General features: G+C 43.4%; 6 protein-coding genes across 34 annotated transcripts in view; 4 read left to right on the top strand and 2 right to left on the bottom strand.

Moving 5' to 3' along the window:
- The window catches only part of PATJ (PATJ crumbs cell polarity complex component), a 145,984-nt gene extending 14,872 nt beyond the window's left edge, over window positions 1-131,112 (top strand). For 4 of the 9 annotated variants that reach the window (XM_068690720.1, XM_068690719.1, XM_068690722.1 and 1 more), the window contains exons 10-46: window positions 2,426-2,528; window positions 4,322-4,410; window positions 5,494-5,626; window positions 5,941-6,075; window positions 11,932-12,008; window positions 14,790-14,846; window positions 16,271-16,405; window positions 18,888-19,052; window positions 20,756-20,884; window positions 34,844-35,053; window positions 35,924-36,037; window positions 38,341-38,712; window positions 39,854-39,974; window positions 41,633-41,789; window positions 42,861-42,932; window positions 43,802-43,979; window positions 44,876-44,986; window positions 46,077-46,154; window positions 49,128-49,242; window positions 72,386-72,582; window positions 80,047-80,138; window positions 88,811-88,883; window positions 92,061-92,153; window positions 96,509-96,580; window positions 97,043-97,160; window positions 97,741-97,874; window positions 110,454-110,537; window positions 112,527-112,720; window positions 114,499-114,646; window positions 115,817-115,903; window positions 118,614-118,731; window positions 120,163-120,203; window positions 120,487-120,609; window positions 121,693-121,797; window positions 124,932-125,035; window positions 126,681-126,804; window positions 128,511-131,112. In XM_068690720.1, coding sequence (XP_068546821.1) covers window positions 2,426-2,528; window positions 4,322-4,410; window positions 5,494-5,626; window positions 5,941-6,075; window positions 11,932-12,008; window positions 14,790-14,846; window positions 16,271-16,405; window positions 18,888-19,052; window positions 20,756-20,884; window positions 34,844-35,053; window positions 35,924-36,037; window positions 38,341-38,712; window positions 39,854-39,974; window positions 41,633-41,789; window positions 42,861-42,932; window positions 43,802-43,979; window positions 44,876-44,986; window positions 46,077-46,154; window positions 49,128-49,242; window positions 72,386-72,582; window positions 80,047-80,138; window positions 88,811-88,883; window positions 92,061-92,153; window positions 96,509-96,580; window positions 97,043-97,160; window positions 97,741-97,874; window positions 110,454-110,537; window positions 112,527-112,720; window positions 114,499-114,646; window positions 115,817-115,903; window positions 118,614-118,731; window positions 120,163-120,203; window positions 120,487-120,609; window positions 121,693-121,797; window positions 124,932-125,035; window positions 126,681-126,804; window positions 128,511-128,657 — 4,605 coding nt within the window. In that variant the 3' untranslated portion in view covers window positions 128,658-131,112. Of the gene's footprint in view, window positions 1-2,425; window positions 2,529-4,321; window positions 4,411-5,493; window positions 5,633-5,940; window positions 6,076-11,931; window positions 12,009-14,789; window positions 14,847-16,270; window positions 16,406-18,887; window positions 19,053-20,755; window positions 20,885-34,843; window positions 35,054-35,923; window positions 36,038-38,340; window positions 38,713-39,853; window positions 39,975-41,632; window positions 41,790-42,860; window positions 42,933-43,801; window positions 43,980-44,875; window positions 44,987-46,076; window positions 46,155-49,127; window positions 49,243-72,385; window positions 72,583-80,046; window positions 80,139-88,810; window positions 88,884-92,060; window positions 92,154-96,508; window positions 96,581-97,042; window positions 97,161-97,740; window positions 97,875-110,453; window positions 110,538-112,526; window positions 112,721-114,498; window positions 114,647-115,816; window positions 115,904-118,613; window positions 118,732-120,162; window positions 120,204-120,486; window positions 120,610-121,692; window positions 121,798-124,931; window positions 125,036-126,680; window positions 126,805-128,510 lie in introns of all 9 variants that reach the window. The other 5 variants (XM_068690723.1, XM_068690726.1, XM_068690728.1 and 2 more) reach the window with 5 other exon arrangements.
- A 4,392-nt stretch (window positions 131,113-135,504) lies between these two features.
- KANK4 (KN motif and ankyrin repeat domains 4) lies at window positions 135,505-154,247 on the bottom strand. Of its 4 annotated transcripts, none has more exons than XM_068690731.1 (11): window positions 154,153-154,246; window positions 149,358-149,523; window positions 146,702-146,784; window positions 144,519-146,417; window positions 143,467-143,578; window positions 141,888-142,118; window positions 141,210-141,297; window positions 140,063-140,282; window positions 138,208-138,350; window positions 136,879-137,079; window positions 135,505-136,707 (listed from the first exon to the last, which is right to left on the bottom strand). In XM_068690731.1, the coding sequence occupies exons 3-11, from the start codon at window positions 146,715-146,717 to the stop codon at window positions 136,609-136,611; spliced, it is 3,009 nt and encodes a 1,002-aa protein (XP_068546832.1). In that variant the 5' UTR covers window positions 146,718-146,784; window positions 149,358-149,523; window positions 154,153-154,246; the 3' UTR covers window positions 135,505-136,608. The 4 variants fall into 4 exon arrangements, with proteins under 4 accessions (XP_068546832.1, XP_068546831.1, XP_068546830.1 ...); XM_068690730.1 differs by having other exon boundaries at window positions 149,407-149,523; XM_068690729.1 differs by lacking the exon at window positions 149,358-149,523.
- Window positions 154,248-162,797: 8,550 nt separating this feature from the next.
- Window positions 162,798-175,095, top strand: USP1 (ubiquitin specific peptidase 1). 2 transcript variants are annotated; one of them, XM_068690292.1, is made up of 9 exons: window positions 162,798-162,967; window positions 163,154-163,345; window positions 164,135-164,258; window positions 164,624-164,731; window positions 165,089-165,249; window positions 165,772-166,490; window positions 167,572-167,742; window positions 168,648-168,849; window positions 173,492-175,095. In XM_068690292.1, exons 2-9 carry the CDS (start codon window positions 163,176-163,178, stop codon window positions 174,222-174,224), a joined length of 2,388 nt encoding a protein of 795 aa, XP_068546393.1. In that variant the 5' UTR covers window positions 162,798-162,967; window positions 163,154-163,175; the 3' UTR covers window positions 174,225-175,095. The 2 variants fall into 2 exon arrangements, with proteins under 2 accessions (XP_068546393.1, XP_068546394.1); XM_068690293.1 differs by lacking the exon at window positions 163,154-163,345 and having other exon boundaries at window positions 162,935-162,967.
- A 3,183-nt stretch (window positions 175,096-178,278) lies between these two features.
- DOCK7 (dedicator of cytokinesis 7) lies at window positions 178,279-275,490 on the bottom strand. 14 transcript variants are annotated; one of them, XM_068689801.1, is made up of 51 exons: window positions 275,329-275,490; window positions 268,069-268,174; window positions 254,085-254,260; window positions 253,822-253,890; window positions 251,029-251,158; window positions 250,697-250,909; window positions 250,185-250,270; window positions 247,813-247,879; window positions 246,429-246,578; window positions 244,431-244,511; window positions 242,697-242,862; window positions 241,891-242,033; window positions 239,545-239,638; window positions 237,774-237,936; window positions 222,496-222,613; window positions 221,562-221,632; window positions 220,592-220,730; window positions 220,306-220,407; window positions 219,954-220,040; window positions 218,941-219,172; window positions 217,479-217,643; window positions 215,930-216,099; window positions 212,121-212,213; window positions 210,817-210,906; window positions 209,714-209,809; window positions 209,449-209,589; window positions 209,162-209,275; window positions 208,485-208,655; window positions 207,296-207,435; window positions 203,638-203,807; window positions 202,683-202,837; window positions 201,598-201,780; window positions 200,990-201,125; window positions 199,752-199,848; window positions 199,289-199,306; window positions 197,224-197,320; window positions 196,598-196,732; window positions 195,704-195,856; window positions 194,792-194,950; window positions 194,425-194,525; window positions 193,230-193,422; window positions 192,525-192,668; window positions 191,429-191,560; window positions 190,357-190,371; window positions 185,438-185,572; window positions 184,373-184,462; window positions 183,437-183,673; window positions 182,524-182,667; window positions 181,528-181,634; window positions 180,294-180,461; window positions 178,279-178,791 (listed from the first exon to the last, which is right to left on the bottom strand). In XM_068689801.1, the coding sequence occupies exons 1-51, from the start codon at window positions 275,364-275,366 to the stop codon at window positions 178,749-178,751; spliced, it is 6,423 nt and encodes a 2,140-aa protein (XP_068545902.1). In that variant the 5' UTR covers window positions 275,367-275,490; the 3' UTR covers window positions 178,279-178,748. The 14 variants fall into 14 exon arrangements, with proteins under 14 accessions (XP_068545902.1, XP_068545903.1, XP_068545904.1 ...); XM_068689802.1 differs by having other exon boundaries at window positions 185,438-185,563; XM_068689803.1 differs by lacking the exon at window positions 190,357-190,371.
- On the top strand, window positions 227,452-237,043 carry ANGPTL3 (angiopoietin like 3). Its single transcript, XM_068689815.1, has 7 exons — window positions 227,452-228,031; window positions 229,026-229,136; window positions 229,997-230,114; window positions 230,803-230,916; window positions 232,004-232,099; window positions 233,866-234,138; window positions 235,443-237,043. Exons 1-7 carry the CDS (start codon window positions 227,534-227,536, stop codon window positions 235,622-235,624), a joined length of 1,392 nt encoding a protein of 463 aa, XP_068545916.1. The 5' UTR covers window positions 227,452-227,533; the 3' UTR covers window positions 235,625-237,043.
- Window positions 275,491-282,528: 7,038 nt separating the features above from the next.
- Window positions 282,529-286,066, top strand: part of ATG4C (autophagy related 4C cysteine peptidase) — a 27,385-nt gene continuing 23,847 nt past the window's right edge. The window contains exons 1-4 of one of the 4 annotated variants that reach the window (XM_068690057.1): window positions 282,529-282,683; window positions 283,045-283,123; window positions 285,002-285,137; window positions 285,760-285,887. In XM_068690057.1, coding sequence (XP_068546158.1) covers window positions 285,812-285,887 — 76 coding nt within the window. In that variant the 5' untranslated portion in view covers window positions 282,529-282,683; window positions 283,045-283,123; window positions 285,002-285,137; window positions 285,760-285,811. Of the gene's footprint in view, window positions 282,684-283,044; window positions 283,124-285,001; window positions 285,138-285,756; window positions 285,888-286,066 lie in introns of all 4 variants that reach the window. The other 3 variants (XM_068690056.1, XM_068690058.1, XM_068690054.1) reach the window with 3 other exon arrangements.

Below are 286,066 nucleotides of genomic sequence, written 5' to 3'. Positions count from 1 at the left end.
GAAGCAGAGCACGTCTGGCATCTCTCTGATATGCTATTGTGGCTGAAGCTGTCGTGAAAGTATTTGGGTCCTTCTCAAACTCTTCTCAGAAGTGTAGTAGGAAACTTGAGTGGCAGAGAAATGAAAGAGGGGTAATCTACATACTTTAAGGTCAGAGTCTTAAAAGTGGGCTTGTTTAATAATCTGAACATATTTATTAATTTACTGACGATTTTCTCGGTCTACCTTTCAGTTTCTGTTAATTCACAATAGAACTTCCTCCTATAATCTAATTTCTCTCGTTTCTGAGTACTTTCACTAGCCGTGAGCTTTGAAATAGAAAAGATTTTCCATTTCTGTTTTACAAACCAGCAGAAAGGCTTTTTTAATATGTGTTATCTTGTGCTTTTTTTTTCCCTAGCCCTGTATTAAAATTTGATTTCCTTTGAGTCTCCTGCAGGAGAGAGTAACTGAAACTACTAATGTCTGTGCATGGGTAGGAGAAAACTGTTATTATCTATGTTCTCAAAGATACTGAAGGCAATATTAGCAGCCTACCGGAGCTGATTGTGTTTACAACTCTGCACTTTGATTTTCCAGATTACACTTCGATGTTTTGCATTCTGCCAGTAACATGAGTTAGGGGAAATTTCTGTAGCACCAGAGCAATGACCATGAAGGACTTGTGATTGCCAAAACAGCAGGACTCTCAAGACCGTAGTTCCATTTCAGATGTTGCTATAGGCTTGTTTGCTGATTTGATTCCCTCTCCTAAAGATAAGGGACAGAGCACCAAAATTTATCTTCATCCCCATCAGTGTCTTATGGAGCAAGAGAGTTGGAAAGCAGTTAATAAGTTGGCTAGTGAAGGTGGGTGTGATAAGAAAGGAGATAGCAGTTTATTAACTTCAGTGAAAGGTGAAATAGGTACAACTGTAACTTTGGCTTACTTCTTAACATAGGTCCTTCCAGAGCTGACATCTGGCAAGTATTTGATTAAGTTTATTTTGTTCATTCTCTTAAATGGACCTGGAAACCAGAAACTGTTTCTTTTCCCTGTTAGCATTGATACTGTCCCTATTGACTTCATCACTTTAACAGACCTCACTGTGATCACCTCCTTATTTTTGGTCCCATTGGGCTATACCTAGTCCTTGAAAACAAACAGTTTTATGTATTTTAATTTGTCACTTGCAGTCCCAGATCTATGCACTTGATTATTTTTCTCTTTGGTATCACCAGTGTCTTTGGGGTGGCCTGTTTGAATGCTGTCCTGCAGTTTTGATTTTTCACTTGTCAATGAAGGGTAGGACTTAAGCCAGCTCTGGAGGGGGCTTTCTCCATACCCTTCTCTACTGTAAGACTGAATCACATTTTAATCATAGGTAGTGCCTCCTAGGGTATTTTGGTAGCTGCAGTAAGCAGAGTGTTCAGAGAACGGATCATGTTATGTGCTTCTCTCTTTAAGTATTGTTTGTTATAAGAAGTCTTCTCATCAGTTCAACAACAAAGCATTTACAAATTAATGTTCTCCTCAGTTAGGTCTTAAAACTAATTTTCAGTGAATGCAAATGAATAATTTGCTTTTCATTTCCTTCAGGTAGTTGGAGGCTTCTAGTGCTCTTTGCAGTTTGGTGGTGTTCAAATTGGAGTAAGATCAAATCAAACTTGTTAAACTGATGTGTGCAAGATTGACTTCTGGTATGGTTTTGTGGTTTAGGAAGTAGCATAAAAACCACGAATAAGCTCAGGCACCTACATGGTCTCACTTATTTGCACTTTAGGCAACTGCTGCTGCAGTAGAGCTGTGACTGCTGCGTATACTCGTGAGTTCCTTCGTGTCAGGGCATCAAACCTGTCTGCTTTGAGATTCCTTTCCTGCTGCCCCTCGCTTCCTCAGTAGGCAACGACAAGGAGAGATGAGCAGCACTTTTTCTGGCAGGAACATGTGATGTGATAAGGCTGTGGATTTATACCCGTTTTCTTAACTGATCAGCAGGAGCTGCTTGAGCAAGTGGCTTCATGACACTGTTTATCTGGACTAACACGTGAAAGGGAGAGGTGAAATTCAGAGGGCACTCAGGTTCTGTTGTCTTTTGGGATTGGCTGGGAAGCGTGTTGTTACCAAGTGGCAGTGGAATCCAAGGGGAAATGGCCCCTGAGCAGTCTAATAAAAACTCTTGTTTTCAACGAAATGTGAATATGATACCTCTGACAGTTAACGTGGAGAAAAGAGTAGCCAAGAATTTTGAAAGCAGTTGATGACTTTGGATGACACCATGTTTTCATAAAATCTCAGATGCATCTCCTTTGCAAATGTGATCCTTTCTGAAAGGGGAAAATTGAAATCCCTGCTTACTTACAAAGATCTGAACCTGCAGTATTGTAGTGGTACCAAGAAATGATGAGAGATGTATATTTTAATTGTCTTGTGTTTTATTTATAGGATAATGCCAACCTTTTTGAGACCTATGATGTTGAACTTATAAAAAAGAATGGGCAAAGCCTGGGAATAACAATTGTTGGATATGCTGGCACATGTGATTTAGGTGAGTTCTGAGGGATTTAGTCAAGTCTGGGACAGAGGCTTTTCAAATACTCTTCCTTCACCACAGGGGAAATGGAGAGCACTTCTTTGAAACAGTATAACCTACAAACTGAAGATTTTTGAAGGACTTAGTGCAAAGTGAAATTGACCCACAAAATGTTTTTAAAGAGTTGCAATTACATTATAAAATGAGTCTCACTTGATGACTGGACTGTGAATTTTACATACTTGTGCTGTTACTGTGCAAGACATTAAACTGTACCAGGTTGCTCTTGCACATACAGACACTAACATAGGCAGGTTCCTGCCTACACTGTTCCTTTTTTTGCCCTGTGGTACATAACATAATTTGGGTGCAACATTTTAAGAAGAATATCAAAACCACTGTATCACGTGTCCCTGGTTTGCATCCAGTTTCATATGGCATCGTTACAAAATAGCTCAATGTGCATTTTCATTTATTTAATGAATTGTAGGTGCTAGAATGGAAATGATCAATCAGATTAAATAGTCCATCCCTCTGCCAGGCAGATGCAGAGAACCTCAGATGTATGTGATGTGTATGCCGCCTTCACAAGGTGATTTACCTCTCTGGTGGATGACTGCTGCGGTCTCTAAACCTAGGGAACAGATGAAAATACCTGTGCTAGGATATAGGAACATGGAATTATTTTTCTTTTTTTGTAACTCCACTTTAAATTAGAGCTGTTTGCTCATCTTTCACTTACTGGTTCCACAAATGATAGTACCTTCAGAAATGACTCACTGAATATCTGGTTTAACATGAAGGGGTGTTGCTTTTTCTTCCTTCCCCTTCCTCATGGGACTCAAGAAAGTATCCTGGGAATGCGACACAGCTGGGGTTGCATTGCTGCCCTCGTAATTCCCAGGAGATCCTGTTGGCTTGCCACTCAGGAATCTCGGTGTGGTGACCACTGGGAAGTGGGTCAGGGAGGTGCACGTGTGAGGCAAAGAGAAAAGGTGGCCTTGAAGCACCAGCAGAGGAGCTTCCTGAGCATGGACAAACCATGCTGGGCAGGTGTCTGCATGTTTAGTGTTCCCAAAAGGATGGATGAAGTGTCAAGGTTCATTAGGATTAAAGATCACTGTTATTTGTTTGCGGGTAGGGAGGGGAGTGGTGGTGCTGGTGGTGGAGGGGAAGGGTTACTGTTTCAACTGATGATTGTTTTAACTGGTTGTTGTTGTTGTTTTTTAATTTCCTACTTAGAATTAATAATCAAACTTCAAACATGACAAAGGACAGCTTTTCTGATTGCCATGTTTCTCTCTCTCTCTTTTTTTTTTTTTAATCCCTTTTCATTAAGATTTAAAGGACTAAATTCTTTAGCTAGATGAGGATGCTTGAAGTCTTGATCAAAGTACTTAAGCACATACTTTTAGCTTAGGTAGTCCTGTTGAAGTCAAATGCAGCATGGAATTCAGGTGATTGTGGCTTAAAGCCTTGTAGGCACAAGGGTGAATCCATGGAGGAGGTGGCCTTTTGTGAGCCCCTTTAAAGAAAAATTACTGAGGTCAGTGTATTATAGGTGCTAGTACCAGTGCTGTTTTTTTGTTTGTTTGTTTGTTTGTTTTTCCATCAGAGATCCTCAGTTATTCTGTGTCAAGCTGTTTAAAGTAGTAATGTGCAAATGTCAGTCTTTGCAGGATCATAACTATGGATGAAAGCGTGTGAAAAATGCTGGAAGTAAAAATAATAATAATAATAATAATAATTAGAAAAGAAACAGGTTAGCTTAGTGACTTGTTTCTCTTCTTCATTTCCACCCCCAACAGAACCTTCAGGGATTTTTGTGAAAAATATAATTCCTGGTAGTGCTGCTGACCACAACGGCCAAATTCACGTTCATGACAAAATTGTTGCGGTAAGTAATTGGTGCTGTAAAAGTTCTACTTATGTGTTGTGGAACTGATAGTTCAGTACATGTCTCAGTAGAAGAAAAACAACTTAGTAAAGACTCTCTAATACTAATTAAACTTTCTCTGCTTTGTGGAGGACAGAATTTGGTAATTCATATTTGTTTAGGTAGAACAGATGAAAGATCTTGAAGAGTTCTATTTTGAATTATTACAGAAATGAGTCGCTTTTTTCGGTTGTGGTTAAAATACTGTTTTTTCTGTTCAACAAAGTATTAAATAGTAGTTAACTATGAAAGAGGCAAGCATTTGGATTAAAATGTTTGAGTGGAGAATCTTGGCTTTTGGCCTAAAGTAAAGAAGAGAAGCATTAGCTTCTATTGAATTCAGTGGGACTTGAGGGTGGTTAAGATTTTGCAAGATGTGGCAGACTGTTTAGGGTCCTTAATTAGAGTGTAGCATAGTGTGGATACAATCAAAATATTAATAGTCACAATTTAGGTTTCAAAACCCAAGCTTTATATGTAGAAAAATTAAAAACCTTTGAATAGGAATGAATTGAATAATGGCCAATTTTGCATTCACAGTACAAACAGGAATGAACTGCACCATCTTTTTGTTTTAAGAAATAATATAGAGAGATAAATTACAAAGTAATTTAAAATCATGTGTGCTGGGCTGGACCTCCCAAAGTCAGCTTTTCCTTTATGACAGCAAAATTTGATAAACCTTCTGCTTTTATCTGCAGTTTTTCAGGAGAAACCCCTATTGATGTATGATCTAATGGAGTGGGTAAACAGAGTGTTTTGGGTGTAAATTAAAAGATCTGAATTAAAGAATTAGCCTATTCACTTTTTTACTTTTCTAATGATGGCCTACGAACACAGAAGAAATTACTGTTGTTATCTTTTAAAATGTATTTTGAAAAAATTATCTGATTATTGAAATGTAACTGATTTTAATAAGATTGTTTTGCAAGTACTAACGTCTTGGGTGTGAATAGCCTTATAACTCCTGCACAAAATGTGGACGTTACTTATGGTGTATGGGACAGCATAGGAATGTAACCTGGTTACCGTTATATGATTTAGGTTGATGGAGTTAATATACAGAATTATACCAACCAAGAAGTGGTGGAGGCATTGCGTAACACAGGACAGGTCGTACGCCTTACCTTACTTAGAAGGAAACCTTCTTCTACCATTTCTTCAGAAAGATGTTCAGGTAAAGGTAATTCTAATTTTTTTTCCCCGCCCCTTCCATTTTTCAGTAATAAATTTTATTTTCTGCTCCATTGACAATGACCTGATTTAATAATTAGGGCTAGATCTCACGTGATCCTAGATTTCATAAGGGCACTCTGTAGAAGATGACACTTCAGGAAGAATGAGAGAGAAACGAGGGCTTCTGGAAAACTGTGTGCCAAACTCCTGCGTAGCCAAAACAAACAAACAAAAAAGCAGTTAATGAGGTGGTGTTACTACTTCCTACATTTTGCAGCATCTGTCTGATTTATTTTTTCCCATCTATTTTCGCAGTGCAGCCAACTGTTCCAGCCTTAGTATCCCCTGGAGCTGTAGGGACTGAAACTAGTGTGGACAGTAAGAATGAGGAAATCCAAAAACAGAAGGATAATTTTCAGACTGAAAAGAAGCAGAGCCTGCATACATCAGGTGGATAGAATATCTTGCAGCATCTCTTCTGATTCTTTGGAATTGCCTTTAATCCAGTGTGTATTTCTATACACGTACAAGATTACATGCGGTGGCATTGCAGCCCTTTCAATACTCTGGAATGAATCTCATCAGCTCTGCAGAGCTGACTTCCTCCAGTTCACCAATTCTTTCTATCCCTCGTCCCTCTCTGCTGACGTGAGGTGTTCTGCCTGCAATTTTCTGTCATCCTCCTCTGCTGTCAGGCCCCTGAACCAAACTGCAAAGTGAACAGCATGGCGATGAAGCATTTCTCCTTCTGCCACAAGTCAGAGTCAGCTTCTACCCTCTTGGGAATTCACATTTGCTTTGTGATTCAGTGTTGCCTCAGTCGTATCTTCCTTCCAGCCCTCGCAGGTCTTAGGCTGTCACCTCTGCAGTCTTTTCAAAATAGTTTCCTGTACATCATCCCTGATGCTTACTTGCTCCTTGTTCTGGCACTGCTGCAACTTGATCGGAACCCACCTCCTGAGCTCCTTGACCTGGCCTCTTGCTGGCTGCAGCTCAGGTCACAGGATCTTCTCTCAGAAGATTTGACTGAGTAGGGTTTGCTGAAGAACTGCAGCAGCAGGGACAGGGAATCACATCTTGTGACATCTCTGTTTTTAAGTCATTTTCCACACGGAGCATCCGTCTCAACCATGTACCAAGTGCCATATAACTGCCTTGCTCCTTTTTGCTTATCCTGCTTGTAGTGCTGCTGGTCGCTGATATTTCCTGGAGTGCTGGAGAAGCAGAAAGCATAGCACAACTTCTGTCCGTCTCCTGTGAGATTTCCCACTTGGCAGTGAGCCTCTCCTTGCTGTCTGCTCCTTCTGAGACCCAACTGATTTATCTGGTAGTACCGATACTGCTGAGTACTGCCTCCTCCTGTCCTACTGTTGGAAACTAGAGTTCAGACTCTAGATGTGCAATTTCTGGCTTGCTTGTCCTGAGCTTTCTAGCTGAACTGGGAAGTTTTTGACTACGTACCTATGTAGGAGGACGAGAATCTCTGGTCTGGCAAAGGCACAATAAAACCTGATGGCTGGAGTTGGAGGCCGGATGGGTGTTGAAATTAGGCGTGCGTTTTTAGCAGTAAAAGGCAGTTGGGCATAGCGACAGATCACAAAGGCATGGCTTGCTTTGGTTTTTAGCTGACTTGGGAATCAAGGCTGGAGGTCTTTCCAGAAGGCATGCTTCAAATCCTCTACAGATTTCTGGCCTCATCTACAGGAACTTCTGGGTGAATTTCTACAGCTTGTGTTGAAGTCAGCATAAATTATCCTTATGCCTTGTTTCTTAGATATGTAGATGCAATAGAGGAGTCTAAATTATGGCTGTCAATGAATAACAATTTTGCTATGACTGTGTAAGATCTGTCAGTATTAAAGACAACCTGGAAATGAGAGAAATGTTAGCAGTTCCTATGCTCCATTCTGTTTTACTTTTCTGTCCAAGCCTTATAACCAGACATCCTTTGTTGTGACTTCTGCATGTTCCCAGAAATGGGAAGCCAAAACAGAGGTGACTGAGTAGCTAAGATTTAAGGTTATCAAAGCATTGTTTTAGCAGTTGGAGTGGAAAAGCATATATTGATTTGTATTTACACTGGAGGAAAAAGTTAAGGACTTAGAAGTAGGATGTATTTAGGGGCAGAAGAGCCAGGAGGACTTGGGCTCGCTATGCCAGAGACTAGAAGAGGAACACACACTGTCCTGTGTCATTAACCCAGTCCTTTTTTTTCTCCAAATACAGTGGAATTTTCTGTGCATAAAGTCTTTTCTTTTTCTACTGGAGTGAGCGGTATCTCTGCACTCAGTTCCTGATGGCTTGTGGTTGGGTTATCTTGTGTCACAGGCAGCAGATGTCTGCCCTGATGCAAAGAGAACTTTTGGAGGAATTTGTTACCTAATACCTCACTCTGTGCAAATACAGTCTATCAGTGCCAGGATCAGTTTATGTGGGGAACTGAAATTGCTTTTACCTGGCTTAGAGCTAACAAACTCTCTTAGTCTCAAGGTACGTTATCTAGATATGCCTTAGTGGTCTCTGTGCTCCAAACAGTCAGCTTGGATCTAACTGAATTTTTGAGCCATTTCCACAATCTACCCAGACTTTTTTTGATACAGATCCATTGCCTCTCCATAAATTCTCCAAACCCCATAATTTCTAAAGGAATTTGTAACCAAGTTATATGTGTATGCGTGGCGCCCCCTCATTTCTCACCTTGTGCCAACCTCATAATCCCTTTTCTTGGAGCACTCTGGAGTATGGTGCAGATGCACCCGGCTCGGGCAAATACTTTGCTGCCTGGAATTCCTAGCTCCTGGCTGGGCCTGTGCTGATTGCTTGCAGAGGCAGCGTGGTGTATGTGCACTGCATTACCCAGTGCATCACGTAGCAAGGATACTACAGATTTCTCTGTTCTCCTGTGTGTCCGAGCTCCCCTTACCCTGGGTAATACAGCTTAAGGTGTTCATACGTGGAGTGTGTTTTGGGACACCAACATTTAAATGCTGCAGATATTGTTTGTTTGCAGCTGGATATTGCCCTTGATACCATCTGGTAGTGCTGGTCCTCCTTGGACCTACAGGATATGAAATGGGCATGGTTTTCAAACCGAGTAAGGAATCAGTGGCCTTCAATGAAACAATAAGCAAGTATCATTGTTTGATTAAACTGATTTTTCATAGGGGAAAAAGCCCTTAAAGTTACAAAGCACTGCAAAAGCTTTTTGCAGCTATAAAATAGGTGTGTGTATATATCTTTGTTAAAAGGTTGAAATACTTAGTTGCAAATTTTATTCATACTGAAATACGATGTATAAGATTTCACCTCCGAGTAGAATTTAGTGGCCAAGTTTAAATTCCAAAGATAGGTGCTTATTTTGGACATGGTGATGGACACTTCATTATAATGGTGCTAAAGTAAATACTGCTAATTTAAGGCTCTGACTAAACTCTGGAAATGCTTTTAAAAAGTTTAATGCAAAAGGTATGTTTTATAAAAATATGTATTACTTCCTTTTAAGCCCAGTTGTGTGAAATTCTTATTAAATTGTGTTTCCTGGAGAGGTATTAAATACTAATTCTGGCCAGGCAAACCCATGATTAAACAGTGCTGTTACAAAGGCAACATGGTTTAGGATGCAATGTGCATGAGGCCTGAAACTTTCTGCTAGCAGACTACAGGCAATTAACTTAACAGCTGCATCTGCAAGACTGCAGACTGGGCAGAACTGCTTCCCTTTGCCTTGCAGCAGTACTCAAAAACCCGAAGATATGATGATGCTAGCCAGGAGCTTAAAGACGTCTGGAGAAAAACATCCAGCAGCAGGGAAGATAAAGGTGATGCATTACTGAAGGGTGGTAGAGCACAGGACGCACCCTTGTGAGTTCGTGAAATCTGGAAGAGATTGTAAGAAGAAAATACTCCAGTTTTGAAGATGCCAGCAATTTTGACCAGGAAAGATGATTTTTACAATACGCTTACGTTTTATTCTTGACACTATCTAACAAGAAGGGAAAAACTGTATGGAAGTGCAGGCAGAGGGAGAGGACTGTAGTTATATGTTGAAGTTGTTGCAAATGAAAGCTGTCTCTGGGAAGCGTTTTAATTTCTGAAGCCTTATACATTCCAGAAGAGGTACATATCTCAGGTCATGAGAAATCCAGCTGGATGAGAGACTAAAAAAGCAACTTCCTACGAACTGCCATGTGGAAAAAGCTGTTTGGGGGGAAAAAGGAGCATTTGAAGTGACTTGGGTGATACCATTGAAATTAAATATATCTAATCCAAGGCCCTTCATCCAACCTTCCACGGTTCTGAGGAAGTTACAAGCAAAGACTTCAGAGAGTGTTAGAAAGGAAGAAAGGGGGCAACTTCAAATGGGGACGTGCATCAACAGCTGCTCTGAACAACCCGTGGATTCTGGTATCATGTTCAAGAAGTGACAGAGAAATTTGTATTCAGCCAATTGAGCACAGCTTTCAGTTGTTGAACTGAACTGTGAGCCTGACCCTAAGGTTCATTACTCCTGGTGAACTTGAAAATCCACATCTGACTACACAGGGGACTGCAGGTGCTTAGGTGCTGTGTGTCCATGTGATAGCTTTGCAAGAGCAGCAAAAGAAATCAATGAATTTTTGTCCCTATGCATTTTTGCAAATAGAAGGAGTAGAAAGATGTGCTGGTGCTGGTGCTCTGTCTTTGCTACAGTTAGGAAGTGAAGATAGTGATCAGCCTGTGCTTGATAACAACTCACAAAGATGACTTCCCTTTAGAAACTTCAATTAAATTCAAATGGAGGAAAAAGCCTCAAGTCACAGCCCAGAATTTCAGGACAGCTTGGCTTTTCCTTTTTAAAGAAGATAATTTTTTTTCAAAGAGAACTGTGGTCTGTATTTAAAAGCCCAAGTTTTTATAATTGGTGGGGTTTGGTTTTGATGACAGCAAATAGTTATTTGAATTGCTGGAGAAACCTTGGATATCTGAATCTCCTTGAGCCTTATGTTTAAAGGTGCCCTGGATATTTCCAAGAGAAATCTGACTTGTTGGGCTCTTTGCAAAGTAGTTTCTCGGTGCAGATCAGACAGAATTTGCCTATCTGGCATGACAGAAAGTGATGGAAGAGATATAATTATGTTGTATAAGTTAACTTAAATCCTTATTTTTAATGAGTGGAAAACTTCAAAGTTATAAAATGATGTAATGAGGATCCTATTGCAAAGCTCACGTGTTTTATCTTTGCAATCTGTGAAGGTGTTGAAAGCAACGGCAGTTAGGCATGCCGTTTGTCTTGGCTTTTCCTCGTAGGTAGGCTCTGAGCTTCTTGATGTCTTCAAAATCCCCCCCGAGGTATTTTGCTTGCTAGTTTGTGCGCAAAATGTGAGGTGGTGATTCACATCCGAAATTTCGGAGTGACACCGGCAGTACGAAGTGGTCTGTGCCTCGTCTAGACATCTGACAAACTATTGCAGCCATTCGGGGGGGAAGGAAAAAAAAAAGTCAGTTTTCAGTAATTCAGACCCCAGTTGCTGCTGCTGTGGCTGCTAGATGGAATTTGTTTTAAAGTTTGATTCTTACCAGTTAAACATTGCTTCAGCGTGGAACTTTATATGTGTGCTGAGCTTCTGGCTGAGGTCAAACGCAGGGCAGCCAGTCATTTTCTGCTGTCTAGCTCTGTCAAATTGTCTTACATGAATGCAATACTGCCTTGGTTGCATAAGTAAGAAAGCTGAAAAGATATAAATGTCAAGATAGCCAAGTTCCCACGGAAGACTGGTTTGGAACTGGAGCTTATATTAAAGCTCATGTTACTTACTGGCCTAATTAAACTAGACATACCTGCCAAATGCAGAAATAAAGTGTACGACTGCATTGTGCTTACGCAGCTCCTTGATACCAGCAATATCTTGTCAGGTGTTTCGCTTCTTAAGGGGCTTCGTTTTGGTGGGAGATAATGCTCCCTTGGAGTGGCAAGCGGTTTTATAGCAACAAATTATGCAGTTGTGTGAAATTTATTTTGCAGCCTGAAAGAATGATTTATTTACAGTACTATATGGTACAGAACTCACATCTCATCAACGCAAGCATCACCTCTTCTGCCACTCAGTTGAATAAATCACACTTTAGCACTAGCTGACATTTTGCATTGTTTTCCTAAGAGCGTCGTTTTTGATTTGCACTGATAGACTCAGCTTAATGCAATTTCCTTTTTGTGATTATTCCCTGTAATCTTTTATTTACACTGAATTTTTATTGAAGTATTTAGAAGCAAATGTACTTCTGAATGTAAAATGTGCTTGTAAATTTAATACTTGCTTTCATATTTAGGAAGAGTCCCATTTCCTCCAGCATATGAGCTGAAATCCAAGTGGGAAAACCTGCTGGGACCTGAATATGAAGTTATGGTATGTTATCTTTCAATGAACTACACTCATGTATGTGTTGTTTTTTGTGTTTTTTCTTTTTTATTTTTTTTTAATTACACATCTGTGAGCTTATCATTACAGGCTGTTTATAGAACAGCTCAGTGTTTGGAACAGATCAGTAACATCAAATTTTGCTTCCATTAACATCAAGGCTGAAATACAGAAATTGTATAATTAATATATTTTAAAAATCTGCTTATATGGATACTATTGTTATACAGAAACTAGACAGAAACAGGGGTATAAAAAAATCAGCTGTCCTTCTAAATCTACGTCACAGCAGCCACTTAAATCACAAAAATAACACATCTTTTCATTTATGATCTGTTTGTTTTATTGTGCACTGGGAAAAAACGGCTCAGAGTAGAGCTCCCATGTTTCATGAAGAATCTTACAATTTTATTAGAAGAATGAAAGAATGATTTTCAAACATACTGGGAAAATAGCAAGTAATTCAAGGTAGTGTAACTTTATGATGCCAGTGCCTATTAGATATTTCTTCACCTCGTATTAAATGATTGCTAAGCAAAAGATTATTTTGATGAACTGTCATGAGGAGTTGACTGAAATTGTAATTCAGTACTGCTTTTCAGGGCTGCATTAGCCAGGGAATGCAGATAAAAGTCTCCAGCCAATGCTCTTTCTGAAGCCTTAAGGAATTCTCAATGCCACCACCAAAATGCCCTGTTTGTCTTTGCATTGCTTGTCCAATTGATTTAGGGACACTTATATTTACTACTTGGAGTAGCCATCATTCCAATTGCTTGCTGGAAGATTTAAAGTAGCTTTAAGAATTGTCTTGAGAAACTTGCTTCTCTTCTTTCCATTAGCGCTCCTTTAAGATCTGAGGTTCGTATAAGATTATGTACATGATGTAATAAATCTGTTTGGCTGCCCACTTCAGTTGCTTGATATTCCCATCCTTGCATTTCAGGAGTCTGATATTTCTTCCCTTAGCACTATCGCGCTTCCCGCAGAGGACGAAAACCTGCTTAGTGTGTGAAACTGCCTGATCCTAATTCTTCTTGAGCTGCTGCCAGTGGGATGGCAGGAGTGAGAATCATAGCATCGTTTCTGTTGGAAAAGACCCTGTAGCTCAAGTCCAGCTATCACCCAAACACCGCCAAGTCCGTGGTGACACCGTGGCCCTGAGGGCCACCTCCATGCCCCTCTTAAATCCCTCCAGGGTCTGTGGCTCTACCGCTTCCCTGGGCAGCCAGTTCCAGCCCCTAAACCACCCTGTCTGTGAAGAAATGCTTGCTAATATCCACTCTGGACCTCCCCTGGCACGAATTGAGGCCGCTTAGTGTTAATAGTTGTTAAAATGTTAATAGTTGGGCCTGTTAAATAATAGAAGGAAACTGTTATGGCAGCCTGGTTGGAAAGTCGGTTTTGGGTTCTTCCGGGTTTTGTTATCTGAGCCTCCCTCAGGTCGTGCTTGGCTGTGTTTGTAGCAGCGTTTAGCTTGAGTTCAGCCTGCTCAGCCCCTGTTCACACTGCTTCGCCCCTACACTCAGCTCCCTGAACCTCCCCTGAAGGTGACCGCAAGTTGGAGTCCTTCCCCCCACTATTCCCGAGCTGTTTGACGAGAGGATTTAGTGTCACTCGCGGCCTCTGTGTTTCCGATCCTCTGTGGCACCAACTCAGGGAACGAAACTGAGATCCTGCTGAAGTGGAAGGAGACCCTAGGAGCCCGTGGGGGGATTTATGGCCGTGTGGTATCTGTTGCCAAGTACCTAACCATGAAGAGCCAAGCAGAGGAGTTATCAGCCATAGATTCATTTAGTTACAACTGAACAGACACCAAATGGATTCTGTCTTTTGGGAAAAACACCCTCGGTACTGGAAAACAGGATGCTGGGAGACTTATATTAAGTTAAGCTGAAAGAAAAAGCAGAGATGTAACATTGCTTTGTAGATACTTTGTTAAACTAGAAACTTCAAAAGGAGCCTGAAGGAAAACAGTTACCTGATTTTTGCAAGGCTATTTATGTTTCCAGTTCTAACAACTGTAGCAATCCTTCCAGACATGCTCAATTTCAGTATCCCCAGCTCCAACCTTGGGCCATGGATCACTATAGATTTCATCTCACTACAATTAACATTTGAATAAATAACCCTCTAAGGTTACAGATAAATTCTGTTAAGGAAGAACATTGCAAGAAAATTGGTGGTAAACGTTATGGTTATTTTATTCAAATAAATAAAGTAAAGGTATGCTGAAGGGATTTCTTGTCCGAGTTCTAAATGATCCATTTTCCATTCAAATTTGGTAATTAAAATAATGTATTTCAAGCCATGTTAGAAACATGCTGCAAGAGATTGTGGTTTAGTCTAGATGGTAGATGGCTGTTCTGTAGCCTGAAGTAATAACAATTTAAGCTATCGTACTTTTCAAATTCTGATTGGCGAGTTGCTGTGCGTATCTGAGTCAAACATAATGGCATTTTGTGCTTATACAGGATTACTGGACTTGACTAAAATCATCGTTCAGACTTCAAGAATAGGATAATGTTAGGGTCTGCTAATAGTGCATAATCACGACATTCCTAAATGTAAATGTTGTGCATCTAAAACACTTTTCTGACACTCGTTTGAAATTATTTTGCATCAATATGACTTTGTTTAAATATAGCTTTTTTTTTTTTTTTTTTTTTTTTTTTTTTTTTTGTGGTTGTTGTTTTTTGGTCCAGAATTGACAATTCTGGTAATGTCCTTATTGTCCTGCTGTTGAAAAATGTTATGCTGTACAATTTTTAGGTTGTGAATGTGGATATGCCCATTACAGATGACTCAGAGCTCCAGAAGTACTCAAAGGTATGACTTGCATGATTTGCTTCATGGCAGAATAATTCCAGGAGGGCATGATTCAAAATTCAAGATTTGTGTACTTCAGAAATTTTGAGAGGTTCCAGCTTTCTGTCAGTCTTGCTTTTCCAAAAGAGGCTGTCCACGTCCTGCTTATTTTCTGGACTGGTCCAAAACTTTTTCGTAGTATGGGCAAATGCACCTTAAAAAAAGAAAAATGCACCTTAAAACAAACAAACAAACAAAAACAAGAAAAGAAAAAAAAAGAAAAAAAAAGATGAAGCTTAAGGAAAGGCATAAAAAGGATGTACACATGTAAGACTCAAATTGTCAGGTACTTAATTGTATTAAAATTCAGTTCTGGAATAATTGTTGAAAGTCACTACAGGATGGAGCAGAGGTTGAAACTCTGCTAACAGTGTTGTGGTCCTGCTGAGGGATTTGCCATAATGATCCTGTCTTGTGGTGGGGCATCCTTTAGTTGGAATGGTCAGAGCTGAAATTAATTTCTGTCTCCTGAAACTTTTGATAAATGTTCCTGATACGTATGTTAATGTTGTGCAAAACAAATTTTTGTAAGTGATCCATTTGTATGCTCGTGGGGATGTCTTAGTGAGGAAAGGCCACAAGCACATAATCAAGCAATGGCTGTGAGGAAATGCTAAGGATCAATGGCTTACTCCTTTGACTTGAATATTCAAAATAAACTGGGGAAACCAAAGGAGAGTGAGTGTTTCAACTTCGGTAATAAAAAGTCAGAAAATTGCCAACCTGGAGAATCAGAAACTGCTGATTATCTTTACCTCCTCTCCCCAGATTGCCATGATTCCTGCTGTCTTTTCTGGATAAGATATCACTTTTATGCTAGTCTTCCTAATACAAAGACACTCATGATTGGAAGCTTCCTCGAGGGGGGGAAACAACTTGAGAAAAGGCTAACACAAAGTGATTGATTTTTACATAACAGAAATAAGGATGCCAGTACTGTTAGATGTTTGCAGGGGGCTCTTCATGGATACTTTTTCTACCTCCAAAGTAGTGTAGATCCTCAAGGAACAAGACAGCTGGTCCTGTTGTTATTGACCTAGTATAAAGTGGTGATGATGGAATTTCTGTCAGCTTTGTTGAAACTCACCTTTTGGGTAGGATAGACTTTAGGTGGTACTCGTCTTCCCTACATTTTTTTCAGTATGCTAACATTATTTAAGAGTACAGTGCAAATTGCCTTTTCCCCCAAAGGACTGACAGGTTGTTTTGACTTGTGCAAATGGTTTACAAAGAGAAATGATAGACCCTTGTGCTATAACACAGATGAGGTCAATTGAAGATTTAATCATCCCACTGGGTGTTTTGTTTCATTTGGCGAGCTGTTGAATCTCAAATGTGTTTACATTATGGTAGATACAGATGCATATTGCCTCATTTTTTGACAGCTATTACCCATCCACACTTTGAGATTAGGAGTTGAGCTTGACACGTTTGATGGGCATCATTACATCTCATCAATTGCTTCAGATGGCCCTGCTGCAACACTTGGTCTTCTGCAACTGGAGGATGAACTTCTAGAGGTAAAAACAAAACAAAAAAAAGCACTAATATATTCTTTAATCCTTCTTTAAAAGACTCGTATTAATTTTCAGTTTGTCTGCAGCATGTGCAGTAATTAAATTAAAGAGCTGATTGTGGAAGCAGCTAGAGCAGTGCTTTGGAAGTCTGACAGTTGTTTTCTTCAGTATTTCATTCCTCCTTTATGGACAGAACGGTGGCTTCCTGTGACCTCTTAGTGACTTCATGCTTTTTTCTGAAGTGTTTAATATGATTATCAGGAATCATAAGGGTAGAGAGAATGTATTGAATGTACTTGTATCTGTGATCCTTCAGCCTTTTGAGCAATTTAGCATTAGCTTTTGCACTCTGCATGGTGGGTAATCTTTCTTAATATTTGTCACTTCTAAAAAATTTACAGCAGTCTCAGAAAGAATGATTCCTGTTAAGCATTATAACTTAGTGGTTGAGTGTTGAAAGACAGTCGTGTTCGAGGTAGTATATCGGTTTGTTTAAATATGTATAAAGAGGTATTGGGACACCTTTGAAGTTACCAGAATCAGGCTGGACCCATCAGCTCAGGAAAAATAGGCAATTAATAGTATTAAAAATATGTTATCTGTTTTGTGTGTATATGTATAGCTGTCAACATCTCAGCCTGCAGATAGTAATTAACATTTCCTGTTGAACACTGTCTCTTAGTGGAATGTTTTGAATTTGAGTTTTTTTAGTGGATGCAAAGAACATTTAATTGACATCAGTGGGAACAGAATTAGGCCTTCTGAAAGATTAATTTGGTAGCTGCACCGCTCTATTGCCTTTACTTGTTGTTCACCATTTAACATCAAAAATTTATACTGATATAAGACCTAAAACATTTTTTTCAGTTATCACTTAATGGAGGAAATCTTGATTCCTGAAGGAAGGGATTAATGGAATGCTGAAAGTGTTGTTTAAATTTCTTGGCCACTAAACAAAAAATTGTATACTAAAAGCAATATGCTAAAGAGTGCTATAGAGTAATTTAGGGAACATTAATTGTATATATTTTAAACAATTCTACTTATTACTGTGTGTTTACAATTAAGTTCACAGATACGTTCAGACCTAGTGAGCATACTTTTTTTTTTCTACTCTGTAGCTGGAAAAAAAATAACCAACAAAATAAAAATGTGCTCCAGGGCTAAAGCTATGTATGCCAGGTTTAGCCCAGAGTGTGTTTTTGCAGCCAAGTTATAAATCCCTTTAAGTACGGGTTTGCAATGGAAAAAGTGACAGCCACATTCCCCAAACAAGCAGCTCTACCTGGGCCTGATACAGTTGGGATTAAAATGTGATCAGTACAGGAATTTTCTTTAATATGCAGAGGGTTGAATGCTGATTATTTTTAATGATGTGTTTGAATTATGATAGAAAGCACGGTATTTTCTTTTTTTTTTCTCTAGTTTAAGCTAATTTCATTGTGTTCTTTTTTAGGAGTAAATTGCTTCCTTGTGTCCTAGTTTTGTTAGTTGAAATTTCACTGACTCCTATTTGATAGTGCAAGTAACTACAGGGCTGTGGTAACTGAATGGGGTATTTGGCACCTTGTGTGTTTAGAGGCTTATTTCTGGCAGCTTGAAAAGGAGAAATGGGAGTCCCCAAGTCTGCTTGGGAGTGCACAGTAGCTCTTCTCCATCAATCACAATATGCTGAGAAATGCTGGTAACTTTCCACCACACTGCCACTCTCAATGCATTAAAAAATCCTTACGCGTAGATACTTCTGTTTAAATAATTAACTAATGGATTAGCCTGATAGCTCAGCAGTTGCTGCAATTCTTACAGGAAAAAAATGTGGCAGTTCATCTTACCATGTTGGAGACGAGCTACACCACTTTGAATTTTCTCCGTAGCTGGCTTTTAGGAGGAGAGAAACTCCACGTTTCTCAGCAGTATAAGCTACGTTTACACTGTAAAAAGTAGGAAGAAAAGATGGGGAAAAAAAAGAAAATGATATCTAAAGTGAGATTGCAGTGTGGTCTTGCACAAAACTGAGCCCATCTAAAGCATAGGGAGCTCTGTGGTTTATTGGAAATTTGAAAAATAGTATTTTTCTTTTTAAAGTCCAACAAATGAGCCTAATGCTAAAAAGACACAAAAAAAAAAAAAAAAAAAAAAACGAAAAAAAAAAACGTCATAGAAGCAGGTGAATATGAAATAACAACGCCAGGAAAGCTTTGGAGTAGAAAAAATGGTGAGCAGAAGAGTTGTAGGGAGCTGAAGAGAGCAGAGACGTGGTGTAGCAGAAGTCACAAGATCTTGCAGATGAAGTTCAACATTTATAATAATGCATGTGTACTTAAGAAGCATGTGTTAATAAAACTATGCAAGCTTTGCTGAAATCCCTTGGTAAAAGTAGATTTTCATATGCAGTTGGGAAAGACAAATAGACAAAAATAATAAAAGAATCTGGTTGACATCCTTTTAAATAACTTAGTGTGGATGTGTTTTGCCTCCTGTGCAGGTAAATGGAGTTCAGCTGTATGGAAAGTCACGCCGTGAGGCAATCACTTTTCTGAAAGAAGTGCCACCTCCTTTTACGATGGTTTGCTGTCGGCGGCTTTTTGATGATGGCAGTGAGTCTCTTTTGGATGAACCCATTGTGGAAGTTTCACCTCCAGAACAAAAGGTAGACTTCTCACGTCATTCAGTTAGGTATAAGGACAACAACTTTTGCCTTGGGAAAGTGCATGTTTCTGAGAGACAGAGTTTTCTTTTGTTGTTTGATCCAGACTTTTCAGCAGTCTTAACATTTCTTAAAATATATCTGTAGTTATACAAGTCATTTTTGTATTCAGTTGTCATGTACAGCTTCCTTTGGGCTTCTAAGTGACTTTGGGCTTGTAAGTGGCTGCTGGTGTATCGTTGAAAGATGGTTCATGTTTGCAGCAGTGTTACTTTTACTGCAGTTTATACAGGTTGGTCATGAGAAACTTCGTTGTACTATAAATACAAGGTAGGTAAATCACCAAGCTAGCATGCTGACTGTGTACATCCCATTCATCATTCTTACACCTAATAGGTGAGTGGGAGCTTTGAATTATACTAAATCACATCCTTGCTGCCATTAGCTGATTACTTCCATGTTCTGAGTAGTTTTTTTTATAGAACTGGAAAAATATTAAGTTTAATGTTTCTTTCCATTGCAGAAGCTTTAAAGTCTCAAACTAGAGCTTGATGCTTGTAACGGTTGTTCCTATTTATAAAATGTATTTACACCTTGATTTCTCATCTTCTCTGATGTAATCTCCTGTAAGCTAGGATTTCTGGGAGGAGAGTTAAACATGAAATATGGACATCTCATGGAAGAGTAGGGTGCACAGTACCTTGTTGTAAAAGGCCCTTTGTGTTGCAGATACAACTTGATCCAGTGTGGGTTTTTGATCCTGCATTTTAGAGAACATTTTCTACATGCAGACTGTCAGTTGCATATCTTTGCCATAAATCAATACAGGATGAACAGAGGTCACGTTTTCCATAGAGTAGTTTCACAATATTTCTGCTTTCTTTTGACAAAATAACAAGATGGAGCATGTGTGTGAGGGGAAAATCCTTCCTTTTGCATCATAGTAGTGCTCTGTGTGCTAGACATATCTGTCCAAAGAAATGAAATTAAATGTGTAAAGTTATAGTTGTAACATTTTTTCTTGTGACATCATACATTGATAGTTTGTAAAGATTGTATTGGTAAACTATCATGTAGGTTAGAACATGCATTTTAAGTTAGACAAAAAAAGATGCCTTTTTGGAAGATGTGTTTATGAAGCTGTTCTGAACAGTTAAATTGCGTAACTATACCTCTTTCACAATTTTTTGATGAGGTGTAAAAGAAATAAACTGTTTTGTTTGGGGGGGGGGAAGATAGCGCGTACAGTTACAATTTTAGAGATTGTTGTCTACATATTTAATGCCACAAGTGTCTGAACATCTCTCTAATATCTGGTCTTTCCATAAGCTGACTGTGACTGGTTAAGTCTTTTATGCTAAGACATTTATTTTTCCTTTATGCATCTAATGGGACAGCTGAGGTTCATCAACATGTAACAGGTTAGTAATGTTGCTACGACTAATTTGTCTAATACGTGGGTATTTATATGCCAGGTTGGGCTGCAGTGCTCAGAACACATAGGCATAGGAGCAAGGGAGTATACAAGGCAGCAAGTTGGAGAAGGTACCGCTATCTAAAACTGGATTTGGTGTTCAAAGAAGTTGTTATTCAGTAAAAGGTCATATTTTAGGGCATATATTCCCCATTAATAATAACCAAACTTTTAATAGTGCTTGTAAAGAACTCCAAAGCATAGTATTTGAACTAGAGTTTTTATTTTTCAGGTGAAACCTGAGGAAGACATTAATCCTGAAGAAGAAGAAGGGGAATTAGCATTATGGTCTCCTGATGTGAAGGTTATTGAACTAGAGAAAGACAAAAATGGCTTAGGATTCAGCATTTTAGACTATCAGGTATACTTTTTGTATCACTAAATATTAAAAATTCCTTTGATCCTTTGTTTTATATGGTGCCTTAAAGTGTTTTGTGATGTTGATTATTGGGTCAAGTCATCACCTTGGAGCTTTGGCCTCAAAACTCCGTAGGGAAAAGTAATTTATTTCTAGGCCAACTCTATAAAGAATAGTGTGCAGCTTATTCAAAACTAGTCTGATTATTGACTGCGATAAAGTGCAAAATTTCTAATCAAATTCTGCCTCATAACTCTGAGTTTAATGGCTAAATGTTGGGGGAGTTGATTTTCCTTGTTTGTTTTATTTTGTTTTAACTTAGAATGACTTCTCGGGTATGAGAGTGCAAGAAAACTTTCTTAGGTATTGCAATATCACTTTTTATGTACCATATTTAATTATTTTTTTTTCTTTCTGCCCTCGCTGCCCCAGATCACTTTTATTTATAAATGCAATGCTAGTCTGCATTCTATGGTCCCGCTCAAGTCGTGGAAAGATTCACCATTTCAGGCATTGAATCAAGCCATAAAAGCAAAGCTATCTGATTTCAAAGGAGAGTTTATGAAGTTAAAGTTTTACCATGACTGCCCTTCACAGTCAAAAGGGAATGTCAGGGCTCACAGGTGAATTTGTGTCACAAACTTTGTCACAAACTTAAGTTTCTGTAAAATATAAATTTGCTTTAATAAATTGCTTTAATGTATTAGTATAATAGTGATCGAAGAACCTAATTAACAAAATTTTCAGTTATGCCTCCCTGCTTAAACTATTAAACTAGCATGCTGGAGATGAAGGTAGAATTTTCAGTATTAAAAAAAAAAAAAAAAAAAAAAAAAAAAAAAAACACCTTTCTGTAGCCATTTATAGCTTAAAAGTGATTTGTCCAAGAAGAAACACTTTTGTGCAGTTTATATGCTTAATTGTTAAATTCTTTAGAAATCAACGGAAAAGTGTTTAATTGGAGGAAAATTCTTCCATAGTTAATCCTTCTTTCCAAAATATTGGCTTCAATTGAATGTATAGAAACTCAAAATCTGAAATCAGAATGAAATGTTAATTTTTGTAGTCAACAGGGTATATTTTTTAACGTCTAACCATCATACTTGTAAGGAAATAAAACAGTTGGATCACTCTTCATAATAATATACACATCACATCTGAGTGCTGCCTTAACATTGTAGTTCAATAAAATGTATTCAACTGTTCTGCATAAATGTCAAGTGATATAAAATTCAATCATACTTTTGATACAATAGGACATGAATTGGGGGTGAATTAAAGTAAAAAATATCTGAAGTATTATGCAAAACCATTAATTCTATATTTTACCAGTGTGATTTAAGATTACTGAAAATAGATCCTGTTAGTCATTTTCACTGACACATGTTGTGTTACAGTGCCAGCTTTACTGCAGAGTTGCTAGGAGTCTTTACAGAGCAGTAATACACAGATTTGCTTTTAAGTTCTCATATAATCAGAATTAATGAAGGCTTTAATAACAGGCTTTTTATTTACTTATTCACAGATGCAAATACATGAGCAATGTTGTGATACTTTCTGCTAAATTTAAATATATTCTAATCAATTCTAAATGAGTGGTAAACCACTTAATCTCAGATCTTTATAATTTCAAGACAAGATATTTGTGCATAAAGTATGCTCTTTTGTTTGGGATTTGCCTCTTAGATCTTCTACACTTTTTATCATCTGCAGATTAATTTTTATATAGATATCTGTGGTTGTGTGTGCATTCATGTAAATATATCCATCATATTCTTGAGTGCAGTGCAAAGAAAACAAGTAATTGTCGGTGCTAGATTAGAGGGGAGGAAAAATTTGTGTGGTTACTGGGAGACTGTTCAGAATTGCTAAAGCAAGTTTGCTGAAAAGCACAAAATTACAGTGAAGTTTATAATTGTGGTTTAAAGGATCTGGATATCCAACTCTGGTTTTGACTCTTTTTTTTAATTACCCTTTTAAAAAATAATGAAAGCTTTGAGCCACGTACTCTTTGTTTTGTGAAAAGAGATTCAAGGCTTCTAGTGGCAAGTACACTGTTTGCACTTATATCCACTGTTCATCTAAAAAAAAAATCATAGGATTACTCGATGAGCAAATCCGAGATGAATATGCACATGGCTTAGCTTCATGCATCTTAAAGAGGTGCATCAGTGACAAACCAACCCTTCTAGACTCCCATTAGTGTTGGTGGAGGCAGGGTTGGGAGGGAATGACTTTTTGAGAGGTGAGTCTGAGAAGGGCTGTTCTTGGTGCTGAGGTTTACACTCAAAGTGATTCCCTCTGTTTGTTATAGAAGCTTAAGGAAACTTTGGTATTAGGTACCCAGCTCGGAGGGGATGTGAATATTCTGGATTTTAAGATCAAAGTATTTCTGTAGCTGCTGGTTGAAATGGAACTTCAGAAATAGCAGGACTTCAGAAAGATAGGTAGGAATGTTTAACGTAGCATTAGAGGAGAAAAACTGTGGTGCACTATTATTCTAATCTTACTTCTCATCCTCATCAAGATGTGATGATGCCATCTCTGGAATGCTGTTGCACTACTGGTGTATACCAGCCCATTTCAGTCGCTGCTTGTGGGGGACTGGTGACTGTTATCTGCAGTATTTAAGAACCCCTGAAGCCTGCTGCTCCTCCAGACATGCTTGTGCTGGGGTCTGCTCTGCCAATGAGCAAAGCCAGATGTGCTGCAGAAGTGGAAGAATGCTAATTAGACACTGGGCTGCTCAGGGTGCCCTGCAAGTATTTTACTACTGCGTTCTCCGAAGCATTTTGAAGCACACGGCTTTTCACCTTTCCATCTTAATTTTGATTATAGGACACGGCGTGGCGCTGAATGTTCTCCTAGTATATCATTAATGCCTTTTGTCATCTGTTTTCTCAAAACGGACAGCATGCTTGGGGTAAGGGATATCGTGCTTCAGTTGTCTGAAACACTGCAGTCCCCGTGTCATGCTCTGAACAAACAGTATTAATGAAAACTCTTAGCGGGGTAGAAGAGGCATCGGAGTACTTAGAAAACTGAGTGCTGAGATCGAGAAATTATTACTCTGGTATATGAATTTTTAATGGGCTGTCTTTCTAATAATGTTTCATCTATCAAACAAATGATAAGCATATCCCAAGTGGCTTACAGGATATTCCCAGAAATGCACAAGCATAATTCCAATGCCTATATATTTTAATGAACTAATTACAAATTAATTATACCAATTATGCTAAATCAATGGTATTGCTGCTTTGTCCTGTGTTTTCTTTTGTCCGTGTTGAGGGATTTAGGCGCTCAAAACAGAGCCTTCTCTGTTATTTATTTATTAATTAAGGCTGTCTTCGGAGGGCTGTTCAGGTGTTCCTAAAACTTTGGGATGCCATTAGAGACCTAGAGTAGACATAGCCTTTTTGTCATGACAGGGCTGTATTTGTGGTGTTCAGCTTCACAGGATCACTGTGTATAAAAAGATCTCTCTACCTTTTTGCTGAATGTCTGAATTTCTAAATACTTAGCAGGAAATGTTAAAATCTTTGAAACTGGCTCCTTGCTAGCGAGGCTAATACTTGCTGAGGGGGGAGGTAGATGGGAAGGGCTGATCTCAGGCTGTGTTTCTTGAAATGATTGCTTTCAATGGATTTTTTTTTTTCCCTTCCCACCGTGATGGCTTATTTAAATAACGAGAGTCGAAGAGGCATTAGAAAGAAACCTTCTGTGTATTTTCCCATTGTCACCGCTGTGTTGGGATCTTGTCAAAGCTCTCAGGCAAGGCAGTGCTTTGCCTTGATAAAGCCTGGCTGCCGGGCCCGCTGAGGGAGGCTCGGCCTGCAGCCCGCTTTCGGTGGCGATAAGGCCTCGCATCGTGCCACCAGGGACCGAGCAGCAGCCTCCTGGTACGGCTCCACCTCGAGCAGTGACCTTCCCCCCCCCCGGCCATTAAAAAGGTGTGCTGCTCGGTCCTCGGGCCAACTTCTCTCTGAAGCAATATACTCTACCTCCCGTAATTTCCTTGTAATTTCACTTGGAGGAGTTGCTCTCTTTTTCACCTCTTAACTAACTTTTATGTGGTGTTGCTGGCACAGTTAGCGGCAAGCGGGTTTTGATGGTGAGTGAGGGACCCGGCGCGCAGCTTGGAGAGCGTTTTGGGATCATCTGTGATGCAAAGAGCTACGCCAGCGGGTTTGAAAGCTTCCAGCTTGTTGGTAACTTTGTCTAGCCTGGAGCTAAACCTCCGAGCCTGCAAGTCAGGAGCTGAGCTGTTGTTATTGAGACCGGCCCCTTTTCGTAGAAAGAAATGAAGATGGAAGAGGGCACGGTGCGTCAGCAGGTTAAATGCAGGAGAAATGCCGAATAAAAACGGCTGCGGTCCCAGGGGGGGAGAGGGAGAGGGAAGGAAAATCACACAAGATGAAGACTTTAAGAGAGAAAAGCGATCCCATTAGTGTAAAGGGTACTTTGTGTAGCCCTGAAACAGTGTTTAGCAAAGAACTGGTGCACGCAGGCAAACAAATTCTGTCAGTGCTGTTTTACAGAAATATCGGAAAAACCACAGGTAGCTGAGTCGCAGATTTCTTGAGGCAGTATTGACCAGAAGGCAACTTGAAGGGCCTGATGAGCTTTTATCAAATTAAACAAAAAGCTGAATGGACTTTATTTGGAGCTTAATTTACTGTGCTTTGAAGTCGGAGTATTTTAAAGCAGCTGTTTTAAGTGTGTGAAACGAGAGAGGACGAGGCTTGGAGTGGAGGGGGCTGACATTTGACGTGGTTTGTAGGATCGCCTGGGAGATGCTGTGCTTGGAGGGCAAGTCCCCGAGCACCCGGCTGCCCCAGAGACCTGGGGGTCAGGAGCTCACGGGGCCAAGGTGGGTGTAAATACCTGCACATCCCTGCAGGTGGTACCAGGCACGTCCACACCAGCACATCGTGCTACCCAGACCCGAGGCAGCATGAAGCGTGCCTGCCTTCACCTCCCGGGTCAGTGCTTAGCGGGTTTTTCCTGTGATCTGGCTACAGGGACTCCACAGCTGCCTTATTCCTGGGGTTGTCTTCATTATCGTTATTTCTTTTTCTCGCTGTCGAGCTGAAGTCTTTCTCGCTGCACATTCAGCAGGTTCTGTTCTGCCCTTTTCCCAGGGAGCATGGGAAACGAGCGCTTTCTTTTTTACAACAAAATCGCTGCGCGGTCATTCACAACAGGAAGTGAAGCAATTTAAGTGTCTCCAAATATCTTTTTTTTTTTGCTTCTTATACCCCAAACAAACAGACTCCAGATGTAGAGTTACAGCAAAGCAAACTGTCTTATTTGTGGAAGGTGGTATCCGGCTAGATTTTTTTTCCTATTTTGGGCTGTCCAACAGCGAGATGCGGGCTGGAATGTTTGGACAAGTCGCTGCCTAAACATTTGCCCTCTTGTGATAATTTGAGCTTTGTCTGTCTTGCGATAAGTTTGTCACGAACAAAGCAGCATATTCATGTCCTTGTTAAGCACATTTTCACCTGATCATGTGATGGAAACCTGTGGCTCACTTGCAAAAGCGGCACAGCTGTATTAAAAAGCAGTTTTACAATGGCTATCAGCTTGGTACTGGGGAAACTGATAAAGGCAGCTTTTCTCCCATCTCTACAACCCATCCACATTCATTAACATCAAAGTTCTGTAAGCCTCAGTACCAACTGTGTTGGTACTCATCTCACGGAGGATTTGCTTCTCTCCCCCTATGGGAAAGTTCTGCATCCTTTAAATCATATTAAGCTGCTTCATTTGTAAAATGATTCTTAATAGTGTGCCATGTATTGAATTCAATGTAGCTTTTTGAAAAATTCTCTTGGAGTTCGGCTTAAATACTACTTTTCAGGACTGAAGAGCTGGTGAATGCAGCCGAGCACATTCCTGGTGAAGTTTCTAGGATGTTCATGATTAGTGGTTTCCAAACCTCAGGACAGCAGCACTAAAGGCGTTGGGAGAGCAGAAACCACGTTAATAAGAAATCAAAGAGCCTGTGTATCTCAGCATGAGGTACAGACATGCACAGGAATACAGTGCTTAGGTAGAGAAGCCGAGGAACTGGGATGCAGGAAGGCACTTTAGGGCTTGGGCATGCCCTGAAGTTGGGCTGGAGGGAATCATCAGTCCGATTTGGGGCGAGAAGGTAGGAAGGGATCTCGTGCACGGAGTGGCGTGGTGTGTCCTGGGGATGATGCTCCTGCACACAGAGCCTGTCTGTTGTGAGCTGCAACAGCCACTGCTGGGAACAATACCTGCGTGTGCAGAGAAAGCAGAGTGTTGCTTAGAACATCTGGTTTTCTTTGGTTTGTCACATATCCTTGAAGTAAATACTGAGCAGTATTATTATTAACCTTTAGAAATGTTTTCCCTGTTCCCCCGAATTCTACCAATCTGGTTGTTCTTTTTCATTTCCTGCTAGAAAGAATAGCGTTTAATAAAAACAAAAAACCCCAAACCAAAGAAATTCATTGTTATTCCACAGATGTCTTCTGCCTGCAAGAGAAGCAGAGTATTTAAAGGGCCAAAACTGTAGTTAGGGTTTCTATTAAACACTTAGGAAATCTCACCAAGGGTAAGATAATGTAGATGAGACTAGAGGAAATTATGTGATGGAGGGCTGCTTAACTAAAAGCTGTGCTAGCCTTTCGGTGAGCACGTGGAGATGGTGGAGCAGCGGGCACATAAAAGCTCAACCCAGCCAGCCCCGAGTCTTGCTGTGAGCTGATGAGATCGAGGCGTGTGTTGGTGCTGCTGGATAAGTGTGAAGAACTCTGAACGCTCCTGGAAGCTGTGAGGCATTCAGTTTTCCTAATGCCTCACCCTTCTAGGAGGTGCTGTTCCCCAAATCCAAATAGTACGGTTGCACTTGGAGTTTTTGTCTCCATTCTCCCTTGGTTTTCTCAGTAGCCTCAAAATTCCCTGCAGCCTTTTTCTCACCCGTCTGTCTTCTCCACCATCCGTGCTGTTGCCAAGTCACTATTTGCAACCACTTGTTGGAGGAAAAAATCAAACAAACAAAAGACTGAAAACAAAACCTACCACCACCAGCCAGTCCTGTCTCCCTACTTGTCTTTTGAAGCTCTTCCTTTAGCAATTTTTCCATAATTCATGTTTTTTGCTCTCTAGGATGCAAGGTCTCCATATGGAGAACTCTACTGGGTTTGACAACGCATGCTGCGCTACCACGGGCTGTTAACAGGGCTGAGGTCAGGGTGCCTACCTGTGGAACTGCCTGCTTGGCTATCCAGGTGGATTTTTGGACTATCCGGGCGGATTTTTAGTTCAGGGACTGTTTGAATCCAAAAGCTGGTCAAGCTCAGAGTGTGCATTAAGCCCGTTGGCTGCAGGTTATGCAGGTTATGACTCTTTCCCTTGGCACGGTGGTATTTTTCTCTATTCCCACACATCTCTCTCCCTTTTATCTCATCACACAGTGGCTTTCTTCCATTTCCTTATGAGTTCAGGTTTTTTTTTCCCCTTATCTCAATGGCTTTTCCCTGTAGTCAGCATTCAGTGTGTTGTTTTTTTTCTGGAGATGGAAGTCTGAAAGTCTGAGGTATTAGGAGACTAATGAATGTAATCCCTGTGACTTTAGCTGTGTTGAGAGCAAATATGAAAGGTGGATGAAACCTCGGGTTGATTGAAAAGTTTGATAAATTAAAAGATAGCGACGGGCACGTGAGCCCACCGCACAGTGCCGCTTTCAAAACTGCCGTAGTCGGTGCCTATCTTTCATCTTTTTTATTTGAGAAGAACAGCAGTGAGCAAGCTCTCATTCTTCTGGCCATTCCCTGGGGACACTCGTCCTGGCTGCCTGCAGCACAGCCTGGGTGCGCCGCCGAGGAGCTCCGGCTGTGCCGTGCCCGCTGGCCCCAATGGATGGATGGACAGATGGATGGACAGAGCGGTCACTGGCCACAGGGTTTGTTCTTGCTGCAGGGCACCTGGATGACTTCAGGTCACTGGTGGTGAAAGCTCACTGTGAGAAACCCCTGAAGCCACCTCCTCCTATTTTCCCGTTCTCTCTTCTCCTTTGGGTGTGGCTCTGATTCGCTTTTTGTTTTTTCCCCGTCTGTGGATTCCTGCTTCTTTGCTGACACTTCCCACAACGGAGGTTTTGATTAATGCTGGCTGTCCCCTAGAGCTTCTGCAATGCTTTGCCTTATTCCCTCTCTGCAGATCGATAAACACTTACGTTTTATTTCCAGTGCTTTGCCTTACAACACAACAAAGTTCAGCCTTCTGCAGTCCTGCTCGCTTCAGTCTCATGTGAGTGGAAGCAGGAGAAACAAGTCTTAAACACTTGGTGTTTCAGCGTGCTTGCCCATGGTATCTTGAATTCCCTGGTGGTTGGCTGCGGTGTGAAGCACGGTGGGTGTAACAAAAACTCGCTGGGCACTTACTCAGGGATGGTTTGGGGTTTTTTAGGCTTTGAGTACCTTTGGCAGTTCTGAAGACCAACTCCTGTAAATCTGCAGAAGTGAATGAGCAGAAGGTTTGAACTGTGGGTCTCAAGCCTAAATTGAGGCCATGTTAAGGAGGGGATTGGGGCTCACTCAGACCTGGTTCCACCTCTTCTCTGTTCCAGTATGGAAGTATTTAAGGGCTTGGAGAAAGGTGCAGGTTGGTTCTGGACTCCTGCACCCAGCTGGCTGCCGGTACGTTTGTGGAGGGGGTCCTGCAGTGCAGCGAGTGGCACTTGGCAAAATGAGGGCCGGGATGACTACTGGGAATAGTTCCATTACCCTGAGCGTACAGGTAAATGGTTTCATGCACTTCCTTCTACCTGACAGTAAGATGAACATCGCAGGCGCTCGTCTGGCCCTCGTAGCTGTTGCTGTCTGTGCACTCCTCGCGCAGCTTGCTGCAGTGCTGTGCGCGGAGTCTTCCAGTCTGCTCTCGTACTCGAGTGCAGACTGGAGAGTTTTAAATATGTATATGTATGTTAGACCTGGAAGTGGTCCCATGCAAAATGTAATGAAGCTGGGTTGCTCTGACCTCTGAGCTCTAACATGTGTTTGTTTTGGCTCTCTCGCCGAAACCTGCAGTATACAAATTGGCACTTGTAAAATTGTTCAGATAAATCAAAATTGGTACAGGGAAAAAAAGTTTCAAACTGTTTCTTTTGGGATTCTTTGCCATGCTATTTTTGATGTGTGTTTTCAGAGGAGTGTTTGTGTGGCAGCAGGCAGTTTGTTGCTTGAAGAAAGCTAAAATATTCTAGGAAGTCAGGCGAGCTGAATTTAGATCTTGCACGGTGCCAAAACTAATATAGCCTGCGAGTGAGTGAGAGTGACTTTGTGCAGTAAATGTCAGTCACCCGCGGCTTTGTCTTACATTTTCATATGAGCCTTTAAAGAAGAAAAACACAAACAAAACCCCAGAAAATGTGGTAGCTGCTTACATCCAGCCGAGTCGCGGCACCGCCAGCCCCCGGCGCCCTGCTCCTGGCTGGGTGCTCGGGGTGGGCGCCCTCGGCCTGCAGTGCCCTCTGGGGGCTGCTGCAGAAACCTCTGCTGTCAGAGATTGAAATCATCTTAATTTTCCGATGTGACAGAGGTAATCCATGCTGGTTGTATTTCCAGACTTGTGTCCTACGGACAGCTCACGGAGCATGGATGCTGGGTGCTGGCGGCGAGCGTCACCGGTGGGACCCGGACTTGGAGCCGCAGCGGGGTTACGCACCAGCAGCAGTGCACGTAGGACTCTGTTAACTCCGTGCCCCTGGGACTCCTAACGTTTTAGCACATCTCAGGTTTTTAAGAGACTTCGTACTGCTCCAAACACGGGGATCCCAGAGGCAGCAACTGCAGTGGCCCCTGCCTGACTCTTTGCGCTGCTAAATGAAGCCAGAACAAATGAGGCTCTGAAAAGGAGGAGAAAAATTTGACACCTGGCCTCCAGGAAACATTGGTGGATTTTGATGAGGAGCGGTAGGGGGGAAGGGAAAAAAACTCTGGTTGAGTGCAGTTAAATATACGGTGTGCTAAGTGTGAATAAATTGTGACTATTTCGAACAAGTTCATATACTCCGTGGCTGGCTCGAGCACAAAGGGAAAGACAACAGCCACAACGTGCTGCCTTCTCCAAGGGTAACCTGGAGGCCGGCATCCCGGGCTGCTGCTGCTGCACAGCAGTGGTCAGCTTTCATTATTCATACAAGTCGCAGGTTTTTTTATGTGTAATCCTTTTTTTTTTTTTTTTTCTTTTGAATTTGTATCAGTGCCTTGTGAGTGAGGAGTTTTTCGGACAGCCTTACTTTCCAGTGCGATTCCTTCTCCTTGTTGTTCACGGAGGGTTCCTTTGTGCAGTACGCTGAGGTTACAAGTTCTTTGATAAAGGTACCAGCCCCATTTCAGGCCGATTTTAAGAGGACACACTTAACACTCCCTCCTTGCTGTAACACAGGCTTTTGTGGGAAGATAACAACTGCTTCAGCTATCCACCTGGAGTCCCCGCTGTATCCCAGCAGAGTGCCCTTACTGCAACATCTCGGCGCTGGGCTTGGGGACGGGGTTTCTTCCCAGCCTGGAAACTGCATCCAAGTAAATGGACTCTTTGCTGTAAAGCAGACTGAAACGCAGACCTCAACTGCTAGTGACTAAAAATCACGATTATCTGGCTTAACAGAAGGCAAGTGAAATGAATTAGGAGCCTCAGGGTAGGCGCGTGCAGTCCCAGTCAGCATCATTCAGTGACCTCGAATGGCTCTGGCGGGTCTCTTACTGTGGAGGTGGCCCCAAAGCCCGTCAGGGCACTCCGGGGGGAAGTTGTCTCTTGCACTTTGTACAGAAAGCGAGAATCTGGTTTTCAGCTGGCTGCTAGCACTGCTTGTCCAGTTGTACTCACTGTTTACAAGATGTGAATGCGAATTTAACGGCTGCTGTCTTGTTTTAGCAGGTGGTGTTCCTTAGGGTGCGTTCGAGTTTGAACTGTAAGGCAAGGTTCCCAAAAACCATTGCTGCTTTTGTTTTGGTAAGAAAAGCACGGTGCGACCCACAGTGGCAGTCACCCTCTCGTTAAGTTACAGAGATACGTGTCGGTGATTACACCTTGAAATTCGGTAGGTCTCTGTCTTCACATGGGGCTTTTGTTGCATCCCTCCCGGCGGTCACGTTTTGATTCATGGAGCTGGTAACGAACATGTGGGGCTGTTCCAGCACTGCCCGCATTACAGGCTTAACCCCGTCACCGTGCAGCCTGTATTGCTCTTCTCTTCCTGTACAATAGCTCCCTCTGCTTGAAACCAGCAGTGAAATTATAACCTTTGTTTTGTATTTGCCTGATCAATGGGTTTTGATACAGTTCCCTTTCTTGAGCAGATTTCTTTTGCTGCTTTTTTTTTGAAGCAGTTCTGACACCTGACTTAGGCTCTGCATGAGATGTTGCACGGTGGTGCTGCTCACCCTGCTGCTCTCAGCCCTTTACTGTGCAGCTGCGTGTGCTTGCAGGAACTCTTACTTCTCCTTGTTAGCATCAGGACTACAGCTGGTTACTTTTACAGCTAGACTAAATCTTACCAACACAAGCTGATTTATTGATGCCAAAATATTTTGATTTCGGTGAAAACTTGCATTGAAACAGGACTGTTTGTCATCAGAAAAGGGGTGGCTCACCCCTTAGGAGAAGCTAATGGTGGGATTCCCGTGTCCTACTTCAGCGGTTCTATCTGGAACCAAAAGGAGAGAAGCTTTGGATCAGGTAGAGCAGGGATTTGAGCCTGGTTCTCTACGTTCTCAGCCAGTGCCATAATTACCGGGCCAGCCATTCGCTTGCAAACCTTTGTCAGCTTATCTGCATCAGTAAGGATGAGTGCTGGTTTTGTTTTGTTCAGGTTTTTTTAATCAATATAGCCAAGGCAGCGAAAGTCATAGGAGGAAAGCTGTTGTGTCAGCAAAGGTGCAGCTTTGCTGAGAGAGCGTTCACCCATTTAGGGAGCCAGCATAAACCTTGCTTGCCATGGCAAGATGAGCCAATGATAAGGAAACTTGCTGGTTTGGCTCTATCAGCAAAGCCTTCCTAGTGCAAGCGGTGCCCTCCTCGCTTCAAAACGGCTGTCCTAACGTGATCCTGGTTTTGCAAAGAAGTCCAAAAGGTTATTTACGCATTGGAGCAAAAACAAAAATGGAAAACCTCTCAAGAGTCTGTGTCAAATGGAGCATTTCTTCTGTGCTCAGCCGTCTTCAGAGTGGTTGGGCACATGGGTTTCTTGGTAAGGCCAGGCAAAGCTGCCTCTGGACACAAAGGGCAGCAGTAACTTTACATTTTCAAAATTCAGATCTTTTAAAGCAAACTTTCGTATTGTTTTTACTTCTTGGAATCCTTTTGTACATTTCCGGACTTTGTGCATTTGTTGGGGTTTACTTTTTGCCTTCTGGTAATTCCTGAAGTGTACACAATGTGAATAGCTTGGCGTTTGAAACACATGAAATCCTTTCCACCCTGCGTTGTACAGGGTACAACCTGTGGGACAGCCGAGCAAACTGGCACTTGTTCAGCGGGCAGAACAGCAGAGGGAAGTTCCTAGGCTTGGTTTGCGGGGTATGATGCTGGTAAGGAAGCCTCTTCCCTACGATGCTGACACCCAGTGTTTGTGAAGTTTATAAAATGATGGGGTTAAGCAGTAGAACAGCAGAGAAGTATTACTAGCACGTATTACTTGAATTCAGCCTCAGCGTGGCTCTTCCTGCTGAACTCTAACTTCATTCCTCTGATTTCAGCCACTTTGCAGATATTATGTTCATTGCCTCATATGTTTGTACATACCTTAAAAAAAAAAAGTTCTCTTGGAAAGCGGTGTATGGTTGTATAAAAATAAGGAGTGAAAAAAAGCATTCCTGTTTTCAAATTAACACTGAGGTGTGAATTCATGGTGGTCTTTCTGATTGGGATTCTGCAGTGTTTGGTCCCTCCCATGCCCTGAATACTATGCAGGTCCTGAGGGAATAATAGTACGTGGTTATATTTTTGAAGACACAGTGCGTACAAGGAACGTTTCTGAACTTTGTGAGCACTCAGGGGGAGGAGAAAGAGGATTTCTAATCTTAAAAAAAAAAAAAAAAAAAAAAAAGACTTCTGAGTGTCTTTCTGCCATATTGTAATAATTTTTGATTGTTTCATTGGATGGAGGATGAATTTTTAAACAGCTGGATGTGTGATAGAAATGACATAATTATGATAGAATTAACAATGCAAAGGTGAATACTGGAAAAAAAAATGTGATGAAGTGACTATCTTTTCAACAGTTTGGTCTCTCCAATGTATATGATGTTGTCTACTTCATATTTCTCTGTCTTCATCACTGCAGTGCTTTGTGTCCTCAGTAATGAGCTTAGTTGCTTTTCTGGTGCTGATCCTCTCCTCTTTCTTAAGGAAGCTTCATGAGTGGAGAAAATTTCTGTAAATTGTCCTGCAGATTTCACAAAGCACCAGTACTGCAGTAGTTCAGTGAATGTATAGTGCTGATTCGTGTATGTTGTGGTTTTAATTCTTAAATTTAATAAATTAATATTTTAAATAAAGTTTCTAATCTTGTAGTGATTTTTAAAACCATTTTTGCTGCTATGAAGCTGTCGAATAGCAAGCAGAATGGTTATTTTATGTAACGCTAGCGCATAGCAGGCTGGATGGAGGGCTGTGGAAGAGTGCCAGTGTTGTTTTTCTATTTGCAGGTTGGCCTGGCTGTTTCGCCGTATGTTAGAAGAGGGCAGGCAGGGCATCAGTCAGCTTTAGAATTAAAAATTTCTTAATGGATTAGGCAAGTGACAGAATATCTCCCTACTGCAAACCTTTCTTTTTGCAATCTGCAAGCCATGACTATTAGTGGACAATCCTTTTTAATGTCTTAGCAAATTTCTGTTGAGTAGAATAAGATGAGGAACGTGCTTAACTGCTCTTTATCTATTCAGAATAACCATTGCCTTTCTGGGGATTTTTTTTTTTCAGGATCCCTTAGATCCAACAAGAACAGCCATTGTGATCAGCTCTTTGGTGGCAGGTGGAGTAGCTGAACGTGCTGGTGAGCTTTTACCAGGGGACCGTTTGGTCTTTGTCAATGAGAAATATTTGGACAGCGCAACTTTGGCAGAGGCAGTGGAAGTATTGAAATCTGTACCCCCAGGAAGAGTTTCTCTTGGAATCTGCAAACCTTTGGTGGTAAGGACTGCATTTTTTTTCTGTCTCATTCTGTGACATGTAGATCAGGTTGCTGTATTTTGGGGGAGAAATCCATATGCATGTGGAAAGCTGCTAATTTGCCGTGTGTGCACCTCGGATATGTGTTGAGTAGCTGGCAAATGGGCAGCTCTAAGGCTTAAAGGCCTGATGAGAAAACTGGTATTCTCAAACTCTGATTGAAAGACCATCCAAATGGAATCAGAAGGGCAAACTTGGGTGTGAACTGGCCTTATGTGTAGGTGTAATGTGGTTCAAGCAATTTGACAAATTAATTAAATATGTGCTGAAGTCCATTTCACTCTGAGACACTGCTAAGTCCTTGCTTGAGCTCCAGTCGCATCAAAGAAATTTAATCTGTTTGAAGTCCAGACTGTAAATTCAAGTAGAATTTCCTTTTTTCTGGAATCAGGGCTTTGGAATAGGCAGTAGTTTACTTGTGAACACTGCAGTGTTGTTGATCAAGGGCAAGCAGGTAAAATTAATTAAAGTAAAGCACAATCCAATAGAAAGCGCTTGCAGCTCAAACTGATAGCAGAGGGGGGGAAAATAAGAATGTAGGATGGCTATTAAATAAATTCTTTCCTTTTATTAAAAAAAAAAAAAGTGCTATGTCATTGTTTTTGTCTGTCTTTCCTCTGCATTTTTTTAACAGTACATACACTAATATCTTGAAAAGAACAGCTTTTATTCTGTCTTCTCCAGTGGTGACTTTCCTTTTTATCATTCTGTAACTTTTTTTCACCCTCTTTCCTAATAGCTGTTTTTCCTTCTTCCCTTTTGTTTGAAAAATGTGAGCTTTTAGTTCTTTGTTTCATTTTTCTGACATACTGTTTTGATCACCTTTCTTAGGGAGAAAACAAAGAGGAACAGAACATGCATGATGTCGATACCAGAAGCGTTAAACCCAGCCTTGGATCTCCAGAGCCAACAGATAATTTCTCAATAATACTTGAAGCACCACAGGTATCTGGTTATTCTTTTGGTTCAGCTGAAGTTTATAGGACAGGAAATAATGTTTTAAAGTCAGAAGACAGCGTGCCCTTCAGATAAGATCATAGATTTCAGTATTGGATATGCTTTGGGTTAGTATCCCTATAGATTCTAAGAGCTAACTGTATCCTAACTGTACTGCGAACACCAGGCATATGCATTGTACTTACCAGTGCAGTTCCTGGACTGCCCTATCAAATTTACTCTCTGATTAAAATACCTTGGGATACCTTGGATATGAAAGAGGAATGGTATATTACTGGTAGTCATAAGTAGTTGGTTCCGCTTTGTTGGGAACGTAAGGTACGGGATGGAACATTTTGTATGATTATGAAGCAAAACAAAGAATTAGTCTGCTGTACAAGGCAAGCTGGAAATCTCTCCTTCATAGACTTCCTGTGTGGTCTTGAGTAATTTCTTTAGTCTCTTTTTCAGATTTAATTCTTTTTCTGAGAAATAACTTGATTGCAGGAGGATGAAGCACTAAATACAGCAAGAGAAACTCAGATCCCACAGTCATAGGCAATTGTATTGCAGTACTGACTTGTAGAGAGTGAGAGAGATTTTGTTGTTTGTTTTCAAATGCTCCACAAACGTGAATTAATTTACAATGTTAAATGCATTCTTTCTATGCATTCTTTTTAGACTTCTAGAAATTCTAGGTTTTCATACTGTTAAACCTGTCTACCTCTCTGTGAACACAAACCTATCTTTAATGCTGAAATTATGTATTAGGACCATCAAAAGGAGCACTATTATGGGGTAGGTGTAGATGTACTGTGTAGAAATTATCTTGGACATGTTACTGATATTCATGAGGCAAAATGGCATTTATTGTTTACGAGGTGCATAGGAAGGGTTCCTGGCACAGCAATGAGTCCTGGGCCAGCTCAGATTGTTTCCCTACTTCCCAAATCAAGCTAACGTTATTAAGCATCCTTACATAGAGTATTGCATCTCAGTCCTGTTGATTATAGGCACTGTAATAATCAACTTGTACAAAATACAAACAGGGGTATTTGCTAGTGTTTGGTTTTACTTTATGTATGACAGAATCAGTGGTAGCATGGAGATGTCATCCATTTATCTTGGCCAACCCAACAATGCCATCCATTTATTATCTTATCTGCTCGTGTGAGAGTCAAGAGTGGTGTGCCATGATGTCTTGTGCTCTGACGTTCTAGCATAGTGCCAACGAAGCTGACTCAAAACAAAAATCTTAAACATTTTACACACTCCAACAGTAGACTTTACAATTATGCTAGCAAGATTCCCTGTTCGGTTGGTGGAGCCTGGTACTGCAGTGCAGCAGTGTGTGTGCTGTATCAGGAGATGGCAATACAAATTGCTGTCTCATTTCTGAGCAAAGTCAACTTTTATATTATGTTGGAAGTTGGTGCCTCTTGCAAGACCACAGCGTTCGGAGAACGATGCTGTGGAAGTAAAAGAAAAAGAAGTAATGTTGAAGAGAATCAGAATCTCTTCAGATCGGGTATTTAGTGAGATCAAGGTACACAGGGCAAAAAGGAACACTTAATGCCTATGAATACGGAGTAATTTTTAGACTACTATTGTGTTGCAATTGTGCCAGCTAGCATTACTGTGTTGGTTCCTTTCGCTCTTGTCTGTTTCTTCCTTCCTTTCCTGACTCTCACTTGAATTATGAGCACTTTCTGGCAGTGTCTGAGGCTTTGGTTTTGGTTTTGGTTTTGTTGCACCTTGCTCTATGGTTTGAACTCAGAAAACAGTTCTCTACTGTTTTAAACAGCAAATTACTTATTAGAGTGTCTTTTTTTTTTTCTTCGAGTATATGGTCATCTGTCCTCATCAGCTAACTATCAGGCTCTTCTTGTATTTAACTGCTGCGGTGGTTTTGTAAGAAATATGTGTGCATCCACAGAGCGATGACAATAATTCGAGCCACAAAGACACTTTAGCTGGATTTGTGTGCTTTTTCCTGGAGTTTTTAGTAAAATTTAATAATCCTCATTCCCTAACTTGAGTCTAGATTGGTTGGCTGATTGATATTGCTGCAGCAATATCTGAGCTGTCCAACTTACATTTCGTTATATTTAAAGGAAATTGCAATGCCTACTTTTGCTATTAAAATCATAAGTCAGAGAGTGCATTTTCTTTGAGAAAAAATGCATAAGGTGGAAGATTTTCACTTTAAAAATCAGGATGTAATTTTCATATGGTTCTAACATAAAACAGCTTTAAAAGAGTTAGCAAGAAACGTAATGTAAAAATCTATATTCCTGTAATGTTTTATGCAGGGCTTCAGAGATGAAACACCTTTTAAAGAAGAAGCTGTTGATGAACCGATTTTGGACTTGGGAAGGTCATTCCAGCTTTCTAAAAATGACAATGAGTACGAGAAGGAGTCCTGGGAGATGCGTGAATTTTGGAAACCCAGAACAGAGGACGTGGATGAGGAACGGGAGATGTTGGTGGACGATGTGTATGAAGATCATTTAGACTTCCTAAAATACAATGCATCGCATCAGCAGGAAGCAGGCTCAGGGAAGAACCTCAGTACAGAACAATGGGCTGAGAAACTTGAGACAGCTAAACCACAAGACTTCAGATCTAGTGTTAACTTAAGTCCAGAGCAGTCCCTGGAATACCCATTCAGTAAGGAGCAAATGGTGAGTAGTGCTGTGCGGGGCTCGGTGCTGTGCCCTGACTGCGAGGCCTGTACACCTCAAGGAAAATTCCAGATCTGAACTCTGCAAGGAGCCTGTCTTGTGTTCTAATTACTAGATGAGATCTGGGTACCTCTAGTAGACGCCATCTATCATTTTGTGTACCGTGGAAGCTTCTGTTGTGTTCCTCAGTGTCTGTACATTGTGTCTGTACATGACTGCTTGAATGAGGCACACGCTCTGGTTAGCCTATTTGCAGGCATCCTATTTGGGTCTTCTTTCCCATCTCTGACACCTGGGCTCACTTCTTTTCTGTAAGCTCTGCTAATTTGATGCATTTCAGTAACAGCTGGAGTCAGGTTATGGTTTTAGTAGGCCAGGCTCTTCAGCAGCGATGTCAGTGAAAGGAACTCCATCTTTTCCTCATTAGTTGTAGACCCAATCAGTTCTTTGAGCTAGATAGTAATGGAGTTGAGTGAAAAATGATATGGCAGAAGCAATGGTAAAAAGATACCTTTTATATCTACTTCTGGTAGATAAAGGAGTAGAAGGAGTCAAAGTTTTGGATAAATTGCAAAACTCATAAGACTACTTCAAGTATTCTTGAGGATATCTTTTCCGAGTTGTCGTTCATTCACTCGCTAATGAAAAAAGTGATAACCTCAGTCTTCCGTGCGCCAGCTTCTAAGCTCTATGCTGTTATAGGAAAAAAACTAAAGTGGAAAAGGATTTAATATCACAGCAACAGAGCACTTCTGACTGTCTTCTTATGTGCTATGTACATAAACAGGCTAACTTTGTAGCTTCTACTGGCAGTTTTATACCACAGTGCACAATGTTCGGTCTATACATTTGTCACTAAAAACAACAAACAAACAAGAAGTAAACAACTTCCAGCCTGGATTGCAGGCAGGTAGAAAGAAGCAATTGCTTATATTACAATAGCGTAACATGTTTTTCCTACCTTTCCTTAATATAGTGCCTAGATGAATGGTAGTATTTCGTAGATATCTGAATAAGGAAATATGAATGTAGTTGAGGAAATGTGAACGTTTGCTGTAAAATCAATGCTCACGTTAAATATCTCCATATAAGTTGCTGCTATTGCTTTCTAACTTTAATTACTTTTTTCTCCTCTGTGAAGTACGAAGAAAATGCTAGCGTAAGTTCGCTGTCTTCTGGAACTACAGCACACAGCAGCTATCAAAAAGGCAGATTGGATACTGAAGCTACCCAGTCAGGAACAGAAAAACAGATGGATTTAGGTTCGTAAAAAGTTTTTTTATTTGTTGTAATTTTGTGTTTAGAAATTTAACTTTTATACCAAAGCACAAACTTGTTTTTAGTCTTTCAAATGATAAAATATTCAAATGAAGAGCTCTGCAGGCTCAAGGCAGTCTGGCTTTTAATAGGCTGCAGCTTCGTTTTCTTGCTGCTTCTTCAAATGTTTACCTACAGTTGTCACAAGTAATATTGAAAGTGGCTGCAGCTTTGTCCTGTCTGCAAAGAATCACTTTCCTCTGTCTAGCTACATCCCCAGGAGGACTCCAAGCTTGAGCTATTTTGTTTACGCATGTAATTTCTGTCAGGAATTTGTCTCAGTTACTGTTGACTGCTGATTCTATGGATCTTCACACCTAACAATAATAATAATGATAGATGTGGCAGGCTTCAGAGGTAACTTTGCCACAACCAGCACATGCAAATGAACTCTATGGTACATGATTGCATCTTGGTTTTGTAATCTGTACTCAGGAGCAAAGTTTCCCCTTGTCAGATGGCTGGAGACCTTGTACTCAGCAACAGCTCTGAATATAGTTTGTAGTTCAATGGAGCCTGCTCTTTGGGGGAGATTTTTCTGGAGCAGCTCGTGGGCCTGTTTGCAGTATGAGAAGCTGTAGCAACCTTTTTAGTTTCCCAACAGCCCAACAAACTGTGAGTCTGGTCTATTTTTTTCTGATGGCTTCATGTGCGTTGGAATGGACATGAAAATATGCCTTTCCAGTCTCCATACTGCGTCTCAAATGAGTGAGGTGGACAACCCTACATGTGAGGATTTTCCCCTATCGGGTTTACGTGTGTTCTCCAGACTCTTGCTGGCCAAACTGTTACCTTCTCCAGGCTGCCGCAGAGCAGCAGTGAGGAACTCAGGAAATCTGAGTGGTAATGGATGCACTGAAATGAATTAAGTGATTTTTTGGGGTGAAAATTTCAGCAAGCATTTTCTTCAGATTTATTCTGGATTGCTCCTGTTTCATTACATCATTATGTATGATTTGAGGTACCTCTTCAAGGCCAAATTAATTTTCTTTTCTCCCTCACCCCCCCCAATCAGTGGTTAGGATTTGGTGTGTCAACAGCAAACTAATTTATCAGCCTGCCTGAGAAAGCACTCACTGGGTGAAAGGAGGTACTTTCCTTCCTTTGTCACCTGCATCATATACAGCAGGAGCTGTGTTAACCACAATGGCAGACTAATGACTCTGGCAAGGAGCTCTGGTGGTTTAATTAATGTTGATATTTATGGCACCAAATTGACATCAGTCATCCGTGCTGGAGCAGGGCTTTGCAGTGCTCTCCCTGCATGAAGGATGGGTTCACTATTCCTAATCGTGTTTTTGTAAGAAACATCTGTCACATAAGTTGTACCTAAGCATGTCTCAGTTCCACAAAGATCTGGCATTTCCTGTTATTGCCTTACAGAAGGCACATCAGAAGCCAGCTGCTATAAAAAAGAGTTTAGTGTGGTTAAAACTTCCTTCAAAATAAATGTTCTGTGTTGTGTCCTGTATCACTGAGTCTCGATCATCACGGACCATCCACATTTGGAACATGGTGAGCTAAGGAGTTTATTTCTGAAGGTGACAAGAAGATGTAGAGACAGAGGAAGCAAAAGTTTACATCTACACCTTTACTTCTTCAGGTACGACGCTTTGGGTCGACTCTAAAGTAACTGAGCTTGCCGTTGACCTAGAAGATATTGAAAAGGAAGAACTAAAAGGGGAGGATTTCGTTTTTTCCAGCAACCAGCAATCTGGGAGAGTTACCACAGTAGCTCAGCCTAGAAGAGCATCATACAGGTATGGAGAAACACTTCTGTTTTCAGATGATTTTCACTTAATACTCATAACTTTTTTCCTTCTTTGCTTAATTGACCAATTGTTGAAATCTTTGTGCTGCTATGACATGTACTTTGGTAGGGGCCAGTTCTGTGACTTACAACCTTGCTGAATTCTTACTTCCCGTGTTTCTTCCTGAGTACTGGGCCACCTAACCCACAGAAAGGAGAAGCCAGAACAGATGTGACTTGGAGGAGAGGGATGTAGCTTGCACTAGCAGCATTGGTCTTTACTTCTTAAAGAGTTTCCCTTTAGTTCCTTGCCATATCTCCATCCTCTTGCTTTTTCTTTTCCTCTCTTCTTTAGGGAAGAGCAGTTCAGCTATGACCATCAGGCCTGTGCTGGAAAGGTTTAATCTTGCCAGTGCTGCTGGGAAGCCTTGAGCTGGCACTGGTCACAGACAGTTGCCACACCTTTAAATTGTCCCCTGCTTCCCCCACTAGTTTTGGGTGAGTGGGTCTACAGGACAACACTCAGGTCTACCAAAAATAAGTGCAAGCATGGATTGTTTCAACCTTTCTGCGAGGACATGCAATTTGATACTCCCATTCCTCTGCCATGAAGAGATGAGTCATATGTAGTATAAAAGTTTAATTATACCCTGTTCTGGGGTGCTTAATGGAACGCCCAGGATCTGTTCTCTCAGTTGCATCACACTAAGATTTCTGGTAAGCTAGACTGGCTTTATCATGTTTATATCCTTCTGTAAGTATCACAGCATATTAATCAGAAAGTAAATGTTAACTGCCTAAATAGCCATTCAGAATAAGGTACAGCAGTGGAAATGTGTATATCACAGAACAGCTAATAAATTTGGCCTGCCCATCATGTTTATTTCTGGTGCATTCCTGAAGTACATTTAAACCTAAATACAAAAATTCCTGTCTAGTCTGTTGACTGTGCACATTTGATTTAAACTGGACACTCTGAAAAGGCGTTGCTGTCACACTGCCAGATACAAAATATGCAAGGAATTGTGACCTGGCATAGTTGATACTTTTTTTTTTTTTTATTCCCTCTTCCCCCAATTAGTGAACTGCCTGAGAGAGAAGAAGGAGAAGGAGAAGAAACTCCAAACTTCAGCCACTGGGGACCACCACGGACGTATGTTGATATGTTTACATTATTTTTCCCCATTTACCTTATGTCTTTATTTCTGAGCCTGATTATTTCTCATGTTTTTTTTCTTTCTCTTCCCTCTTCTCTCAGTAACTCAGGGTACTTGTGTACCTTGGGCTTTCATAGATAACAGTGGATTTTTAACAGATGTTCAACAGAATTATACCTTCTATTTATAGAGCTGACTTGGGAAATCTTGGTGGGTTTATATTGTGGATGTTCTGCAAATTCATGTTCATTCAGTACCTACTAGGTGTGAACATGTGCATAATGCTGCTGTTTCCTTTTCCATGGGTTCTCTGCTAAACTTTGAGGCATAATCTGAATTGTCATCCAGCTCTTACCACGTTCTCATTGTATTGTTAACATTTTTAGGTAAATTGACTTTATGGTCCTAAGTACAGTATTAAACAAATTCTGCTTTAGCTGATGAATATGCAAATAATAGAAGCCAGTGTTCAGAAAGTTGCATGAAACTTTGTTTGTTTATTTTATCATTTGTTTAGCATATCACTTGCAGTTTTTGCCATTTCCAGTCAATTTCCTTAAACTGAAGGAGGCTGAGTTTGTTCATTTGAAGACCTGACTGTTTTACCCTGACTTTCTTTAAACTGAAAGCCTATTGGAAGCACAGTGGGCATGGACTGGCAACAGTTTTTTTTCTTTTTGTGGGGTGAAGACTACTTGAGGGTAAAAAGCCACCTCTGCTGAGAGCATTCTTAGGCTTCTGGCTTCATCCCTTTGCTCTATTAAACAGAATTGAAAGACCAAAAGCTTACATTTATTTAACGCTTTGCATTTAGTAGCTTAAGAAACTGTTTCAAGCTGTTAGACTTCTGTGCATATTTTTTCAGTGTTGAGATCTTCAGAGACCCACACGTGTCTCTTGGAATCAGTATTGTTGGTGGACAAACCGTCATAAAGCGCCTGAAGAATGGAGAGGAACTTAAAGGGATCTTTATCAAACAAGTTTTGGAAGACAGCCCAGCAGGAAGAACGAGGGCTTTAAAAACTGGAGATAAAATACTTGAGGTAAATGCAGATAGACCTACCTTTTCAATTTAAGAAATAAAGTTTGTCTCGGCTTTGGGAGAATGGAGGGAAGAACAAAATACTGCCACCATTTATGTGAAGTATTGATGACAATGCATTTTGAAAACCAGAAAAAATCTATATCCCTAGTGTCATCTTTTCTTTTTAAAACATCAAGCTGTGGAGATCTTTTAACATTCTTCTGTATATTTAAGAAAAGATAGCTATCTGATAGGGAAATGAGAAGGGGGAAAAAACCTTCTTATATAAATGAATAATAAGTAATAATTTATGCCCTGACTTGTTGGCCTAAATTACAAATATAGAAGTGCATAATGAAATTTGGGCTGTTATTTTGTCTGATAATTTGGGGTAGTTAACAGTCTGGTTAACCACAGTTTATGGGAAAATCCTGAGTATGGGAAGTGACTTAGGTGTGAATGGCATTATTGCCTTGGGGAGCCCAGATTCAGACGTATTCATCTGGAGAAAAATAAGTGAAAATCAACACAGGCAGAGATGACAGTCGAGAATGCCATTTTTTGTATGTGCTTCAGGGTTGTATGTGATGTTTTGAAAAATTGTTTCAAAACGGATTTAGTTCACAAACAAGTAGAATCTGAAAGAGCTGTACTATACCCAGCATTCTGCGAGAGTCTTACTCATTATGTTTTTGTCTAGAATTACTTTGTGAAACATATGGCCATCTTTATTATGAATAAATTCTAAGCAGTATGCTTTTCCTTGAAGTATCATGGAAAAAACTTTCAAAAATAATTTCTGTTGACTGATTTTGGTACCTTCCTCATATACACTAACCTGTGAATGTTTGTGGTCCCTTGTAAAGGCCCAGTGCAAAAGACAAGCTACCTAATGAAAATAAACAATATTTTTAGGTTTCTGGGATAGACCTACAGAATGCCACACACGAGGAAGCAGTAGAAGCTATCAAGAATGCGGGAAATCCTGTTGTGTTCGTAGTTCAGAGTTTGTCTAACTTACCAAAAGTGAGTTTATTCCTATTTTTTATTCCAAAAATTAATAAATGTGTATTATGCATCTTCTTTCAAACTTGGATAAATTTCTTTTTGCAAGATCTGTCAATTTTTATGTCTATCCCTTCTGTCAGAGTTTCTGCTTATAGACCATATGATTACTTATCTGGCCCGATTCAAAACCATGTTCTTCTGATGTAAGTTGGGTAGAGATAAATTTGTTGACTAGGTGTTAATTCGGTTCTCCCATCTGTGCAATTGATTCTGGCCGTGTGCTTTCATTTGTTTGTATTTCATCATCTAAAAATATAGTCTGTTATCCAAATGAACAAAAGCGTGATGAAAAGTAGCCAGATTCCCTCTAGCAGCTCCATGTAAAATGTATCATCAGAGAAACCTCAAGCAGTTCTTTCAGAGCAAGTTAAATTTCAAGAGATGTCGGTGTCTCCTCATCTTCAAGGCTAAGGCAAGAAACCTCTTAAAGCCTGTCTAAGAAAAGGCACACAATTCTATATGCCTTGAAGTATATACAAAAAAAATAAATACAAGACTTCTATATACTTTTGATATCATATGAGCTATTACTTGGGTATTTTGGTGGAACTTAAACTATGTGCCTGCCACCAGCTGTAATCAAACTACCCTAAATGTTTCCCCTTGTAAGAATAAAGAACAGCAGGGAGGAATATTATGGAGTGGCTAAATGTTTTCTTTTATAATGTGTCTATGTGCATGGACACTGGTCTCTATTTTCTAACTTCCTGGGCAAGCATATTAATCAGCTTTGAATAATTAACGACTGATATTTTAAGAACTGACTCCAAACTGAGGTTTATATCAAGTGTGTGCATTCATATTATTGACTTCAGGGTAATGCTTAATTGAATAGAGAGATGGGGCTAGGTATCAAACAGTGAGCACTAAAAAACCAGAGCATCTTTATAACTTCAGTAAAAGCATGTAACTCAAAACTGCACTGCAATGTACTTCTACCTGGGACAAAATGAAGTGCACTGGATAGAGCTTTATTGGTGTCATTACCTTAGATGTTTGTTTTGCAACTGTAATGCTAATTGTATATAATACATGCATTGTTTTTCAGGTGGTTTCTGCTGTACAGCCCAAGGGAATCAAAGTCAGCAAAGATCAGGATGCAAACAAAGAAAACAAGAGTGAAAAGGTATTTATTTCATTTAATGCTACACCCAAATTTTACGAAATAACAAGCATTGTAACTGTATGATGAGCCCCAGTGAAGACTGAAGTGAAATTTGAAGTGCTTTGTTGAAATATCTTTGATTCAAGTACCGTTTGCCAAATTTCTGCCAAATGCAAGGCAGGTTTCTGATTAATGTTCTGTGGTCTCCCCTGGTGCTGAAACCCTGCACTTATTACAGCTCTTCGTTGGCATTTTTCTGGAAGTACCTGTCTTGCTCCATAGGGAGGCAAATTGATTCTCCTTGTGCAGTGGAAATAGAGAAATAATAACATGTAACAAATAATATCCTTAATGTGAGGCTGCCTGAAATTCAGTAAAATCATGTTATAGGATAATTAAATCAGCTAGGTCTCTTATGTTTCCTATTGCTGTGTAAAACAAGGAAATGACCAAGTGATCTGTAGCTGGCCTGCTAATTCTGAAGCAATTACTGTGCAGGAACTTTTGAAAAACCTCACAGCAAATTTTTTAAAAAGGAAAAAAATATGTTTAATATAAACCACAGTTTTAGTCACTAGAAAAAGGGGAAAGAATATCCAGCCAGGTTGCTCTAGTGGCCTAAGTATTTTCCTCGATGCCTTGTTCCTGGGAACTCTGCTTACGAGTGTAGGTCAGGTACAACTTTGAGGGTATCTGACTGGAGGAGCAGAGACACAGTTAGTGTGGATGATAACTTATGCTTGGTGTGGTTTAAATGTCAGCTATGAATATGGTGAAGTTTTGGTTTGATCCAACTCTGTGTAGTGTTCGCTGTACAACCGAGAAGGCCCTTGGTCTCTGAAAGCATTTTTAGGACTTGATTCAGATCCTGTCAGATATGGATGCTGTGAGGCTCAGTTATTCCAAAAAATCAAGAAAGGTGTTGAAGTTGTGCTTTCACGCTAGTGAATAACGCTTATAATGAAGCAGTTACGGTCCCTTTTTCGTGGTTTTATTGTTTGTATTTCTAATCTGAGAAATGCTCATGCACTTGCCATGCGTTGCCTTTAATCTGTAGGACTCCAGCGTGTCGCTTTCTGCAGCGTTTGGAGGTTAAAGAGGGAACCTAATCTTTTTCAGACCTTTTTCGTCTACTGGTCCTGTAAACTGGTGGGTGGAATATAGAAGACTTTCATTGCCTACATACATAGCTCCTTTTTAGCTTTGAACATTAATTCACAAAGCAGCCACACTGTGCTGCAGTAAGGGCATCTCTGAGTTGGAAAGATTTGCTATTAGCGGATTACTAGTCTGCTTCCCTATGGGAAATCACTGATATTTCCAGTCCTGTCTTCAAAGTGGCACAAAAGAATTGGGTTTGAAAGCGACCATATCGAGCTGAAAAAACTGCCTGTTCCTGTGTGATGAATTATCTTTTCAATACTGAAGGTTTTTCTACTTAAACACTTAAAACAATTGAGCTTCTTATCGACAGATACTGAAGTTATTTTGCTGTTTGGCTGTTTTAAGCTGTGCTTTTGCCTTTGTGCTGGAAGGAGCTGTGCTAATTCAAAATCATGGTGTAACAGGGTGCTCCAGCACAATTTATACACCTGGGTTTTCAGTGGGCAAGACAAGCTTGACTTTCTGAGCCATAGCAAGCTAATGGATAAGCTTGGGTATCTCGTGTAATTTCACACGGATTTTCTACCAAACGTTTAAGGTCTTACAAAGACAAAGGGTCAAATTTTAGACTCTGTGTTGTTACTAAATTGCAGCGATACTGGTTTATCATAGGCAGCTGGAAGCAGGGCTGCAGGTTTTCCATCTTTACCTGCTGGTAACACAGAACAGGAGTCCTCGGAGATTTCTTGGGCCTTCTGGATTTCGTACAGTTCTGCCTCTACTGGGATCAAACAAAAAGCAGGCAGCTTGTTTGGTGTATTGTGTACTTAGGGGAAACAGCTGTCATGTCTCCAAGTGCTCTTACTATACACTTTAACTACCATTGGCTAGAAATCATTTCATTTATTAATGTTATGCTGCCTTCAGTGCAGCATTTTTCTGTAATGCTTTTTTTAAACCAATGGGACGATGCCAGTCTTAGGATCTCAAAAAATGCGCTATGTAGCCGGTATTGCAGCTGGCTACTTACACTATTCTGTGCAAGTTTAGGCTCGGGAGTTTAGAAATCTATATGCAGGTTTAGCTTTCGTCGTACACAATGGAAAATTTGATTGTAGGTTTGGTGTTTGGGTGCTGAGATGTAATTCCTGGCTATAGCAGAAATTCATCACAGCGTTCTGGCTGCCCTAATGGCGTAACGTACTCGGTGTTCCCTTTCTAAAGTGCATCCTGCTATTAGTAGTGGGGTTGCATGGGATACACTTGAATGTAATTTAGTGAAACCGTATAGCAAACTAAGGCACTCTCCTGTTACCCTCAGCTATAAAAACACTTGTTCAGGCGAACAAGCGGCTGTTTTCATTAGATTCTGAGCCTATTCCTTACGCCTGTTATGCGCCGCTATATGCATCATTATCGGAGCTGCCTGTATTTATGTGAGGTAATAGAATTTTATTGTAAGTTATAATTCAAATTATGTTTTAAATTTTAGCCAAAATGGAGGTGAAATATGTCTGAATAGTCTTATAGCTGCATTGAGTTCTTGCTTTGCATTTAAAAGTTTGTTGACTGCAAACGGTACGGGGATATTTTGTTGTCAAGCATCTCTAATGAAAAATGGTATAATTTAATGTTTATTTTTAACCGTTGATTAATGCTCATACTTTCATGTTTATGGTACACAAGTGTTTTGCCAGCAACTGTGCATGCATGGCATTTTCTTTCTTTGGGTTCAGTGTCTCTTCTTGTTCTGATTTCTTGCACAGAAAGGATATCCTGCAGATTTTAGCTTTGTAATTAAGTGCTGTGTATGTACACATGTAGCTAGGGCTTTTTTTCTTGTGCACGGAGGATGCAAAGCATGTAATTATTTTATTTTGAATCCATTAGAGAAAGTATGGGGCTCCACCTCCGATGAAATTGCCGCCTCCTTATAGAGCACGTGAAAGATTGCCCTCAGAAGAAGCTAACGTGGATGAAGAGGAGGAAGAGCCTTCTGCAGAGAGTGAGTAGTGCTGCCATCGTCACGTCAGGTTATGTTTGTGGGACACAGTTGGATTATGTGATAAAAGTATCTGCCATTTTCTGCTTGTGTTATGGAAGTGGTGCTGTATGGCAATAAGCTCTAATCCTCAAACCCGTTCTTACCAAGGGCTACTGATTGTAACTTAGGTGGTCTTCTCTTACCAGCCAGGCTCCTATAGCTCCCTTCTGTAACGAGATGTAATCTGTTTTGTCTCAAAATTTCTAGGTGAGGTCTAGAGGGCTTGCTTTGGCAGTGCTGTCAGCAGTGGAAGTCAAAAATTATGCTTTACCATTGGAATTGGGGTGGCAGTTGAGCAGGCCTAGGTTGAGAACCACAGGTGCATAGCCCTCACCCTAAAAAGTTGCAGTTGATTTCTGGCATTGCTGTTCATATTAAATATTTGCCTTTAAAAAGAAAATTTTGCTGATTTGTTGATTCAGTGCTGTTCAGAGAGAAACTCCAATTTTTGTAGTGTCTTTTATGGGAAAGGTTCTGCAGCTCTTCAGCCTATTTTGTTTATGAAGGGAATTGCAATGATTATCGCTCTGCAATCATTTAGGGACCTAAAAAGTAGGATGTAGTGCAATTTGAGAGCTTCCCACAGCATGACTGAGATTCCAGGATACTGCTTTGTTAATTCCAACGCTGGATAAATGGGATATTATTATCCATAGCTTGTCTTCCAATAAAATATTTAGGGATATTAAAGTTGCAGTTAGGAATCCTAAATTAGTATTTAATGAGTCACTTTGATTTTTTTATTATTTTTTTTTTACACACTATTGTACCAAAACAGCATACATGCTTGCTCTTTTTGTTTGTTTGTCTGTTTTTTCACCTCATCTTGTGCCTTGGAGTGTTATTTCCCCCAGTATGGGCAGGACAAAGCAGAGGGATGCTGTGGTCGCTTTTGACCTTGAAGCAACTGTGGCTCCCATTCAGAGTGGGATTTCTTCTTCCTTGCTGGCAGTGGTGTGCCATTGAAGCAGAGGTGATTAATGAGACTGGTTAGTTTGTCACTCTTAAGGTCTTATTGGTGGGGATGAAAAAGATTTTGAAATGTATTTCTCACGGAAACTGTGATGAGGGCACAGAAGCAGGGTTTTCATCTCAGCGTCCCTTAATTTAAGGGAAAGTTGGTAGTTCTTGAACCAACTGAGGTTTTTCCAGAATGTTTTTACTGAGTTTGCCATCTTATCTGTTTGCTGTATATAAGTTAGTTACCTCAAGAAGGTATTTTTGTATTTTGGGGGGTGATAGTCACAAGGAGCATTTCTCTACAAACTCAGTGAATGTCAGATTGAATGTATCCCGTACTTCTAAACCAACTCTGCTTCTAAAACACCAATTGTAGCAAACTGATTTCAGCTTGTTATTAATTATTTATAATTCCCAGTTAAGGATTAGATTTGATAACTAGCCTCATACCCAGTTATGTAATTAGGATCTTCCTCTGTCAGTGTGCCTGATAGACCTAAGTTAATACTTTGCACAGAAGTAATTTCTTATTAATGGGCTTGATCATTTTTAGCTGTTCTGCAGTTCCTAATGATCTTGCCAGCTGAGACCAACAGCTGAAAAGGTAAAGCTACTGATACTAAATTCATCAATCTTAGCAGATTTGGCAGCAGCAAGCAGATCTGTTCAGATGACTCTCTTTCTCTCTACCTTTTTTACTCACTGAAGTTGAATGTTTTGCTGTAACTGTCTTTGCCACGAATCCTGGAAAACCAAGATATGCATTTACCACTTTATTCTTCCCCATCTAATTCTATTTTTTGAAAATAAAAATCAGACTATGGAGTCTTAAACTGAATTTGTACCTCAACCTTTGAAGCATGTTAGAAACAGCCTAACTGTGCTTAACAATGGTATTAAGCATCTTGGCAGCTGTGGAATGAGTTTTACAGAGTCTGTTTTCTGTGATCACTTGAAGAAGTCCTCTCTCTAAGTTCCAGTACAGTGGTATTTATGTGATTGACTTAATGTTGTTGAATTTTATCTGGATTTTTGAGCACCATTCCCAGAAATCTCAGTCCAGGCCTGTACCTGCCCTTTTAACAATGTCTATTTGTTATTTAACATTTTCATATTGGTCCATTCCTTACCCATTTAATCTACTAGCTCTACTGTTTTTGTACATTTAACTAATTATTTACTGAGCTTCACTGAACAATAGTTGAATTACATTTCTTGTTTTCCGTATTTAGAAGATTCAGGTATCTTAAAAGGCATAAATGTTGTCTCAGGTAAATTCACATCATAGTCCCTCCTTCCTTCATCTACTTTCCGTGGTTCTCAGTCTGTGCCAATAGTGTAGAAGGTTTTAGGAGGCATTTTGAGGTGGGACAGCTGTTAAAGCTATGCACTCTGGTTGTTCTCCTCGTGGATATTTTATTTTTAGCATTCTTATTAATGTAACTTCAGTGTTGTGAACTTACTCATCAATTTCCTTCATACTCTGGAAGTAGTTCACTTGGTATAATTGATGTTTTTTTTCCTTGCTTGTCATTTGTTCCATCCCATCCTCCTATCTTTTGCCTCATGGTCTTCATCATTCCCCATATTGAAAATGAAAACAAATCACTGTGAGTCTTCCTACCATAACAGAGAAAATTTTTTTCCTTTCTGTCCTGTCCATATGGCATCGCAGTCTCCGTGTTTTGTCTGTTTTCTCTTTAAGGTGTCTGAATAACCTTTTGGTATTGATTTAATTTCCCCTGTGGGATCTAAATCCACTTGCCTTTTGGCAGTGCTCCCTTTTACCTCTGCTTTTCCAGCACTGCAACTGTAGCATTCATTGCTGACTTGTAGCCGTTATTTCTTGTAAATGTTCTGCCTTTTCATTTCAGAGGAGGTTTTTGGTCCAAATAGGGTGAATCCTTGCTGGATATAGAACTTCTGCATAGTTCTTGGTTTAGAGAAACCCCATACATCCTCCATGTTTCTGTGATTTAATTGCTGAACCCTGTTAACTTTGCAAAGGAGGTCCAGCATTTTATTTATTTATTTTCAAACGTCTTCTTGTATCCAAGGCCCTTAGCTTCAGACCTGCTTCTCCTTACATTTCAGGTTAATTTGAGCCACCACTACCTCCAAGATCATTACAAGTTCCCAAATAGTGTTTTGCCAGATTTTGAGGGCAAGTTGAAAATGTTATTTCCTCTTGTTCTGTTATTTTTCTTTCTAGTGATGCTGTTGAATCTTTGTCAGCATTCAGCTCCAACTGTGTAGTGTGCTTCTTGTTTACTTTTTCCTTTGACTGTGCTGTATTGAAGTGTTAACTGGAAGCCTTAAGATAGTTTTGTAAAACTTGAAGCACGTCAGCAGGAATGGTAGTTACATTGGTAATAGCTGGAGAAGGAAGACCAAACTTACGGGACTTGTAGAAGAATTTGTGTCATTGCTTTCTTATTTAACTCTTGGTCAGATCAGCTTATTAATTCTTAATTCTGCTGCAAAAAAAGAGCCTTCAAAATGCTTCATCCTATAGACCCAGAAATATTACAATGTAAGTTCAGAGTTTTTTCCTCCCCATATTAGAAAGTCCATAAGGAAGAGTTAATAACTGTTAATAAGAGTTAATAACAGAGGTTATTTTGGAGGACATCACGTTCCAATAAGATTTTTTTAAGGTTTCCGAAAGCTTAAAAACATCACGTTTTGAATAGGATTAAAAAAAAATGAAAACAAGTAAAAGGAGGGAAGAGCACACAAAGAAGCTATTTGTACTGGCAAGCAGCTGTGCTCCAGGCTGTGTCAATAGGCAGGGGTGTGTTTTCCTTCGGTGGCGGATGGCTGGAGGTGTGCGCTAAGGCTCTGCTAATAGACTAATGTGCACCCTGGTGTGGCTTATTGCAGTAATGAGGGGTTAGTTGTAAAAAGAAGTGGAGGAAATGGATGGGCAGAGGAGTTGGTAATGGAATGTTTTGTAAGCTTTTCTTTGGGGCATTCCTAACTGTACAATTTAGATATTTTTTTGTGATAGAGTTGAAGCAATTATAGGTAAAGACCTTAAAAATATATAGGAAACTAAAGACACATCTGCTGAAAGAACTTGGCCCCCTTAATTTCCAGAGATATTTTATTTTTTTGGTAAAACTCCTTGTCTAGTTAAGAGACTGAGATTGATCTGGTTGGTTTCAAATAAGTTTAAAATAATAAAAATAGATAAAAATTTGTGAAAGGTGACTTGGATAATGGACTAGATGCTTCTATGCTCAGACTTCCTGTCTGCAGGGATATTTAACTGTATCTAATAAGGGGGTAATAATGCCCCCCTCCTTCTATTTTGTCTGTAGATAATGCAAAAATCAATGAAGCTGTAAGAAAGCATAATGATTAATCTTCTTAAAACGCTTTTGAGGAATGGTGGCTTCTCTACCAAAAGAAGAGATTTGAAAACTTCTCTAGTGTTTTGACCCTGCATTTCCCATCGTGATAAATCTGTGGCTGCTTAGGGTGGAACGGGTGAGTGCGTGTGGGGGTTGGTTCACACAAACCCACTCTGCCCATTGCCCGCTTGGGGTTGGGTTGGCGTTAGAGAGCACATGGGTATGGCAGCAGAGCACCCTCACCATTCAGACCCAAGGCTTTTAGCAGCTTCCATACGGTCACAGATGTCCATACTCCAGCGTGAGGATGAGGGCTTTCATTAAAAACAACAGGTAAAGTGCAATAGAGCTCAGCTGAGATGTGACAGAGGGTATGGTCAAGTATGTGGGGTGTGAAAATAGGACCTCAGGAAGTCTTTGTGTCCTGTTGGGGGTGAAGATGACAAAGCTATCACTGTCACTTCAGAAAAACACCAGAGTTATTAACAGTAACTAAATAAAAACAAACGTTCATAAATCAATTTAAGTCTTGAGAATCTGACATTATGTAAAGCAGTGCTACAACAGAGGAGAAGCAGTTTTGAATTTCATTTTAATTTTGGGGGGAGGGTGAAGAAAACAACCCCAAACCTGGGATCTTCAGGTGAGGCAGCTTGTGTAGCCAAACACTGCCTCTCCAATAGATGTCACTGCAATCAACAGCAAATAGAGATGATGTTCAAAGAGCAAGATGTAGCCTGGAAAAATGCTTCAAGCATTAAGAAAATAAAATACTGAAAACATGATAATTCAAATTTTTAATTTTCTGAAATCTAGAAACAAAGATATTTAGCACAGTGCATTTCCAAAGATCATGCAAGAGCCAGGATTTGACAAATAGAGCGGTGACATTTTTTTTGCTTCGTGTTAATCTCTGTTTAATATGACTCTGTACTGCTAATCTTCTTTCCCCATACTTATTCTGACCCATAATTAGATAAAATATTGAAGTTTTGTTACCAGCCCTAATGTAGCATCCAGAAAGGTTTTGCATTCCAGGCAGACTTGCAAGCCGTTGTGCCACATGAGGATAGATCACAGCGTTGGTGTCACTGTAGTTAGAGGTTGGGGGTTAGTTTGGGCTTTTGTTATTTGGCTCTTTCTATTTTTTTTTTTAACTCTGTTTGTGAATCACATACACAGTTTTCAGCATCTGATGAAGTATTGCAAAAGGAAATTACATTTTTGATGAATTAATAGTAAAATTGCAGCTGGGACTTCTTGTATTTTTTTATTTTTTTTTACTGTGTGCTTGTACATAATGCACTGAACAGATGGCTTTGTGTGTGCTGTGATACATATTCTAAAGAAAGGACAATGAACTTTAAAAATGAACAAATTAACGGTATTAACAAAATAACTATTAGAGTATTTTGAGTTGTTTAAATGTACCATTTGGCACAGAGAATTAGTAAGGATTTCCCCAAATGAATAAGTATGTTTATAAATTGAGAGAGATTTTTATCTTTTTGTAATTACTAAATGAGGGATTTTGCTTCTCTTCAATATTTTGGTTCAACAGACTCATTGTTGTAAAACTGATACTGCTTATTCAGAGTTGCAGCAAAATGCAAGTTATGATGAAGTTTGAATTTTTCTTGTGCTTCTAATAACAGATTGGTTTTGTTTTCTGACACGTTAAACAACAACAACAACAACAAAAATTCATGAATGCATATCAGTGTTGGGAAACTGCAAGATTTGCAGCGTTGGAAAACAACACATTTAGTGAAGCCATTTGACTGAGAAATTCATTTTTTTTTAACCCCTGTATTTGCATGAAAAGGATGCCTGGATAAATAATGTTCATTAACTGTTACTTTGCCGTGCGGTGGGTCATTAAGCATGATAGTACCTGCAGCGAGCAGTGACATAAACAAACGTTTGAGGTGACTCGTGTTTGGGGACAGAGATGTAATTCGAATGCTAGCAGAGCAAGGCAGTGCACAAACAGCAGCCGTAGAGCATCAGTGGGTCAGATGTGGGAAACCAGGGAGCTGCTTCTCCCTGCATACTTTCATAGGCAGCTTTCATCTGCTGGCAGATGTAACTGTTAGCTTGTGGGTAGCTTGAAATTAATATAATTGATGGCATCTCATAATAGAAACAGACAGACGGTTTGCCCTTAAGGAGAGAAAAATCTCAGAAAAATAGGCCCAAGGTCGTCAGAAGAAAGACAAGCACTGAGTCTGTGTATGATGAGGATTTGAGCTGCTTACAGCATTGAATGTTTGTCAGGAATGCAGATATCTTGAAGTACATGCTGGTACAGCAATGGTACAAGGGGGTTTCCCAGGTAAGGATTCGGATCTATCTCTATATTGTATTTGTTTCCAGCAAGTCATTTTAAGCATTTTTAGTGATATTTTAGAACTAGTGAAGTGCTGGAGATTAGAAAATAATAGCACAGATCTTATTATTTTTTTTTCCTCAGTTTAAAGCATGGACATTTAGCATGATTAGAATACTGAATGCATTTAATGTCTTTAAAATATTTTGTCTTGTGTTTCCTTATAAATCACTGTTTCATTGTAGGTGGGTGTTCAACATTGTTATATACAAAACTGATGCAAGCACGCCAGTGCTTAAAGTATAAGAATTCCTAGCATTAAATTTCTTGCTATATAGAATAATCTACTCTTCCATAACTGTTATTGTAATGTAGAGACAGATGGCTGAATTTTCTTCACTTTGCTTGTTAAGAATGTGTTAGGTAAATGTTTTTAGACTAAAATAAAAAGCTGCTGGGGAATCTAAACTGAATATTCAGCATTTTCTTGGTATAAGGAGGCAAAACAAGAATAAAGCAATGTGATAGTAAACAAATGAGCTATTTGCAATGAAGGATAATCTAATCTTTAAATATTGCCTTAGATTGCATTTGTTCTTAGGTATGATCTTTTCTACCAACACAAGCCAGGTATCCAGAGAATAGCATTAAAATGCTAGGCATGAAATATACTGATTTGATGTTTTAAGGTTATTAAATTGTTTCAGGCTTGGTGCAGGTAGCTTATGTTTTTGGGGGTCTTTGATCTTATGCAGGTGTTACAGATAAGCAATTTCATATAACTCCCATCATAGATGGAAGATGATGTCTGTGGTATAAATCTGCATACACAAGTATCACTGTACAAACTTGCTAAGAGAGGATAATAATACAGGTAGATGTTTATATTACTCTCATTGAAGAACAGTATCACTGCAATGACTTGCAACTAAAGATATATAAACAAGCATGCAAATATTTAAAGAAATAAATGAAAGACAAATACTAGCCCATAAAAGGTGGTTATGTGTTTATCTTCTTGAACGTCTGGTTTTGAGATAGGAAGATATCTTTCATCATTACCATCATAAATTATGTTGCTCCACTGCACACAAAAAAAAAAAACAAAACCTTCTGCTTATGCATCATGTCTTGTCCAGACTAGCAAAGAATGGCTTTTAGTTGGAATACAGAATAGATTATTTGCATAATAGCTCTGCTCCAAAATGGTCTGTTTGGTTTAAACAGTAACTCCTCCAAATATGTAGTGGAAGCAAGCCTCTAACAGAAGGGGAAGTAAAAATGTGAAATGACAATAATTTTATTCTTTACAGATGTTACTTAATTTTCTGCAATATTATACTAATTGAGACAGCTGTCCAGAATAACTTCTTTAACTGTTTGAGAAAGTTGAAGTTTTTTTCCTCCTCAGTCTTAAGTCTTGATTCTCTCTTATTCGACACAGTGGCTTAGGGGCTAGTCATCAATTTACCTTCTGCTTTGTACAGATATATAATTGCTCTTTATCAGACTAGCTGGCATTTAAAGAGCGATCCAGAATATTTATCTGTAGGTATGCTAGCTATAGTACACCACAAGACTACCAAACTGCTTCATGGCATGTTGTGGCTACATGCATGTTGAAAACCACTTGCAAGCTAGTGATGTGAGGAAGGATACACACACATGTATGCACATGTGCACGAAAGCCTTTGATATCTGCATCAGATGAACATCTCTATTTTATTAGCAAATTCGAAATACTTCTGCTCTATTAAAATTAGGAGGGATATGATGATGGGCTAGAGGGCAGGTAGTTCTTCCTGCTATCCTAGAAGTAATAACGAGCCTTTTATTACTAGTATATTTACAGGCATGTCTGTTTGCCTTGTCAGTGTTTAGAGATCGCAGCTTGAGCTTTTCAGTCTCTGTCTCATAACAAAAAGTTATTAGGGGCAATGTTAAAGCATCGATCTTTTGGGAATCATCAAGGAAGCAACAGCTTTCTGTTGCTGTGAATGTAAAAAGTGCATGTCTGCTGAGCGGAGGTAGAGAGGAGGTCTGAGGAGCAAAGCCCTCCGAAGCTGAGGACCCAGGGCTGTGCTGGCATCCCTCTGCAGAGAGCTGTGTGCGTGGGCAGCATCTGTGGCTGCTGGCTCCTGTTCTGCATGGGCCTGCTGGTGCTTGTTGGCAGTGAGGGGTGAGTGCCTCCATCGAGACACCCGTCGATCCCATTGTGCACTGATAGGTGCCTGCACACGAGGAGCCTGATCTGCCTATGTGCAGTTTACCTTTGGAAAGTATTTCCAATGGGCAGGTGGCACATCAGTCTCTGACCAGTGGCTTCTTGGTGCTGTGTGCTCCCTGCTCTCCCACTGCCCTGGATCCGTAACCAGCCAGTGCCAGGATCCACAGCTGTAATTCAAGATCCAGGAGCAGAGTCAGCCTTGGCATCATATGCCGGGGTCGTTTTGAAGAAGGTAAGGGAGAAGGGGGAGCATGGTGGAGGAATGGGATTTGTTGGGTAGAGCATGCAACAGGAGAATAGGGCAGGTAAGGGGACTGTTTGGGTCTTCATTTGGGGGAAGGACGAGTCTCAAGTGTGGAGGAGGACCCCAGTCTTCTGCATGTCTTTGTGTGCACATAGTCCAGCACAGAGCCAGCAGCTGCTGCTATTCCTAAGAGCAGTGCCTGAGCAAACTGAATTTGGGAATTGTTGTTCAGGTAATGAGAGTAGTACTGCCAGGTGACAGAGCTACGGTGGATTACGTATGTGGCAAACCTTGACTTCCTCATACCATTTTGTGGTTGTTCTGTAGATACCAGATGCTTTCAACTTTTTTTTTTGTTTAATGCCTTAGGTATTTTCAGAGTTTTTTTATCACTTACCTGAAAACCAAGTGCATTAGCTATCACATATATATAAATATTCTGTCTTTTATCTGAAAATTCAGAACCATAAGCTTAAGCTGTGTTATTTGACCTGTCAGTGTTAAACTTATGTATTATACTGAACCAGGTGCTCTGTAAAGTGGGGTGGGAAGTTGCCATTTCCATGGCATTATGATCCTGGGAATATTGTGAGATATTGAACATAAGTCTCGTATCTGTAACACTTGGTTGCTTAGGGTGGAACCACATACTGGAATTAGGAGTAATTTGGAGGGAAATGCCATGTAGTGTTTAGGCACAAGGCATTCGTTTGTGTGTGCACGTGGCATTCAGTTGTGCCTATTTACAATATGCTTGTGAGAACAGAGTGTTTTTACTCCATCCAACAATTCCTCAAGATATTATACTGTATTTTTTATCCCTCACAGTGTCTTGGCAGTAAACAGCAAGCAGTAGCACTTGCTGTACCTTAAAACAACATTTGAGTGTATGTCTCATAGCGCTGCGGCCTGCAGCTGGCCTGGCAGGGCCCTGAGGGCCTGACCTGTGGGGCCGCGCAGCCGCAGCCATTGTTGGGAAGGAGCAGGGAGGAGATCCTGAGGAGATCCCTCAGCCCCTGCCACTTGGCCCTTCAGACCTGTGTGTCTGCTCTGTGCTGGATTGTAAACCTTACTGCATACTGTGTTCTGAACCAACAAGTATGTTTCTTTCAGGTGTTCGGCAATAAACTCAATTCGAAACCACGCAGAAGTCTGCCTGTGATTTCCTCCATTTTGTAACCTGTTATCCTCTCAGGGATACGACAGGTTATTTGGGGATTATCACAGTATCATTTTGTTGTGTATCGTTAATGTATTTGAATAGGCAATGCAGCAATTTTACCGCGAGACCTCATTTCGGGATTGAGTTGTTAGGTGCGGAAGATGTGATTTTTGAAACACTGCTTTTCAAGGGAAGAAATCCATTAAGTGAACAGCCTGACAGAGTGGCGAGCAGTCAGCGAGGTGTCATTGAAGGGGCGAGAGAAGAGTAGGAGGGAAAGAAATGAGATGAGACCAGGACTTGATGGACGAGGGAGTAAGTAGAGCTGTATGCAAGGATGAGCACGGGCAGCTTATGAGCTTGGGCCAAGAATGCCATTGAAAGGGATTTTATGAGGAATGGGGAGCGCAGCAAGGCCTGTCGGCCACGGAATGATGCAGTCATGCTTTTGTGCATGCAGGAGGCACGTTGTGGCGTTGTAAATGGGACGGACTCGCACAGTGACACACGGCGGGGAGACAGCCTCCTCCAAGGGCTGAGCCAGCGGCAGCTGCCGGCAGCGCGGGTGGATGGCTCTTGGCGTCGGAGCAAACCGAAGGGCTAACCCTTTTGGCACCCCTTGCTGGGTTGTTACAGCAGCCAGTCGGTACATCTGCTCTGGCCCTTCCTCCCCATCCCTGGAGAGCTGTGTCGGCAGATCCCTCCTTTTCCAGCTCAGCTGCTGCCTGCCCCCTGCACGGAGGGGTTGAGGACAGGGGTACCCGTTGGGTTCTCTCCGTGCTGCCTGCAGCAAGGAGTTGAGTGTGGAGTTGTGAAGAGTTTAACGAGTACTTCTGTGAGTACTGAAGCTAATGAAGTTGGATTCCTACGGATTTGTGTCTCCTGCTCGACTGACTTGGGTGTCAAGGAAGGTGTGAGCTCTGATTTAAGCTTTTCCTGCAACTGGAGCATTTTTAAGGGCTTTCTCTCATGTGAATTCTTTGGTGCTTTATTAAAGTGTGATCTCACACTGAAGCCTTTCCCTCAGTCAGGGAATTTATCAGCATTCTCTCCTCTGCACAGCTGCCTATTTTCATGAACCTTTTATAGTACCTTTGAGACCTCTAGTCCACCGTCAGACTTGCATCAAATTGGCCTGCAGGTCAAAAGTTTTGGGGCAGGAGCTTGGATGCACAAGGTGTGATTGCAGAAGTTTCCTTTCTAGAGGAAAGCAGAATAAAATGATTTACCATCTTAGAATTTAACTTAATGTAAATTAAGGGATTAAAATATAAGGAATAAACACTGGAGCGTAACCCCTGGACCGCAGTTGGGTAGACCTTGTGTCTGTTCTAGCTTGGTTAGTCTGTTGGATGCCTTGGTTGGCCATGTGTGGTAAGATACATAAAGCATCTTGACCCATCTGGAGCATCATGCCACAGGCTCTGGAGGTTAGATGGCCATTTAAATTTTAAAAATAAATAAAAGGCGGGATCCATGGAATTCCAGCTTACCTGAAAGACACTGTTTATTCATGAGGACCAAGATTTGGAAGCCTCTGGATCATCCCTTTTAAAGGCTAAATTCATGCAAATGAAAAAATCAGTTGAATATAAGCTAATAAAAATAAAAAATACAGTAAAAACTACCATACCCCAGTCTTATTTTTCCCTTGTTTTTTAACTCTCTCTCTGAGTTGATTTCCTCCTCCAGTCAGAGTGGAAAAAGTAAGTCTATTTAATATGGTCAAGTTTATCCGTTTAGCTCTTCTCCTTTGGATAAATCCTTGGAGGTGGATTTCTTTTTTCTTTTTCTAGAAGGAAAAAAATGTGCTTGACATATTGACATATTGCATGCATTTTTAAAATACATCATCAGTTTTCTGATTATAATTACTCTTTTCTAAAAATGCCTAAGACTTAATGCATTAATATCTTTATTTCATTAAATACATTAAAGTGAAGCTATTTTTTACCTAATGGCATATTTTGATACTGAAAAAAAATGACTGTTAAAATACTCTGTTCACTTGTTTGCAATTTTATTTTTATTCTGCAGAGAAGTGAATGCCGTGCTCAAAATTGCTTATGTGAAATGTGGTATAAGCAGAGATGTCTGCTAATCCTTCACTTCGTTTTACTCTTTGAGAAACAGAAAATAGGTCTGTCACACTCTGTCCTTTGGAGAGATTAAAAAAGTCAGAATAGAATTTCCAATACAAAATATTCTCTTATTTAATCAAGTTATTAAGTTGTATGATGTCATAAGTGTAGCTTAAACCTGATTAACTGCTTGGATAGACTCTCAAGACAGCTGATTAACTAAGATGTATGGTTTGTTTGGGGAGAGCATACAACTTTTAGGATTTCACAGTGATTTTAAATAGTGGTTTTTGTGTGGTGAGGAATTGTTTATCTATTCATCTGCCCAGGTCCCCTCACCTTTACCTTGTCACCCTCCTTTCATGTTTTGGTATTTCTCAGGCTGAAGCTCCACCATGTGAGGTGATATGACTGCAGACAAAAAGGAGGATCGCTGTGTGCATGTCCCCACTCCAGTTGTTTAAGGTGTTGGGGTGATTGTTACCCTTCCCTTCCTCAGCCTGTTCAGCCAACTCATCCAGCAGAAACCTGTGCCACCATTAAGCAGGACTGGTTTTCTGGTGGGTTAGTGACCTGCACTCTCTCAGCCCTCCTGAAACAGGAGAGGAGAGAGGGGCTGTGTTCAAGGTGGGAGCGCAGCCAGGCGCCAACGCTTGCTTTTGGCCAAGCCTTGTAGCTCTGTGGCTGGCTTGGGAACAGGATCCTGTGGAGTAAGATCACTCACCCCAGGAGAGATGAGTTGGGTATTAAAAATTTCGTTTAGAAATGTGGAAACAGGTAAGTTGGTCCCTGTCTTTGCGTGCCTCTCCTGGACTTGAAGCTTTATGTAAGGAGCCAGTAGTTGCTGGCTGCTGGTTATGCCATCAGCTCATGTCTCTGTTTCACCTGGAGTGCTGTGATGAATGCAGTAGGCATCACGAGCAGGATATATGCATCGTAGCTGAAGACAGGAAAGATATAGTAGAATAATTATTAGTGGGTATTTTTGCTTACAGAAAAGGTTTTAGAGTGAAGTTATGGCTGTGCAGTTGTTTTGTTCTAAGGTACATAAATCAGAAGTCTCCAGCACGGTCAGGTGTTGCAGTCATTTTCCTTCTTTATTCTTCATTTTACCTTGGCAATCAAAGGCAAGCCGCGACATTGGGGAACTCTGCATTATACTTAAAAGACAAACAAAAACTCTGGGCATTCCTTGGTGTTGCAAAAAGGTAGAAAATGTGACTCAAGTGCAGTTTGATAGCTCAAAGACCCAGGACCTAGAACCGACCCGGGTTTACTCTTCTGAAATGTTTGGGCTCTGTGGGGGCACTGCATGACGTGGGGAGGTGTGGAGTGGGCTGTGCCTCTACTGCTTCTCGAACACGTTGCTTCCTGGCTGCATACCCAGAAGTGTGCAATCATGGGACGGACACGTAGCACATCAAAATGCAGTGCAGGGCTGGCTTTAAGTAGCTGAGACCTCTCAGAAAGAAAGGGAAATGGGAAACCATAGTTTCAGTGTCCTTTGCAAAACCAGGGGACCCTAAAAGTCATCTGATAGCTTGGGAGTGTTTGAGCATCTGTAATCAGTTTGGTGACAGTGTGTGAGCCTAGCAAAATGCTGTTTCTTAATAGCTCCCTGAATCATACAAATGGAGGAGACAAATAATACTAAGCAGTGTTGTGGGGACGGTCGGATCTGCTTGTCTGCTCTGTCTGCAAGTACTCCCTATCCCATTAAGTCCTCTCAAAGCTGGATATGCATCTTATTAATATTAAGCTGCTTTTTATTTAAATTGTATTTGAACTAGTTCTCTGCTTTCAAACATACATTGTAAGTCTTCAATGGCAACTTCCATAAGGATCCGAGCATACTCTAATCAATTAACATAACCTAAATGACAAAAGTGCATATTTGGGAAATGTATGCATTCACCCAGAGAATTAGGAGAAATCTGGACCCGGAGTTGCCTGTAAGAAGCCAGCTCTTAACTTTTTCTTCATTTGCCTGAAACAAAGACCTATTCTCTCCACAGCTTATTCAGCTAATTCAGTGGGAATAAAAATAGCTTATCGAACTCGAACAAATTGTTAGAAGCTGGAAAAGGATATTTTTCTTTTCAAGTCCGTGAATAAAAACCGAGGGTGTGAAGTTGAGAGTTGTCAGTTTGGAAATTATGGAAGTGTTTGTGGCCGCGGCGTGATGGCAGAACCTCCTCTGAGGTCCCTGCGCGGCGCTTTTCGTTAACTAGGTGTCGGTGAAGGCCCAAAGACAGACAGAAGGAAATCTTTGACAAAGTGGGAATTGGACCATTTAAAAATGTTTTTTATCACCGTGGAACCTTTGGTGCAATTCGGTCTCTGCTGTGGGCAACAATACATTTGTTTAACGCTCCAATTTTAAATGACTATTTATTTTATTAAAAAAAAAAATCTTATTAGTCAAAGTTGGCATCTTTGAATGTAATATTTTTATTACAAAGCTGTTTCTTGTGTTTTAATTGCATTCTAATTCCTGTCCAAATACAAATGGTGTATATCACTAGGAAATGTATATACTGTAAAAGAAATGTTGTTCAAAATATCTGACGTAGGTGATAAATATTGAGCATCAACAGATGTATATTAAGTTGTGTTTCCTTAAGTGCTCGTGTAGTATTTTATCCCCATAGTTGGCATACAGAAGGCACAGACTATGTAAATACCATCTTTTGTCACAGATAAATGTATTTTTAGTGGTAAATAACCACTAGGAATCATTATTTAGCAGAAGAACTGAAAACTTTAAAAAGAAAACAAAATACTAAACAGGCTTAAAACTTACTGTTAAGATCCCTGCATTAAATCACATCTCAAATAGCTGATTTTATCTGTCTTCCCTGGGCCTTCTCCCTGTTCAGGCTCTATTTTCTATCATGTGGCCGTGTGGGTATTTTCCATGGCTTTACCCTGCTGGATGACTCATCCGACTTTAATCTTTTCTAATCATTGTCACAGCATATTTTAAAAATTGTTATACAAACAGATTTAGACTACTGTGGTGTGGTTTTTTTATCTATATAAATTTAATTTAGCCTGTGTCAAGTCTGTTACCTAGCATTGCTGCCTTGCCAGGCCGTGCTTCCCCAGCAGAGCAAGCGATCGTGCCAGGGTCATCCCTCTCCAGCCTGCTCTTTTCCCAGCCAGGTCTTTCTTTATTTTTTTTCTCCCTCTGTCCATGTCCTAGGATCAGTTTTCAGCCAGTTCAGTGAGTGGGTGGTATTGTGGCTTGTTATTGCAACAGCTTTTACAGAAGCTTTATGTTTTTTGGTCTATATTCACCAATAGTGTCAATTCCTCTGAAGGAAGCTCTTCCTTTAGATCTGCGGGCTCATCAGTACAGGTTATGTATTCTGGTCAAAGAGTCTTTATTTTATGTCCAAAAGTTTCATTTTTTATTTTTATTTTTTATCCTGTCCACCTTTAGATGGAGGAGGTTCAGGATCCCATTGCAGGTTCACAGATTCAGAGTGAATCACTGTGCAAGAGATGTCTCATCATCTTCTGAGAGGTGTTCCCTGTGCTCCCTTTCCAGTTACTTACAGCTGGGAAAGTAGGGGCTCGGCCCATGGGAGCCTTCGTTAGGTAACAAACTTCCAGGTTTTGACCACAGTCAGATGCCGTTCGCTTTAATGAGACTTGGTGCAGAAAGATTCCGAGATAATGACTGTACTGGTCTTTTTGTGGGAACATCATTATTTAAAGATGAAACACTGTCAGGTCGAGTTACTCTGTTGCTGTCAGGGGAGGAAGAATTTAAATTTCACAATATTAATTTGTTAATGTGGAGACCAAGCAGAAAAGCAGCGGATTAGAGCTCTCCCAGTATTCCTTGTTCAGACTCACACACACTTGATCTTCCTTCTAACGAGCAAGCAGCTTTCAGATGCAGGTGTAGAGGAGAACGGACCGCGCAACGTGAGCAGCAGCAAAATGGGAGCCGAGCAAGATGAGCAGGAGCCAAACAGAAAGCCTGCTCCTACTAAAAAGTTGCTTAGAAAAGAGATCTTTATCCAAGTTGTGAGTATTTTTCCAAAACTCCATTGTAAAATGGGTCATTGAAACATCCTCTGTCACAGCCTCTGTGTATCTCATTGTCTGAGCACGTCGTGCACCCTTCCAGGTCACCCTGACAATCGGGTGCAACAGCCACAGCGCAGAGGCCAGAAGAATTTCAAATTTCCTTGAGACTGAGCAGATGGGAATCGGAATTTGAGTCTTCTGACACTGCTAACACGTGCTGGCTTCCCAGAGAGCTGTGTTAGGTCAGCCTCAGCTCTCCTCTCGGGAGATGCAGCGTGCGAGACCACCGGCTCCAACAACCGAGCCTTATTTCCAGGGTGCTCTGTGCCATCACCACTGGCTCAGCTGGCAGCTCTGCTATTTTGGTCTTAGATGACTGATGGCACAACATAATGCAGTGTGATATTACACAGAAGAGTATTTTTCTGTGGGATTTCTTCAGCTACCTCCTCAACAGCCGAGAAATGGGGTCTACGTCGGCTGTCTTTTGAGGCTGTACCGTGGTTTAAGGCTGTAATGAGATGAAAATGTCTACACCTTTTGTTGGCCCAAGCATCAGCTGTGATGTGATGTATTTCTATGCATAACTATTTGCATGCTCAAAGAGGGTTTTATCAAAGGGAAAATGTCTTTGTTGCTGGTTGACTGCATGTAATCAACCGGTGGCAGTAGGAAGCTCAAGCAGCTACTCGTTCTGCGCATCTCCTAGCCAGATAAAACGTTTCTCAGACACGAGGAGTAGGCAAGAAACACGTGGGCAGCTTTTGCCAGGCTTTTCCAGCACAGTCTGTGAGGTGGTGGCGTCGTCAGCTGGAGCTCAGCAGTCAGCGCTCCGCAGGAGTGACTGATTGCTGGATCACAGCACCCAGAGGAGGTCACTTCTGAGTAAACCCGAGCGCTTTGATGAGGGTTAATGCATAATTTGAAAGGCAAATGAGTGGAAGTATTGTGTGCAGGGGAGAGGAGATTCCCTTATAATCAGCAGTTATTAGCATCAGGATGTTGTGTTCAGCATGCTTTCGCTAAATCTTCTTTTAAGTGTTGAGGATCTCACATCAGTCTGAATAGACTCGTCACGTCCTTCTCATCTAATTAAAACCGCCGAGAAAGATGCAGCATCCCTTCCTCCCTGCTCAGAGAACTTAAATACTGTGTAAAGAAAATATGGCTTCTAGAAGGAAGCTTTGGGCCTGAAACGGGGGAAAAGTAGCTGGCAGAAGCCTGTCTGTTCAAAATAAGGTGGTGATGCAGGTCCGTGGTGTTACGGGCTGCAGCTGGCCTGTTTTTTCAGGCAGGGCTAAATGCCTCTTTAGATATCCTGTTCTCTAGGGTGTGATGGTTCCTTGGTTGTAGGAGGAAAGAAATAATGACTAGATAACTGTTTCTAAATGCCACCTGCTCCTGGGAACAAAACAAAATGGTATTTGAAGTGGATTACGGAGATTCTCATTACACCCTTGTTCCTGGATTAGTCAGAGATTACTAGGAGAAACTTTTACCTTCTTGTGTAGGAAGGGTGATGTGAGGGACAAGCAGGATTTAAGGAAAGCATTGGAGGAGACAGGAACTTTTGGTGAGCTGCAAAGCAGTGCAAGCATTTGCGTGGCACGAGAGGAGCAAACCCAGATGGGAACCTGAGCTGATGGCAGCGACCAGAGGTACCAAATAACTGCCTGAATCCCTTCACACACAAATGGAAAGAGGCAGCCTTCAAGCAAGGGTAAGGATACAGGTTTGGGAGAGTACAACTTGTTTTTTGCTTGTGCTTGGGTGAGTTGCATTTGTGAGGGTATTAGAGCCCATGCCAGCTGCTCATTTAGAGAAGATTTAGCCTGCGGGGCACCTGGTGCACGCTCCCTCCCCTGTATGTTTAAGCTGCTGAGCTTTGGGATACAAAGGGAACCCCAGAGCTGCCCCATCCCACCCCCAGGTGCTCCCTGCCCGCCTGGCTGCAGGTGAGATCACCTCCAAAGGTGTACAAGCTCCAGAAGTCGCCATCCTCTCCTCTCACCCCCCCAGGGAGGGGGACAGGGCATAGCAAGAGTCTGGCTCTTCTATTTAGGGTTGCCAGTGTTGAATATAACTGCCCTATTTTTCTCTTGTGTGCTGGTCACTGGGAGAAGAATGCAAATTAAGTTACGGAATTTAAGAAAGCATTGCAGAAATCATCTTCCCTCTATCGGTTTAAAGCTTATGAAAACAGACAGGTGCATCACTTCTGAGATAAGGTTTGGAGAACTGCTTGCCTCCTCGGAGCTGAATAGAGAGCTAGCGGGAAGATTAAAACAATCAGCTTATTATATTATTAGTAGTGGGAGAATTCGAAACCCCACTTGTTCAATTACGGTCCCTTAAATATGCTTATTTGGGTTCTTGTAAATTGTAATCAGTAAATTAGACACGCTGCCCTCGCAGCTCCAGGGTTAGCTTTCAAGGGACTTCCCACTTTAAAAAAATAAAAAATAAAAAATGTTTAGAGTGAAATCAAGAAGGGAATTAGTTGTTTGATATGCAAGGATGGCTCCGCGTGGGGGATGCCGGCTGCATCCTGATAGCTATCTGCTGAAGGCAAAGCCTCGCTGCTGGTGCTGCAGCGCTGCTGGCCCAGCAGAGGAGTCTTGGAAATGCGCAGGCTGTGCCCGTGCCCTGTGCCACGCCATGGGAAGGGGAGCTAACACCGTGGCAGTGAACACGGGCTGATAAATGGGGCCGTCGTCGAGTCTCCAGAGGCCAGCCTACGTTGCTAATAGTTGTCTGAGGCGGCGCAAGAGGAATGGGAAATCCTCGCTGTCACCTCCTATACGCAAACGTGGGCTGTCCTTAATTTCTGTAGTGGTTTGCCTCTCCCCCCTCTCTTTTTGTTTTGTGTCAACAGTTTTAATATCGGGCATTCGATCCCAACACCGGTCAGATGGCCGAGTCCAGGGCTTGTTCAGCCCTCTTCTTACTTTCCTGGGCGGGCTGATTGCATCGTGCGGAGGCAGCCTTCAAAGAGAAATCCCTCTTCCCTTTCAGCTCCTTGAACTGGAGGTTTCAGCAGGTGTGGGAAGCGGGCTCCTCAGCCTTTTGCAAGTGTTTTGTGTGGCTTTGCAATGCAAAGAGCCTCTGGCCTTCCTGGCAAGTGGCCTGTTTCTTCAGTGCAGATAAATTGTGTGTTTGTAGCAATGCTACATCGTGCAAGCTCAATGTCCTGACCATATCTTCCCCATTTATTTCCCTTATCTCTCTTTAATATAATAGGGCTAGCGGCTGAGGCAGGGAAACATATGCAGCAGCATAACAGCACGTTGTCTGAGAGCAGTTGTCTTCCATTTCCAGGGTTTCTCTTCTGAAATGCAATTGTCTGCTAATGTCACCGGGAAACGCGACTGCAGGAGCAATGGCTGGAGTGCGTGCCTCTGCTTTTGGCTCACGCTGCACCCGTACAGTATTTTTAAAAGCAACTGGCTACAACCTTGGCTAATTAAATGCTGCTGACGAGCTGTGTTTGCAGAAGTTGTGGTAGGCACGTTGTCACCGAGCGGGGAAACTGCTCCGCAGCGCCAGCACAAAACGCGCCGCGTCCCACGGGCACGGCAGTAACAACCGAATTACAATTGCCTTGTGTAAAGGATCTGGTAATGAAGGCAGATAATGGAATTCTTCGCCAAAGCAGATGCTAACTGGCTCCCCGATGCTAGGCAGGGAACTGGAAAGTGAGACCAGCTGGGGGCAGAGGGAACAGCTGAAAAAGGCATTAAAAAGGAGACGCCTTGGATCCGCGTTTGTTTAAGCAGTAAATACTTGTTTAAAAGAACCTTATGAGATTCTTATTAAGAGGCAAACTGAGAATAGGATTACACCGTTACAGGAAGGCAGCGGGATGCCCGGAGGAAAGCCGTGTGCGGATCGGAGGAGGGAGGCACCGGCAGCAGTGGGAACAGCGCCTTGCCTTGCCGCTCGCACCGCCAGGCGGGCGGCCGAGGACAGCCCTGGGAAGCGTGTGATTGTGGGAGGTGGTGCTTGTGCCAGCCACAACCTTCTGCTGCTCCAGGAGGAGACGGCATGCCGCCTAGGGGAGCCCTGGTTTTAAGGGTAGGGCGTAGGGCGGGCTCCTCTCATCCCTCGGTGCGTGAACGTGCACATGGCTGCGGCTGCACGTGCTGGCGGTGCCCTCCCACCCCGCTGGAAGGGGTTTGCTTGCAGCATCGCCTTGGCTGCTCACATAATTGCTTCATAAATGAATGTGATGATTCAATGAAAGGCTCATACAGGCAGAGGTTTCCCTCTTAGTATGGATTTTCCAAACAAAAGCACATGGCGGGGCAACCCTTTAAAAAAAAAAAAAATGAGGCTGTGTTGCACCCTAGCAATGGCCCCACCTGCTGATTTTTGGAGGGCTAAAACTTCCTCTTCGTTTCAGCCCAAGCTGGAACAGGAACGCATGTGTACTGCTGAACAGCAGGCGCTTTTCCCACCTGAGAAGAGCAGCAGGAGGAAGCCCTGCAGAGCTCACAGACTTCCAGGTGCCGAGGTCCCTGTCTGCAGGTTGGGGCTGGAGCGAGGGGTCCGTGCACGGTGCCACCGCCCTGCTCCTGGCCTCAGGCTCTTGTGGGGCAATTTCAGGGAGTTTCTCACAAACAAGAAGCATCTTTAGGAGCTGTCCCTCAAGATGTGCTGCTCCATCTGCACGGCGTTGAAGCGTGCGTCTTCTCCTTTTCTCATCTTTTCCGATGCGCTGTAACAGGTTCGGTTTGCTGTCAGCTTGTGCTAGGCAGAAAATGGTGGTCTTCAAGCCTGGACTTCATTTAATGGGGAAAAAAGAACATTAAACCCTGGTGCTGTATGAAACGTGCACAGCTGCGGTGCTGCTGGCGCCTGCCCTACCTCCAGGAGCAGCACTTTCAGGACCTTCCCCGCTTGCTGCTTTTTGGCAGGAGGCGTCCCGCATACCAAGCAGAAAAATCACACTTCCCAAATTCAAGTAGCAAATCACACCGCTAATTACTTTTTGACCCCATTAGTTAGGAAATATATTACAGGGCTGCGCAGCTACACGGGTTGCCATTTAATGCAGTTCTGTGAACTTTTGGCATGTAATTGATAGTAACGAGCAAGGTTTCTAATTTGTCATGATATCCTGAGTTTGTGCAGACCTCTGCAGGGCTTTACAAGCTCAGCTCTCTGGGGAAAGCGTCTAACCCTTAATATAACCCTCCCAAGCTTTTAGGCTCAGGCTCCAGGCCACCAGGGGTTTGGGACAGGGCAGGGAAACACCAGCCTGGAAATACAGCAAGGGGGAGAGCTGGTTGCTGCCCTGACTGTGGGTTTTACCCTTGGGTGCCTCTGGGGCTGGAGATAAAGGCTGTTTGGGTGTCCCTGCCAAATCATGAGGGGCTGCTGAGGCTGGGGAAGGACCTTGGAGAAGGGCCAGGGCTGGCACTGTCACCCTGGCAGCCTGCATCTGCTTCGTCCAGTCCTTCCAGCCCTCTTTATTCACTTTTTGGTGCTTCCCTCTCACCTTCCCCAGCTCCTTTCCCCTCTTCTTTGTTGTCATGGAAACACACTACGGTGGTTGAAATCGTGCTATCGAAACACACTTCCCGTGGTGGAATGGTAATAGCTAATATTGATCTAGCTGCTGCTGACTCAGGGCTATGGCTGAGCATGTAATATCTCCTCTCGCTCTTCTTAATGCATAATGCAGCAGTTTCCTTCACCTTGGGCTCTGCACTGAAGGTGATACCCAGGCACACCAAAGCCCCACAATCTGCTGTTTTAAGATGTGGCCCAGCTGTGCTGCTGGGTGCAGCTGGCATTACAGAGCTGGCTGCAAAAACCACAGAGGACAAACAGAGAACAAAAAATACCCTTGCTGCATTTGACCCTTGTAAGCCAGAGTTACGGATGTCCATATGCCAGCAGTGAAAAGGCAGTCAGATTAAACTGTCAGCGTGCTCTGTTCCACTGATGTGCAGTGTGCTCCAAATAACTTTGTGAGTATATTGCATTCTGTCACAGAAATGCTTGAAATGCAGACGAAAGACAAATAACAGCCTTAATATCAAGCGAAGCTGCCTTTAAAGCCATAATCATTCACCTGCATTGTCACTGACATCTGCACAGCAGCACGTAAGGCTAAGTGGAGCATCATAACTGTATTCCTGAAGCACCAGAAAGAAGCAAAATAAAAGATTTTATCTCGAGATGTGGATTTGCAGTATGTTTGTAATGTAAGCTTTTCCATTTCCTACAACGGGTGGTTAACCAGCTCCAACTTTATGAGGGTTTTTGTAAGGTGAGATTGGGGTACCTCTAGAATTCCCTTGTTTACCCTCTTTTCAAAATATTTCTGTTTTAGAAACAGTCTATTTTGTACATAATTAAAATAATGCAGTTCTCATGTGGACACAATTTGCAGCTGATACTGCATTTTGATCCTTTAGTGCTACAGGGACAACTGGATGGCTTCAGGGATGCCCAGGGTAAAGGTGCATCACTGAGAGCAGTGTCCTGTCTCTCTTCGTGGCCTTAACTGTTTGGAAAGCGAGTGGAGGGAATGCAGGGGTTAGGTACAACACGTCGTCTTGGAATCTCTGCTGGAAAGACCTCTGTTAATAAAGTCTAGATTCTGTGAATTCATCTATCTCTAGCATCTTTGTGTGTCTGTGAGCATCTGCACGTAGATTATCTTGTATTACAACTCATGTTATGTTTCTTTATAGAAAAAATCAGGCAAAGATATGCAGATCTACCGGGAGAGTTGCACATTATTGAGCTTGAGAAAGACAAAAATGGGCTTGGACTGAGCCTTGCTGGCAACAAGGACCGATCTCGTATGAGCATCTTTGTGGTTGGGATCAATCCAGACGGACCTGCGGGACGAGATGGGAGGATGCATATTGGCGATGAGCTTCTAGAGGTAAGTGCCTTCCCTAACTACTAAATAAGGATCATATGGAGAGAGGGAGAGGCATATGTGAGGCTATCAACTGAACCTTAAATAAAGCCTTCAAGTGGAATTGGGTGACTGAGGCAAGGAACTGCACTGATTTATGCCAACTGAGAACTTGCCCTTTGGCAGGTAAATGTGTTTTCAGTGAAACAAAAATCATCGGCCTGTGAAAACTAATGTCTTGTCAGTGAGGTCTGTGCTCTCAGCATGTTCACAAGCTATGCTCAGGGAGGGACTGTTGAAAGGCAGGAAGGGAATAGTAAATCTGTCCTTGTAGCCTGTATGTGGTTTTGCAGGGAAATTCACACCTTACATTAAGAAAGGAAAAAAAGCTAAACCCCCTCAAAGTTACCATATGTGTTTTTACAGATGACAGGGATATCCCCCATCCTGAAAATAAAAGCTCGTGCTGTAATCTGTTTTGATTTGTTGTAACTTAAAATACTTATTTTCTTTAGTCGTGTCTGGCACAAATTCACCGACAAGGGAAAAGAGCTCATCAGCAAGCAGAGTATTTTGTCTTCTCTTTTTCTGCTTTCTCCTTGCTTTACCTTCGGATAGCAAACACACATTTCCTGCACTTCATCTGATTTTTGGCTGCTGCCAAATGCCACTTTTCTGCAGTACCTGCAGCGGTTCCCCATGTCATGATTGCTTCGGCAGTTTAAAAAATCAGCCATCCCTGGGGATCTTTTCCTTTAGAAAGAAGCTTTCACAGAGGAGCAGGTATACAGCGACCTACCGCTCTCCATGGGTGGTGATTTTTGATCTTTCAGCAACTCGCTGTGGCATCAGAGAACCAACTATTTTCTCATGTTTCTTGACTTGAGAAAAAGCAATTTGACTGCCTGGGGATACCTTGGGAGTACTCAGAATTTTCTAAGCATTTGTCATTGTCTAACAGTTCTATAATTACAGGTTTTCAATGCACGTGGTACAAGAAAGGTTTGTTTTGCTAGAATAACAGCACCATCTGAAGCTTATTATTTTCTTCTTAAGTGTGATAAATGGTATGAAGGTCTATACCTTGCTGAAGTCGTGTAGGTAAATGACTTTTTCCTTCAAATTTGTTTCCTTTCCCTGGCACCAGATTCTAATGGTAGAAAAAATAAATTGTTGAGTATTGGCATATACCAGTTGAAAGGATCTGTGGGACTGTTTTTCTGTATGTCATAGGCCAGGTAGTTAAAAAGAAACTTGAAAGAACCTTTTGTATTGGTACGCTTGCCTACAAAGAGGGATTCACAGAGGTTTTCTTGTATCTCATGAGTAATTCCTTGTGGTGATTGTTTGATCTAACGCTAAACGTTGCTGTACATGAAGCATCTGTGATTAATCACAGGTATCTCAAGGCTTGGGGTTTACATGCATGCCCTGTGTTATGAGCAGCAGTTTCAAAAATATTGCGTTGCCCTAATTCCTCTCCCTGTCAAGTCGGAGATAAAGTGGTTTTTCCTTCAGTGGAAGAGAAGTGATGTTTGTTATCTCAAAAACGCAATATTTCAAATAAACTGCAGTTCAAAGGGCCTTCAGTAACTACCTCTCCTGTTTACCTTTGCAGTCAAATTAAAGGTGTGTCACCAGCGGGCAGAGGTGTGAGCGCTTCTGAAAGGATGTGGTGATCTCATGCTGGTCCCCAGTGAGCTTGTATCCCGTGTCAAAACATCCTGCATTACAAAGGAGCGGGCTGTGTATTAGTCATGTACAGATGTCTTATGTTCACACCAGCGGTCAATTATTCAGAGCTCCGTTTTTTGCCTTTTGAAAGCATTTCAGTGTTGTATGTGAGCAGCACTGAGATGGAACTAATGGGCATGTACACTGGCAGGTTTGTTCAGTAAGCAGGAGGTTCAGTATCCATTTCAGTAACCATCAGGAATCCCCATATCTGAGAAATATGCAGGTCACGGAGGTAGGAATATGACTTCGTGTTTCTTCCCTGCCAGTCGTGCAGGGGTCGGGGCAGTCGGCTGCCTTCACTTCCAGAGGCAGTTAGAGCATCAAAGGCTGCTGGAGGAGCACTAACAGCAAACTTAAAGCGTTCAGGAAGTGATGGGGTCCAGATTGTTTGTTTTTTGTTTTTCTGCTTAAAGACTTAAAATTGGACCGTTAGTACAAAAGCACTTGTCTTCCATGGGACCCTCACCTCATTCATGGCCCTGGACAGTCTGGTACTGAGGAAGGAGCCTCTGGTCCTTTGGGTGGTGCTGCCCTGCAGGTAAGGTTTCCATCACTCTGCCTGCAGGCTGAGCTGCTGCTCATTGCCCACTAATAAAAAAAACTTGAAGCCATTATCCTCGGTGTTCTCATCAGTTTGTCAGCAGATAGACCACCCTCAATTCTCTTCTCACTGGATGTTTTAAATGCGTTTGCATCTGCAACTTTGTTTGCTCATCAGTTTTGAATATGTGAACATATCAGCAAGGGAAGGATCCACATCTTAAAAAAGCATCTAGAGTGACTCCTGTTGGCCAGTGTTGCTCCATGAAAGCAGCAGACGCTGTTGCAGCACGTGCAGGTTATTCCTCTTAGCTGCTGGGGGAAGGTTAACAGGTACCTGTGTATGGATCTTATCTGTTTTTTTTCTTTGAACTGGAGTTTGACTGAACTTAGCTGAAGGTTATGGGACGCTGCCAAACCGCCTCTGCTCCTTATTCACAAAATCCTCTGTCACTGAACTAAAGAAATATTATCTCACTTTTAGCTTCTGCAAACAAGCCTAGTCTTTTAGGGGCATGATCCTGACTCATTTTCAAAGTCAGTCCGGCCTATATGTTGGGTGAAATGCAGGTCAAAATAATAATAATTAAAAAAAAAGGTACATGATCTCCCTTTTTTATTTTTTAATAAGTCTTCTGTGATGTATTTTGGATGGGTGAGTGGCTGGAGAGAGCAGCCATTGGAAGGAGAAGGTCCTTTCATCCTGCTCTCATACCCTTCATGGAGGAAAAGTATTTGGGGCAGAATTTGGTCCCTGCACAGAAGGATGTATTTTTACCATGGCACAAGCTCTGCTTTTCTGTTCTATTTCCAAGTAAAGAAGCCATCTGTGGTGTTCCTGCCTGGCAGTCATGCTGTTCTAGTGCAGGTGTCTGCACTGCTTCGTGTCTTATTACTACGGGCTCCGTCCTGCCGCTGACAGTGCCCAGCATGGCCCGGGGCACGGCCCCATGGTGCTGGACCCGTGCTGCTCCTGAGCACTGCATGGCTCTGTCCTTCTGGTACGTTTTGTGCACACTGACTAATCCCCCTATTATTATAATTATTGTTTTTGCTCCGTAAGGGAGCCGACTGGTCTATTAACGGAGCGAGCTGTTCAGAGCCCTGCTGGGCTGAGTTCCCCACGCTGGGATCTTCTGCCGGCTGTCCCTGCTTACCTCGCTGGAAGATAGAAAGGAGCTGCTCTTCTGTTTTGTACATCATTTCTGGAAGGACCAAGAGAGCCTTCAGAGTCCAGCAGCAGCGTGCAAGTTACCCGATGTCCCTCCCGGGCAGCGAGAGGCAGTTCGTGCTCCTGCCGTTTGTCGTACCCCAGTGCTGGGGCCCTTTGTGCTAAACGTGGCTTTATTGGGATTTTGTTTGAGACTCTTAGGGAAATAGAAGTGAAGCTATAATAACATACCAGATAAGTCAGTATTCTGCCCAAGTAAATGAACGGCTCAGCCAAAATCACGTCACGTCTGTCTTAAAATTGGGGGAATTAGTGCTTTGCTCTCGGTTCTTGTTGGGGCATTATTGTTTTTGTCCTCTTCCAAGATTATGACTCTGGATTAGGCAAGTAGCATTATCCCTCCAGCACAACAATGACTAGAAAGAAGGGTTTCCACATGAAAAAAAATCATCTTAAATGATTAATCCCAGTAGTGATAATTGTTTTTTAATTCCTACTTTCAGCATAATGCTCATTTTTCATGTACTTAGTATACAGCTTAGCAATTAAGGTTAGACAGCAGGAGGCTGTCCTTACGCCATCGTTCTGTCCATCCAGATGAGGCAATGTTTGAGCCTGGGCTGGGTGAGAAATCTGGGCAGGAAAGAAGAATTTGCATTCAAATTAATTATTTTATTTTTCTCGCGTTTTCCTACGTCTTATTACTTTGGGTTTTGGTGCTTTTTGTGGGTTTTCAGTTTATGCAATTTGATCAAAAACTTCTGGAAACATTTCCTGTTGTTTCAGAGAATCTGATTAAATCTCAAAATGTTACAGTTCCTGTGATTAGAAGACAACTGATGCGTTGTTACAAAAAATAGTTGTAGGAAGCTGTGTCACTCCTTTGAGTTATCATCTGACTTAATTTTCATAAAAATCAGATGATGCTAATTTTATGGATTTCCATTATTGCCCCATTGTTTAAAAAATAAAAAGTTTATTTTGGAAATTATCCAAATTTAACATTTTTCTTCTGCAAATTAAAGTTTGAGAAACAAACAATCCTTTTTAATGTTTTTCTCTTAATGAAATCTCAATTCCTAAATTGAGTTTGTACTTTCAGGTGTTTTAGTGTGTGTGAAACAAAACTTTTGTATGTGAAGGCAACAATAAGTTTGGCATCATGTGATAAAATTTGCAATAAGGCCGTGTTGAGTTGTATCAAGGATCCAACTTAAGTATGCTGACCTGGCCTCACACCTCACTTTCATCTTTCTCTTTGCTCTCTTGTCTTTCTGAGATGTTTTACAAAGAGGCACTCAAAGAAGAGTTGAGGCTGGCATAGGTCCTTTTGTTTCTTTTGTTTGGTCAAAGCTTTGTTTTGCTTTTCTAATCTTGAACGAGAGAAGTAAAGTCCAGATTTATAGGTTTTGACTCCTGGAGTACTATGGGCTTAATGTGACATATTCCTTTATTTAATCTGAAAGATTTCGAATGGCATTGCTTACGAAATCCTAAATGTTCTTTGTTGGTTTATATAAGTAGGCTTTCGTGCTTTGCTCATCACTGTGGTATCTGAAGCCAAAGTAACATTAATTTACTTTGCAAAAGAAAGTAACCTTTTTTTTAAAAAAAAAAATAATAATACTGGCTGTAATAACTATGTGGGACAGTCCAAAATTGTGGAGATATATTACTTTGATTACCCATTCATTTTGGTATAATTAAATAATTATAACTTACAGACCTAGCTCAGAGTTAATTAAATTTTGGACTATTTGATACATCTACTGAAGAGGATTAATTTAGCCAGAGCAAAGACTATAAATTTTCATCTAAGTCTGCTGTTTAGAAAAATTGATGGTAATTTAACTAAATCCAAACAATTTGTAAGGCATCCACTACTCCCAGTGAACAAGTTATTTTTGAACCTAGTGGAATTAAGTCAACAAACATACTGAAAGTTGTAAGTCCGGCCTGAAGCAGAATGCGAGCAGGTATTCAGTTTTGGCACCAGATGGTAAAGTTGCCCTTGATCAGAGAATCACAGAATCATTAAGGTTGGAAGAGACCTCCAAGGTCATCTGCTCCAACACCCCCCTACCACCGATGTCACCACCAAACCCTGTCCCCAAGCACCACGTCCAGCCTTTCCTTGAACACCCCCAGGGAAGGTGACACCACACCTCCCTGGGCAACCCGTCCCAATGCCTGGCTGCTCTTTTTGAGGAGAAATGTCTCTTCATTTCCAACCCGAACCTCTCCTGACACAACTTGAGGCCATTCCCTCTAGTCCTATCACTGGTTATCTGCGAGAAGAAGCCGACCCCCAGCTCCCCACACCTTCCTTTCAGGCAGTTGTAGAGAGCGTTAAGCTCTCCCCTGAGCCTCCTCTTTTCCAGACTGAACAACCCCAGCTTTTCTCTTGTACTCATGTTGCCTATTCAACTGATGACCATGCCAGTTGGTTTTGACCCACTGAGAACCAGAAGGGAGCATCAGCAACCTGCCACTGCGGCCAACCTGTGTGTGTGACACCAGGCTGTAAGGCTTGGGCCAGTTACTTCTTCAGGTGAAAAAAATCTTCTCTGAACACAAACCCTAAATCCAATACAAACATTTTCAGCAAGGCGAAGTCCAGGAATCACTGGTAGGTTGTTCCTGGGCTCCATTATCTGTATTGGTTTAAACAGAGCTGTTGTACCAACTGTGAGTGCACATATTCTGCTGTAAAGGATGAGTGGGGAAAAAACTTGAAGGGTCTAAATGAAGCTGGCTGCTCACTTTGGAAGGTCGTGTGAGCAGTCCTGTCCCAGAGAGCTGCATTAGTAGAACCAAGATGCTCTGAGGGAGGGTTTTGACACGTTAAACGGCAGGCTGTTGTGCAGCCTGGGGGCATCTGATGCTCGCTTAGATGCCGGGATGCTGCACGAGGTGAACTGTGAACCTGAACTAACATCTCAGCTCCATTCCTTTTGGTTTCTTTTTATTCAAAGTTTGATTTTGCCTTGGGTTTGGTAGCAAACACCAGAGCAAGCAGAGGTGTTCATGGGTGCAGGTAAATAATTGCTCTTCCACAGATTGTTTTCTTGATGTTTATTCCAGTGGGAATAGTCAATGCTGAAGACAAACCTCATAGTCCTGCTCCCTGCTGTCACGGGAGGATGCTTTCCTTCACCACCTTTCTGGGTGTCTGGTTCAGAGTTTTAAACTCTTCAAGTCTAAGAGTTTTAAACCTAAAAATCATCAGGGTATGGCTAATAGACTGCTCAAGGGTTTTGTCAGTCTCCCTGACATAATCTTATTTTTTCCATGGTACTCAGCACAGCTTTCCCTTTGTTTAAATTGTTGTGGTATGCCTGGCTACCTTACGTACTGCGTGTAATCGTTGTGGTTGTAGCTTGTGCAAGCCTGAGCTGAAAAGTGAGCATCCTCTTGGGGTACCTCTGAGGCAGGGGCAGTAAAAGGGGTGCTGAAGCCCAGAATATTGCAGCCACTGAGGTGCAGCAGGGTGTTAAACACCAGGCCTGCCTGTGAAATGCTTTCTATTTTACCCTGCGGGTTATTTTTGTGATAGGTTACTGAGTGTGCTTTAGGTTGGCTTAAGAGTAGGTACTCTATTGATCTCAGAGGTCCTGTTGTGCTTGTTAAGGTCCCACTCACTGAGCGTGCACTGGGAGGCATCAGGCATCGTATTTTCCTTTAACTGAGAAAGGACTTCTGGTACCTACAGACAGAAAATTCCTGGAGCACATACTGCATTAAAGCCGTGCTGTTTCCCTCTGAAAACTACGGGATTGTCTTGTACTCAGAAAACACGTCCAAAGTAGTACCTGGTGTTTCTTGCTGTGATTAATTAAGTGTTTGATGCTTCACAGGCAAAGTAACGTGGTATGTCCTGACATTGCCTTCTCTGTCTCATCTCCTTTGCCGTTGGTTTTATTTCCTTCAGAGGAATGGAGGAGTCAGCACAATATGGAATTCTTGGTGGTGTGAATTAGAACAAAGCATACATAGTTTTGAACTTCATTTGCATGAAAATCTCTTTTTTGTTTTAACAGATAAACAATCAGATATTGTATGGAAGAAGTCATCAGAATGCTTCTGCAATAATTAAGACTGCCCCTTCAAAGGTCAAGTTAGTTTTCATACGGTAAGAACATCAAAACATTTGTTCATAATTTTGCCTATTCTGTTACATATTTACATCTGTAATTTACACATTTAGCCTCTTCTGAAAATGATGGGCTTACTCAGTTCTTTGTGGAGTGATATAATCCTTTTCCTTGACTGTTCATCTCAGGACTGCTCAAGAGTTCTTCTTAATGTTTACACACACACACACACACACACACATATATATATATAAATTCATTTGCTTATTTTGGAGTACCTGCTGAAGGCATTGAGATGACCCTGACTGATAAGGCCTTTCCCTTTCCAGCTTATTACATGTGGGCATCTTTTCTTTTACTCCACGTATGAAAATTTTTAATGATACCTCAATTCATTCACTGTAGTTCAGGAGACGTTACTGTTATGACCCTTGACACGGCATTGGGAAGAAGCTGCCACTTCCCAGAATTTGTATATCCACTAATAAGTTGGAACTTCATAGGTGCCACTGTTCCTGCTGTGACTTCTGTTGCCACTTACAACCATGCCAATTTATTAATGTGGTCTTCTGACCAGCATATACATCATGCTTGATATTGTTTTTTATTCTTTGCTCATACTCAGCTTACCCGTGAACAATCTAATAATCTGTGGGTGAATGCATATAAATGTGTACATTTACTCGCATGGCTCTGTCTGGTACAGCACACACAGAAATGATGGAAGAGCAGCATTAGCTCCGTGAAGAATGAGTTGCTATACTTGGCAGCACATAGGATCTGGGGGAGATTAATGGTCTTGCCTGCAGCTCCCGTGTTACTTTTCCCAGCTATTGAAAATTAAATGTCATGTACGACAACTCACTCACCATTACTTAATTGCATGTGGAAAATGTGCCTGGTATGGAGGCTCTGGAGGCAGAAGCAGAATGTATGAAACCAAAACCCAGGGCTCAATTTAGTGCTGCCAGGCAGCACTGAGAGCACGGGCTTCTGGTGATCCTGCCCTGCTGCCCCGAGCACCACAGCTGGCTGCTGAGAACCAGACTCCACGGGGCTATAACAGTGTGTGCTTGTTAGCTCGAGTCTCCATGGGTATGGAAAAGAATAAAAGCTGTGTGAGTTCTTACCTGTATTTCCCATTTTTCAGGTTATTTGTGTAGCAGTGGATTTCAAGGCAAAAAGTTGTCATGATGATCATAATGAGTAGATACTGAAAATACTGTTGGATGATTCTCGGCGCTCCCTTTAGGGCTTAAAATCAAAAAGTCTGCTTTATATGCTGATCTTGAGGTTATGAGCTTGTCTTTGCACTTCCAAAGAGAACACATCTCACCCCTGTGCTCTCTGCCGTGCATTGGAGTGCGCTGACAACTGACGTGTCTGTTCACTTGATCCAAGCAGCCGTTCAAACCGCAAAGAAAACAAATTCTCCCACCGAGAGAATGTTATCAGCAGCTAGGCCACTGTCTGTAGTGCTGGGAAAAAACAAGTGTTGCTTTCTTTCCTTTTTTTTATTTTTGAGATCAGCTGCTTTTAGTAAGAGGGGTGTTTCAAAGTGTTACCAAAGCCAGATTAGGATGTCTCTTAAAGGAGAAATTAGAGTAATTTTCCCATGCAAAATATATTCCATGAGCCCATTCTTCCCGTTCCTACACTTTTAGACTTCAAAATCAGTGGATGTGATTGAATGCATGAACCAAAAGGCTGTGCCATGCCCAGAAGTCTTGTCCACAACGCAGTTTAGAAGGAGAAGTTTTTGCTCGCTTTATCAGTTATTTTAAAACCATAATATAAGATGGAGGTACTGAAATGCCACTGCTTCATGTACCGTGGTGCCAGCTCTACTAAATATGAAGAGTTATGGGCATCATGAATCTCCATCCATCTCTTGTGCAATAGCTTTTCCAGCCAAGAACAGAGTGTAGCAGGCTGAGAGCTCTCCTGGTAGGTTTGCTGCTTGCCTGGTCTCACACAGTGCCTCTCGGCTCTCCGATGTGGAAGGAGCAGGGTGCTGTTAATCTCTGCTATGCCCTGAAGAAGCAGAGGAGCCAGTCACAACAGAAATACCTCCCTCCTCCTGAGCACCGTTGCTGATGCAACCTCCTTGTGCAGGCAGAAGGCCGAGAGCATGTCCTAGAGCACGTGGGAAGGAGAGGACACAACTCCCCCGAGCAAAATAAGGGACACTGCAGAGGTAATAGGGAATTGGTCTTCAGAAGGATGTTCATGTTCTGATTTCAACAGCAAAAGGCCTGAGTAGGTTATGGTTTTCCAGAAACTCATTATTTTACAGCCTAAAAAGTTCCTTTGTGCTTGACTGAGTTGATCTAGGACATAAAAGCAAAACTGGTGGGACTCTTAGACACTATTAAGTGTCCTCTTTGATATCCTGGGGCCTTGTTTTCTCAAATGAAGGATGCTCGGTGATAAGCATGCTGCTGCTTTGCTTTGAAGCAGGAAACTACATCAAGGTTTTCCTCTTCCTGGTGTTTTGGTTCACGTGCAGGGCAGGGGGATGTTTCCATAAAGTCTTTAATCAGTTACAAAAGAAGCCCAGGAATTCCTGGCCACAAGAAAGAGTTTCTGTGAGATGTGTAATATGGGTCATTAAGTAACTTGGTGTTTTGTGAATTTATTTTGGGGGGTGGAACAGAAAATCTCAGTCTGTTTTACTTTTTAGTAAAACCCTAACTGATGATTTGCACTATAAATATCTGCTCTTTTTTAATACCCTGGTAGTGTTACAATTTCATTCCCACACTTTCCTGAAATTTTTGCTGATGCGACAGTGCAATATACGCCGTGAGAATCACAGTCCCCTTGTATCTGAAGGTTTCTTGCTCTGCTTCGTGAGCATCTTTTCCTCGACTAAATTGACAATGATTATTTAAAAGAGTTGATCTTGGCTGGTTTCCAAAATATAGGTCTTAACACAGCACCATTTCCCAGTGCTCTCATTAATCACATAAGCTTGTAATAGCATCTAAAAGATTTGCAGTTGTAATGTCACTTTTTTTTTTTTTTTTTTTTGGTGCATCTTGTGCTTTGTGGCTTTCTACAGGAACAAATTTGAAACGTTTAACCTGCTTACATGGCTAAGCAGACAAACCAATCACCCAAGCACAGCATGGTCTCCATGAGACAAAATGGCTCAGTCCACGTGCTTCCTCTGACCAGTGCCCAGCATCATTTTACCTGACCTCCTAGGCTTACAGATGCAACTTCCAAGCTACTATGGCTAATATGGGCTGCCATAATCTGACGAAGAGCTTTGTTTCTTGTAGGAATCTCTATGCCCTAGTTCCCAAAATAGAATGGATTTCGTCCATTGTATTTTTGGTTCATGCATTAAATGTTCATTCTTTTAAGATGCAAAGTAAGACACTTGGGTTTTACATTCGTAGGAGGAAATCCAGTTTATATCAGAATGCTCTTATACAGGGAGAATTGTATGATTCAGCACATTCAATGTTTTGTCCACGCTCAATTAACTGCCTTTAATCTGTTTTGGTGCTCCACTGTTGGTATAATAAGCAGATCAAACATAGTTTGAAGGCTTGAATCCAAGTGAATGCTGCTGATTTCAAACCCTCGTCCTATTGTGCTTAGTTCTTTGATTCATTTGGTATACCTTTTTTTCCTTAAAATAAAGTTGTTTTATGCTGCAGTAAAACATGAAAAACACTGTAAGAATGCAGTACTGCAGGGTTTTGCCTGTTTAAGTAGCATCTGTTGATGGTCCAGAGCCGTTTTCCCACACTGCAGGCATTTGTTCCGTGACCCTCGCTTTCTGATGATGGGATTGCAGCTTCTCAGGGAAGCCCACAAATCTATCAGCTTACCACTCCTTCCCTTTCTAGGGGTAATTGTGAAGACGAATCTCTTGCTATTTACAGAATCTCCTGTTATTTATGATAACATGCAAGGGAGAGAGATCCCCACTCGGTCTGAGGATTGGCAACGCGAGGGCAGTGACTGGGTTGGCCCATTCTCGGTGCTGTTTGACGCTCGCCTTCGCTGCACCTTTGGCACCAAATCTTTGCTCTTTTTTCAGAGCTCTGTAGGTACCATTGTGTACTGCACACCAGTCAGCCTGGGCATTTTCATGCTTTAGAAATAATTTTTTTTTTTTTTTTTTTTTTCTAGATAACATATTTGCTCGTATTTTAGTAATATAATTTTTTTTTCAGTTGCTTTAATTGTTTAGGTTCCTCTGTTTGGGAAAACTCAGATAACCTGTGGGATGTCATGTGTGCAAGTTGGAACTTCCCTGTGGTTTTTCATAGCTTTTTACTCCTTCTTGTTGTACGCAGATGTGAACAAGTGCACAGTTGAGGAAGTTAAGTAGTTCGGTCTCCTTCAAACCTTTCATCCCCTAACCTGCCATTAAAATGAGGAGTTATTCATTTCAAATAGCAGTGTGCATTTGGATCTCACCTAGCTACGAGTGAATGGAGAGGAAATGGAGAATAAGAGTGCTCTTCTTTCTAGTGGGAGAGATCTTTTCAAGGCAATGCACAATAGAAAGGTCTTGCCTTGACCTATCTGAAGGAAACACTCAGTGTGGCTTTTCAGCATTCAACTCGCCCGCAGCTCATCTTCTCCAAAGGATGAAAACAAAGATGAGAAAATATGAGATCCTGGACTGATATCATTTTTCTTGGAACAAGTCGGATGTGCACAATCCAGGTTTCCAATAACCTGCAGGAGTTCGTGCAGCCAGTGGGAGGCCTGAGGTTACAGGGCAAACAGCATTCACTCGCTTGCTCTCCAGATTTCTTCCAACTAAGGTGTCATGCAACTGCGTACAAGTTACTGATTTTTGCCCTGATCCTTGGAATTCTTTGTGCTCCTGAAGAGCATCCCCAACCCCCTACAGAGCTTTTTTTGAAGTTTTAGTGCTGACAAACCCTGTAGTTGCCGGTGATTTGGTAAGAGGTTCATCTCCATTCGTTGAGATATCTAAAAGTCACCTGGACCTCTGTGAGCAGTTGTCAGGAGCCTCCAAGAGAGGAACTGAGTTCTTCCCAGCCTAAATGAGGTCATTCAGTGCTTGGATGAATTGCACTTCTCAGTGGGTCTGGGTTTGGAATAGTCCTGTTTTGTCACTGACTATGGAGGAGGTTTGGAGGTGAGATGCTCAGCTTTAGACAGGTGATGAATGTCATTCAGCATGCTCACCAAGTATTTCCTTAGCATTACATGGCAGAGAGCTGTACTATCACAAATCCAGGAGATGTATGAGTAGTCACAACTGAAAAGAGTAAACGTCCTCGAATGAAGGCAGGGAACCTGAATACAAAAATTGCAGACATGAGACATGGCTGAGCAAATAACGAAACCTGAGTTTCAGCCTGTAGCTTCTGGTTGTCATCTTTAGAAAGATAACTGTCTGAAACGCTTCACAGACTGCTCCATCCATGTGTGACATTCCTCCGAAGTGCCAGAGACAGCTTCTGATAAGGGCAGCACAGCGCCAGCTTCCCTTCAGCTGTGTGGAATGAATCATCCCTTTAGGTTTATATTTGCATGTTGATCTCTTTAGGTTTTTTATGTGCCACGTGTTTATGGTAGTTAACCATTAGTCAATAATAACATCGTTTGTCTTCGTTTAAACCCCAACATCTCCCCCTTCACCGGAGGTGCAGATGTTGGAGCAAAACTCCCCAAGTTCTGCTCGTCAGCCGGTGAGGAAGGACGGGGAGTGTCCAGGGGTCTATTTAGACTAGCAAGAAAGAAAAATGTAGTGAAATATGGCGATTTAATCAAATAAATCTGAAAGCGTATAAGCTTTGCTAAACTTTAAAGGGTCTTTGCCACTTATACACTGCTTTGATCTTGCTTCCCGTGACCTCTTGCAATGAGGACAACTTGTTTTGTCGGCGCTGAGCGACGCTGGTGCAAGCAGTCAGCACTTAACCTCCAACCAGATCCAATTCTGGTTTTCACTCAAACTCATCCGTAGAGGTTAGAAGCAATAAAAGTTCTTGCAGGAGGAGTGAGGAACTCCTTTCCCGTTCAGTTTCTTTGTAGCTGATGAGATGCAAACAGCTCCCTGGTACGCAGGCTCGGCAAGGAGGTGCCTTCCATAAACCCGGGTGATGCTGGAGCAAGAGCAGTGGCTTTTTATCCTTCCTGCAGATAACTGAGGGAAGTGATGGAGCCTCCCCGCCCTATGGATTGTGTCATACATGTCTTTGACCCTGCGAGTACCAAGCTGTGTCTAGACTCTGAAGGGCTCAGCCATGTTAACCTCGAGCGCTGGTAACTGAGAGCAGCTTTCTCGGAGGTGGTTCTGTAGCAGCTATTGGCAAATAAATTGGATGTTCATTTGCAGTTACTGTAATTTGAATATGATGTTCAGGCTTCTAAGCTGTCTGCTCCAGCATCAAAAGAAAATGATTGCTCCTTTTAGTTGTAAATAAATTCATGTTTTAGTTGAGGACACTCATGGAAGTGGAGAGCAGAAAGAGCAATTTATTATTAGATCTGACACTTTAAAATATGTTCCCTCTTTGATTCTGCTTTGAAGCATTCTCTTTTGAAGCAGCATTAAAGTATTCAAATATGTACGAGCCCTAGCAGGGGGAGATTACAAGTTGAGACATTTCTTAACCTTGTTTTTATTATTATTATTATTGCTCTTTTTTCAAGAGAATAAGTGTAAGGCGTTTTGTTACTCCTTGGAATAAAATTGCCCATCCATTTAAAAATGCATAAAAATGTTATCCCAGTGATGGGAGGAAAAAAAAATCTTTTTGTGCTAAATAGAAACTGATTTGTATAATTAATTACCTCCTCCCCCTTGTAATGTAGTTCATGAAGCTTATGTCTAGCACTTTGGAAGGGTATTTCTTACAAAGGTTTGTACACACCTTATTATTTCCAAGTTTACTCCTAGTTGCAAGGTATGCAGCCTGCATTGGAAGCTACACAAGGGTTGTTTTTCAGCCTGTTTGTGCTTCGTATAAAACACTGTCAGAAAAATTTCTATGGTCAAGCCAAAATTGCTAAGCTTCAGAGACACCTTAAGTTTGCTGATTTGTTCTTATAGGTTAGACCAGCAATGTAATTAAATTGGTATCTCATGAGGATAAGAGGAGAAAAAACAGCCTTGCCTAATGTGCTTTATGGGGCAAAGCAAACTTGAAAATTGTGAAATGATTATAAAATTCATGGTCTTGGTTCGGTGCATTCCTCGGATTTCTTTCTGTCTCGGCCCTCTGTGCATGTTTCTGTGTAACAGGGCACTCTGGTTCTGCTCGTAGCCGGGCTTCTTGCTCTTGCGAAGCTTCGAGGCCAGGCTGGGAGCAAGCACAAAAATGAGTGGCATAGAACCAATTCCTTGGGATTGTATGGCTGTTTGGTTGAAGATAAGTAAATGAATTCACCAACATTTGCCTGTTGGATTTGTCACGTCAAATGCCTGTGATTGAATTTCCCACACGCTGCTCAGCTGAGAGCTGTTGATTTATGGTGTTGTCTTTCCGCAATCAGAATGTACTGGCTTCAGGTATTTAACTCTTAAGAGATAAAATGAGACTTTTTAAAAATAAATTTCTATAAAGTGCTTTTAAGCATGTACTGGTCGAATATTTTATTCTAGAGGTTAGAGGGAAAAGTTGTGCTTGTGTTACAGTAACCTGGAAGGTAGGACCAGAAATCAAACCCTGGAGATGCGCTGCCTGGAAAGTCAGAACTCGAGATGAAAGGCATTGTATTAGCAGAGAGGCAGGATTACTGATTCCTCCTCTGTCCTGTTTTGGCAAGCAGCCTGTGTTCCTGAATCTTTGGCAAAATAGGGTTTGCATCATGCTCCTGACTTCTGTGTTCAGTGAGAGGCGTTCAACCCAAAGATAAAAAGGCATGCTAGAAAAGCTTCTGAAGCAAATTTTGGAGTCTTTTTTTTATATGCCTCATACTAGCCTTTAAAAATATATATCACTGAAGTCATATTTTACTTGATTCAATTTTACAGACGCCAAAAAAATGCAGAGCTAATTTCAAGAGCCAAATAATTTAAAAGGCATTTGAGGAAAAACATCAGCAAGACAGAATGCTCTGTAATAAGAAAGGCTTTTGGAAGTTAGAGTAATCAAATGTGGACTTAAGAATGAGTTTTAAAGAGGACAGAATAAAAGATGCCATACGTGATAAGCAACTTTGGAAAAATAATGCACTTGTGCATAGAAGGAATCAGTGTTCATCTTTTTTTTTTTCTCTCCTACTTTTTCTAAAAATTCATTCAAGTTTTTACATTGAATTTTTTACAAAAGACCACTGCAAATATGGACAAAAAAAAGAAAAAGCAATCTATTTCGTCAAAAGCAGGTTTCATAGTTCAGCAATGTGAATGTTAGACAAGTCTAAATAAGCAGTTAACAAGTATTGACATTATTAGAAGAAGCTAACAAAGTATTAACACATCTGTTGATGTGTAGGGGCCATAAACTCCAACTGCAACCTCTGATAATCCACATTAAATTAGATTTCCAAAGGAGGTAATGTCAAGATCTCCCAGATGAAACTACCGCGGTCCCAGGAAGGGATGTAATCTGCTAGCAGAAAACACGAGCGAAGATGAAGTGCTTTCCTGAGCTCTGACTCCTGATAAGAAGCAATTCTTTTGCCAGTAATAATGTTTTCCTAACGGACAGAAGTTTGGTCATTGTGGTTAACTGTAATACATCATTTGTTTGTTTTGCAGAAATGAAGATGCCGTCAATCAGATGGCTGTTACTCCTTTCCCATTGCCTTCCAGCTCCCACTCTTCTATTGAGGTAAGGCTTGTGGGTTGTTGTTCCTTTGGTTTTGCTTTTAATTTGGGGTTGCTAAATTAGGCTGATCGTCATTAGCAGTTCATTATAAATTCAAGCATCTTCTGTAATTAAACCCTGAATCAGGAAGTGCATTGGGTAGGAGTTTGACCTAATAGTTGTCACTTTCACTGTCACTTTTCTTTGTTCTCATCATCACTGGAAGGGCTGGCATGGCACTGATGACAGAAATTAAACAGGTTATTGCTGTACAGGAGGAGAAACAGTTTCTGCATGCAAACTTTGCTGTCTCCTATCCTGCTCCTTTTCCTTCAGGTTAGAGTAGCCATGGTCTTTTGCCTGGAATGTGGATTCCTCCTAGCGAAAATAACATTTTTCAGAGAAAAGCTCACACCCTCTAAAGTTCACTTCCCCCAGAATATTGTTTGCATGTCTAAAAATGGAGTAGGGGTGCCAGCAAGTAGCAGTGGTAAGGAGGTCTCTGTATACGTGGCTTCATGACAGCAGCATCTTGGGGCAATCCCAACTTCACTGAGAGCCTTGGCCACAATCTGTCCTGTGCCCCAGCAGTGGTATTGTATGTTCCTGCTCATTTTTTCCTGTAGGAGCAGATGTGAGCTGGTTGGGCAGGGAGCACTCGTATACGGTGTTGTAGCATGCAATCTAATGCAAAACCTTCCTCAGTCCAGTAACGTTACCAATCTTCTTCTTTACTCTGCTTGCTGCCTCAGCCCCAGTGTAGGCTGATTGCTCTCCTGTGCACCACGAATCCCTGCAGTGTCACCACGCTGGTAGCATTTTGACGTCTCAATACAGCATAACTACATTTTCTAGATAAAGCACATGGTTAGCCTTGCTGTTGCTTTTTAATTCTGTTTCTATTTGAGCTAGTAAAGCAAAAGACATTTTATAATTCAGTGGGGGTTTGGTCTTGCCTTGAACTGATGAATTCAGGTGCATTAAACTCGTGATACTTCAGTAGGCATCACTGTGATCCTGCAGCACTGGGCCACTCTGGGTAGTGCTGGATGCAGCTCATGGATTGCAAATTACTCTACATATATTTGTGTCTTTGGGTCGTACTAAGCTTTGTTTAGTCACATTTTGGTCTGGGGTCAAGTGACCGTAACTAGACTCCACCAGCATGTGGAAACCAAAAAGCTCGGTCTCAAGTGCGATGATCGCCTTTCAAGATAGATGCTCATGGGTTGAGTTTGGTGTTTTATTGGCAAGCCCTTCTTATTTACATTGTGTCTGGTTTTAGAAGTAAATGCTGGGTTTCACTTCTAGTCTAGCACCTTTTTATTCCGTAACATAACTGTAACCAAAAGATGTTGTATAGAACTTGACGTTGCCTTCCTTTGTCATCTATTTGTATGCTTAAAAAAAGGACTGTGCTTTATATTTTGAAATACCAAATAAATATTTAACATTGTAGTGTTTATACTGAACATGAATCTTGTCAGATCGTATTAAATAGCCTAGCTAAAGTAACAGAATATCAGGGAGCCATAGTTACCGTATGCTATTGTGTTAATCTTCATTTTATCTTTCTCTCTTCATCAAGGCATTTTAATTTTAATACAGAACATGATAAGCAGCAAATATGCCTTAAAACAAGGTCTTGCTTCATTGCATGGAGTTGCAAGACAGGATAAGGCTATGCTGGGGTGTAATGGTGCGGGCATACCACCAAAAGCAAAATAATGATTTATTGTGCTGAAAGATTGGTTTGCAAAATGTTTCATTGATCAGAAAGCCACCCCACCATCATCTGTTTAGTTGGGGGAGCGACATGTTCTGCTGCAGTCCTGAACAGAGTAAGCCTTGTAAGGACGGAGGGTGGTTTACTCCTTGTGCAGTGGTCGAGACATTTGCATGATTATAATTGTGCACTGTGAAGTAAAATGTCTCATGACAATTCAGAAATAATTTTTCTTCTGAAGATCTTAAAAATGGGTTTGTTGTATATAATTTATCTTGCACTGGAAGAGAGAGCAGCTCCAAAGTTGGATTAAAGGCTCAAATGTACTGAAACTACTTGAAGTAAATCAGAACGAATGGATCAAAAATATCAGATTCAGGATATTTTTAAAATATCCGGTCAGTTTTAAAAAGGGAAGGAAAATCACCACCTTACATTTTGCATGTAGCCAAATTAGTGAGAATTTAGACTTTAAATTCTCTCTCAACCTTTTCATGAAGATGCCATTTCCTCTCTATCTAAGCTTTATCATTGGTATGGGGAAGATATTTTTTCTTGCCAATACATGCTTCTTAAATACATGCTTCTTATTATATAGAGAAAATAGCAGGAAGTCCTGATCAGAAAAGCTTTTCTACCTAGTATGGTGCTATTTTATGTTCTAAAGGCCCTTTTTGTTTGGAACTCTCTTCAGAAAGGGAGAAACTTGTTATACCTTGGGTGCAGCACAGATGTGCGGCACAGGTTCAAAACCAGAGCTCATGTAGGAGGTGGTTCTGGAGCACATCTTGGTGAAAATACTGATGTCATCTGGCCCACTAACATCATTAATTTGTCCTCCAGTAGTTGTACTTGAATGTTATTTGCAGCGTTGTCGAGTAACGCGCAGACATAATTGAGTCCTGAGGTCCCATTTGCAGTTGAGGTTGGAGGCAGTGCTCCAGGGCTGGCTTCAGCCTGCGGAGCTTGGTGGCCACACGCTCTGTCCAGAGGAGCTTTGGCTTGGTGATTCCTCCAGGGCTGATCCATCAGTCCCTCTGCTACCAACCCTCTTGGACTGCACGAAGGAAAACTTGGATTCCTTCTTAATGCATTGAGCATGCGTGAAACTCATCCCCTCTGCGGAAGTCTGGTGGGGGTGGGGTCCCTTAATCCAAGCTCAATAGTTTGCACACTCGATGTGGTTTGGTCTGGCTTTGAAAATTGACCCAGATCTGCTCCAAAGTGCTAGCTCATGGTATTGGACCACCTCCTGGTACTTGGGGCTGGCTGGAGACTGAGGTCTGTCTTTCAAAACTTGTATCGCTTATTTGTCTCCTGACAGTAGGATGCTTTAATTGTGGATCTTTTTACTTTTTCATGCTGCTACTTGTTTAGAAAAACAAAAGAAAAGGTAAAACTGTCTATTTTTTTTCTTTAGCTGTTATGGGGGATCATAGCTCTGTTTAAAAACTGTTATCAATCCTTTCTACCAGGATCATGGTGGCACCGAAACTGCAAGCAGTGAAGAAGACCCAAGCTTGGATGTCGTCATGAAAAGCCTGACTGATGAGGAATCCAATAAAACTGTAAGTGACTTACAGCAACACTTAGTAACAATCACAGCTTAGAAAATGCCAGCTCATTGGCTTGGTTTGCATTTTAGCTGTGCTTGGGTTATTACGGCATACTTTTGTTGAATAATATCCAGAACATGCAAGAGCAGAATCCAACTTCTTGCTTTACATCTGTTTGTTCTCTTCACATGTTTTCATGAATTAAGACCTCAGTATAATTAGTAAAAATACTGAGGTTAAGTGTTTTTATGTACCATTTTGTCTTTCTCTTGATTGCTTTCTCAGTTAGAGGATTCAGTTTCTACTCTTGCTATCCATGTGTGACAAACTTCAGAAAAAAAGCATGGTCTGTAAATCATTTTCTTCTTTATATTCATAGCTTCATAAATTCTAAGGCCAAAATGACTATTATCATAATCTAGTCTTGCCTCCTGTATAACATAGCTATAGAGTTACTTTCAGTAATTTCTACATCAAGCCCATAACTTCTGATTTAATGTGTTACTGTCAGTATGCACTGTAATAAATACTGAACTTCTCGTTGATACAAATAGGGTTTTTTGTTTTTTAGTATGTCAGGATCGTGCGTTATCAGAAATCAAAGTCCTTCGGGGTTCAGCTTTAATCTCTTTTTTTGGATTCAGTATTAAAAGTTTGAAATGGAAAACTACTAAACATGCCGGAGAGTGACTAACCTAGAGGTACATAAAATTTGCTGAGGCAATCTTTTTGCCCAACAGTCCACTCTTTTTTCAAGGAGTGCGTTCACTGAGATTTGCTGTGTGCGCAGTTTGTGTGCAGGCCTCCACGAGGGAAATCTGATACTTGTTTTCCTAATTTTTTTCTCCCTGCTCCATCATGTTTTTTTGCAAATATAAGTTGAATATATATAATGTCCTGTAACTAGTAAATATTTAATTAACGAGTCCATGAACTCTAAGTGTTAGGAAGTAGTACGTGGTATTCAAGCATCAGAATTAACCAAGAATGTAAAATGGGTTTGTGTTCCTAATGGGTTACTAAGAAGTTTTAATTATTTGTGTTCATATTTGTTTGCCTTGTTCAGAGTTCTCCCTTGACGGGCTAGAACATAAAAGAATCAAGGGTTTTCTTGTATTCATTTATGGGTATAATTCACCTTTTCTTGTTGCTGGTCTTGCTCAACGTGGAAAAAAAAAAAAACAACAATGGGTTACAAAGTCATGTGAAAAACTTCACAAAAGTGGATAAAAAGATACAAAATATGTTGTAAAGAATGAACTTGATATAGGATATGTGCTGTGCTGCTTTTTGGAAGCTAATAGAGGGAGCATGAATTTAATGCAAAAAATAAAAACAGGAAAAAGAAATGCAGCAATCCAAGATAGGCACGGAGGGAAGACACCAATGGGACAACAGAGGACAGAATATATTGTCAGCATCTTTTCAAATGTGGTGAATCAAGAAAGAAGTGAACTGTTGAGCCAAAGGGTAGCAATTTCAGTATTTTTGACTGAAAGATAAAAATAAAATGAAAAGATAAAGCGTTGGTGGTAAGAGTGGTTCTATAGAAGACAGCAGAAAAGTAAGAGAAGACAAAGGGATACGTTTGCTGAGAGCATCAGCATAGTACTTTATTTAGTTTTTTGTTTTGACTGTCTGTACCAGCTTATCTTTCCACATAAATTTTTCACGTAACAGCAACCAGCTGCTGCAATTTGCCATTTATCTTTGGAATTCAAGCCATGGTGTCCAGCAGGCCCATAGCATTATCCCTGCTGAGGTATAGAGGGGAGGCAACCTGTCCCAGCTCAGTAGTGATACCAGGATATTACTCAGTGGCTATTTGCATACAGGGAACTTCCTGATTTTTTCCCATCAGATAAATGGCTGCTGAGAAGTTTACTAGGAGGTGGAGTTAGAAAAGTATTTGAATGCCTCCAGATCCAACTACTTAGTTCCTTGTGGCTTCAGTTGGGCCAGCCCGCAAAACGGACGCACAAATAAATGAAAAATGCTAGAGGCTAGCTTCAGAACCTCAGAAATTGCTTTCGATCAAGATTTTAAAGTTTCATGGCAAGTATTTCTAAGGAGTGTATCTTATTTTTGTAAATGCTGATGGAATTTGGTTGTAATCAGTCCCTTCAGTGGATATGGGTCATAGTGGCACTAAGGCTTCAACCCTGCAGTGCAAGATACGACAGCTCATTATTTTTAGGAAAAAAGATTTCTGTCTAAAGATTTTTCAATCTTTTAGTGACCGAGGCAAAAGAAAATAATGCCTCATTTTCCACAGTGTGTTGCTACCAGAGCCTAACACTTACTTCACCATTGTTACTGAATTTCTCAGGCATATGTCAGGAGAAATCAGGAATGTAAAAGTCAACGTGTAAGATCAAGTTCACTGAGTAAATAAAAAGTATGTGCTTATCAGCAGATCTTCTGCAAGTGCGTACAGCTCAAAGCACAGACAGGACGGCTCACCAAATGACAGCAGGAATAAAAAAAAATGAAGTCATTCTGTGTTGCTGATAAATTTGTCAGTCTCTCCCAAGATACTTTTTATTGTCACTTCATCACTTTAAAAAGTAGAAAGTTGTATAATGGGCATCATTGTAGAGTCGGATGATAAGAGGGGGAAAGAAAACAACTTTATTTTTGGACTGGAGCCAACGGAAGTGTTAGGCAAAGTCTTGCTCGCTCGTTAGCTGCCATGTCGAGAGGTCCTGGTGGCAGGTTGTGGTTTTCTGAGGGTGGTGTCCTGGCCTCTACAAGGTGTTGTTGGAAAAGAATTGATAGATGAGGGCTTTGGGAGAGACTCAGAACTTTTAACTTTACAGAGGTGAAAATGGCTTGAAGAGTCGTTGGATGTGCTCTGAAACACCTCACGTCATTAATGTCCCAGCAGTTTGCTGTCCTGGAGGTGGATACTTAATATTATTATTATTATTGTTAATAATAATAAATGCTTAAACTGATGTTAGGTGAGAACAGACTCACTTGAATTATTGACAAAGAGGAGGAGCTTCACAAAAATGCTTCTGGATGTACTTGGGGGAGTTGAATTAAATCAGGCTGTTGGTTTGCAGGCATATGACAAATGCTGAGTGCACAATTCAGTGTTTGAACGCCTGCAAATCTTCTCATTTTATCCAGACACCTCCATCATAGAGAAGACTAAAGGGCTTTAAAGGTGATGTACAATGCTTATGTGATGTGTAGGTTGAAGTTTTAGGCACATATCAGAATGAAAAAGGGAAGTAAGGGATTTTTTATTGTTCATCAAAACATTCTCTCTAAGGTGACAAAGCAATCTTCCCACTTCTCCCCAGACACTTCTGATAATACAATGAGATCACTTTATCTTATTTTCTTGTTATCCATTTGGATAATAGTTACAGTTGTATGCTTAGTGCAAGAAAAAAATGCAGAAAAAAAAAGCCTGGGGGGCTTGGCATGTTTTAATGTAATAAAACTTAGGGAAACGAGGCCAGTATTTTCAAGCTTGGTTACCTAAAATTTGATTTATGTTTTCTTTTGTATGAATTGTCATCTTAATTAGAAATTCTTCTGAGGTGCAGAATATCTCCGTCTTTTGAAGTTGGTGCTCAGCTTTTCTGAAAATTAGGCTGTGATCAAAGTGACCTAAGTTTGGTGTAGAGGTTTAAAAAAAAGGGGGGGGGGGGGAAGGCACTAACTATCTGGAGGCAGTTCTAGGACAAAAATATTCTTTAGTGTATTGCAAAGGTATAGAAAGAAATTAGGATACAAGTGAAGGTCGTGATTGAAGTGCCATTGTTTGAGATGCTTATAATGAGGCTGGGTGATGCATTTTAAGCAGTTAGTTGAAGTGCAGGCAGCGTGCTCAGTGCTGCTGAGGACTACCACAAAAAGAAGGAAGGAGATGAGAGTAGATGACTTTGAACTTCTTCCAGCTGTAGGCACTGTATGGTCTATACCCGTGTGCCAGAAAGTAGACACATGAGTACCTGTCCATTTCAACATAGCACGGGAATTGCTGTCCTGGCCACCCTGGAGAGTGGCCTTCCATCTTCTTTATCACTTCATATTTTTAGGAACTATATAAACAATATGTGATACTCTTCTCCCAGAAAATCCCTTCCTTAAATTGTACGCATTCAGTAATTCCTGATAATTTCTGTATTCATACTATTTTTTAGTAATTCTAAGTTCTGTTCTAAGTAACTCTAAGTTTTTCTCTAAGTAATTCTAAGTTTTGGAATTCAACTCTGTATGCTAGAAGTGCACTTGTATGATGAAATGTCACTGTGTTTAACCAGACTACTAATTTCTGATTTTGAAAGATACTTTATTAAAGCTAGTATAATGTTTTCAATACATCTCGCTTTCTTTTTTTGACCTTTTAGGAAGTGAAATGTAAAACTGACAAACCAGTGTTGGTGGATCAGTCGGAAGCAGAGGAGCAGCTCCCAGAAAATGTTTGTGTATTCTTCTTGACCATTAAGGGGGGCTGGATTTAGTTGAAGGTTGTGTGATTTATGGGAGAGAGGGGCTAACTGGAGAAATACTAAAATCATTTTCTTGGGGGTAAACTTCAAAAATTACTTTATTCTCTTTAAGTATATCAAAATAGTCCTACAGGCTAATGTCAAGGATGTTCTTTGCTCTTTAAAAGAAAAAAAAAATTGTTTGGCATGAGAGGCACCACTGAGAAAAGTCCTACTTCCTACACATGATTGCTGGAAGCGCAGTTATCCAGACTTTCTGATTTGCTATTTATCTTCAAAGTGAATGTTTTCAGTTCATCACCCATGCTTCTTACGTTTCCTTTCTGTTGACTTAGTAGATTTAGTGGGTGCGCTGATTGACAACTAATGCATAATATGCATTTCTGTGTTTGATAACTGATCTGCTTTGCTTCTGCTGTGCTTCGATTTTAGGTTCTCAACCAGATCAAGCAATCTAAATCTTCAACAAAAACATCCGTCAACTTGCAGGAGATACCTCTGGTGTCAGCACCTACTTATCTTCCTCCAGACACAGAAGTCACCAGCCGCAGTATGAACCAGTTTCTATTTTTTCAATATTATTGTGTGGATTAAGTACCCTAATCCAGGATGCTTTATATTTTTTCTGGATAACTTTTTCTGAGATTTTTTACTATGAGCATCCAATGTACTACTTCAATTTACTTTATAAAATGTTTGTACTTTTCTCTCATTTTTATGATTTTTGAGAGCCTGAAGATGTCTTTGCATGCTTCTCATGCCTTTTGTGTACAGAGGGCTTTTGCTCCTCTTTTTAATTAAAAATAAAGACAGAAATAAAGGCAATCTGGGACATGACCTTATCTACTCTGAATGGAATACACATTGCCATCGTGATCTGAATTGTATAGGTTGTATCTGAATTGAGTCCTACCAGACATTCACTCTATTTACTCCTAGAGCTTTGGAGATGGTCTAATTTAGAGACTTCAGAAGTGACTCAGAGTAATTGTCAAGTTTGGTTTAGATTTGTAAAGATGAAGAGCAAAATAAGAAAGCTTTATTAGTTGCTCACATATGCTTCTTTTTTAATTATTATTATTTTCTCATGTGACAATGTGACTTATTTCTTTCCTTTTTCACATTCCTAGGTGTCTTTCCACCTCTATTGCCTGTGGATCCAGCAACATGTCCTATTGTTCCTGGGCAGGAGATGACTATAGAGATATCCAAGGGTCGGTCAGGGCTTGGACTCAGCATTGTCGGAGGGAAAGACACTCCCCTGGTGAGCTTCTTTTAAACTAATATATTAATGTGTCTGATAAAGAATAAGAGGTAAAGAAATGAATTCTGCCATTAGTCTGTTACTACCCTACTGTGTTGGTCAGTATGGGGAGGAGAAACCAGAAACCACAATCTTCAATAACACTTTGTTAATTTTGCCTTGTATCACATCAGTCATTTTCTATTGCATTTAAATTGAAAGGTCTGTGTTTCAGAAGTGCTTTCTGATATGGTCAGAGTTTACAAATATATGTTATGTTTTTAACCAGTGTGAATTAAGAGTTTCATGTAGGTAAGTTACCAGAATGATTAGACTACAAGTGTGTGCCACAGAAGTAGAACGACTTCAGCAAGGTTACACCTACATCTTCAGAATATGTTTAGTAGATATTTAAATAAACTGTGATACATCTCCCAGCCAGTTGAACAGAGGTAAATCAAAGGCAATCTTTTATTGTTTTATGTATCTTTTAGTTTAATCTGCCGTTGGCTATGTTGTTTAAACAAAAATTATTTTCAGCTACCTTAAATTTATCAGTTCAAGTGTAAACTCAGCAAGTTAATTATGCTAACGCCATTTCTACCTCTGCTGTTGCTGTTTCCACTCTTCTCTACATGTAAGAGATGCTGTACTACAGTATAAGAGAATGTCAGCTTTTTTTTAAATGTCACATTCAGTTCTTTCATTAAACTAGTCTGTTGCAGAGGTTACTTTATTGCATTCTCCTGAATCCATTGCAGCAGAGATGTAAGGCAACAGAGCCTGCTCTGTTACGTGCAATTGTTCCGTTCCCAAAAATATCATGGTTGTTCATCGTTAAACAATAAAGTGCTTTGAGTGTCAGCAGCCAGAGATTTTAAACAGTTGCAATGTAGCAATCTTTTTCCAGACCAAGAAAAAAAGTGGAAGTAATAAGGTGGTTTTATTTTGCAAAGCATAGGCTGTATCTTTTACAGCATTAAAGCTGAAATTGGAAAAGGTTCAGCTTTCTATCCCACTTATCCAAGTCTCTGTATGTGTGGAGTTTGGATGAATTGCTCTGTTTCACATGGAGATAGATCTGACTTATGCCAAAGGTTAAATCAGCCTGTATGGTTTTCACTCTGTCCAGCCGTGCACTGGTTTGTATCTAGTCCTTTTTTCCTCTAGCTTCTCAGTGTTGACTAAATTCAAATAAGAATTTCAGTATTAGTCATCTCTCTGCTTTTTCATTTAACTGGAATTTGGAAATAATACATGGCAGTCTGTCAGACACAATCTGGTACATGTCTTTCATGAGATTTTCATATAAATAAATGAAAATTATAAATATCTACTTTACAGAGCAGATGAGAAAAATGCAGAGGATTTTGTTCTTTCAGTTGAGTAAATGGTTTTGGTTAAGTATTGTGCTTTCATTACTTTATTCATTAAAGTGTCTTTGTAGGAGTTTATGATCTATGCAGTTGATTGCAGTAACCGTGAAATTCATGGAAGGAGGGAGGTCTGATTTCCAACATTTCTAATCCTTGCATTTTGGACCCACCAAAATGAGTCCCTGTTTCTTGTCATATTTCTTCATCTGCTCATTCAAAGGCAATCGATGTTATTTCATAGGAAACAAGTTACAGTTGTGAGACCACAGTCTAATCTAATAATTTACCATGTGCAGAGACCCTCTGTGGGATTCTCCAGAGCTTGCTTGCTTATCCAACCAAAACCGTGCATGCACACTGTTCTCCTTACAGCAGGTAGCCAGGGAAGTGTCTTCAGCTGGTGGGATCAACATCACTCTGTCTTGTAGTAGTGATCTCCCTCAAATTATTCCCAAACTATTTTGATGCTTTTTTCACCATGTGGGCAAAAAGAAAAAAGAAAAAGAAAAAAAAAAAAAAAAAAAAACAAGGAAAGGAAAAAAGAAAGAAAAAATCCTTTAGTAAAGATCAGAAATAGTTTACATAACAGAATGGAGAGAAGTAAAAGAAGATGCTACTCAATGCCTGTCTTTCGGGATTTCTTGGAGTAGAGGACAAAAGAAATTACATACATACCTGGAACTGAGTGATGTATTTTTTCTTACTCTGCTTCGTTTGTTCTTAACTCTGATATAGATGGACATCTGTCATATTTCAAAAAAGGCAAAATAAATTGCCTTACAGCTTCACTGCTTATGCATGTATTGTGCCCAGGTGCCATAGAAGTTTCTCTCTTCCAAAGGGCTGGTCATGTGGCAGAAACTGAGTATCCATGAGCCACTGTTTTCTCCAGTGTGGTGAAGTTATATTAATTAAGCTGTAATAGTTATTAGTTAAGCTAAGCTGTGATTGGTTTCAGCAGTTTTGTGTTTGTCTGTTTCTCTGAGATATTTTTTTTCTTTTTCCTTTTCTGTTTTTGAAATGGGAGTTGTCAAATTCACGTCAGAGGAATGGGAATAGAGCCACTCGTAGCTTATTTCTGCAGACATGAGATAGGGAATTACTGCCTTCCGTGCTCATACAGTTGAGGCAGCACACACAGACCACAGAGGTGAGATGCTGTGATGAGACCAAGGAAATGTGCTCCACCAGAGACAGAAAGTCAGAGCAGGAGTAAGTCCGTGGGCTTGGTGCCTGTGTGTGCCACATGGCTGCAGAAACTTGTTCTGCCTGGTTGTCCTGTGAGAAAACAAGACACTCATACCTGTGTCTTTCTCCTTTCCTATTGTGCTATTTATTTCATACCTGCAGAGGTGTGCAAGTGGCTGCTAAAAGCCAAGGCTCTGAACCCAGTCCCCAGTAGCTCAGAAGTCATTTATCAGCCCTGGGGACGGAGGGAGGCTGTGGTAATAAAATGCACTTCATCTAAAAATGCTGAACTGGCTGCTGGTAGTCAACACTGACACACAGCAGCAGTTCACATGTGATGGGAGGGCTCATTTCAGAATATTTTGGATTTTTTTAATTAGTCCCAGCTTTTGGAATAAACTTGGCAGGCTGCTAGCGGGACGCTTCCTAATGAAACACGGAGTGTGGCTTATAAATCGTAACCTTGGGAATCCCATCAGAAATCACCAAGTAAAGGTTGTTCAGGAAGTGGGAAAATGATGTCTTAACCCCCATAAAATGTTTTGTTGGTGTTGTTGTTGAGATGACCATCCCATTAACTGCAAACCTTTCGAGTTGCCTGTATTTGCAAGCAGGATTGTGGCTGCGTACTGACGGGAGCCAGAGAGCATCAGCTGGAAGGATGTGCTCCTAGAAAAGGCACGGGGAAGAAAGGATTGGCCTGGTAGTTGTCTTCATGTTGCTGGGATCTAGACTGCTGTAGCTCTTAGGCAGTCTTATTTTCCTTTTATTCTGAGGGTTGATTTTTTTTTCTTTTCTCCAGTGTCTTTCATTTCACCTTCTCCTGCACCCCGGGGAGAACACAACACATGGCCTCTCCTTTAAAGCAATTAAACTGCGGAGCGGAGCTGGCTGAGGTACAGGGCTTTCAATTTGTGAGAAGATTTGTTTTTTGGTTATAGTCCAATCAAACTTGTAAAAGTAACTCTCAGAGCGGGAATTAAAAAATATAAAAAAGCAGTGTTTTCAGAAACATCCCAAAATGAGGTTTGGGGGCTCTAACTCCGCTCCCCAGGACACCATCCTGCCCTCCCGCCCCCCCTGCTTGCTGAACGACCCTATAAAAAGCTCGTCAGCCCCGCCACTGCTAATGGCAGCCATAAACCTGACAGGAGTGTCATTGTCACTCGGCAGCTGCCAGGGCTCCCAGGGCGCCTGCACTGCTCAAGCCGCGGGACGCCTGCCGCTCGGGCCCCATCAATGCAGCAGGGCCTGCCAGAGCATCAGGGGGGCTCCGGGAGCTGGGCAGGGCTCTCCTCGTGCCTGGGCATCCAGCTCTGAGCCCAGGCTCTTGGCTGGATGTGGAGTTGAGCTTTCAGGCGTCGGCAGTCGCGGCAGCCAGCCAGCCTCCGTGGCTGGGTGCCCCCAGGATGGAGGGGGCAGCCTGGGGCACAGCACCAGCGGCACCGCACCGTGGAGCTCACCATGGAGCTAGGAACCTTTCCTTAGCTATCCCGCTTTTGTTTCGGGGCACTCTGCACAAGTTGTTTCCAGGCAAATGGTTTGGTTGCAAGTACTGGGCTTTTTCCTCTGAAACTCCTTTTCCAGAAAGTTGTTATGAGGTTTTCAGTTTAAATCATCTGATTCCCAGGGTATCAAGGAATTGTTTGAAAAAGTTGTCCGTGTGCTCCTGCAGATGACGTGTGGGTTTAATTCATCCTAACCCCATCACCACCACACAGCGGGTGAATACTGCGATGTCCAGTCCAGTTAGCTACTTGCACTGAGCCATTTTATATAAAATACATGTAGGATTGCCACTTTACAGGGATCTTAATCTTGGCAGTACCCAGAAAAAAGCATCACTCTGAGATAAAGACAGCTTGTTGGTAAGGTGGGAGAGCTGCTTTGCTTCACCCAAGTAATTTAGTAATGGTCGAGTTGATTACGTGTAGTTTGTGACTCTGTGCTGTCTGGGCGATGAAGGTGCTGGGATGTGCCGGAGGGCATTTGGGGATTTTGGGGTCAGTGGAGGCTGGTGCGTGGATGTTCCCTCTGGGTTGAGTTACAAAACCTCAGGAGGGGAGGAGAGCGCAGGGACTCAGGTGGGGCCTGAAACCACAGCTAAGTGCTGAGGAGGCACCTACAATATAAAAGGGAAAAAAAATACATTGTAGGAGCGGGCTCTTTGGAGCTAGAGTAGCTAGGATGGAAGTCAAGTGTGAGATGTGAACATCAGAACGAAAAGAAGCACCCTGTATCCCGTGTATTTTGTATTGAAAATGACAACAAACCTCTTGTGCAGAATTTTCATGCTGGGCTGTCTACTTCGAATTGGATATATAAAAATGTTTTACTTCTGCTTTCAGCTGGCTTTAATAAAAAGCATTTCTAAGGCAATTAACAAACCTTAAGGTACTCCATCTGTAAATTAAAGTGATCCACAAAGCCAGGGAACTGGAAAACTCGAGCAGTGCTCCAAGAAGTAACAGAATATGCCTGCGCTCGGCTCTGACACCGGTTGGTGCAAGAGCTGGTCGCACAGGAGTCAGAGGAAAATCTTTCCTAATCGCCTCTGCTAGCCCAGAAGGCTTTCTGGCTTACAGCAGGGCAGGGGGGCTTCATGGTGGTTGGGATGCAGTTTGACAGCAGCGTATTTAGATTTATTCTGTCAGTCCAGGTGAGTCAGACCTTGCATAAACCCCATCTGTTACGGAGGGGCAAGGGAATAATCAAGAAAACTGTGACTTGGAATTGCAGCTGTTAGGACCCGCTGTTTGCCCCTGGAGCTGTGCGGGCTAATTACCCTGCGAGGATCTCGGCGCTGCCAAAGCCAGGCTGGTGCTAACGCCGAAGCCAAGCGTGTGCTATCTGTGCTTTGTGCCGTGCTGCACGTTCAGCAGCGGGGGGCACATCCGAACGTGAGGGCTGGTGTGGCTCCTGCCTTCCTAAACAAACAGGTTCTCCCTTGGTGGAGCTTTCTCCCACCTCAGTTATATTTAGATTCAGTCAAGAAATAACTCCATCGGTTACAGACAGCTGAGGGCTGAGCAACTTTTTATACGGTCATCAAGTACAGCTAAGACTGCAACCGTTTTAGTGGAATATGCTTACCTTGTAACTACAAATGAAAAGCAAGCTATTGGCCTCAGGAGGGTTTTAGCAGTATATTGCCTATAGATACAGATGCTGTTAAATCTATTACACGATGAATGGAACAATAGAAGAAAAAATGGTAATAGAAGTCCGAAGTTTTTAATCACAACTTGGGTATCGTAGGGGAAAAGCTTGTGGTTGGGAGGGAAAAATATTCAGTCACTTGTTAAGCATCACCGACGTTTATAAAAGAGAAGGCAACTTAATGACAGTGGTAAACGTAGTTAGCTCAAAATTGTGAGGAATTGCTTTGACTCCTGGTTGCATAATGTACAAATGAAGTTGGTGGATTCATCATAATTCCAAGAGGACATTAGCTCGCAGCAGCATGAAAAAGCAAACCGCTTTGTACATGAGTTATCGCAAATGGGAATTAAAGCCGTAAGTTTTGCAAATCGTATATTTGATAGATCTTTGGCAAAGGTTTCGCTGACTGTATGGCGAGCAACGTCTTGCTTGAAGAAGCTGGTGTCTTCCAGGAGTGTAAATCAACCATAAAATTTAAGTTAACAATATACAAAAGCAGTAGGACATATCAAAATGGACTTCACGGGTATCTTGCTTGCTGGTAGTTGAAACCACCGGCTTTTGGCTTCGTGTCTCAAATGCATTCAGGATCTCGTGCGTTCTTTATATCCCGTGTTATGCACTGTGCACTGTAAATTTTCATATTTTTTTTTTATTTAATAAAATAATGAGAGTGAGAGAGTTAACATTTTAATATGTAGCTCTGTGTTTTATTATTCCCTCTAAAATGAGCATGTATACTTTTTGAAAAACTTTTGGTTTGCTTTGGCATGTGATTCATAGAAACATAGCTCTTTCTATCATTCTAACTTAAGTCATATATTTTTACACTAAACATCTTATTACCTTAGTTTTATTATTTCAGAATCAAAGGAGAGCTTGCAAATGTCTATGACTGCAGACCGAAGGAATGTTAATGAATAGTGCCATTGAATTTTCAGGTTTGAGCTTTTCTGATCTTAGAGAATATAACTGTAAGCAAAAATATTATGCAAGCCGAATAAAATTTAAATAAATAAGGACCAGATGTAACTATAGGGGCCTATAAAATGTAATACAAATATTATCCACTTCCTTAAAATAAATCTGTATTTTAGTATGAAAAATTATATTCATATTGATGTTGTGGATTAATCTTTTTTATGAAAGTTGGCAAGTGAACACCATCTCTTGCAAGGGCTTGTTCTTAAATGGGAAACAGACCTTTTGTTTTGACCTTGAGTAGAGAAGTTTTTCAGTATCATGCAATGGTAAAGCATTTTTACATTAACACAGTAATACATTTTTACATTATATAGCCTGTTTTATTACAGTAGTGTTTGGCTTGGGATTTTGGGTGCCTGTTAATGGTTTGTGAACGCTAGCAATTGCAAAATATTTGAGTGTTAGAAGGAGGTACATGCAGCATGATGCATTAGGTAAACTGCTGTAAGAAGTCAAGTGATTTGCTTTGAGCTGGCCTTCGTTTTTTGTTGCTGAACTGTTATCTTTTAGGTTCCATTTAGATCTGCAAATGGAAGATCATAACAGAGCTGTTGTAATTTCCTCTGCCTACAAGGAACCAGCAGCTGGATTTATTTTAACTACTGAAAGATTCTTATATGGGACTAATTCTTCAACGAAGCACACTGTGCAACTAGTTGACTTCTGCTTTATCTGTGAACCAGCCTGTAAAAACGAAATGACAATTTTACTACTCCGGACAAAGTATTGTAAAAGTTGAAAAGGAAATAACTAATGATATTTTACTTGCCCTGGGAAAGAGATAAGTCTGTAATCCTGCAGTCAGCAAAAAGCCTCGTAGCTTTATTATCTATACTAAACGTTAATTTAGTGTAACGTTTGTGGCTATGTAGGAAATCTGTTGGAAACGTGTAATATTATCTTAGGAAAACACAACTTGTCAAGTAAACCCAAAAACATTTTTTCCTGAATGTTTTTTTTATTTGCAGCTTACTTTTTTGCTTCCTCAGGAAAGTAATTCTTGCAGAAGGCCTCATTTCTTACCCCACGTACATTATTATGGTAGCGGTAAGATTGCACCTAACTACAGACCAAATTGTGATATAGCCACTTAAAATTCATATAATTTCAACAGTTTGCTATCTCCTTTCTATCACTACTCGACCATATGGGTTCCTCAAAACCTGTTCTCTCTGTGTTCTGACCTGGACGTTCAGCATTACCTGTCCATACTGCTCAGAAGAGTCTGTTGAGGGAGGACAGGTACCTCTTCCCCGTGTAATGCTCTCCTGGTCTAGGACAAGTGACTGGTAATGTCTACGGGTCTAGAGAGAGCCTTGTAGCTGTAGGGGACAGAGCTATGGATCTGGTTTCTACTCCCAGGACTGTTCTGGTTTTTGTCTGATGTTTACAACTTTAAAACTCACATCTTGGAAAATGCACTTGGGGATTTTGAAACAACTTATTTCCAACAGAGTACTCAGTGTTGTTTTGTGCTGGTGGCTATTGCAGTCCTCCGTGTTCGCCTCACTCCTGTGAAGTGCCTTTGATCCTGCCAAAATAATGGCTGGGTGTTGTAGGCTGAAGTAGCACAGCAAAGATGAACTCAAATTTAATATTAGTTCAGTTAAAGGAATAGTTTGATGTGAATGATCTGCAGTAGCTGTTCACTGCTATGGCAAGAAGCCTCTTTACCAGAATTCAGGCCTTTTTCCTTTCAGATGCAGTCAATACCAGGCGTGTGGGGATTTCTCTGTTCCAGTTATTCTGAAATCCCCCCTCTGGCATGCTCCTACACCTTTTATCAGATGATACAACTTCATCAAAATATCCACAGTGTTTAATGTTGAGCCTTCTTGCTGTCTTGTGCCCATTTAATCCCTCTGCTTCCAGCGTTTGCAAATAACATAGTAGTCTAGGGTTTGATTTTCAGTGGAAAAGGGCACCTGCACGGAAAACTGCTGCTTGTCCTTCTGAAGAACAGCTGCATAGAAGAAAATAAACTGGCTCAGATGCTATAAACTTGCAGCAAATATGTGAGCAGTCCCAGCCTACAGCCAGACAGCTTGTGAGCCTTTCTCAACACTGTTTATAGTCCTGCAGGCTTTTAAGGTTTGCTTGGTCAGTGATTTTCCTGAATAGGCAGCTGACATCGCCACCTTTCTCCCAAAGGTTCAAGTAAGACAGTGCTATGTGGTCATTGCCTGAGGTCTCTGCCTTAGCGGTTCTTGACATTTAAGATAGAGGGATTAAGCTGTCACTCTTAGCGAATGTAATTCTTAATGGGAGCATTTCTATTTGTGCTCTCTGCTGATGGGTGCGTTGATATGCTTCCCCTGCCGGGTCTCTGAAGTTGTTATAAATCAAGCAGAAAAAATATTCACAGTTGGGGTGGAGTTGAGATCCAATTTCCCGAGAGTTCAGGGCTATTCCCCTCCCTTAAAAGAAAACACAATGTAGATCACACTTAGCATGTTTTACAAGCTGTATTTCCCCTACGTAGATTTAGCTAAGCAGTGGCAGACAGCTTCCCTTCTACTTGGACCGAAGTTTTCTTGGTCAGATGTTCACACCTGTGAGCATGGACTTTGTTTAGCATAGAATTGTGCTGGTTTTATGCCCTAGCTTGTATTCTGCATCCTGCCTTCATGGACAGGAGATGTTAAACTTTGCATTAATTCCTGATTAATGGTGCCAGACTGATAGAGTAGTCAAAATATACAAAGATGAAAGCTTTAAGTTTTTTAATGTATCTGTAAACCTTATGATGTGTGTGCTTTCAGCAACAAGATATCTTTCTTTAAATAGCTGTGTTCTTGATATGGTGAGCATTTTTATTTTCCCCTTCTGTGCTGAGAGTTTTTGTGGACTGCCGTTATCTATACGAAACTAGCAGTGAGAGGAGGTTGTGAGGGATGGGAATGAAAATCTGTCCACAGCCACCATTAATTCACAGCCTGTAGTTGGACATTGACACCACTTTCCCTCCCTCTCTGTTTTATTGATTGACTGTTGGGGTTTTTTTTGAACTATTAAGGACATGACTTCTCAAGATGCTGAGCACAAAACTGAATTTGAAGCTGGTGAGTAGGAGCTGCAGATGTCCAGTAACCGAAACCCATCCTTTAAATAAATGTTCTGCATTGGTTTAGTCATGATAGATCCCAGGTTGTTTTCTGATGCACTGAGATGAGTGTTACAGCTTAAATCTGTCATTACAGATCGGGGCTTAGTTGTTAGATGGCTGGAATAATACATTAAATCACTTTACTGCATGTTCAAGCTCTTTTTAAAATACAGGTATCAATAAAATATTTAATAATGTCAGTAATTTCTAGTGATTTGTCATGGATGATCAAAACTAATAGGGCCTTACCCAGATCCCACTAGGTTCAATGGAAAAAGATTACTTCTGGGTTGAATTTATATTGAGCAGATGCCAGAAATAACAGAGGTAAGACGTCTTTTGTCACAGTTTATAAGCTAAGGAAGGTAAGACTTATGCTATGGACTATTTTAAAATCTTGCGAGTACATTGCAGGCACATTTCTTCATTCTGCTTTTAATTGATTTGATAAGCCTCTTTCAACTATGCTGCTTTAAAAAAAAGCTCAGAAAACAGTATTTTGGCAGGTCAGATGGATGTTTCCTTCTTCAGAGTAGGCTCAGACTGAACAGGAATGTAACTTTTCATGCCCTATGTATTCTTAGTTCTAGGTCTGGCTTCTAACACGTGCAGGAACTGCAGAGTAGTACTGAATTGTTACCTTTGCAAATCAATGGTGCGGGTTATTCAACTGAAAACACTTGGTAATTCCTGAATCTAAGCCATAAGTATATGTGGTTTTACATTCAGTAATGTGGTACTGGGAGAAGCTGGTAGCTGTTACCAATGGCACATGCAATTTTTTCTTCTGAACCTCTTATTCACCCACTGCCCTCATGTGCCCTACTTGGATGATGCTGTCCTGGCAAGCTGGTCAATATTGTATATTATCTTGTTGGTGATTTCTAAATGCCTTCCATTTTAAAAGAGTTTAGAAAAGTAAAAGTGAAGCGTGCTATTGAAGTTCTAAAACCAAAGACTCAGCTTTTTCTCAAACTCACCCATGATCAGCCTTAGGTGAAAAAATATACATAAAAATATACATCACTGTCACTGTGTTGGCTTCCACCCAGACAAACGTCTCTTGTGTTGACTAGAGTTACAGGATCAGTTTTAAAACAGCGGTAACAAAAGAGGGGAAAAAAAAAAAAAAAAAAGGAAGATCTCAGATGTGTAGCAGAGAAGTTCAGCAGTGCTGAGACGGACGTGAATGTGTTACTTGGTCCCATTGGTAATTGCTGCTCCAGTTATTTCAAGCAAACCCTGTGGTTGCCAACGGTATATTTTTTTAAATCAAACTGTTCTTTTGATTTTCTTAATTACCATGGTACACAGCTCATGGTATTTTGCCTTCATTTATGTAGATTGAAATCTCTCTTTCCCCATCTGGGACGCTTGTATCAGCTGTAATCCATTTGTGATTAAAATCCTTCAGGCTTTTTTCAGCGACTGGTGTACATGTATCAAAGATGAAGCTTATGACAGTGGTGCTGTGCTGCAGCAGCAGCAGAGCGGCTGTAGATACAAGTCCACATCATTAAATAAGGTGTAGTGGGAATGAAAGGGAATAATGCTCTCAGTGTTGTCTTGATCAGAGCGCTAGCTTTAGGGCATCCGCGCTCTCTTTCTGTTCAACGTACACCATGTGTGCTGGGGAAGTATCACGAGGCAATGTGGGGGAAGTTAACTTGGTGATGAGAGATGTAGTATCTCACAGTGTTTGCAAAACACGAGCGTGCTTTGTTCTGCCACAGCAGCTATTTCCTCCTCCTGCCCCAGGAAGGCCGCGCACAGCGGGCTCGCACCCTGCTCACCTCGCAGCCTCCTGTTGCACACACCGCAGAAAGACGCGTGTTCGACTACTGTGTCAAATTTGACAAAGGGACTTCGCAGCCACAGCTTTTTTGTTGATTGTGTTTGTCTGAGAATGGGTTATCCGATAACCTGAGTAGCTAAACTAATCACGGAGTATTTATCCAGAGCAGTTTTAAAGTTCTTCCTGACATCGGGGATGCCTTTGGAGAGGGCAGCAGCCTGTGCACGGTGCCCGTCTTTTTGCGAGTGCTGGTGGTTGTCAGAACCACAGCTGAAGTGCTGTAACAGGATGTTCACCTATTTGTTTCAGGAGGCAAAAAAAAAAAAAAAAGAACAATGCAAAAGGAAAGCACCAGCAAGAGAACAGTATGTTCTTTGTAATGCTTTTTCTTCAGGGACATCTATTGCTGGCAATAAGATTAAATCACTGAAACCTTCCCTGAAGCTACATCTGCCACTGACTACATTTTCCAACCTCAGTAATAAACTAACATTTGCCATTGTTCGTTTCTTCTGGATTTCATTTCTTACAGATTTAACCAGCACTATTTACCACAAGGCATTCAGCTCTTGCTTAAAGCTGAGTTCTATGCCAAGTCCCTAAAAATATTCATAGCTCCAAAGAATCTGGTTTTAAATAATATCATAAAAAGTAGATGATATTAATACCCCGGTTCACACTGAGTTCAAGTATTGCTGATGCCAATGTATAAAAATGATAGAAGCCCAAGAAGCTCTAGGCGAGCCTACCCTGAAGTGGGGAACAAAATCCTTTTTACCCTATTACTAGCTCTCTGTATTGTGACTGTGGCAGTCATTTTCTTATTGGAAACTCTTAGAAGTGTCTAGATATCTATGTGAATGCGTTTTCTCCTCATGTGCTGTGCCCTCTCGGAGCAGAGCCGTCGATGGGCTGTGGCCTGGTCCGGCACTGCCGGCGCATGGACGGGGCGTTGATGAGGGAACTGACTCAGCCCTCTCTTCCCGCAGGATGCCATCGTGATCCACGAAGTTTATGAAGAAGGGGCAGCAGCCAGAGATGGCAGGCTTTGGGCCGGAGATCAAATCCTTGAGGTAAACACGTCTCGTCATTGCATGCGCTTGATCGCGTCTTTGTGGTGTAGATTTGTGTTCGGTTCAGCATAGGTTTCCTTCAGCGAAAACAGAGACCCTTTGCAGGAGCTGTACTTGAAGCTGCTTTTCTGCCACTGAGACCATCCTGACAAATTCCCATTTCCTTACATATTCACATAAACTGAAGGGGACAAATTGAGAATGTATTAAAGTTAGGGGGGGGGGGGGGGGGGGGGGGGGGGGGGGGGGGGGGGGGGGGGACATAGTTCAGCTGTCATGTCCAATAGCTCGGCGTTATTCATCTGTTTAATCTTGCATTCGAGGCCTTTCGTTCGTCTGCGGCCGGAGCTTGTGGCATCTGCTCTGCCCGTGTGCGAGGCTCAGGGCAGGACGGGCGATGGCCGGCCCACAAGGCCTCAGGGCCGCCGCCATCCGCGGCCATGAGCGCTGCCGGCTCCCTCAGGCCAGGCCTCCTCACGCACGGCCGGTCAGCGATAAGGTGTTCTGCAGCAGGATGAAGTCGAGGTGATCGGAGGGAGTATGAAGAAAGAAGTGGTGATGACTGGCAAGGATGGGAAGTGCTGAGTCTGGACAAGATGAAGAATGGGAAGGGGTGTGAGATGGAAGTCAGAATAGATTAAGAAGCGTGGGAGCTGGTTTAGACAGTGCTCGCTGGCAGATAGGGAATCGCTTTCTTTTAAGCTTAGTGTGTAGGGAATGAATAGTAGGAATAGGGGGGCAACTTGGGGATTGTATTTTCATTTTAGAAATAGACTGTGTATTATCAGAGTACGATATTAGCCTGGGGGATTAAAATTGGTAGGAAGGATAGAGATAATTTGCCAGGGGATAAAAATGGGAAGGTGCTAATGTATGCTCTTGGCCAAGAAGTGATATTGTGTGCATTATATTGTTATATTCAGCTTTAAAGCTGTACTAATGAAGCAGAAGGATGACTCTGAATGAGTTTCAGATTGGTGTGATAAAGCACACATAGATGCCATGTCAAGGAAACAATACTGAGGCAGTGTATAAATAAATGACTACAGAGTTAGTACAAAAAAAATACAATTACTGTAGATTAGGCTTAATTATCTTAATGCAAAATCAAGTATGATTATAACTTTGCATATTTAGAAATACAGAGAAATATTTCCATTGCCTTAAAACTTATTATTTAAATGTAAGTAGATTACCATTGTATTGTTATTCAGCTACAGTCCATGCTGCTTGCTAGCCAGACTTGGAAAACATTTATGTGTTGATATTTGAAGAAAAGAGATTTTTGCCCAACAGAGTATGGGCAAACACCTTACAGGGCATCTCTGTGTCAGGCTTGGCAAAGTTAGGAGATCAGATTTCAAGTTTCGATAGTTTTTTCAGGTACTTAAGCATTCGATCAGAACTTTTTGTTCGATTTGATAATACTGAAACATTTCCAGGTTACTGTAAGAGAAATGTAATCAAATGCTACAGGAGTGGTCTTGTGTGCCATCTATTGGAATAAAGCAAAATAACCATTTAACATGTCCTGCCTTGGCTTCACCATGGCCATTCGCTAATGTTTCTGATTCCTGGTGTCGTTGGCTGGACAGTGTTACTTAGCCAGGGGAGGAGGAATTCAAGCACTGGTACCTGTAAGGAGAAGGAGTAGAGGCATAGGAAGGTTGAAGGGAGCACGTCATGCGTTGTCTAGTTGTAAGAATGTAAGCACTGTTCAAGATTCCAGTATTTAAAAAGAAGGACAGAATATCTACAGAACTTACAAGCCACACTGTTTTGATTGTTTGGATTTAATCTAGACGGTGGCAGAACACACGCAATCTCATTCAGCAGGAAAGCAGACGCTCAGCCCTCTGGAAATCGGAGCACTAAATTAGAGTGCCAAGAGGTGTCAATTTGACAAATTTGTCCTGTCACACAAGGGTAGGATGTGATGAAAGGATCATTCGCATATGTCATTTGGAAAGAAAACACTGATTATTTCAGGTGAATGGGATCGATTTGCGGAACGCCAACCATGAAGAAGCTATCACTGCGCTGAGACAGACACCTCAGAAGGTGCAATTGGTTGTTTACAGAGATGAAGCTCATTACAAAGATGAAGAAAATTTAGAGATCTTCCATGTAGATATTCAGAAGAAAACAGGCCGGGGACTAGGGCTCAGCATAGCTGGAAAACGGTAAGAGCTTCTCTTTGATCAGACTGCGCTACAAATGGGAAATACTTTGCTTTTCGCCATGTGAACAGCTGTAGCCATTAAATGGAGTATGAAATAAAGGAAAAAGTCCATGAGCAACAAGATTTTGTATCTGAGTATCTTCAAGGATGTCATGGGGTTGCGATCCTTACTTCTCTTAACAGAACAACAGCAGACCTGTGTAATAAAGGCTGCTATTCCCTGGGAAAACTCCCAGCCTGTGGCACTGTGTCCCACTTTGTGCGTGCCCAGGTGAGCACATGGAGAACTGGGGAAAGCTCTGATGGCTTAAACAGAGCTGTGGCCGAGCCCTTCTCTGATTTCAACATGGGAAGAAAACTTTCCTATTTCAAAATACGAGGATGAAAATGGATTTATCTGTTAGATCTATAGCCTGCTTGGTTTCAAAATGACCAGTTTTGGTGGAAGGTAAGAGGCTGGTAAAGATTTAGACCCAAATCATGTAAGACATGTGAGTGACCATACAACACTACAGACAGTGGTTCTGTGAATAGAGAACAGAATCCAAGATACTGCGGTAGGTAACAGCTGCTTAATAAAATCTGACTTCTTGCTGATATATTTCTAAACCAGTGCTATTAGATCATTCAAACTAGAGCACTGATAGATTTAATCTTTCATTGCTAGAAGAGATTTACAGCACGACACAGGCGAGCACTCATTCAGCTCTGGTGGGTACGAATCGTATGGTTGCTCTTCTGCATTGCCAAAAAAAATTTATTTTCCCAATTACAAATCATCATGTCATTATCCTGACTGCGTATGGTCAGTGAAGTTTCCACAGCAGTTTTTTTTTCCTTTTACAAGAGTGGTGATGTTTAACCCAGGTGTTGTGAGCAGATTGCAGGTTGGGTAATTAATATAGCTTATGTAAATTACCCTACAGATGGTAATACAGACTCCAGCCCTCCCTCGGCTGCTTCTGTGCAAAACTTCCTGTACTGTTGCTAACTGCTTGCCTTGTGGGGGTTTCCACCTACGAGGCAACCTCCAATCTGAAGTTGATCTGATGATGGCCAGCGATCAGCCAGTGAAACCTTATGTCCTGCAGGGTGAAGGATCCCAAGCCCGTGCATCTCAGCCCGTACCAGCTCCACAGCGAGCCCTGGTAGCTGGGGCTGGGCACAGAGGGGTCCTGCAGCATGGGAAGGGAGCCTCCTGCTGAGGCTGCAGCTTGGGAATCTGCTCACATGCCCCTCGGCTGCCCGACTGCTGCTTTCCAGTTCTCGCAAGCCTCGCTGCAGGCAGACAGCCACAAAGCTGGATTTTCTGCTGCATAACTCAGTGCAAACTTAAAAGTCTTCTCTGCAAACTTCTCTCCGTTTGGGGCCTCCAGGGTTTTAGAGAAGAAACCAAGCTGAACCTTTAGGGGGAATATAAAAAGTAAAGTAAAAAAATCTGAGGCTGCATAATTCAGATCAGGCACATGAGGGGATGGTTTAACTCCATCTTAGTCTGATCCTTGGCTTTTTTATTTATACAAGTGGTATTTTTCATGAATCTTTATGGATTAAACAGAACTAACAGGAAAAGGGGAAAGACAGCATTAAACGCAGCAAAACATGCCTCAATTTTAAATTTCAGATTTTTTTTACACTCAAAGAGTTGAATGGGGTATAAAACTTGTTCGTGCTCTTCTCACAGGTTTCTTTTAATGTCTCTTAAATGCAAGTAATCTAAATTGGTCTCCCAAAGAATATTGGATTGTGTAATTAGCCATATGCTTCTTGCATTGTTAGAAATGGAAGTGGAGTGTTTATCTCTGACATTGTTAAAGGAGGAGCTGCAGACCTAGACGGAAGATTAATTCAAGGAGATCAGATTTTGTCTGTTAATGGAGAGGATATGAGAAATGCCTCACAAGAGACTGTTGCCACTATACTTAAGGTGAGTACATAATACATTTAAGATATGGAATTGCAGTTACTGACACTGTGCGAGGTAATTATCCTGAAGTGCTATTTACTCATACACAGGACAGCTCAGACTGATTACAAAGACAGGAATTTCATCTGAAATTACTGCGAGAGATTCATTTAAAATCACTTCATGTGTATTTAGAAGTGGAATGGCATGAAATGAGAAAACAAAGCCATGTATAATATTTAGACATTTTTTTGAAGATGCAAGTGTATATTTCATGAGCTAGAAAAATATTTTGAAACCTGAGAGGCATACAAATAAGAGCTGCCCTGCAGTAAAGTGCCTTTGGCTTTGCTGTACTAACCTGCAACTATAAAATTGCAACTTCAATCCGTTTCTGCACAGCTTTTCATCTTGCAGGGGTGGTTGTATACTTTGAAGTTGTGTGGTCTGGGAGAGAATTTGCCTTTTTCCGTTAGAAAGCATGTGGCTGCTGTCTGGGCTTGAGAGGGAGGAGAGGACCCGGGATGCCCCAGCCACAAATTCCCATTGTCAGCTCCTTCATCAGGGCTGACAGCCTGGACCAAGGGTGAAACGAAGGGTGGGAGTGCTGCTGTGGGACCCACTTGTATACAAAACTGCATCTGGAGGCGAGGGCTTTTTTCCCTGCCATCACCACCAGTGTTCCTGCATAGGATTCCTTTCTTTCTGGAAAGGGAAGGTTAATTATTTCCTTTTTTTGTTTGTTTTTTGTTTTTCCATTCATGATTGCTACTTAGCCAAAAGTACTTTACCTATATAAGGACTGGAAATTGGTGATATGAGGGTATAACGTGAAGTTGAGCCCATATTTGTTAAATTCACCCTTTTCTGTGGCTTTTCCCTCTGAAGTCTGTTTCACAAATATTGTTTGTGACAGACTTCCGTGGAAGAGTCGGGAGCTTTTTATTTGTTTTAATTGTGTAATTGGCCATCTGCAGTGTGACCTAAGAACCCTTTGCCAGTAGAAACATTCATACTGACTTCAGCAACCAGGATAAACCCCAGTCTGGGGCGTTAATATTTTTAGTATTCAGCACATTGTGGTTTTCTTCCTGGGGTTGTGGTGCTGAATATAAACACAGTTCTCTCCAGGAAAGCATGAAATATTATATGTCTACTTAAATGCTGTACATTGTGGTTCTTTTTCCCAAGTGTGCCCAAGGCCTAGTGCATCTCGAGCTTGGGAGGTTGCGAGCTGGATCATGGCTGTCAGCACGGAAAACATCCCAAAACAGTCAGGTTAGTGACAAATTCATATGTATAAAATGAAGCTGTGAAGGGCAAGGAATGGGAACAGTGCACAGGGTTGCACACGAAGCTCAGTTCTTCTATCATTTACTGCTGAGGATGTGGAACAAAATACTTTATCACAATAATTTGCTTTGCTCAACTGCAGAAAAAGCATCGTGCTGAAATGCTGAATAAGTGGAAGAATTGGTTAATGATTTTTTTGTTTGTTAGTGTCTTCCCGAAACGCATCAGAAATATGTAATATCTTTCTCAAATGATGATGCCCAGAAGTTTTTTAGACCTGCAAAAAACGCTGAATGCATTTGCTGCAGCTGTTTTGTCAATCAAAATGAGTTAATGAAACTGAACTGTATCTTCGCCTATCTTATGGCAGAACCACATGAGAGCTGCTTTGCTCTCAAAGAAAACACAGAGCAATTTCCTGCTTCACTTGCTTTTTACCTGAAGCGAGGACAACAATTCATTTTTCAATCAGTGCAGGGCTTTCCCCCTCTTCTCGCTTCCCCCAATCCACTCAGACATTGATACTATTAGTATTAAAGTCTAAGTACAGCAAGGAGGAGAAGCAAGGCTTAAATGACTTAGAAAACTGGTTTTTAATGGATTTTTCCTGCTGAAGACTGACTGTTTTGCCATGATATTGAAGTTGCAAACGTCCCAGAGAGACACAAGCTGTGGTTCACAGCAGTGCAATTGCTATGAGTGTTTTGCCCGCTCTCTGCACCAGGGCAGCTGCTGGGGACATGGGGGACGTTGCCAGCATGCCTCCCTCTCCTCAGCATGCAGAGGCTGAGCACCAGTGGGGTCCAGCCCAGCCTCCACAAATGCTTAAGAGAAGGGGCTTGGTTTTGGAAATGGCGAGGAGCAATAGGAGGCTTAGGGATGTACTTTAAAGCAGTAATGTTTTTAGGGAAAAAAACAATCCTAGTGATCAGGTTGGTAGGAGAAGAGGCTTGTCCTTGATTTCGTGCTTGAACAATCCAAAAGGGTGCCAAAAAATCATAGTCATGTGGCATGATTTCTTAACTTTATGAAGGCCAGCAGTGATCCGGTCTGCTGTCTGTGTGGGTGAAGTGTCGGGAAGGGCAAAGGAGCCCGTAGCCATGTGGGAACAGCTGTGCTAAGCCCAGCTTTAAAAATAATGCCTAAATATTGTTGGAGAAACATCTGCATTCAGGCAAGGAAAAATGAAGCAACAGAGGAACATGATACTGATTGCGTTCAGTAAAGACAGCGGTCGTGATTATTACTTTTTGGGTTGTTTTATCAACAGTTAGCATAAGCAAGAGCTCTGTAATCAAAAAGTGATAGTTAAAAATGATTGCGTATTGCAATGTAAACTCAGCTGAAGCAAAATGCCAGAATGTTTTTCTAGGTAGAAAATAAAATCAAATGCTAACGATGTCATCTCCCTTTCTAGCATTTTGTAGCTTTTTCAGGAACCTGTTAATTTCTGTATTTCTTTTAATACAAGAAGTCTTAGCTGCTGCTCTTAATGCAGAGTCATTGGAGAGCCTGCATCTCTCTGCTCCAAAGTGACTTGGTGATTTTGAAAATGGAATAAATGTTTCTCAGCAAAACAGTTCCAAGAGTTATAAAAATCTTGGCAGATAATACGGCAAATCAGCTTGAATGATTTGCACAACTGTGAGCGATGTGTCAGAAGCTGCTGGCCAAGAGCATCCAGAACTTTTGTCCTCACTTGGCTTTTTTTTTTTTTTTTTTGGTCTGTTGCATACCTTTAACAGTAGAAACATAAGCCTCGTGGTGCAGGACAGTGATTTCTTTCACGCACATTGCAAATTGTGTTAACTGACCCATGAATTGGCAACTAGACGTGGAAATTGTGCTCTGCCTGTTGTTCGTCACTGACAGCTGCACACTGGTCAGTTTGGATGAATGCTGCCAGAGCTTTTGATTCGCCGCCTAATGCATTTAGGGGAAGAAAGCTCTGCTGTGCGCCCAGAAGTGTGGAGCAGATCTTTGTTTCGTATAAGCCAGCTTAGTCAAAAAGGTCTGGCTACAGTGAAACCTGTTGTTCAGACACATTTCCTAAACTGATAACAATGTTTTCTCCAAGGGGGAGCAAGTCTGAAGATAAGGCCAGATATGGAGATAGGGAAAAGCAGTGCTGGAAGGGAGCAATGCAGAGTTGATAGCGTGCACGAGCAGCTATCTGCCAGCTTGTCCCTCCTGTTGGCAGTAAGACACGGGCGTCCTGTGCTGCATGCACCTCTGTTGTTATTCTGGAAGTGGGGAGGGATCCTGGTTAAATGGTTGTGAGGAAGATGCCCACCAGATTTATCAGCAACCATTATTTCCCCTTGTCTTCATGCTTGGAGAGAAACTGGGAGAAAGGGATGGAGGAGGTTAATCCTTCGTTATGACCTCTAGAGCAGATCACAGAATCACAGAGTGGTTGAGGTTGGAAGGGACCTCTGGAGGTCGTCTGCTCCCAAAACCCCCAAGAGCCATTCTGTAGTACCACTGAACAACTCTACACGTGTGCCCACAATGCAGAGACAGATTGTGGTAGGCTCCATCAGGGGAAATGCAGCTGGAGGTTTCCACTTGTGTGGCTGATGTGGCATTTCCACTCTGATTTCCCAGAGGACAGCTGCGCCCGTATGTCACAGGAGCTGGTTTGAAGTTCACGTTTGGGTTTGACTCTCAGGTTCTGATTTACGTTTAATTTCAGGCGAGCCAACAGAGTGCCCACAGCCACTTCCACCCCGCACTCGCTCCGGTCCTCTCTACCTTGCAGAATTTTGTCAGCACGAAAAGGTCTTCAGCAGATGTCTCTCAGAGAAACTCAGGTATTTTCCGGACAGCTGTCAGAATAGCTGCATGTTGCTTGCACTGTTGCTCTTTTTGTACAAAAGAATACTTGAATACTTGAGCCTGGTTTTCCTACACAGCCTCCCAGAAGACGCACTACTGATGTTGTAAGACCCTTAACACTTTCCTGCAGATGACATTGCTTTCACGTCCCGTCGTAGAGTAATGGCTCCTCTATTTTAAATGCAGATTCTTGCACCCTGCTATTCCCCAGCGCCCTTGTCGGAGGCTTAGCACAGGCAAGGTTCTTGTAGAATAGTTTTTTTTCAGGGAATAAAGCTGCCACCACTTCATTTATATCTGTGTTGCTCTTGAGCGTATAAAAGGGTGTTTTGTAAAAAGTCACAATGCCCAGATTGCAATTTGCAGATTTAGCAAGTGCTGAATCTACAGCTTGCAGGAACTTGCAGAGAGCCTGCACGTTTGTGTGCTCTGCACTGAGTCAGAAATTCGTAACCTTAGCTTGTGGCTGACCATGGGCAGAAGACGTTTCTTCTGGCTTTTTGCATGCACTGGAGGAGACGTGGCTTTTTGGGCAGCCTTCCTTGCACCATGTTGATGAAGGGCCCTGCAGCTCTAACAGTGCACGTCTGTGTGTCCTGGCTCAGCGTCCCCAAAGCTGCGCTTCCCATGGTGTCAGACCTTGCAGCACCTCAGCAGTCCTGCCTTTAGCACTCATAACAGATAGCTGCACAAGCACACACGTGGCAGTAAGAAATACTGATATGTATTAACAAGAATCTTCTAAAAGGTTCTTAAAACAAGTTAATTAAAGCTGGTACAATCAGGGATTATTCCAGCACAGCCCAGGACCTGACTACACCATCAGCTCTTAAGCTATTTAGTCCCAGTCAAATGATTCATTTGCAGTGTCCCTTTTTCTTCATTTTTTTGAATCTTTTGAGTACTTTTAAATGTCCTGTGGCTAGATATATGCCAGCCAGACTTCCTGGCTGTCTATTATTTACAAATACGGCACAAATTAGAACAGGAAATCAATGGAACCTCAACAGTCTGAGACCAGCCGTGTGCCCTACCCTTTGTGGTGGGGACACTGATTTATGAATAATAAGGCAATCTTTAATTGAGTGCAATGCACAATAGGGCTTTTCTTCAGGCCAGCAGAGTGCTGCTATTCAAGAGATTGTGGTGAGCAGTGGCTGTGCTACAATGGGTGTCACAGTGGCATCCGTCAGGCAGAGTGATTGCATCCGTATTCATCTCCTGGTGAAACAGCAATCCTGTCCTCCTCACGTGAGCGGTGCTGCCTGATTTGGCACAGGAAGGGCTGTGCTTCTGCTTGGTGATAACTCTGACTAGGCAGCAAGGGACCATTGTCACCTGACAGTGTTATCTCTTAATTATATTATCTCTTAATTACAGAAGCTAATTGTTTGTTTCTTTATTAGTAGGAGCAGATACGGGCCCAAGGACTGTGGAGATAACAAGGGTCAGTGAGTTATTTTCTATCATTTCAAAAAGCTGACACCTTTGACTGAAGTTGTTAATTTTTGTAGTGTTCCTCAGAATTAAACTGCATTTTGTTTGCAATAGGTTGTCGAATGTATGTCTGTGTAATGGGACCTGTATGTGCATGTCAAATGTAGCTATTTTCACCATATTGCATAAATCAGATGGGTCTGGTATTGTTGTACCCTAAACATTGACCTCTGTAAGCAGGCCCCAGTTAAAAATGTGTTTTTGTTTTGTTTTGTTTTGTTTTTTTCTTTTAGGGACCAAATGATGCACTTGGTATCAGTATAGCAGGAGGGAAGGGGAGTCCTTTGGGAGATATTCCCATCTTCATTGCTATGATTCAAGCCAGTGGTGTGGCTGCACGTACCCAAAGACTCAGAGTGAGTAGAGGGCTCTTCTCAATACCTTCTAGTTCATCTGTTTTGTCTCAGAGAAGGAGCCTCAGGTGCTTCTGCATGTGTCCTCACTTTGATAAAGTCTCATAGGCTACTCTGTCTCTTTTTAAAAACAAACACACAAAAAAGCTCTGCCCCTCTCTTCCCCTTTTGATTATATTGCATCTGGGGATAATTGTGATTGCCTACATGGCAAAGATATGTTAAGAGAACATAAATACATTTGCAGTAGTCTTTGAATGTGTTTGAGCAAAAATAAATAAGCTGGAAGAACTACAGCATATGTTCATCCAGACCCAGGGAGGACAGCAACAAGCTCTCTGGAAGCAGCAGATGCTCTGGAGACTTCAGATTGGGCATTGTTTTGGAGCTCAAACAAGACAAATAACATCAGAAGTTAGTTGTTTGATCTCAAAGCCCTGATAAAGGAATGCAAAAATAAAATGCTTATATCAGACACACAGGATATGTGGGTATTTCTAGGAATGACCACTGATCATTTACCAAGTTTGGAGAGCATTTCAGGGAATCATTAATATTGAAGAGAACTTAGTATGCAGTTGCATAGGAAAACTTTGGCCCCTGAGGTTCAGTAGCAAACAGTGCTATATCCATGCTGTGTCTCTAGTAGAAATACACAATAGTGTTAAGTGCCAGGGTCAAAATCATTTTTTCGTGTGTGTAAAGAGAAGTGCCTGCTTTCCTACAGTGCTTTCATCATGTGCCTACATAATCTATAAGAAAAGAACTTGTCCGCACAAATGGCCACAAATAAATCCTTTTTGGATGGGAGAACAGCAGTCAATCTCACCCTCTCTGTTTGCAAATGGAAACAATAAAATACGACCCACCTTTGTTTCTCTGATCGCATTGTTATTTTTTAAAAAAATTGTATTGTGCTTGCTCTGAAGAATGGGAAATGATCACTAGCAATGTAGAATTCTCACAAAAGCGATCCTGCAAAAGAGAAGCATGACTGTGCAGTGCCAAGTTCATGAGGAATTTTAAGCATTCTTAATTTTAATTTTCCTTAATGCTAGTAATTTTCCATTACTGTTGTACTTTTAGGTTGGAGATCGGATTGTCAGTATTAATGGGCAACCTTTGGATGGGCTGTCTCATGCAGATGCTGTTAATCTACTAAAGAATGCTTATGGGAGCATTATCCTGCAGGTATGGTGATAAATTGAACATGCAGCTGCATGAGGGTAGATAAATGGCATTCAGGAAAAAAAAAAACATTAAGCATCACTGGCACAAGGCATCACAGAATTGCAGGGTGCTTGCTGATGGGAATTACACGGAATGAAAGCAAGAAATAATTTTCATTCAAAAATTATTTATTGCCACTCATACAGGCTGTGAGCATGATTATATAAAAGCGTAACAAAGAGAACAAAGTAACTTGTTGCTACACATGATAAATCAACAAGCTTCCAAGGTTTTTTTCATCTGAAGTTAGCAGGAACAAGAAATTGTGTGTGTGTATGTGTGCGTGCATGCCACTAGACTGTGACCAAACTGTCCACAGTGTTAATTTCCTTGCTCTTGAAAGGGGGAGAAGGAAGAATATTAGCAGCACTTAGTAAGAATGATAGCAGCATCATCAAAACAGTGCTGTCTAGAATTAATTACTCTACAGGTAATGAATAATAACACTCAAGAGAGAAGAAAGAGTTTATCACTGCCACATTTATATGAAAGGAAGATGTGTTCTACCACTTTGGTTCTAATTGCTGCTTGCTAGTATATCCGTCTTTAGTTTATTTTTATGTTTACATGAAGAAATGGGAAAAATACTTGCCAGAGAGAATTCAAAACACTACTCATTTGCAGAATTATTGTAACAATTGGAAAATAAGCTTAAGACATACCACTAAAATCTAATTTTATCATCAACATATTGGACTTGAACACATCTTGAGAAATTTTTGCGGGCTTCTTACTTTCATTACAACTTAAATGTTACTATAAAAAAAGGCAAAAATGTGAGAGAAGGGGGAAAAAAAGAAGAAAAGGAATGATAATAAACTTACTTTTAGACTCGTTTATTCTTTGTTTTGTCTGTCCATGAACTGCTGACCCCCTAAGTGATGAGCCAGTTCCAGAGCAGATGGTGTATTTGTGTAGTTCCATTGAAGTCAGAGGAACTACACAGATACACACCAGCTGAGGATTTTCTGTTAAATTATAGTTATCATATTGTTACTAGCGTTGAGTAATTTCACTTTTCATGTCAACAGTATTCCCTGAATAGAAAATGAAAGCTTGCTGCAGAACCCCAAATTGCTAATCTTGAAAGCTGTAATACAGCGTATCCCACCTCATCAAGCATTTAAAAATATTCCTGATGAAGCACGCTGTCAGTTGTTCGCTCACATAAACAAAGAGGTTGTTCTAGAAATGTCTTTGCTTTTTGTCACTTGACAGTTTTTCTTCCACGTTTTTGCTGTCTGGCTCAAAATGTGTTGAATACTTTTACAGATGATGCAGGGTTTTCTGATCGAAGGGAGTCTATTTTCCCCTGCTCAGAATCTGCTCTGGCAGGCTGTGTTTTGATCTAGCAGCAGGGAGGTAGCGGAGCAGCCCCGCCGTCAGCGCGGCGATACGGGCAGGTTACAGGCTAACTGCAGGTACTTCTCAATCACCGGGCTGCTTTTTTATTAAAACAATCTAACTGAAATAATCCTATCGCTGCGATAATCATGACTGATGTGTCATTAAGTAATTCTGTTTATTATCGGGTTAGACCACTTCATGGCAAACTGCTCTGAAAGGTCAGATAATTGCGTTCAGTGGTGTGGAAAGGCTTATTATCAGCACGTCCTGGGAAGGATGGTAAAGGAGTTTGCAAATGCTGTTTGCAAATGGGAGATTAGGGTCTCAGGGGAACAATCATCCCTTCCGGCTGTTTTGATGCTTTGGTTTAATTTAATTTCTTTTCTGCAGGTGTAGTAATGAGATAAGGAGAAGCTTTTTTACAAGGTTGTTGAACTCTGATACATTCTTACTGACAACTGAAGATTTTTGAATATAGATTTATTTTACTCTATTTTATTTAACAAAATATGACAAATACTGGCTGGCACTCTTTCCCCTTCTGCAATGGGAAGGAAAACTTAATGGTGCCTTTGCTCTCGGAGCCAGGTGCAGCTGCCTCCTCTGTGGACCCTTTCATTAAGGGGATCCTTAGTCCTGGGATGGGAAATTTGCACTAGAACTAAGCTTTTTTTCCTAGAAAATGCTACCACCCTCTTGGTTCCAAACGATTAGAGAGAGGGGAATACTGTCATGGCAGAATTGTGAACGTTCATTTAAAATGGGGGATTTATATAATGGATTTTTTTTTTTAATTTCAGAAAGGTATGTTTCCCTTAAGCCATGTTCCCAGCGAGGAGTGGAAAAAGTCCCTGTTAATTTTGATAAAATAAGGCCACAAATAACTAGAGAAACTACTGAAAATGAACTTGCTGGGTCCTTATCACTGTCTCTGAACCAAACCCCTGCACAATAAGCATCAAGCAGAGATGAGCATCTCATCAGAGTTAGGGATAACCACTGCATGTAGCTGTTAGGAATTGTGTGTTTAGCTGTGAATTCTTCAAATCAAAACACTTCTAAGTGGCTTCCTCAAATGTTTTCCAGAAGAACAACAGAAAACTAGCATAGAGTGAAAGCCAAAATCTAGAGTGGGCCTCGACACTGTGTCTTTAATGATCCCCATCAGGCCTGCATCCTGCGAGCTATTCCCTGGGAGACCAGCTCTGGGACCAGCAGACACAAACTTTGGAGTTCAAGGCACCTCTTTCTCAGTGCATCTCCACCTGGCTTTGTACCTACCCTATGAAACGTCAACGTGGTTGTTTTAAAAAGCCTGAGCGAGCTTGCTGCCTCATATCCCATCTAATGTTGTTAGCTCTATTAATTAGTGTGTCGTGGTAATTCCTGCTGATTTCAGAATGATGCAGGGCCGTAACGGGGCAGGTTTCAGAATCGTCTTTGTTGCGTTTAGTTGAAATGCTGGAGAAACTGCAGAGAAGTTGAAACCAAGGATTCATTTCTCCCCCACTCAGTAAACAAATCAATCTGAGGTGTTTCAGGACCTTTGCCTGATAGAGCTCCAGAGCAAAGTTTTAACCCCAGAAAAAGATGGCTGTCCATGATTTTTAACACCGTTATTTGAAAGTATTGCATTAGTAGGAAATTTAAGAAAGTAGGGCTTGTATTTGAAATTTGATTGAAAAACATAAGATGTCTCTGGTACTAAGTGAGCACACACAGCATTTCATTGCCTCCTTTCTGCTTAGGTTGTGGCTGATACCAACATCAGTGCTATTGCGACCCAGCTGGAGAGCATGTCTGCGGGATGCAACCTCAACTCTTCTTCTGAGCATGCTTCTGAAGATCCTGAGTAAGTTTGTAACAGTCTGCATAAGTGAGATGGATTTCTGTGCCTCATGCAAGGGAAAAGCCAGGGTGGCGAAGGAGGTCTCTTCCCATTGCTTTTCTCTCTAATTTTCCATCACCTTTAAAATGGTAACTGTGACGTTCTCCAAGCTGATTACACACCTGTGTCCATTTTTACCTGGTGACGGAAATTGTCTAAGCAAGGACACAAAATGTTTTTCCAAACACTTGCCTTATCTTGTCCTTTCTGCTGGTTATGCTGACATGGTAGTTCTGCATTTGTCTGCTGGCCTCTGTGCCTGAGAGGAGTTCTGGTTATAGCAATTCAAAATCATTTGTCATCGGCAGACCAAGACAAGAGAGATTAAAACAAAATGGTATTGGAGACAAATCTATCAAAACATGTCCAAGAACTTTGTCTTTTATTTAGCTTTACAGTTCTTAAAAAGTCTCACTGAATTTTTTCTACCTATAGCACTTCTGTGCGGTGATAGAAGTTAGAGACCGAGCCCTCCCATGGCCACGCATCATTACCCATCACGTGCTTTTTAGGGTGGCTCATAGCATTCCAGTTACCATTTTGAAATTCATTTTCATTTTGGTTTATTAGCTTCATTATGTTCTTCATTTTCATTCTTTGATTCATTATATTTACTTTAAGAAGCTGAGATGCAAGTTGCTGCCCTACCTCGGGGGATTTTGAGTATAAAACTTGAGCTATTTATGCTGCATTCACTAGTTGTACAATGTGAGGAACTGTTTTTATTGCTGCTCTCAAAGGAGAATTGCTTATTTCACAAAAAGATCTGTATTCTCATTTTATATCAAAATAGTAAGGAAATTTATATTTGAAAATAGGAAGCAGAATTAGGTAGGCGCATGCATTCAGTCTGTCCTAAAGAAATGGCTAGGTACAAGTCTTCGTGAGCTGTGCCTTTGATTAGGCAGATGCCAAACAGAATTTGTCCATAATGGTTCTTTCTAAATATGTAGAGATTACTTTTTCATATTTGAGGTAGATAGATAGATAGAGCAGTCTGGACTCCACCAAAAACCTTGCGATGCAGACGTTAACAGCCACTGCAGGGTCTAACCAAGGTGCTGAGTGAGGGGCTCTCTGGAATCAGCCCCTGGGGTTACGAGGCACAGGGATGGAGTGCGATAAAAGTTCTCAGAAATCACCCAAAGAGCTTGCAGCAGAGCTGAGACTACACACACGAGTGTTCCTGGCTGCAGCCTGTCTGTTAGCCTCATCCCAGTGAAATCATAAAATCAGATGACGCTGTGAGGAAGCTGCTGCCACTTTCCCAGAGTGAAGATGACAGCCTGGCTGGTAAGAAAGCAAAATTTCCTTTATGTATGCACAGCTACTGCAGATTAGAGAAGCAGCACTCCTGCATGAGAGAGAAGTGCTCTTGGTGAGCTCTTTAAGTATTTTCAAGTATTTTTTAAGGGAGGAGCTGAAGCCTGTGGAACAGCTTACGAGCTCAGGGCTGTGCAGGAGTGTGGCTGAGCCCAAGGCCGAGAATCCTGCTTGGTGACCGTGTGAAAAACTTGTTGGTAGATAAATATCTCTGTAAGTGTTCCTTCTGCGGAAAGTCCCCAGAGACAGCTGTTGTTATTCTAAGTGATATTTATTGTGTTTTCAGAGCACCTCAGCCTAAGATTATTACTTTGGAGAAAGGCTCTGATGGACTGGGATTTAGTATTGTAGGGGGGTATGGAAGTCCCCATGGAGACCTGCCCATTTATGTCAAGACTATATTTGCCAAGGTATCTCTTTTTGTTTTGTTTTCTCCCTTTTTCTTTATTATCTTTAAAAATAAACGTAAGATTTGGCTTGGGTAATATATATGGAGTTGAAAGCAAAATGTACTGTCTAGGTACGCTGATGTGAGCGGCCCCAGAACGCACAGCTGGCTTCTCAGTTTATATTTCACGTTGCTGCTGGCTGAAACAAGACACTTTATCTCAGCAAAATTGGTCTGTGTACTTTGGAAACTTGGTTTTATACGTTAAAATATTTACAGAGCAGTTTTCTATCTGCAAATCTCGGTGCCTTCCAAGCAGTGTGGAGGCATCGTTTTCCCGCTGTCCACGAGAGGAGGCAGTTGCAGAGATGTCGTGTCCTGGAGCTTCAGCTGCAAAGCCCTGTGCTCAGGCGGTCAGCTCAGTGAGAAGTACACCGTACCACGTGGCTCAATGATGAATTGGCTTCCACATCAGTCCTGGCTTTAGTTATTCTCCCCTGCTTCCAGCTTTGCTCTCAAGCCCTCTGTGAGCGCTCCCCTCTCCGCTTGTTTGCTGCCTGAGCTGCTCGCGGTGCGGCTGCCGCAGCTGGTCCTGGCCCTGAACGTCAGGGGAGGACTGCCAGGTACAGCAGTGGCTCTGGCCACCAAGGAACCAATACTTTGCAGCCTTGTCTCGAGGCAAATTGCCCCAAAATGGCCACAGGTGTGGATGGAGAGATGCCCCCTTCCTGCCTCCATCCTGCTGCTGAGAATGCGCTCTGCATGTGCCAGCAACATCCTCTCTTGGAGCCACGACTGATGTAATTCTGGAAACTGGGGGGAGAAAGCAGTGGGAATTAGGGATAGTTTACATAAAGTGACTTCTCAGTCAGCCACTCAAAATTGTTTGTCCTGTGCCCTCTTGCTGTCAGTTGTGCCAGCGTTTCTGACAGGGCAGGTGATATTAAAAAATAAAATTAAATTAAACCTTCAACCTTGCGTTGAAGTTCAATCCACAGATATCTGCTCTTCTCACAACTTGCACTTATGAGAAGATCCTGTGCCTTTAAATGGATGCTCAGATTTACAGGCTCACAGAGGTGAGCACAGCTGAGAAACCCCCAAATCACAGCTGGGAAACACCACAGCCACTGATGGGGCCGTGGGACAGAGCCAGACACCACGAGCCAGCCTCTGGGCAGGGCAGGGGCTCAGGATTTGGGCAAAAGAGCTGTGTTCAGAGCTCAGAAGGAGAACAGCCACTTCTAAAGCTCTGTGTGAGCTTTCCAGGACTTTCAGTTGAGCCCAGCTCTGTCTGGGGCTCGGGGCAGTGCCCAGGCTGTTGTCTCGCACGAGCTCTGCATCTCCCTTCCCACATTTTAACCCATTTCTCAGCTCAACACTGACATACTGCTTTAACAAGTGTCTGCATTATCATAAAAGACAGAACCAATCTTTACACTGCGTTGTTTCCAGGGACTGAGCTGATTCCCCTTTTCCCCGGGGTGTAATTCCCCCCTGTGCTGCCCCAGAGCAGCAGGGCCGGGTAAGCAGTGTCAGCAGAGGGCAATGCCCAAGCGTTCCAGCAGATTTGGGCGCTGCACAACAACTCTCTCCTTTTCTGTGTCCCCCACCCAGCTACGCTGGGATTTCCAGCGCCGCATCCCTCCTCATTTCATCCATCAGCATCAGGAGAGGCGGGAGGGCTCGGTGCTACCAGCCGCTAACGTTTCCTTTTGCCATTTGCAGGGAGCAGCTGCGGACGATGGCAGACTGAAGCGTGGCGATCAGATTTTAGCGGTTAATGGGGAGGCTTTGGAAGGTGTTACTCATGAGCAAGCTGTAGCTATTCTGAAGCGCCAGAAAGGAACTGTGACATTAACGGTGTTATCATGAATGTCATTGCGCTTGCAGAGATAAATACAATTATTTTAGAACATCAGTAGAGCTATAATAATACCGTTCAGCCCTGAGCCGGATGTAAAGCAAACTCTGGCGAAAATTAATCAGTATTCACCCCATTGCCAGAATGGGTAGTGTGCATCTTGAGCTTCATTTAGCCTTCCCCATCGATCAACGTTTTCCCCACCCTCCCCTACTTCTGGTGGCTTTTAAGTTTCCCCTGGACAAGTCTAATTAAGAAACTTCAAAGAATAACATCAGTTTTACGTTCTGCTTCAGTTTATCCCCACCGGTCTGAACCCAGATACAACTGCTGAACCTGGGCTCTGTTCGCACACAAAAGAGAATTTAGATCATCAGCTGATCTCATCTGATGAGCAGAAATAAACGCTGAGTGACTTGTCATCTCACTCATGATTTACTTATGCTAATTGTCCTTTCAAGTATGCCAGAAAACATTAGCAATGTAATTAAATTACCACTGTTCCAAATGATGAAATATCAAATTCTCCTCTGGGAAATTATTTGTGCTCGGCACAGTAAGTCTGATAGTCAAATGTGAACTTCTCATGTTTATCTCTTTGGGTAGGTCTATGGAAGTTAGTCAGAGGTAATTACTGTGATGTGTCAATTTGCAGCCTTTAGCATGAAAAATAAACTAGGGGAGAGGCGATTTTTTTTTTTTTTTTTTTAGGCTTTTAAAACATTTGAGCCTTTTCAGATATTTAAGCAGCATGAACAACAACGTATCTCATTCTAATTATATTTTTAAAGGAGAAATGTGCTGATACACGCCAGGCATGTTGCATACAAAGACAGTTGTTGTTGTGCCAAGTTGCAGCATAATTGTTCATCCTGAAACTTTAATGAAGACAAAAGTTTGCTTAGGCAACGTGATCCAATAATTCTAGTAATGATGGCGAGCTGCCCCTCTGCACATTGTCTTTAAGGCTAGATGAAGTTAATCCAAACCAGCAAACCATTTCCAGGAGGCTCCTCGGGAACAGATAGCGCAGGAAGAGGCTGTCATGGATCACAGAGGATGGCTCCCTCCTGGGGGTGCCGGAGCTCAGGTTTGGGTATTCCCACGTAACACCGGGCAGCCGTGAGCTCCCCTGGGCACAGCACGCTGCAGGGCTTCCCAGCCTTGCCCCCCAGGTGCAGTCAAAGCCCCTGACTTCTTTGCTTTGACCTCAGCCAGGAGAGAGGGCTCCGAATCCTCCAGGAGCCCTCCCGGGGCCCTCTGAGCGCTGGAGGTGGGGTGCAGCAGCCTTCAGACAAAATTCGGTAACTGGGTTACGTGCCACAGCCCTTCCTGCAGCGATTAGACGGCTGCGGCCTTGGCGATTTAGAAAATGAGTTTGGCAGGCGGATTGATGGCAGTGCCAGGCATTGTGGTTTAATCTGCCCGTGCGGAGGAACAGCGGGGCTTTGGAGGAGGCAGCCCAGGCTGATGCGGGCTATTTGGTGTAATTTATAATGATGATGTAGCTGGGAGAAATGAAAAAAGGGGGGGGGGGAGGGATCAAAACTGACTGTTTGATGTGAAAAATCCTTAGAAATAAATGGAAAGAGAATTCGGAAGCTGTGCTGCAATAACCGAGTAGCCCAGGCTTAGCATTAGAAGCGCAGTTGGTGTGCACTGCAGCTGGGTGGCTCCTCCCTGGTTTTGTGGAAAGCACACACTGACGTGGGATGAACCACGAGGAAATAAGCAAGCTGCGATTCGCCCTCACTGCAGAGGTTTTCCTTAGTTCATTTAAAAGTTTTCCTTCGGAAATCACAAAGTGCATTTAGCCTGCTGGAGCAGTCAGTGGGTGTGGTGTTAATGGTATCGAGCCGAGGAATTCGTAACAGGCTGCTCTGGGTCGCAGAAGCATCCGAGGCACGCAAAGGTTGAGGCAGGCAGATGAGATGGGAAGAGGTGCCCTCAGAAACAGCGTGTGGGATTTATGAACAAAACGCAATGATTCCTCCGATCGTTTTTATAGCCATTGCATTCCTACCTTAAGATGTTGCTGCGTTTAATCGATGAAGTTTTACATGGCTATTTGTTAGCCTGTTATGCACATCCTGCTCATACTGCACATAACGAATAGGATTTATGGGCTGGGATATTTTGCACTTCTCATTGCTCAGAATGAGATAACATTTTCTGCTTCTTGTAATTTGCACTTTGTGTCTTGAATATATTACTGCCAAAAATCATATTGCAACTAATTGATAAACCAGTGACCATGCGGAGAAGCGTGTGCTGTTGTACAGGACCAAGTTAGATAATTAAATTTGCATTACGCTTGTCTGGGTTGAGGTGTTCTGGTTTGTTTAAAACTTTATTTCTGTGCAAGGGAAAAGCAATTAGACCTCCTGATTGTATGTTTACATATATCACTGAAATAAGACATTTTATGACTTCAAAGATTCTAAATAAATCTCGGTTACCTAAGTAGCTGTGCATTATTTATTTTTTCTTAATCATTGCAGAATTGTATTGCACGAGATGTCTTTGTTTGCTCGTTATTGCCTTCCTCGGGGAGCAGGAGCCGCCGCAGCTGCAAGGAGTGACCAGAGGCAGCGGTGCCAGCCGGGGGCTCCTGCCCAGCTCAGCGGCTCGCTCCAGAGCCAGACCCTCATGGGGAGGGAGCCCCCCTGTGTGTGTCTGTGCTCCGTCAGAGGGCTGCTGCTGCCCTGCAGGTGGTAAAGGCTTTGAATCAGGGGAACTTCACAAAAGGCGGCTCACGTGAGAGAGCCAGGGTCCAGTGTGCAGGCAGCAAAACTGGGGGAGAGGAAAGGGGGTGAAGGCAAAGGCCCAGAGCGACTGGGTTGTGACAGGAGGGCTCAGACTCCACGGGAAGGGTGCCTGCAGCAGGAACATCTCTGCTGTGGGTGTGCTCGCAGCCTTTTGGAGGTGCTACAGCACTGCTCAAACTCATCTGTGCTGGTGGTGTGCTCTCCGGCCTTGGTCTGAGGACTCCCTTGGCAGAGCCTTTTCTTTTAGCAGGTTCAGTCCCTCCTTTATCAGCATCAAGCACACCCTTAACAGGACCAGGAGCCACCTCAGGGCTGTTTGCATTTCCAGGCCAAAAAAAAGTGCAAGTTACATCTCCCGTTAGACTGAGATCTGTCATCCCCCGGGTGAGCTCCCTGCACGCCAGGGCGCGGAGCCTGTCCAGAAACCACCCCGCCTGTGTCAGACTGTGCTGCTGCGTAAGGAATAGCTGAAATGCCTCTAAATTCCCTGTAATTAATCAAAGGGTGATTACCACCCTCGTAGTGTGACACGTAGCGAGCCCGTTGAGGTAACGTGATTACGCTGAGATGGAGCAGTTAATGTACCTTCGCCTGGAAGAGCTGGACTGGATTAATTTAATGTTACACACCTATAAAACACGAGTTTTTACAGCTGTGCCGAGCATTGATAAATAATTCCATTATCACTTTTTCCACGGTTTCGTACTTCCACATCCATAATTTAGCTGTATTTACATTCTGGTTAAGCATTGTCGTGGTCATTGTTTCCCAGCAGCAGAGGGCCTTTTGTTCTCTCAGGCTCACCTCTTTGGGTGGCGACGCAGCGGAGATGCCCCGGTTCTGCAGCACCCCAGGCTGAAAAGGTTTCAGGAGCACCTCCCCTTCGCCTTCAGCCTCATCACAACGGGCCCTGAGCTCTCTGCTCCCTGCACAAATGCAGCAAGGCCAAGGGCTTCGAGCAGTTTGTTCCTGAGTCCTGCACAGGAAGGCGCAGCGGCAGCACGAGCGCTTCTCATCCGTCCCTGGCACCGTGGCCTCTGCTGGAGGTGCTGTGCCTCTGTGAGCGCTCGCTCAAAATTAAAAATTACATCCTTATCAAAGTAATTGTGCCAATTAAAACCACATTTATGGGGGTTATTCCGCTGTGCTTCCCATCCGGGCTGCCCTGGGCTGCCTGCACGCCGGCTGAGCACAGCACACGCTCTCCGCCGTGCCCGACGAGCTCTGTTCTCTCCCGGCACCAGGATGCAGGGCTGCAGCTGCTGCTCGAGGCTCGCCAGCGAGCTGCCACAAGGAGGAGATAGAACAAAAAAGAAGAGGGCTGCGAAGGCCCTGCGATAGGTTTGTTCTGAAAAAAAATGTGGGTTTTGGGGAGGGCTGCTTGTTTGCACTTTGAGTGCGAGGGCTCTCTTCAGTCCCAAAGCTTTCTGGATTTTTTTTCTTTCTTTTTTAGCGCTTGAATGTGCATAAACATAGAAAATTAATGAGTTTAGAAGCTGGGTTTGGGATTCTCCTGGCATTCTGGGAGCTGTTTTGCTGCAGGTCCTGGTTTATTTGTGCACGGCAAAGCAGGAGCTCCAGCTATATCCCACCGTAAAGCAATAAAAGCCAGAACCTGCATGGATTTGGGGAAGGGAGGGCTGTCTGCCTGTGTTTTGCAGCTTTCTCCAAGCTGCGTTTGGGCTTGAGTGGGGCCAGTGCCAGCAGCCCCTGCCCCGCTTTCTTTGCAGGATCCTGCAGCTTTTTCTGCCGGAATGTCACTAGATGGAGCAATTGACAAAATATTTAATTTCCGCTGCCTTCAGCCCCGAGGGGGATCCCGCTGGGTGGCCCTGAGCTGCTCCTGGCCTCTCGCTGCGGCAGCGCCTTCCCCTGCAGCAAATAAATCTGCCTGCGCCGAGAGGCTCATCTCCTGCAAATATTAAACCCTAAATTCTCCTGCCAGTCACCGAGCTGCCAAAATCCAGCCTGCTGACCGGGCGCTTTCTGCGTGATAAACGGGGAGGTTTGGATTTCCTCCGGGTGCGGAGGAAGAAGCAGCGCCCGGTGTCTGCGCCCCGTGCTCAGCTCGGCCTGGCCGCAGCACCCAGCTGCTGCCCGCAGATGTCAAAGGATCCGAGCCAAGGCACGGCCTGCAGGCTGCCCAGTAATTTAATTAACGGCACCGAGCCCTGCGTGGGGGTCAGGGCGAGGTGCTGTGCGCTCCCCAAGCTGCCCGGGCCCCTTTTGGGGGCCGCCCTCGCCCTTTGCTGCCCATGCCAGAGGGAGGTGGAGAGCTGGCGGGCGCAGCACCAGGAATGAGCTAACCCCTGACAGCAGCCAGCCGCAACGTTTCAGGCAGCCTGGACAATGTTAGCAAATTACTGCGATCGTTTCCCCCCCTTCCCTGCAATTTACGGTCTCGAGGCCGTAGCAAGCAGTGGTGGTGCCCCTGCGGGACAGACAGAGCCCAAATCAATCGCAGCGGCCGAGCTTTGCTGGGGTGATTCCATTCCTCGCATATCTCTCGGGGCTGATGTCACGGCGGTGCGGGGGCCTCCTGCCTCCACCAGCCCCCCACAGACCTCGATGTCGCCTCAAACCCCAGCAGGAGCCCCATGCATTGGTCCCTGAGCCCCCAGGGGGTTTTGTTGCTCCCCTGGTATTTCCCCGTCCCATACTGGCACCCACCAGCTCCACGGCTAGCACACGGACAGACAGCCCTGGTGCCCCCAGGACTCCTGACGGGATCATGTTCGTGGGGCTGGGGGACAAAATCTGTGTGCCAGAGGGCTTTCTCTGAAGGTTATCCATGAGTGAGAGGAAAAAAACAGCAAATCCTTGGCAGCCGGCCCGTTTTCATCCCTACTGCGACACCGAGGAGCGACGCGGTTCCCACGGCCGTGGAGATGCTCCAGATGGGGCCGTTGGGTTCCCGGCTCCCCTGCGTGCCACCGAGGGAAGGGACACGCTCGAAATGACCGTAAGGGGAGTGGAAAAAGCACGTGCAGCTGAGTTTCTCACCATTCTTCCCCTTTGGAGCTAATCAGCTCCTCGATGGTGAGCCTGCGAAGATCATTAGATTAATTTCTTTCCTTGCTGTGACTTAATTGTCTCCATTTGTACTGCTCAGAGCTCGTGCTGGGGATGTGTTTTTGCTCGGCTATATTTAGTTTGATTTCCACCATGCTATCAAAATATAGAAATTTGGGCTGGCTTCATGACATTGAGATGCTGGGGATGATTTTCCAACTGGGAGCTGCTCCAGGCTGCCCCCACCCCACCCCCCCCAGGTCCCACGCTGCTTTTATGACTTTTGCCTTATTTTACGTAGCACCTGGGCTGCTCCCGCCCTGGGAGCGTCTCGCAGGCTGAGAAATCCCCCGGGGAGAAAGTTTGAGGGGAAAGGAGGAAATACGAGGCCGAGGAATGAAAATAAACATCCGGGGGCTGCGCGCGTTGAGCAGCCCGGGCTGCGGGGACAGAAACGCGAGGGAAGAGGGGAGGCAGGGGAAGGGCTGCAGCCGCTGCGTGTCCTTGGCGCAGAGCCTCGCAGCACGCCTCGAATCGGGTGTTCTGTCCCCAAATTGTGCGGGGGTGAGCTCGGCATCCCGAGGGGTCCCGCAGGCGGGCAGCTCTTCTTGAAGCAACCCCAGTCCTCCACGGAGGCTCTCCCACGTTCCTCACTGGAGCCAGGAAGTTCAGCTCCCGCTGGGGGGCAGTGGGGTCAGTGCCGGATCCCTCCCACACCCTCAGCACCAGAGCCACAGGGAAAACTGGGTGGAAATGGTCACAAAATGGGGATTGCGGATTTTTGTTTGCAGCTGGGACCAGTGGTGAAGATGCACGGAGGGGCAGTGGGTGCTCAGCATCCAGGAAAGTAAATAGGGTAAATGAAAAAGGTAAAAGAAAAAAAAAAAAAAACTTGTCTGTGCTTGAAGACACTAAAAAGTGAGAGATTTAATGACGCGTGTGTATGTGCAGCACACCAGGGGCTCCCTTCTTGCCCCTTTTGCTTTTGGAGGTCTGCCTGTACGTCTGTCCATCCTTTCTGCCTCACGCCCGGTGAGCGCTGCCCTGAGGGTAGCAGGTACAGGAGCAACCACAGGTGGAAGTTTAACTCGGGTTTATTCATACAGGAAGGAGGTAACTCCACTGGGGACGGGGTAAAAAAAGGCAAATGGACATTCTGCGTGGCGAGCGCTTCTGCCTTAAAAAACTGATAGAAGCAGCGAGAATGGAGCAGACACCAGATGTCAGCTGAAAGCAGATTTGATTTCAGCAGAGGAGATCCACCTTCAGGGTGCCGTAGTGCGAGCTGTCAGCTAGGGGACTGTGACAGCATCCAGGCCCTACAGGGAGCATCCAGCGGGTGCTGACCCACTGGATGGAGGGGACCAGACCCCTCCATCCTTCCCCACCTCCTGGGCTGAGGCCACGGTGAGGGGAAGCACGGCACCGTGCCCACTCGTCACCGTGTCACCCCACGCAGCTGCTGGGCGATGCCAGCAGGGACCTGGCCGGGATTGCTGCTCCTCACACTGCGCCCGGGCTCTGCACATGCCGACGGGTGACGTTTCCCTGTCGGCTCGAGCTTAATTAGAAAAAAATTAGAGCCATATGGTTATTACGAATCCAGGCAAAACAATGTCTGTGTGTTTGGGTCTGCTGTACTCAAATATTTTCCTACAGCATTAATTTTTAATTCTTACATCGGGCCCGCATAAGCAAACACGAATAGGATTTTGTGTCTCCCATAATCCATCCAGCTTGTGTTTGTTGTTACCTACACTGACTAATCACCGCCACCTTCTACACAGGGAAGAGCTAATAATAAATATTAGGACACAAACTTACAAGTTAAATGCGATACAGGTAAGTGCTTGATTAAAAGGCCAGCCGCCACCTAAGGCTACCACAACTAAGTGTTTTTTGTCTAACGGGCTTTTCTCCTTCAATTCGGCCACCGGAGCAGAGCACAGTGAGCGTTAACACAAGGCAATCTGGAAACTGAACTCTCCAAACCACCATTTGAGCCACTTGTGGCAACAGGCATGGCTAAGGCTACGCAAGCAGGTTAATGAGGAGCATTAGGCTCCAGGCATGGCTGCAGGTCACCAGTGCCATCAACCCCGGCATGCCACTAGATCCTTGGTGCTGTGAGGCCGAGCCTCTCCGTCCCACTCCATCTCAGCCTCCTCTTCCTTGCTCAGTGTCAGGCGGAGGCGCTGGGGCCGTGCTGGGCACGAAGCAGGAGCGCAGCGATATCCCCGTGGGCGCTCCGCTGGGCGAGGGACAGCGCCGATTCTCCATCCTGCGGGAGGGACAGGGTCGGCGCTCAGACAGCCAACCCGTGTGGCTGCAGCCCACCCAAAATCAGTTAACCCCGGCCAAAATCGATCAGCCCGAACAAAACAATCATCCCACGAGGGGTGCAGCCCTGGGGCTGTTCTGAGGGAACCGCACCACGCCGCGCACGCCTCACCTTGTCCGTCAGCGTGAGCTGGCAGCCGGGCTGGGCCAGCAGCAGCCTGACCATGTCGGCGTTGCCTTGCCGGCAGGCCACCATCAGCGCCGTGGTGCCCTGCTCGTCCTGCAGGTTGACGTCGGCCTGGCAGGACAGCAGCGCCCGCACCATGTCCTCCCGCTCGTGGCTCACCCCCAGCATGAGGGCGGTCTGGCCTCCCTGCGAACGCACCTGCAGCTCAGCACCGCACACCTACTGCCTGCCCGCTCACACGGGTGTTATAACAATGCATATATAGTAATATCTACTTCATATATGGTAATATCGCCTGTTATTACCACATATATATTACTATAAACCACATTCTTGTTGCATATATACTAGTGCATGTTATTGCGTACTGCCTATTGTGTTTATATTATAATCATGCATATTCTTTTTGCATACCATGTGTTGTTACATATTGGTGTTATTATTGCACATTATTGTATATTATTGCATTCTACTATTAAATAACTCTGGGGCCTGTCAGGAGGTACTGGCAACAGACATCTATCTACTTGTTAGCAGCACGGCTGCACAGAGGCTCTTAGCAGCAGCAAAAAGTCACCCAGCTCCCAGCTTGTCCCAGCCACGGGTCCCCCTCACCCTGTTTAACACTTCACCTTAGCCCTGCACTAATTTTTAGGGCTGTTTGAAGGCAGAGCTGGATGAAGGCATTGCCACTGCTGAGACCCAAAGGTGTAAATCTGCAACAAAATGGCCGCCTGCCAGCGAAGCGGGCCCAGCTCCCGTACCTGAGGATCACCCTGAACCACTCCTCCCCGCTTGCAAAATTTACAGCCTTTTTTTTTGTTGTTGTTGTTTCTTAACATTTATCCAGCTCTTCACATGGAGCTGTCGGGTGGCCACTCTGCAATTTAGCTGGGGTTGCTTTCGTAATTTTGGGGAAACAGCAACTCCTACCCAACATCTACCTCTGAGCCTCAGCCTGTGGCTCATTCACTACACTGGAATTACACCCCCTGGAGATGTGCCTGGGGACACAATGGTGAGAGGATTTATTCCCTCACCACCATGTTTTGCTCAGCCACAGGCTGAATTCATGCCACACCCGCCCCCTGCGCTGCCCACCCGCTCAGATTTCACCAAACCCTCAGCAAACATCTCCCAGAGCCGCTTCCTCCGGCCAAACCTCCTGGCTCTCCTTCCAGCCTGACCGACTGTGGGAACAACAGGAATTTGGCCGTTGTGGTCACAAACAATGAGCAGGAGCTCGGCCGGCTTCGTTTTGGGAACATTTCTGCCAACCACGCGAGCCCTGCAGACCCCCTGCACCCCACGCACCTGAGCGGCTCGCACGTTGACGTCCCCCTCCTTCAGCAGCCTCATCACCACGGCCATGTCCTCGCCTGTCTCGGCGGCTGCCAGCGGGGTGAGCATCACGGCCGTGTAGCCCGCTCGGTTCGGCAGGTCCAGGCGGCAGACCCCTGGCGGGGGGCACAGCGGGGACGGGCAGGGTTCAGCCCCACCAGGAACCACCCAGAGGAGGGAGCAGAGGGAAGGGAGAGCAAAAGGGAGACACACGATGTGTGGCGTCAAGAGGAAGGTGGCCGAAAGGCCAGCAGTGCTGCCTGCGCTGAGGGGGAAGGATCTGACCGAGAACCAAAGCTCAGTCAGCAGAAAGTTCCATAGTTATACAGGATTGAGCCTTATCTGCATTGCATATCCATTCATTAAGGGTCTTGTGAGCACAGCAATAAACGACCTGTATGTATGTTGCTACATTTAATTATAATTCCTGAGGTCAACTCAATTAACTTTGATGACCGAGTTATAGCCTAAAACAAAAATGATAGGGGATTAATTTATGCCCTGGGCACCCACCAGGTGTGGAGCTGTTTGTTTTACCTCCTCGAGGGCGGGAGCAGCAGAAAGGTGAAGGTCACCTAAGGGCACTGCACACCTCATCTTGCCACGCTTTGTTCATCACTGGGGTTTAGCAATGTCAGCTCGGAGGAGCTCTGGAAGCGTTTTCCAGGCTCCGTCCTGGTGGCTGGCACGTCCTCAGGGGATTTGGGAGCTCAGCGCCATCACGTGCATTGCCACTGAGTGTCCCAGCGAGGAGCGCTCTGTGCTGAGCCTCTCGGCACCAAAAATCCTAGAGTGTTTTATGCTCTAGGATTTCAGTCCTGGTTTTTAATCTGTTTAATTTCCAGGAAAGGCTCTTATGCTGGCAGCCTGACCACCGGATATCTCCACAGCTAATCAGTGAAGATATGGATGAATTTCACAGCAAAATGCAGTTTTTACTGATTCCTTTCTCATGCTGTTCTCAAGCACTTTATTATTTTTTTTTCAAATCGAGGGGCCTGTTTCCAGTTACAAGGATCCCACTGGCACATGCTCTCCAGAAGCACGCTGCTCCCCGTGTTTTGGGTCAGGGCAAGCTCCTGTGACAACAAGCCAGCAAGCCTGTGACAACAATGGGCACATAGATGTGTATGATAATCTGCCATTTCCCTAACATTTAACGGATTGTCTTGCCCATGAAAAGAGGCCAAAGTGTCTCTATTCTTTCTGAAAGCGCGTGCATTTTTTTTTCCCCCCAGTACACTCTCAGCTGAAAGTCTCTTTCTTTGCAATGCGAGCTGAAAGTTCAATAGTTTAAAATGCAATTTTCCTGCGGTGCTGTGGGATTTGTTACACTCGGGTCTGAGCCCCCAGCTCCAAGCCACAACATGGCACTGGCTGCTACAAGATGCTGGGGGAGCCCCTGGAGGGACCGAGCAGTGCCCCATCCCATCCGTACCCCTTGCCCACAGCAACCCTGAGCCATTTCCAAAGCCCTCAACACTAATGAGCCTTAATGCTCTTGATGAGCCTCAGCTGGGACCCTCACACACACCTATGGGCTATGCAGGAGGTTGCTGGTGTCCTGCTCAAGCACATCTCCTGCATGGACCATGGCCCCAAGCTTGTCTGCTGGAAGGCTCCAGGGCATGCAGGTTGTAGTTGGTCCCCAGCCCACCTCCCTTTGCTCCTGACTGAACTCCCCGGGAGGTTTGCCATGTGTCGATGGACCCCTCTACCTGGCTCTGCCCACCACAGTCAGACCGGTGGGACCTTGCCCCATCGCTGAGAGTGACCCAAAACGTCCTCCACACCCATACCCAACAAGCAGCAGCACTGCTGCTCCTACCTGTGTCCAGCAGGAGCTTTGCAATCGGGAAGTTGGAGTGGGAGACGCTGTAGTGAAGAGCCGTGTTGCCGTTCCTGTCGGCCAGGTTGACCACCGCCTCCAGGAGCTGTGGCTGGATGGCCCCCAGCGCCTGCAGGTAGGCTGCGACCACCTCGGGGCTGGAGGACTTGCGACTCGACACCCGGAACCACTCCTGGCAGACGGTGCTGAGGACCTGCCGCTGCAAACGCCACCGTCACCTTACCCCTGGGCTTTGGGGGAGCCAAAACCCGCTCCCCGCCTGCCCCGGTGTCTCACGTGGTGACTGTGTGGTGAAGCACCCATCCCTCACCTAGCCTAGCTCTTAAATTCATTCCTTTTATCAAAATAAAATCAATAAAACGCCCCAAAATTGCTCCACCACCTCAAGTCCCCAGTGCCCACTGGCCCTGTCCTGCCCCAGGAGCAGCCAGGCCACAGTTTGGGGCCTGCACCCCACATGGCACGGACCATGGACACTCCTTCTATGCCTGATACAGCAAAGTACCTCGTGAGAGAACCACCCTTAAAAAATAAAGTCCAAAATATGTTAAAGCTTAATGAGCAGCCACTGGAACCAATTAGTCACAGGGAGTCTCCCTGTAACTGTGTGTACAGCCTGTGCCATCGCTTCTCAGAAGGGCTGAGCAAATTGCTTCCTGTCCAGATGGAGAAAAATGGGGGAGAAAATGGTGCTCTGGGTGGATTTAGAAGCATGGTGCTAAAAATCCTTTCCCAGCAGAGCAGAGGGGTTGCCATCCTGCAAACCTGCCGCTGCCCCAGCTCCTGCACCACTTTGTCCTGTGCTCTGGCATCCTCCAGCCAGTATTCAGCTTGTGGTTTTGTGATTGCTGTTATAACTTAAGGGGGAAAGGAATTTCCTGTGGTAACATGAATGAGTAATCAGAGAAACCTTTCATCTTCATCTTCTTTTTTTTTTTTCTTTTTTTTTTCCCCTTTCTTTTTGGCTATTCTGAACCAACTCGGAGTTGTCCTGTCCCATCTCCTGACCAAGCTGTCCATGGCATGGTAGGGCACAGCCTGCAATGCACCGTTAGGAGACTCTTATCCATTAAACATAACAGAGAGTGGGAACTGCATTTGAAATTTGATCGAAAAATATCTGTACCAGATGCTTGTCGCTTGTGGTCCTTATTTCTGAGAGGTGCTGGCTGAGCAGCTGGCAGTCGGCAAGGAAATCTTCCGAGGGCTTGCATCTAGAGGGAAAATACTTTTGTAAGCCCAACATGAAGCAGAACGTGCAAGTGGCATTGAAGCGGGAAGGATGATGCTCATTTGAGGTTAGAATGCTTTAAACGCGTATTTAAACACTTAGCTTTAGGGACACAGCTTGTCCCATTGACCTGAATCAGATTTCAGATACAAAGCCAAGCACTTTTTTAAAGTCTTTAAGTCCAGAGTCTCATATCTGTATGAACTTCATCTTTTACAAGAATCCTGAAGCTAGAAAAAAGAAATTTTATTCCTGAATCTGCAAAGCACTTGACTTAGAAAGTTTACTTGAGGAGGGAGAAATGAGCTAATTCTCACCAAATATGACTCACTCCGCCTTTTCCACAATCAACTGTTGGGCCTGAATCAATCCCCACTAGATTGTGTAGTAACTCAGAAAATATTTAGCTCTTTGAAAGGCTTTTCCCATGTCTCCAGAAGCCAACAACTGCCTTTCCACTGAGGACATGAAGCACCATCCCCGGCCCTCCTGCAGTGACCAAACAAAGCGCCGCACCTCCTGGGGGTTTCGAAATGCCATGGAAAGCACGCTCACTCTTGGCTTTCTGGTTACCTGTCAGCCTTGTGCTCAGCACTAGGCGTTGCTTCTGCCTCAGGCTCCTGCCGGTCATCATCTTCATGTCTCTCCTGCGAGGAGGGCCCCGATGAAGCCCCCTCGCTTTCTCCTTCGCCTTCCTCCTGTGTGGGCTCCAAACCGCCAGCTCTCCTCTCTGTCTCACTCTCCGCGTCCCCCTCCGACGGGCTGTCTTCGCAACTCGTGTCCTCGCTGGAAGTCGTTTCGTAGCTATTTGAGGACACCACATGTTACTCACTCCTCTCCCAGCGGCAACCACAGGGCCTGACCAAGACTCATTGAAGACACCCCCTGACTCCAATGGGCCTTGGGTGAAGCCCGGCGTGATGCACAAGCTAGAAGGTTAGAGCCACAGCCAGACCTGGGGTTAGTCTTTTTGTCTTCTTAAGGCAGCAGGAGCACAATACAAGCAGTTAATTAGCAGCAGGCAAGGTTACTTCAGGGACTGCCCGGTTGGTTTGAAGGGATGGCCACCACAGCAGCCCCAGCATGGCCAGGCAAGGGCTCCGTGCCACCCACCCACCACGATAAATATGGGTGGGTGGCATGTTTAGGGGTGGAAAACTTGAAGACCACCAGGCAAAAACCATGCTTGCTCCTCCAGCATGGACTTGAGTCCACCTTTCAGGTAGCCCTGCTAGAGACACCTCTCACGTGGTTGTCCAAAAGTATCACAGCAATTCCATGAGACAGAACATTTAACTCTGATGGATCCTAAAACCTCTCAAACTCATCAGGATTCCTTTACTTACTACCCACCATACCCATGTCAGTGACTGTTTGTAGAAGCTCGACTCAACAAGGGTGAGTAAAACCTGATGAAACCAAGAGCAGCAGCCACAGAGCTGGAAACTGGGTGGGGAAGTGCCTGTGAGCAGCAACCAGCATTTAAACCTGCACACACAGCTGTGTGCTCAGGGAAGGGAAAGTGAAATTTCCACCCTCTCCAATGCCAGCACAAGGGTTTCTTGGTAGAGGAGGTGCCCGTGCTGCAATCAGAGCCGCATCTACAGCACGTGTTGCTGGCTCCAGTTAGCTCAAAGGCCAAAGCAAATTCAGTCCTGGATACACAGGGAACTGCTTATTGGAGCACAACTAAAATACAGATCTCCTTCACCCCAGGACAATTCCTTGTTTACTGAAATCGTTTTTTCTCTCTCCCAGAACCAACTTTTGTTGGCCGTTGCTGGAGTGCAGGGGTAGGTTAGTGGCAGCGTGCCCACCCAGGCAATGCAGACCTCCTCCAAACCCACCCAAGTTAGTGGGCATCGTCCCATGGACCCAGCTGGGTTTTGGATGAAGCCCCAGAAGATTGGTGTGCAGAGTTTCAGTCCCCAGAGAAGTCTCTCAGTGCCCTGAAAACACCAAGGTCCCGGTCTTTTCTACAGGGTTACTTACAGGTTATCAGGTTAAAGAAGGGAGAAAAGAGGCTCCATTTCAAATGGCCTTTTAATCAAGAGGTTTGGAGAGGAAAAGAGGAGAAAAAGAATGACTTCTTCAGCGATACAGAGGACGTTACATGTTAAAAGGCAGTTTTATCTTCTCAGTGGATGCTTACCCACCATTTACCCCAACAAACTGAAGATTCTTTTTGGTCCCATTGCCTCCCGCATGGAAACCATAACCTTTCTTTTTCATGATAGATTTAAGACTTGTGGTTGGAGAGATTTCTAGCAAAATACAAAATAACAGATTAATTAAGCAGATGTGCCATAATTATCAGTGATTATTCCCAACCTGTAGCAACAAACTACAAATCGTAACCATAAGCATCTTAGTACTTCATCTTACAAGGTTCCTTTTACACCTGGCAAAAAAGCTGATGCATCTGGCCACAACCTGAACCTGCCCTGACACCTTAAAAGCACAGGTCTCAAACCTCTTCAGGTGGCTGGGAATAGGAAGTGACTGGGAATTATATACGTGTTCTGCGAATATAAGTAGGCTTTACTCTTGTAATATATATTTTTTCCCCAATATTTATGTTACAGCCCCGCCTATAATACTATATGGATGAGTCCTTCCATCGGAGTTTGAATCGTCTCACTACGTATTGCTATTACAGGTCACAGCTATTTGTGAGGTCCTTCTGACAGTCAACAGGGAGCCTTCAGTTTTGGATCCTCAGCTTCATATAAGCTAAAATTAATCTATCTGAGCAGCTGTGTGAGTGGGACAGGTCTGTTCCCAGCCCAGCTGTGCAGTTAGCTTGAACTGGTTCTGGTTCTGGTGAACTCCTGATTTACCCCAGAGCATCTGATCCCTGCACGCTTGCAAATTGAGGTGTCCAATTGAGAGAAATGGCAAGCGGGGTTATTTGGTGGGACAGCCACAAGGACGGCCACTTCTGGAAGTGATCCTGTGTATGACTGAGCCACAGCTTTTACTTGCTTTTGTTTCCTTTTTAATTTATTTATTTTAAGGTCGCGTGGCTTATGAAGTGCGGAGATTCGCCTTCCTCAAGCACACATTTTTAGGAGGGGCTATTTCTGATCTCTTGGCCACCAGTCACACCTCTGAGCTCCACTGCATTGCCCCTGCCTGACGCTCCATTAAAATGGGGAGAGATTCAGCCCGGACACGTTGAAACCCATTGCCAATGTTATTTACCCAACTGTTGATAGTGCGTGTTCGAATTCTCCTTATCTGCTGGCCTCTGCGTAGAGTAGGCAGACAGCAACGAGTTTAAGGAATTAACTAATTGGTTCTGGATGGAGCTGAGCTTGGAGGCTGGCTGTTTGATAGCGCTTGCTAGCTCGGGGTAGCCGTGCTCCAAACACATCCACTGCTCCTGCAGCAGCTCCTGGATTTTCTTTACGTATTGGCCTATGGGGTCAACAGCAGGGAAATCTCTGTGGTCAGGGTGACCATCGTCTTCCATCCCATCTTCAGGTTTGTCTTCATCGAAGCCTGCCTTGGTTTTGCCTGTGTTTGAGTCAGTTTTTGTTGCTCGATAGCTTGCTGCAGTCGCTGCATGAGCAGCGAGACCCTGGGTATCGTAGTTATTTCTCTGGTTTTGGTTGTCATCGCTGAGGTGCTCGTCAATCTTCAGCTCAGTTAAGCACGGGGTGTGAAGGCCAGGCTCCAGGTCAGCTTCGGTCTCTGTGAGCTCAGCAAAATGTCCAGCTCCCTCCGTGCCACCACCTGCCCACCCCTGCTCTCCCTGAGCGCTCACCTCCCCGGCCGGTGAGTTCACGTTGTCCACTCTGTGCACACCACAGCCTATGGATTTGGTGGAGAGCGGGATGTTTACGTTCACACCCTTGTCGTGGGCTTCCTTGGAGCCGTTCACGTGTGAGGGCTCGGTGTTCACCGCAGCATCGTAGTACTGCAACGTGCTGCTGCGCTGGCCAGATGGTGCCGAGGCTGCTTGCGCGTTCTCCCGGCACAGCTGCTCCTCCAGCTGGGCTTTGGAGCTGGCCAGTAACCTGATGCTCTTCTCCTTCTCCTTGATCTCATGATCCTGCTGCTCCAACACCGCTCTGATCTGCTCCAGCTCCTCTTTCTTCTTGCTCAGCTGCTCCTCCAGCGTGGCAATGTGCTGCTTCAGAGCAGCGATGCCACCAGGCTCTCCTGCGTCTCCTCCCTGCTCCTCCTCCCCTTGAGTGCGGGCATCTTTCTTTGGCACATTCGGGGTGATTTCACTCACGCTTCCCTCCACTCTCCCAGGGCTCGTGCTTCCCTCTGCGAGCCGGGGGGCACCTGGCGAGGCTGACACCGCATCGGCAGCATCACCCTCCTCAGCCCTGCTCTCCACCACCACCTGCAGCTGCTGCACTGCAGCGTGCTGGCCCTGCCACGGGGGCTGTGCGGGTGCCCTCTCCTTGGGGACATCCCCGTGCCAGCCCTCCCGCACGGGGCTGCCTTTCCCTGGCTGCTCCTGCTGCTGCGAGGACGAGTCCTGGGGCAGGCTGGAGGTGATGCCGTTGGGTGAACGCAGTGCGGGACCAAACTTGCTTTCTGGGCAGCTCTCATCATCACCAGGCTGGGAGGGTGACCGGAGGGGACACGTCCCATACCCGTCCCCAGCTGGGTGCTGGCCGGGTGGCAGCGCCGCGGGCATGCTGGAGGCTCGCAGCAGCTGCGGCCGCCCCTGGAGCTCATCCTCCCGGCGCATCAGCTCTGCGTGTCGCCGTGTCTCAGCCAGGAGGGCTTTCCTCCGGTAGCTGGGCTCCTCGCCGGGCACGGGGGGCCGTGGGGTCTCCTCTGCCCCCAGCGATGCCTTGCGCTGTGCGCGGCACGAGGTGGTCAGCCAGCCCGGGCCGGCAGCGGCCGCGTACCCGCGGGAGCCATTCTCAGGTAGGCTGAAGTTTCGGGGCAGCGTGCTGAATTTCGGCTGCTTGGCTTTGCGGTGGATGTGGACCCTCCTGATGGTGTTCCCTTTCTCGATGTCGTCCACGTACTTCAGGAAGTCCAGGTCCAGGTGGAAGCCGTACGGCGTCTCCACGGAGTAAGGGAGGCTTCGGGGCTGCTGCCCGTCCCCGTCGGGCTGGGGCGGCTGGCTGGTTGCTGAAACAACCACGGGGAAAAGAAAAAAGATTAAATTTTGGAAAGCTGGTAGGTCAAAAATAACAAGAATTAAGTGTTCAGAGCAGGAGGGAAATGAGTACGACAAGCCCTGCTTTGATACTCCTGGCCCTAGTGTGCATCTACAGAAAACAGTTAATCTACGGTATTTCTGGTAAGAAAATTACTTCCGGGCTTTTCTTTTCTTTTTTTTTTTTTTTTTTCTTTTTTTGGTGTGGGTTTGTCAAGAAACAAACGAGGAAACAAACTCCCCGTGACAGCCGTACCATCTGTCTTCTCCATGGTGTGGTCTGGTCAGGCTGTCAGTGCCCCATCCTCTGACAAACTGCGGCAGATGAGCTGGTTCGCCCTTGAAAAAAAAAAGAAACAAATCATTTTAATGTAAAAAAGCCCCATCATCTGAACTTAATCCATCCTTAAAGCCTTCCACTTCTTCACAGGACCCCCCTCGCTTCCTGTGCTCTGCAGCCCGGCTGTGCCTGCTCAGCACTTCCAAGCGTGCGCGAATCAATAGCTCCTTCGCCAGCGGGAACCACTCACAGCCACATCCCAGGGAGCTCCTTCTGATGAAATATCCCTGCATTACGGGTGGTTTTCGCTGTGAAAGAGAATGGAGAGGTGTTTAGGAGAATTTCGGTTGGGTTTGAGAGGTGGCACAGGGACTGTTCGCTGATTGCTGTAAGCTGGATGTAGTCTGCGACAGATACCCTACATGAAATATCATCTCCTCTGAAAATAGCATGGGATAGAAACTACACACAGAAGTGACTGGATTGCCACCTTAAAAAGAACTGCTTAACAACCAAAGATTTTAAAATAATGTTAAAATAAAATTAAAAACAAAGAGCATGAGACCTCGCCACATTGCGCTGAAACACAAATTTCGTTCCCATCAGGGAGGATCCTCAGGTGGAGATCTGCCTTTATTCCTGCTACAGGGCAACAAGTGAGTTTTTCTGTTGGAGATTTTCCTTCAAGTGTTTAACACGGTTCCAGGCCAGCGATGGTCACCCAGCAGCTGGAAGGCTTCTTGTCCAAGCACATCCATGAGTCCCGGGGTATGGCAGGGCAGGGCCACGCAGCCCCCAGCCCGCACCAGGCCGGCCAGGCAGCTGGGAAGGTCGCTGGGGCTGCTCGTTTCAGAGCTCTCTGATCAAACTCGCAGGGTCTGAATTCATTTTCTGCCTCGCTGGCCTTCTCCAGCCTGCATCTTCCCCATCCTCTTTTTCTTCCACGGTCATTTTTGCATTTTGTAGCTCCTTTTGTAGCTCTTGATGGAAACGGCGAGGTAAATGTGTACGGTACACAGAGTACAGATCTGCTGCTGTTATTCTCCACTGGAAGCACCGAAATGACTTTTTAACTCAACGTGTTTTAATGAGCTTTTAACTATGACAGCGACCAGCTGGGAAAACGCCGTCACCGCATTGTTAGCATGGGATGGATGCTTGGAGAGAGGAGAACCTGTCAGAGGAACCATCAGCTCTGTCCTTACGCCAGACAAGCTCACGGTCAGTTGATAGCCCAGATGGGAAGCTCGGAGGGTCCCCAAGGCAAGGAGAGCACCAGAGCTCTCGGGAACACCTCCGGGGCTGGCATCTCCTGCCCCGTGGAGCCAGCCCCGCGCAGACCGACAGACGCCTGGTGTGTTCCCAAATTAACAGCGCCTTCGCTGTGAAAGGCAACGTCTTCTGGCTCCTGCCAATAAATAGCAGGCGCCAAAACGAGCGCTAATCTCTTCCTCGAATGTTTGTTTTTTAAGTTTTCTGATTGCAGTCAATTACGGAGCAATTAGGAACCCCAGCTACAGTCCAACCAGCCACATTTCACTCCTCTAGGTCGTTTGCTTAGAGGGAGGGAGAAGGAAAAAAGCCAGGCAATAGGATGCTTCTTAATATCTAGATAATTACACCTAATTGGTTCCTTTATGAACTGGCTGGGTCCCAACTCTGCAGTCCAAATTGCTGCTATGACTTTTCTCTTTTACTCCAAAATCGCCTCGGAACAGGACGTGGAGCATCCCTGGCAGCCTTGCTGGTGCTCCCACGTCCCCCCTGAGCCATCCTGGAGCAGCAGCAGCAGTGCCCTGACCCCCCCCGGGGCACTCGGTGCCTGCTCTGATGCACGGCAATGTCCCCGTGCACGGTGGTGTCCTCGTGCATGGACGTGTCCTCGTGCACGGCGGTGTCCTCACCCTCTCTTCTCACCCCCTTGGCTCCGGGAGCGCTCGTCCTCACTGCCACCAGTCCGGAGGAGCTGGCCAAGACTCGAGGAAGCACTTTCTAGTAAGTCTCCGTCCTGCTACGCTGAGCCTGGGCCAGGTTTTGGGTTTTGCTGGCTCTCCCCTGAAGGACACCGCTTTGCTCTCCGGGCAGGCAGCATCACACACGCTGCAGCGCTGAAATTCAGCTTTAGCGGGCAGAAAGGCAGCGGGGACGTCCAGCCCGGGTTTAAGTGGCATTCCCTTTCTCAAGGCAGCACAAATATACACACAAAAAGGGAAATCAAGAAGGCAGCAGTACTGACTGAAGGCTTCTCATGGCTCGCAGTGGCTCTGTGCCTGATGCTGCCCCTTTGCAGCCACGTTTAACCCTTCCTTCCCCTGCACCCCTCCCTTGCCGTTCAGCCCCTCCCGCACGCCAGCAGAGACAAGAGCAGCACCATCAGCCTGCAAGATTTACAGAGCAAATTAACCGAGCCGCAGAGACGAACAGACACGGATTTCATCCGCTGTGAGCATCTTGCTGCTGGTTTGAAACGAGCAACACTTAACCCTGCGACTACAGCAAGCAGAGAACTCACCCCTGCTGCGCGGCGCGTTAACACAGCCTCATTAGCCACAACACAACATATATTATTATTTTTTTTTCAGCTCTGCTTGGCGTTTTCTCCTGCACTGCAGCAAGCAAGCGGCGTTCGCACCTTGTTGCAGAAGGGGAACGTCTGCCAGCACGGCGGCGTGTCCCGTTACCTGCTCGTGCCGCCCTCCCCGGGGTCCGTCCCCGCGCTGCGGGCAGGGGCTGAGCGCGCCGTGCCGCAGCCGCGCGGCTCCAGTTGTTGGAAAGTTGTCAGCTGACCGGTGACCTTGCTGGAAAAAGCAAACACAAGTTTACGACAAGGAGCACAAAAGAGGGCTTCGTTCTCCAGCAGCACGGCGCATCGATCTCGCCGTGACCTTCCCGAGGACAGCCCGAGCCCGCTGCATCAAATGAGCCGCTTTTCACGGCGCGTTCGTCTGCTCCACAAAGACCACCAGCATGTCCCCCTTACCGGGCAAAATAATGCAGAAAAAGGTCAATTATTAACGGAACACCTCCTGTTGTACCTGATGCTGCAGGCTGCGCCCCGGGCTGGCTCTCCGCAGGCTGAAGGCATTAGTTATTCTGCTCGGCGCCGCGCGCGGAAGCACAAGCAGCTGCCACAATTAAAAGGCAGCCTCTTGATTAGCAGCCGCAGCGGGCTCGGCGGTGCCATCAGTCCTGCTGCAGCCCCTGCGCTGCCGACCGGAGCAGGACGGGGCGAGCGGTGACTACAGGGAGGCAGGGGCACAGCCCCGTGCTGCTGGGGCCAGACAAATTAAGGCACCTTTTTGCATCGGGGGTACCGGTCCCAGCTTAATTTGGAGTGGGGAGCCAGCCCCCGGGGTGGACACGGCGTGGTTTTGCCTGCTCGTGCCGGCGCACATCCCGCAACCCTGGGGTTTCTGTAGGGTTTTGCTGAATTGCTGACACCCCCAGGCTGGCGACAGAGAAATAAAGTCAGCTTTTGCAGTGAAGTTGCCCAAACTTGGTGCTTTTCAAGGCAGAGCCTCATCCACGTGCACACCCGGGATGCCAACGGGCCGGGACAGAGGATGCCCGGAGCGGGGCTGGCAAAGCGGGCGGCTACCAGCCACAGCTTCAAGAAAAGCAGAGCTCTGCCTCTGCAGGAAGCCAAACCGCCAGGAAACGTGCAGAAACGGAAGCAGCGCGGCCTTGCGAGCTCTCCCCGAGGCACGGACGGGTTAATTTGCACTCGAGAACCGCGGGACAAGCCCCGGAGGCTGCCAAGCGCCGTCCTTCCCACGCCGCCACCGTCGGCGCGCCACGCAGCGCTGCCGGCTGCTGTGCCCAGGGCTCCGAGCGAGCTTCGGAGCACGCTGTTGAGTGCTTCCTGCAAGGATTTTGGGGCGGATTCCTCTGGTTTGGTTACACTCGCACATCTTTTTTCAAGCATGTTCGCGGGGGTTTGTTGTTATGCTCACCGTACAGAGCAGCAGGACGGGGAAATGAATGCATTTCTGCGCGGCACCGGTTTTAAAGTAACACAGAACTGGGCTTTTTTTTTTCAAAAGACCTAGCAGGAAACTTTCGTTCGTAGCGTTTCCTCGTTGCAATCACACGCCTCAGACCCACGTTTTCTGCCAGCTTCAATCCCCGTGGGACTGGCGAAGGTCTTCAAGCCTGTGTCGGCTGCTCCCATGGATGACAAGAACCAGACATCCCCAAAACACGCCTCAGTCCCTCCCTGTCCCTGCCGGGCCCACTGCAGCCCCGGGGTGCTGGATGCTGTGGCAGGGAGCTCAGTGACCGCTCAGAACTCCATCCAAAAACTCCATGGCACTAAAAGAAATCAGTCTGAAGTCTCGGCTTGCCTGGCTTGTTGGTATAATTACCAAGGTTTGTACAAAGGGCGAGAAAGCAGGGTTCCAGTGCAAGCCACCTGCAGCCCAAGGGGCCAGGAGGTGGCTTGCGAAGGTCCCCGTGCCTCCTCTTGGAGAGGCTCACACCAGAAGCAGCGATGGGCACGCCTGCAGGAACGCCGGCAGCCAAATAATTCGCCCAGCACCACTTATTGAACATCCCAATCGCTTCCAGCGTAACCGTGCAGCCCGCCGAGCCGCCCCAGGCACCCTGTCCCACGGCGCACGGAAGGTGCGGATATCCCGATTTTATTAAGCTGTTTAATAACTGCAGCGAGCTCCCTGCCAGCACCTCCATTAGGGACGGCTCAGGACGAGACGGGGAGTATCAGATGTCCCGGCTCCCCCTCTTCTGTGGCTCACCAGCAGGGGAAAGCGATCACGTCCATCCCCTGCTCTGATAACCTCTGTGAGCTGACCTTCAGCTCGCTCCAGCTACGGTCTCAGGAAGGCTTCGGTCGGTTCTCACGGTTTTATCACGATCCTTGAACCTGTGGCCTCCTTTCCCAGAGCCAGGTAACCCCAAAAAGAGAAAACCACCTGAAAACACGGATCCAAAGCGCTCCAAAGCCAGAAGGCAAAGAAATTCGGAAGTTTCTCATTTCTCCTGTTTCCTCTTTTTGCCTCATTCCCCGCAGTTTGGAGGCTTCTGGCCCTGCCCAAGCTGCTGATTTCCTTCTCCTTGGCCAGGGACACGTTGTCCTTCGCTGCCCTGTTACCAGGTGTGGCCATCCATGGGGTCAGAGAAGCTGGTAGCGACCCAGCGGGGTTGTCCTCGGCTTGGCTAAGATTTGGTGCCCCCAGATTTGGTGGCGGAGGAAGGCAAGGAAGGGTGCCCTGCTGCATCCGCTCCCCTCAGGGCTTAGTCAGAGATGAAAACTCTGCGTTTGTGGAACTGGACAAACCCGCAGCGATACATAAATAACACTTCCTAACCCCAGACTGAGAAAGCTCAAAAAAAAAAAAAAAAAACCCACTTGTGGTTGCCCAAAGCGAGCTGTGGAGCCGGGCTCTGTTCTGCCTGGCGCTGATAAAGGTCCCTCCATCAGCACAGCCCATCAGCTTCGGGGTGCTTAAACCCAGAGCAGTCTTAAAACCCTCTCTGCAGCTGCACAGGACCCCGGTCACTGGAAACCCCTCTGCAGGCTGATGGGGACAGCAGGGGACGGACGGGCAGGGGGGCAGCAGTCGGGGCTCTGCGCTGGGATTTTTGTCCCAGCTCACGCTGCCGCTCCCCTCGGTGGTGCTGAGGCTCCTGTTCAACGGAGGAATGGGCTGAAATTATAGATTTAAACCAAGCTCATTCAGAAGACCGGAGCCACCCCGTGTTTCACATTTCTGACTCCAGCAACCCTTCATTTTGGCAGCGCATTATCGTAATAACTTGGTCCAGCTCCGTTTTCATGTGAAACCTCAGATGCGTAGGACTTGCAGACTCCGGAAACATTAATTCCACCGAGGCCTAAAATAAATACGGATTAAGAAGGAGCTCTCTGCATCTGGTTCCTCCCCGGCGCTTTGTCTCGGAGACGGCCGCGTGCGAAAAGTTGGAGCTGGGACTTTTTGCTCCCGCGCCCCAGCCAGGCTCACTGTGTTCTTCGGGACCGACCGAAATCTGCACCTTGCTGCTCCCGGTGCCAAAATCAGGTGGTGTGCAGGGCGAGTCCCTGCCCCTCGTCCCTGGGGGCTGGCCGCTCCCTTTGCTTTGGACCCAGAGCCACAAAGAGGTGCTGTGAGCTAGGAGCATCCCCGGCACCGCGACGTGCCGGGGGGATCTGTACCTCCATGACCGAAGCAGCAGGGCACGGCCCGGGTTCCCCCAGCTGTGGGGCTTGTCGCTGCTCTTTCTGTTCACAAATAACTTGGAAACTCTCAGAGCAGGGAACGGGAGGGCCCCCGTGAGCACAGCACCAGGCTCACTCACTTTCGTATTCCGGTTTCAGGATTATTTTAATTTATCCGCCACCCAATCGCCCTTCAACCGCAAGCTCTCAGGCAGCGAGCCGCTCACCCCCCAGGCCGTCGTTCTGGCCGATGTTTTTACTTCTGAAGTATTACAGCCAAAGCGACAGCTAATCAATCACGGAGCTGAGGGCACGGGCTCCCCCCTCTGCGTGGCCGTTTCGGGGAAGAGATCAGATTTTTTCCGCCAAGCCCATCCCGACTGGAACGCGAGGAACTGGGACATCTGCGAAACGGGCGCGCAGGCGGACGCTGGCATTTCCCCCGGGGCTGCCCCCCGCCCTGCCCTGCTCCGCAGTCCCCGCACTGCTGCGCGTGATGGATTTTTGGATGCTCAACCTTTCACTCGGAGCTTCATGTTTGATTTCTGGGTTAGCCAGCGGACAAAGGAAACGCATCCCGGCGGTGCCATGTCCCACAGCTGTATGCTGAGGGTTGTCTGCGTGTCCTGAACGGGGGCACTGGAGACAGCCCCATGTAGGAACCCCCTTGGGGAGGTGACCATCGCGCCTCGAGCCCACTGGAGTTGCTCTTGCAGCCGTTCCACCTCCTGCTGCCACCACCCCACGCCTGCCCAAAGCACTTGGGTGCTCCGAGCACCCAGCCTCTGCCATATGGACCTCAGCGACCAGACCACGGTCCAGCCCCACTTGGCAGTGGGATCCAGGCGTCCCGGAGAGCTGAGCACCCCAAAGCGCGTTTTGGGGTGGTCGCTTTGGGGAGGCTCCACTCGCTGCGGGGTGCCACGAGTGGGGTCCCACTCTCAGCCCCCCAGGGATGCGATGCCTGCAGCCAAGCCCCACGGGACAGGCGGCTCGTGGAAGCGGAGGCAGCAAGGAGTCAGCGTGTCAGGAGTTTCTGTAGGGAACGGGGAGAGGCTGGAGGACACCGGGGACCCCCCCCCGCACCCCAAAACCCCCCGGCAGCATCCCCGCGCGCCGCGCATCCCCCTGCGCGCCCCCAAAAAGTACCCCAGGCACTTCTCCCCGCCCCTCCCCGGCCCCAAACGCGGCTCCCCCCGGGACCACGACCCCACGATCGCCCCCCCAAAATCCCCCCCGGCCCCGGCCCTACCTGGCAGCGGCCGTGCCGCGGCCCCGCTGCCTCCTGCGGGCGGCCCCGGGCGCGGGGGGGGCGGAGCGGGGCGGGCCGGGGGCGGGCACCGGGGGGGGCCGGGGGGAGCAGGACAGAAACGCACTTTTTTGTTGTTCCTTTCCTCTTTTTTTTCTTTCTTTTTCTTTTCCCTTCCTCCCCCATTTCCCCCCTTTTCTCTTCCTTTTTTTTTTTTTTTTTTTTCTTTTTCTGAATGTGTTATTGTCCTGGGTTCCTTTTTTATTTTAATTTTTATTTATTTTTTATATCTTTTATGTATACTTTTCTAGCCCGGAGACTCATCCTATTTGCACACATGCAAATCAAAAGCAGCGGGAAGGGGAACCAGGGCCTGGGCTGCATCTGCGCCCACTGCACCCACCCGACACCACCCGCCCCGACTGGGTCCCGCACCCACACCCTAATGGGGTAACATGGAGAAAACCTAAAGGCAGCACAACGTGAGCTCTGAGCCTCCTTGGACATTTGTCTCACCCCATGCGATCTCCCTACTTGTCAGCTGCCTGCCCACAGCTGACCAAAGGGCCAAGGTGCTGGGCCCTACGGTGCTGGGCCCTATGGTGCTGGGCCTTATAATGCTGGGCCCTACAGAGCTAGGCCCTACAAAGCTGGGCCCTACAGAGCTAGGCCCTACAAAGCTGAGGCTTACAAAGCTGGGCCCTAAAGAGCTGGGCCCTACTAAGCTGGGCCCTACAAAGCTGGGCCCTATGGAGCTGGGTTCCACAGTGCTGGCCCCTATGGTGCTCGGCCCTACGGTGCTGGGCCCCATGGTGCTGGGTCCCACAGTGCTGGAGCTACAGGCTGCAGAATATGGCCCCTGGCCCTCATCACACCTCCATGGAAAAGGATGACAGGACAAGAGGCAGCACCCAGGGCAAGGTGTCAGCAGGCGAGCGATGTGGTCAGGGCTCCCCAAGCCAAGCTGGGAACAGTGCTCCCATCTCCTCATAGCTGCAAAGAGGGTTTTTTTTCACCAGCGTCGCCATCTGTGGAGGTGGGAGATGACTCCCACATAACTTTCTCCTCCCGTTCCCAAAAAAACACATCCCAACAGCGCAGCAGGGCCCTGAGTTTGTTCAGCCATCACCCGGCCCCAGGCTCGTGCCCAGAGCCCCGGCGGGTCCCTGAGCTGTGCTGAGAGCAATGAGGCCGATGCAGCAGGCACTTCGGGCACCTACAGGAAGCCCTTGTGGTCGCTGGCATTCGGCTGAGCTTGTGTTTTGTTCTCCTTTCCCAGGGGTTAGATTAAAGTGCTAAAAAGCGTCGGGGGGAGCTGGGTGAAGAGGTGAAGCGGTGGCAGTTCACAGCTCTGCGCACATCTCTGAGCAGGCCTGAGGCCGGCTGGTTGACAGCAAACACCCCAAAAAAGTGCTTGAGCAAACCAAATATAAACGAGTTCCCCTTTTCAGTCATTTATGTTTTACTCGCCCGATATCCTGGAAACAAAGAAGCTCTCTTCCACATACACAATCACAAGGTTTTAAAAACACCCTGCCCTGTTCGTTTTGGACAGGCCGCCCACTCCTAGGAAAGGTTGGGAGCCATTCAGGGCCGTCGGGATGTTTATTTGTCAAAGCCCCGGGCCCTTCACATTACTTCTGGAGCCAGACAAAGCCTCTCGGAGGATTTTTCTTCCTGCTGCAGAAAATGCTGGGTGAAATTCCACGGGAAGAGGTCAGCCCAGCCCCTGCCGGCCCCGCTGCCCCCAAACCCTGCGGCCGGATCCTGCCCGAGGGCTGGCACCAGCCCATGTTTGGAGCAGCCTCAAAGGTTGATCTGAGAGGAGCAAACACCAACAACCAAACCGTGGGTCCCTAGGGTCTTTCAAGCCCCGGCGAAGTTTTTGTTAGGTGTGTTTTTTAAGGGCTTAGCTGTATCCCCCGTGGGTAGGGAGTGAGCAGGCGGGGCAGGAGCAGCGGAGGTCAGAGGTGGGGAAGCTGTGGGCGAGCTCCGAGCTCTTTAATAGCTTTCGGATGCTCGTGGTGGTGTTTTTCAGCACGAGCAGTGCTAACAACCAAACCGGGTGTGTGGCGTGTGCCACGCAGAAACTGCATGGCCTTTGCCCGTATGGAAGCCTTGGCTACCAATTTTCTTTAAAAGCAGCAGCGGTTTGGATGCTAGGGAAGGGGTTCCCTGGGGAAATTGTTTTCCCTCGGGTGGTGGGATTCATTCCTGCAGGAGACCTGCCCTCACCTGCTTTGCAGTGGGCTTTTTTCCTGGCATCTCCAAAGTGCAGGCGGACAGGAGCGGGCTGAGGCTGGGAGGAAGGGCTTTTCTCCACGCAGCTTCCACGCTCTGTAACAACGGGACCAGGGGCTGATGTGATCGCGTCCTCTTGGCAAGGCAGCCCCAAATCTCTGTTCTATAGCACGCTGCGCTTGTGCCAACATCCATTTTTGTAGCAAAAATGCAGACTGCTCCCCCTCACAGCACGAGCTCTGCCTTTTACGGTCTGCGATGCTAAAGCCACGTTCACCCATTTGGCATGGCCGTGGGCTTCCACGGGCACTTTTTGGTTGGGGCAAAGGGGCAAAAGGCTGCTGGAAGAAGGATCTCGGTGCTACAGGCCTATCGCTCCTAACCTAGCGAGGTGGCTCCATTTGGGAGCCAGCTGGATGCAGGGGGAAAAGCTCGGTGGGCAGCTGTGACTTCTGCAGCTGGGAGGAGAAGGTGAAGCCACCAGGAACCAACCTCGTGCTCCATCAAATGCCAACAGCCCAGTGCTGAGCTGTGCACGTCTGCTGATCCCCAGGCAGGGATGGAGAAGGCTTCTTTTCCTCACAGCACATGGGCGACTCTTGTAATGTTCAAACCAAAACATGTGAGCCTGCCTGTCAAATCAATTCGCTGCAGCCCTAAAAGAAATTGCTTTGTCTTTGCAAGCATAGCCAATAAAAGGCATTGCACAGAGCATGGTCAGCATCAGCGCAGCTGGAAAACATCCATCTGCAGACCCCAAATCTACTTAGGGAAAGGGAAATTTTTATTTCTGTTAAACATGCATCTTGTAAAATACAATGATTTCTTTATTTATTTTTTTTTCATAAATCTACTTTTATGGTTGTTTTCTGTTCCTGTTTTCCATCAGCCTGAATCTCTGAACGCTGCTTATCTCTTAGGGAGTGATTGTGTTTCATGGTTCTGCACTAAAATGAGGGTAAATTGGGGTGAAGCCAATCCAGCTTCACGTGTGTTGCACTCTTCAGGTGAAAGAGACCACATCAGTTGGATGCCAGGAAGCTCGGGGGCCATTTTCCCATAAGAGCATTTCCTCCCACCCCCTGCACTTCCACCCTCCACCCCGAAGGATGACACGTGAGCCCATGTCATCGAGCCCATGCTATCACTACCAAGCTGCTCCTACATCCCTTCCCATCACAAATGCCTTAATAAAGTTCCTCTTTTACTGGGGTGATTCATCTCACCTCAAGCACGGTGTCTTTGGCAGTAACACCGGCTGTGTTGCATTTTCATGTACCCGAAGTGCCCACGAAGGGCAAGGAGCCCAACGAGCATCACTGCATCCCACCCCTGTGGTCCCCTCCGCGGTGTGGCCATGCGAGGTTCATAGAGGGCCTTTTGTGGTTTCCTTACAAACTGCAGAAATGCCTCTCAGCAAACTGAGTGCCTGAAGTTTGCATTTTTACAAATGAACCATCTCACCCTGATGTCTCACACCTCCGCATGTGGACACACCACCCAGGTTTGAGAGGAGCGAAGGCATCTGGTGGAGGTGGCTCCGTGCGCGGAGCTGCAGCCAGCAGATGGTGCAAGAAGGCTCGGCTTTGTGTTCGGCAGGGCTTAGTGCCTCCTGCTTCGGCTTCCTAGGGAAACCATATCCCAGCTTACAAAAAAAGAGGCAAGAAGAGATTTTATTTTGATTCTGTTCTGTTTTAATGATGGGTTGCAAATACAGCACCTGGCTTCTCGTTTCTATTCCTACCCGTAACGGAGAGCTGCACCTCTGCTGCCAGCAGAGCTGTGGAGCCAGATGTTACATTCCTCTGCTCAGCAGGCTGCAAGTTGTGAAATAAAATATGCCTGGGCAGACAAAAGATGGGGGAAATACCCCTAACAATGCAATGAGACTGTTTTTAGAACATTTTTTTTTTTTTTTTTTTCTTTCCTGCAGTACAGGACTTGGCGTTCAGGAAGACTCAAGGCGAGGGGATCTGTCTGGCACCAGCTCACAAAACCCTCTCGTGTTTGGCAGATTTTCAGTGCACAGAACCCCACATGTGTGTTATTATGACCTAACCTGCTTTATCTCTACGCTATGGGTGTCATCGTTGTTATTTTCTTAAGTGTAATAGATGCACGTGCAACTCGAGGGGGTTCACAGATCTCATCCGACTGTGTTTTCTCCTAAGAGAGAGAGAAACGAGAGCTGTGGCTGTGTGGCTGTGTGCTGCCTGTGCTGTCAGGAGCAATGGATCCTGATCTCAGCAACGACAAACTGCAGCCCGGAGAAGCACACTACTGAAAAGCTGAAGTTTGTGTACTGAAAAGCTGATGTTTTGTGGCTCAAGGCTCCAGTTGAAGTTCGCTGTTTGGCAGCTGAAACGAACAGGAGCTCGCTGCAGGCTTTACTGTGGAGTTTACAGAACCGTGGCAAGTTCTGATTTATGATTTCCTGCGTTTCCTAAAGTCTGTATCTTTAAGGGTGCCTAATCTGAAGCTCGTTAGGCAACAGCTGGCCACACTCAGGTCAAACTTTCTGGCTAGGTTTTAAAAGGAAGGGACTGGAGCTGGGGTAACCCCTGCCTCCCTCCTGGTGCTGGTGCCCTGCACAAGTGGCTCTGCCCTCAGCATCAGCCAGATCTTGTGGGGAACATCCCATGGCCAGGATGAGATAGCAGCTCTGCTCCTGCGGACACCAAGCCACAAAAAATGGACCTCCTGAGTTACTGCAAACCAGGCAAAACTCTGGTGAGTCTCCTCTTTCAAAGGCTCTGTGTTTCTACAGCAGCCAGATTGTTCCCAAGTGCACCCACGTGGTATTTTCTGGTCAGTATTCTCATTCTTGTGTATGGTTTTGTATTTTTCCAGCCATAGGGCATTTATCTAAGAGTTGTATTCCTCAAAAAATGAAATAGGTTTTGCAATTGTGACCACTGGAGAGCCAAGGGCAGGTTTCAGATCTTCCTGCTCTGAGGTCTCCAGGAGATGCCAGACTTCTAATTTACATAGCTCAGCAACAACTCGAGGTCGTGGGGCTTTTCCCCTGCAGGGGACAGTGCTTTGTAAGGGAACCTTCCTCCAAGAGTCCCCCAAATCCCATCCCCTGGGAATCTGTTCTTTCCAGGCATTTCACCTGGTTATTTTGGGCTGTGTCCGTGGAGATTTCTCGTCTCCCAGCGTGGTCATTTTTATAACACACGTCTGCGAAGTCGATAGCGCTGGACATAATTCAATCTTGCCCATTTGGGTGTCTCAGGACCGTACGCACGCAATTACTGCCTCTTGCACCTGCTCCCTCGTTGGGCCCCGTTCGAAACACTCCTTCACTGTAAGAAGCCCGAGCTGCGGAGCCTCTAGACAACAGCTCCTTTATTGAGCTTGCTAAGCCACCATAAATATTTAATTAGGTGTTGCTCTATTTCTGGAGAGATACAGAAAAGAAACCAATTTCCTTACATTTGAACAGAACACCACCCCGCTGGAGAGACTTCCCCGCATTGACTGGTGACAGCGAGCCATACATTAAGAGGGTGCATAGAAATTTGTGCGAAAGGCTGGCGAAGAGGAGAGGTTTCTCCTAAGAGTGGTGGTGTTGTAGTCGGTTTGATCACCTGGTGTGGGTAGCCTGCCTCTGCTGTGTCCTTGATTTCTTGTCCTTGGCTTTCCCCCAGAAAAAAAACTCATCTCCGCGACATCTCTCTTCATCTTCCTGATTCCTACTCAAGAACCATCTGATCATTTCCCCGTCCTTTCTCATGGTTGAAAAATAAATAAGGAGATTAAAGAAGCAAATCCTAAAATGCAGCAACTGCACTGACCTCAAATCATCATTTGATGTCATAGAATTAAAATTAAATGCACTAAAATCAATAGTAATTAATGTTTTAATGAATATAAAGTTTAGTTTAAAAATATGCTCTTTGTATTGTGAACAGTGAGGGGAACTTAAAGATAATTCATCCAAAATATCTCTTTTAATTATATTGACTTTAGAAAACATAACTGACTTAAAAGTAAAGATTAAAAATTTATGTTTGGTTTGGTCAAAATAATGATGATGGGGAATTAGCTAGCAGTTTATAAGCATGTTAAGGGAGAGAAATTATTTAGGGCAGGAGAAGGTTTATAAATGATCAGGTGAAATTACCAGTAGAAAAAGTCCAATGCATTCAGGAGGAGATCTGCCACTGAGATCTACCAGGCTGCACATCATGCAAATGGTCTTGTATCGTGTTTGTTAAAGCAGACAGCAAACCACGCACTTGACAGGGTAGACTTTTATTGAAATGCAATACAAATAAGTAAGAAACCGCTTCGGTCATGCCATTTGACAGGGATGTGCCAGGAGTGCTGTCATATCAAACCCAAGGCTGCCTGGAATGACTGACTCCTGCCCTTGGAGATTATTCCAGCCCAGGATTGATTCAAGGTCCAAACACTGACAGATTTCACCTGGTCCCAGTTGCATGGCCCTGATACTACCATGGTCCTAATTGCCCAACAGCTCCCAGCATGAGGCAGATTTAATGAAATGCGTTAAGGGACCAAGCAGTTACGTGGCTTTGGGGCACCACCCACATGGATAAGACTTTCTAACACTTCTTGTCTCATATGAGACAACCTCTGCAGAGCTGGGTGTCCATGAGCTGGTGGGGTCAACAGAACCCATACAGGATCTGCCCATGGGTGCTGTGCAGGGCAGCAGACCCCAGACCCCTGAGGCACTCGAACAAATGCAAAATCCATTTGACTTCCACTGGGAGCTCTCTATCTGGCCAGCTTTGAGGCATTGTCAGTCCCACTGGACAGATAAATAAGTTTTTAGCTCAATATCTGCCTTGAGCCTCTGAACTTTGGTTCCTCAAGTGATGGGCCTGTCCGTCTGCAGGTATTTGAGTGTATTTTGCCCTGTAAGGGATAGCCAAATATGTGTAGCTTGTGTGTGCATGACTGTCAGAGTATTTATCGTTTCTGCCATGATTCAAATGTATATTTAAGGATATTGATCTACAGTAATAATTAATTCATGTAGTGAGGTAAAAAAAATCCAAAAAGATCGCAAAGAACTTTTCAAAATTAAAATGCTATAAAAAACACTCTTTGGTCTAAGAGGCAGGCTTCCAATTTTGTTCTGTCACTTCCCATTTGCCACAGCAAATTGCAAAGTTATCCATTCCTGTGCAGGAAACCCAAAAACATAAATGTGAGCCCCCGGGGAGCTGCCTGAGGGGGGGAGTAAAACACAGGCACACGGCGAGGACGGGGCCAGCACTGAGACCTTTCGGAAAATGGTGTGGATCTAAGGCCAGTGCCTGGGCATGGCTGAAAGTCAGTTATGAGACTACTTGGGTAAAATATCTTAGTGAATAATTAGATTTTATTTATTTATTTAACCGAAGTTTTCCTGTGAGTCACGAGTGTGATCCCAACAAAGAAGTGTCCTGCCTTACCAGGCTTTTCTGATAATGTGACTGGTAACACCAGCGCCTAAAAACTCCACCTGCCACACAGAACTCCTTAATTCTCAGAAAAAAGTGAACTTCTGTAAGATTTCTGACATTTTGGGTCAATATTCAATTCCACAGCGTTGTAGCCTACAGACCTAATATAGCCAATTTATGCTTTGTAAGATGTGTGGTGACATCGCCGCCACAATTCTCCCATCTCACGCTAAGTCCCACGAGAGAAGAGCTGTGAGGAACCGGCCTTATAAGGCGTAAATATGGACCGATTCTCACAAATTTGTGAAGCGTGTGAGTGGCAATGGGTGTATGGGCGAGAGCTCATCAGCAAGCGGAGCCACGAGCGGATTCCTGGCTGAGCAGGGCGGTTCTGTGTTGTGCAGGTGTTCGTTTCGTGCACTGCTTGGGAACGTTTTTTTTTATTAACACTTTAATTATTTTTTATTGAAACGCCCGCACCACGCGCGTCCCCCCCCGGCTTCTCCTCAGGTCGGCAGCTGCCGCCCCCCCTCCTCCCCTCAACCAGCCGCGGGGGGGCGCTGCGGGCCGGCTGCCGCCTCACGGCGCCTCCCGCTGTGATTGGCTGAGGCGGGAAGGGGCGGGGCTTCCCTGGACCAATCCATCTCCCCCTCCGGAGGGGGGGGGCGGGGGTGTCTCTGCGGAATGGTTCGGCCCAGCCGCTCCCCCCCCCCCCCTTCCTGTTCCCCCGGCGCGAGTCCCGGGCCTCGGCCAGGCCTTTACCAGCGCCCGCGCGCGCTCAGGCAGGACCCCTCGGGCTGCCCTTTTCACTGCCTGATGGCGGAGACAGCGTTTCGGCGCCGGTACCACCGGCAGAGCGCTCGCTGGGGCATCTCCTCCCCTCCCTCATACAACGAGCGGATGGATCTCACCCTCCTCTATTCCTCCGCGCTTCCAACGCGCTCCCTCTTCTCCTCCTCCTCCGGCGTTTGACGGGGCCAGCCCGCAGCGGCTGGGCGCGAGGAGCGCGGCGGGCGGGGGTCCTGGCGGCAAGGCAAACGCGCCAAGTTTCCCGTGGCGGGGCGGGCGGCGGGGCCGGGGCCCGCGGGCTCCAGAGCGACGGGCGGCGGGGCCGGGACGGGCCGGGACGGGCCGGGAGGGGCGGCCATGTAGCGGTGAGCGCCGGGGGACGGCCACGGGGGCGGCGGGGCCGGGGCCGAGGGGCTGTGAGGGGGCTGAGGGGGCCGTGAGGGGCTGAGGGGCGCTGAGGGGGCTGAGGGGGCCGTGAGGGGGCTGTGAGGGGCTGAGGGGCCGGTGCCGGGCTCGGTCTGGGCCTGACGCCGCCCCCCCGCTCGCCTCAGGCGGCGTTTCCCGTCCGGGAAGATGCCCGGGGTGCTCCCCAGCGAGAGCGGGGCGGCGTCGCGGGGCAGCCCGTCGAAGCGGAGCCGGCTGTCGCTGAAGCTGTTCCAGAAGAAGGAGGCCAAGCGGGCGCTGGACTTCGCCGAGCCGCAGGACGGCGGCGGGAGCAGCCCCGAGCCGCGGGGAGGAGACGTGTACGTGGGGAAACACCGCGTGTGTGTGTGTGTGGGGGGGGTGCAGGCACAAAGTTCCCCTGGGTTACCTCAACAGAAGGCGGTTTCTTTTATTAGGTTTATTTTAGCTATCAAACTTTTTACAAAATGAATTCTGTGGAAAGAACACCGAATATTAAAGGTCCCTTATGCTGGGAATACAAGCGCTGAGCGTGCTGCTCGCTGCTGTGGGTGAATTCATCCCCTCGCCTCCCTGCAGCTCGCGGGGATGCGGGATGGGAGGAAGAAAAGTTGCCTCATCACAATCAGCCTGTTGGAGGCTTCAAGACGTGGGTCTGGTGTATCAGGATAGTACATCTCTGTACTGTAAACATCGCTACATGTAATGCACCAGGTTTTTTGTTAGTTTTTTTTCCCCCTTCTATATTTATTCTCAAGTTATGTTCCCAGCAATGAATGATCAGGATCTGGAGTGAAGGGCAGTAAGGGAAAATACGAGCTAGACCCATCGCACTTCTCTTGGTGCTGCCCTAGGAATGAACAAAGAGCACGCAGAAGGATTGTACAGAGAACTTTCCTGATGCCCTAAATCACTCCACTTCTTGAGAGGTGGGCGTTGGGATAATTGGCAGGCACACTCGCCTCTCATTAACCTGCCTCTTTCTGAGTAGGTTACTAGAAAGAAGGGTTACGGTTGAGTTGGCCTGGCTGTGAGTACTTAGAATAGCCATGTGGGCATTCTCGGAAATGCTTTGACACCGTTTTTATTTGTGCTTATTAGTCATTGGTTCTGTTTGCACTGTTTTATAGTGACCAGGTTGTTCCTGCAGCACAGCCTCCCTCACTTGTCAGCTGTGAGAGGAAAGACAACATGTTGCCTTTCGTGGGCCTGAATAATCTCGGTAACACTTGTTACCTGAACAGCATCCTTCAGGTAAGAGCATCTCACGGGGCCTCAAAAAGATCCTTTTGTTTTGGTTAAGTGCAAATAGATGAGATTCTTACTTTGACATTGTATAGAAGATATCTGGGTGTTGCATACAGGGAATCTAATTACAGCTAGGGGAAAAAAAAAAAAGAGGATAGTGCAGGAAGTGGTGTGTACCATGGATTGCCTTGAATAATTAATTTGTCAGTTTAAATACTTGAGCTATGTCCCTGCCCTGAGTAATCCCAAATCTTTGCGTGCTGTGCAGCAGCCTTGGGAGATGCAAAGCTAGGTGGATTGTAAGCGTGGACGTGTGATGTCAAATAATTTAGCTCACCAGTTATTATTTTGTTTTAAACTGTTGCTTTTAGGTGTTATATTTTTGTCCTGGCTTTAAAACTGGAGTAAAGCATTTATACAATATAATTTCAAAGAAGAAAGAATCATTGAAAGAAGAAGGCGAGCAAAAAGCAGACAAGGTAACGTATCTCCCTCCGTGTTCCTTTACTTGTATTTGTGCAGGTGAGGCTATGTGCCAGGGCAGTACTGAAAATAGAGCTGTTTCCTTCTGTTTGTAAAAAGTTTTGAAGTATCGGGCTAGTTCAGGTAAAAATAAGCTTGAGAAGTTTTGAACTTGTGTTCAAACTTGGTAGTGCTCAGGGTTTCTTTTCTACTGGCAGAAGAGCAGTACATTGACCTAAGCTTACTCAATTCCCATACAGGACAGAAAATCTGTCGCGTCTGTTAGAAAACTAAGTGGGGACAGGAGAAAAAGTTTAACTGCTTATTACAGACAAAACTGCAAATATTTTACTCCTTTTACATTGTTACTGCAGGGAAATTGTAAAGAAGATCCCCTGGCAAGTTACGAGCTGATCTGCAGCCTGCACTCCCTGATTCTTTCCATTGAGCAGCTTCAAGCCAGCTTTCTCTTAAATCCGGAGAAATACACGGATGAACTTGCTACTCAGCCACGAAGGCTACTCAATACCCTCAGGTACAGGTTGTCTTAAACTCTGTCCAAATTTTCACCTCAAGTTTGGAGGCGGCTGTGATTGTACGGTACAGCGATAGAGATGTGGGGGGTAGAGGATCTTAAATCTGGGGCATCATTACATGATTATAGGAAGGAAGTTTTCCTACCTTTCAAAGGGGAGGTTTATGTTTATTGTTACCTCTATGGTATCATAAGTTTGGAAGTAAATTTTGTTTTTGTAAGAACGTGATTTCAGTCCCACAGTGGATTTAAAGCAGTGGTTAGCCTGAAGTATGTAAGTACTGTTGTTGTCCTGGGAAGTACCACTGTGAGGCCGCAGCTGAATGTGTGTTTAAGAGCTCTTTGGCATGAGGCTGTGGCTACCTTCCCATGGGAATCTGTGAGAGATGACTTCTCTCTAGGCCTGGAGGGGATCCTCCCCTGCTTTTGTAGCGAAACTTCTCTAATTTAAGTATCTGGTCATGTTAGCTGGCTAGTAATCTGCTCATCATCCCTTTGCTCCTTTGCTTTTGCCTTTAACAGAGAGCTCAACCCTATGTATGAAGGCTACTTGCAGCACGATGCCCAGGAGGTTCTGCAGTGTATCCTAGGTAACATCCAAGAAACGTGTCAGCTACTGAAGAAGGAAGAATTGAACAAACTCCCTTTGGAAGAGCCTGCAGCTAAACCGGAGGAAAAACTTGATGAAAATGTTGAGAGCAACGGAATTGGCAACTCTGCCGAGGAGGAGGACAGTGAGCCGAGTGGCCCTGTGGGAGAGGTGGCCGAAGATAAGCTGCTCAAAGGGAACGGGAAAAGAAAAAGTGATGCCGAAGGTGGCAACGCAAAGAAAAAATCCAAAGTATCGAAAGAACAAATTGCAGCAGAAGAAAATCAAAGACAAACCAGGTCGAAGAGGAAAGCAACGGGAGAAAAGCTCGAAAATCAAACCGATGCCATTGCCAAGTGCTCCACTGAAAACGAGAGTGCGAAGCCCACACAGAAGAAGTCACGGCTTCGGTTAAACTGGTTAAAATCTTCGTGCAAACAACCCAGTATTCTGTCCAAATTTTATAGTCTGGGAAAGTTGACAACAAATTTGGGATCCAAAGACCCAGCGAAAGAATACGATGACTGTGAGCTTGAAGAGTCTTCTGTGAAGAGTGAAAATGGCAATAACATTAAAGAAGAGGGTCATGAACCAGCATTTGCTGTGGAAAGCCATAATGAAAAAGGAACTGAAAAAGAACCAAAAAAGGAAGGTTGGTGAACAAGTGTATGGGCTTAAAATTAGAATGATAAGGGAATTGCTATACATTGGAAGTCAACGTTCAGGCTGCACTGCAAGCAGAGCTCTCTAAATATAGAATTACACTCTCAAAAATTGAAAAAGATGTTTTTGAAATTGTTTTATACACTTGTAATTTTTGTTTTATGCCCTGGCTTGTTTAGCTTAGATCTGAATAGGCCTTTCACTGATGTCATGTAATCATTATTCTCTCTATATATATATATATATAAACATATTACCAGGTTTATATTCCCACTGTTTTTCATCTATAGAAATAGGAAGTGAATTCGAAACATAAAACAGAATGAAACCCCACAGGCAATGGGTGTGTGTCCTAAGCCCTTACAAGCAATATTCTCACCTTCCCTTCCTGTTCTTTAGTCCTTCCATATTTTCAGCCTTCCCAGGAACTAGGAAGGCCACAGGATATATGCAAATTGGCTGGCAGGTGTGAATTTTGAGTGTCAGCAGGACAAGGTAACTGTTGAGGGAAGGGGCGCAGTATGTGTTAGTAGTCACTAATGTGGAGCTTTTTTTCTGATGTAACCACCAATTTTTATGAAAACATCTGAAGGAATGCAGAATCTTTCAAGATCCTAATTTCTTCATCAGTTTGACTAACATTGGCCAACTAATCCAGGTAAATATTGGAGGAGAGGAAGTGAGACCAAATACAAAGCAGGCAATAATACAAGTGTGATGCTCCTTGAGGAGGCTGACAGTCCATACAAAGAAGGTAGTGAGCGCACTGATGGCAAACACTGTCTAGAATGTGACAAGTGAAACTTCAACTATAAAAGAAGGATCTAATCTTAGAACTTAAAAGTTTGAGAGCAAAGAGAAGGAGGTTTCCTGTTCAGTAGTAGGTAGTGATACTGTGAAAACTCATGTGATGAGCAGGGTTGTGTTTTTTTTGAAATTATTCCTATGTAGAGTCCCTAAGGCACCATGTCTCTAACACAGCAATTTTTTTATCCATAAAGAGTCACCAGGTTCTGTAGTGTCTGAACAAAGCACGCCTAAGTAAGTTGTGTGGCATATACTCTCTCTAGGTACGGAGCTGGCTGTTTTTGAACTAGTGGAGAAATTGTTCCAGGGCCAGTTAGTACTGAGAACAAGATGCTTGGAGTGCGAGTGCTTCACTGAAAGAAGAGAAGACTTCCAGGACATCAGCGTTCCAGTGCAAGAAGATGAACTTTCTAAAACTGAAGAAAGTTCTGAAAGTAAGTAATTACCGAAAAGGGTTGTGGTTTGTTTCTGCTTCAGACAGCCATTGAGGAAGGCGTTGTTCCTTGACAGTGCCGTATCTGTCCCTTGTTTGTGCTGGTTAAAATTAGAGGCTGTTCTGTTATCTCTTGTCCTGATTATCAGCGTTGTGTTTACAAAGTCTAAAGTTAATGTAGACGGATCCAGACACTATTAAAATCGCCTCAGATCTTAACGCATAACAGGCTGTTTACAGTCCTTCTCTCATGTACATATTTTCCTGCTTATAAATGAGTATTTTCTTTGATTTGGGTCTGTCCTTTCTTCTGTGGTAAGATTCTTATAAATGCAAGATTAAGCGGAAGAAATCTTTTCTTTATTTTTCTTATAATAAATGAATCTTGCTTTAAAAATCGATTTTTATATTATTTTTAGAGAACATTTTTGTCGTTAGCTTAGTACTGTGTGCTTTACATTTGGAAACGTTAGTCCTCTGGTGTAAGCCACAGCTGGTAGCAAGCCGTGCCTGACTTTTACCTACTCTCAAAAGTAATCAGTCAGCATGGCAGCAAGACACTGTGAATTTCAGAATTTGAAATAAATCATTTTTAGTGCTCGTAGACTTAATTCAGAGCAGCTTTCACTATTTTTGCCCACCCTGTGTTGCTGAAGCGCTTCCGAGTTCAGTGTGTGTACGTGGTGGTGTTTATGTGTGTGTGTATGTTTCAGGTAAGAGCATCTGTTGATTGGTGGCTGCATAATTTCCTGAAATGATTCAAAGATTGCAATACATTTTCTATTTCACACACATTGGGTATTCTTCACAGTGTCGTTGGTAGTTCTTGTTTTGTTTTTCTTCTGGTGGGATGCATTGGAAATAGAAATAACCATGTATGTATGAATGTAATGATTCTCTTTTCAGTTTCTCCAGAGCCAAAAACAGAAATGAAGACTCTTAAGTGGGCAATTTCGCAGTTTGCATCAGTGGAAAGGATTGTGGGAGAGGATAAATATTTCTGCGAGAACTGCCATCATTACACAGAAGCAGAACGCAGTCTTTTATTTGATAAAATGCCTGAAGTTATAACAATTCATTTGAAGTGCTTTGCTGCTAGTGGCATAGAGTGAGTATGCTGATTCGCTATGTTATGAAACAGTGCTGTTGAAAGGGAAATCTTATCAGGAGAGATGAAAATGCCTTAAATTCTCCAAAAGCAAGTTTCTAGATTGAAATTAGGGGCTGTGTCTCACTGACTTAGCTTCATAAGGGCTTTTTATTGTTAGAAGCAGTGACAAAAATTTATCCTCAGGAAAAAAGACTCTTAGGAGGCTTCTTGCCAAAAAGCTTTACCGCTATGCTTAGAACAGCTCGATATCCCCGTGCTTCTCTTAACATCACCTATGTGTGAGAGCTTAGAGGCATTTTTAAGTACTTCAGCAGAACAAGTGATAAGAACAAAACCGAATGCTATACTCACAGCTAGTGGTGCTGTGATCTTTAACTGAACAGCAGTACTAAAACTGGGAGGGGTTAGATCAGCACTTTGAAGAGCTAACACACTACAGACAAATTGCTAATGCTCTATTTTAAAGGAATAGATCAATGGCATTCATGTTCAACTGCCAAGCAATTAGTTTGTTATATACTATGAAAATCCTTGTTTTTTACCATTATTCATACTGAAGAGTTTAGAGATTTCCTTTAGGGTGAGAGACATGATTATATCCCTGCAATAGGGTACACAAATAAAACAATGCCGTGACAACTTCTGGCACAGCATTTTGCAGTAGCTCCAGTGAGATTCAAATAATGAGAAATGAGAACTTAAAACTGTACGATATTCCCCTAGACCCTTTAGAAAATTGTTACACAACTGATTTGCATTTTTGAGTGATAGACGATTTCAATAACACTTGCAGACTTGATCTTTCCTTCACCTTTTTCCAGTACTCACTAAAACGTAGCTTTTGCACTCTGCGTTAACTTTGCTGGATGCTGCAGAAGAAGAGAAACGTGCTGGTTGAGTATCCCCCCGATGGCATCTGTTTGAGAGAGCCAAGCACACTGCGCTGCTGCAGCCTGCCTAGTTTATAACCCTGCATAAACTGAGTGTTCTGGTGGCACGGCTTTGTTCTGAGACTTAACAGAGCTCCTTTGTGACCTACAGTACATTATTTAGGCACCAATTGGCTTGGCTTTTTATGCACCAACTTCCTGGTGCTTAGCCATTCCCTGTAGGCTGGCTTTAGACCTTCAGAGCCATCCTGACAGCAGGATATCTAATACACGATGCCTTCAGTGGCATTTTCTAACCATTGTGTCACCACTGGAAGTGGGTAGGACCTTTGGCACTAGACACAAAGTATGAGTGGGGTGACTTGTCACAGGACACGCTGTGAACTGATAACTGAGGTCAGTATAAATCCCATTTGTGAAGAACTATTTTCAGGGATTCTATGAGATATTTTTTTACTAGTAGTTTACTAAGATTTTTTGAAAGTGGAATTCTCACCCTCAATTTTTAGTGCTTGTTGTTAGGAGTATTAGCTTTCTGACTTGAGTGGAAAGGAAAAAATTTCCTCAGTGTAAAGTCTGCTAACATTTCTTCTGACAACTGTAATGTTACTGGATAGCCTTTGATGTGAGGTGGAATACTGGTATTGTTAGAGGTTATTCAAAAAACAACCTGAGAGAGAGAACCTGGACGTTACCTTCAGCTTGTGCCTACCTCTGCTGCCTCTCTGTTTCTGTGAGGAAGCACTTGCAGCTTACAGGCTAACCAGCTGTCTGCTAAGTCACTTACCTCTTCTGTCCTGGCACTCTTCAGGTCCTTGTTCCAAAAATATTAAGACCTGTACCCAGGTCAGAGTGAATCCAGCCTCTTGTGGTCTTCCTCCTGTGCCCTTTGAATGTGTCCTGTGTTTTCTGCCAAGCTCTAGCAGCCAGAGGTTGAGGAAGTAGAAGTGGAAAAATCGAACGTAGTCCTGGAGGCAGTGATGAACCAAACTGCGTGGAGGATCGCTTCTCGGTTTTTGGCTTGGACTTTTTATCTTGGACAAAACCATGTCACTGCTAAACATACTGATTTGGAGTAATAACACGCAGCTGCAAGTCAAACGGGGAAAGAGCCAAAAGAGCCAAGGCTAGTAAATAAAGTGCTGGCTTCCCCTACAGTAGCTGGAGTTGCTGTTATTACGGCGTGTTTTGCACTACAAGCTTTGATGGAGCTTCCCCCAGTTCAATTAACTTGTAATACTTATTGTAAAAAAACAAAAACAACAAAAAAACCCTTGTTCTCCATGGACAAGACTGCCGTAATTTGTCCTTAAAAGTAGTACCAGATGGTTTTGCTGCTTTAACTAAGATGCTTAAACTGAGAATGTTCCTATCACTGTTCTCCTAGCTCCAATAAAATCTTTGAAATCTCGTCTGCTTCTCAGTCATGCTCTACTGAGTTTTCTGACAGCTGAGTTTAATAAGTGAAGAAAAATAAAGCAGAAAGCAGTGGTACTGTAAATAAATACTTGAAGTTAGGAGGGCTTTGCTCCATCTTTTTTTAGACTGGCTGCAAAGTGGCTTTTAAAAATAAAGCAGCCAGTGTGAACATCTACTAGCCTGGGGCTGAGTAATGCTGTTTGGCAAGGGTGGGGAGAGGAAGTACTGGGTCATGGGGGTAAACAGCCCCGCGCTCAGGTGAGGAAGCTATTAAGTGAACCGTGCACCTGGTAACATCTCTTTAAGCCTGTCCACGATGCACAACTGGCATCTAAGAGAAAATTGAGGTATTTGACTAGTGAAATGGTATCAGGTAAGAGCAGGTGACTTACTGGTTTTCATGAAGTCTTACTCTGAGGTTTTGTAACTGTCACATTTGCTAGTTAGTGACAGCAGTGCTCATGCCCTGGAGAATCCTTATTTGGCTTATTTAATGTTTTGTGTGTCAGAAGAGTTGCAGTAAAATAGCTTAAGCCTTTAAGGTCTATAATAACTGGAGGTATTAAATCAGTACAGTGGGTAAAGTTCCACGAATTTATGCCTCAGAAACAGAATTGCAGAAGTCAGGTTTGTTTTGTATGAACTACTGTGCAGCAGTCAGAGGAGGCAGAGTACTTGGCATGCAATTTTTCTGTCTTCAGATTATCATTAAGAAGAACAAAAAGCTAATAGGAAAAGATTTCCTCTCTTATTCCCTCCTCTCCAAATCTTTCTGATGCTGGATCTCATTCAGAAAAAAAGGTAGAGCCTGTTTTTTAATGTTTTATTTTAATATGATTGTCATAGTGTGCTTGAGTGGGACTGCATTTCTGATCTTAGACTGTCAGTAAGCACTTTCTGAGTATTCTCTTCTGAGTGTCTTTCTGGCTAATAATAGGGATTTCCAGAAAATTTAAGTTTTATTTCTGATGATCTGCTCTTTTTCTTTTGGTGCAGTCAAATGTTTACTATAAACCTAGGTCTAAAATGTGACGAGGTTGGAGTTAAGTACACTTGAGTGACTGAGGGCACCTGTGTATGTGTGAGTGTGTTTGTGGTTATGAAGGTTTATGGCTGGGAACATCAGCAAAACATTTAAAAGATCAGCAGAATCAAAACCCAGTAAAACCAAAGCAATATTCTGTTATCTCCAATTATGCCTATACTGTTATGTCTGTCTACGTTTCCATTGGATTACAAGTAATTACGAGCCTTTATTATGGGAAAAGTAAAGGTGAATAACAGTACTTGGCTCCTTGATGCCCAAGCTTTGCAGAGTTTCTGTGTTCTGCACTGCTTTTCCCTACGACACCCTAATGTTTGACTAAGACTGAAACATCACTGAAATCTACTGGGACACCAGGAGATATTGTTAAATAAAGGGGTTAATTATATTGGCTGTGCAGTATGTAAATCATGTAAAAGCTGAATGATTCAGAGAGGCTAACATGCAAAAGAGCTGATTAAGTCCCGACTTTTTTTCTTTCCAAACTCCTTAGAATTCTTTCCAAACTCTATAGAAGATCCTAAGTGAAAGGACTTAGGAATTTACAATGAGAGAAGTTTGAGCTGAGAGCAAGATGCTGTGTGTTTATGGAAATTCCAGATGCTCTTCCAAAGTGAATCAGCGAGATAATTGCATAAAGAAACTACGATAGGACAGTTAATGAACAATCCCTAGCAATAAGAAAGTTACTTTATTATCCTTAGATAACTGTCCTTTGCATACCATTGGCAGGGCATTAAGGTGATCTGAGAAAAACTACCGACTATTATAAATTCAGTTTCTCTAAGTGATGTTTAGTAAGTGACTTTTTCAAAACCTTTATGGAAAAAACCCTGCTTACTCTGTACCTTGGATGCTGAAGCTTATCAAAGCTGGTAAGCGGGTTGATGTCTGTAAAGAAGTGGAAGTATAATCACAGAAGCATGAATGATAATTAAAAACTCATTTTTGTCACTATTTAACGCTTACTTTAAGTAAAGAGGCATCAGCTTCTGAAAAGGGAAGTCCCTTAGTTAAAATACATGGCTATTAGGCTGTAAGACTTACCAGTACGCATACCTGCAAAAATCTCTTTATTGAATGGGTGCTTGGGGCAGATGCTCGTGATAAGCAAGTAGAAAAAAGTAAGCAGCAGCTTTTCACATTTGCATTGCTCTGTCTCTCATTCATATCTCTATGTTACTAATAGAAGAACAAGAATACAGGCTCAGTGTGTGGGCCTTTTAAAGCAGGATTTATTGTGTGCTGAGGGGGCAAGATGTCTAACTTTGTTTTTCTTCTGAAGGTTTGATTGCTATGGTGGGCTGTCCAAGATAAACACTCCCCTGCTGACGCCTCTCAAATTGTCGCTAGAAGAATGGAGCACGAAGCCAACTAACGACACCTACGGATTATTTGCCGTGGTAATGCACAGTGGCATTACAATTAGCAGTGGACACTACACAGCCTCTGTCAAAATCACAGATCTTAACAGCCTAGAGATAGACAAGGGAAACTTCATCACTGACCAAATGTACGAAATGATTAAGCCAGAACCACTGAACGAGGAGGAAGCGCGAACTGTTGCCGAAGACTACGATGACGGCGAAGTCTCTTTTAGAGTCAACGGGAATGCACAGCCAGGGAAAGTTCTGAACAAAAAGAACATGGAAGCTGTGGGACTTCTGGGGGGACAGAAGAGCAAGTCTGACTGTGACTTGTACAATAACAAACCGGCTAACGCTGAGAAGTTTCTTAATATAGTTACTGAAAACAGAAACCCAGAGTCTAGCAATACTAACGGAAGCGTGGAGTGCAGTACGGAGCACAGCGATCAGAACGGGGTTGCCTTCAACGGACTAGAAAATAAAGCTTTGTACGTATTGCAGAGCCTGAAAGAGTATGAAGGAAAGTGGTTGCTTTTTGATGACTCTGAAGTGAAGGTCACAGAGGAAAAGGACTTTCTGAATTCTCTTTCTCCGACATCGTCATCTACGTCAACTCCTTACTTACTGTTTTATAAGAAAATTGTAGAGTGATACTGTATTTTGACTGTAAATATTAAGGATTTGCATACACCTATTGCCTGATTTGCATCAGGACTACCTGGAAGAAACAGAAGTTTGTTTTTTTTGAAGCTACCGGATCATAAATTTTCTGGTCTTTGCGTTCTGTGTAAGTGGCTCAACTTGAATTAATAAACCATGCCCTAGAACTTAACTCACATAGTAACTTTTATGCTGAATAGCGATATTATCTTTTAGGAATACCGATTTGTATAGTTCCTGAATGATGCCTACAATACACGGTAGTGGTTTTAACACAGCTCTAGTTCTCAGACATGCCTCTTGTATTATTAGCTTTTTTTTAATAAAAGTTATTTGTATTCATATTCTGGAGTAAATGTATATTAACTAGCAGATTTCATCAGAAGTTGTGTATTTTTGTAACTTGCGAAGTAATACTTCATATATAGTCTTTGAGTAATCGACGTGGTTTGCTGATGGCATTCTCCTTACCCAGTCCTATACTGCTCAGTGCATCCCAAAGCACAAGAAAAAGGGGCTTAAAGCTTTGTTTAGTGTATTGGAAGGAGCTGAACTTAATAGAAATGTTTGATGTTCTAATTTACATCTTGTTGCATAGGTGTTAAATGGGCATAAGTGTAAATAGGTGTGATTAATACTTCAAAACAGGGAGCGTGTAGTGTAATTAAAATACTTTTGTACTTCTTAAGAGTAAAGCCCTCTAATATGCATATCTGTTTGGGTGGATTTGGAATTTAGTGGTGATCTTATAACAGTTAATTTGTACTTCGAGCTCACTGAGAGGTGAGCAAACGAAAGCATTTGGCTTGATGCTTTGTTGAGAATGTATATATGAAATAAAAAAAGTATGATATGCATCAGAGATGACTAAGTCAGACTTTGTCTTCGGAGAGGAAAAAGGGGGAAGTGGGAGTGGTTGGGCACTGTTACAGAATGGTTGGGAAATGATCCACCTTGAAAGGGAAGATGAGAGTGCCCTAAAGTAGCAGCATTCTGTGTTTTTAACTGACTTGTACCACATCCTAATTCCACAGGACTTGATGACAACAGTAAGGTTTGGAGGCAATGGAAAAGGAAAACTAAGATTATTGTAAAAACAAATGTTTGACATTTAAATACTAGAGATTAAAATCCAAACTCGTCTATTAGATACTAAAATATTGAGCAGTGTCCTGTAAACTGCAATCAATCAGAATTTGAAATACATGGCGTGACATACACTAAGCTCTGCTGACATGACGTGAAGTGCTGCTGTACAGACAGACAAGGAAAGATACCCAGCATGTAAGCACACCCTATTTTTCAGAATATGTTTAAGCTTTTTCAAATATTAATTATTTATAATAAAAGATTAAAAGATTGTTAAAAAAAAAAAGGGGGGGGAGAATAAACAGGTACAGGTTTCTAGGGCTTTTCTTATAACGTAATAAACACTGAGATAAGTCATGAAAATATATTTGGTGTATTTTTCATGTTCTGATGGACTGCTGGTTTTTGTACAGGCCTCGATTGCAATAGGTAAAACATGCTTCAGACAAGAAAACTTTTACTTTCACTATGAAAGTATAAAAAAAGCTGGACTACCCTTGCTGCTTAAAACCTCATGCTGAACAGCTGTCTCTAATAATTTCTGCGGAGGAGAAAAATCTTGAATTATGAATTCAATGAGATACCAAACCATTGTAATCATACTAAGTAATTTCACTGTCCAAAACAAGAAGTACTTACACTTTAAAAAAAACAAATCACCCAAAATAACTGTAATCTTACCTTGCAAGGATAGCCAAATCACATCAGAATGCTTTTTTTTTTTTTTTTTTTGCCTGCAATAGGGAGTTTGCTGAATTTCAGCCTGAAGACAGAAGTTTCATTTTCCACACTTGACCCAGGACATCTTTTTCTTACCCAGTTATAGGAACAGGAAATGTTCCGTGGGAACAAAATAGGGTTCTATGCAGCAAAATAGTGGCTGCAGTGCCAACAAAGGCAGACCCGGCTGCCTTCCATCGTACCACACGGCTTGAGAGGACTGGCCTGTGTAAGCGCTTGAAGGCAGAATGTCACCAGCTGGAATATGCTGCAGTAAAACCTGTCCCCTGGCATAAGGATATATAAAACCTTCTTTCATGTTTTTTGTTCTTTCATGTTGTTTTTTTTTTTTTTTTCCTTGTTCTGAGGTTTATTCAAATAAAGCACTCGCTGCCCTTCCTGAACTAGTAATACACCGCAGTAGCCGATGTCTTGCACTACACCTGACCCCTGGTTTGCTGTAACTGAAAACAAAGAGTGACTGCTCAATTTTAGCCTTCACTGATACAACCCTCGAGTTTTACATAATTGCTGAGCTGGCTGTACTGATAAGCCATGCGGATTTATGCTGAAGGGGGGTTAGACAGTACTAGCAAGGGACAGTTGTCCACCGTTTGTATTAAAATACATTATTTCTTCAGCTAGAAAAGCATCTACAAGAACTCCAGTGAATTAAGGTTTCGTTCTTTCATGGCTACTGGGATTCCAACCTCCCCCCAATCCATTTGTAAATATTCCTATTGATCTCTTGCAAAGCGACCTTCCTCCCTAATATCTTCCATTCTGAGAGTCCCCAACTCCCCTGCTACCTTCAACACCTTCTTAACATCTCCATGCTCTGCAATAAGCTTTTGAAATGAGGGCAAGTAAAGGAAAAAAAAAGAAAAAAAAAGAAAAAAAAAAAAAGGATTAGGTTAGAGGAATAGTTTTTCTTCACATAGGAACTTCCATGCTGACCTTTTGGTGTTACAACCCGTACCACAGACCTAGTTCAGGATGACGCGATCAAGGGAAACACTCAAAGACCCGTAAGCTGAGAAGAGCACCACCACTACGCAGCTGCTGGGAAAAAAAAAAGAGCATGGGAGAAAACGAGAATCATCAGTGCTGCTCCCCCTTCCTCCTGGCACCCACTGCAGGCTGCAGAGCCTCAGCCCCTGTCCCGCTGGGGCTCCAAGCCCTGGTGCCCTTCCAGCCCTGCTCAGGAGCAAGAGTGTGATGGGCAGCCAGAAATAACCAAGTGTGACAAGAACAAAAAAAGACCTCACTACTGTGGCACAAAGGTGGGTGCTTGCTGCCGCTACAGGAGCTAAAACAGAAAGGGGGGAACCCAAAGAAACCGCGCCTTGGGGCACGGAAGAAGTCAACATAAAAGGTATTTAGACTGGAAAGGTCAAACTTACGATTTGGAACTGGTGACGTGCAGTGTGATTGCAACCTTAAAGGCTCCTGGCTAAAAAGCATATATATTTTCTTGTATGATTACATATATGCTTACAGCAGGACTTTTATCTATTTGTTTAACCTATATATACATAAATACATGTTTATGTATGTATATTTAGGTATTCATGTAGAGTGAGTAAGCTCGTGTTTAATCACGTACCCTTTTCTCCAAGTGACCTTGTTCACTATAGAGGAAAAGACGAAGGACTAGATTTAGGAGTAATGCAGTCAGCTCCAACTCTGTTTCCTTGAAGTGCTGTCTTAGCCACCAAAATAACTGCCTTAGAAAAGACTTTTTTTGCTTCATATAAATAACGAGGTGAGGAATGCCTTCTATGTTAACTCAGTGAAATTGTTTTATCATTTTTGTTCCTATTCCCCCACCCTCCACGAATTAGTTTTTAAATTGAAAGAGGGCCAGAAGGAGCAGCCTAGTTGTAAGCTGATAAATTGAATTGTACATCTAAAGTATGATGAGGTTACTGGGCTGTGTTTGGACTCCCTAGCTGGTGTGAACAGCCATACACCACACAGTCATCATGCTGAAACTCGCCTTCACTGGTACTGGCAGAGGTGAAGTGGGAACAAGGCAAGCCTTAGTTCTTCTGATGGTGACAGACAGAATTACTTTTCTTTGCAGCAATTCGTATTCAGAGTTACAAAGGAGAAAGTATAGAATGAGTAAAAAATAAAAAAATATCACTTGGTTAAGAAGCATTAGGGTTAAGACTTACCTTACTCTGAAACTTTTTCCCAAGGATGGCAAGCTCTGAAGTCCAATGCACAGGAATTAAAGTGTAAACATTCACATATTTAATAGTACCATCAAAATAACCATCATCACTACATTAAAAACTTCAAAAATGCATTTGCGTATGGTCCTAATATAAATTAAATATATGAACTAAAAGTAAATAAATTTAACATTAGGTAATGCTATAAATAAGGTAAATGCGTTTAGTGTACCTTTGAGTCATAAAAATGCCTTAAAAAACAGGTAAGTTTACAGCTTATCACCAATACTCTGGATACCACTTTCATGATTTTTTTCAAACATCGATAAGTCTACATTTGACAATTCAAAATGATTTTTTTGGCCACTGAACACTTTGATGGAGGAAGAGGTGTGTGGGATGTCCAGGATGAAGTCCGAGTTTTATTTCACAATAAAACTTCTTTGATTCCCAGCGCTGATAGCAAGGCTCTCTCTTTTCAAAACCTTAATTGTAAGTGCTTTTTTTAATTTTGGTTTTTAACTCGTTAGATATCCATTTTGCGAAGGCTCATCCTGCTGAAGGAGTCTCTGAGGGAGAGAAAATATAACGATGAGCTCGTATTTTCCACGACGAAATAAGAAGTATCTTAATACGAATGATTCTTTAGATAATTCCCAGTATTTTCTACAGCTGGTTACTACAAAAGTTAAGTCCACTGACATGAATTCATTGCAAGTGAATTTGTTAGGGGCCTGTGTCTGGGGTCATTCAACTGCTCAACGGTTACCAACAGAAAAAGCTGACAGAAAACTGAATTCACGTGTATGCAAAGAAGCAGCACAAACCATCTGCACTACTTAAATCCTATTGAAGTCCTTCAAGTAAATTTCTAAGTGGGATTTGCTTGGAATAGCAAGGGAAAAGTGACTGCAGTTCAGGACAGCTAGCAAGTGGTACGAGATCTGGGGAGCATTTAAAAAGTCAGGAACCCAAGTAATGAGAAAGGCCACCTTTCTGTAACATATACCATACAGAGAAACACATCAAATCCAGCTACAGAAACACTGCTGAGCATTTTGGTGCACGCTGGGAACACTCACTTCCTTCTTCATCCTGTACCAAGTCTTGCTGTGTTTACAATGTGAAAAGAGAAATTTGGAAAAAATACATTTTTGATCTTCCTTGTTGCTCTTTTGCTCTGAACAACACCTACACGAGGACAAGTTCAAAACCAGGGTTGTGTTCTCCTAAACCAACTGCAGGTACACAAACTGAAGTCCACCTGCACACAAATACTCTAAAGGATCTGTCACTAAAAGTACTGTCACTGTCCCGCTCAGTGCTAACACAGTGCTTCCAAAAATCTCACCAAAAACCAACCCACGACACCCACTGGTTTTAGACCAAGATGCCAGGGCAGCCTTGCTGGATTGCTTTAGCCTACCTTGCTAAAAGAAGACATGGCAGGGTATTTTTCAATAGTGGAAAGCCAAAGATTATGTGCAGAGTACCTGCTGAAAAGTACTTCTGCCCTATTCTTGGAGCCAGAACTTTGTTAGAAGCTGCATCCAAAGTCCCCCTGCTCAGGCACAGCTGGTGCTAGCAGGTAACAGTGCTAAGGGCTCCGAGCTGCTTCACACACTCCCAGTAGGTTTTTTATTTTCAGTCTCATTGCAGAGGAACAAAAAGCCCTGACTCAGCTAACCAGTCCTCCAGAATGTGAAACACCAACAGTTTTTCCATTCACGTCACGCTACGTGCTCGTGGAGCTCCTCATCCCAGTTCCACTGGGAATGCACAAGTGTCAAAGTCCCACCCCACTGACGGTGGCTTTGAATCTCAACAGAAGCAGCACAAACAACAAAAAAAAGTCTCATAGATCAGAAACAAAAGGGACCAAACACCACCTACCATAACTGCTGGGATGGGGATGTGTTCTGAGCTCAGGAAAGAAGGGAAGAGGGAAGGACTCAGCCAGAAGAGAGACACAATTAAAAACAAAGAGATTTCACAGGTTCACCAGGAAGATCAGACAGCCCAGTTTTACACCCTCCTTATCTCTGCTGAAAGAGGAAAATCAAATATCCACCTGTGGCATGTGACTGGCAACACTGCTTTATACAACTGTGGGATCTTTCTGTTTATCAAGGGTTGGAGAGCTTCCTTTAACCGGTGATAATTCCTTTCAAGTTCTCGCTGGTACTCCTTTTGATCTGGACCGATCAAGCTCTTGTTCTTGCGCAGGGCATCTTCACATCTAGAAAACAAAAGCCTGTGAAACTCGGGCATGTAAAAAAGGACATGGTTGCTAGAGACTTGTTAATTTACTAGCACAAAAGCTTTCCTTCTCCTCCTCTGGGATGGCACATAATATCCTTTTCTATCTTGTCTTTTGGGTAATAAAGGCTCAGTTAAACCAGTTGGTCTCCATGGGGAAAGGAGAGGGTGTCACGTTTCCAATTTCCATTTCAGTTCCAGAGTGGCAACTTCTTTTTTATTTTAGTTTCACTCTCCAATTACATTTATACTTGCTGAAGAGAAATGAAAAGCTTATCTCTACATAGCTACTTCTAGTCCAAGCAGATTTAAAGATTGATAGACCAACTGCTCTCCCCAGCAAAGATTAATAAAAAGCAGATTATAAAATGTTCCTTGGGAACTCTTCTACTTGGAAAGATGCCATTTAAAGAAAGGTCCAAAAAGAGTTCTATCATCAACACCACTCATCACATACGGAAAAACTACATTGCCACTGGATCTTTTTGCTTGGAACATTTTTATTTATTTTTTTTTTATTATTATTATTGTTCCCTGGTGCTTACAAAAGATGCTGGATTGAGGCTGTGGTTTGCATTACTCAAGAGGAAAGTACAGCAGCCAGCGCAGTTTCTTGAGAGAATTCTGCCAGCATGCTTCCACTCGGTTTGGAGAAATTCACTTCAGAAGGAAATTAAAACTCCTGGCCAGCCCAACAGTTTCGCCTGACCCTGCCAACCTGTGAGTTCATTCGTGCCAATGTGGCTCGCTGTGTTTCCTGAACCAGAACACTTGTTCACAACTGAGCTGTGATCACTAATTCCTTCCTGATAAACAGCGAAGCCAAATGACTCCAGCACTTGATCTGAGTGAAGTCATGAACCAGCAGTAGCACAGGGAACCGAAAGGGCAGCTGAGGAATACAGCTGCATATTGAAACCAAACAGATGAAGTTACAACGTGAAGACTCCTCTCTCTGGACAGCCCCTGTGTTATTGTGTAAGCTCCTGCCTGAGGTGGTAGCAATAAATGTGTCTGGCAGGCAGTTTGAAGACAATACTCCATACCTTTTTGTGAAGTCTTTGAAACAGAGACGTAGTTTGTTATGGTGTCTGAAGAGCTTTGGATCATTGGGTATTTCAGACAAGAAAACTTGTGCAACTTCTAATGGTCCCTTTAGGAGCAAAGACAAAAAGTACATTTTTAAGAACCGTCTGTCATATCCACTCGCTGGAGAAAATTCTTGCACGTAGACACATTCACAAAATGCAACATTTCCTCACAGAATGCTTCTTAAAGAATTGCAGCTGTAAATCTGGCATAAATCACCAAATATCATGACCACTGAATGTCTTCTAGGCATTTTTTAAATAAAACTCTGCTTTTGGAAAACAGTGTGAGAAAGTACACAGATTCTGCATTTGTTTTCTCTTACAATAATTCTTGACAAAGTTTGCTCAACTGACAACTAAGAAAAAGTTTAAACAATGCAGATGGAACTAGGGAAGCCTTCGCCAGCACTGTGAACTCGAACCCAGAACTTGAAACTCCAGCCCTGTTTTTTCCAGCTTGTGTATTAATAGAGGTTTGCTCACATTCCCTCAACTTTTCCTCAATATTTCTCCACTCCAGCTTTGCTTTCCACTTTGTGCAAAAACCACAGCAGGACACAATCTTAGTTCCACCCACCAGAGCCTGGCTAATCGAAGGTAAAGCAATAAAACTTCCTTTTTATGTTTATTTATTTATTTATTTTTTTAAACAAAGGAAGAAGCAGCAGGTGGGAATAACTGTGGATGTCAGGAAGGAGCAGGTAACCGAGGGAGAAGGGCTCTCTATCCTCAGCCTTTTTCCAAATCTGTGTTTTCAGGACTCTTACTCAAATCGTAAAGTCACTGAGAGCATCTGGTCTAGACCCAGCAGTGACCTTAAACACATCCCACAGACTGAATGGGAAAAAAAACCCACACAAGGTAACTTAAAAATAAGGCCCAATGCTGCCCATCCACTGAACCGAGTGATAGGCACCACCCCAGTGTCTCCAACTCAAAAAGGATTCTCACCTGATTTACTGTGGTACCTACTGATCCTTGTAGCACCATCTGCAGCATCTTTGGGTCTGCGGGGTCTTGGTGAGTTGCAAAAGCCAATTCCTGTGTTTTCTTCTGCATGTCCTCTATGGCAACTTCAATAGGCGTCAAAATGATCTAGGCAAGCAGACAAAATACGGGATGCTCGTTATGGCTGAGACTGTCAGCCAGCCAGATGTTCAGAAATGCTTTGGGGTGGCACCAACAGGACAGATATCCTGGAGAGAAGCACTCTAGAAACGGCATCCTCTCAATCTTAATTTAGGAACATTAAGAAAAAGGTTGGTTTTTAAACGTGCTTCTACATCTGAGCACTCAAAAGCTTTCTGAGATTGCTCCTGAGAGGGCAGGCTGCAGCGTCCCTTAGTGCTCTACCAAATACCTGGGGTTACAGCACTGTGTCAGTGCCCGAACACCTGCAGGTTCCCTGCCTTGCACGGAAATGCATTTTTCATTGTGTCTGCACACACTGGTGAAAGAGGCAGTAGGACACGCTGCATCTGTACGTTGGTCCGAATTTGGTTTAAGTTGAGTATGAACAGGAAGCAGTTCAGCAGGAATGAGTTGGTCTGAAGATTAAAATGAAGGGATGTGACACTGTCCCTGAAGTGAACAGTCAGAGTGCCTCAGGACAGCACTGCCTGCTCTTGCCCTGTGTGAAATTTATGCATCTTTAGCAGAGAAGGGAAAGGCGGGCTAATGACGGCCAGAGGGTGCACCTGCATTTGTGTCACGGTGTGAAGGGATGTGGCATTAAACAAAATGTACAGGGGTACATTATGCAAGAGTTTCAGCAACATCCACTTCCCTCAGTCTTGTATAATATTTCCCTTCAGACAGAGGAAACCCCCGGGGACGTCTGCCATGCAGAGAGCGTGCGCCTCACCTCCTCTTTGTGGATGACGTTTATCCTGGTCTTAATGTACGGGAAGGCGTGGGACGTCGTCAGGATTGTTTTGCGCTTGAACTGCTCGTGGAGATCCCCGTGAGCTCGGCCGTCCAGCGTGAAGGGCGTGCAGTACATGAAACGCCGCAAGTTGTAGTTTTTGTCGAAGTAAGTTATTCTGTCCTTCATCTCGTACGTGTCAAAGTAAGGCTCCACGTAGGTTATCTGGATGTAGGCCTGCAGGAAGGAACCCAGGTGTGCACAGTCAAGAATGGTTCCTCAGGAGGCCACATAGACGAGATGATTTCTACTCCTTCCTTTCTAGTAGTGCAATAACCCAGCTGGCTTTAACTCCTTCCTCTGAAGAGCTAGGACTGCTCTTTGTCTTTACTCCAAAAAATCACGCTCATGTTGACGGGGAAATAGGGGTGCCTGGTAGCTGCTCAGCACTTTCTGGACTAGATACGGCACTCTGCCCCTCTCCCCTCAAGTGTTTCCTTCTTTTCTTTGCAGATAATGCTTTGCCCTCAACTGGAGGCTTGTTTTCTAGGCATGTTCCTGTTATTTTTGCTATGCTTAAAGGACATAGCACAAGAATGACAAAACGCTACAGCTGCAAAAAAGCCAGAGGCCATTGAATGGAAAACTCCCTTCCTTCCTTGCATTTAGCAGAGATTACAGAGAAAGGCGAACGCAGCCTGAGTCTGAGCTGTCCCTTTGTCTCTTAACCTTCCCTTCCCAAAGGAAACAGCTAATTCTGCACTCCTTTGCTGGGATGATTTTCCCCAACTCTGTCCCCGAGCAGCCACAAGATGCTCTCTAGCTCTCTACGTGGATTCCATTGTCTCCTTGGTGGAATTCAGGGCAGGATTGGGCCCGTTACGTTTTTGTCCATTCAGGACCAGTGATACTGCTAAACCTCTGCTTGTATCTTACCTTGTTAGGATCTAGTTTACATTTGTCCACAGGGTTTGAGTCCTTAATCACTTCGAGGACATCTTCACCAAACCGTTCTCCATAAAATCCCTACAATCAAGAGCAAACACATTGCAAGAGAACATCAAATGCAGTCATCAAAGATGGAGGCTGGGGAGACAAAGGCACATTCAGGAGAGGTGAAGCCCAAAATGCCTTCAACAGAAGCTGTGCCAGGGATGAATGGGATCTGCTGAACCTAGGAGAATTAAATCAATCACATTCCAGGGGCAACACGAAAAAAACAAGCCCAACGCCCTGGAAGCCAGGCGAAATCGGGAGCCTTCCAACAGCACACACTGCGTGGCTTTTAACAAGCCTCTGAGCTGGCTGCATGTCTGGGAGCTCAACTGAAAACCGGGGTCAATACAGGATCTGCATGGACATCAGGTGCCACATCACAGCGTGGCTTTGCTGGCCTGGATGAATGGCCGGATCTGAGCTCAGTTTCATGTGCTCAGACCTCAAATAACACCGCTGCTCTCAGTGCCACGGGACAGCAACTGAGCTGTGAGCAACAACAGGACGTCAGAGCTAGTCTAGCAAATAACACAGGGCCAGGTCTGAGGAACACGTCGCATGGCACCACCCAGAGTGGTGCTGCTGAATTCTTTGCATCTTCCAGAGGGGATGGCCTCATCTGTGCACGGTGCTGCCGGGAAGTTTCTCACCCAAGACATTGGCTAGGTGCATGTTAGTTGGCACTGAACCAGACTAACAACCAGACAGTACAGACAGATGATCCCTGGGTGGTGCCTGGAAACACACCCAAGCCCCAGTTAGACTCATCAGAGTTGCCTTTGCATGTTCATGGCTGAAACAAACTTCAGAGACCTGAGATACCCCAGTTTTGGGGGCTCTGAAAGTCAGACTCCTTCAAGGGCACAATCTCTAGGAGCAGAGAAACATGATGTGGAGGTAAGAAACCTGATGGTCCTGTGCTTTGGGAACACAGCTCCTAAATGGCTGATGGAAAACAGTAAAAGTGCAATTCACAGAGTTTGAGGTCAGCCACAAACATCTCACCTCCAGCCTATGGGAAATCTCAGCTAACTTTGTTATCGCTGGCTCCTTGTAAACAAACTCTTGTTCATCCAGGTCTCCAAACTTAGTTCCATAAAAACCAACGCGGAAGTAGGTGCCAAACATCCTCTTTCCATCCTAGGTTTGGACAAACAAAAGGTTATTTCAGTGTGGAGACGAGCACACCGTAAGCGTGGCTGAAGACGAGCTCCGGATTTTTATGCAAAACCAAAAAGAAATTAAAATAAAAAAAGAAAAATAGAAAGGAAGAAGGAAAAGAAAAACACACCTGGAACTCAGCATGAATGCATTTAGCAGCAAACGCCACGATGAAATTATGAACTAACGTGAGATTTATGGATCGGTTATGACCATTAGCCCAACCCTGCAATGACTTTTCCTACCCCAGGAGGAGCCTGGGGCTGTTGGGACATCTCTGAGGAACGAAGGCGAGTTCCTTTGCTTGGGTCATTATTTCAGGCTCTCCAAAGGCTGCAGACACCCCTTACCCTGGTCCGTAGCTGCTGAGTGCCTGCAGCACGCAGGGAGGATGCTGCACACAAACACCCCTGCAAAAAACCCTGGCAATCACCCGCACCGAGCCCCCGGGATCCGCGCTGAAGTCATTGCAGGATTGGGCCGATGTCAGTGCCCAGCTCACTCACACACGCACACCAGGTGCCGTTTGGACAGCACGTCGACCGAAGGTGTTACAGTCTTGTCTAGGAACTAATTTCTAAAACGGAGGGCCAAAGTCACTGCTGCTGAAAGCAGATGCAATTCACTGCGTCATGTACCTGCTTCCTTTTGAGCCAGTGGTGAGTTTGGCCCAGAAACGCAACAAAAGAAGAGAAACGGAAAGATTTGTGCTGGAAAGTAACAAAGAAAAATCCGATTAAGAGAAGAAGGAAAAATGCTTTAAAACTACACCACACCTCTGCTTGTGTTAAACAGGGCACTCCGCATGCACAAACCAGAAATGCCTTTCAGCGAGAAACTCTGAAATGTTCACCTTTACTCTCGTGACAGAGTGATGCGGAGCGTAGTGCTCACTGCTCCTGGCTTGAGGTTAGTGATAGGTTTCAGAACAGCCCCTACATGTGTCCTGGCTGCTGTGTATGACTTTTATTTGGTATTTTGCTATGGCAACACTGAGCTCTCGTGTTGGTGGTGTACATGATCTACAGAAGGCAAAGAGGGCAAATAAACCAAACTAAAAAAAAATAAAAAAAAAATGAGGAAAACTCTGGAAACTGGAAAAAATCACAGCAAGCCACTGGCCCGAAGGACACCCTGTTATTTTTCATTATTCTTCATTATATTTCCATTATACCTCAGTGCCCTGCCTCCAGACCCGCACGGCAATGACCAGCCTTCTGAGCCCTTCATTTACTTAGCACTACCTTTCCAAAACCACATTTTTGGACAGTATTATCCCTCCCTGTTGCTGCATTTTATAACTCAATCTCGGTGCTGTAAGGCAGAAGACTGCGATCTTTCAGGGTATGAAGCATCTGCAGAACCCAGTTCCTATGAGGTATCGGCCACGTGGACTTGTGCACACACAGCTTTTTGTTACAGCCCGTGTACGTTTGTGTTGCTGTGAAAATAACAATCAGGGGGGAAGAAAATGCTATTATCAATGTCAATAAGGAGTTGTGGTACCAAAACGGTACTAAATGCCTACAATAAGAGAAATGTGGCCTTGTCCCAGGAGCAGCTGGGAAGCCTGGTGAGATCCAGCTCCCAGTATACACACGTTTCATCCCCATTAACACCAGCTGCACTGGCTTTTCCTTCTCAACCCATTTGCTGCCATTTGGGTATCATAAGGATGCCAGGGAGAAAAGCCAGCAGTGAGGAGCCCTGGTTAGCTCTGGATGTGACAGAAGCATCTCCCCACCAAGCCATGATCCATCAGCCATTAAACGTACGTGAGCTGAGCAGTGACCGCTCCCAGCAAGCTAAACCATCAAACCCTTTCCACTCCCTGAGGTTCTGTGAGAGTGTCTTTGGAGCTAAAGAAGGGTCTGTGGTGGGAGGTGCAGAGGAGAAATGCCTCCAGAGTGAGTATCAGGTGCCTGGGGAGAAACCAAGCAGCCCTGGGCCAACACCACGACTTCTGCTCTCCTCACCCACCAGCTTCCTGCTGCTCAATCCTGCCCAGAGCAGGCAGGGTTGGCCTGGTGAAGTCCTTCCCCTGCTTCCTTCCCGCAGGTAATTTCCCAGCCTGTGGCCGTGCCTGGGGACCTGCACCTGGAACACACTCCGTGGGGTGAGCAAAGGCCCAGGGGCTACCCCTGCCTCGCAGACACATTCAGGAGCTGGACGCTGCCTGAGATGAGGGGAGCTCCACTTCTTGCCTGGAGTTAAGGGATAGGATCGCTCTGCAATCCTCACCAGCAGCTTGTCTTTCAAATTTAGCCAATTTAACTCCGCAATCACAGTACCGAAATCAAAACTGGTCACTTAAATATACTCCATGGTCTTGTTTCTGAAAAGAGCTAAAAATGCAGATATGAGGGAGAAAATATTAAAAGCATTTTATCTCCTATTATTTTTTTTTTGAAAAATAATAGGTCTTTGGGAGAAGAAGAGAATGAAGGTGAACACTGAATAGCCATCACAGAACTGGCAGAGCAGATAACAGCCACCATGATACATGAAGGTTCATGATTTGTTATTATGCATGGTAAATACCTTTCAAAATTGCTGGGAATAAAGTTTTAGAGTTATCTCTTGCATACACACAAGAAGCTTTGCCAACAAAATTTGGAAAATCAGACCCAAAAGTTATCATCTGCTTTCTCCATCAAGACCACCACAACAGCAGCTGCCAGGAGGCAGAACCAGCCTCAGGTATGTATGAAGGAAAGCAACTCCTTCCTTCATACACACTGTGCAGAATGCACCATCCAACCATCTGCACCAAACCGAGCATTATATTTTCTTGCTCAATTTTAACCCAAGGTCCTTTGCAGTGTTGCCAACTACTGCAAATCTTTCAATATTGATTTTTTTTTAAAGTACCACTCCTGGAGTCCTGCTACTCAAGGTAACCTTACTGTGCATGTTTTAAAAAACACATTTTTTGAATTCTCACGGCAAAGCATGAAAAGCTTTTACCTCAGAATTTCCCTAATTATGAAGTATACAAAAAGAATTCAACATTTATTAAACTAAAACCCACCACTTAGTATTGTTAAGGTCTCAGAATTGGCATTGGTGTCAGACTCAGGACACAGGCTTGTAGTTGGCAATCCTGCTTTTCCTATGACACAAGGGCTGAATCCTGCTGTTGGCATAGCTTGTTGCTAAAATTAAATTGGGATTTTCACAGAATAAAACAAAAAACAAAAAGGGGAGGGAAAAGAAAGCAAAAAAAAAAAAATCCACAAGTAGGAACTTACCACAACAGACAATAGTAAGAGTGGGGAGGAGGGTCAGCAACCAGGGCGATAGAGGAGAAAACAGAAAGTATTTAATTAGGGAAATTCCAAAAAACAAACAAGCAGCAAATTGGCAGCAAATAAATTTTAAAACAAAAAAAGGGTGAGCATCAATTAAGGTATTTAAAAATAAGGGAAAAGGAAAACACATGCAACAAATCTGGAAGCTACAAAGCACAAAGATCAGAAGTGTGGCAATGGAAGAGCACGATGACAGACGAGAACATAAACCATGGGTGTCTTTTACCATGCAATAAAACATGACTGAGTGATGTTAGAATCATAACCAATGACAGGATTTTCTTCAGGGGTCGATTTAGGGGCAGACTAATCAAAAAAGATGCTCACAGGCCTCCACGTTCGTCAGCTATTGAACGTGTATCATTTCCATTCCTACGACATGTACTGCAGTTTGCTGTGTCACTTCACTTGCTGGGACCTCTCGCAGGATTAAGCAAACAATTTATAGGACCAGCCCTTAAATGTTGGGGGTTAATTTAAGCTACTACTAGGCCAAAACTCAAAAACTGTCATTCGGACATCATCAGCCCAAATGATTTATGTCACACAATGCAGAGGAACTTTGATCTTGGCCCCAGTTCAGGAAGTGTGGTCTTAAATGCTCTCCTGTGTTGGAAACTTGGAGTGAGATGGCTCATACCGAGTCGCCTGATTTGCAGAAAATAAGAGATTAACTGGGCAGCTGAAATCTATGCAAATAATGTATGATAGTCACAAAACGTTCAAAATGTCTTCTAGGACTTCTCAACACTCATATACCAACTGTGTCAACTGAACTAGGGCCTGATTTATCAGACTCACTGTGCTGGGTGCAATTTCAGACAAAGATGACTGCTTTGCTTATATTTTTAATCCAACGTGTGGTTCTCATGGTGTATGTTGTAGAAATGTGAACAAACAGCTTCTACAAAAATGAAAGCAGCAAAACTGATTCCAGTTAACACAACCAAGCTATTTTACTGCCAGAAAAAAAAGCTACATAACAAATCGATTGTTCTTAAATGAATAGACTGAAGGAGCCTATTGTCTGGGATATGATTTGCACATGCAATAAACCAGTTTTGTTTTTTAGTACCTCTGAGCATTATTGCTTAAATCGACCCCTGTGGGTGGGGTGAAAATATGGTATGAAGGGATGATATTCTGTGTCAATGCTGATGAAAAGAAATATAAACGAATTATAAAAACAAACTAGTGATGATACAGTGGCTCATTCACCAAAGAACCTCATTAGTGGAACACATCAGCATCCATGCACTACCTACAGCTTCTTATGAAGAATTTCCTACTACAACCACAATTGGTTTATTGGTATTTCTTTGGTTAATGAATTCAGTTTTAACAGCAGACAGCAACAGAAATACCCACAACTAGCACATGTGGGCAAGCATTGGCGTGAGTCATCTGATAAATCTATTAGTGTTCTTTACTAACTAAAATGGAGTTACCTACCTCCCAGCCAGTACTCTGTGTAATAAAAAGTAAAAAGCGCATGTCACAGAAACCAAAAAAAAGAGTTTCAAAGGCCAAAACATGACCATCAATATAAGGTACTGTAAACCTGAAATGGTTTCAATTTAAGACATCATGCAACAAAACAGCCTCCTCTGGCCCAGAATGACACTCAGTGATTGTCCTTCACTGGTTCATTTAACCTTACAAATCCAGCAATGTCAGAACATGGAGAGCAACCAGACACTCAGCTGCTGTAGACCTGGTGGATTCTATGAAATTGATGCACTGATCTTCACCTATTGAGGAGGTGATGTTAGCATAAGGGTACCCACACCAACGGACAACAGTGACCCAGCAGTTCACAACCAGACAGCTGGTTGGGGTGGGGGACTCAGAGTCGCACTGGCATGTCCTGGAGGAGGGTCTGCTGAGCACCTGCCCGCCTGCAAGAAAGGCAAGCACCCAACAGGCCTCTCCTAGAAGGTAAAGTGCTTCTAGAAACTTGCCATGTGCTCTCATCTCCTGCTTAGCTGAGGTCTGTTGAGCCTTGTGAGCGTTAATAATGTCTGACATCTCTCACCAAATACTCAGCACTTAAGCTGGTAGGGTTTGTACCATCTAAGTTTAGAAAGGTTCCTCTCCAGCAGCTTAGCCACCATTTGAACAGACAAATAAAAACCCAACGTTTCTCAGTGTTACCTACCAGGCTAATGGCAAAATACAATGTTGTTTTGGTTTTGTTTTTTTCCCCAGAAATACAGCATGTAAAACACATTTTAAAATAATATCTGAAAGAATAAACTGACGGATGATTGGAATTTTTAACTCTTGGATATTTCTGAAGTTACAACAAAACTTGGTATGTGATGTTCTCTCATGCTTCTCAATTTAAATGTACAGAGGGAGCAAAATCCTATTAGCGATCCTTGCATCTACTGCGGATCACCATTTGACAATTCTTGTGTAATCCGATTAAAATGTTTTTTTCCTTGAGAGGTAGTTTTTATTTGAACTAAGCATTTGAAATTTCGCTGCAATTCACATTACAGTGGGAAGTTCAAATCATTACCTGGTGAACAATCTTGCTGAATGCTTCTTGGAGTTTACCATGAATAGTAGATAGCTTCTTGGCATCTCTGTTAGCTTCATGAATAGGAATAAGGACTTTGTAAACCTCATTAACTGCTTCATACATGCCAGCCTACAAAAATAACATCCATCAGATTCCTCCAGCAATTCAACAGCAAGAGTGATACATACTACCAGGGTGTACATCGCAGGATTGCAGAGGTGGCTTACATACCAAAAGGCACTGTGATGTAATCAGTACCTTTTCTTAAAATATATACATACATACATGGAATAAAATCCCCAGTTACCTTAGGAATTAAGTCTACTGCATTACACATGGCTACTAGTAAATGAGATTACTGAAAGAAATAAAATTGTGTTATTTTGGTTGGATATATGCACAAGAGCACAAGCTAAATAGGATTCTAACCACATCTATGGGAACTGAATATGGAAGCTTAAGTGCACAATACTGCTCATTCTGCTTAGTGCATCTTCAACCTAAGGGACTTCTACATCCACTTTTGGCAGTCCATGAAATGAGCTTTGTGAAGTTTTGTTAGGATGTCTCTAGTGGAGGTGACTCATAAAGAAGAGACACTGCATCATAAAACTTAGCCTGCCCACAACATCAGTTGAGTCTTTGCTCTGGAGTTATAACTACTTGTACTTAAACCCACTGAATATTTGGTATTATGCTGTGGGAAATAATTCACTTGCTTTCATTCGTTTCAGATGGATACACTACCACTAGCTCATTAACACTGCTCACACAAAGCTCTCAGCCCACTCTCTTCGAATAGACGGAGAAACAGTATGGCCTTTCTCTCCTATTGTGAACTCCAAAATGGGCAGTGCTGAAGTGAGAGATGCTGGAAACACACAAAGCCCTCTTTGGTTCCAGACTCCGTTCACTGCAGTTTACTTGAGAGGGCAAACTGAGCTGTCTTGAACAGCCAAAACTCCCAATGCTCCATGTGAATTAAGCAGCTACAATGGAGCTATACAGCCTCATAGAGAAAATATTTTCCGTGATATTGCCCAGCAACATGAGATTGCTGAAGGAGATAGAGAAAGAAATTAAAGTTGTCTACCATGGAGAAAGATGCTGCAGCCTGTTCCAGCAATCCCACCAGACCAGCTTCTGTAAAATACTTTCCAGAACAGATACCTTCTTCATCTGGTGACACAACATCATCAGAAACTGCTGATTCTTCCAAAACATTAGAAGATATGTTCTAAGGAGAAATAATGTAGATAAAATATTTAACTCAATTTTAATAACATTCAATACTTTGAAAGCCAGCTGATTTTCAATCAAGTACTAACATTTTTCAGGAGCATTTTATGTCATCTCCTTCTGAACCAAACCAGCAGGGTGCTTCAGCACACGCTTAAGCTAATTGTACTGGACCACCTACATGCTCAAAGCTCAGTATGTGCTTGTTTGCTCTGCGCAGTGGCGCCTTGCCTAATGGCAGTAGTCACAGGAACCACTTGCATAAGTTACATCAGAACAATTGCACCCACTACAAAGGCTGGACTAAACGGAGGGTAAAAGAGACATCTTACATAGATAAATAAAAAGAACTGGATTCATTTAGTCTACTCAGTGGAACCAAGACAGATTTTAAGCGTAAAAAAAAGTTTTTCTGAACTTGCTGTAATGCATTCTCCCCAAAATAAACTGAGTAAATGCTGTGTGAGTATCTAGGCACAGCAGTATCTGGCATATAGGAGATACTCTATCTTAGCAGCAATGACAGAACCCCAAAATACAAAAATAGCACAACTCCTACCTGAAACGTAACACACCCTACAGGGAGGTATTTCCGGTCTTCAAGCATGCTTAGGTATTCAGCCACCAAGGCTGCGGAGTGGACTAAGCACTGGGCTGACTCTGCATGATTGCTCCTCTCTGAGTGCTTTCCAGCCATGTTCTGCAACCACGTCAAGCGCAGGTCAGGGGAATTCTGATAGCCCTTTGCAATCCTAATTAAAAAAAAAAAAAAAGAGAGAGAGAAAAAGACCCAAAAAAAGACCTTTGCAATTAGTATTTAGTTACTTCTGCTTAAATACCAACCATCTTCAATGCTAGGCTACCTAGAAATATATCAGATAGTAAGCAGTATAGATGGAAATTACCCTAAACTACTTCACAGATTTCTCAGCCAGTTACTGATAGGAAGTAACTGGAGCTACCTAATAATGGCAAAATGCTTTTAAGGGTAACTGCTGAAACTCTCGACCAAAACTCACATTTCACTTGGAGAAAGACAGAGGTAGCAAGCCAGAGGCGTGGTACTATTGGAGCAGACCTGCCAGGTTGCTTATGACAAAATCTCTGCCTTCTAGGAAGCCTTCAGGACCATTTGTGAAGATGATACCACACAATTTGGTGGCTGGATTCTTAGCATGGCTCTGGAATATTTTTTGCCTATGGAGACCACCACATGTAGCACCACTGTTCAGCCTTTTGTCCAAGTAGGTCCTGAGAGGTTCTTAAGTTTTTCCTGATGCAAGCATGGAAAGATGCCTTTGTTCAGGTGGAGGACAAGATTGTGAGAAACTACTGAGGAATGGAAAATACCTTTATCCATAGTAAGCTCCACAAATATCATACAAAACCTAAGAACATCACAGTGAAACACAACAGACAGGTGCATATTTTTCCATGAGCACCGAGGACGGGAACTGCTGTGTAATTGCTCCAAACCATGCTCTGTAAGGGCTCAAATGAACAACACCTCAGTCCAAAAACAACAGCAATTAGCTGTGTTGATTTCAAGTGAAATGTGAGTCATGGCAAGCAATGCAAAAAATGTTTAAGTTCAAAGTAAAATAATTGCTAACGAAACATGCATAATCAAGGTTTGCAGCAATACAGCACCTGATGCTGTAAATAGAGAAGTGCTGTAGGTATCAAGCTTTTTGGAATAACAGGTGGAGTACTGACATCTACTGTCCCTACTGTGCAACAGTTATGAGCTCTACCTGTACATCAGGTCAATCAGCATTTCTGGATCTTCCTGATGCTCCTTCATTTTAACTGTATCAGAGAGGATCATATGGAGGTTGAAGACGAGATCTTGGACCTGTAAAAAATATATACTGCTGTAATGAACTGCAATGGGAATCAAGCTACTTGCTGCTAGGTCGGGGCCAGAGTTCCTCTGAACCTTTGTGTGTTTACATTGCTGTCAGAATTAATCAAGGAGCTGAGTTTTATGTACTTAGGTTGGTCATTAAAAAAAATGTACCTCCTTCTGGGAATGTATGGAAATTCCAGCTGTAGAACAGGAAGTTTAAGACCAGCCTGCTAATGAACTTCATGCCACTTCTCTTGTGGTATTTCTTTTACCTGATCAGGAAATGTTGTCTCCCTGAGTTCCAAATCTTCTTCAGCATACGTCAAAATAGTCTTCAGGGAACGTCGCAAAAATTCCTCATTGAAATTCTGGGATGTCCCCACCAGGGATGAGAGAGACATGGTCACCTGCATTTTCACTCTGGCAAAGTTCTGCAACAGAGAAATTGTTACTGCATTTCAACAACCTGGAGATACTCAGCAGTCTGCTGCAACATCAGTGCTGTGGTCATTGTACCCTCCTCCAGACACACACACAAAAAAAACCAACAACAAACTCTTTCTGTGAAAAGGGCTGTCTCAGTATAGTGATTAAATCAAATTTCTGGTGCTGTTAGCTTCATAATCTGATGACAGCTTCATTTAATTCCATGTGAAGGTTCTCCTGCAAGTTTTATTTTTCTCTCCTTCTCCCTCTTCTCCTCTCAAGCACCCTGAACAAGATGATGCTCAGATTCCTCTCATGAACTCTTTATTCCAGGCACTTCCTTTTTGGCTGATCTAGCCTAAAATCTGGAGTTACTGTGAACTCACTGCTACCTATTCCTGGGCCTAAGAGCAGTGAGCCCCTCCAGCTCTGCTGCTCAGCATAGGGGACTGTAATCAAAGCGTGCCCCTTTGTGATACACAGCTACGTGGGTGCTTGCAAGACAACAACTGGAAGAATTAAGGCTGAGAATTCTATTGACACTTTGAAGCACATGTGGGTTAGTCAACCCAAGATCTAATGAGAGATTAGCAACATCTGAGTAAAACCAAAATCCCAGTATTTCTAACTCACTTTCATGCTTGTCTAGATGATAAGCCTTCCAACAGCCTATTTTTCTCATGAATACACAGTGCTCCACCCAGCAGCCCCAACCAGTTTGCATATAATAATCTAACAAAGGGCAGCAAGATACTCACATTGCCAATCTCAAAGTTTTGTCTCATCAAAAGGTAAAGCGAGGCACTCGCGTGTGACCGTATTGTGCTGATGCTGCTGCTACAGTGTCTCAGGAGCCTCAGGCACAGATCTGCACACTGCTCAGTCTCTTCTTCAAACAGCAGCTCAGGGAACTGGAAAAACAGCACATGAGAAAACTACTGCCTGGACAGACAGAAACAAATACTTGTACAAAAATGCCACGGTGATCCTCAGCAGTGAGCATAAACCAGCATTAGATGAAGTCAAATACCCTCTAGTTTGAAGGGGATTGTGCTAATTTGAGTCACTTCACTTTTACAGTTAGACAAAAGCAGAGTCACTGGCAGCACAGGAAGACGAATAATTTTACCTCCTCCCCCCTGCACCTTGCTCCACCCTTGGACCGACTTACATCAATTCCAAAAACTCAGGCTTAAAACTTTGAGCTGTATATCTACAGAAACAGATAAATTGTTTAAACTACGGTCCCAATAAAAAATAAATGATCAATTCTAAGTGAGAGTCATCCTTAATTCCACCTGTTCTTTGTGCTGCCTACTAGCTACATACCTCTGCCATACCTCTACTTACAGCTGCCAGTGCCACTCTGCCAGTACCTTTACTTACAGCTTGCCAGCAGGAACCCACAGCACACTCAGCCCTTTGTGAACTGTACCTTTGTGCACAGCCATCAAATGCAAAGTGCAAAGATACAGGCACCGATCATGAAAACGATTTAGGCTTTATCCACCTCTAGACCCCATTTCCTGAAAATTAGTACTGCACAACACAATAAATATTTGATGAAGTGACACCAATGCAAAGGAAAAAAAACAGTCCTGTCTTCCATCAGTACTGCTCTGGATAAATTACAGCATCTGCAGAGAATTCACCTTTGAGACCAATGCCCTCTGTGTGGCGAAGCAGTGTTGGAGATAAAGTGCACTTTGGTTGCAGGCCATGCTATGCAGAAGCACCTTCAGCACTCCACCGAGGATACTCTCTTTGGATTCTGTCACAGAAACAGTCTGCAGACAAAAGTAAACCAAAAGGCATATGAGCAAAAGCAAACCTCCTGACGGGGCTGGAAGAACTCTGCCAAGAAAAAAAGCTGGCATGGAGAAATTACCCACTTAGCTGGGCCTGCATAACAGGCACATTTCTGAATCAACCCCAGATGATGAAAACCTGACCCATGAGCTGAAGCTTGGGGAATGATGGTGCTTTCCATCCAGTGAGCCTCTGACCCTGTGGGACCTTGCTATACTAGAGGGAAAGAATGTAGCTGTCCTCGAGGGGCATGATTCAGGTGCAGGGGTGCAGGGTGCAAGCTTGGGATTCCTGGAAAAGCCATGAAACTGGGACAAAACCCTACTCGTACCGAAACCCTCAGCAGTGGACTTGAACAGTTCTGACAGCATTCAGTCAATTAGAGTGGCAGGAAGGTTTTGTTTAACTAACTGCTGCCTGGCCAGGTGATCCTAATGCTCTTACATCTCTATTTTTTTACCATCCTTACCTGTACAACTATCTCCAGCGTATCCAAAATAATGAGGTTTGCTTCCGTTGCGAGATTTCCATCAATAAGTGCTTCATGTTCTATCTCTGCCCTGGATCTATTCAGAGAAAAGAAAGCAATAAAATTACTTCCTGTTTAAGAAACAGACCTGCACATTCCCCTTTCAAATATATTTTCTCATTAGCAGGAAGCCCCTGGTTACAATGCACGTATTTATACCGGACAACACTACAAGGATATTTTAGTGCACCCATTAAGAGGACAGGAAGAAAGACTTGCTTTTTTACATTTACAAACTTACACGTGATTTACAGTCATCATGCTTAGCAGAGATCACGCTACTTTCTGACACTTCACTGCTCTCCCAGGAGCACAACAATGATTTAGAATCGAAGTCCAACTCAAAACTGGTTTAGTAGCACTGTAAGGCATGCAACAGCACAACCAGGACCAGAACATATGGGCTCACGTTAAAGGCTATGGACACAAGGTGGTGCTGCACGAGCTGGAATTTATGCACTGCTGATCCCAGCAGCAAACTGCTTGTAGCACAGAGTGCATACTGTAAAGATGTGATCTTTGTGTTTTTTTTTTATACTACATTATCTTACAGTTTTTGAAGAATATCTTCCTCTCCAAGAACAACAAAAATACACGGTTTTGCTGGTAAATGACAGGCACTCACTTTTCTCAAAAGGCTTACAAAGTTCGTACACCAACTCACACCGGGGGTCCCAGGAATTCAGCAGAAATCTCCTAATTTCAGTGCCAGGAGCTACATTTGGCAAGGACCCAGCAGTGTATTTAAAGAGCCCAACGACAGCTCGCCCTATGCAGGTGCTATCTGACAGACTCAAGGCAGGCCAAATAGTGCTGGGGGTGTGACCCATGAGAACTGACAAAATCCAAGCAGAACACACACTAAAGACTCAGCTGATTCAGCTCAAAGTGTTCCTGGAACTGGCATTGCAGCAACCCTCCTCTGCCCCACACTGCTTCCTCTGGGAGCTGGGCCATGCACAATTATCTGCTCTTCAGACTCCAGAATATGAAGGCTTGGGGCATGGCCCTACATAAAATTGTACCACCTGCATTAAACAATACCACCTGCAATTAGCTGTGTACGATATCTCACTGTGAAACAGGTCTTGCTTGGCAGATCTCAAAGGGTCAGGCTAGACCTGTGAATGGACTGCACGCCTGCAGTGTCACGGCTACCAGGGGGAGTTGGGTGTGAGGGCTCTAGGCTCACAGTGAGCAAGCATGGGTTAAAAAGCAGGTTTCCAGAGTTATCTGAGCACATTCTTCTGAGGGGCGAGATACCATCCTTTAAGCGTTGTGGTATTCCCCAGCTGTTTAATATGAAGTCCTTCTAGGAAGAGGAGAGGGGCTCAGACCCAGTGCCAGCAACTGGTGAGTTCTGCAGGCCAAATTTTATTCCGGTGCAACTCTTCACAGATCTGAGTTGTACCATGGTGGAACTTCTACCTACATCACTTCATCAGCAGGTTGAAACACACTGGTCCTTTGAGCTTTCCTGATGCCTCAGTCGGACTTGGTTTTTGTCTCAGACAAAAAGCCACTACTTGATGTAACAAGAGATTATGTTCTTGTGTTGGACACAGCAATTAGAAGCTGTGAAGATGTACTTTCAAATCCAGGAATCATCACTCTGTTTTTGTGGATAAAATTTGGCCTGATCTCCAACCTGGCTCTGAGGACCCCACTCCCCAGTTTCTTCAGAGGTTCCCTCGGGTGAGGATTGCATTCCTAGGACTAGGAACAATTCTTTTGCTGGGAGGATGGCGACTGAAGGTTGCAATTTGAAGAAACAGAAAACAAGCACAGCAAAGCTCAAACACAACTCCTGAGCCTCCGGATTAAACCACACCAAGAGAGGGAATTTTAAAGGAAACGAGTGTAGTAAGCAAAAAGAGCTCATTCCAACCAGTTGCACACACACACTGAAAACTTCTGCCAAGCATCACAAACAAGGCTGTGATGATTGAGTCTGCAGATGTACAAAATAGCAATTTATAAGAACTGCACACCAATGCTACAGTACCTGGCTGGCTTGTGGCTTCTAAAAGCACAGCACATGTGGAAAAACAATCAAAGTGATGGATTAGGACAGGAAAGGAAAGTGAGCTTTGAGAACTCCAGAATGCTCTTATGGAATAAAGGAAATATGACATGAGATATATCTGCTATCTGTGACTACTTTTCATGGATTTCTCTCTAAATTACAGCTTACTACAGGATTTTAAGAAGGCAATGGACTTGTATCAGTCTTTTTTTATCTTGTTTTAAAATACTAAGAAAGCAAGGGACAGTGAAAAAGGAGTTAGACGAGGCAGTGTTAGACTAAAAGTTATTTGCACACTGCCAGCCCTGCTCCAGCTGAGGGCCCAAACGTGCTCACACGAGAGCTCAGTGGACTGCTGCCATTGACCTTCTATGGGGAAAGAGACCCTGCATAACCACAGGCAGTGTGACATTGTGAGAGTAGAAGGATAAGGCAGAGTTACTTGTCTAGCTTCTCTGTGTTTTGACGCCAGTGAGTCATGTCCTTTCTCCATCTCAAATTCTCTTGACTTCCAAATGCGCTCCCAGAAGGACTTCTCTCTGTGGGACAATGTTAAAACAACAGCAGTCATCTAACATTAATTTTTTTGCATGAGTAGCAACTCTAGATTGTTCACAATGACAGCTGAGAGCAAACTATAACTTCTTAGAGCCTGAGGCCATGGCACTCGCCCAAGATGTTTATATAGCCTCTAATTCTGTCTGTGCTAAGTGGCCTGAGAGACAACTTCACTCGCAGTAGTTTTCATCCAAGAGAACAATGAACAACACAGACCACTCTGTGCGCTGCCACAAACCAGCTCACTACGGAGCTAACAGAGAGAGGCATCTGAGATACTCAAATCAGGGAGGGAGCTAACAGGGCTGCTCAGAAAAGCACCTTCCTTGGGCTACATAAGGGGCCGATGTATGGCAACCCTTTGCAGTGTGACATTGCTGTCCTCAGCTCACACACTGTAGTGTCTCCACGATGGTTCTGAGATTCCCCCTTTCCTACCTTACAGCCTTTCTATCCTTATTGTCACTGCTGGGAGGGCAGGGAAATTTCACCATGCCATGTCCCAGGTAAGTGATAAAGACAATGAGGGCCAGATTTGGAAAAAAAAAAAAAAAAAAAAGTACAAAAGTCTCCATCTCTCTGAAATGATTCATTAATTATGCCTCTAAAATATTTATTCATCGTAGCCCATAATAAGGGCTAACATGTATCGGGAAGCCTGTAGCCAGTTCTGATTCTTGTCCTAATCACTGGGTCCTTCTTTTTCTCAAAGAAAATAAATTGCATCATCACAAGGCACACGTTATGCAAACTACTGACTATTTTATGTCTCACTAACTTAGTACAAATATCCAGATGTTTTCGGATGGATCAGAGAGTTTTGTCTTCCGCTCTGATCCCTGCACAGGACATACTAGAAGGTGGCATCCCATAAATGAGGCATGATCACGCATACACCAAAGCGATCAAGTAACAGCTGTCTGTAGATTGAACTCAAGAAATGAGCAGAGATTTTGCAGACACAGTGAAGGATGCTTCACACTACCTATGGCATTTTCTAAGGGCCTCTTCGCAGATTTTGATGGGTAGTATCCCACACCACAGACATATGCAAGTAATCACTGGGGATGGGAGTAGTAGCTTTTGGAAAATGGGTAGAGCACAGAAGACGTCTTTACTTACCTAGCTGACCTCTGCTTCTTCGGACCATTTCCTGCCTTGCCCCTATGCTTCCCAAAATAGCTTCTTCAAGTTTGGCCCTCATGTCTTTTGACTTTTTGAATGTCAAACTGTTCATTCTTTCAAACACTTTCTTGCCCTGTAAGTTTCAAATGACAATGAGGGAAGAGTCTTTCAAGCTGGGTTATTTTCTAAGCATAGCATCTCAAAATATCTTTCCTGTCTAAAGACATTCAGCAAGAAAGGAACACAGATTTAGTTGCTAGCTAGATAATCTACCCAGACTCCAGCATCACTACAGAAAGCTCTCATCAACAGAGCAAGCAAAATGGCCAAGAGCTATCCCCTTTCCCTGCAGCAGTTCCCACATGAGCAGCAAGCAACAGAAACTGCCTAAGAAATGGAAGGAGACAGACACACTTACATGGCTGAAAAGTGAACGTGGAAGAAGGCTAGAGGTGGCAGAGAGAAATGCTTAGCCTTGGGATTTAGATTACCGGAAATACTTTGGGGAGAGCAGGAAATGCCTTTCTGGAATTGTGCGAAGGAGTAGCCTGTAAAATTCCCCTGCAAGCTTTAGAAGGAACTTGAGAAGGTTTAAATAGCAGTACCTTGTACTCAAAGCAGGATACACAAAGGTAAAGCAAATCCAGGAGGCGATTGAGCTGCAATACTGACAGGTCTGTGAACCACTTCTGTAAGACACTTTCATCGGCGTTCTTGAGCACCCACAAGAGACAGATCAGAAGGCTGCGGCTGGACTCTGTTGAGAAGGTGGAGTGCTGCCTGCCACTCTGAAACAGACAGGTCAAGACATTTGCCACACTGGATTTCATGTCCAAACACTTGAATCCTTGCTAAAAGGATCTTCACAAGCTGCCACTCTGGCCTAAATAATTACCAGATAGGAAATAGGTGTTTCTTACTAACAATTAGGAGATACACATTTCTCCTTCTCAACCTAACAGCTCAGTGGAGCCCACAGACACACAAACCTCAGGACTGAAGCTGCCACAATATGTCTGAAGCAAACTCATCACGTTATAGGGATGACTTTCTGTTCAGCCAGCAAAGACCCACTTCCCTCCAGATGCCTTTAATAACATGCAGCAGGTTAACAGGTAGGCAGAGGGGCTCCGCTCATTTTCTCATGTATGTACTTGGGTCTCATCCAGAACAGTATTTCACTCTGAGAGCATGTAACAGCAAAATAGGGTCCTGAGGCAGGAGTAAAGAAATTGAAGGACCTGCCTGCTACCAGAATCTGTGGGATTCCCTCCCCTGTGCAGAGAACAGCCCATTTATGGGTTAAAATGGCCCGTTTATGTCTTCAACTAGGTGGGACTTAGATCTTTCACTTAGAACTTATAACTGGCCATTGCACTTTGTGGAGCTTTTATTAGATTGTCCCAGAAAAAGAGAATCTTTATCAGAAAATGCTTCCATTTTCTGACGTTTGTTGATTTTTATCCCTGCTTGGCGTTTAATTATACCCCCTATGAGAAGGGCACAGCAACATGTAAACGTGATTTGTTCCCACTTGTCTTTCACCCTCTGCCTCCTCGTGTGACACCCAAATCTACAAACTGATATGAGTCCCTACCGCTCACTGATCAGCCCTACAGGGCATGCATGTGTAAATATTTGCTTGTTGACATAGGCTGAGGGTCAAGGAATAGGCAGGATAGCTTTGTACCGATGAGGAGAGTATAATACTGCTGGGCCGGGCGAGCTGATGGACCGATGTTCCTGCGATGGCCATGGCAACTGTCTGGCTTATCATGCTGCCACCCTCGCTTTCATAATCATCAACAGCGACGCAGCTTGGCCTCCCTCGCTGGTTGTGACTCTCTGCCAAGAAACACGTGCATCCCAGTTAATCCCCAAATTCTAAGCGTCTCTCCCCAGCACTCGTTTCATTGAACTATCTGAATGCAAACTGAAAATCATCACACTCACAGACAGGGTCCTGCAGCTATACAGGACTATTATATGAAGCTATGCAAAGCTAAGAAAATAACCATCTTCAAATGCAACCTACACAACTTCAGTATCTAGAACCCTTCTGAAAACAGACCTTTCACAACTTTGAATACTCCACTCCAAATCCTTACTTGGAGCTTTACTGTGTCATCAAACTCAAAGGACAGCGATGACTCCCAATTTGAAATTCCTCTAGATCAGACTCCCTTGCCCTGAACTGATGCATCCCACCTCTGGGGTTCTGCAGGACACTGTGCAAAGCGCACCTGAAATGAGTTGCTGATAGAGCACAGTCTGCCCATCCTCTGCAATTTTTCTGAGACTTGTACAGTACATGGGATGATATTTTAGGTAGATCAGAGCAGGGAGGCCGGCTGGGCACATACAGACAACAGCCAGATGGCAACTAAAATGCACTGCTAGTTTTTTAATTCATGCAAACAAGTAGGCAAATGCAGCTTTTGAGTGTGCAGTTGTTGAACTTGGATATATTGTTGGATATATTTTGCAAGTGTGGTTTCAAAAACATGTCAAAGTTCTGAATACTTCAGAAATATAAACAAACTCACCCAACAGCAAAGGGATTTGTTGTTCAATTTTAGGAAAAAAAAAGACAACACTCAAATCTTGCGAGCAGATGAATATTCAAGGCACAGAATGTAAAATACCTGTAAAGTCGTAGAGCTGAGGCACGGTTTCCATGATCACGCCAATCAGAGGTAGGTACAGCATTGCAACCCGGGCCTTTACCTGCGGGTCAGCATACCGCGGATCCGAGTCGTGACTGGACAGTAAATTGTGTACCATATTGATGACCTTCTTATGCAATCCAAATAAACTGTTAAAAGAGAGTTGGGTCACACAGATTAGTTAATACCTTCAAAGCAAACTATACTTTGTAACTGAGAGGTTTCAAAAAAAGAAAAAAAAATCCCCTTTTTTATTTTTAACTTCACTTAAACCGCCATTACGCGTATTCTTTGATCTCCCCTGGATTTTACAAATGGCTGGCTTTTGCCCATGCCACATAAAATGTACAAAAATATCTTGCTGAGGTGCACACGCAATATAACGCCAACACTCATATCTTCCATAAAAAAACAAAGCCCCAGCTTCTGCTATGTTGAAGGACTGAACCAACTGGAGAATGTTAGGAGAACCTGGAGAGTAGAGAAGACAGGGAGAGAAACTTGAGAGGACAGGGGGGTTAATGAAACTATTTGTAGTGTTCTTTTTTTTGTTTCTATTTAACACTATTTACAGAGAAAAGCCCTCCTAAGACAGCACATTGCTTTTATCAAATGATCAGTAAGTTTCTGCCTCAGTTCCCTGAACCCCCATGCAATTATTCAGCCAAAACAGTAGACTACAGATCAGTAACTCTGAATTAGAAATGTCAAAGAAATGGAGGGGTAGAAGGAAAAAAACAGCAAGAAGTGGTCTTCCCTATTATTAAGATGCAAATCACGGCAGAGCCCCAGCACCACTTTACAGGACACCTTGCGTGAGCCCACTTGGTGCTCATGGCTTGTGAACAAACTCCTCTGAATCTCTCAAGAACTCGCTCTGCTCCTTCCAATCCCCTCAGCCACCACGCAGAGGCAAAACTCTCCCAGATCAAATAGCGTGTGTCTCTACGGCTATTTGCTTCTGGAGGCAAACCAGCCCAGGAAGACAACTCTACCCCATGCATGAAGCAGCCAAGGAAGCTCATTCATTATGCAGTAGCAAGACATAAGCTTCAGTGTTCAAACCTGAGGTATTAAAACAAGGGCCGAATTTCAGGCAGTATCCACTTTACCTGAAAAGTAGAGTTGAGTTCTGGTTAAAAAAGATGAGAGATTCTGACTGGGTTGTCTGGGGGTTAAAATGATTACAAAGACATCAGTAGAGGTTAGGAGGACATTAGCTAGTTGCATCTACGCCGCTTCTGTGTTGTTTTTTTAATCAAGCTGAGATAATTCCTACAATTGCTTGTTTGCATTACCAATGAGATCTTAAACAACTAGGAAGGAGATGCTTATTTAACAGACTGATTCCTTCAAATTAAGGTTAAAGCAAAGTCTTTGTGTTATTCTGAAGGAATGGCATCTAGGCCACGTGTAAACAGTTGCAAGGAAGCTATCCTGCAGGCCATGGAGCTACGTAAAGGGAAAACACGTTCAGACAAGGCAATGTCATTAAAACCTAGGGCTACGTGGATATTTTCCCCCTTTTCCTGAACGGAACAGGTACTGCAATAGATTGATCTGTATCAGGGAGGAAATGTGACCTGCTAATCTCTCTGGCTGATAATGCAATGAATTGACCTTGCCGCCTTCCAGCCGGCCCCTCTGACTTCTCAGCCCTGGCATGAATTTGGGTCAACAACACACACTTCTAGAAAAACGACTTTTGTCAGTGAATACTGAGGGCCAAATTTTGATTTTCCCACTTCTGACCTATAACGTTGCTCATTATGGGCAACGTAGGCGCTATGAAAGGAGCAATAATTATTATTATGCTTGAATAATCAAAGCATCACAGCACTGATTGCAGAGAAAATCTCCTCAGGCTCTAGCTGCCTGACCTCACTCTGTTTTCCACTTCTGCACCTGTCAAGTTCAGCTGCTTTGTCACATCCACATGCTGGCTCATCTTTTAGACTGCAAGTGCTCTGAGTAGGACTGTAATTATGTTTTCTTTTTGCACAACACCTAGCGCAGAGGGGTCTCACGAAAGCATCACCTTTAGGCAACAGGGCACCGCAGGCTTTTCTGTCCAAGGGAATCCAAGGAGCTCTAGTAAAATGGGTGAGCTAAAATGTAACATATTTTGCTAATGGAACAAAAAAGAGCAAGGAGAGAATAAATGTAAGGTTCTGCACCACCTATCAAGACCTAAGGCAAAGCTCTAATGCAATAAGCAACTAGATGGACATCCTCTTCCATTCCTGCTGCAGGATAATGCAACTGAGAACCACTGTGAGCTTTTTCCAAGGGTGACCAAAACATTTTAATGGCAAGCATGTCTACATCCTTTACTAATAACCTGATAATGATCGTATCTGGCCATTAGAACTCTCCGCAGACATGGGAAGAGTAGATTGTAACAGACACATCTTCACCAAAATTCAGGAGCTTTGGGTAAGATCTCCAGAGCTGAACCACTATCAGTGGACTTTCTCTGTCTACACAGGGTTCACGACAAGAGCTGTCTCCCCAGGGGAGATGAGCAAGATGATACTGACAGCTCCTTTGTGCTGCTGGGCAAAGATTACCATCCGTGTCCAAGCTAAGGGTTTAGAATATCAAGATGAGAGAGCTCAAGAAGCGGGTATGTGAGAACAGAAAGTTTGTGAAGAGTGAGCAAATACGAACAGAGACAGGACCTGATTTCTAACCAGGGAGCAAGATGTTCCTATGCTACAAAAAGGTTTTCTGTAGATGGTGTATGGGTAAAGATTTAGTGCTTTTTCCAAGTCAGACCAAACAAACAGGAGTACAGTGTGTCATGTACATATACAAGAAAATATTCTCATTTATGGCATCACTTTCTTCTCCAACAGAAAACAGAATTAATGTTTAACTCCTGACACTGCTTTGTAAAGGGGCAGAATTGCCCATGAATTATCAGTATTTGTCGACTCTGCTGATTAGTTCTGGGTCCACCTTGAGAAAATGGCTGTGAGAGAACTTAGGACTGCAGAAGCAATCAATAATTTCCATTGAAATCCATTTTAAAGCAGTTAGGCAGAATACAGCCCTAAATAACACAAGTAACAGACTGGCTGTCAGGACTACAGGCTACACTCCTACTTCAGAAAATTATTTGCTGCACAACCCAGGCAAGTCACTGACAAACTCTGCGTGCTTGACTCTATTCATCTATTTATGTAACCCACAGGGCTCTCACTGATGCATAATTTATGTTTATACAGAGCTGGGAGGGCCATGGGCGAAATGCATTACAACATTTAAAAGCACCAGCATCAGAGACTTCCTACATGTTGAGAATTATCTTTTTGTTACAATTGAGAATAGCTGTTTTCCTCTTAGAGCTCCAGAGATGCCCCTGTGGCCAGCTGGGGGCTCCAGTAGGAACCTCTTTGCCTTTTTCTTAGCTGGAAAAACGTGATTGGAATCATGTTTACAGCATCAGTGATAAGGAAGTAAAAAAATACAAGGGGCGTGGAGAAAGAAGATTCTCAGAGTTAAAGAATAGGTTTCTCACCTTCTCAGCTCACAAATATAAATCAATTCTGGCCAGGCCAGAACTTGGTTGTTATCCACCATTTACTTGGAATTACAGAAAACTCTTGGGAGAGAAAAAACTGTAAAGATTTACCCTTCTGCATCAGGATCTAAAATGACAGCCAGTTCTGTTAACACAAGCCCAGCCAAGTAGTGCTGCTGGCGGAAAGGCACAGACAATTCAAACATGTTTGCAATCTTCTGGTCTTGGACATTTGTGGAGAACCCAGAACTCTGTGGAAAAAAATCAAGTTTCAGAAGTTGCATAATAAGACCTCTTAGAACACAGAGAGATAAAGTCTGCAAAACCCATCAGAAGCAGTTTTCAGAATTAAAGACAATCCCATGTAAACTACCTTTTCACTTCCTTTTTGTTTGGATCTGGGCACATCTACTTACACTACATCCAAGCTTACTAGCTCTCCTCTTAATTCTGTTTGTCATTATTGCCTTCTCACCTACAGGGCAAGCCTTAAGGAAGTTAAGCCAAATAACCTTTAAAAGTGGATTAGTTAAACTTTTAACTCAGGTATGGATGCTTTTATTCAGGCTTAAGAACACTTTAATTTGATTTAGTTTACTTAATTTTTCAACTAATTAATCCGATTGAATGACATACTTGTTAATTCAAATTACTACAGTGCACAGAAAGCCAGCCCCTTGTTTTCTAAGAAAAGGGTGACATTACACAAAGTTTTTTAATAGCTCATTTACATTCATGCATAATATGGAGGGGGGCTATGTACCTAGGAACAGAAGGATGTTTGGACACTACAGGAATATGGCTATGCCTTTTATTTTTTTACATTATAAGACCAAATAAGTCAAAATCTACACGGCAGGAAAAACTGTTTAACACTTGCTTCCAACATTCAAAGTTTCAATGTCAGAGACAATTCCAGCTTTTACTGCTGAAACCCATATATAGGTTCAAGATGTTGCAGGAAGAAGTAAAACCACGATTGCTGTATCCAAAGCCACATCACCCAGACTGCCAGCAACTCTTGTACGGTTTCCCAAGCCTGTTCCACACATAACTCACATCCTCCACTGCAACCTTTCCCCAGCATGTCATTGGCAATGGGGCCTTTCAAGTGAGAGCTGTGTTTGTGCACTTAGCTGTTCACCTGTTCTTTCTTTCTTGAAGTTAATTTCTAAATAAACATTTCCAATACTAGCAGCCAGAGACCGAAAATGCAGGTGATACATCTGCCTCCTGTGATTTAAGCCTCAGAATAGAGCTCAACTTGCATCTTCACAAAGGATCCCTGTCACAAGGGTACCTGAGACGTTGCTGAAGACACAGATGGTGATGGAGATGCAGGTGGTGTGAGCAAGCTGCAGGGTAAGTTCAAGGTCACGTAGTGTTCATGGCTGCAAACGATGCGAAGGAAGTCCAGCCTCAAAGATACCAGGTTACTTGGGTTCGGTATGTTATAGAGCTTTGCTGACACCTGGCAAGTTTAACCCATAAGACTGCAGTCAGCACCAAAACAGAGTATAAGTGCAGCCCCAGCTCCCCAGTCCCACCACTGCTCCCAAAAACCACTTCCAAAGCAAGAACTAAAGAACTTGATATCATTAAATGATCACATCCACATCACTTCTTTGTGCTGCTACTGATTAAGCTTGACAGGCCCACTGAAAAAAAACAACCATGGTAGCCTCAGCTCCCTAACAAAACCTCCTACTAAATTTTGGTTCAGTTACTCTGAACATGATGAGCAGAGGGAATAATTCCTCCTTCGCGCTGCACATCCATCGACCCAAGGGAGTTACGCTTAATTCACATGTAAGAGTGTAATCAGAGGGGTGTAAACTGCAAACCACCAAGAATGCCTGCTTGCTCTAGAGACCTGAATAGAAAATATACGTCTTCATACTTCACTGTCCAAGGAAAATTAGAATAATAGGCTATGCTACAGTTCTCAGCTGAGTCATAATACTTATCTGCATTCACCTGTTTGTAGCAGGTCTTAATAAGACTAAAAACAAATCCTCTGTCCATGATAGACAATAGGTCGTTGAGGAAAAATGCAAGACTGGTATTGAGCCTTTCAACCATTTCTGTGTCCTAGAGAAAAGGAAGAAAAAATAGGAAAGAAAATGACAAAGAGCACACTGAGCAGTAGTATGGTAATATCATGTGTTCAAATGACAATTCCTGGTCTAGGCACCACCAAGCAATATGCAGGAGGTCTGGTGCCTAAGCTCTGACCTGCACTCACTTTAATTGTTTGCCATTACCTTCTGAAACCGGGAGACTATATCACCGGCAATTGTGCTGACCAAAGCATTTACATCATCCATGAAACGCTCGGGAAAACGATGCTTTCGCGAACCCTCCAGTTTGTCAGCAAAATACAAATGATGCACCATGCTCTTCACCTATAGGAATATAAATTACAGCGGAGTCACTTGCAGAAATGAAGGAGGGAAGCTCAATTGTTGCTGCTTGTGTTTTGAACTACGGATTTTAAGACAATAAGCAAAGTGTTTCCAGTTTGCTCACCATCAGCTCGAAGAAGAACCAGGCCTGCTGCAGCGCTGCCTCCCGCACGCTCCCACTGCACACAACCCACTGTAAGGCCAGCTCTTCGTGAAAAAGCTACACAGATGCAAATCCAGAGTTAGTCCGAGCCTCACCATCAGCTCACAAAACAGTCCGCATGAGAAATGGTAGCACGATCCATGGGAAGTATGGCAAACAATGAGGTTAAGCAAAATAATAACTGAGAACATGACGGCAGTGGCAGCATCCCTTAAAGAAATCCCCAACTAACAATGAAGGATGATGTCATGATATGTGATGTGAGAAACGTTTCACAGCAGCTTGCTCCGAAATCGAATTTCAAGTGTCAAAAGAATTTTTCCACCCACCCAAAAAAAAAAGTTTGGTGCTCAAATTAGTTCATTTTAAAAGTCTACCTTTCTGCCTGGTCTGATTTTTGCAGGAAAAAGGAGTAAAAAGTGGACATATAAAGCAATTTGTACAAAGATGTATATTTACTGTGAGAAAGGCCTTAAAACAGTAAGAAAGAAACATGGCACTAAGAACCAGCTTTTTGATTTCTTTTCTTGGGAGGACCAATCCACAGACTGGACACTGTCAGTGATCACATTGTCATTACACAAAAAGTCAGGCATTTTGTCTTTCTGACTTGTTTAATAGGATCTCATCTCCTTTAAGGGAGCGCACTTCCCAAGTAACTCCCCTTCTCTTTCTGGAGACACTTTGGATTAACACCTATACAACGGAGTTGAGCATACACTTGCAATGCTAACCATCTAACGCACTGTAATTTTGCAGGATGTATCATTTACATGTCTAGACAGTGCTATTCAGATTTTTTGAAAGCCAGAAATACTTTGGCTCCAAACAGTATGGACATTAAATCAGACAAGCTACTCCTGCTCATTTTAATTTTCCCAATTCAGCTCTGTCAGAATACTTCATATTTGCTACAGCCTGGACATTCGGAGGTGCTAAGCAACAGCAGTTCCTAATGACCTCGGAAAGGATCAGGCTATAAATAAAAGAATAGATTGCATCATGTTTTCAGAATGACTTGACCTCCCTGCCCCACAATATCAATTGTCTTCACTGAAATCTACCTTTTTAGTTGGTAATCGTCCTGTTAATGTTTGTAAGAAACTTGACGTCTCAGTGTGCGAAGACATACGATTACAACTTCGATCCGTAGCCTACGGAGTGGAGATGAATGAATGATGACAGGACATTAAAGTTTGCTGTGGATGTGTTTTGCAGCTCAAGGACAATGTACGTTTACAAAAATACTGTTCCAACTGTAGGCTTTTACTGTCTTTACACCTTTTTATGCATTCTCAAAGACTTACTCATTTACAGATCTGGTTTAAACAAAATGACAGTACTTTTTATTGACATATAGGCTATTCAAATAACTGCATGTTCTTATGCACAAAGACACTTAATGCTGCAAAGCATGAAACCTTTTCATCATTCTATTTTATCAACATGCATATGTCAAGGAAGTAATACTCGTAATTTCAGTGCCATACCTCTCACTCTACCAGAGACCAAGCACGTGGGGATGCACCCCCCACGGCGACGCTGCTACTGGCACAGAGAATCAGAAAATTACTCAGGTTCTCTCCATGTCTCGTGGAAATAATTTGCCGTGAGTGCAAATGAACTCAGTCTAAATATTTCTGGAAGACTGGTAAACTTGAAAGCAAGTACAGTTGAGAGGTATGTTCGAGGCAACCATGCAGTGGAAAGCAGCAGGCAATGGGGACTGAGTAAGTTAAAGTCTTTGGACTGAAGCTGCTATAAAGTTTTCATACTTTGCAACACAGAACAGATAAAATTGGACCTAGCAAGTCACTGGTTCCAGCACTTAAATTTACATCTTTCAAGAGAGAATTTCACATGTGTATCAATTTTTGTTTAACAATATTCCACTCAAACAGTCATGACTAGGTGACTATGAACACTAAACGCTTGATGAAAATGGCAAAGATGGTTCACAACGTTGAGAGGAATGGCAAACATGGACAAAACTATGAAGCTGTGATTGATGTTCCCATTTAGAAATGTGCTCCATCTGAAGCTGAAACTAATGTTAACGAGAAACAGAGAAGGTAAAAAGAAAAGAAAAGCAGTCACAGCATTTACATTTCACAGACCAGCAACCACTGAAATGAAAGGAGGGGACACAATCACGCGTTTTGAGGATTTTCATGCAGTGTAGTGAGGTGGTGGGGGAGAAGATGCTAATTCATAAAACAAAACTCACAAAGAAGTTTTCAAGGAATATTAAAAAAAGAAAAAAAAAAAAAGCAAACCACCAAATTCAGAGTATATACTGAAAAGAAGATATTCTACAGGGAAACATCAGGGAAAACAAAGCCAGAAAAACCTCTACTGAAGACACCACCTGTGTTGACTCTGCACTTGGGCTGGGGTTGGATCCCCATGGGGCTGCTTTTGGACCACCAGTGTTTACCCAGGAATTGGAGCGGTCTAAACCCTGAGCATGTAATAGAAAGCAGTTGGGAAAGGAAAGAAATATTACATGTTGCATGCCATACAGTAGTCAAATTGTAGTCCTTAAAAGCAATCAAACTGGGTACATTGCAAACATATCACCAATTAGAATTGTTAACATTGCTTGAATTCTCAGGAATTTCTTGAGACATTTTAGCCCAGAGGATTATTTTTGTCTCATCACACATTCACCACACATTAATACTGCCAACAGCTCTGGCCCAGCCTGTCCTATCTGGAATTGTTGACATTAAAAAACTGTCCAGATTTCTCAGATTTTTCTCAGATCTTTTTTTAAGGTAGACTACTTGCTAGCCCACACACTATAAGCTCTACAAAGTCTATGGAAACACTGAGAAACTTTGAAAACACAGCCAGCTCTCACAGGGTTTCCTATTCATGGACTAAAAATCCTGCAGTGTTTGTAGAGCAACCCTGTGAACAAGATTTCACATGGACATTTGGCCATTTTCTCTGGGCACTGGGGCAGACAGAGGAAAGAGGACATACCTTTTCTGGAACCAGCCTGCTTCACAAACAAAATATTTGAAAAATCTTTTTTTTTTTTAAAGCTTGATCTCGTTTGTACTCCAAATTCTACTCCTGCAGTGTTACCATGTGTGCAAAATTGCTGTGGCTCCCTCCTCTCAAGACACTCAGAAAGAAGGAAACTGAGAATTAAATTAATGTTTGACACCAGGCTGCTCCCCAGTCAAGACCATTCAGTGGGATACAGCGGGTACCCAGGTCTCAGGATCCAGCTCTATCAGAGGCAGCTGTGCAATGCTATAGCCATTCCTTAAAAATCCCACACATTGTTTTCAACCCTCATCTGAGAGAGCTTTTATCCTACTTTCTGTGCCAGCCTAGGCTTTTTCCCAATATATGAAGCAAAGATGCAGCCCACTTCTTTGCAGAGATTACCAGCTGCAAAGTCCATCATGCCTAACTCTTCTCACAAGGGCAATTCTACCCAAAGATTGAGCTTGGGATTAAAATCATTGATACACTGAGCTATCCACTACGTGAATTACAGCAATGCTGTAATTTTGCTTAAGGTTCCTGATAGAAATGTACTGAACACACAGAAGGAGAGTGCTTTAATCTCAACTACTTACTGGAAGAGAGAAATTAAACCTCTCTGTCCTGCTCAGACCCACAGACATGCTTTATTTTGCTCACCAGGAATTAAAGTAAAAAAAAAAATTGCAAAACGTTGAACTAAGCTCGTGTTTTGTCAAACCAGGTCTAATTCTGCTAATGCCTTTATCACACACATTTCTGTTCACATTTTCTAATCACAACATCCTGTTGGTTCTGAGGATAGCCTTTCTTCCCTCTCTGGAAAATAAGAGAGTACAAGGCCTTCTTTTTGCTTGGCAAAGTGCCCCAAACTCCTGTTAAATTCTGTCCTATTTCTGGGGTTACACCTGCAGCTGGATCTGTGCAAGTACATAACACACATCTGTGAAATCAGAGCAATGGAACTCCACAATCTTTTGTTTCTTACCAGCACATCCCCAACATTTCAGGAACTCTCTAAGCGTAAAATCTCATCATAGGTCTTCTTAGACACTCAATAAATTCACTTTAGTAGGGAACAAAATTTACATGGCTTCAATTCACAAATGAAGGCAAAATAAGTGACAAGACTTAAACCTATTACGCCTAAACCTAAACCTCCTCTATTATGCAAATACACCAAAATCTTCTAAATCCTGTAAATGGGATGACTATTTGAATTTTCCCAATTAAGTATGATGCTGATGTGAGTGAGATTTACAGCAATTTTACCAAAACTATCAAATACCTTGTATTTCAGTAAAAAACAACACAAGACCGGACTCCAAAAACTTCTATCAAACGTTTTTTGTCCTTTCTAAAAGCAGAAAGACTCCCACATAGATTCATTTTGAAGTGTAAGTTCCTAATTTGGACATAGGTACTTAAATCATTGCTTGGAAAAACAGAATAGGAATTTTTGCACCCTTATACACTTTTCAGCACCTCAAGAAGTATCTCATGTTTTTATTGACATTAACAGAAATAATTACATTTAACCAAAATTTTGTATAAGTCAGACTGAGCTTAATTTCTGATACTATCTGGCTATCCTGAAGAAAACTTTCCCATTAGCAATTATGGACACATCAGTATTTTTAAAGCCTGGACTACCTCTAGAAGAAAATCTCTCTTAATTTTGTACTATGACATTATTCACTAAGCCAGCACATATTAAGCTTCTGATACCCTGTGTAAATTCCATATGCACATTAGTGCCTATGGCATTTCACAAAAGGTCACAGTTGTTTAATTAGCAAGATCCTGAAGTGGTCTTTAAAATATTTTAAGACTTTCAGTCCAAACTTTGATGTAAGAAATAATGGTTTGCCTACCCACACTTCTTCAGCCTCGTATTTGGTCAGGAAATCACATTATTATTCATTTAAAATTAGCGGTCTCTTTCTCATGCTGTTTTTCTTGTTTTTATACAACCCAGGTCTGCTGTAAAGCCTGCCTAGTTGGGTTGATGGCTTTATTAACAAACCTTCACTGATTTTGCCACAGGATCAAATGTAATAGCTCTCTGAAAGGGCTCAGAAATTCATCTATACTGGAAAGAGTCAAAGAATACAGGTGAGAAAGTGTCTCATCTTGGGTAAATTGTCACAGTTTAGGGATGAAGAAAAGAACCCAAACTGAACGAAGACACTCCTCTCAGGCTTGGCCTGGCTCATATCACCTATTTTAGGTGAAAACTGAAGTGCTTAAATTGGGACTGTAGCAGCCCTAAATAATCGAAGTCACCAGAGGGGGACAGGCACTTCTGCATGTGATTCCTATCTTGTGTGATATAAATTGTCTGTCAAGGAGCTTTTTTCTCTCTGTTGACTACAAGGGACAACCACGCTTCCAAAACAGACAATGTACCTGAGGCTGAGCAGTATGAATCTAGGCCCAAACATGTCATAAACACGTGTATGTACACCCTGAGAACCTAACACCTGGAGTAAGACCACACCAGATGCTCTGCATTAATTTGCCACCATTCACTGGAAAGCCACTTTTAGCAAGTACTAAAGGTGTGGGGAGTCATCGTGGGTGCTCAGGTTAGCACACCATAAATTCACTCTGCAGCTCAGCTGGCCAGACTATGGCTCAATTACTAACCATCCAAAATATCTCTGGCCATGAAATATTCCTGCTGTGTGCAAGGTACCTGCTCCGGACATAGGTAAGTACAGAAAGCATTTGAGCAGCCGTTAGTGCTGAACACAGAGGAGAAGAGAATTTGGGTTTGGGAGGTAAGAAGGGTCAAAGAGTGGCAAAGTAGGGGATGCAAAGTTTGGGGAGACATTACAACTGGTCAGAGGATGCAGGTGCTGGCCACGTGAAAACTGAGGTAGTAAAACCTTTCTGTTCTTACTAGTCTTGGAGAGGCAAGTCCAGAAGGACTCTTGGCCTGACTACCATGCTTGTGGAACTAACACTGGCAGGATGTCTATAATGTCAGAGAGATCAGCAACAATTTTTAGGGAGTGGAGTGTCAGGTATGCTACCAGCAACCACCAGAAAGAGCCTGAGAAGGCTCTTTTTTCTTTTTCATAGGAAAACACATAAAAACTTCCCCGTTATTTCTTTAGATACTTAATAAAAGATGCTGAAGGCCCCCTAAAACCCGCAGCAGTGCATTCATACCTTACTGCCAATGATGGAGCGAACTTCATCATCAGGCGAGGTGGGGGTCCCAGATATGTCTGGGTTGCTGTTGCTGAGGCTCCGTGAGCGGTTCAGGTTGAGGCTGGCCGGCCGTACAGCAGATCGAGCCATGGTGGCATAGTGCACTGATCCCCCTAGGCCACCAGGACCTACGGTGTTGAACAAAAGAACATCCTGTTACACCAGCAGCCTTGGTGTAAGCTTTACACCAGCCTGCTACAGCAAAACCTGCGTATAAGCAGCAGGTCTGGCTCATCAGGAAATCTTCCCTGTGCTTCCCCTGCCTGGTGCTTCACAGTAAGCACCAGGGTGATGGGATTAAAATCCTATTGTATTCACTGATCTGTGGCAAGCAGGAAGATCGCAGTGGCTTTAGGCAGCCAGTGTGAGGTAAGTCTTTAGCCAGACTAAAGGCTGAAAACCACTGAAGAACCACTGGGGCACAGTTTTAAGCACGCAGCTTTTCCAGCCCTCCTCAGACATCTTCCACTGCAGGCGAGAAACAAATGCTGGGAACAAGAGTCCTTCCAAAGCCTAGTTTCTGGCCTTTCATTCACACCGTCTCTCCACCCATACAGATTCTTCCCTTGTTCTCAGCAGAGGTGGAGCTAGTTTGTTTCCCTCCTGCACTCAGACACCTGTTTTCAAGTGTTTGAGATGCCATTGTTAGTGTGTCTACTTTTGCTGGAATGGGATACAAGTCCAGAAGCACTAACGAAGGAGACTGGGAAGCAAAACAGGCCAGAGTGTACCACATCCATGTACTTGCCACAGAAAACAATACTTACATGGGGCTTACAAAAACAGAATCACAGAATTTCTAGGTTGGAAGAGACCTCAAGATCATCGAGTCCAACCTCTGACCTAACGCTAACAGTCCCCACTAAACCATATCCCTAAGCTCTACATCTAAACGTCTTTTAAAACGATGGAGAGCAACTTTTTTACTTAGGCAGACAATGACAGGACAAGGGAGAACGGCTTTAAACTAAAAAAGCGGAGATTTAGATGAGATGTTGGGAGGAAATTCTTCACTCAGAGGCCAATAAGGCAATGGAACAGGTTACCCAGAGAAGCTGCGGATGCTCCATCCCTGGAGGTGTCCAAGGCCAGGCTGGATGAGGCCTTGGCCAACCTGATCTAGTGGGTAACATCCTGTTCATGGCAGGGGTTAGAAATGGATGATCTTTAAGGTCTCTTCCAACCCAAGCCGTTCTGTGACTCTATAGTTCTATGATTCTACAAAAAACATCCCTAATTCCTTAAAAAAAAAAAAAAAAAGTATTTTGCCATAATTTCACCTTGTGCTCCTTCATGAGTGACACTCAACACCATCAAATAGTTAAATCTCTGACATGGCTAACTGTAATTAAACTCATCTTCTAAATGGCAACACTGCACCATAAAGTTAATAAAAAGGCTTGGCAGGGAACCAGCCATGCAATTGGAACTCAGAGCACCTGCCAGCAAGTACTTTCTGCTTGCTTTTAACAAATTGTGATGTGAAATAAAATGAAAAAAGAGCTACCTGGCGATGGCGAGTTGGGATAGGTATTTGGTAGGCGGAAAACATAATAAATATAGGAAGCAAGAAGGCTGTTTCTGCCATGCTGGTCCTGGTTTCCATCCAAGTTCTTGTGAAGTCTGTTTATGATCGATGCCATTGCTTCAAAAGATGCTTGGCCCAGGTTAACTGCAAGTCGTAAGAAAGAAGTTCAGTTTAGATTTCAACAATAGGCACAATCAAATCCTGAATATGTACTTCATCCACCTTCTAAAGGATAAATGGTGAAGCTTGCTAGAGCATAGCAAGCATCTCTCAAGAAAAAAATGAAGCTGGTATTTGAAGTAGATCTAATAAACAGCTTGAGAAGAAGACAGGTGTGGCAGTGATAATTTTCCATTCATTTTAATAACATTTAATGAATATAGGTCCGATTCCTGGAATTAGCCCAATTTTGGCCAGAAACTTCAATGGTAACAAGGTCCTTGTTTAACTGATGAATAACACCTGTTGGATATTTATCATAGTCTTCTCAGTCAACTATTTCCTCCAAAGAAATAAGAGGAAAACTTGAGGAAAGAAAAAGAACAATTTCATTCTGTTCTCAAAAAAGAATTCTGTACTAAAAATGAGCACAGAAAACCACACACGGACCTGGCTAGATATTTAAAACAAATTAGGGATGAAGCAGATCGAAGCTTGAGACTGTAAATCTTATTTTTTTTCAAAGCTAGACACTAATGTCTTCAATCCTCCATATAGATAAATTAAACCAAACCAAAACACTTAAAAAGTGAAAGAGCTTTAAAATAAAAAATAAAAATCCAAGCAAAACTCTTCCTCCTTTCTAAAGGAGGAAGATAACCTTTCTAAAATAAATGACTGCTATTTTCATAGTAGTGTCAGTTACCTACACTCCATCATGTCTAAACTCCAGTTAAAATCCCAATTACCATTTTAAATAACAAGAATTTAAGTTTCGTTAAATGCTCAGTTATGCCATTTAGGCATAGCCCATAACAAGGAGCAAAAGAAAGGATTATTCATGCTGACTGCATCAGATCCACAACAGCTACAGGAACATACAGCATCTATATCTTCGTAACTTACCTACTTCAAGGTTTTCCAAGGTGACTAGTGAGGTTGAAAGACTTAGTTTCTGAATGTCAGTATGGAGACACCTTAACAGGCTCCAATGCTAAGAAAGTGCTGGGCATCCAATTTACAAAAGTCAGGCTCCTTTCTGGTACCTCAACTTGGACACCAAATTACTAGCCATTCTTGAAAACCCCTGCATTAAATATTGCTCCTGTGTATGTCACCACTGATCTGGATGCCAGCATGTTTTATTTTGAAGATACATGGTATATTAGTGGCACTAAAATAAAGCATAAAAATGGACTTCTTTATTTCTACATAAATATGATAAAATTGGAAGTGTCAAACTCTCAGCTATGTAATTCTCTATAAAACTTAAATAAAATACCTATTTGGCCTGCAATGACAGGAGGTCTTACTACCAGAAGAATCAGTTTGTCAAGCAGGAGATGAAGAAATCGCACTACCGGCTCCAGTTGAGAGGAATTTAAAGCTGAAATGCTGCTCTTCAGTTCATTTTCCAAGTTGTTTTCCATAATTCTCATGTCTCCTATTCGCACAGGGAACATGTGCTCATCCAGAGCATGGACAAGTGCAAAGAACTTGTCAAGATAAGGGTCCTACACATAAGCAAAAAATAATAATCAGCAAGAAGCTTCCAAAGGAACACTGCTTTCTGTGGACTTGTGGCTCATGGGTGGATTATCTCTATGTCTTTCACTGTCTTCTATCTAACTATTTAATCTCACAAAATTAGCAGAAATACAACAACTGAGAGCTCTGCCTATATGTCTTATTCAACTAAAATCAACCAATGTTCAGAAATGGTCAGGGCAAAACTAGAGAACCCACAGATTGCATTTCTAAGAATTTAGAAAAACAAACAAAAATGCACCAAAGCTATGGTACTAATTACAGCACAAATAAAATACACAAAAAAAAAACATCAAAATGAAGTATGAGGAATTAATAAACTAAAAGCTGAAATGATTAGTCAAAACAATTGCCATCTTTCATTTTGGATCAAAGAAAGACAGACAAAAAATACACAGAGAAACAAAAGAGGCAGAGGGGAAAAGGCAAAACAAGAAAACATATGCCTAGACTGCATGTTAGATCTGTTGTAATAAAAAACAACAGTCTGAGGTCTGAAAACAGTGTTGGCCATTCAACCCTTGTGAATAAAGGCCAAACTACTCATGTTTTTCAGCAGAACTTCTCAAATATACTCACAGCAGAATGTGGAATAACAGGTCTGCTGGCTCAGAACTGAAAACAAGATTGCAATTTCACTACAAGTAATTACTGTACCCTTCATAGTATCAACTTTGACAGTATTTCAACTGTCAAAAGATTATTAGGCTCTTCATATTCCAATGGCTAATTACAGCACAAACGTACCTGAGTATGGAGGGATGATACAGCAACAACCTCTACATTGAAAACTCCTTTGTGATTATCCACCCACTTCATTCCGGGAAGTGGAACCTGCAGGTTAACACAAAGATGAATGGGGATGTGACAGAAAGCAAAGCTACAGTAATTCTCATTAAAATTGCCATTTCTTTTCATTTTACTGTCAGATCATACACGTGTACCCATGCATAAAGACGCACGTTTGTCTAAACTTGGCATTTAGGAAATAAAAGTTAAAAATACACATGCACACATAAACATATAGGTACACATATATCCTCTCACTTTTTTGACAGAAGAATTCTCCTGCTGATTTTCAACACAAAGAACAACTCACCTCTGGAGAAAGCACTGAATAAGCCTGGGGTGGTTTTTCCAATGAAACAGGTAGGCAGAACTGACCAGTCTTTAACCGTCCATTTTGAAGCATCGGTATCCACTTTAAAGAAAAGGAATTAAAAAATAATAAAAACCACAAAATTCTCCAGGCTTTCTTGAACTTTGCAGGCTTGACTATCTCAAACTCTAGAATAGTATATACATCGACAATGATACTAAACAAAATGCAAATAAATGCATTATGGATGTATTCTGAGCTGAAAAATAGATTGAAAGACACTCACGGTGTATCCAACTGGAGTCTCTAGGGGAGTGTTTTGCTTTTGTTGGCAGCTGACATGGTAGAAAGTAAAAAGCAGATGGTGGTGATCGGTTAAAGTGGCAGGAAGTTTAATCTTGATTTCCTCATGAAAATCAGGCGACCTGTGAAGAGACCAGACACTCAACTGAGTCATCAATATAAGCAGCGTGGTTTACTATCTCATGCTTGAGATCTTTTAAGTATCTGGAAGGAAAGAGTTTTATGGACTATCCAAAGAGATTAAAAGCTTCACTTTCTAATTACCAAGGACTGGAAAAACTTCCAGTGTACATTTCCAGTGCATAAAATATGCAAGCAGCAGCCTGGTGCTTGCTGCACTGCAGTTCCCCCTGTCCCCTCCCCTCACACAGGGATTCTGAATTGCACTGCTCCCCACGAGCAATGAACTCTTGTCACAGGGTGGAGATTGCCACCGTACCCAGTCTGAAGGAGAGGATTTTCTCCCTGGTACAACCACAAAGACAGGCAGCACGGTAAGGCCAGACTTGACACTCCTTACCTGAGCTGCTGTGATGCTGTTTTCAAGACCAAGTATTTCCAATTTGTAACTATAGCCTAAAAGGTTCTAAGTACCTAATTGCTCAACACAATAATAAAGCACATGCTAACAAGGGTTTATAACATAAATCATCAAGCCTAACTTGAAGCTTCTATATAAAGCATCTGCTGACTTGAGCTAAGTGCTCAGGATCAGGGCCTCTGACACGATGCTTTTGATTTGTACCAGAGCACACAAAGATTCAGTCTCCTCGTCACTGCAAAGCTCTAATGACATCAACTGACACTGCAGGTGTTGCTGTAAGTGCTATGCACACAGTCACTGCTCCATAAATAACAGTGAGACAGATTCACAGTGGTAAAACTTCTTTTGGGTGGAACCTCGCTATATCCATTGGGAGCCCCGTCTGTTTACATACTGCCTTATGTTTTACCTGTTATGATAGACTACAGCTGTGTAAGCTTCTTTGGAAAATTCAGGACAGCTAGATTTGCCAAAGATGACCTGTAAAAAAGAAAAAAATCAACAGAAATCCCCCATAAAACCGTGCCGAGAAGCTGTTCCACAATCCTATTTACAGCTCTATTAATGGGGCCGTGCAGCTCTGTGCAGTTGCAACTACTTGGTACGTGCCCTTTCACTTCTATGCAACATTTTACCCAGTCACTGAGGAGTTTACAATTTTAATAATCCCATTTGCACATGCACACAGATACAGCTGAAGAACTGATGCATGTAACCATCACCAGGCAGAGCCAATGAGAGATTTTCCCCGCTATTTAGCAGATGCAAAAGGGTAAAAATCAGGGAGATCATGAATTCAGGAGAAATTAGAGGAAAGGAGGGAAGGGAGAGAACATCCGGAGAATCAGGCCAACAGAGCTCAGATGAGGCAAACTAAGAACAGAGGAAATTAACAAGTGAGTAACAACAAATAGGGGATTTTCTGCACAAAGTCTCAAACCACACTACAAGGAAGGGCAGTTTCATAAGAGCTGTACAAGTACAGCCTAAGGGGGAGGCACCTCTCACCTAAACCTTCACCAAGTGCTGATCACTTCTGGCACCGAACACAAGTATAACTATCACCCTTCATTTCTCAGGCATGGAAGCAAACACTACTCCAAGCACAGGGTGTCCGCTGCCAACTTCTTGGGTTAAAATACTACTACATTGTTATTTTGCATACTCCATACAAACGCCCTCTATAAACACCTTGAGATGTTCTGATTGCATGCTTCCTGGAACTTTGGGTTTTGAAACGTATTTCAGTGAGGTTTCTTTAACACAGGGATTTTATGGCTGTAATGTGTATCCTGTCTTGTCGGCACGCAGCATTCACACTGAGCACAAAGCTCTCCCCTCACCGGCATAGCATTGCTGGGGTCCTCTCCATACATGAACTGGACTTTGACAGTGATATTCCTGGCAGATCCTTGGCGGTTGGCGAAGTTAAGGCTCTGAGGATAGACGTAAAGAAGGTTCCTGCAAGAGACAAAGGCACCTCTGTTAGAATTACAGCGTTCACCCCGTTATTAGTGCTGTTATTTAACCCCTAAGGAAACAGAATCGGAGCAAAGACTTTGTTATTTTCCATTAGGCGGTGGTTTCTCTTGAACACACGTGCACACCCGCACAAGTGACTTGATAATGACCTCTTCTTTAGACATCAGAAGTCTTAACTCGTGGTATTTTGGAACAGTTCCTGTTTATAAAGATCCTTGAAAAATATATCAAAAATTTCCCAGTGATTACACTATTTAGCAAGTTCAAGTGGAGAGAAAACATCTCAGGAGAGTGGCTGGTTTCTGTTGAATACCTTCTTTGTTGTGACTTTTTTTTTTTAATTTCCTTTCACCACGATAAATTCAGGTTACAACTCTCCTGTGACAATGGACTGACCTAAATGGACATCTGTATTCTTGTATTTTCAGCAGATAGGGAACCTCTGCAATACCTCAGAGGAGATGGTGTTTTCAATTCCACACCCCAGTACCCACTCGGTGGAAGACGGGGATCAACCAAAACTGCCAGCTGAGAAGACAGAGTTTTGACAAATTAATCCCATCCAAAGACTTGGTTCTGACATTCTCAGCTCCGTTTGCTCCCTGATACCCCGGGTGCTCCCCTCTGTGCCACCACCACCCAACGCTGGGCTTAAGGAAAGCTCTCAGGGCCTGAGAAGGAACCTCCTCAAGGGCAGTGTGGCTGCAGAGCTCCATCAGGCTACGTGGGGCCGCGTTACGGAGCCAGACTTCTTCACCCCTCCAGGCAGAGGAATATGCTTAGTTGGCACATGGGAAATTTATTCCCTTTCAAGTCCTTCATGCTGAATTAAGTTCTTGAATCCCAGCCCTGTTGGTCGCTTTGCCTAATCAATGCTCTCTTACTGTTTCAGAGGGGGCCTGTGCCGTTTTTGTGGCTCTACTAAATTACTTTGTTCTGGCATGAATACATTTGCTCCTTGATGTTCTTTTTAAAATGAAAATGGATATGAAAATTTACTCTAAAATGTACATTGCTCATAAAACTTTTATTAAGTATTATTAGTGCTTAAGAGAAGGATTTAATGTATTTGGGAAGCCTGGCTACAGGATCCCTACACTAAGGGCGGTCTTGTGCTGGGGATTGATTTACGCTGGATAGCAGGGAGGAACCTAAACCAAGCCTGCAGTTCTCCTACCAGCTCTTCTGCTGTGGCCTGGGAGAAAAGGAGTCATTTCAGCAGCTTGATGAGAGAAATGCTAAGACCTTGGAAGAGAATGAGATAGTTTCACCTTGGTACCCTCTTTCCTTGGGTCATTACACTGTAAATCCTCATCTCACTACTTGTATGCACAAATATCAAAGCTCAGTAGTGCTTGCAGGACACCAGAGGTGTAACCAGCACCCTCTGAAAACAGTGAGGGGAAGGATCTACCACGAAAATAACACTGCAGCACCAACAACCAGGCCAGGCATACAATGACAAAACAAAAGGACAGCTAATCCTTATGCTTCCAAGTAACAGCTACCTCCTGGTGATTATTCACTGATTCCTACCAATAAAAGTTTCAGCCAAAAGCTTTAAACCCAAGGACTTGTGTCTGGAGCCGTTATTACAATGCCCTGCAAAATGTATGCAAAGCTTACATTATTATCTCAAACAGATCTCAAAAGTACTTTTACCTCCGTAAAAATGAATGGCTAAAGTGCAAAGGCTTCACAAGCCTTGGATATAATGGCACCAGGCACTCTCCTAAATATTTATTTAATGTGATTGTAGCCATTTTCCAAATTTCTTCATAAATGTATTAAAACATTAAGAGCTGGTCCTAACTCATAAAGGGGATGTCTACCCGTTATTAAAATTCTCCTTTTCAGTAAATCCCAGAGACCTTTTTCTTTGCTTTATTCCTACTATAAAAATCATTTAAAGCCCACTTAAAGAGGGTCACCCAGGTGCATCAAAGATCTTTAGGACCATGTTTATTAAATGCATCTTTTCCTGACTGGGCTAACAGCTCTCAGGGACAGGATTTCTCCTTACACAGCTCCCAAACCTTATGGTTTCACCATACCAGAGGGCCTTCCTTCCCCTGTCTTCCTGAGTCTCGCTTTGCTTGTGGGCTGTGTGACTGTTGTGACATCCAAGACCTGGAGGGTGGCATTTTCAAGAGCACTTAGCACTGCCTGACTTTATTGGCACTGGCATTAATACGGCAACATCTACAGCTGCATGTGCTTAGCAGCCAGTCATGAACTTTTAACACTTGACATCAGAGCATTTTGACTGCCTTTCCCCTTCACAAAGCAAACCTTCCCACGGGGCAGTGCCACGTCTGAGCAGTGCTTGGGGACGAGCAAGGTCCCGTTTCATGCTGTTGGCTGAGCTGTGGTGGCATTGGTGCACGGGGACATGCAGGAGCTTCTTCAGCTGCAGAAACCTGGTAAAATCATCTCCAATTGTTTGCTTATTGGCATTTCTTGAGCAACTTCCTCTATTTTTCTGAAGACTAAGTCAGGAACAAAGATTTTTGGAGGTGATGTGGACAATACAAAGCTATTTAAAACAGAACTAAAAAAACTCTTCAACACAATTTCTTTGAAACCACAAAGCCACCCCAAGTATTTTCAAGTGGATTGTGGAAAGGTTTTTTTTTTTTAATGTATTTTTTTTCTAACTTTTGCAACCAGTTCTTCAAGTTTTGCAGCCCCAAATCCCTGTGTCGGATGCCAAAGGCTGGACTTTGTTCCCTATTACAGAGCAGTGTCAGGCCCAGATAAAAACTTTACCTAAACGTCATCTACACAAGTGACAGTCTGAGGACTTTCCCTACAGAAAATACCACTACAATGAAAGCACATTTTATCTACTTTTTAAACACTGGAATTGTTTAAATGGGGTTATCGGGTAAAATGTTATCTCAGTCTATCATTCAAAGTAAAAACTATCACGTGTTTCAGGGGTAAGCTCTTAAGATCCCCAAGAAATCCCCACATAGGCACAATATGCGAGCAAACCAGATCTTGCACGCGTGTGGGGTTTGGTTTTTCTTTTTTGGTTTTTGATTTTTTAACTCATTTGAACATCTCTTCATGTATTTCCATTGCTATTAAGAGATGAGAAAATGCTGCAGGAATGATGACTCGAAGCAAACCTTTCAGGCTGATCACCACCCAGTGAATAACCCTAATTGTTCTAGCAATTTTTCTAACAGATTTTCATCAGGACCGGGTAAACACAGATTTGATGAGTTTCTTTAATGACAGCCCGTAACCAGATTCCTTGTTGCCTACAGGCTTCCAGTCTCAAATGAGCAATTAAGCACGGAGCTGCTCCCTACCACGTGCTACACCTGCCTGCAGCGAGCAGATGCAGCCCAGGATCATGCAGGGGGGCTCAGCTCCTGCTTTGCAAAGGGCAGCAGCAGAGAACCAGAAGGGCACTGAGTTGGCCAGAACCCCTCTTTCTGCACTTCCCATGTGCACGCCTCCAGGCTGCCTTAATGCAAGCTGTATGGAAGTGGAGAGAACTAGGAGGGCTGTGAGGTTATCTCTGCACTGGTCTGTACGTATCTCGGGCCTCTTTCCAGTTCAGAAAGGATTTCTAGGTAAAAGGATTGTCCAGCTGAAATATTTTAAGAGCTGCTCAACACCACACTGCAGTTCAAATGAAGCAAAGGCTGCTCAGATAGCACAGTAAGCCAAATCCTGCTGGTATAAAACATTCACCAATTAATCAGAAATCTAAAATACACTCGTGTTATTTAATTATTAGGGGGGAAGGGGCAGGTTACCCACACATTATCAACCCTTGATCACACAAGAAATTCATTGTATGAGATAATTTTGTAAATAGTTTTTCTATTGATGCTTCGTATTGTACACATATATGTACATGGACAACAACAAAAAAACAGTTCAGAGGAGGAATTGCTAGAAGAGTCTACCAAAAACCTGAAAATCCTCCAAAGTACAGGCTATATTAAGCATGGACTGATTTTTGGATTGCTATGAGAGATTCCAGAAAGAAAAATACCTTTCATTCACACTGCACTACTCCTTGAGAAATACACACGCTGCCATGCAGAGACCCAGTGCAGAACTGGACATTTATTTCAGAGTACCCGTAGCCTTGTCTTATTCAGTGTGAATCTTAAACAGGAAGGGAAATGGTAAGGTGAGAAATGTAAGCAGGGTATTATTTATCTCACCCACCTCTGGAAAGCAGCTCTTAAAAAATAAGCTTTATATGGTGTAAATTACTGCACAAACCTTAAGACCGTAGAATCACATCCAGACAATCTCTGGACCTAATTCCCACTTTCTCACTTAATCTGAACTAGCTGACAAGCAAATCCACTGCAGTACGATGAGTTACATCAGAACACGGTACAAAATGAGAATCAGATTGTGTGAATCATCTGGGAATATTGTGCCCTTCCACAGCTTATCAAAGAGCTGCATAACCTGAAATGCAGCATCCAGTGCTCTTGAGCAGCGTAAACCCTTTTATAATCCTAAGGGAATAAAAGGAATCAGACAACACAAATAAGAAGCAATTTGGACCTTATCGAGATTATGACCCACAATTAATCTATTAAAAAAGCCTTGTGTCAAAAACACGTCATACATCTTCATTAACATTTTATAACAGCACGTCTGGCAGATGGAAAAGTTCAGAGGCAGCTTAATCAGCAACGTGCCCGGCTCTCAGGTTTCCCAGGTATCAACCTAGATTCGAGAGGGGTTACATTCGTTCAAATACACACAGTTTAATGATCAACTCGCTGGTCTGCCTCTTCTAAAATGAAGAGGAGTATATATAGATTAAATTCTTCAACACAGAACAGTCACACAGTGAAAACTATTAGGAAAAGTCTCTGCATCCTGAACAACCAAAGCGTAGCAGGAGCAGAAATCATGAAAATCATTCTTATCTTTCTATTCATTGCCCCACTCGCTCTCTCAGCTAGAGCTGAGAAGGACTTTTCTGCCCTTGATTCGGCTGCATCTCCTGAGACAAAATCAAGATTTGCCATGCTAGATGATGTACGAATCTTAGCCAACGGACTCCTCCAGCTTGGGCACGGTCTTAAAGACTTTGTGCATAAGACAAAGGGGCAGATGAATGACATTTTTCAAAAACTTTACATTTTTGATAAGTCCTTTTATGAGCTCTCACTGCAAACCAATGAAATCAAAGAAGAAGAAGAACTGCTCCGCCAAACTACTGCCAGACTGCAAATCAACAACGAAGAGATAAAGAATCTCTCGCAGGAGATGAATTTGAAGATTGAAGACCTCATACAAAACAAAATCCAGCTGCAGGAGAAGGTGTGGGGACTGGAGGACAAAGTCACTAAGCTGGCCATTACCCAGCCTACAGTGCAAGAGACAAATGAAATTTCTTCACTCAAAGTAAGTAAATCTGTAAGAACCCCTGCCACACAAAGCCAAAGTAAATTGTAATGCTATTATCAGTAGTTATACAATAGATGCTCATCTTTTCCCTGCACCCTCACTGTAGTTCTACGGTGTATTTTGAGAAATGAATCACTGCAATAACCTTCTAAGAATCAGTGTTGTAATTTGACAAGTGGTTTGTTTTACAGTGTAATTCCCCAGTGAAATCAGTGAGAAAATAGTGAAGTGATAAGGCTCTGTATCTTTTTCAGTTTTTGCAAATGTGTTTTTCAAAAAAATCTGTAATTACAATGAGGGGAAAAAAAATCAGGAAAATGATTTGATTACCAAGCCCATAGCTTCTTATGTCATCAGCTCACTACAAATCAATGCACCAGGAACTGCCTGCTCAGCACAGAAGCAGGAAGTTTAAACTGAGGGACATTTGTAGTGCCTGCAGGGACCATCCAGGACCAAAGAATTTTGCAGGTGTTAATAGACTTAATGCCAATACATGGAAATACGTAGGTGGGTACAAGGTTTCCTAGGGAAAAGGAAGTAGTAACTGTATTCTGCAAAAGCATAAAACACTGGATGTTCATGTCAGAGCAGAAAGTTGAATCCTGACCTTCCAAATCCCAAGCTAATACCCTAAACACTGGGCATCGTTCCTTTTTTTTTTGTCAGTGCCATATTTTTAGTTTGAATCAAGGATCAGCTTCACAGAACGTAAACTTCACGTGAAAACATAAGGAAAATAGCAACAATAGAAGTCTATGAAGTTGCCTGTAGTTTGCCTCCAAAAAGGATCAAAAAGGCTGGGTGTCCACTTCAGAGGCAAAGAAATTTGGACCTTTAGAGGAAAAGCACAAATTCCCATGGAAAAGGCAATGTTAAATGGTTTGTGCCTCTCAGAACTGCCCCTGTGATGAGTTACTGAGGAAGTGCCCCTGTGAAGGCCTTTTGCTGCCCCTAACCACAACCTCCCTCCCTCCCTTCCTGTCCTCAGGCTTTTGTGGAGCGGCAGGACAACCACATCAAGCAGCTTCTCAAAATCGTGGAGGACCAGCACGCACAGCTCGACAAACAGCACAACCAGATCATGGAGCTGGAGGACAAGGTACAGTGACCATCACGTCTCTCCTTTCTGAATCTGTTGCCTCTCATAACACTGAAGGAGGTAGCGTCCCACCATTCATTCTGGTCAGCCATCCCCCTCTTTGATGTTTTGGGAGTGCAGAGGAGGCTATAAGCAATTTTGACCACAAACAGGGACCTTTTTGGGTGAAAGACTGCTGTGCTGCCAGCCTGGGGGCTGTGGCTAGAGCACACGGCTGAGGACGCAGCTCCAAAGCACTGTCGATCAGTACCAGGCTGCTCTATTTCCTGACTGCTATTTTTCTTTTTCTTTATTATTATTATTATCTATCCTATTATTCTTGTTCCCTTGGTCTTCTAAGCATCATTACTTTCCATCTCTTTCTTCTTTTCCAATATTCACTCCAATGGGGAGCCATGTGCTGCAGCTCAACATGTGTAACCGTAACGCTGGGTAGAACTGACGTGCCCATATTTAATTTATTAATTTATTGTAAGAGGAGGCTATAAAGGGAAAATGCCTTTTATAAAAGAAACCATGGGTTCTGTGCTCTTAGATCTCGGTATTATTCGTCTAAGTGATGTCACCTGAGGGAATAAGTTAAGTCTGTTTACCCATTAAGGTGTACCTTGTGAGAACTGGTCACTTACTCACCTCAGGAATCCTGTGCTGTCTGAGCAGATACATACACCTGAGCAGAAACATACACCTGAAATCCACCAGTGTGGTTCTCAAGTTATTTTTATGCCATAAGTTGGCTATTTTAAAGGGTTATGTTCGTATAAAAAATTACTCTGCACGACATTGCTCAGTTTGATACATGAACCTCATAATTTCAGAGCCTTGGGAAATTAACAGTCTGTAATTATGCTTCTTCCCAGCTGAACCACATCGAGCTCCAGGAACTCGCAGAGAACTCCTTCACTGGGGAGCACACAGAACCAGAGGCCACCCCCTTTTATGTGCGCAACTCCACAGCTGTAACATACAAATATGAAGGTGAGACCATACGCCTTAGCTGCAACTACACACTACAGTGCTTTTGGTTTTTAGTAGTCAGAGACCAAAAGCAACATGCTTTTCTGTTATATACAGTGCTGTTGGAAGGAGCTGGATTTTCTGCTTTGGAAAATGCCATAATCTGTTTAGCCACGCTGTATGTATACTTGTCTCTGGGGTGGCACATGGAAACAACATCCAATAATGCCATAATCCTGGCCTCAGTCTTCAGCCTCCATTCACTCCATGTGGCAATCCTTTTACTGCCACTTGCTGATGCCTGTCTTAGAGAGTATGAACCGAGAACTAATTTACTTCAGCTTGTTTCATGATTTGGAAAAGCTGTCTTTAAAGTTGAGATGCATTTCTGAACTGTAGAGATGGGAACAGTATTAACTGGGAAATTTATGAGTCCAGTCTTAAGCCTTACAAATTTTCCAGAATTATCTGAATTGAAACCCTGCCAACCCCAAATGTAGGTGGTCCAATGTATATACAACTTGGCAGTGCTACTACCATGCTCAAAGCAGTTTGCCCATTTCATGACCTTTATCATGATAATGACCAAAAAGATTGTTCCAGGTTTTGTGTTGGCGCTACTCTATAGAACAATTCAAGTCATGAAGCTGAATTAAAACTTACCACATCCAAAAGAGGGTTTGTGATTGTCTGGTGCTTGCTTTCCTAGGTGCTGCTCCTGACTGCACTGCTCTGTACAACAGCGGCATTCAGACCAGTGGCACTTACACTATTAAGCCTAATGGCTCAGAAGCTTTCGATGTCTACTGTGAAACAAAATTCGGTAAGACAGCTGTGCTAGCAACAGTCCAATTTTCAAATAAGTAGTTTTCTATAAGCCAAAAAGCTGTGTCTCATCCCAAAGTACACAATCACTTATCATGTCATGTGTATTCTCTTCTCTTACTGTTCTGTATGTTCTTCAAGCACCTTCCTTTCTCCTAAAGTCCCCACAACGCTGCCTTCCTTCTAGGTTATCTGTTTATAGTGTGGAAAGTACTTTCTGTCACGTGATATTTAATATATTCATACTATTCTTATCAATATGCATACAATTAATATCAAGCATACTAATATTAAAAAGGTAAACCCCCTTTAGTTATAAAGAATAAAAATGGAGATTATAAAGTCCACTACATTGCAACCATGAAGTAATATTTCCTAATTAAAGCAAATTTAAACACCTAAGTAAAATTTTGTTTGATAGCATGGATTGGTGCTTATGACTTAGGTATATCAAACCAACCCAAAGAGGTGAGTCCTGGAGACAGGATTCCTGCATCGTGTTTGGGTGAGGCTGCACAGAACCACCACAAACCAAACATAAAGCACCTACCCAAGCTCTATCTTTGTAAGAAACCCATTTGGCTGTTTCCTTTGCCAATGCCTAGAGGCCACCCGTAGTTTGGCCAGGGGACTGTTCCCCCATTTTGGCATCCTGCAGTGCTGCTCTGTCCTCTCCAGCTTCCCTGGGCAGCTCCTCGCCACAGCTGGCTGGGAACACGCTGGTGCAAACGTGACAGGGCGATGGGATATGTTTGGATGTGTACACAGAGCAGCATGGGCTTGCCCTGTGCAAAACCCTCCTTTGCTTACATTTGTTGAAATTCGTTAAACAAGGTTGTCATGACCTGGTCAGGAGCAGGATCTCAGCCATCCTAGCCAGCCGTGGCCTCCAACACTTCAAACCTCATCTGGAGTTGGACTCTCAACAGTCAAACACCACCTGCTAAAGGCAGGCAGCAGAAGGGCAGCCACAGCAGCACCGTCTGTGTGTCAGGGGCTGGTGGACTCTGTTATGCTGAATTTTCTCCCCAGTACTTCAAATACTTAAGCCAGGTTTGTGACTTATTTCCTCTTTGCATCTGCAGGCACTTCCTGGACCGTAATCCAGAACCGAGTGGATGGATCACTGGATTTCAATCAAACCTGGGACGCCTATGTCAAGGGGTTTGGTGATCTCAACGGTAAAAATGCTTCTTCTGTTTTCTTTGCTTTGTATAAATTGATTTGAGAAGCTGAATTTTCCCAGAAAGGTGTTCACATAGGAGCAGACAAAACCTACAAACAAATCTAAGCAGCTTGCCTCATTAGCGGAATACTAGAAAGCACTTATCAGAAAGTATAATTTGGTAAAATTCTCCAAGACACATCTTCAAACATGTCTAGAAACTTTTGCTGAATCAAGTCTGAATCAGAGCATTCTGAATGCTATTTTAGCTATTGAGATTTTATTATTTACAAAAGCACCCCACAATGCTTTGAAGTAACACCCAAAATACTACCTCACTGAGGTACTTTCACTACTTTCTCTCAAACTTTCTGCAACCACGTTTCCCTTAGAACCACCATCTGATTTGTCTGTTTTTTTTCTTTTTTTCAAGAGCACCTGAAGCTGTGGGTGCTCCCTTACACAACCACCTCCAGCTCCCCACGTGGTAGCTAATGTCCTCACCTGGCTGGCCACGCTGAGGAAACACCCACATTTAAGGGTTAATCATCAACTCCAAAGAAGTTTTATTACCAAGAGATGCCTACCAGCCTTCCTACCCAGAGTATTTTCCTTGTTTTTCTCTTACAATGAAATGATTCTACTTTGGTTTAGAAAATATTTTGACTTTCTAGGCAGAGCAGAGATGAAAACATCACCATTTTGGGACAGTAGCTCACAACTGAGGTTGACTTTTACCCACATAGTGTGTCTGATCGTATTGAATGCTATGGTTGCCCCTTTAATGGCCACCAATTCCCATACATTAAATCAACATCAGGCCACATCTTTCCAGTGTCAGAGGATGGCATAATGCTCAGCTCCATACTGGTCAGTTTGGTGCTGCATGCTCTAAGGTGAGAAAACACCAGGCTACTGTTCCACACCTGTAATTTGTGGGGTGTTTTACTCATCTCATCTTCTATTGCTCTAAATGCCACCTGCATGTATGGCATTCAGATTCAGCTGTACTATTTCTACATGGGGCAATTACCTATCCTGCACTGACACCAGTGGCTCTGATAATTAGTTACTTAATGAGTATAATTTATGCAGCAATTAATCAAGAATTATAGCAAAAGAAAAATGCTCAGGTTAAATTCACTCTGTATACAAGGGTATCGAAACCTCAGGTTAGTTTTGCAGCTCTTTTGTTAAAAAACAACGTTTGCAATTAGGGTTTATGTATGTCATTTGCTTCATTTGTCACGCAGTTCCAATCATGCATGTTTTAAATGTCTTGAGCTCCCACCCAGAGTTTCACAAGAGGTGGGAGAAGCTCCAGTTCATTTATATCTCTGGCTTTTATTGATCACCAGTGTGCAATTAGGAAGAGGTAAACAAAAAGAATGCAGCAGGAGACCTCTGAAAAGATCAACAGTTCCCAAGGCTCATATTATTGATTTAATTAAAGCAATGAATAAATCCTTTTAAATACTATATTTTCACATATACCAACCACAGGTTATCTGTAAAAACAAATTCAGTAGCAGGGGGAGCGATATGGGTTTTTAGGGAAAGTTTAGCACCTTCCCCCACTAACTCTCCGCCTGGTAATTTCTGTCCCCAAATCCTCACCTCTGACATTTCTTGATTCTCACATTGCACTGTTTACTTAAATACATGTTTTCAAATGATGATATTGTTAAGGTGAATGAGGTATGGGTTAGATATCTGAAAAACATGATCAATGATTTTTTAAAGGCTCCATATTTACAGCATCTATTTGCTATCACTTTGCAGAGGAATTCTGGCTGGGCCTGAACAAGACCTATTCCATTACTCAACAAGGGGACTACATCTTACGGATCGAGCTGCAGGACTGGAAAGATAATAAACGTTACGTTGAGTACGCATTCGACCTGGGAGGCCCAGAGACAGACTACACGCTTCAGCTTTCACGGATCTCTGGGAGCATCCCCAACGCGCTGCCCGAGCAGACAGAGCTGCGGTTCTCAACTGCAGACCATGACATGGCCGTAATAAACAACTTCAACTGCCCAGAAAACTACCTAGGTATCAGTATGCCGGCCGGGTACACTAAAGTGGCTGTTTCCTTGTTAAGTGAAGGACAGTAGCATGCTTTAGTGGGTGGTTACCAGTATTTGCTTGACTTTAGAAACAAACAGGAAGGGTAGCAGCATCTTTGTCCTTGCAGGAAAGAACAGGAGATGTTTTTTTTTTGTTGGGTCCTACAACGAGGGATCATCTTTGTGTTTTATAGAAGGCAAAACTAAAGCGTGGTGAGGCTGTGTAAATGACCAGCATTAGAAACAGAATCAGCACGATCAGCTGAGACAAACTCTTGGGCAGATCCTCTTCCGAGGCCTGCTCCAGTAGGGCAGCCTAGGTTGGATTGTTTCAACCCTTCTTGCAAAAAAAAAGAAAAGACAAACTGACTTTTGGCTCCATTTTGGCTACAAGCCAAAAGTTCAGAATGGAAACTCACCATCATTCAAAGACAGATTTTAGTTGTTTGTCAACACTATGCTACAATCACTCTCAAAAGAGGAAGAAGGAAGAGAGGCTGAAGACAGTTCTCTTTAATGATAATGCGATTAAAGGGTTCCTACATTCTTTGATGTTAATGAAGCTTTTATGTTTTGCCACTTTATAGCAAAAAAGCCACCAATTAATCATAAAACTACAGGATACAGAACTGCCCGCCAGGCACCTACTTAGTGCAGTAAACGTTTTGTGCATGTCATTTGTAGCTTGAACATTGTTGATGTCTGAAACAATGCTGAGCACATTACACAGCTCTAATGACCACAAAGCAGATGGGCAATGACTTCCAAAGTGCTAGACTTTCATATTTAGCACAATGGTCATGGCCAGGCCTTTGCCAGCAGAACTGGGCTCACGATTCTAGCTCGTGGTTAAGGACATGGGCCAATAAAAAAAAAATAATTTGTTTACCAAAGGCTCTTCAGCCTCCAGATGTGGAGATTTACCTGTTTCTACTTGAGAAAAGCATTGGGAAATCAGGAATCTGCTGGGCAGGGTCTCAGGAAACATGAAAGAGTGGAGGTAACCTCCCAAGTGTCCCAATTCAGTGGCAGCATTTGTGCATGCTGTTTTCTGTGCAGCACCACTTTTATGTGAAGCTGACAGTAACAGGTAGCACAACATTTGTGTGGTGGCCTTCAAGTGGCAAGTGTGAGTGGGTTTATGTGCAAGCAACATTTCATTTGGGTATACAGGATAATTGTCACTTTTGCTGGAACTGGACTAAAGAAGATTTGTGTTGCAAACGGAAACTCTGTACTCAGAAACTGAGCACAATAGGGTACAACTGACATTACAATCTTTTTTCTTAGGAGGCTGGTGGCACAGCGAATGCGAGGAAACCAATCTTAACGGGAAATACGTCGCACCAAGGTCAAAAGGAAGACTAGACAGGAGTAAAGGCTTATACTGGAAGCCTAAAAAAGGAAGATACTACTTGCTCAAGTCAACCAAAATAATGATACACCCGACAGATCTAAAAAGCTTTGACTGAATGCTTAACCTGACGCACGTGAATTCAGAACATTTACACTGAACACTGCTACATCAGAGAAATTCATGTTATGCTTAGTAACAGGTGCATATCCAAATCCATACACTGTATGGTGTATTCTCCAATGACACAAACCCTGAGGCATATATGATGGTCTTACCATACGTTTGGTGAGTATTTTCCTTCACCCTAGCCCAAATGTCAACCTGCTATAAGTTAAGTAGGGTTTTACCTCCCCAGGATCAAACCCTAATGCCTAGGAATTGGCTGCCTATTCATGTATTAGATAATATTGCTTGGGGGAAAGGGTTTTCAGGCTGTTGCATTTGTCTCTGGGTTGTGTAGGAGGGAACAGGAAAAGTGTTTCAGCAAACATAAAGGGCTGGCAAAATGCTACAGAAGACATTTAGGTATTAATTTGTAGGAAAAATAAGAAATTCTGTTTCATAAAGTGACTGATTTGTTGTTTGGTTCATGTTATTGTTGTGGAATGTTTCTGTGGGCAAACAAAAGATGAGTAACTCCCCATTTTAGGCATCTGTGTATTTCCAAACAAACTTTCAGTGATGTAGGTCAGGCTGATCTTTGCTGAAGCACTGTACTCACACAGCTGTAGATGTGTACACACACATCAAGTAAGCCGGAGCACCGACCTAATCTTTTAGATATCACACTTCAAAGAATAGGTTAAGAACTGTGTTTACAAACTGAAACTTAAGGGCTAAGCTTCAAAGCTTTCTGAAATGAGTAAGAGATCGTTTCTTCTCATCTGGAATGGATTTAGACCCATCCCTTTGTGACCTTTTAGTATAGCTCACTGAGAAATGAAAGGAAACACCAAGTGAGCACACGACCAAACACCTTTCAAATAGAGAACAGCTGAGTAACTGCGCCTGGGGGCAACTCCAATGGAGTCAATGGTGCCATCCGATGAACCCTATAGGCAAAACCCATGCAACAGTGCTGTCTCCTGAGGACACATTCACATTTGGTTAACTTCAGCTGCAGAAGGCAGCCTCTGAGGTAGTAGGACTGTTGACATGCTTGCAGGTGGCTTGCTGCAGAAGTGTTTATTGACAAAGACCCCAATTCTGCAGTTATATTGAGTCATATTGACTTGTATATTTTGTATAACCCTTGTACAGTACAGATTTTTTTATCTCTACATTTGCAACCATCCAAAAAGTGGTCTTAACTTGTAATTTGTCAGTGTGAATAGAATGTGCTAATCACAAAGAAGCTGCTAAAATACTGTTACTTCTTATGGGTTTACCACAAAGAAGAGAACACACAGTGCTGCTTATTTGTGCTGGTGTATTTTATGGTGTTTAATTACCTGTCGAACCTCTACCGTAAATAAATAAATAAATCTTCCAAAAAGACATGAGATGCGGAACTTGAATAAACTCTTTCTTGTAAGCTTTGTTTTCTAAGAATCTGGTCTGTATTTATCCAGTTTTTATGACAAGAAGTAACTGATCTTGTGAGTAAGATGGTGAAACTACTCAACTGAAGATGAAGACAACACCATTCAGAAGTGTATTATCTTCAATGATACTGTGGAAGAGCTTTAAATTAATAGAGGAAAAATAATGAAAAGAAATCTGCTCACTGCCTACACTTAGTTATTGAAAGGTTATTGTTTTCTGAAATGCTTAAAAAAAATATTCTTCCAGATCTTCATAGTTTTTTTTAAAGCATTGTAAACAAGGAAATTGCCTTTAAATCGGAATGGAAATATGAAAGGGATTATGCATCTTCTTCATTTTTATCCCCCAGTGTAAAGACAAAAATAAGCCATTTAAAGTGCCAGAAAGCAGTAAAACTGGTAAGAGGATACTGGCTTTAGCACACAGACAAAATTTAAAACCTAGGCAAATCCAAAAGAGAATTCAACCAAATTCCACTTTGAATTTTGCAAGATAGAGAAACCTCTCTCATGTCCCTGTTCATAGCCGAGTTTTACACAACCATGTTCATCCCTAGAGAACTGTGAATTTTCTGCTATGTCAGTCTGGACCCTTTCTGTCTCTCTGGCACAGCATATCTACTGATGCAGCAAGTTTTGCAACAAACCACATGATAAGATAGGAATTTTTGGACCTGGCATTCTCAGGCCCTGAAATGTGAGATGTATTTCAAAACTAACCTGTACGTGGTATTTGGAACGTAGACATCCCTGGCAGGAAACTCCAGGATTTCTCTTGTAGGTCTAACTCTGCTGTCTGGGTAAAGTTTGACTTGCAGCAACTCTGGAGTTAGACAGTAATGGGGATTCTCTGGAGCTGGAGATATGTCTATCTTTAATTGAGCTGTAAGAAGAAAATGGTTTAATTATAATAACTATAAATTAAATATACATCAATAAAGCTTGTTCATGCTTTCTTTCTTTAGGTTAATATCCTATATATTAATTTCATAAATTAATGAGTGATAAATTACAGCCAATATGGATTTTTTAAAAACAAGTAACAGTAATGAAGCTGAGTACCAGCTAATAAGAACCAACAGAAAAGAAGTATCTTAAATCTCAAATGCTGTTCTCATAGGCAGGCTGGGGAATACAGTCTACATAATGCTACTAACCCAACTAGCACTAAAAACAATATTCAAAATCTCATCAAGAATCTTGCCCATCAAACTGAAAGGGTATATCAGAAGTTGCTGAAACCTAATCTGCAACAAGATTTTTGAATATTTTCCTTAGCAAGTCAGCTGACAGTACTGACAACACACATTGGTGGATATCACTGAGGTTAAAACGTTTGTAAAAATTTGGAGGACAGAAGAAGTAGAGAAATGGCATCAAATGATGAAGGTGAAACTCAATAAAGAGTGAAGGGCTTGCATTAGGGAGACACCATTCATACAGACATATTAAAAAAAAAAAAGGTATGGATCGGTTCTGTAGAAAAGTGCTGTTTGAAAACAGTGACAAAAGGCCAACGTCCAGAAGAAAGCTACAACCATCACAGAATCACAGAATATTCTGAGCTGGAAAGGACCCACACGGATAACTGAGTACAACTCATCCTAGGATATATTAGTGCAGTTTCATGTGTAAGACACTGGAGACAAATTCCTCTGCTCTGCTTGGTACAGAGGAGGTCTCAGAAGAAGAGTGTACGCTGATAAAGAGCACCATGCTTGAAGAAAAGCATGGATAGATTAAAGAAGCTCTGGAACAGAGTAACAAAACCACAAGCAATTTTAAAATCACAACCTTTATCAAAGGGCTGAAAAAAAACCCTGCCTGGTTAGTCTACTACAAAATGGATGTGAGTAAAAGGGAACTAGTAACAGCATTCAGGTACCAGAAAGGTTGTGGTAACTGCCCTGAGGGCAGGACAGGCCATAATCAGGTTACTTTTCAGAAACATAATTTTAGAAAGTTTTCTTAATACCTAATCTCACCAGAGAGACAGAGGAGTGCTGGGAGAGAGAATCTATAGAAGCAGTAGAATTGCTGTCAATGGAGATTTTCAAGAGCAGGTTAAGTAAATATTGTCAGAAATAGCATAGGTCAGGGACTGGTGATGTTTCAATGCTGGCATGCTGGTGTTTCTATTTTTCTTTCTCAAATAGAGATGAAGTCTGTTCCTACTAACCAAGTGATAGCCAGCAGAGAGACCTCCCCTCAGCTGGAGAGTAGTGTTTTACTCAGGGAAACAGAAGCTCCTCAGTCCCTGATGGGTTTAGGGCTTTGGGGTTTGTATCCTCTTCTCACAGATGCTACTCAGTGTAGCAAAGCTGCACGTGAACATCAGTGAAAAAAACTGCCAAAATGCCACTTCTAGGATTGCCATCGACAACTTCCCAGGTTTTCTTTCATCTACTTGCTTATAAGAATTGGGTGGCTATTAGGAAGGACTAACTTAACAACGTTAATGTGCATAAGCCAAAAAGATCTTGCTCAATACCTGTGATGGGTCTCAATCTCCGTAATACTGATGATGGCCGTCTCATATCAGCAAGGAACTTGTACAAATCCTCATCGCTCAGGCGATCACCCTCCTGTTGGGAGTCAGGAAGAAAAAGATTATCTACACAATCCTTGAGGACTGCAAGAGCATGAATAAACCATCTGATACTGTAGTCTCCTCTGACATCAAAATGTACCTTCCCAGAACAAGGTGTTAACATTAACATGCTAAATTACAGTTAATTTCTCCATCCCTTTTCCTTCCCTTTCTATCTTATTAATCATCGTGACAGCTGCAGGAACTTTTCAGTGAAAACCTTTTGTCTCCTCATCAATATTATCTTTTTTAAAACTGAGAATGGTTGTTAAAAGATTTCCCCAAAATATCCATTTTTTAGCAAGTATAATGGCTTGAAAAAATATCCATCATTCACATTGTGATCCTCCTTCCTTTTCCCCTGCCTTTTCTTTGGTACAAGTCTAAAAGAGTCTTACTTGTCAAGAGGAGTGTTAATGAACAGTGGGAACTGGAAGGAGTTCGCTGTCAATCTTTCTTGTGCCACATTCTAGTAGCTCAAAATTTTGTTATAACAGTATAGAAAATGTCCCTTTGCCACCCTTTAACTATTCAAAAGTAGAAGATACCTGATTATAAAGGTAATAAAACCCAATATGAAAGAAAAAGGAAATAGAAGGATAAAAATGCTCAGTAGTATATTACTTTATTATTATAGTTAATTGTACACAAAGATACTAAAGGAAAAGAAGATAAAAAATAAAAGGTAAGAAGAATTAAAAACTTAAAATCTTAAATCAACATGTAGAGATTTTTAAATAATAAATTAATAAAACAAACTGTCTCAAGGTAGTCCAGAGAGAACAAAGCAAATATACACATAATGATCTACAATTCTGCAGATCATTACTTATTTAATCGCCACATTTAATCTGGTGTGTATTACAAAAAGGGCTGCAGAACAAGGCCAATGAATGGAATAGCTACATTACCAATACTGTAACACTTTTTTTCCCCTCACTTTCTAAGTTTTTGGTAAATACAAGACATAACTAGATTTTAACACCCCAAGTAAAAGGTATTTCCTGTACTGTTCGGTGTCACTGAGACCCCAAAGATAACACTTGCAAACCCCAATTTCAGTCATACTGAGTTTCTTGAAAGCACTGAGCAGAAGAGGCAGGAGTCACCTTCCATTTACACGGTTTTCACCAGTATAACTTCATGCCCTGGATGACATTTCTCCTTTACACCACTGAATTTAAGAGCAGACTTTGGATGGCTACCCACAGTGAAATTGGCAGGCAACCAAAACAATCAGAAAAAAGAGAGCTTAGTCAACTTGCAATATATAGAATACACATTTTTGTATTCCCAGTGATCAAGGAATCAGTCCAAAAAATATCTGGTTGTACACTATTAAAATCCATTTTATACACAAAGGTGACATTCAAATAATAATTTTCCTTAACCAGATGTGGCATTAAGCAAACCTTAGAAAAAATTAATGAACTGAAACCATTTTCTAAGCTTAACTACAAATTTTATTCTGTTTAATCATGTTTTCCAATGATTCTCAGGGAAATCCCAAGCTCTGGCTCGGGAGAGCTGCCACTCAGCAAAAAAGGCATGAGAAATGCTTTGTTTTCTTGGGCATCACTGGATGTGTTCAGAGAACTGATGCCAAGCACAAATCACATTGATGAAACTGTTTCTGAGCCTCCTGATGGTTTAAGGGGATTTTCTACTACCCAATGAAACCAAAGGAGTCAAGAGAACATCATGACAGAGGATATGCAACTCCTAGACTAGGGCAAGTATCTGGAATACTTTTTGGTACATGCTAACCTAAAAAAGTTGTCCTTGGATTTTGTGCACTTGCTTCCATGAACATTTTGCTAAATATGCCTACCAAAAGTCCAAACAGTGATTTTTCCAGTGCACATTAGAAAAATCTGGAGCAAAATAAACCAACATTCTTCTGGGGAGACCCATTTCTTTGAGTTAGAATGGTTAAGTCTCTAAGCCATAATGATGCTTCATCACTAAAGTCAAAAACAGCTAATAGTTTCAAGTTCTAAAATGTATTTATTCACAGTAAACTTCTTGAAAGAATCCACCAACCAACTGTGGACCTGCTTGTGGCAGGATAAGCACACAGGATACTAAACGCACTGCATGTTGTTCAAAGGTATCTTGTGATGAGGGAACAGACATTGCATGCACTGAAAGCGTCACAAAGTACCCCTTCAGGTCTAAACTAACTTCACATGATCAAATAACTCTGCCCAAGAAGCAACTTCCTAATTAGGTAGCTTCATACGATACCTGTTTAAAGAAGTTTGTCACTGTCAGAGTAGCTGGTCTAAAACTGGTCAAATTGCAAGCCTCGTCACCACTTGTGGTTCTCTCTAACGAACGCCTCCCAACAATACTGGAATTCCGTCTCTCCGACCACGATCCTTTGCGTTCTTCAAAAAAAAACAAAAAATAAAAAGGGAGAGATATTAAAAAAGAAAAACAATTGTCCAGGAGTCTACCTCTGTTCCAAGCAGGATTTTCTACACAAGAAGATATCTGCTGCCTTTGGAAATTATGCAATAAGCATGATAGAAGAGGTGGTTATGCTAAGACAATCACACTCCTGAGGCATCAGGAGGCTATGAAGCACAGCTGACTACTTCTGCTCCTCTCACAGCAACCTCACCCCAGTGCCTTACTGCTATTATAAAAGTCTTTATCATGTGGAGATTTATGTATTTCTCTTGCTCTGAAAGATGATGAAGTTGGCAGTTTTGGGGATGCTGAAGAGCAGTTTCAGATGAGCCGTGTGGTTCACAAAGATTAATCCACTCCTTTGGAAAATGTTCATCAGCCTGTAACACTCTCTCAGTTAGAAGCCTGGTTTTAAATAATATAACAGATGGTTTGCTTGTAAAATCCTTGAAAGATAAATCCATTTGTTATGATGGACTTTTCTGTTTTATTTCAACCACGACCCAAGACTATCAAAAGGCCTAGAGCAGGGGAGGGGAAGTGATAAAAGGAGCAACAGCAGACAGAGTGCATGAAGCAAGGCTTCAGTATACTCTGGATTTGACCGCACTCCCTTCTGCAGATGCCATATACTGTACCTCCTGTGCCAACTTCTACTTCCGTGGAATCTCTTTCCAAACTTCCAGCGCTACTCACAATGTTCATTAAATGAATGGCTGTCCAGGCAAAAGGCATGCGGTATTTGCCTAGTCTTTGGCAAAACTGTTCTGCCTGGCATTTCAGTTTTTCCAACTTTTCTTTATTCTGTGAAGAAAGTTTAAACCCAGACCGTTAAAAAGAGAGGAATACAAACAAAGGTTCAGTTAGCAAAATCGCTATGTAACAATGGCATCTGTTCTAACTCGAAATGATTTTGTGCTTCAACCATGCCTTCTGAAGGAAGATCCCTATTATACAAACAGATTTCTGTTTTACAACACTGCCGTCAGGCCAACAGTAGCAGGTACAGGACAGCCTCACAGTCAGAGCAGCCAACTTTCTGCTCTTCAGGTTCCTGAGCAGCCTGTCAAATCCCAGTGAGCTCATCTGGCTCACTGCTCTTTCAAGAAAAACTTAATTTTATTCCGTGAGGTCTGCAATGGCCTCTCCAAATCAGGTGCTCAGATCATCTGGAATTACATGGGAAGCAGAAAACATTCCTCAAAGAAGAAGCATCATACCCGTGTTATTGAGAAAGAGGATATGAAAGGACTTTGCCATAATTCAGTCCTTTAAAAAGTCCACAGACAGGGAGCTGGATAACAGACAGCTCTGCTACTTGCATTCTTCTCGCATGTTCAGCACATGCTTGTACACCTTGCTGCGAAGGAGACCTTGCAAAATCAACCTTTTAACCTACATTCCTAAGCATCCTGCAAATCCAACTCCGAAATTTCACATAAGCACATTCCAACTTGTCAATCCCAGAAAACACAGGGGTTTTTACTTCCGTTATCTAAACACTTCAGGTGGAAGATAGCCATTTTTCACATTCTGGTGCAGTGACGTAGAGACAGAGATTGATAAAAAATGTTAGCTTCTTCAGCTAAAAATATGTTAGAGCTTTAGGAAGCTCAACTTCGGAGCATTTTGGGGGCAGGCCCATGCCATCCACTGCACTCTACAGGATGGTGTGCAAATTGCTGAAGACAAGAATTAAAGGAGCGTTATTAATGAAAAAAAAAAAAAAAACACTAAAATATAATTTTACATCTACCCTTACTACATGTAAAAATTGCAGCTTTATCCTGCTGTTGAGTATGGTCTTGCTTTACAATATTAGCAAAAATAAAAATCAGGAGAAAACAGTGAAAAAAAAAGAATCAGAAATGCATAGTGATTGAAAACCAGACTTGATGGAGAATGTCCTGTTAACATATTTCATCAGCTTGTAGCCCTTCTAGAGCAAGGGAGAGGCACCATGATGGAGTTAAGCTGCAGATGCAATGGACAAGTTGAAATTTTACTGCAAATTCACATCAAAGGCTGCCTCCACTTGACCCAGCCATAAACGCACAGCTGATCCTTTGGGACAGGGAATTACAGATGACTGAGCTTGATGCTCAGCACCATGTCTCCCCTGTCAGCTACAAAAACTGATGACCTTTAACTACTCTCCCCCCATAAGGCATCAAGATTCAAGGCTCTTTGACTCTTCCTTGGCCTTTAGAATTTGACTAGCTTCTTAATTAAAAACAGATCACTTTAACAACAGGGACAATATCAATGACTGTTGAGTCCAAGGTGAAAGAAAGTTATCTCACTCCTTAATTTGTTAATAACAAAATGCCTTAAAATGCTCATAGCCAAATTTAAACTTCAAAAAATCTTACCTTTGCTGCATCAGACTCTTTAAAAATCATGTAAGGCTCTGCACATTCCCCAATATCTCCCTGCTGTAATACTTTTTCAAGCTGAGAAGGGAAAATGAACCATTATAAGGACATGTATCCAGCAAGGATTGTTAAATTAAACAAACACTAGGAAGGAAAAACATTCTTTCAAAAGAATTGACACTTGATTTCCCTTTGTGAGTCAGGAACAACCACTACACTCAATTTGTTAGAGCCATTAAGTTCCCAGATCTCCAGCTATAATTGGATCACAAGTGTAAAATATAGGTTCAAAGGGAACATATACCAATTCACTTTGGTTTCCTATGTTCTAGAGCCACTTTCAGCTCATTTTTAAGGTTTTATCGACAGCTTACATTGTCTTCAACAGCATCATTTTCAGAAGACTGTTCTTATTTCTGATCTGCTTATTGAGGAGCTACTGCAGCAGCACAAGACAGTGTCTCAGTTGTGTTCAGCTAAACCAGCAGTATTTTAAATCAGCATGTTTTCAAACCAAATAATGGATAATAATTTTTAAAATACATATAGGCCAAAGAGTAGATATTTGTTTCTGAAATACTTCTCCCCCTATCACAAACACAACGGCTGTTTCTTTTAGAAGCATCCTGTCCCTCCACTGCATGCCTACTACAATGCACATGCTGGTTTTAAACTAGAAAATCTTTAATCTTCTCCCATGCTTATAAAGTGTCATTCATACTCATCAATTAGTACAGCTACAAGATACACATTATAAAGAACAAGACTACTTCCCATCAAATCTTGTACTCCCTGATGAGTTTATGCTAGCAATAGCAGCTGTCTGAAAAGTGGATGCATAGTGAGTAACAACAGCAAGTCCCATGCAAAAATTCACCTGGAAAGGCATGCTATGCATCTGTTTTCTTTATCCCTGACTTTATCCTTTTCATCATCAAATCAAAAAACCACCTAAGCAAATCTCTACCAGCTCCTCTTGGATCACTGGTTTGACAAGCACTGATGTGCAGTCACAAGCTCCTTTGGCCAGATCCCCATCTCAGAAACACGGCGTTATCTTCTCCTCATATCTTGTGCAAATCAGAAGAGTGAATATGTGTACACGGGGAGAACTTGGCTTTTAGAAAGGACTCAAAGACTTGCACAAGAAATGGAGAACAGATTATGCCCCAAAACTTTGAAAGCCTTTTTCTTACCTGGGACTATTCTGTCATGCCAGAAAGCCTAAGCTCATTTTCAGAAGCTTACTCCTCATCTAAAATGCAGTACATGAAGAACTTGCACAAAACAGAGTCAACAACATTCTCAAAAAACTTTACTAGGAGGCAATGTAACCACTGCCTGTGAACTGAAAGTATGTATTGAAATCTCCTTTTTACAACAGGATAATATTTATGCAGAGACTGGCCAAAAAAATGGATTCAAGTGCCAAAATAAACTAGTAACATTTGTGTGCTCTTTCAAGCAAATGAAAGAAAACTTCCATCTTTGTATACTTTATTCCAGGAGTGACCAATGTAGCATTTAATTTCAGTTATAGATCTCACTCTGTTAGCAATTTAAATGTGTAAAGACATTTGAACATCTGGCTTAAGGGCATATATCATTTCTGAAATGAGATTCAGATCAAGATGTATTTTTGAATCACTCACTTATCCCTAATTTTAGGAAGTCAGCTCATTGTTTCACCAAAGCCAAGGTCAAAACCCAGAAAAACACTCTGTATCAAGCAAACATCTGTGCTTTTTTTTTTTTCCAGTTTTTCAATAATAACAACGTATACCTCCACTGAACAGTTCCTGTTACAAAATAACTTAATGTAGCAAATAAGAATATTTGAAACAAAACAAAATTTTGAGGTTCCAATGTTTATATTTTTGAAAATACAATGCTGCTCTCCAAGTGTAAATAAGTTGGATAGCCAACCACACTTGGTTTTATTTTATTTTAAATAGAAGAGACAACAGAAATTAAAATTTCTCCAGCATTTCTTACCTTTATTACCAGAAAGACATCTTGAGAGGGGTAAGTGATAGAAAATATGGCAGATCTGGCCAGTGTGGATATAGCAGCAGGGGGGACATGTGGACGAAGCATTCCCTTCATTTGTTCAGAATTTAAATCAAAGTAGAAATTTTCTGAAATCTAAGGAAGAAGTTTGTTAGCTTCAAGCACTAGTTACACACTGTATGTTCCTTGAAATCTTCACAGACATAACAGACAACTTCGAAATGCATGCAAAAGAAACCCCACCAACAGTGCTTCCTTTCAAATCCAGGCATAAAAATGAAAAATAATTACCTCTTCATTATGAAATAAAAGCAGAACAGTAGCAAAAGAGAAAAGAAGCGGAGCAAATAATAGACACTGCTTGTAAAGTTTTGTCTACCTCCAGTAAGGTAGTTACAGGACTAGAAAATACAATTGCTATCTAAATTGAAAGTATCAAAGTATTGAAATAGTAAATGATCTTTAAGATCCTTCACAGAGAAAAAAAAAAAGATAAAAAAACCAAGAAAAAAATAAAAGAAAAAAATGCATCTGAGAGGAAATAGTGAGCTTTTTATGCTGAAACACAAAATCCTCTACTGTATCAAGGCTTCAAAGCCAAAATGAACGTGAGCTGGTTGTCAACACCAGAGGTCACTAAAGAACTGACTACGTGAGAGAAAAAAATGTATTCACAAGATGATAAAATTGGCTTATGAAATGTGATTTAAATATTAAACAAAGTTCACATAATATTCTGCATACTCTCATCCATACAATTTAAAACTCAATGCATTAAATTCAAGTCTTAAAGAGATAAATGTCAAAATGCATATTAGCAATAGTAGAGAGAAAAATGTTGGAGATATCTTGAATTAGGAAAACTAAGAGCTTTCAGATGTTAAATACAGAACATAAATAGGAGAATAAATGAACTTTGCATTCCTCATAACTTAGATATTGAAGAGACTGCTCAGCTTTATTTTGACTTTAGCATGTATTAAAATGTTACTCGGTCACAAACCACACTGAATCACAAAGAAGAGAAGAAGAAAGTCTTAAACAGAAGAAAAACTTGCTGAAACCTCTTATTTAGATTAAGTTCTCTCTGGGGAAAACATTTTTGAAAGCCCAGATTGGAAACTACATACAGTCTTATTTCAGGCACTCACATATTAAATAATATTTTTAGAAAAGTGGTTATATTTCAACTATGTTACTAAGCGGAAGAACAAATAAGAAGGTTCATGGAATTCCTTCATCATTCTTCCAACCACTAATTATGTCACTGTCTTCTTAATAGTTTCTTTTCAGAATTAATCCCCTCCGTTTTTCTTCAACATAGGTTTGTAATGTTTCCATTGAAATGTAAGGTAATAAAACAACCTACCTTTTTCTTTTCTTTAACATCATACAAAGCCAAACTTGCAAAAATGGGCTCAATTTCTATCTCGAATCTTGATAGAAAGAAATAGATAAAATCACTTGACTTGCATTTTGTTAGAAAAAAAAATAATAACCAAACCATTCCCCAAATCCTTTCTGGGTAAGGTGAGAGCTGACCACTCTTAGCTGAAATGTCAGAAATAGGTGACCCAAAGGTTTCCACCTGCTAGAAAAGTGTGAGTGAGACCTCACTTTTTGCCTGTCCTGGTTCCTCTGCATTGCCTCTACTCCTTTCCACCAGGACACACCTTTCTAAAATTTTAACTAATTGACCAAACAGGAAGGCATGTTTTATGTCCTGGGAATTTAATCCCAACATCTATAAATTCTTTTATCCTCTACTAGTGTTGCTTGAAAGCTGAACAGAACAACCTAAGAGTTTCCTTAATGAAGGGAAATTATTACTTGGGATAACTGTAGCGCTTGCCTCCTCCAATTACCTCAAGAAGCTGTGCTGTGTGCTAACGTACTACGGCTCACGTGTTGGTATGGCTAAATAGCCAACTGCTCCTCTTAGCATTACTGACCAGAAAGCTCCTTCCTCTGGAGAGCTGGGGACAGTTATTGTGTCATTTTTCTGCTTTTCACTATTTGTCAGCAAATACCAGTATCTCAAAAACTTTCAGGAAGATGTCAGTTTTTCAGAGTAACTTTTATCAAGGAAGTTTTTCACGTAAACCAGAACATCACGCAGTGCAATGGATATGGCATCCATCCCAGACAGACTATAAAACTAAACCTTTTACTCAGTGCCACTGTACCTTTGGCCTAAAGGCATCCAAGTATTTGTACTATCTGAACCAGTTTCAAAAAAAAAAAATCACTAACTTACCAAATTGCACTAAACTCATTGTACACTCACCTGGGAAGCTGAAGAAATTAAAAAAATATATAAAAAATTTAAAAAAAAATGAGCAGGGACTGAAATGCTATTCTCCTGCCTGCATAGCTTCTCCATACAACTAATGCCTGATCCCTGGTGGCATCTCCCAGCGCCTGGCATCCAGGTCTGAGATTTTCAGCCTGGAACTCTTTCTGCCACCAGCAGAGCAACATACAGGACCACATGAGCCAACAGGTATTTTCTCTAGTTCTGCAACAAAGGTGAGATTAACCTGGCAATGACCCTGCTTAGGTCATCTGAAATAGAAAGGTAATCTTTCTATTTTACCCACATTTCTCCTTAGACTGAAAAATTCCCTGGGGAAGAGGCCACATACTTCTTTTTGTGCCATTACGATAGCACAATCTTGGATGCTAGCTATTAGAACAATAAAGTTTCAGAGATTATTGTGGTACACAAATAAGCACATACTTGGCAGATTTGCTATAAATTTAGAGTCAGCAAGAGGTGCTCAAATAGCAGAAATTATTAATTTCCAGAATTTAACTTATTTATGCTAAAGACACCATTCTTTGGAGATGAAGCTCCACTGCTACTGCATATTATGTTGTTCCAGTTCATAAAAGGCTGCAAAATCAGTTCATCTCTACGGCTATATTAGGTCCTGGAGTACTCTGTGAGTAGGAGCTATGTCCCACACATATATCTCAGTTATGAGCCGCAATGTAGTCTAACTGGAGCTCTCTAATAAGAAGGGTTGACCTAACTGAGGACACAGAAGATGAATACAGCAGTGTGGAAAATCAGTTTTGTACTTTATTTCTCCAAGGGAATAACGGTAAAATTTTACCTTGTGTTATTAGAGAAGAGTTATAGGCAATGAACCAGCTGCAGGTAACCCTATATTCAGGAGCTTCACTTCATTAAACTTGTTTAACAGGTCTCTATTCCTCCAGGTAATGCTGGCTAAGTATATAAAGTCCTCACTCTTAAAGGGACACAGTCAAGGTTGTTGAGCCTAAACTTTGGCAAATCTTTGGTTTGCTTACGTTGTGAAGCGTTAGTCTTATGTTTTAAGGCTCAAGCATTTTTATATTTTTTTTTGCCCCACTTAAATATCCTTCTTAGAGCTGAAAACCAACGGCTGGTCAATTGCAGAGCCCAGTGATATAGTGCAGGTATAGCTACAGACTCGCTGAAAAAGAATGCAAAAAAATGCCAAGGAAGGTAAATACTTTCTACATCACACCAATATAAAGGAAGTGTTGAAGATAAACTGAGTCTGATGCACACTGCAGTGTAAGTTACCCTTTACAGAATTAACCTTTAAGCCTATGACTAAAGTAAACAAAGTTACATCGCTTTAAGGGTAACAAACAAGGCGGCAGAGTATTTCCAGGTGCATGTGGATACAACAGCAGATTTAAATTCTCCATTCCTGTAACACAGCTGTTTGTTGGAGTGATACTTACTTAAGGGACAAACACTTCACCAGGAGTCTTTGGCCAAAGTGTTCTTTGGGTACTTCGGGGACACTAAGTCGTTCTATAGGCTCCTCCTGAAATTTGTCACAGGAACAACCATTTAGACACGAGACTTGTAAAAACCACTAATACCATTATGAAGCAAGTACATTCATCATTTTTTTCTCTTAATACCCCAGCACCAATCTAATCTAAGGTTTACCAGGGTATTGCATTCTCCAGCAGCTAGGAATATGTTAAAATTCACCTAATGTTTCTATGTTATAGGGGAATAGATAACCGTAAAGTAAAATCTTCAGAACGTAGTATGGATGGCAAGACAGCATGCTGAAAAAAACATGACTCCAGCAAAATAGCAAAGGTTCTCATGGAAAATTAAAGGTTCTCAGGAAATTAAACAGAGATGGTCTTAACTCCTCAAAATCAATTGCAGACTGACAGATTTCACGTTCCCTACATCCTCCACTTTTTTAATCTCACCCACATCCATACAAAAATACCTCATCTGGTGCTGGGTGTAGTGCAAAAAGCTCCTTATGCCTATTGGACTTCCTCTGATCTTCATTGTGGTGGTCGATCTCTTCATTTGGGGTTCGGTCCAGTAGGTTTGGGAGAAGTGCGTCTGGAAGGGAGTTCTTCAGATCAAAAATACTGCATGCCCAGCTGCCCCGGGGAGTGTCGTCAATCGACATTGAACGTCGCTTAAGGTCATCCTGGGATTCAACAAATTAAAAGCAACTTATAAAAGCAACTTATAATGGGAAAGGGACTGCACTTTTAAAATGCAACTATAAATCAGGTTTTATGTAGCAATGTTTCAAAGGTACATTACTTGTTCGTCCTGGTAACTGTTGCCATCTGGAACTTCATCGGACTCAAAGACCTGTTTCGGGAGCCCCTTTTGCCTCTCCTTCTGTTTGTCTAAAGTGTTGGGATTAAATCCAGTTCCCAATTTGTGATACCTAAAAACAAAGTATTGCAAGTGCACTGTTAGCATTTTTTGATCCCAAAACCAGAAGCAGAATTGCAGAACAAACCCAGTATTATCAGCGTGGGGCATCTCAAAGCATGAACTGCTCAGTGCAAACAGTATTTCCAGTCACTGTCCGCTGTAGCTGGGTAACAATCCAACAGCCAGTATTCCTGTAGTACAGTGTGACTCTGTTCAATTATAAAGCCATGCTGGGTGATGTCCAAGGAAGTATTATCAATGCCCAATTATGGGCATCATAAAACGTGCAATTGTAGTGCCAAGCTTAAACCAACAATAACGCGGGGATGGAAAGCCAGCGGTTCTGCTGAAGCAGGAATTGGCTGGCAGCAGAGAATATTAATACCCTGAAAACCAACACATCAGCTTCAGGTAGGACTGCAGGAAGCCTGAGGTCCTGAGCACGCTGGAAAACATTTGAGTTTCCGACACCAACTAAAATGAGCATCTTCCCAAAGCATCTCTATAAACAGAATCGGGCCCTTCAGAACAATGCAGAGCTTAAGAGCACTTGTTAGTAAACAGTCTGTCTGCTGTTGCTGACAAGATCAGACCTCTTTGACTAACAAATTTTTGGATACCAAATGGCACTGTGTCTATATTTACCCACACATATGGCCACAGCCACAGTGGCCTTACAATACAAACTCTTAAGTCAGTTCCTGAAGTAGTGCTGGGGTCACATCTAGAATTAATTGTTCATATCCTGCCCTGTTACTAAAATTAACACAGAAGGATAAACAGGCATGGCAAATGCATGGACGTGCTAGCAGCGAATAATGAAAGGGAGGTGAAAAAGCTGGAAAGTATTTTTCTCACTAGGCTATACTTCCTGAGACCTGAACAATGCAATCTGCACAATCCTTAGCCAAACATTTGCATTTCAAAAACTTAAATTCGTTCTAAGCCAGAAACGGCTTCAGAGATGCTTGTGGTCATTGCTGTCATCAGTCTAGCATACAGCAACTGATGCCCTAAGGTTGAAATAACATTCTATATTTTTTTCAGGCCAACAAAAAAAACTTATTTACCTTTTCCAATACTATGAAACTATTCACTTAACAGATGGATTCCTCTGCCCCCCAAAATATTTTGGTTACAAAGAACTGTAGACAAAGATTGAAATAAAGAATTTTTCCCCTGGGGTGGGAGAGAAAGGAGTATGGCACATCCGAAGTCGTGTTCTTCTAAAGCTAGAAGAGCTGGATTTTGTGCCCCCAGAGCTAGCCAAAGCACCTGTAAGCATCCAATAGGATAGACCAAGGAAACCTGTTACCACTATCAAGTAACAGATCCCTGGTTTCCTAGACAGCAAGACTTTATGTGAAAAACAATTCAGTTCTTTCCAGCCAGGCTTTTGGGCTTCTCCTCTGTTCCAGCAGCAACCCCTTCATTTCCACCCAGTGCACTGACAAGATCTTATGACAGTAAAAACTGCCATGAATGTTTATGGAAGCGCCTCTCCTCTTCTGAAGGGGTAAGAGCCTGACTGTGGCAATCACCCAGTACACACACTCAACCCACTCAGGCAATGCTGATGTCCCTACCTGCACTCTGTGGACACAAACCACAACCTGCAGTTGATCTACACAGGACAGAAAGCTTTACTGTTTCCAACTACAGCTCCTCAGTGCAGGAATCACAGCCAGGTACTACAGATACTAGTGAAAGTCACTGAGAAACTGAGACGTGTGCTTGCTGAGTGGGTCACAGCGTCCAAGCCTACTGCACAGTCCAGACTCTGCTCACAGTGGCTGGGAGTTAATAAAACATCTCTCTCTGCCAGGTTTCTTTTTTTTTTTTTTCTTTTTGTGTGTGTGTGTATGAGATTGCAAACCACATTTTTATTAGGTCATCTAAGCACCGCAGAGCATATCTTCAACATCCCCTGGAGTGGTGCTCCGGACAACATTAAACCAGTGAATTGTAGCAACTGCCACAAGGGCAGAGCTGTAGCCGTAGTCAAGTCAGTTTTAGGTGATGCACATCACATGGATCACTTACTCCTTGACAACAGCTCTTGAAGTCATCAGACCTTCAATCATCTGAGAGAGTATATGTTCAAAGTAAAACTACTCAGAAACTTTCCAGCTAATTTGCATAAAATAGTCAATGCATGCATGCTGCCTAAACAGTTAACTCATTATGTAAACATTGCGATAGTTTAAATATTAACAATCATTTCTTTAAACCACGTACTTTCTCAAAGTGTCTTTGTGAACAAATAAACAGGGCAGAATACTGTGCCTTCCGGTGCTTGTGCCTGCACGTGAACCTTACATCTTTACAAAACTGAAAGAGCTAAAAACATAAGAAAGCAAGCACGAAGTAAGTGATGACAGCAATTTTACTTCCCTAAAATAATTTTACATTCCTTAGTTTCCCTATATTCTAAAGGAGCTGCAGTTGATGAAAATGGCCTAGATTTTCAAAACTGTCCTAAGGGGCTTTGATGTATATGAGATCCAATTTTCAAAACACAAAGCATCAGTTCAGCTGAGATGGGCAACTAAATGCCAATGTACATGAAATCAGTACCCAGGTCAACCATTTTTGAGCCTCCTCATACCAGTTAGCCACCCTGAAAAAATTTGAAATATGAAATCAAGCTGACAAATGTCACAGGGTACTTACTTCCTATTCACAATTGCCCAGTCTTCCGTGTAACTTCTTACACAGTCCCTCACATGCGGGTCCATCTCACTGTTAAAAGAATAAAAACAAACATTGTAAAATCACAGAAATGATACTGCCTTTTGACCATGCTGGCTTTCCCTTAGGTTTGTATGTGCTGTTTCAGGTATTTATGGACAAGAAGTCCAGGCTTCAGCCTTGCAGATGTTCCAGTGAGGAACAACTAATTCCCTTGGGTGAGCTGCAACCCTGTCACCTCCTACCTCTCTTCGGGAACAGCCGACACGAGCGTTCGACATTCTCGGGGGGTGTACACAACCTCAATGTCATCAGAAGGAAACTCAAACAAGTCTCGCAAGGGGCCAGACTCGACTGGCATCGGGTGTGCACTAAGGTATTCCTCCAAGTCAACCGGCTCCACGGCTTCTGTAAGTGGCACCTGGGAAAAGACAAGCAATGGAAGAGTCTTAAAACAAAGAGAAAGAAAAAAATACACGGATGCATGCTACTTGGTTTTCTAAACCAGCTCTTCTGCCTTGTTGTGGAAACTTAATCAGACTATAATTAACCCTAGTGATTACCTATGGTAACCTAGTGGTAGTAGTCTTAGTAAATACATCTCATAATGCTGTTTTTCATGTCTTATCTTTTATCTGCTCTTTCTCTAGATATTCCTATTATGCATACCATCAAAATCTCAAAAACAAAGCAAAACAACAACAAAAACATCCACCCACAGATTTCCCTCTATTTTCAAGAAATTCATCAGTTTGCCTCAAAAGCAAATATTACACCTCATTTCCCATGTGTGTGTGACTGGATTTTTTCTTACCATGCTGCTGCTCTGATGCAGAAGGAACCTAATTCAAGAAGCAAAAAACCCTTTCACCCTCAGGCACAGCCCACAGACAGGAATTCAAAGCATGGGCTGATTTACTAGGAGCTCATGAAGTCACAGAATTCTGAAGATTAACATTATTTTGAATTAAGTGACATCTCTGGGGATCACAAAATGCGCTGTTTGTGCACCAATGGTGCAAGTTTAACTACCTCTTCTACCTGACATTAGGACCTTGTGCACCAATATGACTGAGTCCACACCAACAAGGGACACCACTCTAAGTGAAACAGATGCTTAAAAAGATTCTCCTGGGCACAAAGCTGGCACATAAAGCACGAGGAATGATTGAGCAACCACACGTGTAGAGCAGCAGCAGGTTTCACTGGATGTACTGATCTCACCACACTGAAAAAAAGTGATTTTTTTAAGATACTTAAGAAAAATCTGCGTAAACTGAATATATACATTACATAACTGTGATTTTACATATGTATACTACATAGATACATATATATTCTGATTTAGGCACATTATACTATAAGGCCGCACATAAACATAGACATTAAGAAAATGAAACACTAACAGCAAGTTTTGAGGAACCTGTTTCTACAGCAACTGACAGCTTTCCTAGAATTCCCTGGCTCATTCCAGCAAGACTAAGTGGTTTCATATGAGTCACAAAAAACACATCAAAATTCAGCAATTTGTTCTCTACTACTTCCTCTTTCCTGTCATCCAGATGATTTCTGTGGAACAGGGATCTAGCTTGTCTTCTATTGGAGATGACTTTAATAAGAACACTTAGAACTTACATTTTAAACATGCTTCCCCAAAATTTTGTTATTTCAACCTAAAAAGTCTACTTCTTAAACTTTATTGCCAAAAACTTCTAAAATAAATGAACTTTTTATTCAGGGAAAAAGACTTGGCTAGCACAGTGGGTATTGAAAGAATCTCTCCTTCCACAGCCAACCTCAATGAATACTGTAATTTTCTTATAACACAGAAGGCCAAACCTTCAGCAGGAAGGTGGCATGGCTCCAACAAAGTCAGGTGAGTTAGCCCAGATGACTTCATGCCTGATAAGAATCTGGTCCACACAGAAAAGGAGAATAAAACATGTCTAGAAACCCAGTATTGATTTCTGCAATTTAGGTAAAAGGCACCGTTACTTTCTGTGCAAAGAGATGCAATGTAATCATCACGTATCTAACTCCAACCCCACAACCTTTTTTCCCCTTCTAATCTTTGACTTTGGAAACAAAGTGAAAATACTTAATTGCGGGACTTGTCAAAGGACAAACCATGTACTTTTAGCTGTTTTTATAACTGCAAAACTCAGGGCAAGCAGAACTTGTCTTTGCTCTTTCCCACTTTGCAGGCGACATGTCATCACCTCACACTGTTTGTTTCTTTTTATACGTGGATAGACCAGCTCCACATGGCACAGACAAGCGACAAAACTTAACAGCAGTGAAGTGTGGCAGTTCATTGTTGAGGAATTGCTAGAAGTGAATGCTTTTTTCCAAAGAGCTGCTACATACTACTACTGCTACTTTGTGTGCAATCATTTGTGTGCACACAAAGTAGCTGAAAAGTCCACAAAGTCCAATGAATCTCCAAAGAAGAGTAAGAATTTAGAAAGGGAGACTTCATGTAAATGATGACAAAAATAGCAAAATCACTGGGCAAAGGCCACAGAGCTTTGGGGTGGCAGAGATGTGGGAAAATCAGACCCTCATTCAGACCTTCCCGCTGCCAGTCCAATGCCACAGCAGGCTGGGGGAGCCCCTCAGGGTGACTTAAAGCTGCTTGGCTCACCTTATTCATAAGCTCTAACATTTTAAGACTTACTTTTGCTCTTCCTGCTGACCCCCCTTCCACACTTTCAGCTTCAGAGCCCACCCACCATTTTCGTGGGCTGGCTCAGCAGAGCGGAACTGACCGTGGAAACGTTAAGTTTAGATCAGCACGTGTTAATTTACCTACACATTTTCCCAGGCTAATAAAGAGACACCTTTTCCTCATTCCCTCTGGTCTTTCACATTTCCTCATACCTTGATAAACTGCAGAAAATTACAGAAGACAAAGAAAAAATTCTCTTTTTATTAACATAGAGGCTGCACAGGCCTGAGCGGACACAGGGGCAGGGACTGCCACAGCTGCACCACTCTTCCCGATTCCTGGCATTTTACAACCCAAATTTCACTCGTCCAACAGCAGCATCGTGATGCATTTGACAGAAGGAGAACCAGCTGGCTCTCTAGCGAAATGGCAGCAGTGCTAGTGGGGCGACGCAGTGCCAGGCTCCAGGGATTTCCAAGCCCTTCGTACACCTCAGGTTTAGGCCCAAGGTTACACTTCACAATTTTCCAGTTTGTCTCTTCAGATAACTATTGTACCATGAAGATGTAAACAAACATAAAAGTCAAACCCAGAAGCCTGTATTAGACTCACCATCTGTGCAGCCAGAAATACTGTCTAGCACCTGAGTAAACAGGCCAAACATAAATTCATGGCTATGAAGAGGAACTACTTCGTGTCAGACTATTGGCAGATAAAAGGCAAGCACATTATTTTAAGCTTTAGATATTTGTGGGGGAAGAAGTGATGAAAGAGGAGGAGGAAAAAAGGATGAACTAGCGCACCAAATGGAAAGTGAACCCAAATGGCATCCCCGCGTTTGAGCTGAGCCACCACAGCTCCTCGATGGCCGCTCACTGCTGACGGCTTGACTTGGCCCATCCTGCTACACACTCCTGCATCACTCTGAAGCTGTGGATGAGACCAAGAACAAGAACAGTATACAAGAGGCTATTTTTCAATTACCTGCAACCTAGCCAAAGCATCAGCTGTCTGAAACTCTTAAACAAATCCATCAGGTCCAGGGCGCACACTGAAGGAGTCAGATGAGTTCAGATAAAGACCAGGTTACCCAACATAACCATCCCAGCTTCATCGCTAACCAAGGTGCAGAACCTGTTTTATCTCATCACTGAGTCTCCAGATCTAGTCTACCTCAACAGCCAACTCCCATGGCCTTAGATGACTGTGATACCTTCTTAGTGTATGGGAGTTTCGTCCTTACCCTTGTGCATCATTCTGATGTATGGCTGATCTCCAGACTATCACAATACCAAGCCCCATTTTCAGCTGCATATGAGAAGGTTTTGAAAACTGCTGCTGCACAAATGCAGGGAACATGCGAGGAGCTACAGAGATGTCCTCTTCCAATGTCCCTGCCCATGGCAGGGGGCTGGAACTGGATGGTCTTTAAGGTCCCTTCCAACCCAAGCCGTTCTGTGATTCCACACTGCTGTTTGCTGACAGGCCGGAGCCAGAGCTCCATCTTGCTAGGTGCCGCCAGGAAATGCCTTTTCAGCTCGCCCTGGCAGCTCCTAGAAAGCAGCAGAGGTGCTTCCTCCATATGCAGATGTTCTTTCTTCATCAGACTCCAGATAACGCAGGGACAATTTCAGTCAAGTACCTGCCAGCGGGCAGTCCACCTACCAACCCACTAATTACAGCTTGCAGGAGAACGAATACCAGAGCACTGCTGCTAGGAAATCACTCACAGGGTGTCTGCTCCCACCAAAAAGTGTTTAGGAAGCCCCTCCAGAAACTGAAGCTGTGCTCTGGCCATCTTCTCAGCTAGGACTACAGAATGATTTAAGTTAACAGCACATACATGCTAAAAATGTGCAAAGGGAAGCCTGCTCTCAGCATCGTGATTATTGCTCTTTTAAAAAGTACTCCTTGATTTTGCACAGCCTGTAATTAAAGATCAATTTTTGGATAGACTTTCAGATAATTCCTTAGCACAGCTTTCACTCAGTCTTGATCCCTAGGGCCACTTCACTCACAGCAAGAGCTCTTCTGGGGCTACAGAAATCAATAGGACTATACAGGGGGAAAAGGGATGGTTGGTGTGACTACGAGGGGCACAGCCTGCTCCCTCGCCAACCTAACACCCAACACGACATACCGGTAAGCTGCTGGTACAGCAGAAATCAAACAGTCCCTATCAAACACATCCCAATCACCCCAAATCAAACATCACTTGCAAGCCATGGTTCTGCAAATATCCTTAATCTGACCAAGGGCACACACTCTGCTTAACTAAGACACCAGCCCCATTGATTTGGCTTATACAAACTATTTAACGCACGTATTCCATATGTCCATCCGTGCTGCTGCAGCTCTGGCTCTCAGTAGTTGCACTACAAAACCCTATTTCAAAGGTTTATAACTCTCCTGAAACAGGGACAGTCAAGCTTTCTTCTTTAAGGCTGTGTTATTCTTCACTGTTATATCCCCTTAAAAGCTTGAAAATAAAATTTCGTTTCCTATCGACTTTGTCCTTCTCTAGACAGTAAACATAGTATTTTGCTGTAGTTTTAGTGCGCTACTAGCCAAAACGTGTCTCCTTCCTATTTATTTCTTCTTCTGAGCCCCCGTGTCATCATCATCAGTTACAGAGGCAGCACCTGCACAAACCTGGTGACAGGGGCATGAACCTCTGCTGGAGGACAGGGCAAAACCCCATGGAAGGTAACGCGAGCTCCCACTTCAGCCACGCATCTCACCCAGGAGCTGCAGGGACAAAGGGCTAGCACACAAGGAGCTCTGCACCTGGGGCACCACACTATAAGGCTCGTGGCCTTTTCTGCCCCACCAAGGAGGCAAAAAATAGGAAGCAAAAGGCAGAGCCACCCTGAGGTGCCAGCCTGGTGTGGCTGGCAGGGACAGGGACAGCAGCAGCCAGCGGCGTGCAGGACAAGGCAAGCACTGACCAGGCAGCAGGGACACTTTCCATCGAGGCACTTTTCCATCATGCTCAAGGAATGACCAAAGGAGAAGTATTTAATTAGCGCACCATTTCATTAGCCATCATTATGGGCCCTTGCCTGAACAACCTTCCCCTCCAGTTTGCTTCCTTAATGAAGCAATTACATCTAGGCTAGTACCTAAAAAATTAAGGTCTGTTGTCCTGAGGACTGCACAGAAGCCCGGTAAGGGATCACAGCAGCAGCAAGGGCAGAAGAAGGGAAAATTACCATCTCCATCTCACAGACAGTGACTGTAGCACTGAAAACAGCCTGTATAGATCACTGCTGTGCAGCCTGATGCCCACAGGCATTCAGATTTTTGCCTAAGGGACTGGAACCTAACTTCTCCCTGCACAAACAGCAGGGCAGAGGGGAGATTTCTAGACCCTATTAATTTCTAGACCCTATTCGAACAGTTTGTTGCCTAACTCACACATATCATATGGAGCACCATGGGTAGTCTTGTGGGACACACACTCAAGTCCAGCTATGATTTTGCAGACTTCCTGCTAGCATATATCAACACAGCCATGAAAATCACAATTTCCTTCTCATTTCCTCCTCCCTCCCCTACTCACCCTCCCAAGATGCTCATTCTTATGAGGGGTCACAGCAGCATTTTAATCTGTTATGGCATGATGGCTTGGCAGGACGCATCCAGCAAAACAGGGATTTGAACCCAAGTTCCTCATGTCCCAGTCCAAGACAAATTTTCTTTTTTTTTCCTCTTTCTCCTTTTTTTTTTTTCCTTTTTTTTTTTTTCCTACTTTCCAGGGGCACAGACCCAGTCTGCATTTGTCATTGAGGATCACAGTACAACTTAGGGCCTTGTAAAAACGATATTGGCAAAGACTGGAGAGTTGTGTCTCCTGTCTCCTGTGTGGGAGTAAAATTCCTGGTGCGGACATGATAAGGGACCTTGAAAAATTAACCTCGCAGAGCTCCTCAACACGATGAGGATCCTGACTACTAGTTTTACTTGGCACTTTTTCAAAATCAGGGTGATACTTCTTGGTAATTTTGAAAGTAGGACAAAGTTCCACCTTAACTTCAATACCACCTTAAATATTAAACAATTTATAATGTGCTAAAACTGCAGCAGATTGCGCCAGAGCTTCGAATTCTAAATTAATACCAACTTCCCACCCACGGCCTCCCTGGGCAAAATCTTGGAAGGACAGAAGAAACGGATTAGCATTTCAAAGCTGAGCCCCAGCCTCCTCTGAGCTATCGCTGGGTCTCCAGGGCAAACAGGCACTTCCCTTGCGGAGCATTCAGGAATGCAGATGGCCTGCTCCTGTTAGGCAGAGTCCCCCTGAAAGGCAGTCTGGTATCTCAGAGAGCTGCAGGAGCAGGCAAGAAATCTATCTGATGGACCGCAGAAAGGACTCGGTGCAAATCTGGGAATACGGGAAATGTGCTGCTAAAAAAAAATAAAAATTGCAGGCAAGTTAGAGGAGGTAAGGGTTTAAGTATATTTGCTAAACAGAGACATCTGGTTTGGTTTTAATTGCAAACTACAGGCCATAGTTAATCTAAGAGGTTCTGAAACATGAGCGATGCAATATTAACCACTGACAATGCTCAAGGAATTAAAAAACATGTTCTGCTTGTGTAAACTACATTTTGCTTTGCTGTAACACTTACTCCAAAAATGGTCATCCCTGGTTCCAAAGTCTAAGAATCCCATTTTCTTAGAATCGTCGTTTGTCACTGCTGCAGTTCAAGAAAATCCATACACTTAATTTCATTTTCCTAATGACTGGTGAGCACAGAGAACTCCTGCATTTAAATTCTCAGCTGCATTTGTAATATATGGAAATATTCAAATGAGCTAAGGAGATTCCTAGGCAATCTCTGCTTTTCATCAACCACAGCCGGCTACCAACCCGCAGCGAGGATGACACCTCCTCAGCCAGAAAATGCAGTCCCTACCACATGCATGCAGGCTGCCTCTGGAATGCAGCTTCCTATCTCCTGGTTTGCCCTCAGCACTTCTTTTGCATGGTGTTTTGAAATATGTAAATAGTACAGAGAATAGATGATTAAAAAGTCCTTTATTTCAAACTGCAAATGTACTACTGCTGGTGAAGCTAAGGTCCACTTGGTCCAACAAAGAATCTTCTTCAAATAAAGGATATCTTCATCTTACTCAAGACACTGGTCTAGGATAGATAGAAACTCTCTAGAAAAAAATACATTTTGCTTGAAAATGTGTTTGAGAAAATGACCGTTGTGTAAAAGAATATGAAGGTTATGTTCCTTAAGGAAATTCAGTGATATTTAAGGCACACTGTTGTAAATCATGAATCAGTTTTCCTCTGTGCAAAGGAAAAAATATCCATTAAATTCCCTTAAAAGTTTCTGTAAGCATTCTGTAAGCAAAAATTTCTACAGGCAGTTACCATTGAGTTTTGGATTATTTTTACAGACAAGACCAATGATCTGTAACTGGTGTCAAATTTGTATAATGTCACAAAGCTTGAAATGTGGAAAGCCTCTAATGAAAGAAAATATCTGTAAATATACATCATACCTATCTAAAGAGGATCCTATGGATAACTAACACCCAGTCTCAAAACCAGTCAGAAGTTTTATGTACAAATATCACCAAGTTATTTGCTATTATAATTGGCTGCTAATGTAAGGAGCCATTAGGGTATAGAAATATTAATCAGAGATTAATTAGTTATCTGGGAATACCAAAGCAGCTTCTTACAAAATGCAGAAAACACGAGCTATACCTCCAAGGATGGGTAAGAAGAAAGTACCTTCTTTGATGACTAAGATTTATGTAATTTCACCACAGGAGTATTTCAAGACCGGAAAGACTTTGATATAGAAAATGCAAGTGCTGAGACAGATCTGAAAGAGATCGCTACCCTCTGATAAACTGCACCGAAACCGAGAGCCCCGAAACCGAGACAAAGGAAACATCAAAGCTCTCTTCTTAAAGAGATGAAAAAATCAAGCACAGTTTGACCAGAGCCTGCAGAAAACTCACAGACTTTTGGCAGAAACAATACATCAGAGCAGCACAGCCAGATCCCTGCGGACCTTGCTGGTTTGCATTTGTGGGGAGCGAAGCATCAGCTAACGAACCATGCTTTGGGTACGGATGGGCACAACATCTCAACACTGTCCTGAGCTCCTGGGGAAGCCAGTAGGAAGCACCAGCACCCGGCCAAACTGCTGACCGATGATGCTCTGGGAGCACGTTGGACCTTCAGCCTCAGGTCTCCTGTTCCACTGCTCAGATCTGGCTGTTCTACTCCTGAAGATGTGTCACAACGAAGTTGAATAAACAAAGACCAGGATTTAATTGCATTTTTAGATTCTGAGTATTTCTTAGCAGGCCTGTCGTAACGCTTCCTGTAAGTAAGCGAACTGACTTGGTGTAATAGCATTTAGTTAAGATTAGTTATCTCTGCTAATGTTTAAACTGCTTAAATTATTGCAGAAAACGAGTCTCAGCAGCCGTTCTGTGAACACCAGGCTCACCAACTCTATGTAAAAAGCTCAACCCCTGCAGCAGGACTCTCCGCTGATCCCATAACCAGTACCTAGCAGTTTGGGTTCACTAAAGAAAGCGGCTGCACCAGAGCAGAGTTAACTGTGAGCAAGCCCCAGTGGGAGGAGGCAGGGAAGAGGATGTGGATGCCTCTCCCATCCTCCCCTGGCTGCCGAGGACAGACCATTCAGCCAGGCAGGGCACAACCTCCAGGAAATACATATAATAGGAGTCACTATTAAGCCTTAATCAGCTTTGAGAGAACATTAAGACTTGGCTCATTTTCCTTTTCATTTTAGTAATTTTGGTGATAAAATTACTTGGCTCTGAACACTTCAAAACGCCCTTTTCTATCCCGCATAGGATATTGTCAGATTTTCCCTTGCAGTGTTTTCCATTCATTTGCATAAATTATCTTTTCTTCTGCTCTTAAATGACGCTAAAATAAACAATGGAAATATCCAATTACACCATATTCTCTTATTTAATAATTAGATACTATCTTTGCACTTACAGAACCCAAGCCTGACATCCAATAAACCCGCGACAAAGCTTCAATTAGCCCTAACAATGCCCATAAACCTGGCGGTGCTTTACAAAGATACATAAATGTCAGCACCTTTATTGTACATGAAGAAAATGGTGCGCTGAAAGCAGCTCGGATGCGTGGTCGAATCACATCATGTCCAAGAATCCAGCCCCCCTTTATTCCCTGACTAATTAGCATTTCTCACACCAGTGTTCCTCCTCTTAGCAGTGCTCAGCTCTGCAATAACACACACCAGCAGATAGGAAATATCACCTCCAGTCCTTTGGAAACAGCTGTCATTTTGCTGTAAAACTATTGCTTATACATACCTCCTGCTTCTTTGCAAGTTCTGTGAAATGCTGGTCTTCTAATTAAAATATATCCCTAGAGGGCTTGTTGGTTTTTTTTTAATGAAAAATTACTTTTTTGGAGAAAAAAGTCAACCTTCGGACAGCCACCAAAACCACATCAATGACTATGTTTAGCACTCAGAAATGAAGTGTTCAGAAATCCAAGATTTTACAAGTCATTGTCGACGTTTAAAAATATCAGTGTCATTAAGCAACAACAGTTGCAGAACACGGAACAAGACAACAGCCCAACTACACACCAGGAAAGGAAGAGAAGTCCATGTACCTAGTGCTTATTTTCTGTCCTTTGATAACATCGTCTGCTCTCATGAAAGGCCAGCAAACACAGGGGAAAATTGGAGTATGGGCCCATTTGCAGCTACAGTCCTAAACTCTACTCTTAAACCAGCGCAGCACAACAGAGCCATTAAACAGCAGCCCAAGACAGGCACATCAGGATGCTGAGAAAGCTTTGAGTCACTCCACCAGCAGCTAATGGCAGTCTGACCGCTGCCCAACCACCCGGCTGCATCCAGGTAAAAGCACTGCAGCATCCTCAGATGCTCCGCCACACCACAGCGTTCGGCAGAAAGGAGAGGTGCAAGGGTCAGCAGACAGAGTTAACAAGCACCGGAGCACAAGGAGTTGCTCAACAGAAAAAAACAAACTTGAATAGAAATGAAAGTGGTTAGTCACAAGGGACTATAATAGCCCGTAGTAAACAGTCCGGTTCATCAAATAAACAAAATAAATATCCTGTCCTGCAAGATGCTGGGGAATTCTTTGAAAAGGAAGTGAAAGATCTCTGTTTTCGGTGAATTCAGTCCCATAAATTGTTCTTAAGCAGCTGCTCAGTGGGAGCTGGAGAAGCCCAGGCTCCCGCAAGGGAACACTGAACCTCTCGAAGCACAGAAGACGAGCACGGCCCATGGCTTATGATCCTGAACCCAAATCGCAAGGTTTAAACACACACTCTACATGCCAGTGGATTTAGAGGGACTTGCAGAAGTAGCTTCAGAAAATAAAAGCTCCTTCATCGTACTAAGACCTCACCAGCTCCTATTTCTCCATAACAACCTGTCAGCGCCTCCTCTTCTGGATTTCAAAAATAAAAGCTCCATGCTGCAAAGGCTGCGTCCTGTGAGATCCACTCAGCATGTCAGGGCACACAGGAAAGGCCTCTGAAGGCTTTGGACCTGTACTTGTGGTTTGAGGGACATACAATTAAACTCAGCTGCTCTCAAAGTGGCAGAAGGGCGGAGGTTGACAATAATAAATTGCAAGCTCCTGTACAGTCAGCCAAAAGCAGCATCTCCTCTCCAGCTCCACCAGATACAAAATTAGAAACAGTTCTGGCAGCATTTTGGCTGTTGCTTGTGAAGCAAAAGGAAAGAGACTTGCTAAAATTCAGCTGACAGTTTTTGCATTTATCCTGGGTTCAACCACACCCAAGTCTGTTGAGTGTGAAAAGTTCCTGCACTGGCTTCAACCAGCAAGAAACAGAAGGGCCAGGCACACGCAGAACTTGGCCTTTCATTCACAAAACCACACATTTCTGCTTACAGATGCCTACATCACACTGGATATGATCAGATAGCACCAGACTCACAGACGTGTTACCAAAAGCAGCTGCTGCTGGCAACTCCCAGCAGAGCCTCAGTGGTGTGACCTCATCTGGACTCATCTATCCACATAAATACTCAGGATGATGAGCAAGATGCACTGGATAGGAGACACCACATCTGCTTTACCTCTACAAGTCCTCCAGGTCCATGTCACACACTCAGCAGTACAACTTGGTGCCATTGTGGGCATATCCACCTGAAACTCAATCACTGCATTATTAAAATGTAAACCCACGCCACGAATCCTACCATGGGTTTTTAAACCCATACAGCTATGCAGAACTGCCATGCAGATCTCCATTTCTTCACCATGCCAGTCTTATGACACATACTTCTGAACTTCACAGCAAATTGCTATTTCAGTTTAACAGCAGTAATGCTTTCTCTCTGCAAAATCTTTGTTATCAAACAGAACAGGCAAGAACAGCAGATTCTGATGATGCTTAAGGGAGAGAAATTAACCCAAAATTCCTTAAAGGAAACCTCTGCCATACTATGCAGCCTCAGGACAGAGATTCATGGCTTGCCTAAACTCACTTCTCCTACAGAAAATCCCCTACAAACTCTCTCTCCGTGTTAATTGTACTTCTGAAAGCATCTCTGCTCAGCACAGAATTTAATATGACAAAACAGCAGCTAATCCCATCAGCCGTCACACAACGCGATTTGATAGGGAAGGTTCAAAGACTGCTTCCAGTTAGCATGACCTTTGCCAGGATTTTTAGAAATTCTTGCGTAGACTTACCAGGAAACACAACAGCAACAGGATAACGAGAGACACAAGAAGCCAAGAGAGGGCTGACAATGTTGTGACTGATAAATCAGATCTGCATGAAGAATTGTATGTGCAGATCAGCAGGGCTGAAGCTTTGAGCATGCACACTGTGATGCTGGCAGAACAGAAAAGATTAGAAGTAGAAAGAAAAAGTGGAAGAGATGAATCAGATGGAAAAAAAAAAGGCAATACAACCGATGAATAATAATTATCAAAAATAAATCAAAAATATCTTCTGGCTGAAGGACAGCTTGGAGAGGTACACCGAGGAGATCCAGCTTCATGAGAGCAATGGGCAGCAGAAGGGCAAATCACCCAACTTGTTCCTGGGTGAGACCACGTGTGAGACCAGTGAGGCCCAGAAGTCTGTGGGATGGACTCCAGTGGGTCCTTGAGAGGCAGCTGCCTGCTCCTCAGCTACCTGTCGCTGCAGGGAAGTGGGCGCGTGACGCAGAGCGCTCCACCCAGCCCCATGCTGCAGTGCCTCCCTTTTCCCTAATGACTGGATTATGCAGAAGATAGTCAGATCCACAAAGTCAGGGCTTTGCCTTATCGTTCCACACCCCTGCGGAGACTGCTGTCATAAAGCACTAGCTGGACACACCGCGCTCGTTAACCCCTCCTGCTCTGTGCTCACAGCATTGAGGTTGCACACACAGCAGTGTCAGCCTTCTGGTCTTGGACACAGCTGATGTTTGGGGAATCAACACCAATTCCAGCCCCTCCAGTTCCCAGCTATTCTGGCACAGCCCTATCTCCTCAAAGATGAACTTGCAGCCTGCAGCGAAGTCATTCTAGTTGACTAGAGGTGAAGTTAGTCTTCGAAATCCTTCTGAGATGGTAACAGCTTTAAGGATGCGTGTGTCTTCTGGAGGAGAGAGCTTTAATGCATTACACGGGACACAGCAGCATACGAACTCACGAAACTTTGCAGGACACTACCTCAAAATGAGAGAAGAACTCCTGTAACCTCAGAATGCTTGTACAGATTACCAAATTCAGGGCGTATTTCCAGCACTGCCTGATCTAATCACCCCTCTCTGAAGAAAGTGAGATGCTACAGTATTTGTTTTCAAAGTTGACTGCTGCAAAAGAAACTGCTACGACCTAGAGCAACAACCTAAATCCAAGTAACACTTCCAAAAATACAGTTCCAGCCTGAAAAAAAGTTTGCTTGAAATTTATACCACCATGCTGAGTAAGTTTTGAAGGTCACTGGGAGGACGTGCAAGGAAATCTACTTTCAGAGAGGGCGAACCTCACAACATCACCTACATTTCAGCCACTCTTGAAAGTGGACTGTAAACACATGAATAAATACACGTTCCCAAAGAATGACCACATTCAAACTTTCTCCATAACATTTTAAATTCCTCTGAAGACCACATGAGCCTCGTAACTGTGGTCCCAAACTTGAGAATGATGAGAACACAGATACCTGAAGAGCACGAGCTTGCAAGGAGCTCTTTGTGGGGAGACCAAGACGTGCACGTGGAATTTAATGCCCAGTGCAAGCTGCTCCGGGATAAAGCAACCAAGATCTGGTCAAGGGAGCCCCTGAGTCCTACAAAGCTTCTGCAGGAACATGAACTCCCAACCACACCAACCACACCAAGTGATTTGCAGGACAGAGACCTCCAAAATTAGCATTTTTCTGCACAGAATTATTTCCCTTGGTGTTATCAGCTTAGGTCAACAACCTGTCAACAGACCCCGAACTTTCTTTTCAAACAACAATCAAATTGTGCACATCTCTTTCACTCTTCCGTGTTCCGAGTGTTACTTACAGTTGTGTGATGAGAGACGCTGCCTCCGATATTGAGGTTTTTGAGGAGCTGGGGAGACCCTCCATACTGCCCTGAGATCTGCTTCCTGACTTCAGCAGCTACGGTTCTGAAACGAGACAGGGACAACGTTATCTCTGGAAAAGAATTACAACACAGACCATTTTCCTCTGCTGCTGGAGTGAAACCAAGCCCTCAGTGCGCTGGTTGGAGTAAGAGCATCACCAGACCGAGTGTATTAAACTCCTGGAGAATCACAGAATTACTGCAAGGCTCCACATCCAAGTTCTCAACAGCAAGTGCATTTTTTTTTCCTTTTGCAAACTGCTCTTTTGTGCACACACATGGCAATAAAACACAGGACACCGAGCACAAATAACTGTGTTCCCAGCAGGCTCTCTCTGATTCGCACCAAGGCAAGCTCTCCTCCAGGGCTCTCGATACCCCTTAGCAGTCCCAAGCCCAGCCACACATCTGCTCCTGTGCTCTGCTCTCTCTTTCTCATCCCTCACTAATTCTTGTTTGCTGCAGCCCCTTCCCATCCAGCACCCAGCCCCTTCGGCACCCAGCTCCGCGGCAGGGTGGGCTGACATGCCATGGGACCAGCACAGGGGAAACAAGTGGCCGGGTCACCACGAACACTTTTCCCTTTTCACAAAGAAGAGGCAACGGTGGGCTGGTGGTGGGATACACAACTAGCAGGGCACACAATGCCTTGTGCCCTCCACCGGACAGAAATCCCAATGCCGGGCAATTTTTCTCACCAGCGAGGGGAAACGCACGTCAGCCATCCCATGGCTGGAGGGTGAAACACATCCAGAGCCTCTCTCGGGGTTTTCACTTCCCCCAGTAAAACACGATACCACCAGTGAAAGCACAACCTCGGGGCAAAGCCACCGAGGGAAGCCCTCAGCAAGCAGCACATGGGAGAGGGAAATGCCAGCAGCCACGTGCCACGCCGCAGCTCGCCTCGGCACAAACGCTTTTGTTTCAAAGCCCAAAGCCTGGATTCTTCCCCCACAAACCCATTTTGCTGTAAAGCTGCTGACCAACCCCCTCCCCACGCCCTGGGCAGGAGGAGGCTGCTGCTGTGCCTGGTTTGTGGGCCACATCTTGCTCCCTGCAGCAGCACCGCAGCCCGCCCTGCCTCCCAAATGTGAGGTGTCCGGCTCCACGGAGATGAGAAGCAGCAAATAATCCAGATGTCCCCATCTGCGAGGGCACGGCCCTGGTCAGGGGGATTTATTTCTGCCAAATCAGCAATCTTTGCAGGAACAGCCATCGCGCAGGGGAAGCTGCTGCGTGCCACCACGGTGCGAGGGCTGCTGAAACCCTGCAATATAAAAGGGGTGAAATCCCCACAATTTGGGATGCATTCAAATGGCTGCTTGGCATGGAGAACGTGACACATCTGCAGCTGATGGGATGTAAAAGCTTCCCCGCGTTGCAGGTGATCTGTTTTAAACCTCATCACTCACTCCGTGCAGTTCCTCACGGTACACAGAGGATCAGGACCTAGCACAGTGCTGGAAAAACTAAACATCCTTCCCTGCTTCAAGGGACATGCACTGTTTCCAGACGGAAAGTACAGCCCGAGGAGGAAATTCGTTCTCAGCCATGCAGGCACAGCCAATAGATACCCACACGTGTTGCTCAGCGAGGCTCCTCCTGCAAGCAGCAGCTCTTTACGAACCCAATGTGCCTGTCCAGAGGTTCTCTGTCCTTTCTTCTGGCCCAGCTGGGACCTGTCAATGCACCTTCACTCCCCTACAGTTGTGTTTTACCCCAAACTGGAGGAGAAGCAAGCTCGGCTACAGCAACAGTGCTGCTCAGGGGCATGAGTCTGCATGGCTGCGATCCCACCGCTCAACATCATCCCTGCTGGGAAGGTCACTTGATGCCCTTCATCCCCATCGCTCAGTCCAGGTGAGGCCTGCCCAGCGCTTTGCAGAACCAACCCAACCCTTTTCTGTCGAGCAAACACCTTAGCTGACAAATTTTAGGATGGGTTCTTTGTGGCTTCATCACACGGGTTCACCATCAGCAGTAATGCAGGTGGCTTCCTCTCCTCCATCTCCAAAAACTCTTTGTCCATGAGGAGTGCCACCTATTCATGACCAGTAGGTCACGTTAGAGTACAACCCTAAATGTTGTTTCCATTACAACTAGAAGCTAGGCTTCCTACACCAACTTGGGTACGCCGAATGCAACCAGAAAAAAGAAATAAATCTCAAAATAGTCTCCAGCTGAACAAAAAATCCATTTGGCGGAACAGAAGAGCCATTAAAGCTCCTGATAATTAAAAGGACACATAAAAAACTGCCTCTTTAATAGCTGTCTTATATTCAGCATGTAACCTGGGATCCTTAGACAAACATTCCAGTTAATTACAGCCCGCGGTCTCGCGAAGCCCAGGGTCTCTATGTTTAAAGCACGCCTTCCCCAGTCACTTCCTTTCTGACCTCCTTCACTGGTTAATTATTGTGTGTGCATGCGGTTCACATAGGGAAAAAGAAAAAAAAAGACAAAGGAGAGGAAAAAAAATCCCCTCGGAGCTGGCTTATACAGCAAAACACGACTGGTCATTTTCTCAGCGCTCAGACTGCGAATGAAGTGAAGCCATTGGTTTGCACGTCTGTCCTTCCTCACTGCACACAAAAATATTCCTGCTTTTACGTGGCTCACACCCTGCCAAAACCAAGAGATGTTCCTTTTTGTTTTTAGCTTAGGAAACGTACTGGAAATATCAGTTTTTCTTGTCTTCCCAAGGAAAGGCTCACCGAGACCTCGCAAGGACCTTAGCATCCTTTTGACACTGGATGCTGGGTTGTGCCACTCGAGGGGTTAGGAGCTTTTCCCTTTCTCAGAAACAAATAACACAGGTCAAACAGAGCTGACAATTTTTGCCCCTAATGGAGCTTAGCAATGGGTTTCCAATCAGACTCAGATGTTAGCACAACTCAGTGCTCACTCAGTGTCCAGCGACCGATTGCCATGCAGCGACAGCTGTCACTTCTCACTCCTCTGTGAAAACGCTCAGCTTTCCTGCCCCCGTGTAGCAGGAGACATCGTTCATTTTCCAAACGCTTTGTGGAAGTCTCTCGTTTCCAACACACGGCTCCGTCCAGGCTGTGAGTCACCAGGTCCGCGGCGTGGTGCACGAGGGAACCGGCTCGAGGGAGAGCTCTGGCCCCAAGCTGCCGTGCCTCCGAAACCCGAGGCTCTGCTTCCTCCGGAGCGACTTCCTCTCCTTTCGAGCGGAATGGGTTTGATTTACAATCTGAAGGGGAGGAAAAACCCTGCCCGATGAGTGCTGCGGGTGAGTGTGGGTTTTTAATTGGCAGAGCAGATGAACAACAACATGTTCCCTTTTTCCTTACCACTGGTTAAAGCAGCAGCCACCGTACAACACGACCCGTGGTGCTCTCCTGACAACATCTGGGTATTTAGGCAGAAAGGATCACCCCGAGGCTGAGCTCCCAGGAGACCCGACTGTGAAAACCACAGGACTGGATCCTCCAGAACTCCTTCACGGCTCACGTTAAAGACAAACAAGGAAGCCTAGGCCAAAGCAGCAGCTCTAGCTGAGCCTCAGAGACAAGCTGCTCTGCCTTCTTGCCTGCACCGAGCAGCCGGGGATTTCCGTAAGCCTCGCAGAGCACTGCTGACTCCAGCACGAGACATCCACAGCAGCGGAACAGGGCCAGCAACGCAGCTTTTGGAGAAGAGGGAAGAAGCTCCTGTTAAAAAGACTTTTAATTATCCGTGGAAGCGTTCTGACAACGCAAATGGCATCTGGACAAAGGAGGAGAACAGAGTGCTCGAGCACCGCGCTGAGCCCAATGTACAAATGTACATTTAGCCTTCCCAAGGCTCCTCTTGCAGTACCCCGTCAGCATCAAGGGAGCTGCCACAGAAATGAGGCACTAGCTCTGAATGTACCAAATACAAGAGTTTTGCCCTCAAAGCACTGGCATAAAGACAACAAGCCAAGAGGACTCCAGAAATCTGTCCATACACAATGTGAAACCTCAGGAAGGTGGGAAATTTCTGGATCATTTATGACCCAAGAGCAGGGTCAGCTCCTTCCAGGCAGGGCTCTGCTGAGGATCGCGGCCCCAGGCATCAGTGCCATGCAGCTCTGCGTTATTCCCGTTCATGCAGAAGCTCCTGAGGGCAAGCAGGTGAACACCTGAGGGTGAAAAGTGTTTTCTTCAGATGCCACCAGACGCCAGGAACAGGAAAGGTGAAAATCCTCAGCAGCAGAATAAAAAACACCAGTAAAAATCACACTCTGAGCTCTGCATGAGGCTGAAAGGCATGGTAAAACCGAGGGTAAGGCAGGTGCATTATGAGAGGTCAGAAGGACCCTGATCAACCACAAACAGGGAGCAGGGAAGGAAGAACAAACTCTTCCAAGGATGGACACCTTCAGAATGGCGATGGTCTGACCGAAGCAGCAGCTCTGGGCTACGTTGCCCAGTCTCGAGATGGCTCATGAGCAACGCGAGGGCACTGAAACAGGGACTTGTATGAAAGGCTGCATTCATTTGCCTAGCTGTGTATGATGCATGATGTTTAAAGAGAGATTTTTCCTTTCTCTTCATATGAATTCCAACCAAATCTGCAGGTCCCTTCCCCTGCCGGCCCCTGGGAAGACTGGAGATCTGGGATCCAGCCTGCTTCAGTGCCTGGGACGTTGAGGAACTCCGTACTGACCTTTCTGGAGGTTTTGCTTCCACATCCCATTTCACATGCGACACCATAACCAGAAAAAAATATGGGGATAAGGGAAAGGGGACACGTGTAGGGGACAGCACAGCCCCAGAGGGGCCGCACGCAGCACTCAGACAAAACACTCAGCCCTTGGTGAGGCAGATTAGCTGGCTCAAGAGTAACGTACTGGTGCTTGTTTGGCTTTTACTGAAAGCTCTTAATGCTCATAGTTCACCTGGGTGGTGAGGATCCTGCCTTCTGCTAAATCTTTCTAGTCCCTCAAAAACCATATGAGCTGAACAGAGGCAATCACTACGTAGAAACATGTCTGTTCTTACACAGGGATGGAAAAAATAGCGTACAAGTGACTACAGAAGTCTTATGATACTCCAAAAGGATGTTCCAATACTTTAATAAAAAAAATCATTAACAATATATTTACAATTAAAAATTAACAATTTCAGGCAAGATTTCAGGTATTGTTTACCTCTCTATAGCAAGTTTAACTTGAGAGTTTCTTCTGATAGGGTCAAGGAGAACGAATAAGTACATGGGGTGGGCAAAGTTCAAGCTAAAAATCTCTTCTGGTTTGAAGCCTTCCAATAAAAAAGCAGCCTGACCTGGTCAGAAAGGTATCTTTTAACAGGCTGCCTTCAAAAGGTTTTTTCAAACTGCCGCAGGAGTCCCTGATAGCTGCTAACCCTAACATTTAAACGTGCCAGGAGTAACAAACAGCCACCACCCGACCCCAGAGTCCTGCGTGCACCCTTGAGGTTCACCACACTGGTTAAAGAGAGCACAGGCAGTAAATCAGTGCCGTGAAGACCGCATCTGTGGTCTTTCTAAGAAGCAGAACAGCCAACCTCCTGTCTCCTTTCTACCACTACTGTAATAACCAGCTTAGGGACTTGCATCTCTTTGGTACACAGGCCTTAAAGTAATTTACCTTCGGGGACCTGCAGTCCATCCCACTTGAATTACACACTTTCAGCCAGACCAAGAGCGGCATGACCATTTCCCGTGAATAAGACAAATGGTATGTCTACCTCAATAAGCAAGCCAAACCGGAGGGCTGAGCGTGAATATGGGATGGCTCTATTCTTCTTTAAACAATGGAACGGGGGAGGGCTTCCAGCAGCCACCAAGGCAGCTCCTGGGACTTCCGTATGCTGCTTGCTGGGGAGCAGAGCCCAATCTCTCAGCCTGGGGAACAGGAGCACGCAGAGCAGCACTTTCTGTGCCAGCATGAGGAGGGCTACAGCTCAGTCCGAGCTGCTGCCATTTGGTGGGCTTGAAAACACACCAGGCGGCTTAGATGCAAAGGTACACAATGGTGGCACAGCTGCAACCCTGACGGCCACCACCCCATGAAATGAAGGTGTCCGTGCTGCTGCGTGATGAGCTGACTGCGCTGCGAGCAAAGCTGACACAGGCAGAAGAAAGGAGCACCACGGTGGTGACCCCAGGGCCCTTTTATTTAACCCCAGGGCCCTTTTATTTCACTTCCCGCCGGGGCTGCGGGACTCCAACGCTCCTGCTTCCAGGGTTTGTCTCTCATGTGACTATTCCTGTGACTACAATCCCAGCTGGAATGGGGTGGCAGCGAATCCAGCCCTCTCCATTCCTCAGACCTTGACCTGCCACGTTAACCCCTGGCCGGAGCACACCCAAAGCTGCAGAGAGGTGTGCGAGGAGCAGTGTTTTCCCCCCTGCCTTCAGATCCTGCGTGGGGTGGGATGGACGCCGCTCCTCTACCTCCTTCCCAGCCTCTTCCTCCGACCGGCTTCTTTTCCAGTGGCCTCTATCATGATTTCTGCAACTGCAGCCGGCTGGACCTGCTGTTTTATCACTCCGTGGCGAGAAAACGATCCTCTTTTCACTTCTGCCCACAGTGAAACCCACGGCTCCCACTTGAACTCTGCCCCAAGCTCCAGCTGGGAGGGGAGCCAGGGGCACACATGGGTCCCCGGCCAAGCCTGCCTGGAGAAAACCCACAGCTCCCAGCTGGCCCTGGAAGCCTCATTCTTACGGAAAATCGCAGCAACCTCAAATATTCATAACAACAACGTCTAACACGGCGCTGCTTGGCATCACACGGCTCCACGGGGCTGACAGCAGCAGCCCCCAGCCGCCTCCCCCCACCCATAGCCCCCTATAGCCCCCCATAGGGGCTCCATTTCCCCACGGGGCCGGGGCTGCAGCAGCGCGGCCCGGCAGGGAAACGCCGCGGGGCGCCCGGGAGCGGCCGGCGCGGCCTTTGTTCGCGGGCAGCCTCCCGGAGAGCCGCCCCCCGCCGCCCCCCTCCGCCACCACCCGCTTGTAGCGGGGGAACCGCGGCCCCTCAAGCCCTGCCCGGCCACCCCACACCCCGCCGGGGGCAGGCGGAGCCCCCCGGGGCCGGCACGGAGGGTGGAGGGAAGGAGGGGGGGGGGGGGAGACGACCGCGGGCCGCGCCGGGCCCGGCTTCCCCTCAGCGGCTGGAGCCCATCCCCGCAGCCATCCCCTCAGCCTCAGCCGCAGCCAGCCCCGGTGCCGCCGCCCCGCTACCTGCTGATCTTCTGGGCGAAGGCACGGCGCTCCGCCATGGCCGCGCTGAGGGGCCGGGGCCCTGATGCTGGGCGGAGGAGGAGGCGCGCAGCCGAGCGGCGCAGCCGGCCCAGCGCCCTCCTCCTCCTCCTTTTTCCTCCTCCTTTTTCCTCCTCCTCTTCTTCCCTCCTCCTCCTCCTCCTCTTCTTCCCTCCTCCTCCTTTTTCCTCCTCCCTCCCTCCAAAAGGTCCCGACCCCCTGGCTCGGACCCAGAGGGGGCTCCAACTCGTGGTTTTTTTTTGGGGAGGAATGCACAAAAATAAAGCTGTTTCGGGGCTTTGAAAAAAACTGTTGGACCCGCGACGCGTTCTCGCTGATGATTCTGAGTGGACACTACCCGGCATGTGGCGTGTGTTAATCTAACCCAGGGAACTATTAATAGTACTAGGATGTGTCCCCAAGTCGCAAGTGTTAATTCATCCGATCCCATCTGCTTGCGTTGCGTGAATGCTTCCAGCGCGTTGTGCCTGCAGCCCGAGCACACCCATTTTTCCACCAGCGACTTGCAGCTGCACACAGTTATCCTGCGTTTCTGTCTGCGTGTGTTTGCCCGGGGAATGTCAGGCCCCAAAATCTGCAGATACGTACACACATGAGCAGTCCCTCCGGCATTAACCAGGCTGCGGCATGTCCGAAGCGGGGCCAGCGGGGATACGGTTGTGGCCTGCCACCAAATTGTGCTGCCACGCATCCCACACGTGCACGCAGATGGAGATGCTGCAAAGCAAAGCCCCATTGTGTGCCACCCAGCGAGGGCTGCTCTTCACCAGGGGGAGGGGAGGAAAAATCCCCCAACTGTCCGCCCAGACAAAGACTTCTGCTCCTGAATTGCTGCCGGCGTGTAGGATTCCCCCTGGCTAAATCCATCACGGAGGGTGTACAGGACACCCAGCCAGCCATAAACCTGACATCCCAATCAGTTCTCGTACACTGTACGTGCTCACAAGTACAGACCTCATCATGTGGGACCACCAGAAACGTTTCCTCTCTCCCCATCCCCCATCCTGCATGGAATTTCCTTTCCAAAAGGACATCGGCCTGAGATGCAGGAGGACTCATTTAGCTCTGCCTTAAGGGAAGCTGTCACTGCCTGGCTCTTTTATGCTGAAACTGAGAATCCTGCATCTCTGAAAAGGGGGATTCTTATCGCTGCCCAAAGGTGCCAAGAGCGATCCAGCCCCACGAGCTCTCACACAGACACAGAGGAGCTCAGGTCTGTCAAGAGTGCTCTTGCATTTTAGGATTCTCCGGTCAGTTACTGCTACTGACAGAAGAACTTGATTCATTGGTGGCACATGCAAATTTGGCCAAGTATTATCCCCAAAAGCTATATATACCTTATTTTAAAGCTTTCTACAACTGCTTTGCTAGCGTGGGCTGCTGAAAAGCAGAGGGTATGTTCCAAACAGCAGTAGCGACACGGGCGACTTCAAGGCTCTGTCTGTCGGGCAGGAACGACAACGCAGCTTGGAGCAGCCCCCAGCCACCCCTAGCGCCTGCCTCTGCCCGCACACCATCTGCACCGCGTGCCAGCTGGTTCCTGCACCTCCTCAGCGTGTGGCACAGGGCTGGAGGTAACCGGTTGTGGAGTTTTGGGGTCAGCTCTGCCCCTCTGTCAGCGCCTTTTGGCCAGATGAGCTCAGGCAGCCCTCCCATCCCTGTGCCGGGGGCTGCCAGCGGAAGGGCAGGCGGGTGAGACGTGCCCGCACCCCGGCCGCGCCTGACGGATGTGCTCTGACATGGGAGGCTGCGGGCTGCGAGGAAGGGAAGTCTGCGTGGATACCAGGGCTCGAAACTGCTGGCTGAGGTGGGGACAGACATCCTGCTCTGCCACCCCTGCCGGAGAGGCCTCCTGTCCTGGAAGAGCAGGATAGGAACTGGGAGCAGTCAAGGTTTAAGCTACAGCAACAGTCTCTGCTTGCCAGCAAAGGGCCTTTGTGCTGCTTGTACATCATCACTGCAGAGCTACACGGAGCAAGGGACATTCACCTCTTTGTCAAGGATTTGTTATTCGTCTTGTTGAAGCACGTAAATGTACAGAAGTTTCAACAGAGATGAAAAAAAAATGACTCTACCCTATCTAATGTGGAACATTTAGGTACGAAAGTGAATTTCAGAAAAATAACAGAAAGATTTCTCATTACTGTTCAGGCAGTAACAGCCCAGCAACAGTCTACAAAGTTGGCGCCGATGACTTTAAATGCTAAGAGATCACAAAAGGCAGTAGAAACGTACACTTGGAAAGGACTTCTATAGATTGACCCTGATCTTGCAGTGTGTGGAGCAATAATCAAAAGAAATCGAGGAAAAAGTGAAGAAGTACGAGGAAAAGACGCAGTCTTTCACAATTATAAATTCAACAATGCCAGACATTACAATTCATAGTGCCAACAAATCCTTCCTCTGTGTTGCTGACAAATCAGCATGACTGATGTTGTGGCGTCTTATTTCGAGCGCCCCAGTGAGTGCTGCCACTGACAGGCACTGAGTCATGTAACCTTTCTGCCTCTGTTTTCTCTGTACCTTGTAACAAAAACAGGCCACCTATCTGAAGTTCACAGCTCAGACACAGTGCTCTGTCAACACACGTATCTGTGAAACAGCACCTGCCCTTCTCTCCCTCACAGTGAAAGGTTGTGAATGAATAAGCATTTCAATCCATTCAGAACCATTCCTGTCCAAAACCACAGACATCCTCTAAAATAAGTGACTAAAATGCTTTTTTTTTTTTTTTTTTTTTTTTTTTTTTTTTGAGAATGAATTTCACTTGGCTACAATCAAACGTGGCAAAGGCATCTTGTGAACATAGATGTAACTCCTCGAGTCTGATAATTCCTAACGTTGGATCTTGCGCAAGAAAAATCTTTTGGATTGTAGCCACAAAACATTTAGCAAAAAGTGAACTGATCCCGTGCCTTGTCTCTTAGCAGTCTATGTACTCATTCCATTGCTTCCTTGTTCTTACGTAAACTTCCTCAAAGCCAAAACACCAAAACACAAAACACAAAATGTGTCCAGCATAATTCGATAAACAATGAAGTAAATAAGGGACCGTAAATTCAGAGAGCCATCTACTGGCAACTAAGTGAAACGAATTAAACTCATTAAGGGCCAAATCTCTGCCTCTCTCAGGCAAATTTCTTTATAGTTAAGGAACTAAGCACAAATAAACCCGTGTATAATTATCATTTCAAAGCATATGTGGTAAGAGTGAAGCTGCTGGTTCTCAGAGCAAGAAGGAGCTGCCTCGTTAGCCCAGTGCCTGGATTCTACGGGGTGAATGAGAAAGGAAGGGTAACAGAATAAAGGAGTGAGGACTGTCCGAGTGCCTGCAGCCTTCACTACGTCCCTTACATCCATGCTATTTCTTTTATAGATGGCTCAAGTCAGGTACAGCATAAGCAAATAACAGCAGAGCTGGAATTAGAGCCAAGGTGCCCTGAGTTTAGTGCTTCAAAGATGAGTTTTAGAGGGAACAATGTTCTTCATCACTACCATCAGAAGATCACAAGGGATACACATGGCAAGGGTGCTGCAATGAGTTCCGGACACTGAATCAAATCATGTCAACTACTGCATGACGCACAACAGCTTTGCATAAAAGTCTCCTGCCTAGAGAGATATTTCCCAGGCTGAGCCTGACCCACAGCAGGATCATGCTTCCTCTCTGGGGAACAGCAGCTCCAGGCACTGGTACTCTCAGAAGATGAGTGAAACCACAGCAGTGTGCAGTTCCTCCCCTCCTCTTGGACTTACCTCCACTATTTTAGGTGGCTTGGGAAGACCAGAAGACACTTGCACAGGAATGGTGGCCAGACTCTGTACTTTTCCTGCAGGAAAGGCTCCTTTTGGAGGAGAAATGGAAATTTGAATCCTCAGCTGCACTGGCCTTTCTGCAGCCTTCTTCACATGGCAGTGTTTGACATCTTCATTTTTTAAATTCTTCGTCTCTTGGAATGATCACTTGCAGATTTCTTCATTTTGATAGATTCTTGAACTTAAATCTCCTTGGCTACAGACTTGCAGTATTCCCAGCTGAGATTCAACTAATTTCTGCTAATGTTTATCACTTTTAGATACTGTTTCTATTTAACTAAGATCTTAAATTAATCATAGCCTTGACACAGGTTCTTACAGGTATCTGACTGGCACTTCCTCTTCTCTAGTCTCATCCCAGGAAGGAAATCTGGTTTTGGATGGAGTAAGTGGTACAAGCAGAACCGTGCTGGCAAAATCAGTGGAGGCAAACACCTCAACAGCAATCTCTGGAGGGGTATGCCCAGGTTGTCACATTCATCTTGCATGACTTCAAGAATGGTGCAGAAAGCACTGTCACAATTGCTTCCACAGGCAGACTGACACGCCAGGCACATGTGAGCAGATTCACACTTCGGTAGAAAGGTGAGTCACATCTGGAAAAGGACCTCTGGGCCACCCTTAGCAGATAGCATAGTTATTGTCAAGTCTGTGCAGGCATGTGGGAAGATTTCAAGAAGCAACATGGGAGAATCCTTATCTGAAAGGATTCATCAAACGTACATGCTTCTTTGTTGCTTTATTGCTTGCTTGCATTGACTATTAACCTTGAAGATCCCAACTTCTTTGGGAAACCTGTGACATTGTAGAGACATGGGTTTGCTTCTGAGACAAAATACTTGTCTGTAGCTGTTATATTTTAATCAAAAATGCTTCTCATCTTTATAAAGCTCTGTACCCTTCATCTAACCATTCTATTTCCAGTAATGTTGCTAAATGCAAACAACCCTGCTACAAGCATGTCTGAGGTTTTCTGTTCTGAAATGAGTGGGAGCGACCTTGGTGTAACCTATTCTAACAAGTAGTTCTGTGAGCAGCAGAATTAACACAGCCTGGATTCCAGTGTTCTCCCTTTATCCCATCCCTGGGTCTCTTTTTACTTGAACAGCTATTTCCACAAAAAAAAAAAAAAAGAAAAAAAAAAAGAGGTATTTAGTGTCTCCAAGGCCCTGCAAACCTGATTAAATTGCAGAGTGGTTTCAAAACGTTCCAGAGGGAAACAGATCAAACATGGCTTACTTCCCTAGGAAATTAAACTAGAAATAAGTGAGGAAAATTTTCCTTCTTGATAGATCCTTGACCTAAGGTCTGCTCTGTTTACAAAACACACGAATGGGTATTTTGGAAAGCACATACAGGTTGGCCAAATATTTTCTAAATATATTGCAGGTTATTGATGAATGCTTAGATGACTTCCCAGAGGCGATCTAGTAATACAGTGGCTCATACAGCAGTAGAAGCTGCATTCCCCTGACTGCCCAACAATTTGGTGTTACCTCGCCGATCTGCAGTATTTGGTGGGTAACTGTTCTGTAACCATGATATCTCAAAGATCCATAAAGCAGAGAGTATCGTCTCTAATTTTCAGACTTCTTGGCTTTGCCTCGTTGTGTTACCTGTTTGGGTTACCTACCAAAAAAGGAAAGACAAATTAAATTTTCCATAAACACAGATTTTAAATATTTTGTTACTTTTACCATATTAATTTAGTACAAATAGAGCTCAAAGCTGCCTTGCATGGCCTTTATGGCATTAAAATACTTAAAGAATAAACTCTGTGATGTTTGTTAGAAGTTTGTTGAATGCAATCTGCCCTCTCCCACTCCCTCTGCAAATCTCTCCTACAGAAATAGGAATTAGTGTGAAGAAAACTCTTTCTTTACAGATAGTTATTTATGGTTACCCATGGAATTATTCTGCAATCAAAGCTTTGTTTTGCATGATCTGACTGATGCAAAAAGCAGAAAATAAATATCTTCATTCTCATAACCTGATTGCCTGAGGGATTTGCAATGTATATCCAGATGGCATATTGTGTGGCCTATCAAATCAGGGCATGGTTATTAAATTTCAGAGCAGGAAGGTGCAGGCAACTAATTTCAGGCAAGGGAATCATCATCTCATCTGATCAACTGAATAATTCTTTGTTCAATATTTACCCAAATCCAAGCCATGTGAGCTACTGAGCTCTCAATATTCGAGACCATGCACAAACAGACAAGCACATTCATCTTTGTCTTTGAAAATATAAGCAAAGCTGAAACTTTAAAGAACTATTATTTCTAAAATAGGTCATAAAATTCTGAGGGCAGGTCTGTCTCCTTCTGCACTGACAGATTACCCAGGACTGTGGGGACAGTCTTTCAGGAATTTAGTACAAACAGGAAATTATTTTTATATTTAAATCTTTATCTTTGCTTGGAATATAAAGATATATGTGGTCTGTGAAATGCGGTGTGTCTTCTGCTTTGCACCCTTATACCCAAGATCTTCTGCCCTTATGGACGCAGTATGTGGAACATATCATGTCCATGGGATGACACATAAAAAAACCAGCATGAAATACCCGCTGTTGGCATTTATCCTCCTGAAGCTTGACTTTAGATCAGGTGCTATAATCACGTGCTAAATGTAAAAAATTAAACCCAGCCTGATCATCATTGGCCAGCAGAAGGCAGTAAAATCACAAAATGGGAAAAAAAAAATCACTAAACTTCCTTCATCGACCCAAACTTGTGCTTCTGGAGTCCCAGGCACGTGGAGAACGCAGGGACACCGCCTTTCCATAGTATGTGAATTAATAATGTCGGTTACAGGTGTTCAGCAAATTCAAGCTCTATCTTTCCCAAATCGTGCACTTCTTTGGGGGTAGTGTTTTGTTTTTTATTTTTATTTTGTTTTGTTTTCCAACATTGGCTCCTGGTACATCCAATGATTATTTTAAGCAGCTGACTGATGAAGAACCTATGATGAAGAACCTACTTTACAAACGAACTACAAACAACCCCTCAGCACACGTAGCCTAGTAAGCTGAGAGCAGATGCGATTCCTTGACCATTTTTAGAAAAGGAATTTAAAAAAAAATAAATAAAAACAACTGGAAATGGTATTGCCACACAACTAAATACATAGACGTTGAGGCTGAGGATTTAAATACCACCAGCCCCCACAGAATTCGGGGATTTTGGCACCGTTTTTACTGGAGTGGAGGCACACAGAGCCAGCAGCTCGCCTCAGGCCTCCCTTCCCGGGGCTTGTCCGCAGCCTCCTCCCGCCCGTCGCCTCAGCCTCCGCCGCCATCCCGCCACGCCCGGCTGCGGAAAACCGCCCTCCCTCTGAACTACAACTCCCAGCATGCCCCGCGCGGGCTCACCGCCCGGCCGCCCGGCCTCCTCCCGCCGCAGCGCCCGCCGGGACTTGTAGTCCTTGGGCCGCTCCCCCGCGGCCAAGGCACCGGGAGGCCGCTGCCGGCCGACCGCAGCACGGAGCTCACCGCGGGGGTAAGCGGCGACTCTGCCGGGAGCGGCGGCTCGGGAGGGGGTGGCGGAGCTCCGCTGAGGGGGAGCGGTCGTGGGGGAGCGCGGCCGGCGGCGCGGGGCCCTGACGGTGGCGGCTCCGAGGCCCCGGGCCCAGCCCCGCAGCCCCCGGGCAGCCCGGAGCGGGGCAGGTCCGCAACGAGCTGAGGGGAAAAAGGGGGATTTGTCGTGGGTCCGCTGCAAAACCGGGACGGGGGAGCCGTCTTGGAGCCGGGGGGGCTCCGTACAGAGGACCCTATTTCTTTATAAATGTTTCTGTTTTCCGTCAGGGGCTTCTCTGTGAGGTTTGCGAAGCGGTGCTGCTGCTAATGCGGTTTCTTTGCAGGTTGAAGTAAAAGCTGTGATTAACAGAGGTCGTCACGCTCAGACCCGGCTCATCCCTTGCACTGGAGTCGCAGCGGCAGGTTAGGTTGCTTTTCCATTGTTAATAAACAGAAAAAAAAAAAAATAAAACAACCCTAAAAGCAGGAACTTTGGTACAGCCGTCCCCTTCCAAGGCTGGGTGGTGGCAGTCCCAGACAGGGCGTCAGTGTGTGCTCAGGCTGTGGTGCCACGCTGAGGTAACGTCCTGGTAATAGCATATATTCCAGATAACCTCTTGGGTGAGCCAACTTCCCCACAAAACCATCAGCATGAGGCTTAATAACAGGGCTTGTGTTGTGCCTGTTGGGCTTGGATCTATTCGCAGTGACCGTCTCCTGATGCTGCTCCAGTAGTTTCAGCGGGACTGTTACTGTTAAGTTCTTACACTAATGGGAAAACCCAGAATGTTTCAAGTGCAATCAGTTTGTCTGCTTTGTGTTAGCAGTCTTCTTTAAAGTCCCTTTCACATCTTTAGCATAACGCTAGGGAAGAAATGGAAGAAAAATGTACTGAGATGGCCGTTGTCTTTTAAAGGAAAATGAGCTTCTTTCACGTTGCATAATTTTTCCTTCAGCCCCTTTAGGAACAGTAGAGTTTGTTTCATTCCTAATTTTAGCTAGAGGGAGCTTTTAGTTACTGGCTTTTATGGCAGTCACTGCCCTCTACAAAAATGACCATTTCTGATGGATTGGTATGAGGACAGGTCACACCAAACACACCTCCTGAAGAAGCTGGTCTTACCAGCACTGCCAGTTAGTCAGTCATATGTGTCTATGCAAAGTCTTTCCTTTTAATCCTGAAGTTAAAAAAAAAAAAAAAAGGGGGGGGGGGGAGAGGGCAAGAATCAAAACCCAACCTTTAATTGTCTTTCTCTTCCTTCCCCTACAAAAAAGCAGTTTAATTAAAGGCTAATTTAAGTGTTTGTTTTTTTTTTTTTTTAAAGTATTTGTTTTGTATTGCCTCTTGTTTGGTCAGAAAGGTTGCTGATGTAACTTTTATAAAAAAAAATAATACAATAGAATAGCAGAAAAACATGTTAGGGGAGGCTTGGGCAAAAGATTTTCCATGCCTTACCTCTAGATCCCAGAAACAGTGCATCTGTGTGAGTACCTCCAGGCTCTGAAGATGTTGACACCCCAACATCTTCATATTCTCTTCACTGAGAGATACTAGCATCAGGAATTATGCTAACAGGGGTTACATTTTATTTCCTGAAACTATACTCCCAGTGGAGAGAAGTAACAGGCTTTAGACTTCATCTGCTTTGATCTCAGTTCCGTGGACAATCACGCATGGAAAGGTAGATACAGTTCTCGATACAGCATCTCTGATGGTGTCTCGTCCTGTTCTAGGTTGATTAATTAAATGAAATAATTTACTTTTCTTCACTTTATCATTTGTTCTTATCAAACTTGGCTAAGAATATGGTGAAGGCTGCAGTGATGTTCCACTATTTATCAACCTTTGATGCCCCACATTAAAAAATATTTTCCACCTACCTATTTAAGGATATGTGCTACTTCATATCATCAGGAAAATCTGTTCCAAGTATTTAAAAGTGAATCATTGACAGAATACACGCAGAGAAGGAAGCTGTATTTTTTAGCAGCAAACTTCCTGTTAGTAAGTGGTACAGGTGGACTACAAAAGGAATTCTGTCCTGTATTCTCAGACTTCCTACGGATAAATAAAGGTAGTATATATTCTTTTCCTATTATCAGGAGTTCACAGTGGTTTTAAGGTAAAGTCTATCATGTCCTGCAACTCAGAGAGTCAGTAAATGTGCATTTCCATGCTGCTGCCACACCTTTTGGACAATTTATAGTATTTTTTTAAATTATTATTATTTTTTAAACAAAAAAGATCTGCACAGCAGTGCCTTTTACCACCCTTTTACCACTCTCATTTCTGTAATACAGCTGGACTACTGCAGAAAACATGATCAAATCAGAAGGGAGCCTTTTTGCACTGCAAGTGATGCTTCGAAGGGATGTAAACTAAGCATGGATTTGTTGACAGTATTCTGCTCGGCTTCTGATGTTACCCCTCCAACAAGTTAGTTCTGTTCAGAATTATGTCACTGTTACTACATGCATTTTCATTAACTATTTTCTGCCTTGTACACATGCAGCAAAGCATCTTGTTCTTTATCAGCTGCTCTAAAATATATACACTTGGGCTTAGGAAAATTCTTGACTACAAATACTAGAAATCTGAAACTAACCCCGTTTTTTTAAAGCCAGGATATGTTTATCAGTGCTCTGACTCCCTGATGTGAGAAAAAAAATTACTGTTTTCTTTCTAGCAGAAAATAATAGTATCTAACCAGTAGTAGTGAAATACAGCTCTTTATTACACTGCAAATTAGAACGAGTGTGCTTGTACACCAGCATAGGTTGTATGCCCTAGATCAGTTTGTGGTGCAGTAGAGAGCTGTTGGAGAACATTATATTTTATTTAGTTTTGCATTGTAATTTTATTAGTGGGTATTTGGAATCAAATGTTTTTATGATTTATTCATGGAACATGTGATTGCTTCCCAGTCCCTGGAAGTAGAGGATTCTGCAAGTTTATTACTGTTTCTGGTCATGTTAGGCTTAAGTACCCACGTGTGTGGGTAGTGATACTACTGTGCTCTCTGCCCATGGATATGTTTGTATTTTTCTTTTTACAGCAGCAGAATTTAATGTTTTACAAGACAGCGATGGCTTTTTCTCTGGAATCTGAATATGGAGGCCACAGGGACAGATGAAGTAGAAAAGATAAAATCAAAGTTTATGTCAGCATGGCACAACATGAAATACAGTAAGTGAAACAATGCACGCTAAAATCTCCATTGAATGTCTCCATTGAAACAAGTGGAACTTGTCTTGTTGATATGATCTGAATCGTGAATCAGAAACAACTAATATTAATGATCAAAAATGCAGTATAGCCCTTGAAGCCATTTTAACTTTGATATAATAAGCAGTCTGAATAAACAA

Source organism: Anas acuta, chromosome 8 (assembly GCF_963932015.1).
Source record: "Anas acuta chromosome 8, bAnaAcu1.1, whole genome shotgun sequence".
NCBI lineage: Eukaryota > Metazoa > Chordata > Aves > Anseriformes > Anatidae > Anas > Anas acuta.
The sequence above is the reverse complement of the archived record's forward strand: the minus strand, read 5'-3'. Positions and strand labels throughout refer to the sequence as shown.

What these genes read in the sequence shown, in the direction of transcription:
- USP1 (XM_068690292.1), top strand. Translation starts at nt 163,176, where the DNA reads ATGCCCGGGGTGCTCCCCAGCGAGAGCGGGGCGGCGTCGCGGGGCAGC. An exon ending in ACCTGAACAGCATCCTTCAG is followed by an intron (nt 164,259 to 164,623) that starts GTAAGAGCATCT and finishes TGTTGCTTTTAG; the next exon opens with GTGTTATATTTTTGTCCTGG. An exon ending in AAAAGAACCAAAAAAGGAAG is followed by an intron (nt 166,491 to 167,571) that starts GTTGGTGAACAA and finishes TACTCTCTCTAG; the next exon opens with GTACGGAGCTGGCTGTTTTT.
- DOCK7 (XM_068689801.1), bottom strand. Translation starts at nt 275,366, where the DNA reads ATGGCGGAGCGCCGTGCCTTCGCCCAGAAGATCAGCAG. An exon ending in GCGTCTCTCATCACACAACT is followed by an intron (nt 254,261 to 268,068) that starts GTAAGTAACACT and finishes GTCTTTTCCCAG; the next exon opens with GTGCCACTTACAGAAGCCGT. An exon ending in ATGTCTTTCTGGTAATAAAG is followed by an intron (nt 244,512 to 246,428) that starts GTAAGAAATGCT and finishes TTCCCTTCTCAG; the next exon opens with CTTGAAAAAGTATTACAGCA.
- KANK4 (XM_068690731.1), bottom strand. An exon ending in TTTGTTGGGGTAAATGGTGG is followed by an intron (nt 142,119 to 143,466) that starts GTAAGCATCCAC and finishes GTCCTCAAATAG; the next exon opens with CTACGAAACGACTTCCAGCG. An exon ending in GCTGAGCACAAGGCTGACAG is followed by an intron (nt 141,298 to 141,887) that starts GTAACCAGAAAG and finishes TTTTCCCTCTAG; the next exon opens with ATGCAAGCCCTCGGAAGATT.
- ANGPTL3 (XM_068689815.1), top strand. Translation starts at nt 227,534, where the DNA reads ATGAAAATCATTCTTATCTTTCTATTCATTGCCCCACTCGCTCTCTCA. An exon ending in TGTAACATACAAATATGAAG is followed by an intron (nt 230,115 to 230,802) that starts GTGAGACCATAC and finishes TTGCTTTCCTAG; the next exon opens with GTGCTGCTCCTGACTGCACT. An exon ending in CTACTGTGAAACAAAATTCG is followed by an intron (nt 230,917 to 232,003) that starts GTAAGACAGCTG and finishes TTGCATCTGCAG; the next exon opens with GCACTTCCTGGACCGTAATC.